This window comes from Neofelis nebulosa, chromosome 2 (assembly GCF_028018385.1).
Source record: "Neofelis nebulosa isolate mNeoNeb1 chromosome 2, mNeoNeb1.pri, whole genome shotgun sequence".
NCBI classification, from domain to species: Eukaryota; Metazoa; Chordata; class Mammalia; order Carnivora; family Felidae; genus Neofelis; species Neofelis nebulosa.
In genome coordinates, this window is record NC_080783.1 from 115,443,387 (window position 1) to 115,726,299 (window position 282,913).

The 282,913-nt window shown below is 46.6% G+C and overlaps 12 protein-coding genes, 1 long non-coding RNA gene and 2 pseudogenes across 20 annotated transcripts; 11 read left to right on the forward strand and 4 right to left on the reverse strand.

The window, feature by feature from the left end:
- Window positions 1-16,807: 16,807 nt before the first annotated feature.
- Window positions 16,808-22,310, forward strand: S100A11 (S100 calcium binding protein A11). 2 transcript variants are annotated; one of them, XM_058715734.1, is made up of 3 exons: window positions 16,808-16,963; window positions 20,895-21,047; window positions 21,981-22,310. In XM_058715734.1, exons 1-3 carry the CDS (start codon window positions 16,961-16,963, stop codon window positions 22,134-22,136), a joined length of 312 nt encoding a protein of 103 aa, XP_058571717.1. In that variant the 5' UTR covers window positions 16,808-16,960; the 3' UTR covers window positions 22,137-22,310. The 2 variants fall into 2 exon arrangements, with proteins under 2 accessions (XP_058571717.1, XP_058571716.1); XM_058715733.1 differs by lacking the exon at window positions 16,808-16,963 and adding an exon at window positions 18,141-18,179.
- Window positions 22,311-43,766: 21,456 nt separating this feature from the next.
- Window positions 43,767-103,755, reverse strand: LOC131503933 (phospholipid hydroperoxide glutathione peroxidase-like; annotated as a pseudogene).
- S100A10 (S100 calcium binding protein A10) lies at window positions 48,651-58,738 on the forward strand. The gene is made up of 3 exons (XM_058715736.1): window positions 48,651-48,806; window positions 55,154-55,306; window positions 58,321-58,738. The coding sequence occupies exons 2-3, from the start codon at window positions 55,175-55,177 to the stop codon at window positions 58,480-58,482; spliced, it is 294 nt and encodes a 97-aa protein (XP_058571719.1). The 5' UTR covers window positions 48,651-48,806; window positions 55,154-55,174; the 3' UTR covers window positions 58,483-58,738.
- Window positions 103,756-113,289: 9,534 nt separating the features above from the next.
- THEM4 (thioesterase superfamily member 4) lies at window positions 113,290-138,286 on the forward strand. The gene is made up of 6 exons (XM_058715726.1): window positions 113,290-113,695; window positions 121,477-121,660; window positions 128,075-128,231; window positions 128,831-128,941; window positions 134,879-135,003; window positions 138,035-138,286. The coding sequence occupies exons 1-6, from the start codon at window positions 113,534-113,536 to the stop codon at window positions 138,073-138,075; spliced, it is 780 nt and encodes a 259-aa protein (XP_058571709.1). The 5' UTR covers window positions 113,290-113,533; the 3' UTR covers window positions 138,076-138,286.
- Window positions 138,287-138,356: 70 nt separating this feature from the next.
- Window positions 138,357-163,025, forward strand: LOC131503935 (mucin-2-like). The gene is made up of 2 exons (XM_058715732.1): window positions 138,357-138,495; window positions 162,116-163,025. The coding sequence occupies exons 1-2, from the start codon at window positions 138,370-138,372 to the stop codon at window positions 162,599-162,601; spliced, it is 612 nt and encodes a 203-aa protein (XP_058571715.1). The 5' UTR covers window positions 138,357-138,369; the 3' UTR covers window positions 162,602-163,025.
- LOC131503936 (golgin subfamily A member 7-like) lies at window positions 158,659-161,777 on the forward strand (annotated as a pseudogene).
- Window positions 163,026-163,600: 575 nt separating the features above from the next.
- On the forward strand, window positions 163,601-171,693 carry THEM5 (thioesterase superfamily member 5). 2 transcript variants are annotated; one of them, XM_058715730.1, is made up of 6 exons: window positions 163,604-163,894; window positions 165,058-165,259; window positions 166,479-166,617; window positions 170,691-170,801; window positions 171,116-171,240; window positions 171,538-171,693. In XM_058715730.1, exons 1-6 carry the CDS (start codon window positions 163,772-163,774, stop codon window positions 171,579-171,581), a joined length of 744 nt encoding a protein of 247 aa, XP_058571713.1. In that variant the 5' UTR covers window positions 163,604-163,771; the 3' UTR covers window positions 171,582-171,693. The 2 variants fall into 2 exon arrangements, with proteins under 2 accessions (XP_058571714.1, XP_058571713.1); XM_058715731.1 differs by lacking the exon at window positions 171,116-171,240 and having other exon boundaries at window positions 163,601-163,894.
- An 8,456-nt stretch (window positions 171,694-180,149) lies between these two features.
- Window positions 180,150-182,504, forward strand: C2CD4D (C2 calcium dependent domain containing 4D). Its single transcript, XM_058715725.1, has 2 exons — window positions 180,150-180,279; window positions 181,124-182,504. Exon 2 carries the CDS (start codon window positions 181,206-181,208, stop codon window positions 182,364-182,366), a length of 1,161 nt encoding a protein of 386 aa, XP_058571708.1. The 5' UTR covers window positions 180,150-180,279; window positions 181,124-181,205; the 3' UTR covers window positions 182,367-182,504.
- A 5,585-nt stretch (window positions 182,505-188,089) lies between these two features.
- On the forward strand, window positions 188,090-211,180 carry RORC (RAR related orphan receptor C). The gene is made up of 11 exons (XM_058715724.1): window positions 188,090-188,202; window positions 190,391-190,420; window positions 201,242-201,327; window positions 201,651-201,792; window positions 202,998-203,510; window positions 203,735-203,856; window positions 204,712-204,844; window positions 204,939-205,046; window positions 205,229-205,339; window positions 207,409-207,518; window positions 210,511-211,180. The coding sequence occupies exons 1-11, from the start codon at window positions 188,163-188,165 to the stop codon at window positions 210,670-210,672; spliced, it is 1,557 nt and encodes a 518-aa protein (XP_058571707.1). The 5' UTR covers window positions 188,090-188,162; the 3' UTR covers window positions 210,673-211,180.
- Window positions 211,181-211,322: 142 nt separating this feature from the next.
- Window positions 211,323-217,696, forward strand: LINGO4 (leucine rich repeat and Ig domain containing 4). Of its 2 annotated transcripts, XM_058715718.1 has the most exons (3): window positions 211,323-212,825; window positions 214,656-214,791; window positions 215,312-217,696. In XM_058715718.1, exons 1-3 carry the CDS (start codon window positions 212,804-212,806, stop codon window positions 217,104-217,106), a joined length of 1,953 nt encoding a protein of 650 aa, XP_058571701.1. In that variant the 5' UTR covers window positions 211,323-212,803; the 3' UTR covers window positions 217,107-217,696. The 2 variants fall into 2 exon arrangements, with proteins under 2 accessions (XP_058571701.1, XP_058571702.1); XM_058715719.1 differs by lacking the exon at window positions 214,656-214,791.
- Window positions 217,697-226,822: 9,126 nt separating this feature from the next.
- On the forward strand, window positions 226,823-241,892 carry TDRKH (tudor and KH domain containing). 4 transcript variants are annotated; one of them, XM_058715722.1, is made up of 14 exons: window positions 226,823-226,894; window positions 233,339-233,487; window positions 234,438-234,544; window positions 235,810-235,999; window positions 236,970-237,109; window positions 237,217-237,541; window positions 238,583-238,743; window positions 238,926-239,098; window positions 239,321-239,385; window positions 239,645-239,796; window positions 240,257-240,358; window positions 240,587-240,683; window positions 240,863-240,943; window positions 241,173-241,892. In XM_058715722.1, exons 2-13 carry the CDS (start codon window positions 233,364-233,366, stop codon window positions 240,913-240,915), a joined length of 1,689 nt encoding a protein of 562 aa, XP_058571705.1. In that variant the 5' UTR covers window positions 226,823-226,894; window positions 233,339-233,363; the 3' UTR covers window positions 240,916-240,943; window positions 241,173-241,892. The 4 variants fall into 4 exon arrangements, with proteins under 4 accessions (XP_058571705.1, XP_058571704.1, XP_058571706.1 ...); XM_058715721.1 differs by having other exon boundaries at window positions 226,826-226,932; XM_058715723.1 differs by lacking the exon at window positions 226,823-226,894 and adding an exon at window positions 226,960-227,184.
- A 1,999-nt stretch (window positions 241,893-243,891) lies between these two features.
- On the reverse strand, window positions 243,892-247,119 carry OAZ3 (ornithine decarboxylase antizyme 3; the record flags this gene model as incomplete). Its single annotated transcript, XM_058693233.1, is given in 6 exon segments — window positions 243,892-244,138; window positions 244,888-244,973; window positions 245,475-245,650; window positions 246,524-246,598; window positions 246,600-246,660; window positions 246,947-247,119. Coding segments are annotated over 6 exon segments (714 nt in total), but the record flags the coding sequence as incomplete, so codon positions are not given.
- Window positions 247,120-250,058: 2,939 nt separating this feature from the next.
- On the forward strand, window positions 250,059-253,950 carry MRPL9 (mitochondrial ribosomal protein L9). Of its 2 annotated transcripts, none has more exons than XM_058715728.1 (7): window positions 250,059-250,226; window positions 250,400-250,556; window positions 251,010-251,134; window positions 251,339-251,389; window positions 252,413-252,514; window positions 253,025-253,108; window positions 253,192-253,304. In XM_058715728.1, the coding sequence occupies exons 1-7, from the start codon at window positions 250,110-250,112 to the stop codon at window positions 253,216-253,218; spliced, it is 663 nt and encodes a 220-aa protein (XP_058571711.1). In that variant the 5' UTR covers window positions 250,059-250,109; the 3' UTR covers window positions 253,219-253,304. The 2 variants fall into 2 exon arrangements, with proteins under 2 accessions (XP_058571711.1, XP_058571710.1); XM_058715727.1 differs by having other exon boundaries at window positions 250,072-250,226; window positions 253,215-253,950.
- Window positions 253,951-254,253: 303 nt separating this feature from the next.
- On the reverse strand, window positions 254,254-259,608 carry LOC131503940 (uncharacterized). Its single transcript, XR_009257699.1, has 2 exons — window positions 255,395-259,608; window positions 254,254-254,343 (listed from the first exon to the last, which is right to left on the reverse strand). It is a non-coding gene; the product is annotated as an uncharacterized LOC131503940 (long non-coding RNA).
- A 13,874-nt stretch (window positions 259,609-273,482) lies between these two features.
- Window positions 273,483-280,289, reverse strand: RIIAD1 (regulatory subunit of type II PKA R-subunit domain containing 1). Its single transcript, XM_058715737.1, has 5 exons — window positions 280,157-280,289; window positions 279,585-279,661; window positions 275,688-275,734; window positions 274,214-274,341; window positions 273,483-273,603 (listed from the first exon to the last, which is right to left on the reverse strand). Exons 1-4 carry the CDS (start codon window positions 280,238-280,240, stop codon window positions 274,271-274,273), a joined length of 279 nt encoding a protein of 92 aa, XP_058571720.1. The 5' UTR covers window positions 280,241-280,289; the 3' UTR covers window positions 273,483-273,603; window positions 274,214-274,270.
- Window positions 280,290-282,913: the final 2,624 nt, after the last annotated feature.

Sequence of the window (282,913 nt, forward strand, 5' to 3'; positions counted from 1 at the left end):
TCTTGAGGACGTCTCTGGTACAAAAAGGTGATTTTATTGAAGCATGGGACAGGACCCTTGGGCAGGAAGAGCTGCCCCAGGACCATAAGGAGAAACTGATAATATACTCTGGGGTTGGGGGAAGTAAAGTGCAGGGGAAGTTTCCAGTGAGATTTTTTTTTAATTTTTTTAATGTTTTTATTTTATTTTTGAGACAGAGAGAGACAGATGGTGAGTGGGGGAGGGGCAGAGAGAGAGGGAGACACAGAATCTGAAGCAGAGCCCAACATCCATGGGTTCATGACCTGAGCCGAAGTTGTATGCTTCACCAACTGAGCCATCCAGTGAGATTTTCACGTGCTGAAGAAGACTCCCAGGATAGTGGAGGCCTAGCTATTGTCAAGCTAGAGTTGTTTTTCCTTTAGCAAAGCATTAGCATTAAGACTATAAGGAGTTCTTGGAGAAACTTACTCTGCCAACCTCAAGTATCTGTCAATGGGCTGCAGGGTATAAGGAAATTTAGTTCCATTTGCCACTTCCTTCTGCCTGTTTCCCAGAATCTCTGTGGAGGGGTGATGGAGCCTTAGGTCCTGCAGAACCATGATCTCTGTCAGTTAACCATTTGTTTTGGGCAGCCAGGAGTGCCTGAGGAATATCACACATGTCCCACCTGGGGTGGGAGGGTGGTGTTTGCAGTCTGTCAATTTGCCTTATGCTCCCTCATCAAAATCACCTTTTTGCACTAAAGACGTCTTCAAGAAATCCTTCTTGGGGGCGCCTGGGTGGCTCAGTTGGTTAAGCATCCAACTCTTGATTTCGGCTCAAGCATGATCTCACAGTGTGGGAGATCGAGCCCCACATCCAGTTCTCTGCTGACCGTTTGGAGTCTGCTCAGAATATTCTCTCTCCTCTCTTTCTGTGCCCCTTCCCCTGCTTGTTCTCTCTCTCTCTCTCTCTCTCTCTCTCTCTCAAAATAAATATATATATAAAATTTAAAAAAAAAAGAATTCTTTATTGGCCATCGACTCCAGATCCCACGAACCCCCCATCACCCCAAAACTTCATCAGATAGATAGATAAAAGGGTGCATTGGAGCAGGTAGTAAACGGTGATGATTATTTTCCTGGCATACTGAGAGTTTAAAAGCCTCATGCGATTCCTGTAATCTGACAAGTTTTTTGTTAGTTGAGAAACCTGAAATGAATGAGGTGTGTCTGCCCTACCCTCCCATCCCAGCTCTGGGAACCAGGCTGCTGCACCCCACAGTTGAAGTCACCGGACTGTCACCTCCTGAGACTGTGGGCAATGTAGGTAGCTGGAGGGAAGGCATCTCTGGCAGCTTCTGGGGCAGGGCTTCCTGGAATGTTTAGAGCCACCAAATACCTATGACAATAATGTGTAGAGCCCCCAGACACCTGTGACAATAGGCGGTGCTCACATCTCTGAGTTCTGGCTGCTCAGGTGTCCAAGTCAGGAAATCAAGTACTGCCTGGCACTCAGAGACCCACCCACAGCCCTCCAGCAAGAGAAAGCCACAGCTCAGACATCTCAGGTCCCTGAGTCACTTCCTGGGGAGGCTCCCAGGCCCTACCCCATTCCACACTCTAAGCCTGGCAAGAGCAAACGCCATCGTTTCCACCCAGACCACCAAAACCACTAGTTTCCTGTCCACAGCTAGATCTATTCCTGACCAGCCCTGCTTGGAGGGGAGGGACAGAGCAGCGAGAGACAGACACAGACAGGAGTTCCTTTCTATTCTTGATATGTGAGACCAGAACAGGAGGCACAGGCAGCGCCCCTCAGCCCACACACACCTGCTTTGTGCCTTAAACTGGCACAGGATAGGTGCTAAATAAACATTTACTGAATCCATATCTCCCTATCCCCACACTGTGAACCTCTTTAACTTGCTTTCTTCTGTTTTAACTTTGCCACTTAAAACTCAAACTGCCTTGCTTTGGAAGAGCTTTGCTTTTCTTTCTCCCTCTAAACAGCACACACCAAACCACAAAGAGAGGCCACAATCTGGACAATAAGTGGGAGATCACAGACGTTGGGGGTTGGGGGTGGGGGGCAGTGTTGACTGAGAAACAGGTAATTCCTGTTCATGGGCTGGCTGGTTTGCTTTGGCTCCCAATCAAGGGTGACTAAGCAACAGAGGGAGATTTGGCCAGGTACAGAGAGACCCAAAGTGGAGTCAGGGCTGGGCTGGGGATGAGGAGAGGGCAGCTGGAGAGGCCGGCAGAACCAAAGCAACATAGGGAGGCCATGGGCTCCAGAAATGCCTCACCTCTGGGCTGAAGCACAGGAACGTACCACAACACTTAACTCTTTTGTGTCCACTTGGTGGTAAACGTCTGAGAGGACTTGCTAATTCACAGACCTAAGAAGTGACTTGTTTTATTTATCAAGAGTTTCTCCTCAGGTACGCCTATATGCATACAGGATTTCTGAACACTTCTTAGGGAAAAAATGAAACTATCTAATTGTCTTTCAATAAAAGCTCACTATTAGGCTTTTCATACTGTATCTGTATTATACAATACTATGAAGTCATTAAGAAGAATATGGTGGAGAGCGCCTGGGTGGCTCAGTAGGTTGAACATCAGACTTCGGTTCAGGTCATGATCTCACAGTTTGTGGGTTCGAGCCCCTTTGGATTCTGTGTCTCCTCCTCTCTCTGCCCCTCCCCCACTCGTGCTCTGTTTTTCTCTCTCTCAAAAATAAATAAACATTAAAAATTTTTTTAAAAAGAATAATATGGTGGAAATATATGCACTGATATGAAAAGATGTCCGAAATAGATCATTAAGTGAAAACAAAGCAAGTGGTAAATGAGTGCATCCAGTGTGACTCTATACATGTAAGTCTGATAAAACAACTACTGAGAACACCTCAAAAATACTGATTACAGAGGGTAGTGGGTCTAGGGGGAATGAGAAGCCTTCAGCTTTTCACTGTAAACCCTTCTGTACTGTTTGAATTTTTTTCATGATAAGCCTGTATTTCTTTTTTAATACTAGTGGTTAGTTTAAAGAGACAAAATTAAAATGCACATGTACAGGCATATATACACAATGTCTGAAGGAGACGCTTTATTATAAAGTAACGAAGCACGTGACCTCACAGGTACGACCACGGACAAAAAGAGAAAGGCTGAAATTCACTGTCACGGGAGAAAAATCTAAGATGTGCGGTTTCACTCCAACTGACTTTCACTCCAACATCCATTAATTCACACATTGAAGGCCAAGCCTGTGCTATGCGTGGCGGATTTTAAAAAACTATGACACAGCCTCTGCCTTCAAGGAGCTTGCTGTCTCTGCAGGAAGAGATGTACGGGTAGATAAATAACTGTCTGAAACAGTCCAGGACGTCCGTGCGGGGTCCTGTGGAGACATCGGTCAGTGCCCCCGGAGGGGGCAAGGCCAGGGGAGGCTGGCAGGAAAGCTTTCAGAAAGAAAGGGCAGCTCTCTTGAGTCTTTAAAATGAGCAAGTATTTGCAATAAAGCCAAGAGACCCAGTTGTAAGTCTGCCTCTGCATCTCACCAAGTCCTGCAATCCCTCTGGGCTTCCGTTTCTTTATCTCTAACCAAATCGAGTCCAAATAAAATTGTTCATTCACCCAACAAATAATTATTGAGTATCTCAGTGGTCATAAAAATAGAACCCTTGAAATAATAAAAACCCAGAGTGAACAAATCCACGGCAATGTCTGGTCTTATAATTCAGGAAGCAACCAAAGTCACCTCCACACTGGATCAGCTGAGGGGAGAGGATGGTGGCGGGGGTGGAGGGGGGCGGCTATCCTCCAAATCTATACCTGTTCTCTTCCTGCCAGAGGCATGGATGTTTCACAGAAGCCCAACTGTTGCCAAGTTGCAGGGAAAAGGATGTACAGAGAAAAGAAAATCAATTCCAGGAACCAGTCACCACAGCAGGTACTTTGCAAAAATTAAAAATTAAAAAAAAAATTCAGTCAACAGGATAAACCTTCTGTGTTTCAGCAGTACTCAAATCTGCAACTGCAAATTAATGGGTGAAGACAGTGCGTGAAGTCTGGACTTCAAGAAACTGGAGACAGACTCTGAGATTTCTCTGCAAAACAATTTGAAGAGTTTTGAATACCAGGAAGCAACCAGTCTGAATCATATGACAGGAGGCCAGCAAGGTGAAGCAGGGGCACATAAAAGTTCGGGGAGATAAGCAAACCCAAGATGACAAAGTAGAGGACCAAGACAGCAGTAATTCCTGCAACCACACCTGAAGAGTTTAGTCAGATCTCTAAGAGAGACAGAATTTGTTAGCATCAAAACCGCATCACTACTTCCTTATAGATTGACCATGGTGTTAACCCTTTAAAAACGATATGTAGATTTCTCTAGAGCATGAGTTCAGTCTTTCTCTTGTTCAGTTAAATAAATGAATTCCTTGGGGGAATATTTACTTTAGTTGAGTGGACCCTCTGGCAACCAGTCAAGAGCCTGGCTCCTGGAATAGGTAAAAACAAGAAAGAAGCATCCCTGAGAGAATGATGCCTTGACAATGGTTGCTCCTTCCTGGGTGGGTCACACTTTCAGTAAAAAGAAAGTAGATATTAGTCCTGACTACTTCCCTTGGATCTTGAACATCCACATTACAACCAGCCATCTTCCACTGCAATTTCTTGAAGGAGGTGTGCAAAATCACTGTTATTATTATAAAACCTGAACCATAAATCCCATACAGGATTCCCAGACTTAGTAAGTTAAAGGAAACAACAAAATGCCTTCTAGGCGTCAAATCTTTTCTCTAGGCCCTCACCTTAGGCCTTGCCCTTGATAGATACCCTATCCAGTGACAGAAACAGTAAGGTACTACAGAAAGCAGTGAGGAAACACAATAATTTTTGTAGTGGGCCCCTGTTTCAGTTATCCATTGCTGCATCAAAAATCACTCCAAGGGGCGCCTGGGTGGCCCAGTCAGTTAAGCTTCCGACTTTTGATTTTAGCTTAGGTCAGGATCTCATGGTTCATGAGATGGAGCCCAAATCTTGGAATTCTCTCTTTCCCTCTCTTTCTGTCCCTCCCCCACACGTGCTCGCTCTCTCTCTCTCTCTCTCTCTCTCTCACAATAAAATAAACATTAAAATAATAATAATAATAATAATAATAATAATAACACCCCAAAACTCAGCAGTTTATAAAACAGCACTCCAGCCTCACACAGTGTCAGCTGGGCAGTGCGACGTGACAGAAGCCGGAGGCTCCACTTCCAAGGCAGTTCACTCACGTGCTGGCCATTTGGTGCTGGCCACTGGTTCCCCTGACAGGGGTCTGCCCACCAAGTGGCTTGAGCTTCCTCATAGCATGGTGGCTGCATTCCTAGAGCAAGGGTCCCAAGAGAGAACCAGGCAGACCCCATATCACCATTTAACTTAACATCAAGTATCAGAAATCATAGAGTATCACTTGCAAAGTAGGCACAAGCCCACACAGATTCAAGGGGAGGAAACACAGATCCCATGTCTTGTTGGAAGGAGTGTGAAGGTCACATTATAAGAAGAGCACGTGGGAGGGCAACACTGTGACAGCCATTTCTGGAAAATACAATCTTACCTCAACTTCTGTTCCACCCCAACTTGTCTCAGCTAATGAGAGTGGTTCTATCCCTTCAGTCAGTGATTGGCTCTGGGTAGGCAGGCCTAAATTAATTGGGCAATAAGAGTTAAGAGAAGTTTGCTCAGGGCTTCCAGAAAAGAGAAGCAAGTCTCTCCCGCTGGATGCAAACAAGGAAATACATGCTCAGGATGTGCAACCTGCTGCTGGTGGCTGTCTTGTGATTACAGGGTAGCTTGGACCATGAGATAAGAAGAACCTTGTTCCTGATAATGTCACCAGGCTCCTGAATCAATCAGGCCTCTAAGCTCTCCTGTTGTGGGACCTCCTGTTTTAGAGATCGTGAACAATAATTTCATGATTACTTAAACTGGCTTGAATCAACTTCCTATTGCTTTCACCAATCTCTTTGTAAAGGCTAGGAATAGAGCTAGCTAACCAGTCCATTCCTAGGCCTTCCAAGAGCTGGAGGTTGGCAGCATGGGAGCCAGGCAGAGTTGAGACAGAGGAAGTCCCACTGCATAAAAGTGTTAAACCAGTAGAAAAGACAGACCACAAGAACCTTTAAATTCTTCCCCTGTCACAGAGAAGTCCTTACACCTACGAACCCATCACTTTCTTGTCCTAGACCCAGAGTATGAGTAAGAAGGACTGTGAAAGCCCTCTAGAAGGTGGGATAGTGCCACCAACAAAAGGTATTGTACTAGATCCTGCCCCCCAGGGAAAAACTGGCACAGACTTAAATAGCCAGAATTCAAGATCACCTGGAACACAAGCCACAAGAAAAGTGCAGATAAAGGGCTGTAGTAGTTCAGTGAGGAGACAGACCCTTTTTAGTTGGAAGAGATAAAGTGAAAGCTTCACAGATAAGGTTCTTTTTTAGCTGGGTCTTCATATAGGTAGAATTTGGACTTGAGGAGATGGGGAAAACATTGTAGATGAAAGGAAAATATCACAAGAATGAAAACCCCCTAAAGGGGCTGGAAGGTATTTCAAATGTGACTTAACACAGACCAGTGAGAATAGTGGCCAGGTGGCCACACTGGAGCAAGTCCTGGAGACCCTCACCACATCATACACTAACCCAAAAGCTACCTGATTACAGGAACTGCATGGCCCAGCAGAGGGACGAGGGTGGCTGGGCTTCAAATGGACAACACTCAGGGGTTCAGACAAGAAGAGAGGCCACTAAATAAGGGTTCAGACAAGAAAGAAGGGAGAGGAAATTTTCAATATTTGAATAACCAGTGTGGCCTTAGCAGTGAGAACCAGCTGGAAGATCAACTCTGCCTGCAGGCAACAGTGAAAAGTGCCCTTCTACTGGAGTTTGCAGTGAATGAAGGGAAATAATGGGGGAAAAAAAAACAGCTGGGATTAGACCATAAAGGACCTTGAATTCCACAATGAAGAATTTAGACCAAATTTTAAAAAAAAGCAATACAGACTCACTGAGAATATTTTGAGGACATATTTAGATCCAACAGATTGGATGTGGCTCTGAAATGGTGCAACCTCCTCAGAGCAGAAATCTTAATGTGCATGTGACGGTTTTATTGTGGGTCATTGTGAAAGAGAAAATTTCTCAACTCTGCCTTACAACAATTGAAGACCTAAAAACAATGAGGCAGAGAACTGCAATGGTTTGCACCCAGCAGCATGAAAGATGTCTAGAAGAACACGAAGAAAATGTAGCTGTGTGCAGACAATGGGGGAAAGCAAACAGCTAACGCCTCCAGCTTGCACAGGGTCCCCAGGGCTGCTCCAGGGAATTAATGAGGGCCAGACACTGGGACAGAGGCAACGGAAGTGAGGAGGGAAGGGTTTCCAGAATGACACCCATCATATGCAAAGTACAGTTTACAAAATGCACTTTGATTTAACCCACACAGCGTTACTGCTGGTAGCAATTAACACTGGTATAACACCTCACCATTTAAAGAGCTCTTTTATATTTATTATCTCCTTAATTACTATCCCCATTTCACACCTAAGAAAACCAGAACTCAAATAAAAAAACAGCTTATCTAGTAAGGGAGGAGGCTGAAACTCAAACTCAGGCACTCACATTCCCTGTCTGGCATTTTCATTTATACCACAGTGGCCTCGCAGGTTGTGGCTCATTCCTCAGTATTGCAAATGTGCCTTCAGTGCAGGGGGCAAGACCTCTCCTTACAGTTCTTATCTTTGAGAGGTAAACCTTCTAGCCCAGGACTTAAATGGAAGGAGCCTTATCCCAGAGACTGAGAGAATACCCTCCTCTGCATATGCTATAGTTTCTAGAAAGATCCCAGGCCTATTTTATTAACCCAATTAGATTTGGGAATCCTCAAAGGCAAGAACCATGACTTTTTTCTATTTGTATCCTCAGACCCTAGCACATAGCACAGGATCTGGTCCTTGACAAATACTCACTGAATAACTTACTGAATATAAATTTAAGACCCATAACAGAAATATATTGAGATTCTCCCCTACAGAAAAGAAAAACAACACAAAGAGTCAAATGATTCTTGGAGCAGCAAGTTATTTAACATTAAGTCATGAATATTAAATTACACAGAATTGAAACAGAACGGCCCCTACTCTGAAACTGTATCACTCGTTCAGTCCCACAAACATGCATTGGGTCTTACTGTGCAAATTGGTTTTAATGACAAAGATGAATATAAGAGAGCTCTCATTTCCAGGAACTCACATGCCATCAGAAAATATGAAACATTGGGGCACCTGGGTGGCTCAGTCAGTTGAGTGTCCATCTTCAGCTCAGGTCATGATCTCGCAGTCTGTGAGTTCAAGCCCCGCGTTGGGCTCTGTTCTGACAGCTGGGAGCCTGGAGCCTGCTTCGGATTCTGTGTCTCCCTCTCTTTCTGCCCCTGCCCCGCTCGTGCTCTCTCTCTCTCTCTCTCTCTCTCTCTCTGTCAAAAATAAATAAACATTAAAAAAAATTTTAAAGAAAATATAAAACATCTATTAACATAAACCATATATATATACACACACATATATACACATATATACATATATATACACATATATATACGCACATATATATGTGTATATATATCTCAAACCCTCCCTTCCAAAACAGAATTTATGAAATACGGCAGGAGGGCCTAGGAGGGGTGTTGGAGATCAGGAGAGCTTCACTGAAGGAGCCATAGAATTTCATCAGAGGGAACTGAAATTAAAGATATTCCACAAACAGGGGCACCTTGATCAAGATCAAACCTCTTGATCTTGGGGTTGTAACTTCAAGCCACACGTTAAGTTGATCTTTAAAATATAAAAATAAACTAAAAAATAAACTTGCAAAAAAAAAAAAAGATATTCCACAAACAGAGAAAGCTTGAGCAATGGCAAAGAGATATGTGAGAACAGAGGATTTTTTGGTGATAACCAATGATTCCACTTAGCCAAAGCATAGCCTCTAGTAAGGAAAATGGCACCCTCTGCCCCAACCTATCAGTGCCATATACCAGTTTCACTTGAGACATTATATATAACCTGCTTCACACTCTGCCCTCCACCCCTACCAATTCATCATCCTCAATGAGCTCAGCATTGATGGGAATCAGCCAGCCACCCTCACCCTCATAGCATCTTGACCTCCTTCATGCCCACTCCATGTAAATTGGGACCAGCTTAATGTCCACACTCATGCTTGGATTTTCCATCATTCATAAGGGCTCTACCTACAAACATTAAACTCACTGGAAGATAATGTTATACCAATAACTTCTCGTCACCCACCTTCCATGTCTTTGCCCCTTCGTTTTCTGTCCTGTGTTCAATGTCCAGTGAAGTGGACTACTTTCCTACCCATACCCTCAACTCCTTCACTGTCTTATCCTTCTGCTATATCCATTCTGTGAAACTCTAACCCTAAATCTACTCTCCACACCTCTTTCTTGGGTCCAATGGCTAAATTTCTAAGCACACCTGAAGAAATATAGCCACACAATCACACAACCATATCGATTAGAGTCACTGTAAGTTGTAGCTTCCTAAGCTTTTTTAGCTGTCAGTCATTCTGGGTCAGTTCCCCTCTCCATGTCCCTCTGACATCACTGAGAACCTCCTCAAGTCCTCTGGCCACTGCCACAGGTGGCCTTGCCCCCTGCTTTTTGGCATTGACAGTGGCATCAGGGAGGCGCTCCTCCACAGCCCTCTCAAACCTACGGACTATCTACAGCTTCATTCCTGATTTTCTTCTTCCACCCACAGCTCCTGTAGTACCTTGCTCTATCATTTGTATCCTTTCAACATCTGTCTTTCCATTCTGAGAACTCCTTCTCTGTGGCCTGGGAGCCTACTCATGCCTTCCTCCCTTGGAAGGATGTTTTTAAATCCTCCCTTGGCCTAGACCCCTTCTGGCTGCCACTCACCCTCTCCTCTTTCATAGTCAATTTTCTCAAGTGAGTAATCCACACCCCTGTCCCCCACTCCTGGCCTCCCATTCACTCCTCATTTGCCTTTCTCCCTACCACTACACTAAAACTGCTCTGGCAAAGGTCTCCTCAGATACAAATGCCAAATCCAGGGAACACATGTCAGCCTTCATCACACTCAGTCTCTCTAAAGACCTTCACCTTGAAGAAATGGGCAGAAAACATGAATAGACACTTCTCTAAAGAAGACATCCGGATGGCCAACAGGCACATGAAAAGATGCTCAACGTCGCTCCTTATCAGGGAAATACAAATCAAAACCACACTCAGATACCACCTCACGCCAGTCAGAGTGGCCAAAATGAACAAATCAGGAGACTATAGATGCTGGAGAGGATGTGGAGAAACAGGAACCCTCTTGCACTGTTGGTGGGAATGCAAATTGGTGCAGCTGCTCTGGAAAGCAGTGTGGAGGTTCCTCAGAAAATTAAAAATAGACCTACCCTATGACCCAGCAATAGCACTGCTAGGAATTTATCCAAGGGATACAGGAGTACTGATGCATAGGGGCACTTGTACCCCAATGTTTATAGCAGCACTCTCAACAATATCCAAAATATGGAAAGAGCCTAAATGTCCATCAACTGATGAATGGATAAAGAAATTGTGGTTTATATACACAATGGAATACTACGTGGCAATGAGAAAGAATGACATATGGCCTTTTGTAGCAACGTAGATGGAACTGGAGAGTGTGATGCTAAGTGAAATAAGCCATACAGAGAAAGACAGATACCATATGGTTTCACTCTTATGTGGATCCTGAGAAACTTAACAGAAACCCATGGGGGAGGGGAAGGAAAAAAAAAAAAAAGAGGTTAGAGTGGGAGAGAGCCAAAGCATAAGAGACTGTTAAAAACTGAGAACAGGGGCGCCTGGGTGGCGCAGTCGGTTAAGCGTCCGACTTCAGCCAGGTCACGATCTCACGGTCCGTGAGTTTGAGCCCCGCGTCAGGCTCTGGGCTGATGGCTCAGAGCCTGGAGCCTGTTTCTGATTCTGTGTCTCCCTCTCTCTCTGTCCCTCCCCCGTTCATGCTCTGTCTCTCTCTGTCCCAAAAATAAATAAACGTTGAAAAAAAAAAATAAAAAAATAAAAAAAAAAAATAAAAACTGAGAACAAACTGAGGGTTGATGGGGGGTGGGAGGGAGGGCAGGGTGGGTGATGGGTATTGAGGAGGGCACCTTTTGGGATGAGCACTGGGTGTTGTATGGAAACCAATTTGACAGTAAATTTCTTATATTAAAAAATAAAAACAAAATTAAAAAAATTTAATTTAATTTAAAAAATAAATAAATAAATAAATAAATAAATAAATAAATAAAGACCTTCACCTTGTCCACCACTCCCTCCATCTTAGAGGTCTCTCTTCCGTGGACTTCATGACACCAGAGAAGGCTCTGGGTGTCCTCCTGCTTCCCTGATCATGTCTCTCTTTCCTTCCTCCTCATTCTTTAAAGATTGATTTATCCACAAAAGCTGGTTGAGCCTGATCAGAAAAGGACTTCATTTTCCTTGTTAGCCACTGTCACCCCAGTGCTTAGGTCAGCTTCACACACAGGGAAGACCCTTTCTACACAACTACTAAGCACAGGTACTGACTGTTGGGCACATTGTGGTGAGCAGGGCACTGGTTCTGCCCTCAAGGAGGTTGCAGTCTGGTGAGCAAGACAGGTAAGTAAACAGGAAAGGGCAGTAGAGTGCAGTAAAAATCACATAACAAGGAACTGTGGGAGAACATTCAATGGATACACCACATGCTTAACACAATTCTGTCTCCCAGGGAGCCTCATGAAAGACACAGTGCCCAAGGTTTTTACTGGAGGCTGGTCACAGAGGCACACCCTGTCTCTCTGGAATGTACCAAAATGCCAGACTCCCAGAAGGAAAGCGGGTGTTTGACATAAACCACAGTTTGTACAAACAGTTTAGGCACAGTGAGCCACTGTTAGGCACAATAAGGGAATGGTAGGAAACCTCCCAGAATCCAAGTTCCCAGAGGCCAGCCACCAACCTTGCAAGAAGGCCTTTCTAAGGACAGTGGTCTTGTGCCAGATATGTGTCTAGCCTAGTCTCAAGAAATGAAGAATGCTTGAAGAAGATGATTTCTCTGTTTTAGGAAAAATGATGCTAAGGGGGTGCCTGGGTGGCTCAGTGGGTGAAGCATCTGACTCTTGACCTCAGCTCAAGTCTTGATCTCAAGGTTGTGAGTTCAAGCCCCACAATGGGCTCCATGCTAAGTGTGAAGACTACTTTAAAAAAAAAAAAAAAAAAAAAAAAGGACCGTGCTATGGACTTAACTATGTTCTCCCCTCCCCTACAAAATTCAAATGTTGAAGCCCTAAACCCTAATGTGACTCAACCTGGAAATAGGGTCTTGAGGAAGTAATACAGTTAAATAATTAAGTGATTAAAGGTCATAAGAGTGGAGCGAGCCCTAATTCAATAGGACCGTGGCCTTATAAGAAGAGCAAGATGTCTCCCTCTCTCACCACCACGTGAAGACACAGCAAGAAAGTGGCTGTCTGCCAGCCAGGAAGAGAACTCACTGAGAACTAAACTGGCTAGTACTTTTCATCCTGGACTTTCAGCCTCTGGAACTGTGAGAAAATAGATTTCTGTTCTTCCCTCCACCCAGTGTGTGATGTCTGTTATGGCAGCCCGAGCAGATGAAAACAGATGAGGAGAGCGAGGAAAACAACTGGAGACACATCAGACAGAGCAGCAGAAGTCCTGAGGCGAGAGGGATTCGAAGAGCTATACCCAAATGTCACTGTTGTCAGTCCTATTCTCTCCTAAAGTGATTGCATCTCTCTTCCAAACCCTCCACCTCCACACAGGGCATGGATTCGATTGCTTCTGCCTTCTCAGCACTGAGCAATCCCTTCCTCCCCACTTCATGGCCATCTCCCCTTGGTCATTGCAACAATATTCGATTATGTTCCAAGCCTCCAGTCTCTTTCCTTTCTGGTACATTTTCTAGTACACCAAAAGGTGAAGTGCATCATGTCACTCTCCTCCTTAAGACTCATCAGTGGTTCTTGATAGCTCTCAGGATGCAATCCAAATTTTGGGGCAGAGCCCTGAATGTTCTGACCCTTATCTCCCCAGGCTCATACGCTTCAGCCTCTGCCTCACACTGACCATCACCCCACACCCAGAGTGTAGGACTGCAGAACCACCCACAAGTCCTGAGAACACACGTGGGCTTCATCCCTCTTTACTTCTGCACAAGCCATCATGTGAGGCTTCCTCTGAAGGCAGTGCTCTGAGTTCTAAGCATTTTACATGAATTACATCTTAATCTTCAAGACAACCACATGAAGCAAGTGCTACAATCCTCTCCACTCGGAAATGAGGAAACTGAGGCACAGAGCAGATAAATGTCTCGCTGGAGCTCGTAGAGATAGTGGGTTTGAACCCCACACTGTAGCTCAAGTCTGTCATCGGAAAAACTGCCATAGTGCCTGACTTCACTCAGCCTCACCACTGGGCCATCCGCCTGGTGGATTCTCAGGCATCCTTAAACAGCAGCTCAGGCAGCACTTTCTCCATGATGCTTTCCCTGCTCCCACAACATTAACCACTCATTTTCTCCCCAGCGTTGTCACTGTACCTCGGTCACACCCAACTATTATGTCTGTCACACTCTATTGTGTCCATTTTAGAATCTACCCAATGCTGCACAGAGCTCAGGTTGCACATAAAAAAACTCCCCACGTTTATTTTCTGAATAGCCCTTTTGCTCATCTGTACCTCATTTTAGTCTCTTGGCATCAGTTTACCAGCCCGCACTTGTCCTCAGCTCCTCACCTGCTTTAGCCCTTTAGCTTGATGCACTATTTACCTACTTTGCCAAATCTACCTTTGCCTGCCATCTATCCTGAACTCTCCTTTGATGAAAACCTGGTAATGAACCCAGCTCAGCATGACCCTGGGCAGCTGCCCAGCCCTGGCAGCCCTGACCCGAAGGAGCTGATGCCCCAGCCTGGTTCCAGACAATTCATACGTATTTGGTTCAGCTCTTTTCTTTGGTTTCACTCAAGCTACTTCATGGGGCAGAAGAGTTACTGAAAGAATAACTATCTTACAGAAAATCAGGAAAATGGAACAACCAGGTTCAGGAAGGACAAGAACACTAGTAAAGTTGGACTATAGGCTCTGGTTCTTAGTGCTTCACCATTTATGCAACTCAGCCAATATCCAAGTAGCTACCTCTTTTATTTCTAGTTAGCAATTCATTTATTTTCCCCTCTATTCTGTACACTCTTTCTGAACTTCATAGCTTCTACTTATTCATAGTGTCCACCTCTTTGTAATTTTGATTTGCCATGACCTCATGAGTCTCTCTACGCAAATGTTCAGCTTCAGCTCTTCTAAACATCTAATTCTCTATGTGTTTCTAATTTCAATTTCCCAAGGGCAAGAAGCTGAGTTGCCTCAGCTCATCTTTCCATGTCATGTCATGAAACATCCACTACTGTCCATTCTATGGTTTGTCATTCCTTGAGTCCAGAGCTAGCCTCAATCCAATTAGCTGTGACAGTGAGCACAGGGTCAAATCATGCAAAAAGTCACCAATGGGGCTGACCCTTCAGCAGAGGCTATAAGTGAGGTGCTTTCCTTTAAAGAGGATTGTGGTATAAAAGGCCCCATGATTCACATATAGAATCATTTAGACTAATGATTCTTTAATATTTTTTAATCCTAGATTTTTCTAAGAATCAAATGAAAGCTATAGATCCTTCCCCAGAAGGAAAATCTCTTATGCAGAAAATTTCATATATAACTTAAGGGTATTTGTGGACCTCAGTAGCCATCCATGGAACACTCCCCAAACTACCAAGGGTTTAAAGTCTATCCACAGACCACCTCAAAGGCAGACACTATATCATATTCATATTTGTATGTCTTGTGCCTATACTGGGCTTAGCACATAGGTTTCCAAAAATGTTTGTTAAATGAATAAAGTGAAGAATTCATTCATTCACTTGGTAAAAGAAGTTTTTCCCGTCCAGATAGAGGCTGAGAAGTTCATATTTTATATAAAAAGCAACAGGGCGCCATTTTGTTTCATCCTTTTGTCATGGTTTGCTTCCTAAGTAGGCAATTGATCAGAGCTGTTTGTCAGGAAAATGTGTTTTTAACAGTCAAAAGAACAGATTAGTGGGGCAAGAGACCAGTTAAGAAACTGGAGGAATGAGGGATTGAAAATCAAAATTAGAGCACTGGAGGTCGAAATAGAAAATATGGGGGGAGATCCAAAAGAGTAAAAAAATAAAATTGATAGGAGTTGGTACTTGATAAGATTTGGGGATAAGAAAGGGATTTAGAGTCAAAACCTGGATCCAAAGTTCTCAAGTTGGAGAAGAATGGCAGAATGGCAGTACTACTAGCAGAGAAGGGGTAGATGGGAAAGAAGCAGGTTACTTCTTGTATTGAGTGTGGGGCTCAGGTGGGGCTTTCAAGTGGATTCAAGAAAATGTGTGTCTGATGGGGCACCTGGGTGGCTCAGTTGGTTAAGCGCGGAACTTTGGCTCAGGTCATGATCTCAGGATTAGTTGGTTCAAGCCCGCTTGGGCTCCATGCTGACTGGGCAGAGCCTGCTTGGGATTCTCTCTCTCCCTCTCTCTCTGTCCCTCCCCTGCTCACCCTATCTCTAAATAAATACATACATACATACTTAAAAAATTTTTTTAAAGAAAAAAGAATGTGAGTCTGCAGTAGCTGAGAGGCAGATTTGCTCAGAAGTGACAGCAGATGTCAGGAAGCAATTTACACCATCCACTCCAGTTTTTGAAGCCCTCACAAAGCTCTCATTTCACTGGACAGTTATAACAATATTATGAAACAGGAAAGGCAACGTCACTACTTTTTTTTTTTTTTAACATTTTTTTTTTTTTTTTTTTTTTTGGGACAGAGAGAGACAGAGCATGAACGGGGGAAGGGCAGAGAGAGAGGGAGACACAGAATCGGAAACAGGCTCCAGGCTCCGAGCCATCAGCCCGGAGCCTGACGCGGGGCTCGAACTCACGGACCGCGAGATCGTGACCTGGCTGAAGTCGGACGCTTAACCGACTGCGCCACCCAGGCGCCCCCAACGTCACTACTTTTAACAGATAAGGAGATGGAACTCTGAGGAGAGAGGAGGTTTGTCAAAAGTACTGCAATCAAGTTAACAGGCCCACGAGTAGAACCCAGAGCTTCTGATTCTCAACATGACTCCCAGCTCCACTGCCCAGTGCACACAGATAAATCCCTACTCACACCGCTCCGTTTTTAATTGCAGTGGTTTGAGGTTTTGTGGGCTTAACTGTCTTCGGTTAGGGAGACGTTTGAGACAATGGTACTCCACTTGGCACAAATCACCACCGTGTATTAGCCCTCTTTAATGTGAAGGGATAGATAGCCCTGGCTTCTAGGGAACTTCCACTCTACAATTACGGCCCACACTCCGTGCTGCACGTTTTTAAACGGATCTTTCTGCCTCTCTAACCGGAATGAGCTCGTTCGCGGAAAAGAGCCACGGATATCAGGCACACCACACCCAAGACCGCCATGCATAAGTTTTAATTCAGAAAAGTCCAGAATCTTTCAGGGACAGGGAGAGACGGCGGGTCTCGGGTGAGCGGCGCGCTGGGCCACGCGGGCGGGACAGACAGGTCTGTATCTGCGCCGGGGAGGGGGTTTGGGGAAGGGGTTGGGGGTGGAGACCGGCCGGCCGGGAGCCGGGCTCGGGAGTCGGGCGGTGCCGCGCGGGGCGGGGCGGACAAGTCCGGATCTGCGCCCGGGGGGCGGAGGCGGAGGCGGGCCCGGGAGAGGTGGGAGCCCGAGCCCGAGCCCGCGCCCGCGCCCGCCACCCGGAGCTCACAGCCCGCCGCTGCCGCTGCTGCCGCCGCCGCTGCCCCGCCACAGCGCCCGCGACCGCTCCGCGCAGACATGGTAAGCCGGACCTTTGTCGTGTCTGCCTCCGCAAAGACAGGAAAAAAGGCTCGGTGTGCTTGCCGCCACGCTGATCCTTCATTCCTGTGGGACGTAGCGGGAAGCCGAGCCGCGAAAGTCAGTCGTGGGAGGGAACTGGGGTAGAGGCTGCAAGGAAAGCAGCCGTAGGTTCCTCCTGTGCTAGCAGACGAGGGGCGGCCACCAGAGGGTCTCTGGTTTCGCCGCGCGGATGCGGTGCGAGCCGGGGGAAGAGGGGCTGCTCCCCTTACCCGATCCCCCTCGGCCGGGAAGGGGGCGAGGCGCGGGGTCGCGCTGGGCCCCTGGCCCGCCCCCGGGCTCCGGGAAGCCTGGGAGACCAGAAAAGTTAAAGAAGGGCGGGACGCGGCGGGGGAGATCCGTCAGCACTGGTTGTTTTTGTAGACCAGGAAGGGCACTTCTCAGAACTGAGTCGTCAGAGCCCCGGGGAAAATCGGTTTCAGTAAGCTGTCGGCAACCGGCCAAGACCCCAAAGCCTGAAACCGAAGCCGCTGCCAGCCAGCCGGACGCAGCCCAGACGGTGGGAGGAGCCCGGTCCCCGCCAAGCCCCTCTTCCTTCCCTTCTCCTTTGAACCCACCGCCTTTTCAGGCACTCACGCCAACATCTGTTTTTCTCTTCTCAGCTCCTGCCAACCTGCTTTGAATTCTCTCTCTAGCGTTTCCATTAGGCCACCTCCAAAATCTACCTCCTGCTTGACCCCTTTCGTGAAGGGAGTCAGCAAACTTCTGCCCGCGGGCCAAATAGGGTTTCTGACCCCTGCACAAGCTACACATGGATTTGACGTTTTTAACTGGTTGAAAGAAAACCAAAAGAAGAATAATACTTTGTGACACCTGAAGTGACACGAAAATCAGACTTAATTGACCATAAATAAAATTTTATTGGCACACGGCCACGCCCGTTCACTTATGAGTTGTCTGTGTAGTTGCTGTCCCGCTACAAAAGAGTGACAGAGACAACATGGACCACAGTGGCCTAAGATATCTACCATCTGACCCTTTACACAACACATTTGCCAGCCTTTATCCCTGCCCACTCTTCCCTCCTTCCTTTCCATGCAAGAAGGGAGTAACAATGTCCCAAGGAACCTTGAAAAGGCAGACCCAGCACCAATAGGTGGTGAAGACTGGGAAGGACTGCCCTGAAGGAAGGTGGATGCCTCCATGGATCCTCGCTGGGGTGGGGCTGGGGGAAGCACTTTGGTTAAGAATGACAACAGCAATGCTGGAATCTTTCAAGTGTTACTTCTTTTTCACATTCCTTTTTCTTCCCCCTTTCCTCAAATGTTGAGTATTCGGAATGCATTTTTAAAATTCTTTCACTGTATCCATTTACCTCACACCATTTTCTCCTTCCTATCATGGTGCCAAATACAACTGTGAGGGTGCAGTGAGCTGTGGGGAGTGCTGGCCTCCAGGCAGGAGATCTTGTTCTCCTCTCTTCAGCCTCTCTGCTTCACCTTGAGCAAAGCTTTCCTGTCTCTGGGCCTCCCTTCTCTGGAACCATCTCCCAAACTCCCTCCAGCTTTACAAATTTTACAATTCCATTTTAGTAGTAATTCGGTAATTGTGTTTCTTTCTTTCACTCTGGAAAATTACTTCTGAGAAGAAATACAGAGGTTTTAATTTTTTCCATGTGTGGCTGATAGCAACAGTTTTCAAGAAGGGGAAAAAAATGGTCTAAATTATAGTCCTGGTGTTAAGGAGGAAAAAAAAAATAAAGCAGAAAGCCACTTTGAAACTAGAGAAGCAAAGCAATCAGAATTCCCCAAGGTAAAGGGGCAGAGGAGCATCTGTAGGCCTAGAAAAAGGTCACAAAGCCCTTAATCCTCAGCCTGGAATCTTTTACCCTATATGGCATGTCCTTCCAGCTGACCTTCTTCCTGTCATCTGACACATTAAGACAGTGAAATTTTAGTCCTGATAAGGAAGACTGTTGTGCAAAAACCTCTGTTTCTAGATGATGGTATTCTATTTCACTCCCAAACCCTGGACATTTTTCTTTCCTTAAAAAAAAAAAAAAAAAGTTCTCTCTGAGAAAAAAGAAAGCATTCCAACAACATGACTGTTGGGAAAGAATCCATCTCCAGAAGAGTTCACTAGAACCCACCTCTGGACAGGGCTTTACAGATGCTCCCACCTGCAAAGGGCAGCAGTGAGCTCAGCTAGGCTGGTAAAACACATCGTGGAGACACTGCAGATGAAAAGCCTGGGGCGGCCGGGGCAGTGGGGAGGAAGGAAGGAGCCCAAAGCTGTGCCCCTAAGGGCTCGGATCAATCCGAAGCATGTTAATTATGGGTCCCAGCTCTGAGCTCCAGGAAGTCCATGCAAAGACCAAATTAAGGGGTAAAGGCTAATTGTAAATGTCACCATCCAAGCAAAGATCATTATTAATACCTGAAGTTTAGTAAAGCCCGAGAGGAAGGGTGTGGCTGGCAACTTTTCCAGAAAGCCTGTAGTTGATGTCTGAACCACCAGGGGGCCCTAGGTGAAGGCAGAAATGACCTGAAGACTCTGCAAAATAGAAAATTTCCCTCAAGAATTCTGTTGTAAGGAAGGCAGAGGCCAGCACAGAATTTGACCCTCCAGCTCCTCCTGGTGGAGGAGCTGGACCGATGAGGTCCAGCTCTGTAGATGCCAGGGGAACTGATGAGTGGCAACCTGAGAGCTCCCTTCCTGAGATCAACCTTTGTGGTTTGACGTGACCAGAGAAGTTCCTCTGGCCATTCCTGTAAGAATTAGTGGCATCTGGAAGAAGGAACAAAGGCCAAGGATTGCAGATAGGGACCTGGAGGCTGAAATTCTAGGGATGGCTCTACTGTGTCAATTCCCTTCTCGTGGCTCTTGTTTCCTCCCATGTAAAATTAATGGTTCTTAACCTTCAATATGAAAGCTGCTTTTGAACATCCAAAAAGCTCCCAAATCTCCTACCCCACACACAATAATAACTATGCATTTAGTTTTCTTCTAGAAAATGCAGGAGTCCCAGGAATTCGGTATTGCTTTAAAAAGAACTGAATTTCATTTATCACAGTAGCCTCTATATTTGCTTAGAAAATAGGAAATTGTTGGGGCACCTGGGTGGTTCAGTTGGTTGAGCATCCGACTTTGGCCCAGGTCATGATCTCAAGGTTCACGTGTTTGAGCCCCGCATGAGGCTCTGTGCTGAGAGCTCAGAGCCTGAGCCTGTTTCAGATTCTGTGTCTCCCTCTCTCTCTGCCCCTCCCCAACTAATGCTCTGTCTCTCTCTGTCTCTCAAAAATGAATAAATGTTAAAAATTTTAAATATATATATTAAAAAAAGAAAATAGGAAATTATTTAATCTCCAAATAGTGCTTGGTGCACATATGGATTTGTGGGTGTATAGTTATACATGTTTACAACCCTGCTGCAGTCACACTCATCCAGACAGTCTACTGCTTTAAAAAAAAAAATTTTTTTTTAATGTTTGTTTATTTTTGAGAGACAGAGACAGAGCATGAGCAGAGGAGGGACAGAGAGAGAGGGAGACACAGAATCAGAAGCAGGCTCCAGGCTCTGAGCTGTCAGCACAGAACCCACTGTGGGGCTCGAACCCACAAACTGTGAGATCATGACCTGAGCCGAAGTCGGGTGCTTGACCGACTGAGCCACCCAGGCGCCCAGTCTACTGCTTTTAGACACACCCACGTGCTCCATGTGTTCCCTCACTATATTTCACCCAGAATAAACATGTGATATGGGAGGGAAGCTCATGGAATGTGACCTTCAGTGTTTGTCTTGGGCTCTTCTGCCCCCTAAAAAACAGCCTAGTCTTTTAGGAAACTCCTTTAGCCCAAAATGAAGGTATGAGATTCTCTGGAGTGTTCTCCAGCATCCAGCCCTTGTCTGAACCCTGACTTTTCTTCTCTCAAGGCAAAAATGTCCAGCCCTACTGAGACTGAGCGGTGCATCGAGTCTCTGATTGCTGTTTTCCAGAGGTATGCTGGAAAGGATGGTAATAGCTGCAAACTCTCCAAGACAGAGTTCCTAACCTTCATGAATACAGAGCTGGCTGCCTTCACAAAGGTACTGCTCCCAGCCCCTCCCCCCAGACTACCCATAGCTCAAAACAAAGACCCTGACAAAATGGCTGGGAGTGAGGGCCCAGCAGCTGACTCCCCCACCCCTGCCTCCTCTTCATTCACTCCAAGCCAGGGACCTGCACGGCAGAGGCGGAGCCCTCAGGCCTCAAGTGAGCTCTGAGTAACCATTCAAGGACCTTTCCTTCTTTTCTTTGAACACGGTGTGTTTTAAAGATCAAAGTTCTCAAACTACATGACCCAAGGAATGTTGATTTGTTTCTTTCATTTAGGGAAGGAGCATATGAAACAGTAAGTGGTGTAAAAGGATAGTTTTCAAATTTGATTTCTCCATCCCAAAGCTTCTAGGGAAGCCCTGTCCCATAAAACTTTCTGTGATGTTGGAAATAATGTTTTGTATCTACCTGCACAGTCCGGTGTGGTAGCCACCAGACACAGGTGCCACTCAAGGACAGATTTCTAAGTCCCTAATTTAAACAGCCAGTGTAGCTAGTGGCTGTAAGTGTGTATATGTGTGGGGAGCTCAGAGGAGTAGAAGATGAGGCAGATCAGGACCTGCGTCTTCTTTCCACTTCAAATCGCTTCACTTCTGTGCAGTTTGTATACTGGAGTGGCAGGTGACAGTTGAAAAAGTGTGCCACTACTTTTATACCACTGAATAACCCCTGACTGTCACAGAGGAACCCGGGAATGGGAGCCAGAAAACTTGGGTTCCAGGCACAGGTCTTCCTCTTAGGCGAGTCACTTCCCTGTTTGAGTCTGTCACTGTGTCTGGGAAGTGGGAGTGTTACTAACCCCTAGCCTGTACCTCACACTCTTGTGAGAATGAGATGTGGCAACATAACTGAAAGTATCTTAGAAAGTGCAAGGTCAGGTACCATTAATAGTATCATTATTATGGTTATTATTACCTTTGCAGAACCAGAAGGACCCTGGTGTCCTTGACCGCATGATGAAGAAACTTGACACCAACTCCGATGGGCAACTGGACTTCCAAGAATTTCTTAATCTTATTGGCGGCTTGGCCATAGCTTGCCACGACTCCTTTTTAAGGTCTACCCATTTCCAGAAGTAAATCTGAGGGGGGCTCTTGGGCCTGGCCTGCAGACCACCCCCTTTCCTTCAAAACAGCCTCCCAGTCATCATCTCCTCATCACTTCCTACACGTCCTTGAGCCCAGAGCATCCACTGCCCCGTGCAGGCCAGTCCTGCTGGTGGTAAATAAAGAAATGGCGTTTTTTAAAATTTACGCTAGAGAGTCAGTACATTTGTGCCAGGGAGGAAGCAGCGTGGGAGGGATTAGCCTGATGGAAGCAGTTCCCAGAACTGCACAGTAAATAGTGAAAATACACCTTTGGTGTATTTGTAAGTATGACTCACGGTACCAACAGAATCATTCCAGATCACTCAGACTGATGGAGAAATGTCACTTGTTACTCAATAAGTGTCTATTCACCCCTCCTACAGGCACTACCACAGGCTCTGAGGATACAGTCGGCAAGACAGACAAGGTCCCTCATTCACCGAGCTGACTTTCTGGGGCAGGGGGGAGAGGGGAGAGGCAATGAATAAGCAAACAAGACAACTAGATAAATCCTATGGAGGAAAGACTACAAGGTGGTATGTTACAGGTTACAGGGGCTGGGGAGGGCATTCTTCTGAGATCTCATGTGTGCTGACATCTGAAGGATGAGACAAAGCAAACATTTGGAAAGATGGAGGAGGGACTTCCACGAGAAGGAACAGTGAGGTTCTGAGGTGAGAAAGAGCAGGACGCTGGAGGAATGGAAAGGAGGCCAATGTGGTCAAGGTCTTTGTATTGGGATGTGGGTTTCCTTATTTACATCGGACTTGAGCCAGTGTCAACATTAGTCTTCATTTTCTAAGCCCTCTGATAAAGCAGCAGGGAAAGAGCCTAGAAAAAGGGACCAGAAGGCTGACCCAGGGTTAAAAATAATATGGGGCGCCTGGGTAGCTCAGTTGGTTAAGTGCCCAACTTCAGCTCGTGTCATGATCTTGTGGTTCATAGGTTCAAGCCCTGCATCGGGCTCTGTATTGACAGCTCAGAGCCTGAAACTTGCTTTGGATGCGGTGTCCCCCTCTCTCTCTACCCCTCCCCCGCTCAAGAGAAGTGTGTTTTTGCATCCCTAAGCAGCACAGGTGAAAGCAGTTGTTTCCAGAGGCCTTCAGATTCCTTATCCATCTGTGTGAGTTTTCTTAGTAAAAATCTCTCTGGATTGCAGTTTCTTCCCTCATAAATTAATAGAATGAATCAGACCATTTCTGGGACTGCTTGTTTGGTTCTGACATTCCAGAATGAAGACCAGTGCCTAGGCTGGCAAGTCCCTAAATTTTTCGAGTAGAATTTGTAACTACTTCTTGGATAAGTTCCTTAATTCATTAAAAAGTGTTATTATCCCAAAGTACACTGAGCCAGGGAAGAGATGGAAAAACATCAGGCACCCTAAGTTTACTGGCTGATTTGCTGTTCTACCAAGAAGTCACTAGCCGTGGCTTTAGGACATCAGGTTGAGGGAACTAACTGAGAAATCTTGCTTGGCTCCTTCGAGTTTTGAAAGAAGACAGACCCAATCTGTACCAAGCTTCCAATTCAAGATTGAAAACAACTACCTGAAGTGTCTGTTTGGAAGGTGAGTGATGGAGAGAGACCTCACTCCACATCATGGAGAGAGACAGAAGGCACTGGTTGGGGGAAGTGGTGATGAGCTCAGTGAGGGTTGCTGTATTTAAACTGCCCTTAGTAGGTCCAGTTGGCATCTGCATTTGAAGTCTGGGGAGAAGACCTGGCTTGAGAAACAGGAGGGCTTGGCGGCATTCCCTCAGTTAAGGGTAGGAGGAAGTAAGAGGAAGAAGACTGAGCAAAGGAGAACAGAGGAGAGTCTGAGAGGTCGGGGAAGAGGAGCAGGACAAGATTACGGTTAGGAGCCACATCAGACAATCACAGTCCTTCAAAGCTGCTGCTTCTCCACACCGTGTGCAGAGCCTCCCTCCCAGGCCTCACACTCTGCCTGCGCATCTCGCCTACTCTGGTCTTCATTTACTAGTAGAGGCCAATGACCACGCGAATCTGTTTCCTCAACCCACTTCTAGCTCCTGAGCTCCAATGCTGCCTCCTAGATTTCTCCATATAAAATAATACAGGTTTGGGAGCGCCTGGGTGGCTCAGTCGGTTGAGTGCCCGACTCTGGCTCAGGTCATGATCTCAAGGTTCATGAGTTCGAACCCCACATCAGGCTCACTGCTGTCAGTGCAGAGCCCACTTCAGATCCTCTGTCCCCCCTTCCCTCTATCTGCCCCTCCCCCACTCACACTCTCTCAAAAATAAACATTTAAGAATAATAATACATGGGGCACTTGGGTTGGCTCAGTTAAGTGTCCAACTTCAGCTCAGGTCATGACCTCATGGTCCATGGGTTTGAGCCCTGGGTCGGGCTCTGTGCTGACAGCTCAGGGCCTGGTGCCTGCTTCAGGTCCTGTGTGTGTGTCTCTCTCTCTGCCCCCTGCCCCCAATCACACTCTGTCTCTGTCTCTCAAAAAGAAACAAACATTAAAAAAAAATTTTTTTAATAAAATAATACAGGTATCTTTCACGTACTCAAGTATTAAAGATTTACTTAAAATGTGTAAGACTGTTCTGTGTATCTGTGTATTCATTCCCAGAGTGAATAAGGCAGAGAAGAGTCTTGTCTTCAAGAAACTTGCACTCTGGTTCATTGTACCCCAAACTGAACTCACCGTGCTCCCAAGCCCCCAGCAGGCCCCTCCTCCACTGCCCCCATCTCAGGAAATGGCACCTCCGTCCACCTAGCCACCCTGCCCAGAAACATGGAAGTCACTCCTCACATTCACCCAAGCCCTCAAGCTCATCGAATGCACCAAGATAGCCCTCAAACCCGCTCCAGCCTCCCCCTGACCCAGGCACCACAGCCTCTGTCTGGATACAGCAGCGCCTTCCTCTGTGGCCCTGCCCCTCTCCAGACCCTCCTTCCTGAAGCCTCTGATGCCATTGCTCTCCAGCTTAAAGCCTTTTGGCAGACTCCCTGGGGCTCTTGGGCATATAAGGGACACAATGCGCCCCCACTCAGCTTGCTGCGCATTGGACCTCCCCTGCTTTGCCCTCACAGGGGCACCCTCTACATTCCAGCCATCAGGACCCTTACTTTTCTCAACACACTGGGCTGCACTCACTTCCTGGCCTGAGCTCTCTGCCTGGAGCTCTGTCCCACCCTCCCCACACCCATTCCCAGGTATGGTTCCCCTTACCCTGGCTTCTCAGCCTACATGTTTTTTTCCTCCAGGAAACCTCGCAATACGAGGTAGGGATGAGGGGGCCCTTCCACGTAGGATCATGCTGTGTGCTTCCCGTGTCATGGCACTCAAACTAACTGGCCTCTGTTTTTCCTGGTGACCTTCAAACTCATGGCATTGACCTATACGCTCATGACTTACATTTATATATCCCCAGCCCAAATCTATCTCTAGAATTCTCAAGTCATTGGTTGAACCCAACATCTCTACCTGGCTGTCCCACAGCCAGGATTCTTGTTGCAGCTGACAGGAAATTCAGTTTAAACTGTAAGCAGAGCAGGAATTTATTGACTCATATAACTGAACAGCCAAGGGACAGCTTTAGCTTCAGCACAGCCAAAAGGATGGTGTCTTTCTAAATTCCTGGGCTGTTTCCACCCCTAGGTGAATCAGTGGGTCTGCAGGCCTGCCATGCAGAGATCAGTGGGAGCCTGAACCGTGTACCTGACCTTAGTTGGAACTGGGGTGGGGTCCCACCCAAAGTACAGAACCAAGAGTTGGGGAGAGTGGGTCAGGTGGGGGAGACGGATGCTACAAATACAAGGCGCACACCCACTAAGGAACACGTATCTCAAACAAACATGTTTGAAACTGGACTCTACGGTCAACTCCAGAACAACACAGGAGTCAGGGCACCAATGCGCACACAATCAGAAACCCACATGTAACTTTTTAAAACAATGTTTATTTATTTATTTTGAGAGAAAGACAGAGAGTGCACGTGTGTGAGCTGGGGAGGAGCAGAGAGACAGAGGGAGAGAGAATCCCAGGCAGGCTTGGTGTAGCCAGCCCAATGTGAGCTCGATCCCATGAACTGCAAGATCATGAGCTGAGCCAAAATCAAGGGTCAGACGCTCAACTGACTAAGCCACCCAGGCACCTCTGAAAATCCACATAATTTTTGACTCCCCATAAACTTAATTACTAATAGCAAGAACCACAAGAGATTACTTTTTACTACAATACACAATCTACCAGCCAGGCAACTGTTCAGGTGGTGGTATTAGCATCACACAGTGTTTTGTGCAGATACTGGGACACTCAAAACATTTGGGCTCTCTGCAATGACAACAACGGGTGGCTACAAAATTATTACAGTAGCGTATATACTACAATGAGTTCTATGACGTTTCATACTGCATTTTTACACTTTACATTTTACACTTTACATTTCTCTTGGTGGTGCCACATACAGTCTGTAAGTGTGTGTAAGTTTTGATAAAATTCAACTTTTATAATAGATTTCTGTATACTTTATGCAGGAAGTAATAAAATAGACTAGTATTTACATATATTTTATGCACTTATGACATACCTCTTTCTTAACATTTTTGATATTTCGGCTATGCAGTTCATGAGTTTTTTCAAATTGTTACAAATCTCTAAAAAAAATTTCCAATATATTTACTGAAAAAGATTCACATGTAAGTGGACCCCGCCCAGTTCAAACCTGTGTTGTTCAAGGCTCAACTCTACATCTTTCTCCTGGAACCCGCTCTTGTTTCATTCCTGGTTTCAGTGAGTTACACCACCATCACCCAGCTGTCCAAACGAGGCACCTGAAGATAATCCTAGGCGTCTCATGCTCACAACCACATCCAGTCATCACATCTTGGGTTTTACTTCTGGCACATGCATCTCCTCCTCTCCACCCTTGTTGCCTTCTTTCAGACTTTCTTGTAACTGATTCATTTAACCATCTCCCCATTCTTTCTAAAAAAACTGCTGACTGATGACCAAAGAACCACAAATGTCCAAGGGTAATGGATAACTCTAGGGGAGCCCCCATCAGTGAAATCATGTGTTCGCTAAGAACGTATTTGTGGTTGTTCTGAAACCTGTTTATATCAGTTGTACTTATTCTTTATAACCTGAAATTTAATTAGTCTATAAACCAATAAAATATGGGTATAGATAGTTTTTTTATGAAAGTCAAATTGAATTCTTTTCAAAGACTTGATTAGGGAATTTCACTGAAGATCACTGTAGTTGATGTAGTTGTATCTGAGACAACCATGAACAAATGAGGAAGAAACTGGTAAAAAGCTAGAAGCATCTTTCACTCAGATTGCCCCATAAGTATCTTTAAATTTTCCATTAAAAAAAACTAAAAATCATTATGAATATGATTTACACTAGAAAGATAACATAGCAAAATCCTGGTAAACGTACTTTTTTTTTAATGTTTATTTATTTTTGAGAGAGACAGAGACAGAATGTGAGTGGGTTGAGGCAGAGAGGAAGGGAGGCACAGAATCTGAAGCAGGCTCCAGGTTCCGAGCTGTCAGCACAGAGCCGACGCGGGGCTTGAACTCATAAGCTATGAGATCATGACCTGAGCTGAAGTCAGACGCTCAACCGACGGAGCCAACCAGGTGCCCCCATACATGTTTTAAGTAAATGTTTGAAATATTGTTACTTTTATAAATACCCATTTGAACTGATTTCTTTTTTCTTTTTCTTAATTTTTTTTTATGTTTATTTTTGAGAGAGAGAGGGAGGGGAGGGAGGGGCAGAGAGAAAGGGAGACACAGAATCCAAACCAGGCTCCAGGCTCTGAGCTGTCAGCACAGAGCCCGATGCAGGGCTCGAACTCACGAACTGTGAGATCATGACCTAAGCTGAAGTCGGACGCTTAACCTACTGAGCCACCCAGGCACCCCTGAACTGATTTCTTTTAATTAATCAGCTAATTACTGGTCCCTCTCCTTTGGAAAAGATAGCCTCTACTATTTTGCAATAAGCTCTCTTACTCTTCTCCCTGTCCCCAGTTTGACCTCTTCCACTCCTTTCTCCACCCTGTGATCAAAGAGGTTTTAAAGGCAGACTTGATGGGGTCACTCCCATGGTAGAACAGCATTGGTTCCTCTCATCATGCAGGATAGAAACCAGACTTGTCCTGGGGCACTCAAGAGTCATCGCGGTCTGGTCACTGCCTGCCCTCCAGTCTCGCGAAGCTTTATGCCTCTATGCCTTCATAACCTCTTCTTGCTGCCCTGCAGGCCCACTGTCCCCTTTCCACCTCTTCCTGCTCATCCTCTAGAGCAGCACAAGTGTCATCCGCCTTGAGAAGTCTTCACTACACCCACCTGCAGCCAAGACTGGTTTCAATGTTCTTATTCTATGTTGTCACAGCACTCTGGTTTACCTCTCTCATAAGCACTTACCACTCTATTGCAATGGTGCTTTTACTTGTCTGTCTTCCCAGACTTGCCTGAGAACTCAAGAACAAGAACCTTGTTAAATGCACCCTGACATCACTAGCACTTAATGTGGTGCCCAGCATTTACAGTAGCCCTCTTTATCCACGGTTTCAGTTACCTGCGGTCCAGAAGCACATGATCCTTCTTCTGACACACCACCAGAAGGTCAATGGCAGCCCAACACTATGTCACAAGGCCTGCATCATTCACCTCACTGCATCTCCTCATGCAGGCATTTTATCATCTCACATCATCACACGAAAGGCGAGGACAGTATAAGAAGATATTTTGAGAGATTACATTCACATAATTTTTATTACTGTATATTATTGCAACCGTCCTATTTTATTATTGTTCTTAATATCTTACTGTGCCTCGTTTATAAGTTTAGCCTTATCAAAGATACGTATGCTTGGAAAAAACATAGTATATATAGGGTTTGGTACTACCCCTTGGGGTCTTGGAACATATCCCTCACAGATAAGAGGGGACTACTGTAGTAGATTGGGAAAAAAAAAAATAGATAACGCTATAAAATCAGATTTGGTGTGCTTTATCAGTCAGGGTCCCCATAGAAAACACAGGCACACTCAAAGTGTCACTAAAGAAAGTTTAATAAACTATCACAGAGGTGTGGGCAGGGATAAGAGAGGCAACGATGGATAGCAAAGCACCAGAACTAGCAAAGTTAAGAAGCTGTTTCCACCACCAGGCCTGACTGGGAAAGGCAAGGGAGCAGTCACTGGAAGCCAGCAAGAGCCACAGGTAAGAGAGAGGGGTCCCTCCCAGATGTTGTGGCCTTAGGTACAGAAATGCATCCACTGTCAGAGTACACGAAGCAGGAAGGAGCCAAGGGAATAAACATCAATTTCTTTCTCTTCCCACCTTCTGATCTCCTGCCAGTGTCTTCCATAGGACAACCCAGGCTGAAGACTAAGCAGGACAGAGAAGCATAGAAAGTGAATCTGGAAGGACAGGGAGGATATCCGATACATTGTAGAGTGGGGACATCAGTATTTCCCTACCACATGGCCATTCCTGCCGCAGAAAGAGGCAGAGGATAAAGTGCCACCACTAATGCACATAGATGATTTTTTTTTGGAAATTTTCTTAATTTATTGAATTCTTTTTTATTTTATATTGTGTTTAAATATATATAACATGAAATTAACATTTTAACCATTTTTAAATACACAGTTGAGAAGCATTAAGTACATTTTTCACAATGTTGAATGTGAATTCACCATCCATCTCCAAAACATTTTCATCTTCCTCAACTGAAACTCTGTACACATTAAATATTATCTCCTCATTCCCTGCTTCTCTCATTCCTGGAAACCAACATTCTACTTTTTATTTCTATGAACTGACTACTGCAGGTACCTCATATAAGCAAAATCACACAATATTTGTCCTTTTTATAACTGGCCTATTTTACTTAGCATAATGTCCTCAAGATTCATCCATATTGTGGGATATGTCAGAAGTTCCTTCCTTTTTAAGGCTAAATAATATTCCATTGTATGTGTATACCTCATTTTGTATATCCATTCATCCATCAACGGACACTTAGAATGTTTCCACCTTTTGGATATTGTGAATAGTGCTGTTATGAACATGGATATACAAATATCTGCTCAAGCCCGTTTTCAATTCCTTTGAATACATATCCGGAAGTAGAATTGCTGTATTTTTTTTGGAACCATCATACTTTTTTCCATAGCAGCTACACCATTTTACATGCTCACCAGCAATGCTCCAAGGTTCCTATTTCTCTACATGCTCACCAACACTTGTTATTTTTCTGTTTTGGGCATGAAGTGGTATTTCATTATTTTGATCTGCATTTCCCCAATAGTTATTGATGTTGAGCATCTTTTCATGTAATTCTTGGCCATGTATATATCTTCATTGGAAAAATATATCTGGGTCCTTTACCCATTTTTTTCCAGCTTTATTGAGGTATAATTAATATAGAAAAACTGTATATGGTTTATGTATATAATTTGGTGACTTTGCCCAGTTTTTAATCAGATAATTTTATTGTTATTGAGTTGAATTTGTAAATAATAATCCCTTATCAAATTCATGATTTGCAAAATTGCTCACATTTTGTGGGTTGCCTTTTCACTCTATCAATAATGTCCTTTGATGTACAAAAGTTTTTAATTTTGATGAAGTCCAGTTTCTTTATTTTTTCTTTTATTGCCCGTGATTTTGCTGTCATATCCAAGAAATCATTGCCAAATTCAATGTTCTTCTTTTTTAATTTTAAAGTTTATATATTTTTGAGAGACAGAGAGAATGGAGTGAGGGAGGGACAGAGAGAGGGGGAAAGAGAGTATCCCAAGCAGGCTCTGCGCTGTCAGCCGGGAGACCAATGTGGGGCTCGAACTCACAAACCATAAGATCATGACCTGAGCTGAAATCAAGAGCCGGACACTTAACTGACTGAGCCACCCAGGCACCCCAATGTTGATTCTTTTTTTAATGAAAAGAAAAAAAGAAAAAAATTCAGCCCAAAGCCATTCCTTTTGATAAAGATCTGGACCATGATGCTAGGACTTCTGTCAAGATTGAAGATGGAGCAGATACAGCAAGACCTACTGCAGACAATGCTAGATAAAATGGAAGCTATTCCCTGCAGAAGTTCAAATATTTGGTCAACCAAAAGGCAGAAAGAGCAATATCCAGATGCCAAAAGCAAAAAGGGAACTCAGAGCTGTAACAGTACCCCAGAGTGGAGGCCATGTGACCCAGAGCTGCAGTGGAGAACAGGAAGTGAGCCCTTACCTGAAGGAGACAACTACTAAAAAGTTGCACTGTCCCTGATAGAGACCGGAAAATTCATCCTACCATCCTAGACAGAGCTCAGAATGAGCTCCAGGGTCTGGGGAACAAAGTCATCAGAGAAATCAGAGTCCCACACCTGTGCTTCCTGAAGCTATAGGGCTCTCACACACACTGCTCCCTAGTACCAAATCCCTGGGCTAAGAAATTATCTAAAAAGTGTTCTGGGGCAGTAAGAAACACAAAAGTCAAATGCAAACCACCGCGTGAAGACAACCCAACCACTTGGAGGATTTCTACAGAAGACGAATCCTGCTCAAATGGGCTCACAGACAAACATTATATTGCCCATGAGGGACAACCATCGGTTTATCCAAGAGGAGAGACTTTGCACCCAAGAAATGAGAGAGACAGAGAGTGAGCAAGCTGGACAGGACTTTAACATGAGGATGTTTACAATATTTATAAAAATAAAGCAAAAAATTGCACACATAAAACAAGAACACATGAAGAAAAAAAGAACCAAAGAGAGCTTCTATAAATGAAATATATAGTCATGCAAATATATAAAGATGGTGAAGTTGGGCATCCCACCAACAATTCATGGCCCAGCTCCAGTGTTGGGGGAGAGGCTCTTTCCCCGCCCACTGCACCTCAAGAAGACTTCAGTGCCTCACCGCCCCACCCACCTCACAACGACCCTATTGTACTGTCCACCAAGCGAACTGGTGAGAGAGATACTGGGAATTCAGGCAGAAAGACAGCGGGCAGGGACCACACCTGTGCTGGGACAGTGATAATTCATGCTTTGTTTCTCTGCCCTCTCTAATCCACTAAATCTCCCCAAGTCACCGTGAAGAAAGCATTGCTGCACGACTGCAGCCAAGAAAGAAAACCCTGGATGAAAAGACAAGTCTGCACTGGCTGGGAACTGGTTTTTGTGATCCCGGGCCCCGGTGAACAGAGGCTGTGAGAGCAGAGAGAAGCAACGGTAATCCTGAACCCAAGCCCTACCTCTCTCAGCTAAGAACTTTCCCGAAGAGAAATGCTCCGGTTACCAGATTCGTATTTTATGCCCACAGCAACTGAGTGTCAACACTGTCGTTACCATGATCTGTGGAGTCATCACGGCTCCTGGAAGGAACGCAAAACAAAGACAATGACACAGGAACATTGCAAGTCCAGTCCATAAAGAGATTAACTTCTGGAAGAGGAAGAAAACCAAACCATGCAAGTCAGGGAGGGTGTAAATTAATAACCAGGCAGCAGGGACTGCTTCATCAATGCTAGTTCCCCTGCTCCCCATTTTCTTACCACTAAACCTCCTCAAGCCGCTTACAATCTGCTCTCTCCTCCCCATGCCTCAAACTGCTTTCCCCCAGGGCCAGACAAGTCCTTACTGTATTAGCAAATCCAGTAGCCAGTGTTCTAACTCTGCAGTCCTCAACTCGCAGCACTGTGGGACACTGGCGACTGCTCCAATGTCAACAGAAGCCAGACCCTCCCTGGATCCTCACTGCACCACACAGTCTTCCCCAGGTCCAAGAACGCGTGGAGTCTGGTCTTGGACACCACACACCAGTTGTGTGATCTTGAGTAAGTTATCCAAGTCTCTCCTTCTTTAGCAATAAAGTAGAGATGACAGCACCTACCCTACCTCCCGACAGGGTGGTTGTAAAACTGGAGGGAAATAATGAGCGTGAAAGTGTGTTTAAAAGGGAATGCTAGGCACAAATGATTGTTTTTACCTCCTGTCCCATTTTTCTCTTTATCACGGAAAAGAGCCACAAAAATAGAACAGTATAATCTGACTCCTGGGTGCTGTCCTGTTTAATTTATAGCCCTATAAGCTGCCACCCCAATGCTGGATTGTTCTTAAGTAAATCACAGACAACGTATTTTATCCATAAATATTTCAATATAGATCTCTAAAGGACAAGGACTCTTTTATTATTAAAATATAATTGAGATGTACCTAAAAAATTAGTAAGAATTCCATAGTATCCAATGTTCAAATGTCCCCCAATTATCTCATAAAGGTATCTTTTTAGTTTGCACAAATTAGAATAAAATAAGGTCCCCTTAGTGCAACTGATTGATCTGTATCTTACAGCTCTTTTAATCTGTAGTCTCTCTCTCTCCCTTTTCCTCCCTGTCCCTTGTTATTTTTTTATCGAAGAAGCAAGATCATTTGTCTTGTAGGATCCTCATAGTCTTTTTCTAATATATTTCTGTGATATTTTTTTTAATGTGTACTTATTTTTGAGAGAGAGAGAGAGAGAGAGCGCGCGAGCGCGCGCGCGCGCGCGCGCGCGCGCGCGCATGAGCGGGGGAGGGACAGAGAGGGAGACACAGAATCTGAGGCAGGCTCCAGGCTCTGAGCTGTCAGCACAGAGCCAGACACAGGGCTTGAACTCACAAACCCCGAGATCATGACCTGAGTCGAAGTCTGATGCTCAACCGACTGAGCCACCCAGGTGTCCCTTGCTGTGTTCGTATTTAACGTGTTCCTCTTTTCCTATACTTTCTAAGAATTGGAGTCAGATCTGAAGCTTGATCAGACTCGGGTTTGAATTTTTTGGTAAGAATACTTTAGAGCTGATGTGTCTTTCTTCAGGATACACATAACATGTTTGCTTTTCCTTTTGTGAGGTCATTGATGTTCACTGATGCTCATTATCCCAATCCGTTATTTCATTAGTTGCAAAATCAAAATAATTTTATTCTATTTTCTTCATTGTTAGTTATAATGCTTTTGTAAAGAGAAACTTTTTGGTTATGCTAAAGAACAGTTTACACAGGAAAAGTAGGGCAAATCTTGATTCTTTCCCTTTATTTACTAGTTTTCAAAGTAACCATTGGTTCCCAACTGTGATATTGTGATTTATAATGAGAAATATATATTTGGTCTTTGTCTCCATTTCTGGCACAGAGTTCCTAAAACTCTTGGGACTAGTCCTTTGTTATGTTAATGAGGCGACTTTTGGAAAGACCCTGAGGTTGGGGCTGGTTACCAGGGGAACAAACCGCGTGATCAACAATTGGAATTTTTCATCCAAATCCCTGACCTCCAGAGATGGGACAGGGGCTAGAGATGTTCAGTCACCAAAGGCCAACAGTTTAATCAGTCCTGCCTCTGTAATGAAGCCTCCACAAAACCCCAGAAAGACAGGGTTCAGAGAGTTTCTGGGTTGCTGAACACGTACAGATTAGGGGAGAGTGGCACTCCCAGAGGGCGTGGAAGCTCCACGCCTCTTCCCACATACTTTACTGAATACATCCCTGCCATCTAGCTGTTCCTGATTTATATCGTTTTATAATAAACCAGTAATCTAGTGAATAAAATGTTTCTCTGAGTTTTGTGAGCCACTCTACACTCTAGAGAATTAATCAAACATGGGGAGGGGGCTGTTGGAACTTCCAATCTATAGCCGGTTGGTCAGAAGCGCAGGCGCACCCTGGACTGTCAACTGGCTTTGAAGTTGGGGTTGGGCAGTCTTGTAGGACTGAGCCATTAATCTGTGGGGTCCCATGCCACCTCCAGGGAGGCAGGGTTAGAATTCAATTAAATTGTAGGACACTCAGCTGGTGTCAGAGAATTCCTCGGTGGTATGGGAGAAAAAACCCACACACTAGTTGGGTGTGTGGCATCAGCATCAGAATCACTGATCAGAATCAGAATCAGCATCAGAATCACTACCTAGCATTCTCTAAAAGTGAGCAATGAAACCACTTTGTTTAGTTTCTTTGTTACTCGTGGATTTAGGCATATTTAATGTGTTTCGGTTATGTTCTTGGTGCTCATATCATCCCATGTTTGGCCAATGGAAGCTCTGCTGAGTTGGGTCCTAAACCCTTCTGACAAGACCCCGGTAGTCTTTGGTAACTTCCATGCTTTCTGGTAGATGTTCCTGGCTCACCTGGTACATTTCCTGCACCAGAGCTTTCTTCAGGGACCCCTTTTTCATTTTAGCAACCGCTCTCATTCTTTGTTTCCTTCACCAGCTCTTCTCCCTGTGCTTTAACTATGGTCATTGCCAGACTCAGTCTTTGACCACCTCCTCTTGTGTCCCTATCATCTCTCCCATCAGCGGAAGTCTAACCAGTCATGCTTCAACTAGAGCTCCATGCTGGTCTCTATTTCTACATTCCCAGCAAGAATAAGCTCTTCAACCTGGTTTGAAGGCCTTCCACTGCCTCTGTACCTTTGATATTCCTCCCTTCACACGGAACTCAATTTGACATAATTCAACTTCAATTTATTGAGTGTCTTCTAATGTCCTAGGTGTTGTACCCTTACTGTTGATATTGGTAGTAACACTGGTAATAGTTAATAACTTATGGAGTACTTATTACATGCCATACACCACCTAAGAGTTTCAAATACATTATCTATTGTACTCCTTTAATAATCCTGTAATATAAGCTCAATTATTAACACCTATCTTACAGAGACAGAAACTAAGTCACAGAGAAAATCAGAACTGTTTCCAGGTCTCAAAGCAAATAGGGGAGAGACAAAGTCAGGTTGGCCTGACTCAAGGTGGTGGTTAATATTATGTGTCAACTTAACTGGGCAAAGGGATGCCCAGAGAGCTGGTAATACATGATTTCTGGGTGTCTGTGAGTATATTCCCAGAAGAGATTAGCATTTGAATTGATTGAATGAGTAAAGCAAATGATCCTCCCCAATGTGGGGTGGGAATCATCCAGTCTGTCGAGATCCTGAATAGAACAAAAAGGCAAAGGAGGGGTGAATCTATCCTGAGCTGAAACCGCCATCTTCTCCTGCCCTCGGACATCGACGTCTGCTTCTTGAGCTTTCGGACTCAGACCAGGGCTTATATCATCAGCCCTCCAGATTCTCAGGCCTTTGGGTTTGGCCTGAATTATACCCTGGCATTCCTGGTTCCCCAGCTAGCGGACAGCAGGTGGTGGGACTGCTCGCCTCCATTACCTCGTGAGCCGATTCCTACAATAAACCTATTCTGTTTCTCGGGAGAACCCCAAATCCGATCTTGACCACTACACCATCCATCATTTCTCACCTCTCTGTTTGGCCAAATCTCACATATTCTACAGACTCTACCTCAGGCCTCATGTCTTCCAAAAGCCCCTGCACCCGCTCTGAGCAGCATGGCTCTCCCTCTCCTCGAACTCCTGCACCACCAAGAAGCACTTCACAACATGCTGCCACACATCTTTGTTTCACTCCAGCTGCGGATTTAGATTCCCTCGGCCCGGGGTGCAGCCTGAGGTTCTGCATTTCTAACAAGCTCCCTGCTGCTGGTCCATGGACCGCACTTTATGTAGCCAGGATTTAGTAGACATGTCCATATACCTTAATCAAGTATATTTACCAAAATATGATTAATGGTTACCTCTGATTGGTCCTCTTTTTCTTTATATTTCTGTATTTTCCTTTTTTTTCTATCAATGGTTACAGTTCACTTTTATAATCCAAAAAACATAGTGTTAAACTTTCAATATTCTTTACAGTATTCAAAGTAAAGTTCAAGTTTCTTCTCTCAGCACTGGAGGCTGTTTGTGATCTGGCTCTTCAAGGATTCCATATCCTGATCTCCAGCAACCTCCAAACACACACCACACACAACCACCAAACCTTCCAAATCATCTGTTATTTCTATTATAGATGCCTCTTCCTTACTCCCTCATTCCCCAACCTTCCTCACCTGGACAGCTCAGACTCGTCCTTCAGATGAGCCTGAAGGGCTCCCTCTGCAAGAAGCCTCCCCTAACTCCCCTCTGCTCTCTGCTCTGCACTCCAGCAATGACCAGGGGCACCTGGCCATGACGTCTTTCACCTTTCCATGCGGTTTTGTCTGCCTGTCCTGCTAGACCGGGATTCCCAAAGGCAGAGACAATGGATCCACAGTATTTAGATAGTGTTGGGCATAAAATTGATGTTCAGTAAGTATCTGAATGAATATACCAAGTGATCTATAAAATGGGTTTCCCAAATATCGGTTATTGTTACCCTCACTTTGAAGATAAAGAAACAGCTTCAGAGAGGTTAAGTGACTTGCCATAGGTCTCAAAGCTAATAAATGGGAAAACCTGAATTCAAACCTTTATTTTCTGATCTGCTTTCTACTTCACCACAGCTGCCACCATTAAATACTAACAAGGAAAAACAGGTATCATGAGTTGGGTCAAGTTGATGGACAGCTGTCTCACACTGGAAGATTTTCTGTCATTCATAGACCTTGATGACACATGTGGCTAATGCATCTACTGTTAACTTTTAAGAACAAATGGACGGGGCACCTGGGGGGGCTCTGTCAATTGAGGTCTGACTTTGGGCCAGGTCACGATCTTGCAGTTCATGAGTTTGAGCCCCATGTTGGGCTCTGTGCTGACAGCTCAGAGCCTGGAGCCTGCTTCGGATTCTGTGTGTCCCTCTTTTTCTGCCCCTCTCCCGCTCTGTCTCTCTCTCAAAAATAAATAAACATTTTAAAAAATTAAAAAAAAAACTAGATGAAGCTGAGAAGCATGAATGTGTTTTAAAACATGAAGGGCTTTAACTCTTTTATGTGCTAGGAGACAGAATTTTTTTTTTTAAGTTTGTGTATTTATTTGAGAGAGAGAAAGAACATGTGCATGCAAGCAGGGGAGGAGCAGAGAGAGAAAGTGAGAGAGAGAATCCCAAGCAGGCTCCATGCTGTCAGCACAGAGCCCAATGCAGGGCTCCAACTCACGAATCATGAGATCATGACCTGAGCTGAAACCAAGACCCAGGAGCCCCTAGGTGACAGATTTTAAATTACATTTTTCACAGAGAGGAACTGGGCATGCTCAGCTGAGATGGGCTACAGGGGCTTTCCCATCGACCCCTTCTCAGATGCCCTGGCAGGGTTCGTAAGCAAAGGGCACGAAGCTCCAAGCCAGGGCCGCTGTCCTCGGCAGCCTGTGCTGACCCGATTTACACTCCCTGCCAACATCCACCGTGTTCTGCTAAGAACACACAATACATCAGGACAAATCTCTGTCCCCAAGGATCCTACAGGCACTGAGGGAGACAGGTGCACAGGCAATTTCTACACCCTGGGATGAGGGCCATGAAGTGCTAAGGGAGGCCTGAGGACCAGCACCCAACCCTAGGCTGGGGGGATTCAGGGAGGCTTTATGGTGGAAATGACATCCGACCAGAACCTTGAGGGTACCCAGTTCTGTAATCAGCCAATAAGGCCACCTTCTTATCGCTCCTCACTTCTTTCCATCACGCCTGTGTCCTCACCCACAGCACTAATTCCTCCACACAAGGAACATGTCCCCTTCATCCCTGCATTCCCAGAAGCACCTGGCCCAGCAGCTGTGTCCTGCTTTCCAAATCCCAGTCTGAAGCTCCCATCAATAGATGCCTGAGCCTGGCCAGGAAAATCTCTGTGGGCACCGGGCATCCTGCCATGACCCCAGCCTGACCACGAGCCTGTGCAGGAAGCCATGGGGCCTTGTCCAGGGAAGCGTTCTCTGTACAGCGACAACTGGGAGAGCCTGCGTCTACACACTCTCCCAGGTCACCATACCAGGGGTGGATCTGACGATTTGGGACTAATCACAAAGCAGGTCGTTTCCACCTGGAATCCCACCAGCAGCTTATTCAGCACCCTCCTTCCCAAACCAGTGTCTCTTCCCTGCATTTGGCAGGCACCTCAATGACACAGGTGCCGGGCTGGAAAATTCCAGTGGTTGGGCTCCTTCCTCTCCCTTGGGCCCCCAGCTCAGTAGTGGCAGCCCCACAGATTGTTCCTGAAGATTTTTCTCAAATCTGTGTCCTCCTGGCCACTATCACAGCTATCATTCCAATTCAGGCTTGCATCATCCCCGCCGTCATCTCCTAGCTCCTGTTCTCCTGCGCCTCCAGTTGGTGACTCCACCTTCTGTGATTAAATTATGTCTGCAATTTAAATCTTTAGCCTGGAGTTCAATCTTGAGAAACTTGCTGTTTCTGCAAATGCATCCTGATGTTTGACCCTGTGATTCTATTCCTCTTACTCCCTCTGGATCACCCTACTCTCCATGCCCGTTCCACATGCCCCATCAATGCCTGTCAGATGGGACAGCACCCAACCCTCAAGGCTCACTTCAAACTCTGTGTATCCCATGAAGTTATCCCTAAGGGTCCTAGCCAAAAGGGAGCCTACTGTTCTGAATCCCACTGGTCTTACTGTCTACACTTGTGCAACACTGGCCACACACACGACTTCCATCAGGTCTACTTGTGAACACTGCTTATGTTCCTGCCTAGATTCTGGTTACATCCCAAAGCAGCTGTGGTTGATCACCGAGAGGGGTGGTGGCAAGACAGAGGCTTTGAGACTAGTCTTGTGTGGGTTCTGATGGGGCCACAATATGCCTGTAGGTAAGTACATCATACGGGGTGTCTTGTGACACTAGAGATCATCTATGCAAACCTCGAGAACTTACCATGACCACAACATTAATCAGTCTAAAATACTTCTTGAGGCGACTACACAGAACAAATAAGTCAGAGTATTGTAGACTATAAAATTATGTTAATTTTTAATATGCAAAACTTGGATTACATTTCTGTTCTTACAATATGATCCATATAGACCTCAAAGATGCCCCCACTGATTACCAGCAAGCACATTCTCCAATAACTAGGCACTCTGGACTTGAAAATGTCTTGCTCAAAACCATGAGAATGAATTTACTTAGGGGCACCTGGGTGGCTCAGTCTGTTAAGTGTCCAACTTCGACTCAGGTCATGATCTCTGCAGATTGTGAGTTCGAGCTCCACATTGGGCTCTCTGCTGTCCCTGTCAGCACGGAGGCCACTTCAGATCCTCTGTTCCCCTGTCCCTGCCTCTCCCCAACTTGTGCTCTCCCCAAAATAAATAAATACTAGGAAAAAAAATGAATTTACATAAAAGCCAACCAATAAAACTGGTTGAATTCTATGCCCTAATTGGGTTCTGATCCATATGGCACCAAGGACTACTTTAACCTAAATCTCTATTTTCATTTTTTGTTTTGCTGGTTTCTTGCACCTTGTACATGGAAGATTACTGTTCCCACTGCCCAAGCCCTGAGAAACGCTACCAAAGGCATGAGCAAATAGGGGAGGGCGCCAACCTATATCACAGCCTCCATGTCAAGCCAAATGGGGAAAACTTTCCAGCCCCATATTCACTCCACGGCTTCCTGTCCCTTTTCTACCAGAGCCACACAGGAAAAAGCCAACACCACAGCAGAGCTACTCACTCCACAGCCACCAGAGGGTCCCACAGCACTAGCTAGGAAGCAAGGACACACCCTCTCCCTGTGCAAATCCAGGAGGGCTCGGCACAGCAACCTCCCCTTGCTTCCAGGCTGGAATCGGATTGCCAGGAAACCCCAGGGCTAGCTGCCGGCTGACTGACGCTGTTGAGGCTTCAGCTTTTACCAAGCAGCCAGCTTTTCACAAAGAGTCGGAGTCCCCAGGGCTCCATGGCCCTGAGCCCTCCCCAGCCACATTCCTTCTTGCATGACCAAAGAACACAGTACCTGTGGCTTAAACAGCATTTTTCAGACAGCCCCCAGAATTGCTGCCTGAAGTACCACTTGCTGTCAAGTGTTAATAAAGGAAAAGGAACAACATGTCTGACAGGCAGGTTACAGCCCATGAGAAACAGGTCCTATCTTGCCCCCAACACCAAGCATTCTTGGGGTTCAGACAAGCTGGTGTTCTATTACTTAACTCAAAGTATGAGGTCTTTCTTTCTTCCTTCTTGCAAGAGACCAGGGAAATCAGGGATCCTCATGATGAGAAAAAGGGAAAGGAAGGCTAAAATGCCCAGGTTTTTCTCTGGCAGCCACCTCAATCCATAACACAAGCAGTCACAAACTTATAACAGATGCTCATTCAGGTTTTGATTGTCTCTTTTGGGGTATTTACAAAGAGGCTGGAATATTCAGACAAATATGTTTTTTTAATGTTTATTTATTTTTGAGAGAGAGAAAGAGAGAGACATAGCATGAGTGAGGAGGAGCAGAAAGAGAGGGAGACACAGAATCCGAAGCAGGCTCCAGGCTCCAAGCTGTCAGCACAGAGCCTGACGTGGGGCTCGAACTCACTAACTGTGAGATCATGACCTGAGCTGAAGTCAGAAGCTCAACCGACTGAGCCACCCAGGCGCCCCTTGGGACTATGCAGGAAAATATTTTTAAATAATTATGACCTTAAGGGCTTGGTTCCTCCCTTCAGGATGACTGCACATAAATCATCTCATATAATTCCTATAATAATCACCCTGCAGGATAGGGATTGGAGGAATTTTATAGATGAGGAGACAGAAGGCATGGAGACTTACCTGCCCACGGCACAAAGCAATGCTGTAGCAGAGCCAGGATTCAACACGGGTCCATCTGGCTCCACCCCACCCTCCACTTAATAATAATTATAGTTAACAGAGTGTGGCACTTACTATGTGCCAGACACCCTGCTAAGCACTTACATGCTTTTTCTCATTTATATTCCAAACATCCCTAGGAGGCAGGTACGACGATCAAGTTCAAGTCCCTTTTCCAAATGAGAAAACTAAAATTTGAAACAGCTGGGTGACATGTGCCACATCACATGGTTAATGAGAGGCAAGGAAATTGGATTCACCCCAACCTTGTGCTCTTAACCACTATGTTGAGACACAGCCGACTGCGTCTCCTACCTCATCTCCTGTCACTCTCCGCTCGGCTGCAGGCACCTTGCTGCAGGCACACTGATGGCTTTTCAATCCCACCCCCCACCCCCAACCCACCCCACTCCCAAGCCCAAGCCCCTCCCTGCTTCCTAGCCTCTGCACCTGCTTTTCCCTCCACCAGGAAAGCTTCCCCCTAGTCCCTGCTGTATTTACAACCTTAGTTCCTTCTCTTCCTCTAAGTCTGGGTTTAAATGTCCTCTCTTCAGCGCCTGGTGGCTCAGTGGGCTAAGCATCCGACTTTGGCTCAGGACATGATCTTGTGGTTATGGGTTCGAGCCCCGTGTCGGGCTCTGTGCTGACAGCTCAGAGCCTGGAGCCTGCTCCAGATTCTGTGTCTTCCTCTCTCTCTGCCCCTCCCCTGCTTGCACTCTGTGCTCTCTCTCTCTCAAAAATAAATAAAGATTAAAAAATGTTTTTAATGTCCCTTCTTCAGTGTACTCTTCTCTGACTTTTTACCTAAAATGTGTCCCCTTCAATTCTCTCATTCAGACCCTTGTTCTTCCCATCATGGCACTCATTACAATCTACAAAAATTGTACAATCTACAAAAATTTTTATTAGTTTAGTTTTCCCCTTCTATTTTATTTGTCTTCCCCCTAGAATGTAAGGCCTGGGAAATCTGTCTGTCTTGGTCACTGATATATCCCCATTACCCAGAACATGCCAGATATTAGAAGGTACTCAGTAAATATTTGCTAGATTATAATCATTAGAATTTGCAGCTCACCTATGGTTTCCAAACCAAAGCTAAGAGTTCTGCATTTAAAAGGAAGGAATGTTGGGGGGGGGGGACACTGGATGGCTCAGTTGGTTAAGCATCCAACTCTTGGTTTCGCTCAGCTCATGATCTCACGAGTTCGTGAATTCAAGCCCCGTGTTGGGCTCTGCACGGGCAGCGTGGAGCCTGCTTGGGCTTCTCTGTCAATCCCTCTCTCTGCCCCTCCCCCCCACACACTGTCTCTGTCTCTCTCAAAATAAATAAATAAACTTAAAACAAAAGAAGTAAAAGGAAGGAAGGCAAGCTATAGTCCTTCAGCTTTTGCTGCCCCAAGAGATAAATGAGCACAGTGAGCATAGCCTCTACGAAACCCTCCAGCACTCCAGAAGGAACACTGCTCAAAGGCATTTAACCACAAATCACAGAGACCTTGAGCCATGGAAGGGCCCCGCTTGGCCTCCCCAGAGCTTCTGCTCCACAGAGGGAGGGACCACACAGAAGCTGGTTCTCCCGAGTAGAACCTGCTGCCTGCTGGGCAAGGCTGGGTGCCTTCACAGTCATGACCTGCCCAGAGCCTGGCAGCTAGTAAGTGGGACAGCCACTCACTCTCCTTTAAAATTCTTCAGTGGCTCTGTGTTACCTTCAGAAACACACTCCAGACTCCTCGGTAGAGTATCTCAGGCACCCCAGGAAAGGTACCTCCTCTCGGGACCAGGGCAATTCCTGGGATGGAGGTGCTACCTCACAATTCCACGCTCTGGCACATGCTTTTCCTTCCTTTCTGCCCCCACTCAATCTAATCCCTAGTTGTCCTTTAAGATTCCTGATAGGAATCCATCCTAAGAAAATAAATATGTGGGCAGAGATGTTTATTCAAAAGTAGTCCTACTGTATATCATTATTAAGTATGGCAGTAACAAAAACTGCTAACAACCTCAATGTTCAAAAAATATGGCAAAGGTTTAAAAAACTATATTTCCCTTAAACTTAGGGTTACTAGTTGAGCCACACTTGGGGGTTTGCTGTTTTGTTTTGTTTTCTGGATCGCCAGCACTAGTCTTGACCAGGCAACTGTAAATCTGTGGTCTCCACCTGAAGTGCCATGGAGGACCGCTGCAACTCCTTGTGAGGGGCGCGAACTTGCGGTGCTAGAGGTAGCAGGGCAAGCCTTTCTCTGCTTCCAGGGGCTCTTCCAAGGGACCGTACCGCTCCAGCACACAGCCCTTTTGCCAGTGAGGAACCTGGTGAAGTTCGGTTTGATGGCATTTCCCAGGATGCCCCTCCCCTCGGGCTGGACTTTCATCCACTTCCACAGCAGGTGAGCACTGTCCCATTCACACAGATCTTGCAGAACTAATCGAGTGTGACATTATGGCCAGCAGAGAGCTGCCTGATCTCCGCATTGCTCCCTGGCTGCTGCCTCCAAACTGGTTGCAAGGGAAGGCCAGGATCCATCCGTAAACCGCATGCAGCAAGCATATCGGGCATGCAGGTCGACAAGCTGAGTATAGTTGACGTCTGTTTTGCCTCACCGCGAGGCCACACTGGTGACGATGCACAGGAAGCCCTGGTACTTGCCCAGGTGAACCGTGTGCCCACCGATGACCTCGTCTGAGAACTCCTGCAGAGACTGAGCACAGAGTCAGTGGTCTCGGGACACGCACATGGTGCGGGGCGGGCTGGGCTTGGCCAGGGCCCCGCACAGCAGCGCCGGCTTCAGCAGGCAGCATGGGTGGCTGAGGTTCACATCCACAACCGCATCTTTCTGAGTCTGCCAAATTACCAGCACTCGAAAGAACGCCATTCTATTTGTTAGGATTATGCTGTAACAAATAACCCCCAAATTTCAGAGTTTTTTTTCCTCACCCACATAAGTATTCCAGTGAAGGTGTGCCCGGCTAGCAGGTAGTTTTCCTCCACTCAGTGATTCAGGAACTCGGACCCCTTCCAGCTGTGATTCTTCCAACCCTAAAGCCTCAGAGTCTAGCAGATGGAATGAAAAAGTGTGGTAAAGTCGCCTCTTAACCAATTTGGTCTGCAAGTGACACACATCGCTGCCAGTCCCATTCAGTTGGTGACTAGTCAGAGTCCCACCTACGTGTAAGGGCTGCCAGGAACGTAATTCTCAGCTGATCGGCCACAGCCCAGCTGAACCTCTACACTCGGATGGGAAGAAAGCATCTTTCTGGCAGACAGGCTGCCCTCCACGCTACAGCTACAAACCCCAGAAGTTAAGTACCACTGGGTACCAGGTTTTGTTTCCACACGGAGAAGACGGACTACTGCCTGAGCAGTGGAACAATGCCCCCTGTACCTAGCATTTAGTGCACTAGAACATACCAGAGGCCTGGTGGCTTAAACATGGCCTTCACTTTGCTCCAGGGACCACACTGCCTCAGGTTCCCATTCCGTGGATGGCTGTTAACCTAAAAATAAAAGGGCCAATTTTATTACCAGCAAAAATGGGTTTATTTGGGAACAGCAGAGAATTACAAACCAGGACAAGCAAACAGTAGGCAAGTCAGGAGAACAAAGGAGAGGACCACTCTTTTATAAAGGAAATTAGAAGTTCAGAAGGGCTGTTATAAACATCAAGTCCCTTGGAGTAAACTGGAGTTTGAAGCGTAGTGACTTTTCGTTAGCTGAGTTGTGACAGTCTCTCACTGGCTGGGCTGTTGCTGGGGGAGGAAGAAAACCTTCCTCTCTCCTGCCTGGATGGTGAAGTGGTATCCACCTGCGGGTCCCTCTCCCTGTTCCATCTGCAGTCGATGAGTGCTAGGGCATGAACACTCCTCCTGCTGGCCTCCCTACTCCGTTTTCAACACGATATCCTTTTATTAATTTTCACATGCCCATTCTATCTGTTCTCTTCCCACAACTCCCCTTCCCCCTACGGCCCCACCATCCTTGCTGGGCAGCTCCAGCTCAGGCACTGCTGCCTGATCTGATTGGTTGTCACTAGTGACACAGAGTTGACTCCACTGTATGCATGTGGTTTACAAGGCACAAGTACGTTCTCAAGAAAGAACTGCCAGGGACCACTTCTTCTAGAAGGAGATTTATAGCCATGGTAGATATTTAGGATTTTACCAGTACAAAGTCACAAAAAACTGCACAAAGGCAGAGATAGCAGCTATCCTACTGACCATTTTCACCACTGTATCCTCAGCACTTAGCAGTGTTTCAGAAACCCAGGTTCTTCTGTCTTTGGAACTGCAGCTACTAGGACCTGGGAGCCCTCAGAGTCTGGCACCAGCTGGAAGAAGAAGAGAATAAAGAGGCTACCGTGTAGTTGAATAGTTACTTGTTGAATGGGGAAAAAAAGAATGAGTGAATAAATAAGCATGTTCTTGATAAATATTTAATGACAAAAGAGTAAAGTATTATGAGACAAAAATAGAAAATGTAATTCTATAATCATAGTGATCACAATTTAGAAATCTCACATCAAAAGCAAAAGTATATATATTTACTTTTTTTTTTTTTTTTTTTTTTTTTTTTACAGTCTTCAGCACTTCTTACCCCTTCACTAAATAAATACTATCCAGCCCACCAAAGGACTAAATAGCAGTTGTCACATGGCTGTTTGCCAGTTCAGGCTCATGTGTGACAATTCTTCAAGGAAAAGTGGATGTACTCCATTGGGGTAGAGAAGGCTTCTGAGTTCATTCTTCCTACTGCATTGCATCTGGAACTTTTTCTTTGCTGCCCACTTTTCTAGTGAGCAAGTTTTATGTTTGGGGAAAGGTGAGAGAGACAGCCTGGATCCAACTCATTCTTTCTGAAATCACTTTAGGGATCAACTTCAAGAATAACCCTGGGTTCAAGTTTTAAAATCCAAATCCACCCCACTCACCGCAAATCCCCAACTTATATATAATAGATGTATAAAAAGACTAGAAAAAAAAGACATAAAAAGTACTTATCTTTGGTTAATAGGTTTACAAATAATTGTATTTTCTTTTTCATACATTGCTATATTTTCTAAACCTTTTATAAGAATGTAACCTTTTTGCAATTAGATTTCAAAGTCACAATAAGTGTCTTTTTTTTTTTTTTAGGTTTATTTCTTTTGAGAGAAAGAGTGCGCACACACATGTGCAAGCAAGGAGAGTGGCAGAGAGAGATGGCGAGAATCTCAAGCAGGCTCCGCACTCAATTTCACATGCCCTGAGCCAAAATCAAGAGTTGGACGCTTAACCGACTGAGCCACCCAGGCGCCCCAAGTCATTGTTATTTTTTAAATTTTTTTTTTAACATTTATTCATTTTTTGATAGAGACAGAGCATACGTGGGGGAGGGGCAGAGAGAGAGGGAGACACTTCTGTGAAGCAGGCTCCAGGCTCTGAGCTGTCAGCACAGAGCCTGACTCGGGGCTTGAACTCACAGACCGCGAGATCATGACCTGAGCTGAAGTCGGATGCTCAACTGACTGAGCCACCCAGGCGCCCCCATCATTGTTATTTTTTAAATGGCTGTCAAATGTTGCCTCCTCCAGGAATTGTTCTGTGACTACTCCAAGGGTTAACATTCTCAAAGTATCCCCTAGTGTCCTCTACCATTCACTGGGAACACTGGATTTTGACTGCTTATCTATCTCCTGACAAGACTTGAAGTTCTTTAAGGGAAGAAACTGAGTCTTTAATGTCTGAGTTCTCAGGGCCTACCTAGCACAGAAACTAAGCATTTGTAAAGGTTTGTGGCTCAAATGAAGAACTCAAGTAAGTGGGAGTGTAGAAACAGGTTGTTCTCATACTAAATTCAGTTGCATCTTCCCTGGGACTAACAGATCCAGGATTTTCTCACTCTTGACTGTGCCCTGGGGCCTGGGAAAAACTTGGGAAGCATACAGCAAGATTTTGAAGAACAGCCTCCCTAAACAGTCAGCACCAGGGTTGCATGAACCTAGCGTGAGCGAGAGCTGAAATTCAAATTGGGGTTTCCTAGCAAGAGCCAAGATCAGTCACATGGTGGCACTTAAAGGATTCCCTGAGTCTGCTCATTCCTTTGGGATCACTCACTCCTCCCAGGACCTCCCCTGGGAACAAAGGAAAACCCAGGACTTGGGACTTTTATAGCTGCTAGTAGTTTGCATTTAACCCTAACCACAATTAAAATAAATGGGGGCGGGGGAACACTATCCATCCAGTAGGAGACACTTAGGTTTTCTCTAAATTTCTTCCAGAAATTTCTCCTAAAGGGCTTTGAGAACCAAACAAGCCAATTACAGGACAAAAAGGAGGCTTAGAAACTTTGGTCTTAACAATGTCAAGCTGAGTTTTCCACCACGTAAAGCCATCCCCAAGGAGGGGTAAATCCCTTGTTGAACAAAGGGTTTGTATCCACGGGGACAACAAGCCGAGCGGCACTCTTCATACCCCACCCAGAGAGACGGGCACCAGGAGTAGGTGGAGCGGGGCGCAGGCCACGAAGACCCTCGGGACTGAAATCCTGGGCCTAACACGAGAACTACGACCATCCTGTGGCGGTTAGGACTCCACGTGCCCCTCCCAGCAGTGTTGTCTAGAAATTAATTCCTGGACCTGTAGGTTACACCGGTTGTGGGGCAGCGCGCCCCACCCGCAGAACGTCTGGATTGAGGACTGCGCCTTCCCTCTCTAAAACCAGACCCGAGAGGAAGGGCACGGCCCAGGGCGGGGGTATCCTGAGCCATCTGAGAGCCCTGGAGCGGGGACGGACGTGCACAAGAACGCTCTCCGCCGAGGTGACAGCGGGCGGAGGCTGGGCGTGAGGCCCACGGCATCGCCTCGGAGGGTGTGTGCCCGCTCGGGGCGCGGGGGGACAGGAAGAGGAGGGCGGGGAAGGGGTGGGGTGAGCAGGGACCGGGACACCGGCCCAGGCTCCTCCTGCCTCCCCTCCCCACCCCCACTCCCCATACTAAGGCTCCCAGCCCGCCACGCTCTGCTCACTAGCCCGCGCGTCCCAGCCGAGCGAGCGTCCCCGCCGCGCCTCCAGCCAAGGTGAGTTCAGCCCGCTGCTCCCGAGCCGCCCCCGCCCCGCCCCCCCGGCCGCGACCCCGCGCGCGGGGAAGCCCCCCCATCGGCTGCCCCAGCGCCGGGGTCGGCTGGGCGCCCGCCGCTCCGCGCCCTGGGCCACACCCCGGCGAGACCGGCAGCGCCCCTGCCGCGATCCTCGCGGAGTGGAGGAGGGGCGCTCGTCCTCCGTACCGGGACCTCCGTGTCCACGCCTGGGGCCTCTGCGCTCTCCTCCCTTTCCGTCGATCTCTCCTCACTCCCACTTTCCTGCTTTTCCACTCGTCACCCGAGCTATTCGTCCCGTCCTGACCGGCATATGCGCTCGCTCTGGCTGCAGGCTGACCTCTGTCCAGATGTGTGCGGCCTCCTCCGAGCTGGACTGCCCGGCAGCCGGCAGATCCCTTCCTAAAGGGCACTGCTCAGTCCCTCGCCCTGATGTTTCAGGTTGGGCTTCCTGTTGTTTGTATGCCAGACAGGAGAGGGGGAGGTCTATTTGTTTTCTTTATAAGCCTGGCTAGCGAGATTTGGGGGGGAGGGGAATATATGAAGGGATTTTTCTACTCAAAGGATTCCCTTCTTGTGATCTTAATTACACAAGTGGAACTATAAAGAGGGGGAAGAGTAGGTTTGATGAAGGACCTCCCAACCCAGATTAATCTGGCCCAGTGCAAAGAGACAGATAGACCTGCCCTTGGTACCTGGTCACCACTTTGAGCTTGGCCAAAGGAATGCAGCTTCCTCCAGCCCTGGACGCTGCTAACTGTCCATCTAGATTCCAGCTAACTGAAACAGGGACTCTGGCGTGTCGGGTGGGGCTGGGGAGGAAAGTAGAGCGGCTACAAGCTGGGCAGAGCCCTTAGCCCAGACTCTGGAACACATTAAGCCTACACCCCCTTCCCTCCCCAGGGGAGCTGAGAGCATTGCACAGGGCGTGGTTAGCACAAAGGGCTCCCAGATCCCCTTAGTGCAGGCCGGTGACTCAGCTGTGAGACCATGTGGGTGTGGTCCGAGATGGTTCCAGATACTCTCTGCAGATGGCCGGACAGAACACTCCCTAAAGGAAAAGGGGAACTGTGCCATCTCAGAGGGCATTTTCCAAGAGGAAGTGAGTCACACCAGGACTGGCTGGCAATCTGAAGGAGAGGTTTCTTGACTGATCCGTGGGTGAGGGCAGCAATTAGACTGGCAGAGCCATGGTAAGACACAGCACTGTCGGATGATTGGCCCGAGTGCCTGCTGGCAGGTGGCCTAAGCTTCACTAGTGAGGTAGCTCTTCCCGTCAAGAGGTTTGCGGTAATTGCTGCAGATTTTTTCCCCCTGCAGCTTGAGATTCAACCTGCAGTAGCGGATCTTTACATCCTGAACTTCAGGTGAGGCCAGGCTCATGGAAACACGCCGACGGACAGAGATCTTTGCCTCCAACATGTTTCGGCAGATTGCAAAAGATAATACCAGAGGCTGGGGCAGAAATGAGTTCATATAACTCATTTGAAATGTCTTCATGCATTCTGCCCCTACAGATTCCTATCCCATTTCTATTTAATTGTCTCTCCTAAATGGTATATGCCTTCCTTGACAGCCAGAAGCTACTTTCTTCATCTGACCTATTATTTGGAGTTTATTTCAGGTCTTCAAATTTTCTTAAAGGTGCACTGGACATAAATAAAGTACACTGATTTCTAGGTGATGTTTTTCCCTGGTTTCTCTTGCAAACAATGTCAGATGGGCCCTCTTCCTCCCGTGCTTGGCCTCTAACCTTAGTCTCTTAAGCAGCCACCCCAGTGAGGTCAGGCCTTGGGCTGGGTGGAGCTGAAACTGGGTGCCTTCCTGCTTTCCAATGACAGTTCCAAAAATGTGGCTTTTTAAGAGCACTACCCACTTGGTATGCCCTTGGACACAGTACAGTCTTTCAAAGTTGAGGGAAACAATGGAATCCTTTCAGGTTATGATGTATAAATTAGCACTCTGAGTGCAGGGAAAGCTGAAATGAAGTTTTAGCATCTTTCTTAAGCTTCTCATTTTCCTGGGGACTTAACGATTTAGGAATCTCGTATCAAAAGTAAAAAGAATGAACTCACTTATTTTTTTAAACAATTTTCAACACTTCCTACCCTTTCACTAAATAACTACCACCCAACCCACCAATGGATTTGATAGCAGTTGTCACAATGGCTATTGTTTGCCAATTCATGCTGATTGTCTGACAATTCTTCAAAGAAACATGGTTGTACTCCACTGGGGTAGAGAAGGCTTCTGGGTTCTTTCTTCCTATTGCATTACATCTGGAATTTTCCCTCTGCTACCTCCTTTTTTTTAGTGAGCAAGCTTTATGCTTGGGGAAAGGTGGGAGAGACAGCCTGGATCCAGATCCATTGCCTCAACTCATTTTTTATGAATTCTCTTTAGGGATCAAATTTAGGAACACTTTCTGTGTTCAATTAAAAAAATTTCTTTTCTTTTCAAAATCTCCACAGCAAAAGAAAGGAAACCCTAAACACATTTTAAATAACAGATGTTTGTTTTTACTGACACCCTGCCAATTATTTTCTGGGTGGGCTGCAAGAAAACTGGGGTATGGACAAGACACAGAAGAGCAAAGTAAATCAGGCCTCTTGCTCTTTAGAAGTATCCTTTTTGAAATTACGGTCTGGATCTGGGCATGGATCCAGAGCAAACATTTGGGATTGCTCAGGAGCAGACACGTTTCTAAGGAGGCTCCCTGCTACTCCCAGGAGAAGCAAAATGTACATTGCTGTCAATTTCATTCTTACCAATTCATTGAGCAGGCTGTGATGGCAGGTTGCTACCTACTGGGACCCTGATCAAGGAGCTCACAATCTAGTAGGAGAAGAAACAGAAACACAATTAACTAGACTTTTTAAATAGTATGCCATTAGCTGGTGAACTCCCCCAAAGTCAAGCACCATGGAGAGAGAGAGAGAGAGAGAGTGTGGGAACGCACCAGCCTAACACCAGACATGCACAGTAGGTGCTCATTTTAAGAGGACAAGAAATGGAAAGTTTAATTCCCATCACTGTGACTAAATCTGTGGAGTCCAGAATTCTTTTCTATAAAGAAAAGTACACTTGGGGCGCCTGGGTAACTCAGTTGGTTAAGCCTCCGACTTCACCTCAGGTGAGATCATATCTCACAGTTAGTGAGCTCCACCCCCACGTCTGGCTGTGTGCTGACAGCTCAGAGACTGGAGCTAACTTTGGATTCTGCATCTCCATCTCTCTCTGCCCCTCCCCTACTTGCCCTCTGTCTCTCTCAAAAATAAACATTAAAAAAAAATTTTTTTTTAAAAAAGAGAGAAAACTACACAGAGAAAGACTACAGAGTTCTGAGCCCCCATCTTACCAAGGCAAACAGGTAGGGAGGTTACACAGACATCAGAATAAAATGGTTCAATAAAAAATGAGAAAACGATGAGGTAGTTATAGCCTGTGGGGTTCACAGTGAGAAACAAAACACAAGAAAACAGCAGGAGTCAGAAAAGAAAGAAGTCCTGTTCAGAGTCTGGCCAGACCTGTTTAGCAGGACAGTTTTTCCCTGCACTCCTGGAATGTGCTTCCCTCTGAACTCTACTGATGCATTCACAGGGCCCCTGGGCCCCTTCCCCAGCTCTTCCCAGCCTCACGTCCTTCTGCTGGGCTCTGAGCTACACAGTTTTCAGTCCAGACCTGAGTGGTCACACAGGTACTTCGGGCCCTGCCAAGGGGTTTGTCTGACTTATTCATTTAGCAGATGCTTATTTTGTGGTTCATAGACAGAAAAATTCACAGTTCTTGACCTAGAGGATCTTAAATCTGAGAGGCCAACAGGAAACCGATTAAAGGGTGTTTCAAATACAGGAGTAGCTTGTCTCAGGCACAGAGAGGACACTGCCATCCTCTTGCCATCCTCTCAGCTGCAGGCCCAGGCCCCCATGAGAGCTTATCAAGCTCTTGCCCAGGAGTGGAGCATGTCAGGCAGCTGGGAAGATCCAAGTGCCAGATTCAGGTCCCTGGGCTTGCAACTTTAGCAGCCAATGGTCAGCCCTACAGTCTGCCCCACCCAAGACCAGAGGGCTGCCAACTCCGTGGGAGAGCTCTGTGACTCCTCCACTGGCCAAGAGAACACTTCTAATCCTCACTGTCCCCGCTTTTCCTTCGTCTTACTTTAAAACCAGTGCACTGGCTCCTCCTTCAGAACAATAAGTTGCTCGTTGCCCTTTTCAGTGCTCTATGGGCACTGGTCCCCGATGAGACCATGGGCATCTCCTCTGGTGTCCAAAGTCAGTTATTTCACCTTCATGAACTTAGATTCCTGGCTAGTCACTGTTCTGCATTCTCATTTCAAAAGGTCTACCTGACAAATAGGGAGTCAGCTGGGTGCCTGCCATACTCACATACTCACGGCCCATGTGCTGAATAAAACAGCAAGTGGGCAAGGAGGGGTAGGACTGGAAGGACCCGGGGCGGGGGACTGGAAGGACCGGAGACCTGAGCATTCACTCAGGGAAGACCGGCCTCATTTTCTTGAAGAAGATACTCTAGGGTGGCCAAGATTTCTTCCTGCTTACAACTTGTGTTTCTTACAAGTTCCTAAATTGGCCTGTTCCCCTATTATAGCGGTCCTTACTCTACTACTGCGTCCCCTTTCTTTGTCCTCTGGCTTTGCAGTGCACTTTCCTTCTGCTCTGTTCTGTGAAGAAGGTGAACAGGGTGTCTGGCAGCCAGTGCAGTTTCTGGCATCTTTGGGAACTGGTTGTGAAATACCCTCCCGCTCTGAGCTTAGACACAGGTATTTTTACACCTCTGGTCTCCGACTTCTTTCCTGAGTTACTTCAGAACTAGGGTGGGTTCCCACGTCTTTCTTCCGTAGGTGGCTCATTTGGTTCAGTTCTCTTACACTGCTGGACTTCCAGAACAATCCAGGCAAGGGCAACTCCATCTCAGCACTGTGGACTGCCCTCTGAAACCACAAGGGCTGTGTAGGAAGAGAGGGGAAAAGGGTGTGTCTCCCCTGGAATTCATCTCACAGCAAACGCTGAAGCATTAATTTGCTGATCTCTCCAAGAGAACTGACTTTCAGATGAATCATCCCAGATCCTGGCATATAGCATTCTCTAGAGTAGCACATTCTTTGGCATGCTGGTTCCTGCATTTTTCTGGGGATTAAGGGGGTAGAATTTACAATTCCCTAAATATAATTACTCAATCCCTGGGGTCACCAACTAACTCCACCTTCTCTGTAAAAGGCAGCATTTAGGAATCTGTGTTGAACACAGATCTGTCAGCAGCAGGAACCAGACTGAAATCAGCAGGGAAAGGTACGAGCCTCTCCTTCAGCCTGTGCTCAAAACCTATTCTTGTGAGGTGTTTTTGTTGTTTTGTTCTATTGTAAGTGGTATACTACAGTCTCTATTCAAGTTAAACTGTTATCTATCCACTAGTGATCTTAGGTGGTGTTAGCCAACAGTGCTCTGTTCTGGCCATAGCATTCCTTCCAATTAAGCCAAAACTCACCGAGTTCCTATTAAGTACTGGGTGTATGCCCCCAGATCATTATACATGACTATAGTGATCTGATATGCTTCCCTTCCCACCTTTCAAACACTTTCTGATGGAAAGCTCTTGCTCTCTGTCCTTCCTGCCAAAAACCAGGTCCCCAAAGGAGTCCTGACTCCTGTTACCTGTTCCTTTTCAAGAAACTAGATAATGAGCTTTGGGTAGCTTTGAGTAACAGCATTTTACTGCCGGAGATGCAAATATCTGTACTGCAATCAATAACAAGTTCACACCTTTGGTAAAAAATACACGCCCAGCAGACAAAATTCATTTGTAAACAGGTTGCTAAACCTAGACTTACACCGAACCAGGTTACCTACTTAACCGTGGAGGGTTGAAGTTTTCAGTATTAACCAGGCTTGACTGTGTGGGTGGTTGGTATCAGCCATGTCTAAGAGTCCCATCTGCCAGTGCCAGGAGAAAAGATGAAACGCCTGCTCTTTCTGCAGATGCTTTGTCTGTTAAACAGAGGGACGCGGACCTTGCTTTTCCAAATGATCCAAATGATTAGAGTTTTTATTCCTCATTAGGTGATTTATGCAGAATTAGTGGGCAACTAGACAAATTCCTCATTCAGAGCACCAATACCTGAGGTACCTGCTTCCATCAGCAGGGGGGCCCACCTGGGGTGAACTGGGCCTCAGAGTCATTGAACTTTAGAGCCGAAAAGGGTCTGATGGATGATCTACTACTTATCTTCCTTCTAGTTACCTACAGAAGACTGATAGTACGTGTGGCTTAAAAGTTAATGTAAACTCTTTCTTTACATCTTTTAAAAGGTTTCAACAGACCTCATCAAAATGCCGTCTCAAATGGAACACGCCATGGAAACGATGATGTTCACGTTCCACAAGTTTGCTGGGGACAAAGGCTACCTAACAAAGGAGGACCTGAGAGTACTCATGGAAAAGGAGTTCCCTGGATTTTTGGAAGTAAGTGCTGAAAGGCTCAGAAAGAACCAGACACGAAAACCAGTGCTTCTAGCCCCTGGTTGCTTTTCCTTCCTCTTCCCATCCCTTCCCTGTGGAAGCCACTAGTAGAAAGGTGTCCTTGTTCATTTATTTATTAAACATTATTGAGTGCCTCCTGTTTGTAAGGTACTGTAGGGGAAACAGAAGGTAGAGAAGACGCAGTCCTTGCCTTCAAGGGGCTTACAATATGGAGCTGAAATAAAGTTGCACATGAATCGCCACAAGACAAGGTGGAGTCACCTGCGTCCACTGAGACAGAGTCACCGAAGAAAAGCCTCTTACCAGAGAGTCATCAGCTAGGAAATGGCCACCTCAGGTCATAAACCTGGCACTGGCATTGTCACATTCTGGTCATATCCACTCTGAGCAACTTTGCATCTCTTAAATCCCTTCAGATAAGAACTTTTTAAAAATATTATTCCTACTCTATAAAGGAACAGTGTTAAGCATCTGCTGACTGAAAGCCAAGCGTCACTCCAGAAATAACTGCTTTTCACATTGAAAATGCTATGAGATTTAAAAAAAAAAAAAAAAAAAAAGCTATGAGAACACAGGAGCGCAACTTGAGTTTGAAAGACCGACGGCTCCATCAAGACTGGAAGAAGACTCTGCCATCAGCTCTGACACCTCACTCAGGACATTAGGCTGCAAGGCACAGTTGTCCTTTTACATCATAGGCCCTCAAGACATGGTTGTTGCATTTAACGGAAGGTGAAACATTATTTGACAAAATATGAGCATGAAATGCAAGTCCCTCTTTCCTTGCACTACTGTGCTTGGTGCAGAAAATGACTTCAGCCTCTAAAGGGTGAAGGGAGATGATGGTAAAAGGCTGGGTCCTGTCTCCTGTCATGTGCCTGGTGGATAGCACGTTAGTCAAGCCCCGACTCCTGGCTCAGTAAACAGGGTTTTACGGTACATTCTGATTTACACGTCGTCAATACCAGTTAAGTAAACAGGTATAAAGCCTAATGACAGTCACAGCTGCAGTTACCACAATGCCATCCCAGAAAGAGCTAGAATATGCTGTTGCTCTGCTTTTGCACACCCTCTGGTATAGCCCCAGACCAGAAGTCTGTCTCTGCCCTCATACTGGGCAGGCTACTTTGGCTTTCTGGGCCTCAGTTCCTGCCCCTGAAAAATGAGAGGGCTGAGCATGATTACCTCCATGCTTCCACTTTCTGTGATCCTTCCAAGCAAGCATAAAATGCAAGGACATGTGTTCATTTTAAGCCTGCCCACCACACAAAGGCATTCCCCACGTATATTAAACCCTTGTGCTTTCTTTGGTTTTTCTGGGTTTTTTTTAATGTTTATTTATTTTTGAGAGAGAGACAGAGCATGAGTCAGGGAGGGGCAGAGAGAGAGGGAGGCACAGGATCTGAAGCAGGCTCCAGGCTCTGAGCTGTCAGCACAGAACCTGACACAGGGCTTGAACTCTGAACCATGAGATCATGACTTGAGCCAAAGTCAGATGCTCAACCGACTGAGCCACCTAGACACCCCCTAAACCCTTGTTAATTGTGCTGTTGCATATGTTAGAAGCCAAGATGAATATCACAGGAGACACAGACCCTTGCTCCCTAAAGGCTTTGTAGCAGAAGAAACATAAAGGGTGTGTATAGTACTGAGTACTGAACATGGTAGTGTAATTTATTCCAGGCACGGGTCATAATTCTGGGCACACCCACACTCGCTGAACTGACAAAAGTATTTTGTTTCTAAAGTTGACCCCTTGTGTCATCCAAATTTCACTCCTTCAGACCACAACCAGGAAGCTGGGGGTGAAGCCAGAATTAGCTGAAACCCACCCAAAGTGAAGACAGCCACACAGAGGGGGTTGTAGTTGATGGCTTAGGATGGAGTCTACCATCCACGAGTAGGAAACATGGCTGCTTTACTGTAGGGGATTTCTGAGTGCAGGATGTACACATCCAGCATACCTGAGACACTGAGTGTGCGATTCCTCACTCATGTACGCGATCGATGGGATTACACAGACTTTCCCTGAACACTTGCACACCTCTAGGAGGCCATATTTCCCCCCCGGTTGATGGTCTGGACCCCGTGGGAGCAGCCACACTTTCCCACCTCACTAGGTAGGACAAGGAGTGATCTGAAACTTACTCCCTAAACTATCTTCTGAGATCTTTTTGTTTTTTTAATTTTTTAAATGTTGTTTTTTTAATTTTTTATTTTTGAGAAAGCGACAGAACATGAGTGAGTGAGGGACAGAGAAAGAGGGAAACACAGAATCCAAAGTAGGCTCCAGGCTCTGAGCTGTCAGCACAGAGTCTGACGTGGGGCTCGAACTTACAAACTGCGAAATCATGACCCAAGCTGAAGTTGGACACTCAACTGACTGAGCCACCCAAGTGCCCCCCACCCCACTTTTGGTAATTAAAAAAAAAATTTTTTTTAATTTTTTCTTTTTTAATGTTTAGAGATTTTTTCCTTAAGGAGTTTCCTTTTTCAAGGATTTGACCACGCCATTGGGAATAAACATGTGTTAAGAGAATGTAGGCTCACACTACAAAATGGGAAGTTTAGGGTGGTTCTTAGGCAGAATCCTGTGATACTGAAAATTGTGGAAACAGCTGAACTAGGAGCAGAGCAGTTCACAAGGCCATACCAGGGTCACGGTGGCAAGCACGGTGGACTGAGAATTAAAAGGCTTGGGTTTAGCTTGTCTGACGTGAATCTCCTCTTTCTAGAAATAGGCAGTTCCTAAGATCCCTGTAGTTCTACGAAAGAATGCCACGGAAAACCTCTTTCTGAGTTTAAAATATCCATTTACTGAAATGCTCTCTCAAGGCAGAAAAACACATGTAGGGGACGTCCAAAGACCACTTACAACCTAAAACAAGAGTTCAGGTAATGGGAAGACTCTATTACTGGTTGTCAGTGGGACAAACCAGAGAAGCTGGCCACTGCAGCCACTGACTGATAGTTCTTGCCTTTGTTCTTCTTTGCAGAATCAAAAAGACCCCCTGGCTGTGGACAAGATAATGAAGGACCTAGACCAGTGCCGGGACGGCAGAGTGGGTTTCCAGAGCTTCTTTTCGCTGATCGCTGGGCTCACCATCGCATGCAATGACTATTTTGTAGTTCACATGAAGCAGAAAGGAAAGAAGTAGGCAGCACTGAGCCACACTCCCACCCAGAGAGTTCTCCTGAGGGCCTCTCAAGGAGTCTGCCCCGCAGCTGCCCCCCTCCACCCAGTATAAAGGATTCCATGAGCAGATTGGGACCCTCAGAAAATGTATACATAAAATGCAACCCCCATTTGAGAAGCAGAGAAAGTAAAGTCAGTGAAAGCCAGATAAGCTTTTGATTTTTATATTGCCTGCATCCTCTTGCCCTCAATAAACAAATTCTTTTTTTAGTTCCTCAGTTGGGACAAATGTTTGTTTCTCCTTCAGAAATGCTGGGTCCCCACTTTATTCACAAGAAGTCTGCATGCCCGTGGGCAGAGGGCACACCATAGAGCCAGCAGGGTAGGAAAGCCTTCTCCACTGAGGCCTGGGGTCTGACTTCTCTGATCCATCTGCCCTTGTAGTTATGACCTACCAGCACTTCCAGAAAATACCCTGATTTCATAATTATGGAGCCCAGTCTTGTCTAGTTAAGTCAGAGCCTTCCCAACAAGTACCTGGAACACCTGAGATGTCAGAGTCCAGTTTTCAGACAAAGTTTCAGCAAATTCTCAGGTAGAAATAAGTCCATAAGACAAGATCAAGACACAGAGTGTGATGCTTCAGTAACAGCTCATTAACATACACTGAGTTGGCACGAGAGGTCATGCTTATATTGAGATGGCAGGAAACAGGCCAGCAAAACTTACACAGTGGGGCGGTCCTTTCCTATTGAAAATGAAGTGCCAGGGGCGCCTGGGTGGCTCAGTCGGTTAAGCATCCGACTTTGGCTCAGGTCATGATCTCACGATCTGTGGGTTCGAGCCCCGCGTCAGGCTCTGTGCTGACAGCTCAGAGCCTGGAGCCTGTTTCAGATACTGTGTCTCCCTCTTTCTCTGACCCTCCCCTGTTCATGCTCTCTCTCTCTGTCTCAAAAATAAATAAATGTTAAAAAAAAGAAAAAAAGAAAATGAAGTGCCAGTACTGATGTCTTAAAAGCCAGCAAAATATTTCCCCCAGCTCTGTCTGTCCCTATTTCAAGCTCCAGCATATGTGCAGTACATGCTGTATGCCTAATAATAACACAATATTCTGTTTTATGGAGAGATGATGTAGGAATTGGCACATGAAATTGTTCCAATTAAATAGGTCAGTGAAGATGGAAACCTTTGTTTTTATGATTGGACATATCAGCATAATTCTCAGGAAAAGTTCAGTAGAAGGAAAAGCATGCAAAAGGGAACAGGGTAGTCCAAAACTAGCTTTGGGAAAAAGAAATCTGTAATAAAATCAAGGTCAAAGATAAAACTCCAACCATTTTATTTTGTCTCAGGCATCACATGAACAAGGTAAGACAACTTGCAGCTTTGCAGCTATGGGATTCCATCTGGTTTACAAAGAGATTTATTACAAGATATTAAATGGAGGAGGGGAGTTGGCAATTGAAGAAACTGACCCCAGGAAGTCATCCTGTCACAGAACTCGGCCCCCAAGGGGGCTGCTGAACTGGGAAGCCCTGGCTACAACTGGCAGGTCCAGAACCACACAACCCAGACACCCATTCCCCTGCCTCCTTCCACACAGCACTTGGCTCCACATCCAAGGCTCAAAGAAGAGCATCTGGTTAGCAGAACCACAACCCTATCAGAGCCCTAGCTTCAAGGGAGCCTTGAACGTTAGCAGTTGGACGATCTACATCTGCCACACTGGTGATTCTTAATTCTAAGGGAAGTCTTCCAACCTGTAGGTTAAAGAAACCATGGTTCTCCAGAAAGGAGGCTCTAAAAGATAAACCCTGACAGGTACAGGGAACGGAGAAGAAACTGACCCATCACAGTCAAGCAAACCATCTCTTTGTCTACAGGAACGTGTATCAGCCCGGATTTACCCGTTAGTGTTCACCACCGGCCTCCTGGGGCAAATGTGTTTACTGGGGCATGATAAAATTGGAGTTCAGGGCGCCTGGGTGGCTCAGTCAGTTAAGTGTTCAAATCTTGATTTCGGTTCAGGTCATAATCTCAACCCAAATGATCTCATGATCTCACCTTGTGAGATGGAAGCCCAGGTCGGGCTCTGCACCGACCGTGCGGAGCCTGCTTAGGATTCTCTCTCTTTCTCTCTGCTCCTCCCCTGCTAGTGCACATGTGTGAAATAAATAATAAAAGAAATTGGTGTTCAATTCACAAATGGGCAAGTGAAACTGTAACACGGAGATACTACTGTGGGCTCAGATGTCCCCAAATCCACAGCAAGCTTTCACACTCTAAACCTCTTTAGCCCAGGAGAGAGGATTCTGGGGGATAGGGCAGAGGAAGTATCCACTCATGTTCATAGTGGGTATGGAGATTCCAAAGAAACTCTCAAGCAATGTGTTATTCCTAGGAGATGACCCCAGACTCTCTGGCATTTCAAAAAGTACCAAGTGCCAGGGAATCATCTGGGCCACTGTGTTCAGCATATGTGTGTACATGTTGGAGCTGGTAGGGGAAGGGGAGAGTAACACACTTCCGTTATGTTAGCCCCATGGCTCAAAACATATAGTTTTGAGCTAGTATAAGGAAAATAAAAACAACATTTATGGTTCAAAACCCTACAGGACTCTCCATGCCAACATAAACACACAGATCCCACAATCTGACCTACTAAAACAGCCGTCTAGGCTTCAAGAGCCGCAGCCTAATGACTCCCAGAGGGCAAAGCTGCGATTACGCCAACAGCCATCAAGAGGAACCTCTGGAAAATTCCACTCATTCTGCTACACAGCTGAGTTGTAAAAACAGATCCTGCCCCTCTCCACACCTAGTCATGAAGAAAGAATGGGTGACAGTGTGGAAAGTCAGTTTCCAGCATGCTGCAGAGCTGACCCTGAAACATAGCTCACTTTCTTGTACCCCATGCCCCTCTCCAAGCCCCCTGAACATGAGCCAATTACCTGTGATTTAATACTTTTCCAGCCAAGCCATCTCCATGGGAGACCAAGGGCAAGTATATAAACCTCTCTCTCAACGTGACCAACTTGAAAGTGACTGTTCAAGTATATTCCCCAGCTCTTAACCCCAGAGGGATACTTGTGAAGAGAAATTCATTCTTTTGGCAGATATTTACGAAGGCTATCTATGTGAATGACACTGAGCAAAGTTTTGTGTTGGATACACAGACGCCCACAGTGCCTGTTCAAGATTACAATCTGTTGAAAGATGACAAAGCAGACAAAAAATTAAGTAACAACACAACAGATCATCAGCAACAGTGAGATGTGACAGGCACCCATGGTCACTGTTGACAGGAATGTAATTTACACAGTCTTTGTGGGAGGCAAAATTTGGCAATGTGTACCAGCATCCTTTAATGTGTTTTCTTTGACCCAATGTCTCTATTCCCAGGAGAATTTATCTTAACAAAGTAGCAAAAGATCGTTACAAAGATTCATACACAAAGATATTTGATGCAGCAATCCTTAGAATAGCTAAAATCTAAATACAACTTCAAGGTCCAATAAGTTAAGTATAAATGTATCTGGGATGCTATATAACTCATGAAAACCATGACTTTGAAAAATATTAAATAGATGGGGAAATGTCTATGTAAAGTAAAGCAGGTTGCAAAATTGGTGTATAATGTGATTCCTTTCTTTTTAAAATATGTGTGTCTACCCACAGGCCAAAGACTAAAGGAAATATGCCCAGCTGTATTTTAGTTTCTAAAGTAGGAGTTACTGTTGGGGAAACTTGTCTCCAGGAAGAAGTTTATGAGATTATTTTAATTCCCCCGCCCCCTTTATTTTTTTAAAGTAGGCTTTGGGGCGCCTGGGTGGCGCAGTCGGTTAAGCGTCCGACTTCAGCCAGGTCACGATCTCGCGGTCCGTGAGTTCGAGCCCCGCGTCAGGCTCTGGGCTGATGCTCGGAGCCTGGAGCCTGTTTCCGATTCTGTGTCTCCCTCTCTCTCTGCCCCTCCCCCGTTCATGCTCTGTCTCTCTCTGTCCCAAAAATAAATTAAAAATGTTTAAAAAAAATAAAAAATAAAAAAAAATAAAGTAGGCTTCATGCCCAGCAAAGAACCCAATGCAGGGTTCAAACTCACGACCCTGAAATTAAGACCTGAGCCAAATCCAACTCTTGTTTTTGGCTCAGGTCATGATGTCAAGGTTCATGACTTCGAGCCCCAGGTCTGGCTCTGCTTAACCAACTGAACCACCCAGGAGCCCCTGTATGAGATACTTCTTAAGCGTTATCTTACTTAGCTCTCACAATAAACTTGTTAAGTTTTATAACATACATTTTTTTACAAAGGGCAAAACCAAGACACTAGTAACTACCCCAAAGCACCATAGAAAGTGATAATGTCAAAATGTGCTCAGATGTTGTTTTTCTTTCTATTGTGCAACTGTCTCAGAATGCTGTCTGCGTAAATTAAGTATCAAATAAGTTATACTATCAAAAGAGTAAGTGATCATTATGCGCGGGGCAAGACTAGGCAGAGAAGATTACAGGTAAGAGGTAGGATGCTATCTGGTCTTTGAAGATTAGAAAAAAAATCAGATAACAGTTAACATTTATTAAGCTCTTACTATGTTCTAGTGCCATACAAGTACTAACTCCTTCGTTCCTCCCAATAACCAGTGCTATTACCATTCCTAACTTGCAGGTGATTTGACCAAGGTATGGAGCTAATAAGTGGTGGAGGCAGAATCTGAACCTAGACCATCAACAGTTTTAGCCACTCTTCCCTGCCACCTCCCTGGACATAGTAATGATGGCATAAAGGAATGCCCACGACACAGAGTTCCCGGGAGGTTAGAATGGAGTATATTCATGTGAGAAATTACATGTGGATGAGATAGAAAAGGTAGGTGATAAATGAATGACAACTGGGAAATAGTAAATGATATGTGAAATGTGGTGAGTGAGGTCACTGGATTAAAAACTCTACAAATCTAAGGTTTGGATTATCTCTATTCCTTTGGGAGACAGAAATAATCCCCTTGTCTAATAGGGGGTGATTGACAATAAATATGTTCTTGTGAATGTTCTTCCCACTTTCCTCCAGCACTCACATTCCAATCACATTCCAGCTTACAAAAGATAAATAAGGGTAGGGACTTATATTTATCTTTCTAAGAAACAATGAAAACAAAGAAGAAAGGAAAAAAAAAAAAACAGACCTCTGGCAAGTCAGGTCAAAATGAAGAGAGGGAGAAAATCAAGATAGAGCCACAAGATCTGGGTGAGGAAGATGCCTTCATGGAACACTAATTCTTGTTTCCTATCAAGATTCCCACTTGGCTGAAAAACGATATGTTCACTCTGACTATAACTACCCTATATATTTTTTATGCATGAAAGTGGGCAAAGTCTGGAAGGAGTTATGTAAAAGTAAAAATGGTGATGTCACTGGGGCACCTGGGTGGCTATCCATCTCTTGATTTCAGCTCAGGTCATGATCCCAGGGTCATGGGATCAAGCCCTGCATTGGGCTCTGTGTTGAGCTTGGAGCCTGCTTGGGATTCATTCTCTCTCTCTCTCTCTCTAATAAATAAACAAATAAAAATGTTTAAATGGTGATGTCATTAACACTTTCTTTAATATTGTTATGCATCCTTCCTTTAAATAAGATTGACCAAAGGAGGAAAAATCATTTCAGCTAGCTCTCTGGACCACAGAACTTGTACTGTTGAATCTAAAAATCTTATCTGTCATGTTTCCTGAGCAGCTAATCAATGATCAGCCCTGCACTGAGGCTTCCTCCTGCAAAGGTTCAACCTATTCATTTCAACCTCTTCTAGGCACATCCATCAAGGCTCTGAAGAGCATTAACAGTATTTAGCCTCAAGCCAGTTTCTAGACAAGGAGCAGGATTCAGCTTGGGTCTCTGTGGGGAAGACTCTGTTCTGTCCTACCCTCAATCTGGGTGAGTCAGCACTCAGAGCCAGGTTTCTTGGCCTTCTTACAAATTTTTCAACTTATGAGGTAGGTACTGTTACTGTTCCCACTTTACAGGTGATTTCCTGTAGTGAAATTTCCTTTCCACTATGTGATTTAAAAGCACTGAGGAAGTAGCAAACAACTTAGAAAATGTGGTCACTGGTCTGCACAGGGTTTACGGTCAGGTGGAACAAGAGCTACACATATCAACAGTGCGTGGGTGACAATGTGAGGCAAAGACACAGCCTGAGTGATGAGTGGTAAATGCCGCCATTAGCACCGAGTTGGGGGTGTCATGGAGAGAGAGGATCCAGGAGAAAAGAACAGACAGGAAGATCCACTTTGGGCACGGCAGGGTGGGAAGAGCAGAGAGGAACAGAAAACATGGAAAAGGCAAGAAAGAGCAAAGAGGCCTGGCTCGGCTGGGATGGGCGTGCTATCAGATGCAGGAAGAGAAGGACTTTGTCATTCCTGGAGGCGGGGGGGGGGGGGGGGGGGAAGCAGGTAGGTTTGAGCAAGGGAGGGACATTTCAGCACAATTAATCTGACACACTATGACAGACCCGGGAGACACTGGAGAGATGCCGACCAATGAAGAGCCTGCTGCTTCCCCAGGCAATAGTGACAAACAACCCACCTCAATATGCTGATCTGCAAAATTCACAAGATACACGTTAAAGCAAAAAATAAAGCTCAGGACAGTGTGTGTCTCTCTGTCTGTATGTCAATTAAGCCACCATTTGGGGGGCGCCTGGGTGGCTCAGTCGGTTGGGCGTCCGACTTCGGCTCGGGTCATGATCTCACAGTCCGTGAGTTTGAGCCCCACGTCGGGCTCTGTGCTGACAGCTCAGAGCCTGGAGCCTGCTTCCGATTCTGTGTCTCCCTCTCTCTCTGCCCCTCCCCCGTTCATGCTCTGTCTCTCTCTGTCTCAAAAATAAATAAACATTAAAAAAAAATCTAAAAAAAAGCCACCATTTGGGGGGAAATGATAGTGGAGAATACATGTCCATAATTAAACAAGAAACTGATAAAACGGGATGCTTCCAAGAAAAAACAGGATAGCAGGGGAACAGGAAGTAGGAAGGAGAATATTTATGTGTCCTTCCATATCATCAGAATTTGAATCCATGATACAAAAAATTTAATAAAATTTTACTTAGAAAATTAATTGTTTGTGGGGCACCTGGGTGGCTCACTCAGTTAAGCATCTGACTCTTGATTTCAACTCAGGTCATGATCTCACTGTTCGTGGATTTAAGCCCCACATTGGGCTCTGTGCTGACAACACAGAGCCTGCTTGGGATTCTCCCTCTCTCTCTGCCCCTCTCCCCGCTTGCATGTGTGTGTGTGTGTGTGTGTGTGTGTGTGTGTGTGTGCATGCACGCACACACATGCACACACTCGCTCTCTCTCAAAATAAAGAAAAAATACCTTTATAAAAAATAATTCATTGCTTTTTAAATGTTCTTGAGAACTATCCTGTCTTTAGTAAATATGTATTGTTTTAATAATTACATCACAATGTTGTGGGCTTTTTTTAAGGATTTTAAGTGCACATCATAATAACCCAAGTTAAGAGAAGCTGAGATCTGGGGACGCCTGGGTGGCTCAGTTGGTTGAGCGTCCAATTTCAGCTCAGATCATGATCTCACAGTCTGTGAGTTCGAGCCCCGCGTCAGGCTCTGTGCTGACAGCTTGGAGCCTGGAGCCTGCTTCGGATTCTGTGTCTCCCTGTCTCTCTGCCCCTCCCTCGCTCATGCTCTGTCTCTCTCTCTCTCTGTCAAAAATAAATAAACATTAAAAAAAAAGAGACAGAGAAGCTGAGATCTGGACCAGAGTACAAGAGATGGGAAGGTAAGAATAGGATGGAACAAAATACCCCAACTCCAGGTCCCTGAGCTGTGTTTCTCACACTGTGTCTTTGGGGGCTGGGGTGAGGGGCAGTGACAGACTACTCAAGTTACAGCATAAGCAGGGAACACCCACTTTACTTGATGCTGTCCTTTCAAACAGTTTTATGTTAAAATAAACAGATCTCCAGTATAAAACATAAGACCTCAAAGAAAATTCTCTCCTACAGGGTATTAGTTTTGGCTGAACTTTTCAGATACCCCCTCCCCCACATGTATACACACACACACACACACACACACACACACACACACATACGTGTTCACTTTCTTCTGCCGGGAGCCACTCTTTAGGGGACCTGGTTGAGAAGCCTGCATTAGGCAGTGAGGCTCACCCCATGCCATGCCAACAACCCCATGTGGCAAGTGCCCAGAGTCCTCATGCTCTGCCCTTGGACTCCCACCATTTACCCCACCTTCTGGGCTCTCACTCTCAGAGCTGCCCCCATTCAGCCAGCATCTAATCACACTTTAATTTATGGCCCTATTTCCCCTTAGGGCCTGAAGCACACCCACAGTTTACCTGTAACAATCCCGACTTCTCTCCTTAACACAGATTTTCTCTAATCTATGATTTCTCAGACCACCCTGAGAAATCTAGAACCTTCTACACTCCTGCAGCCTTCTGAGGAGCAGCACTGCTACCGGGCATTCTCAGGTCACAAAAAGAAGGGCCAGGACACAATAACAGAAATGTAACAGGACTTGGGGCGCCTGGCTGGCTCAGTCGGTAGAACATGAGACTCTTGATCTCAGGGTTGTGAGTTAGAGCCCCAGGCTGGGTGTGGAGATTACTTAAATAAGTAAACTTATAAAAAAAAAAAAAAAAAGTAACAGGACTCAAACTGATTAAAAATGGATGAAAAATAGAAGTATTAGATGCACCTTCAAAATCTATGCAAAATCATCAAAATCTAGCCTCTAGGGCTGGGGGCTAGGATGGCAGACTTCCAAAAGACTGCCTGTGATGAATCATTATATACAAGGATTTGTCTAAACCAGACCCGAGGTGGACCTGACATTAGCCCATAGACTTTGCACATTCCCGCAGGGAGGGGCCGGCAACACTGTGGGTTAGGTGTGTGACCCTGGCCATGCCTGTGGCCTTGACTTATACTCCATGGACCAGGTCTTGACTCCTTATCCCTACTCCTCTGGTCTCCGACTCCCAGTCTGGTCCTGCTGCTGCCTTCTCTGCATTGATTGCTATCACAGTCGGACAGGAGGAGGGAGAGCCAATGGAGCCACCTGAGTGGACAGAACACTGACAGGTCCACTGACAGCATCCAGGAAGTCTACAAGCAGGGCCTGCTGAGCACCAGGATGAGGACGCTCAGGAGGTAATTGATATGGTAGAGGATGGGGGCTGGGGGGGGTGGGGAGGGAGTCAAGCAGACCCATGCTCCAATCCTGCTGGTTACTGACAACTTCACGATACATTGATAACAACTACTGCCCATTATCCAATGCCCTGCATTCCTGCTGAGCTCTTAATAGGCTTTATCTCATTCAATCCTCACAAAGACTCTGAGTTGAGTATTGTCAGTGTCTCTATATTACAGATGAAGAAACTGAGCAGGTAGAGAAGAGAAGTAATTTGTCCAAGGTCATACCACGGTAAGTGATAGAGCTGGGATTCATACCCAGGTCTGACTCCAAAGTCTATGCCTCTAGTCAAATCACTAAACTGAGTGAACAGGGAAGAAGTCACAGAATCAGCTTTGAGAACCCAGTGTCGTCATTCTCCTGGTCAGAGAGCAACAGTGCCTCCCTGAGAGGCAACAGCCCAGACTCTGGGTTCTAATCCTGGCTTTGCTACTTACAGGCTGTGTGACCTTGAGTAAGCTTGGGCCTCTTTGTGCCTCAGTATCTCCTACATAAAATGGAGACAATAATAGAGCCTACCTCATAGTTTGCTCTGGGATTAACTTACTACACCTACAGCACCTGGAACAATGCTCAGTATGTAGTCGGCACTATATAAATATTGACTAGTATCAGTCCTGTAACACTTTCTCAGTTTAAGTTAAACAAGCTGAAAGGAGAAAGTCAAAATCCTGGTAGACAGGTTCTATGCCACGGCATATTACAGTCTTATAATTCATCCTCCAACTAGAAAGTCCCTCCCTACCTCTCAAACTACATGAAGCAATGCTTTGTTGAAAGAGCAAGAGATTCAGAGTCAGAGAGACTTGGGTTCAAACTCTTGCTTTGCCACCTACTCTGTGGCCTCAAGCAAGCTACTTGACCTCTCTGAGCCTCAGTTTTCTCATCTATAACACAGATCCCATTGTACCCACATGGTGGCAATTCAACATTGGGAAGAATGAAGAAGATAAGCCATGTAAGATATGCATGTTGGTGTTGCTCAGCCACACAAAGAGGCAGAAGCAAGGTTGTTTATTCTAGCAGTCTTGCTCAGAAAGAAAAGTCAGACCTTTGATACGGAGTTGGTCAAACATTAATCAAACATAACCTCTTTAGCTAGATCTCTACCAAACGGAATTGCATGTTTGTTGCAGTAAAAGCTCTTTGCATCCTAGCTTATCAAATCGTAAAACAAGGACCCGACTAGATTTCACTCATTTTCAGGGCACTTCCTTATAGGGAATTAAGCTTTTACACTATCACAGGCAAATGAGTATTACAGTTAGGGTTCAAAGCAACCTTGGGGTCAGAAGACCTAGGTTCTCCTGTGAGACTCTGGGCAGATTACCTAACTTTTCCAGACCTTCATTACATCATTTGAAAATTGGGGAAAACAACATCCAGCCCCAGAGAGTTCTGTAAAGATTAAAGGACATAATACATAACCTATAGCAATCTTATGCGCTTTCCTCCTGTTAAAATGGACTAGACATCCCTCTTCTCCTGAAGGGTTAATCCCTCCTCCTGTGCTCTCATTCTCACCACCTCCCTGCCTTCTTTGAGATTTCCTTCCATCCACCACCTACCCTCCTGTGTCTCTTCTTTCCATCACTCCCTCTTCCAGCTCACTCCACTCATTCCCATCAACATTTCTATTAGGAGGAAAAGCACTCCCTCAAATCCATATCTCACAAATTTCTTGAAAAAATTAATCTCACCTGCTCTCTCCATTGCCTCACCTTTTCCTTCTCAATTCTTTCTGATCTGTATTATACCCATACCATGTTGCTCAAAATGCTTTCATCCAAACTACCAGAAAGCTCCCTCCAAGAGACAGTTTTTAGCCCTTGATTTATTTGACCTTTCAGCAGCATTCACTCTTGTTGGCTATTCCCTCTTTTAAAACATTCTTCCCCCAAGGGCGCCTGGGTGGCTCAGTCGGTTGGGCGTCCAACTTCGGCTCAGGTCACGATCTCACGGTCCGTGAGTTTGAGCCCCGCGTTGGGCTCTGGGCTGATGGCTCAGAGCCTGGAGCATGCTTCCGATTCTGTGTCTCCCTCTCTCTCTGCCCCTCCCCCGTTCATGCTCTGTCTCTCTCTGTCTCAAAAATAAATAAACATTAGGGGAGCCTGGGTGGCGCAGTCGGTTAAGCGTCCGACTTCAGCCAGGTCACGATCTCACGGTCCGTGAGTTCGAGCCCCGCGTCAGGCTCTGGGCTGATGGCTCAGAGCCTGGAGCCTGTTTCCAATTCTGTGTCTCCCTCTCTCTCTGTCCCTCCCCCGTTCATGCTCTGTCTCTCTCTGTCCCAAAAAAAAAAATAAAATAAACGTTGAAAAAAAAAAATTTAAAAAATAACAAAAATAAATAAACATTAAAAAAAATTAAAATTAAAAAATTAAAAAAATAATAAAACATTCTTCCCCTAGGTTCCATAAGCTCTCATTCTTCTGATTTTCCTCCTGCCTCTCAGGTTCATCCTTTTTTTAAAGATTCTATTTATTTATGGGAATGAAGGCTGGTGCAGCCACTCTGGAAAACAGTATGGAGTTTCCTCAAAAAACTAAAAATAGAACTACCCTACAACCTAGCAATTGCACTACTAGGTATTTATCCATGGGATACAGGTATGCTGTTTCGAAGGGACACATGCACCCCCATGTTTATAGCAGCATTATCAACAATAGCCAAAGTATGGAAAGAGCCCAAATGTCCATCGATTGATGAATGGATAAAGAAGATGTGGTATATATATACAATGGGGTATTACTCGGCAATCAAAAATAATGAAATCTTGCCATTTGCAACTACGTGGATGGAACTGGAGGGTATTATGCTAAGTGAAATTAGTCAGTCAGAGAAAGACAAAAAAATCATATGACTTCACTCATATGAGGACTTTAAGAAACAAAACAGATGAACATAAGGGAAAGGAAACAAAAATAATATAAAAACAGGGTGGGGGACAAAACATAAAAGACTCTTAAATATGGAGAACAGAGGGTTACTGGAGGGGTTGTGGGAGGGGGGATGGGCTAAATGGGTAAGGGGCATTAAGGAACCTACTCCTGAAATCATTGTTTCACTATATGCTAACTAATTTGAATGTAAATTTTAAAAAATAAAAAATAAAATAAAAAAGATTTTATTTATTTATTTTTAAGTAGGCTTCATGCCCAGTGTGAAGCCCAACACAGGGCTTGAACTCACAACTCTGAGGTCAAGACTTGAGTTGAACACTAACTGACTGAGCCACCCAGGTGCCCCATCTCAGGTTCATTCTTATTCTGCCTTGTTAGCATCTCTTTTCTTTCCTTAAATGGTGGTCATTCTCAAGGACATGGCCTGGGTCCTCTTCTCTTCCCACATGAACCATATCCCTGGCTAATCTCATTTACCCCCTTCCCCATTCAGGCATCATTCATAGAGTAACAACTGCACTTGGATGTTCCACAAGCTTCTCGAACTAAGCGTAAAAATCACAGTCATGGGGTTTGGGTCCAGCAAGTAAGAAGCATGCAAGTCACTGCTTCACCCCAACAACAAGTAAAAAACCGAACAAACTAAAAACCAACAACCCTTCTTCTTTTTTTTTTTAAAGTTGTTTGTTTGTTTTCAGAGAGAGAGAGTGAGAGCACAAGCAAGTAAAGCACAGAGCAGAGAGAGAGGGGAGAGAGAATCCCTAAGCTGGCTCCTCACCATCAGTGCAGAGCCCAATGCAGGGCTTGAACTCATGAACCATGAGATCATGACCTGAGCCAAAACCAACAATCAAACACTTAACCGAATGAGCCACACAGGTGCCCCAACAACCTTCTTAATGTCCATATCCACCAGCGAAGTGAGGCCACAAGTCAAACCGCTGCCTCCACAACTGGAGAAAATCACCAGGAGGATACAGAGAACCACAACTGGAGCAAAACCCTCATGAGTGCCACAGCAGGGCAACCTCAACTGTAACTGACCAAGTGTTGGAGGCTCAGGGTGGACAAGTCTGAGAGAAAAAGTCCAGGGAGATTCAGTTACTGGGAACCCTCACACTTCTGAAAGTTTTACCTCCTGAGCTCTTCCAGGTTCTCACAGTGAACACTGTGTTTCCAGCAGTGGGAAGAGAGAGGGAACCATGTGGAAATACTCCAAGCATTCTGTTCTTAACAAGGTCTGCCCTCAGGAGAAGCTGTTAACCAGAGCCTGGGGTTCTGTCAGGGCCTTACTGACCTCTCTACCAAAGAGAGAAGGGAAATACCCAATTCTAGCCCACTATAGCCATCCCGTTCCACGTAAAGTGGGGTGGGGGTGGGGGTTGACAGCCTGCAGCAAGTTCAGGAGCCTAGAGGCACAGGCTCACTGAAACTGATCACAGGCCTACAGAACACTCCTCCTCCCCTCATACCTCACCACTGTTACTAAAAGGCCTACTCACAGCAGTGCCTTTTACCCAATACATCATGTCTGGCTGCCAAAAAGAAATTAAGACACATACTAAAAGGCAAAAAAACACAGTTTAAAGAAACAGAGCAAGCATCAGAATCAGATTCAGACATGGCAGGGACATCAGAATTACCAGACTGAGACTTTAAAACAACTGTGATTAGTATGCTAAGAGCTCTAATGGATAAAATAGACAGCATGCAAGAACAGATGGGCAAAGTAAGCAGGGAGACGGAAATTCTAAGAAAGAACCCAAGAGAAATTCTAGAGATCAAAAACACGGTAGTAACAGAAATGGAAAAACCTCTGACGTGCTTAGTAGTAGACTAGACACAGCTGAGAAAGAATCTCTGAGCTTGAGGATAAGAATTACATTCAAATTCTCCTCAGAAACCAGGTAACCAAGAAGAGAGTAGAGCAAAATATTCAGTGTTCAGAGAAAAAAAAATACCATCCTAAAATTCTGTACCCTGTGAAATTACTCTTCAAAAGTGTAGGAGAGGGACACCTGGGTGACTCAGTCAGTTAAACATCTGACTCTTGATTTTGGCTCAGGTCATGATCTCACAGTCGTGAGACTGAGCCCCAGAGTAGAGCTCTTTGCTACCAGCACAGACAAGCCTGCTTGGGATTCTCTCTCTCTCTCCTCTTCATGCACACATGCTCTCTCTCTCAAAAGAAATAAATAAACATTAAAAAAAAGTGCAGGAGAAAGAGTTCTCAAACAAAAACTGAGGAAATTTGTTGCCAGTAGACCTGTCTTGCAAGAAATGTTATAAGAAATTCTTCAGAGAGAAGGAAAATTATATAGGTCAGAAATGTGGATCTACATAAAGAAAGGAAGAGTTTCTGAAAAGGAATAAGAAGGTAAAATTAAACCTTTTTTTAAAAAATGTGTATTTATTTTTGAAAGCACAAGCGGGGGAGGCGGGGGGGGTGGGGGACAGAGGATCTGAAGCACGCTCTATGCTGACGGCAGCAAGTCTGATGTGGGACTCAAATTCACCAACTGCAAGATCATGACCTGAGCTGAAGTCCAATGTTCAACCAACTGAGCCATCCAGGTGCCCCAAAATTTTTATTTTTCTTATTTTTGGTTGATCTAACAGATAATAAGTTGCTCAAAATAATAACAGTAATATTGTATTGAATTATGCAACAGAAAGAAAATCAGTAAGGACATAGTTGAACTCAACAGCACCAACAATCAACTGGATATAATTGATATCTACAGACCATTTCATCCCATAACAGCAGAGTACATATTATACTCAAGATCACAGGAAGCATTCACCAAGACAGACCATATAAAAAACACCTTAACAAATTTAAAAGAATAGGAATCATACAATGTCTGCTCTCAGACCACAGTGGAATTAAACTAGAAACCAAAAACAGAAAGATAACTGGAAAATCTCCAAATACATGGAGATTAAACAACATACTTTTAACTAACACATGGATCAAAAAAGAAATCTGAAGCAAAATCTTGAAGTATTTTCAACTAAATGAAAATAAAACCCTGTTTATTAAAATTTGTGGGATGCAACAAAAGTAGTGCTTTGAGGGAAATTCATAGCATTAAATGCATATATTTAAAAAGAAGGAAGATCTAAAATTAATCATCTAAGCTTTCCAAACTGAGCCTGGCAGAATGGCTCCCACAAAGAAGGGTGGCCAAATGAAGGGCTGTTCTGCCATCAACGAGGTAGTGACCAGAGAATACACCACCATCAACAGTCACAAGCACATCCATGGCATGGGTTCCAAGAAGCATGCCCCTCGGGCACTCAGAGATCTGAAAATTTACTATGAGAGAAAGGGGAACTCCAGATGTGCAGACTAACACCAGGCTCAACAAAGCTGTCTGGGCAAAAGGAATAGGGAATGCTCCATACCATATCTGTGTGCGGTTGTCCAGAAAAACTTAAGAAGGATGAAGATTCACTAAACAAGCTCTATACACTGGTTACCTATGTACCTGTCACCACTTTCAAACATTTATAGTTAATGTGGATGAGAACCAACTGCTCATTGTCAAATAAAGGTATAAAACAGAAAATAAATAAATAAATATAATCAAATCAAATCAATTATCTAAGCTTCCACTTTAGGAAACTGGAAAAAAGAGAAGCAAATTAAATCCAAGGTAAGCAGGAGAAAAGAAATAATAAGAATTAGAGTAGAAAGCAATAAAACTGAAAACAGTATATCAACAGAAAAAGTCAATGAAACCAAAAGTTGGTTCTTTGAAAATATCAATAAAATAAAAAGGAAAACACAAATTACTAATATCAGAAATGAAATGGGAGACATCACTATAGATCCTAAACATCAAAAGGATAATGTAAGAATACTACAAAGAACTCTATGCCCACAAATTTTATAACTTAGATGAAATGGACCAATTCCTTGAAAGATACAATCTGCCAAAACTCACCTAGGCAAAGAGACAGACAATCTGAGTAGGCCTATATCTATGAATGAAACTGAATCAATAACTAATAAGCTTTCAAAACAGAAAGCACTAGGCCAAGATGGGTTCACTGGTAAATTCTACCAAATTAATTTAAGGAGAAATTATACCAAGTTCTATATAATCTCCTTCAGAAGATAGAAGCAGAAGAAATACTTCTCAACTCATTCTATGACCAGTATTACCCTAATACCAAAACCAGACAAAGGCGTTACAAGAAAAAGAAAAAACTACAGTTCAATATCTCTCATGAACATAGATGCAAAAATCCTCAACAATACGTTAGCAAATCAAATCGAACAATGTATGAAAAGAATTGTATACCATGACCAAGTGATTTTATCCCACATATGCAAGGCTGATTCAACATTCCAAAATCAATTAATCTCATCCATCAAATCATCAGGCTAATGAAGAAAAATCACATGACCATATCAATAAATGCATAAAAAACATTTGACAAAGTCCAACATTCATTCATGATAAAAATTCTCAGTGAACTAGCAATAGAGGGGAACTTCCTCAACTTGATAAAGAATATCTACCAAAAATCTATAACTAATATCATAGTTAACTGTAAGAAACTAAAACCTTTTCCCACTAAGAGCAGGAAAAAGGGAAGGATGTCCCCTCTCACCACTGCTTTTCAGCATCATACTGGAATAGCTAATGCAATAAGACAAGATAAGGAAATAAACAGAGGCACTTGGGTGGCTCAGTCAGTTAAGCGTCCAACTCTTAATTTCAGCTCAGGTCATGATCTCATGGTTGGTGAATTTGAGCCCCACATTGGGCTCTGAGCAGGCAATGCAGAGCCTGCTTGAGATTCTCTCTCTGTCCCTCCCCAACTCGTGCATGTGTGCACGCTCTCTTTCTCTCTCAAAACATAAATAAACTTTTAAAAAATAAAAAATAGGGACGCCTGGGTGGCTCAGTCAGTTAAGCGCCAGACGTTAGCTCAAGTCATGATCTCATGGTTCATGGGTTCACGTGGGGCTCTGTGCTGACAGCTCAGAGCCTGGAGCCTGCTTCGGATTCTGTGTCTCCCTCTCTCTCTGCCCCACCCCCACTCGCGCTCTGTCTCTCTCTCTCAAAAATAAATAAACATTAAAAAATTTTTAATAAAAAATAAAATAAAAAGGAAATAAACAATATAGATTGGAAAGGGAAATAAAATTGTATTCACAGATGACATGATCATCAATGTAGAAAATTCTAAAGAATTGACAAAAACTACCTAGAACTAATAAGTGATTATAGTAAGGTTGTCAGATACACTGTTTTGTTTTATTTGTTTCTATTTTGAGAGAGAGAGAGAGAGAGAGAGAAAGAGAGAGAGAGAGAGGGAGGGAGAAGCTCATGTGCAAGCAGGGGAGAGGTAAAGAGAAAGGGAGAGAGAGAATTGCAAACAGGCTCTGTGCTGACATGGGGCTCCATCTCATGAACTGTGAGATCATGACCTGGGCTGAAATCAAGAGTCTGATGCTTAACTGACTGAGCCACCCAAACAACTGTCAGGTACAAGTTTAATATACAAAAGTCAACTGCTTTCATATACCAGCAATAAACAAGAGAAATTTGAAATTAAAAATATAATACCTAGGGGTGCCTGGGTGGCTCAGTCAGTTAAGCGTTCGCCTTCAGCTCAGGTCATGATCTCACACTCCGTGGGTTTGAGCTCCATGTCAGGCTCTGTGCTGACAGTTCAGAGCCTGGAGCCTGCTTCGGATTCTTGTCTTTCTCTATCTCTGCCCCTCCCCTGCTCATGCTCTCTCTCTCTCTGTCTCAAAAATAAATAAAAACATTAAAAAATTTTTTTAATAAAAAAATAAGAATAAAAAATACATATATAATACCACAATAGCATCCCCCCCAAATGAAATACTTAATTATAAATTTACCAAATATGTATAAGCTGTATACAAGTAAAACTACAAAGCTCTGCTGAAAAATCAAAGAACTAAATAAATAGAGAGATGTTCCATGTTTGTGAATAAGAAGACTGGCTATTGTCAAGATGGCAGTTCCTCCCAACTTGATCTATAGATTCAATGCAATCCCAGTCAAAATCCCAACAAGTTGTTTTGTGGATAGCAACAAACTGATTCTGACGTTTATATGGAGAGACAGACTCAGAATAACCAACATAATATTGAAGGAGAAGAATAAAGTTGGAGGACTGACACTACCCAACTTCAAGACTTTTCTATAAAGCTACAGTAATCAAAAGTAATCAAAATTTCAGGGCACCTGGGTGACTCAGTTGGTTGAGTGTCCAACTTTGGCTCAGGTCATGATCTCATGGTTTGTGAGCTCAAGCCCCACATCAGGCTCTATGCTGACAGAAATAGACCCATGTAAATAATATAGTCAACTGATCTTGACAAAGGAGCAAAGGCAACAAATGAAGACTGTCTTTTTAACAAACACAGCTGCAACAACTATACATCTATAATGCACAAAATAATCTACACACAGATCCTACGCCCTTTGCAAAAATCAACTCAAGATGGATCGCAGACCTAAATATAAAATGCAAAACTATAAAACTCCTAGAAGATAACATAGAAGAAAATCTAGGTAAACCTTAAGTCTAGCAGTGACTTTTCACAACGCAGAGTACTAACCACTATACGATCACGGCCAGCAGAGACTTTTCAGATACAACACCAAAGTCATGATCCATGAAGTAAAGAATTGATAGGCAACACTTTATTAAAATTAAAATCTTCTGCCTGGCATGGAAACACTGTCAAGGAAAGGAAAAGACAGGGGAGCCTGGCTGGCTCAGTCAGTAGAGCATGTGACTCTTTTTTTTTTAATTTTTTTTTAAATGTTTATTTATTTTTGAGCAGGGGAAGGCCAGAGAGAGAGAGAAGAAGACACAGAATCTGAAGCAGGCTCCAGGCTCCAAGCTGTCAGCACAGAGCCTGACACGGGGCTCAAACTCATGAACTATGAGATCATGACCTGAGCTGAAGCTGGACACTCAACTGACTGAGCCAGCCAGGTGCCCTGAGCGTGTGACTCTTAATCTGGAGGTTGTGAGTTCAAGTCCCATGTTGAGTTAGAGATTACTTAAAAATAAAACTTTAGAAAAAAAAAAAAAAGAAAGAAAGAAAATGGGGGCACCTGGCTGGCTCAGGCAGTTAAACGTCCGACTTTGGCTCAGGTCATGATCTCACGTTCATGGGTTCGAGCCCCATGTCTGGCTCCATAATGACAGCTCCAGAGCCTGGAGTGTGCTTTGGATTCTTCGTCTCCCTCTCTCTCTGCCTCTCCCCTGCTCATGCTCTGTCTCTCAAAAATAAATAAACATTTTAAAAAAAAAGGGGGGAAAGACAAGACACACACTGGGGAAAAAATAACTCCAAAAGCATATTTGATAAAGGACTATTATCCAAAATATGCAAAGAACTTTTAAAACTCAACAGTAAGAAAACAAACAACTCATTGAAAAATGAGCTAACGATATTAACAAGTATCTCACTAAAGAAGATACAGAGACGGTGGGGCACCTGGGTGACTCAGTCGGTTGAACATCTGACTCTTGATTTTGGCTCAGGTCATGATTCCAGGGTCATGGTATCAAGTCCCACATCGGGCTCTGCACTGAGCATGGGGCCTGCTTGAGGTTCTCTCTCTCTCCCCCCCACCTCTGTCCCTTTCCCCTGCTTGTGCTCTGTCATAAATAAATAAATAAATAAATAAATAAATAAATAAATAAATAAAATTTAAAAATTAAAAATAAAATAGGTCTTAATTCCTCTGCCTACTTCAGTTTCGCCCCAATCTAATCCACCCTCTCCATTCAGCCAAGATGAGCTTTTCTAAAATGCATTCTTGAAGGGGTGGCTCAGTTGGTTAAGTGTCCAACTCTTGATTTTGGCCTGGGTCGTGATCTCACTGTTCTTGAGTTCAAGCCCCACACTGGGCTCTGCGCTGACGGTATGGAGCCTGCTTGGGATTCTCTCTCTCCCTTTCCCCTGCTTGCACTGTCTCTCTCTCAAAATAAATAAATTAAACATCAAAAAGATTATAAAATGCATTCTTGAAAATCCTGTAACAGATCCCATGTGTTCTTAGGACGAAGTCTAGACTTCTGGGAGATGCTGTAGGAGCCGTGCCCACATCCCCATGACCCACCCTAGATATCACCTACAGACTGTCCCATACACACAATGGCCTCCAGCAGCTCTGTCTCTCAGCCTGCCCCAGGTCATTCTCTGAGGAACCTGGGACTGGCCAGAAGTGGAAGGCGTTAAGGTTCCCAGGTGCAACCTCCAACCAATGAGGGACGAGAGCACTGGATAAACGCCTGCCTTCCTGGACCAATGTGACAATTCAGAGGCATGTCCAACAGGCTCTCAGGTGTCTCTGGTGGTGCTGGCCTTCAGTTGCCTGCTGGTTAATACAGCCTTTGCGGGCTTCCTTCCTTTCCGCTTACTTTCCCATTCCTTCATCATGCTTCCTGGAACCAACCTGCAAATAAACTACTTCTACTTGCCTGTTTTTGCTTTTGGGGTACTCCAACAGAAGACAGTCCCCTTACATGGCTCATCACCCCTTCATCATCAGGTCCCTGCTTCCTTTTTCAACATTAGTCTTTGCCACTTCCCAATTTGTACTCTGTCGTCAACAGGCAAACAACTTCTTTTAGCTCCTCTAGGCCTTGGCACATACTATCTTTCCCCTCTTAGAACACTCTTCATCTAACTCCCATTCAACCCTGCTTTATCTGCTTAAATGTCACTTCATCCAGGAAGGCTTCCAGAATTTCCAAGTTCAGGTTTTGTATTACTTCCATCTGTTTTCAAGACATCCCATTCTCCCCCAAACACAGCTCTTATCATATCATTTGGAATAGTTTCCTTAATTCTCTCCTGCCACCCGTACTCTATGTTTCAGGAGAGCAGAGACCATGTCTTCCTTGTTCATTGTTGCACCAGAAAAATCTAGCACAGTCCCAGGCACAGAGTAAAACTTTCTGAATAGGTCTGGCACATGACAGGTGCCAAAAAATATTTGTGGAAATGAAAAGGAAAGAAGAACCAAAACAGTGCTCAAAACAAGGTGCAGTGTAACTTGTCTAAACTGACAGGACACAGTCCAGAGAGGGAACGAGTGACCAGGTTTGACATTCTTCAGCTTCCCGCCTGAGCCACCCTGTGGAACACAGAATGGACCCACCTCCAAACTCCAGAAATCATGGAGACAGCTTTCAATAAAAAGAACACAAACTACTATATGGGTAGTGTCACTGTGAAAATAATTCATAATCCATGAACTGACTCAGTTATCCTGAATAATTTAGCAGCAAGCCCACCAAGTCTAGTAACAAATTTCTACGATTTGGCTACAGTACAGACAGGCTGTATCAGGACAGGTTAACTGCAGAGTCAAACAGCACAATAAAGTCCAGTCAGGTCTGGCAGCTCTCCTTCAAGTGGTGACTCAGGGACTTCTAGTCATCAGGGGGAGAAGGTATGCAGGGAGGACAGAGAGAATACGGGAGCTCACACCTGATATTTAACCACCTCAGCCCTGAAGTGAACACATCCCTCCCTCTGCTGATAACTCGTCTTGTCACACGAGACCCACAGGGCTCCAGGGCAGGGGGCTTGCTAATGGAGCTCCCGGCTGGGTATCTGTTTCCCAACCCTGCTCTACACCATGGAAGGGGCCCACGGGTCTTTGGGGGTCAGCTAGCAGCCTCTGCCACACTGCCATAAGGGTTATTTTGTTTTAGGAAACTGAAGTGATCTGACAAGCGTTGGGGATCCCATCAGTACAGCTACAGTACCTTCATCATGTCAAATGGAGATAGAGTCAAAGATGGACATTGCTATCCCTTCTCACAGGCACCTCTACAATATTCTCGGCCCTCGCTGGTTTCTTTCTCCAAATTCACCCTGCTCCACCCTTAGCCTTCACTTCCAATTGATCATACTGAGTAACTGCTCTAAATTCAAACCTGCCCCCTTTAAGGCACCTTAGTGGCCTCTGGCACCTTTAGGATGAAGTGTAGACTCCTCAACAGGGCATAAAAGGCCCACCAGGTTCTGGCTTCCACCTCCCCCCAGCCTCATCTCCCTACATTCCCTTCTCCTGCTCTATGCTCCACACTACCTGCAGCCCCACAAGGCACTAGGCCCCTTCATGCCTATGCTTGGGCCATGACCCTTTCTGGAACACTCTCTCCCCTTCTCCCGGGGAGCACCTGTGCTGTCCTTCCAGATCCAGCTCAAGTGTCTCTTCCTCTGTGAAGACTTCTTTGAATCCACCTCCCCCACAACCACAGTTAGACATTTTGTCCTTTGAGCCACCACCTGTCTTTATACATACATTGAGTATCACACTTGTCACATGACACTACACTAACTTGCTTCTATATCTGTCTTACCTATTCTATGAGACCACGAACTCCTTCAGTTCAGGGACCAACTCTTTTCATCACCATTTTCAGAGGCTGACGTGATACCCAACATGTACTAGGAACTCAATATATGTTTGATGAATGAATTACCAGATACATGCAAAGGAATCACAAGTCATGTAGAGTGAATCTTGAGAGGCAACATTCTTTTGTTGCTTATGGAAGCCAACAGATAAAGATAATATTTCCAAGCTAAGAAATATGCCTCTGGGGCCTCTAATTTCAATGCAGCTTGTGACCAGAAAAATTCATGACCAAGTTCATTCGGATTTCAGATTGGGCTTAGGAATCAAAACAGTACTTTCTCATTTATGCTGATCCTTTTTTACATGTTCATAAACTTAAAACCAAGCATGTGGAACTGACTCAGACACCCAAATGGGATAGCAAGCAGGAGCAAGCTCCTGTCCAATGAGAAATCATCCCAGTAGGGCACAGATGCCAAGCTGAACAACTTTTTATGGATGAAGATGAATTCAAATTAAAAAAAAAATTTTAATGTTTACTTATTTTTAAGAGAGACAGAGCATGAACGGGGGAGGGTCAGAGAGGGGGGGGACACAGAATCCGAAGCAGTCTCCAGGCTCTGAGCTGTCAGCACAGAGCCCAACGCGGGGCTCAAACCCAGAAACCATGAGATTATAACCTGAGCCAAAGTCAGATGCTTAACTGACTGAGCCACACAGGCACCCCCAATTTTTTTAATTTCCTCTTTATAATAAGAACCAGATAAAAACAGGTAAGCTGGTTTTATTAAAGAACTTTTTAGAAAATAAGCTGAATAGTAACACTTTTTCTCAATTAAAAGGTTAATACACCAAAAATAAAAATTTCTAAGTATCAGAAGATAATGAATTAATATAACTTTTCCTAGCCTGCCTATTAAATCTTTTATCTAAATCCTATGTCAAATTTCAATGCTTGCGTTTAACTATGTATTTACAGTCTCGTCCTTTCATGGCTCAGACCTGGCAATTTTATTAACCAGGAAGATGTAGGAAATACCATTGATTGGGATGTAATAATATGTAGCAGGTACTATGTGAGATGCTTTACATACATATCATCTTTTTAAATGTCCCTAACAACCAGATCCCTGAGTGGCTCAGTTGGTTAACCATCTGACTCTGGCTCAGGTCATGGTTTCATGGTTCGTGAGTTTGAGCCCCGTGTTGGGTTCTGTGCTGACAGCTCTGAGCCTGGAGCCTGCTTTGGATTCTGTGTCTCCCTCTCTGTCTGCCCCTCCCCTGCTCATGCTCTGTCTCTCTCTCTCTCTCAAAAATAAATCAATGTTAAAAAAAAATTTTTAAATAAATAAAAAATGTCCCTAACAGCCTCCTAAGGAAGTGCACTGGACCCTCGATGGGTTTTACCCTGCCCAACATCCGGCCTCCTGTACACATTTAAGGAATTCCCTGTCCTGTGAGTCTCTCACTGCAGGCACTCTGTCTCCCTCTACAAAGACTGGAAAGCCAGGTACTCACTTTCCAAGACCCCCTTACAACTGGAAATTAGCAAGAGGCCCTGGGCCAGACTATCAGACAGACTGACCCAGACTTGAGTCAGAAGCTAGTAACCCAGAGAGGCAGGGACTTATAAAGAATCGCTAATTAAATTCTTACCTATGGTCACGTGGAATCGGGAACCCCCTGAAGGGAAGATCTGAGGGACAAAGAGCCACAGACCAATAGGAACAGTATACGGAATTCAAGACTGTTGAATGCAGTGGTTTCTTCTAATGTCTCTGCACAGAACAAAGACAAATTCTTACCTTTCACCCCTACAACATGCACTGAAATCCAAGACTTTATATAACTTAAAAAAATAAAGCTCTCTTATGTATATCCTCTCTCTCTCTCTCTCTCTCTCACACACACACACACACACCCTCAAAAGTTTGATTCTGTGGGTCACCAAATTAACTGTTAAATCCACACCCTCGCAGGATCTTTTGTGTGAAATTTAGGGTACTGAGGAGAAAGAATTTAACCCCGAGTACTGGAACTGGGAAACACGCCAGCATTTGGCTGACTCAGAACACTCAAAACCTCACTGAGTCTTATAAGCCACTCCCTCCTTGTCCCTTGAAATGCTTTCAGCGTCCCTGACGACCTGCACCTGGAGGGAGGCACAGCAAGGGAAGCCAGTTCATCACCCACTCCACCCACAAACAACACTCCTTGTCTCTGAGCCTCTAATGAGGGCAGATCTCAGATGCCCTAAAAGAGCCCATTCTAAGGCCAGTCTCCTGCGCTGCCAGGGAAACTGGCTTTATGCTTGGTCCAGTGTTGTTTGTGATGATCGGTCCCGAATATCGACAGGAAAGAGGGATGTGGCCACGTAATGAGGCTGGGAACAGGCCGGCTAGATCCCGGAGATCTTGGGGTAACTTCCAGTCCTCCCTGGGGTAGGAGTGAGATCATTTAAAATTATAGAAAGTATGGTTGCATTAGGTTGTGTGGGAGGACCTTATTCCTTCAAAAGGGTAAATACAGGAGAAAGGACTTAGGTGGAAGTTGGACCACTGAAGGCATGGACTCAAGCGGTTGCTTTTGTTTGGCCACCTGGCATCTGAGCCCCCTTCTCATGTTTGGAAATTTCCCATTTCCCAGTCTTAAAAAGAGTTTTGGTGGATGGAGGAACCCACCTCTCACTATAGCAGCTGAAATACTACACAGACTTCCCCTGACTCCTTCACCCCTAGGGAACAGCAGATGACCTAAGTTCTGGAAGCAGACACACCTTACCCCACTGAATGAGAAACCAGAAACAGACTGTAGAGAATCCACTGTATCAGCAGGCAGGAGCAGCGCTGAGTTCCAGCAGCTAGTGGCGCCAACTAGCGGCCAGCACCCAACCGCCGGACACTGTTACTCCCAGTCCATGGGACCAGCTGTGTGACTCTGGCTGTGCTTCCACTTTGGTCCCAGCAGCTGCCTGACCTGCCTTGTTCATATGTATTTTCCTTTCTTGAGATGAGGTTAGCTCTCCAATACCTTTCTAGCAAATTCTTTTTCTGCTTAAGTGTACAAGTAAATGTGTAGTTGGTTTGTTGTTAGACACTAAGAACTCTGGCTGAGACAAGTGGATGTTATCGCATTATAGAAATCAAAACTTAGAGAGGTTCAGTGACCCACAAAACAAGACATCCAAATAGTGGCAGGATTCTGTCTCTCATCTGTTTTCCATTCTGGCACACAGCAATACCCAGAACTGGAATGTTTCCCTCTGCGGAGGAACACCACTCCAATCAGAGATGCTGTTATACTAACGTGGAGAAAAGTCATTCACAACATTTTAATGGGACATTAGGAAAAATCATTTTTTTCCAGAAACATTTCCCAAATTCTGCTTATCAGAATCCACCACAAGAGTGGAACGCATTGAAATACAACACTTCCACCTTCTTTAAAACAAAATGTTTCCTTTCTCTGCCACAGCATGCCAGAAAAGTCCCCAAGAAAGCTAAAAGAAAGTCAAGGGAAAGCATCTTTTTCCTCCTGCTATACAGTGGAAACAATCTTTTGAATAATTGAGTAAAGGTACAGAGCTCCGGGAGGCTCAGGTTCCTGTCTATCATTAAACAATTGTGGGCGGGGCACCAGCTCCAAATCAACAGGCCCAGCCCTTTCACAAGAACTTGGAGTTGGCCTGATGATGGTTTTTGAATAAACAGCAGCCTGCCTCTTCCTCCCAGAGATCTCTGGACAGCTGGTGCCTGGCACAGAGTGGGCACCCCATAAACACCTACTAAATGAATTCATCTTCGTCATTCCTATACTAAGAGTTTAAAGCCATCTAACTTGGAGTTCAGACCCTTAGGACATAGAGGATCTGAAAAACAAATTCTTTTTTTGTTTTGTTTTCTGTCTTCCTTCATTTCTTTGCCCAATTTCCATTCCCTGATGTTCGTTAGTGCTGAAGACAAGCTGGGAGCAAATTAAACATGACCAACAGAGCCAGACTTTCTAAAGTATCCCTAGAAAAGCAGAGAATTCCATGGGACAGGGATGAAAAGTTCTGGCCCAGAAGGGAGGGTGTTGTCACCGCTGCTGAGGGCTCTCAGAGAACAAATACTAATAGAATTAAACATGCTCTTTTCTCATCCCTGAAATAAAAGAAAGGCAAGATCCTACATCCTCAGTTCCAGGACTCCCCTCTACCTACTGTGGGTGGTGGTGGTGGTGGTGGTGGTGGTAATAGTTTATATTAGATAAATATTCTCATCCTGTCCAGGATCAATATTTAGTGACTCTGAAGAGAAACCAAAGCACCACTTTGCACCACAAGCTCCCACTTCGGCTTCTTATCTTTTTTTTTTAAGCTTTTTTTTTTGAGACAGAGAAAGAGACAGAAAAAGACAGAGTGAGAGAGTGGGGGAGAGCAGAGAGAGAAGGAGAGAGAATCCCAAGCAGGCTCCACGCTATGAGCACAGAGCTCAATGTGGGGCTCGAACCCACAAACCATGAGATAATGACCTGAGCCAAGATCAACAGTCTGACTGACATTCAACCGACCAGAGCCACCCAGATGACCCAGTTCAGCTTCTTACCTTTAAAAAACAACAACAGGGGTGCCTGGGTGGCTCAGTCGGTTAAGCGGCCGACTTCGGCTCAGGTCACGATCTCGCAGTCCGTGAGTTCGAGCCCCTCGTCGGGCTCTGTGCTGACAGCTCGGAGCCTGGAGCCTGTTTCAGATTCTGTGTCTCCCTCTCTCTGACCCTCCCCCGTTCATGCTCTGTCTCTCTCTGTCTTAAAAATAAATAAAAACGTTAAAAAAAAAATTTTTAAACAACAACAACAACAAAAAACTACCTGGAGGCACAGGGTAGGCAGAGTAATCCCTTTCTCCCCTGTGCCCCCAGGTTCTCACCCTAATCCTTGGAACCTGTGAATCCTATGTGGCAAGAGACTTTGCAGATGGGATTAAGGGCCTCAAATTGGGGAGATTATCCTGGATTGTCTGGGTGGGCCCAATCTTATCACGTTAGTCCTTAAAAGCAGAGAAATTGCCCTGGCATTGGAGAAGACTTGTGAGACTACATCCGACTTCTGACCTCCAGAACGGTAAGATCTACAACACCCAAGCCTCCACTTGAGAGTTGTCACTCTCTGCCTGTTCACGTTCATTTTAGGAACAAGTACACAGACAACCCAAGGGAAGTGAGCCTGCTTTTGTTGTTGCTATTTGTTTTCTCATTTGTTTCCCTGACCAACTATAAAAGTCCCTGCCTGACTCTCTGGAGTGACTGCTGGCATCTTCTTTCCTGTGTGAAATTCCTCCGGACTGAGTGGGCCACTGAACTGCGGCGGCGGGCAGGTCAGTATCTGAACTAATAATGAATGGCCCAGCAGTTTCTCCTCCACGAATCACAGAATGTTGGAGCTAGTTGGAGCCTTGAGATCATCTATTCCAGTCTTATTTTACAGTAGGAAACAGATGCCCAGAGAGTTAAAAAGACTTCCCGGGAAAACAAAAAAACACTGATGCCCAGCCCCTGCCCCCAGAGATGCTGATTCGATTGTTCTGTGGTAGGGCCTAAGTGTCCATTATTTTTCAAAGCCCTCCTTTCTCATGGGACTTTGAAATTTGGCCTACTCTCAACACATACTGAATTCTACTTAAAGGTCCAGACTAATGATAATTAATTTCCAGTATCACAGAGACCAATACCTGTTTTATTCCTGGTCACTATAAGCTTTCATTCGATGCAAAGCAAAAACATTTCTGCATGTTCTTCCCTGAAAGTTCTCATTTTCCCTGTCCTTGTTTACCTTCTGAGAGAGAACCTTATGTGACTCCATTTCCTTCCCTGGGTCCTACGCTGTCAGTGTTTCTTTTTCCTCTCCATGCCTTGGGAACCGAAGTCTCCCCCCAGACCTCAATCCCAACAGTCGACAGACCTCTCCATGGTGCTCCCCACATGCCTTCATGAACCACCTTGGGCCTGGCGTGTGGACAGCCCCCTTGCCTCCATGCTGTGCTCAGGCCAACAGGAATTTGCTGGTTCCTCCAAAGTCAGCAGTCGTGCACGGAAAAAATGCTATTTGCAGATGCTTTGATTTTTAAGATTAATACTTCTTTTATTAAAGTTCAATTTAAGGGGTACCTGGGTGGCTCAATCAGTTAGGTGTCTGACTTCGGTTCAGGTCATGATCTCACAGTTCATGGGTTCAAGCCCCACATCGGGCTCTGTGCTGACAGCTGGGAGCCTGGAGCCTGCTTCAGATTCTGTGTCTCCCTCTCTATGCCCCTCCCTGGCTCACACTCTCTCCATCTCTCTCTCAAAAATAAATGAACATTAAAAAAAATTTTTTTAAGTTAAATTAAAAAATCCAGTATTTCCAGTGTAAATCTAGTTATTAACCAAGTGCAATTCAACAATCACTTTTCGAAGTGCCTTCACAAATTAATTTAATGCTATTAAATATTTAAACACTGACTTTGAAGATTTAGTATATTATAATTCTCTTTTTAATTCTTTTTCTGATTAAGACCTTCCATTTGGGTCTCAAGTCACATTCTTGATGGTATCATGATGCCAATTCATCAGATCCTGCTCACAACATGGAATCACACTGTAAACTTTTATACTATTGCATGATTTGGGTTGACCGAATTCTGTATCTCTCTCATCATTTCCTTCCTTGGCAGGGCCGTAACTCACATTTTTAAATAGCACCCTTTGTATTTTACATGGTTCTCCTGTTTTTTTGTTTTTTTTTTTTTTGGCTCCACAGTTTTCAGGCTCTGTGCTAATGACCCCCCACCATATGCTAATAGCACCCCACACCAATGCCTTATCTCTTCCCCAGTTTCTGACCTCCTTGGCCTGTCCTAACATCCCTACATGGACCAAATTCCAGTGCTCAGACCTGACCTCTGCACTGTTGCTCTTGTCTTCTCCCCTTCCTGAATGTTCTCTCCCCTTCTCCACCCATCCTTCAAGGCTCAAGTCAAATCCCATCTTCCTTCACCACAGCCCCTCAGGATTTCTCTCTTCTCCACACATGTACTGCCCATTGCTGCTGCCTCATGTTATTGCCTGTTAGTTTTTCCTGCTTTTTGTTTTCCCTCATCTATATCAGAAACTCTTAGAAGACAAGAGTTGTGTTTTAGAGGGTTTGTATCCCTGTTTATAGCCTAGCATAGGCATGATAGCATGGGCATGACAGCAACTCAATAAATGATTGCAAGGGTAGGTGACTTTCTTTTTTTTTTTTTTTTTTTTTTTAATTTTTTTTTTAACGTTTATTTGCTTTTGAGACAGAGAGAGACAGAGCATGAACGGGGGAGGGTCAGAGAGAGAGAGGGAGACACAGAATCTGAAACAGGCTCCAGGCTCTGAGCTGTCAGCACAGAGCCCGACGCGGGGCTCGAACTCACAAACTGTGAGATCATGACCTGAGCCGAAGTCGGAGGCTTAACCGACTGAGCCACCCAGGCGCCCCAAGGTGACTTTCATTAGCACGTGATTCCCAGGTGTCTAATTCTGCTCCTGCCCAGTGTGCTGTGGGTAGTCAGTGATGACTGAGCAGTAGTAATCCAGGCTAACCACTTGAGGCTATGGCACATTCTATCAGCATGTAATTGTGCTTCTCAGCTTGCTTGATGCAGAATTACTGACTTCAACCAGCTAGTAAAGTCCAGAGAAGTCATATCTGGTTCAGATTTTCCATCCTGAAATTATGATGCCTATAGTTATCCGAACACTTCTATCTGAAAAATATACCCCTGTGTGTTTAACTCTTGCTAAAAAGAAAATGCTGCATAATATCCTTCAGCAAACCTTACTTATGGACAATGAGTATGTGGAAACAGGGAACAGGAGAAGCAGCTCATAAAAACCCTTTTGCTAGCTTTAGTTGTGTCAAGACATACAGGAAGACAGACCTTATTTTTACAAGAACTAAGTTTGCGGTTTCTTGATATATAGAGATAGATAGATAGATAGATAGATAGATAGATAGATAGATATGCAAAGGGGTATCCATAGCTCCTTGTATCCAGAGGAAGGAAATCAGAAAAAAATGTCCACATGACAAATGAACCAAGTACAACCAAACCGCAGACCCGAGATGTCTCTGATTTATTGCAGGAACCAGGGGAGTCTCCCAACCCAACTATTGGTCTGACAGTTTCAATTGACAGCAGTTGCCCTCTCCCCACCCAGCCAAGAGGATGACTCATTCCCCCGTTCCCTGGGCCAAGTGTTTGACAAAATACTCTACATCGCCATGGGAACAGCCCAGTATCTGCTTTCACGTGGGTGTGGTTAGACTAAGTACCGCTGCCCTCCCCCTCTTTTTTGTACCTCTTTGACCAGTTATAAATTTGAAACATTAATCACAGGAAAAGGCCATTTGACACATGCCAGAAGAGAGCTGTCACACAGCAGTGCAAGAAGCAAAGAGGAAAAGAGAGATCCAAAATGACACAATTAACTTTTTAACTGCCACTCTTCATCCTATGTCTCTGATGTCACTTTAGTTACACACAATACTGAACTACCTGTGGATCATGATGGTAGGTACTGAGGTCTGACAATGAGGTACTCTTAATGCTCACACATCACTTATTATTATTCCTATTTTACAGATGAAGTAAAGAAGACTGCACAACTGGTAAGTAGCAGAGCCAGGATTCACTCAGGCAATCTGACTCCAGGGACCCACACTCGACTGCTGTATCTGATTGCATCAGGTTAAAGACAGAAAGATCCTCCTACATTGTTTGCATGGGGGTTTTGTTTGTTTTTGCCAACTGAAGTTAGACCATATCAAGGCTTTAAAAACTAAAATAGGAGGGATTTCTAATTTGACAGTTAACTGCTAAGTAAGCAAAAAACTGACGAAGTGTCATAGGAGAGACCCAGCTACTAGGATAGAGATGCCCCACTCACAGATTCATGGAGAAAGTTCCGTGTTTGGTGCCAATCAGCCCCAATTCCTCCTTACAGCTGACTGCTTTACTCTCCTTCACAGCCACACATTCTGCCCACTTAGGTCAGGGGACTCACAGATCCTACCCCCCCCCCCCCACAAGGGGCCGGTGGGGGTAGGGAGGGTTCTGCCAGGGATGGGTCAACACAAGTGTACCACCATTGCTAGAAACACAATTCACAGACCCTATCCCCCTGACAGAGGGCCATCAGGGACACCCAGGACAGCCTCATGCCCTGAAGAAGCGTCCCCATTTTCCAGAACACCCTCTCAGTTGTCTGAACTCAAAGAGGGCTATCAGCTCTGGGTCCAGAGCCATTATTTGAGAGGAAGATGAAAATGGAGGCAATGACTACAGTCATTTAATGCAAAGCTGAGAGTGGAGGTTTGGATGCACATAAATTCAAAAGCAAACTGAGAATTACAAGTAACCACTTTTTTGGGCACTGGAGTTAAGTATCATGCTGGCTAGCAGTTTTCTTAGGTCTAATTCAGGTCATTAAAGGTAATATGAAATTCCTCTGGGCTTATAGCATTATGCTGTCGTAATACTGTAGGGCCAAGGCAGGCCGCCCCAAAATGAGCCACTTTGGCACAAAGGTTATTTGAAGTTAAAAAGCAATCAAAACCCAGCAGGCTCAGGAAAAGCTGTTCACCTCCCCCACAACTGTCTGAAAAGAATTTGGACGGAGGACCTGCTCCAGGAAGAGAGCTGTCACCATAGATAACTACACCGTACCACGAACTAGGTACAGGGAGGAACCTGGCAAGGCCTGTCTGATCCAAGTCTTCTGTGTCCCATTGTTTCTGAGTGGCCCAGCAAACATCTACTCTTTTCTTTCTTTCTTTTTTTTTTTTTTAATGTTTATTTATTTTTGAGAGAGAGAGAGAGACAGAGGGCAAGCAGGGGAGGGACAGACAGAGAGGGAGACACAGAATCCGAAGCAAGCTCCAGGCTCTGAACTGTCAGTAAAGAGCCCAACACGGGGCTCGAACTCACAAACCGTGAGATCATGACCTGAGCCGAAGTCAGATGCTCAACCAACTGAGCCACCCAGGTGCCCCAATGTTTACTCTTTTTTACCTTCCTGGGAATTGCATTCCTTCCCTTTGAAGTTCAAGACCCTACCTCCAGCTCCTTAACTCTGGACAATATATGTATCTCCTTTTGCCTGTTTTTAGAATTTCCATGTCTGTGTGGATTTCCTATACCTACAAGATTAAATTTGATTTTTTTTTCCTGTTAATCTGTATCATGTCAATTTGATTCTTAGTCCATCGAGAAGGACCTAGAAGGGGACAGGAATTTCTTGCTCCCAACACTACAAAAATTTCGTGCCACAATAAGCCAGTGTTGCAAGTATGGCCAACGTGTTAGGCCTGCCTCGGAGAGGTCAGCAAAATGTGATTGTCAGAAACCCATCTCATCCTCAGAGGAGTGTGGAGCATGCAGGAAGGCTGCCTGGGACTATCCCTCACCTCTGTTGACTAGCTGTGGAACTGGGCAAGTTACTTTCCTTCTCTGTCCCTCAGTAGGCCCACTCATAAAAAGGGGACAGTAATAGCTCCTACCTCTTAGGGTTGTTACGAAGATCAAAGAAACTAATTCATGCCAAATGCCTGTAACAGTTCCTGGGACATCCTGCCACATATTTCAGCCTTGGCCATTCCTGTGGTGCCTGGCTGGCTCAGTCATAAGAGCGGCAGTTCTTGATCTCGGGGTAGTGAGTCCAAGCCCCACACTGGTGTAGCGATTATGTAAATACATAAACTTAAAAAAAAATCTGTCATTCAGTTGAGCTCACTGTATTTCCACATGAGCTCAGCCTGCCTGCTGAAATATGGTATGCAGGGAAGTCAATTTGCTTGCTAATTGGGAGGCTACTATGTAAAAAAGCCTTATTTACCTAACTGAAGAGTTTCAGTAACTTATCCAAGGTCAAAGATCAAGTACATGGTGGGGAATTGTTCTGGGGCAGCCAGGCACTCCAGCTGAGGGGTGGGACTCCACTGACCCCTCAGACCTAATACACTAGGATCCTACCGAGTCCACGTCTCAGACTACGGGTTCTAACACATACAATTCAGAGTGGTCACACTGTACGTTGACCGTTTAGTGGACAGCAGTGATAGAATCTTGCCAATAAATATCTAAAAGGAGCAATGTCTGGGGCACCTGGATGGCTCAGTCGGTTGATCGTCCAGCTTCAGCTCAGGTCATGGTCTCATGGTTCATGAGTTTGAGACCCGTGTCAGGCTCTCATTTGCAGAGTCTGCTTTGGATCCTCGGTCTCCCTCTCTCTGTGTCCCTCCCTCACTCTCTCTCTCTCTCAAAAATAAAATATAAACATACATACATACATACATACATACATACATATATACATACATGGAGCGATTTCAAAGCTACTGTGAAGCAATTTCATGCCATGGATTCAAATGATTGCAAATTTTGCAAAATTTGGCAAAAAGAATGTTATGAGTGGATGCCAAACATAAGGGAAGAGTGAGGGAAAGGTAAAGCACAGAGGACTACTGGATTTTTGTTTATCTGTGATAGTAGTGAGAACTACAGACTGTAAAAGAGGTGAAAAAATCTGTATGGACTTTTACCAAAGCCAGTTTTAATTTTTAAAAAGTGCTTACAACAGTGCATAGTTACCAGGCAACTGTAACCAAGTTACAACATCAGTGGTGAAAATATGACACACACACATACTCATGATCTTTCCAACAAAGGGCCCCTGACTCATTTTCACCAGTCCTCAATATCATTGCTCACAAATCTGCAGCAGCCATGATATCATCATTTCTTCCAGTGAGCCAGAGGGAAAGAAGCAGTGTGTGTGTATGTGTGCGTGTGTGCATGTGTGCGTGTGTGTGCGCGCGCGCGCACGCGCGCATGAGAGAGAGAGAGACAGAGAGACAGAGAGAGAGAAATGGGGCGGGGCAGGGCAGCAAGAAAGAGAGTCAAATGATCTTCATCACTTTCCCCAGCAGCAGGCTTAGTTTAGGACACTGATAAATTTTAGGAGAATCATGATGTACTTTGAGGGAACTGATTGAAGACTACCTTCAACCATAAGGCAGTGTGGGTGCAGTGTTTACTCACACGGACTCTGGCACCAGACTGCCTAAGTTTGAATTCCAATTTCTTTACTTCCTTGCTATGTTTTCATGGATGAGTTGTCTAACCTTGATAAGTTTCAATTCCTCCATCTGTAAATGGGGGATAATAATAGACCCTACACTGTAAAGTTGTTGTAAGGATTAAATCAGTTAAAACAGATTGAATGTTTAGAACAGGGGGGTGGCACATAATTAGTACTCAACAAATGTCAACTTTATTATCTCTCCCAATGAAAATCAGATGTAACTCAAAAATGCTAACCCTTTTGACCAGTGATTCTCAACAAGGATGAGTCACCTCTAAAAAGTGGGGGAATTTACAAGTGTGTTTTGGTTGTCACAAGAATTGGCAGGCACAGGGAGCACTCCATGGGTGGGGTCAGGGTTAAGGTTAGATGTTCTACAACCCATAGGTCAGTGCAACGGTGAGCTGCCTCAGGTCCTACACAACATAATGTATCCTCCCAGCCTTCATGTAGGTCAAAATTTTGTCTATGACTATCTGAACCTAGAGCCCAATTCCATTTTATGTCTAAATGCAAAGCAGTTTTCCCACACCTTAAACATTACTGAATTTTACAGGAATGCAACTGGCATGTAAATCAAGTAAACTTCAGTTGTTTAGAACCTTTCCAAGAATTGTTCACATTTTGTAAAATGAGGTTAACTAACAACAAATTTGAGTCACCAACATAACATACCTGTATCAGCCAGTAACTGTACTATTGCCATCACGGTGATTTCTACGTGTACTTGCAAGATTCTTATTCCATCACATGTGTTCCAAGGTAGCTATGCCTGAGCAATCAGATGCTGGAATCGGTATATTTTATTATAAATTACTACCCTGTCATTTCCCCTTTATATGACTGTTTGGGTATTAGATTGGTTTTTTAAATTATATAACTAGACCATAATCAAGGGTCAGGAGACCCCTCACTCCACAAAAGACTTGCTGTACGATGTTATAAGAATCAGTAATCTTTCTGGGCCTCCAGTGTCCTCATTCAGATAACAAATATTTGCGGAACACCTGCTACTAACCAGAGTGTGGGCTGAGCTTTATCAGGTCAATGGAACATTGTCCTTGGTCTCAAGGAGATTCTTGGTCACTCTGAAAGAGAAGAGAGGTGACTAGATGCTCTCTGAGGTCTCATTCAGCTTTAACAGTCTACGAATCTATGAATCTAAATAGAATTTAATGTTTACTACCTTTTAGGTACATGAGTGAGGTTCCCTGAGCTCACAAATTTTGTTATATCGCAGGAAACAGTTATTTGAAAAGTTTCTCCAAAACAGTAAATCACAATCTTTATTTATCTCAGTTCAAAGCATGTCTGTGAAACTTTCCTTTTTTCCCCCCAAACTAAGGTACAAGTATTGTTGTCACTTTCAATTCCATTTAATTTTAATTCAGTGTCCCCTCCCTCTAAAAAGTCAGTGAGCACCTACTGGCCCTCTCTTCTCTCAGCAGTAATTATTTATTTTATCATACTGATGCTGCTGTTATCTTTACATGTACAGAGGCAATTTTAAATGAGTGTATTTTAAGGCAAATTTAAGGTTTTTAAAAATAAGAGAGGGGCGCCTGGGTGGCTCAGTCGGTTAAGCGGCCGACTTCAGCTCAGGTCACGATCTCGCGGTCCGTGAGTTTGAGCCCCGCGTCAGGCTCTAGGCTGATGGCTCAGAGCCTGGAGCCTGCTTCCGATTCTGTGTCTCCCTCTCTCTCTGCCCCTCCCCCGTTCATGCTCTGTCTCTCTCTGTCTCAAAAATAAATAAAACGTTAAAAAAAAATTTTTTTAAAAAATAAGAGAAATAATCTTAAGGGAGGGATAGAAGCATAGGGAAGAGAGTCACAAAGAATACGGAACTTAGGTAAGAAGCACAATGTAATTATGGTGGACAGGATCAGGAAGAAAGTTAAAAGACAACACAAAACAAAACAATTTTTAAAGAAAAGGAAGAGCAACGTGGTAGGAAAACAGCAGGGAGGAGAGCGAGACACATCCTCTTTGTTTTATTCTTGCCCCCAACAGCTGATACAGTGCCCCTTGGCTTCTCTCTGAACTGTGCCAAAGGCAAAGGAGCACCAGGGTCAATGGGCCTCTGATGCCCCCTGCAGGTCCTCAAAGCAACTTGCTTTCCCTTTTTTAAAATAGGACTGATGGCCCGTTATTTAACCTGTATAGAGAAACCTAGGTCCGACAAGGAGACAGAGCAAAGCCAAGTTTCCACAGTGTATATTTCTGCGGATGACATCAAGATTATGCTGTGGCATTCCTCGTATTAATGAAATGAGAGATTTCACCTGGATTTATCCAAGACCAGTAGTGTAGTTAGTTGTGATTTAGTTAAAATGCATGAAATTTGTCAGAAAGACTGGGTTTGAATTCCTGCTCTATAACTTATTAATTTTGTAATCCTGGGAAAGCTAATTGATCTCTTAGAGCTGCCTCCTCACCTTTAGAATGGACATATCAAGGCAGACCTCATAGGGTTGCTGTGAAGAATTAAATGTGGCATTATGGGTATAAAGTGCCTCATTCAGTGTCTAGTACCTGGTAGCTCTCATCACCTCATTCCAAAGAGAAAAAATACATTAAGAGCTCTAGATCTCTGGTGATACCAGAAGCCAAGGAAACGTAAATAACTGTCATGTTCTTTATATTCTCTCTCTCTCTCCCTTTCTCCCCTATTCCTCCACGCTGAAGCTCATTGCAGCTCCTGTGGTTTCTGATCCAGAGTGAGAAATCCCACAGGCAGAGCCCATGTTTCCTGAGCTGCCGCTCCCCTGTGAGGACTATCCTCACTGTAACTCGAACCTCATTTCCCAGGAGGATCCTTAGAACTCCCAGTACTTCATTCTCGTAGCCCTAGAAACTTGGAGGAGCGTGCACCTACAGACTTGTCCCACAACAGATGTTTGTGCCTAGAAACCTGCTGTCTCCGACCTTAATCCCACTCAGGGGAGGACACAGACACTGTTCATTAGCTGACGCTCTTACCGTGTCTGCTGTACAGTACTACTTGGCAGAGCACCAAACAGCAACAATCCAAAAGCCATCCGCTCCTCTATGCCGTACGATTTGATGGCGACAAGTTTTGCAGGCCAGGTTTCCAGGAGATCTAGGACGGGTATTCCTAGCGGTCAATTTTGAGCTAGTCTGCATCACTAAACATACTTCATTGCCCTCCAGGCACATTTAGTCCTGCTATGGATGTAAGAACTGGAGAAAGAGGAAGGGAGTATCTTATCCTTCTTTTCACAGAAGAAGAAACAGTCCCAAGATCTCATTTTATAGATCTGTTGCCTCTTCTGTACCCAATTTGGAAACCAAAAAGGTTAAATAACAATTTATCACTGTGTAAGGCTCAGCAGACTAAGTTTTAAAGTTTTGCTAAGCCCTTAATAAGACAGTAGTCATCAGTTAAAGGGACAAACTATTAGGTACTGAGACAGACAATACTGATCAGCTAATTGAGGAAAATTAGTCACAAGTATATAGGGAAATAAAGATGTATAAAAGGGGCGCCTGGGTGGCGCAGTCGGTTAAGCGTCCGACTTCAGCCAGGTCACGATCTCGCGGTCCGTGAGTTCGAGCCCCGCGACAGGCTCTGGGCTAATGGCTCGGAGCCTGGAGCCTGTTTCCGATTCTGTGTCTCCCTCTCTCTCTGCCCCTCCCCCGTTCATGCTCTGTCTCTCTCTGTCCCAAAAATAAATAAATAAAAAATAAAAAATAAAAAAAAGATGTATAAAATCTTCCTAATGACTCAAAAGATGTTTATAAATAACCAAAAATTTTACCTACTGACCACAAACTGAGAAGATTTAGGATAAAAGTCAATGGAAGGTACAGATAATTGTCTAAAAACACTTGTAGGCAGAACAGAAGGTCCCCCAAAATGTCCACATTGTAGTCTCCAGAATCTATGAATGCTACCTCATGGGGCAAAAGGGATTTTGCCAGATGTGATTAAATTAAGGAACTTTAAATGAGATTATCCTCAATTGTCTGTGTCGGCCCAACGTACTCACAAGGGTCCTTAAATGTGAAGAGGGAGGCGGAAGAATCCAAGGTGGTATCAGGACAGAAGCAGAAGCTGGAGTGACACCGTTGCAGGCTGGGGCCTAGAACCAAGAACTGAGGGTGCCCTCTAGAGGCTGGAAAAAGCAAGGAAACCGACTCTGTCCTAAATCCTCCAACCCTGCTGACACCTCAGATTTTAGCCCCATGAGATCCATTTTGAGCTTCTGACCTCCAGAACTATGTTTGCACTGTTTTAAGCCACTAAGTTTGTGGTGATTTGTCAGAAGCAATAGGAAACTAATACATGTTATTTTGGCTATTTCAGGTTAATGTGCAGTTTTGGTGAGAACATACTCAACAAAATTGTCAACAAATTCTATGATGTTCCTTTTGTGTGTACTCAATGTATCACGAGGTATTTTCAGAAGACATGAAAGGAAAAAAAAATTAATACATAAATGGAAGGCAGAGTTACTACAGCCTAATTGGACGTATTAAAACCACAAACTTTATGGAACGTATACCTGCAAACAGTTCCACACAAAGGCACAAAAAGGGGTAATAAACTACAGAAATCCGGTGTTTATTCTTAATGCATTCTTCACAAGCTGGCAAGATGTCAGTGGACTATTAACTATGCTTAAAGCCCACCTCTCCTCATCCAGAACAGTAGCCTAAAAACTGAGATTTTTAATTTCTCAAACGAAAGAAAGTGGCATACATCTGACAAAGAATGTCTAAGAAGCAAACAGAGCCACAATGTTGGTGTTACTTCTCAGTATCTATCAAAAATTTTTTTAACGTTTATTTACTTTTGAGGGACTGAGAGAGACAGAGCACCAGCAGGGGAGGGGCAGAGACAGAGAAGGAGACACAGAATCTGAAGCAGGCTCCGGGCTCTGAGCTGTCAGCACAGAGCCCGATGCAGGGCTTGAACCCACAAGCTGTGAGATCATGACCTGAGCCGAGGTCAGACGCTTAACCAACTGAGCCACCCAGGTGCCCCTCTATTAAAATTTTTTTGGAGGATTATCTGAAGTATATGTAAGTTGCAGTACATTTTTCTCTGAAATAGGCCAGACTGTCAGAAAGCTATATACCTGTATTTTATTTTTTTGCCTCCCCTACTGGGTCTCTCTGTTACCCTTGAATTTCTTTCCTTGGACTAGGGTACCATCAGCTTATGTTGAGGGACATTACATGGTAGAGCCCTGTGAGGCTTTTTCCTATCTATACAGTCAGGATGTCATCGAGAGTGTTTTTCACTGCATTATATAGAATTCCCTCTGAGAACCCCTGTATACATCCATGCCTTAACATCTCAGTACCAGAAACAGGTGAACTGTTTCTAAGCAGAAAGTGGTTCTTTTGAACTTTTACAGAAATATAATATATATGACATTATACATTTGTCAAAAACCATGGAACTATACAACACAAAGAGCAAGCTCTAATGTAAATTATGGACTTTAGGTATGGCATTACTACTGGTTCATCAACTGTAACGAAGGCAAGGTATTAATAATAAGGGAAACTGTTTGGGGGAGAAGGGGTACATGGAACTCTCTGTACTTCCTGTTTAACTTTTCTGTGAACCTAAAATGCTCTAAAATGGAAAGTCTATCTAAAATATCTATACAGCAAAGGGCATGTATCTGCAGCATAGAGGATTCTGGAAGGATGGAGGCAGGGGTAACAGCAGCTATTTTTCAATCTCTGAATCTCACCTAAAACCAGACAAGTGAGTAGATAGCAAAACCAACACCTTATGGACATTCACAGTGTTGGGAGCAAGAATTTCCTGTCCCCTTCAAGGTCCTTCTGGCTGGACTAAGAATCAAATTGACATGAGACAGATTAACAGGAAAAATTCAAATTTAATTTTGTAGGCACAGGGAATCCCCAAAACAGTCAGGCAACATGAGGTGTATATGTGGTCCTGAGCTAAGGGGCAAGAGGTAGGGTCTAGAACTTCAAAGGGAAGGAATGCAATTCCCAGGAAGATACAAAAGAGTAAATGTTTGCCAGGCCACTCAGAAACAATGGGACACAGAGGACTTGGATCAAACAGGCCTTGCCAGGTTCCTCCCTGTACCTAGTTCATGGTACCATGTAGTTATCTATGGTGACAGCTCTCTTCCTGGAGCAGGTCCTCCATCCAAATTCTTTTTAGGCAATTGTCAGAGAGGTAAAGAGCTTTTCCTGAGTCTGCTGAATTGTCTTGCTGAATTTGATTGCTTTTTAACTCAAAATAACCAGACTGCTGTGTGAGGCACAGTCCATTCTTTATCAAGGTATTAAAGAAGCTGTATGAGTTTGCCACAACTTACCTGTTCTACTGCTGATGGCTATCGAGTGGTTTCCATCTCGGTACTGTTACCAAAGAAGCCACTATGGACATTCTTTCCCTCACTTCTGTTGCGTATAAGCCTAGGAAGGGAACCGCTGGGTCAAAGAGAATGCGTATGTTCAGCCTTAGTAGATCCTGCCCAACAGTTTGCCAAAGTGATTTTTATCAATTTATACTCTTACTAGTGGAGAATGAGAATTCCAGTTGCTCCTCCAAAACTTGGTACAAATACAAAACTTGGTATTGTCAGGGTTTTTTTAGTAGCCATTCTGATAGGCATATATTGGTTAATCTGCATTTCCCTAGTGATGAATAAAGCTGGTACCCTTTCATTTGCTTATTGACCATTTGGATATCTTCTCTTCTGATGTGCTTGATCCAGGCATGTGGGGGAGGGGGTGTGGGTGTGTTGTTAGACCTTTTCTTATTACATAAAGGTGTTCTTCGTATACACAAAGCCCTCTGTCAGATGCATTTTGCAAGTATCTTCTTCTCTGAGGCCTGTCTTTTTACTCTTATTGGTTATCTTTGGATTAATAAAAGTTCTTAACTATAATGAAGTTCAACTTATCAATATATTTCATTTATGGTTAGAGATTTTTGTATCTTAAGAAATATTATTTCTCCTCTAAGGTCATCTTTATGACCTCTACTTCCATGTACTCTTTTAGAAGTTTTATTGTTCTACCTTTCCTGTGTACGCCTATAATCCATATGGAACTGATTTTTGTGCATGGTATGAAAGAGGGTCAAGGCTCATTTTTTCCCATCAGCTACCCAATGGATCCAGCACCATTTGTTAAAAAGAACGTATCTAACCTGCTCTACTGCAATGACACCTTGGTTGTAAAGCAGGCGTCCATATATATGGAGTCTGTGTCTGCATGCTCTTTCCTATTCTGTGGGAAATAGGTTTAAGAATCCTGTAGGCTTGCTCCAATGGGTTAACAAGGCTTTGGGCGGAAAGCCGCCACAGGGTGAAAGCGCCCAAGGCCAGTCATTAAGTAAGACAAAGCATAGAACCCCCCAACAGTTAGAGGCCATTAAGAGCCAAAACACCCAAGGTTAGCTAATGAAAAAGTGCCTTGTTAGCCTTAAGGCAGCATGCTCCAGCAATCTGACACTTTGGAGATAACAGCTACTTGACTGTATCCCCCACAGAGAAACACTGTCCATCTGGCATCTGGCGCCAATATATCATTGTGCTTTAATCTCAACTTCTACTGCCACTCGCCCCCCAAACCCTTTGCTTCTTACATACACAAATTAACGGTCACTACCTTATTGGTTTCTTCTGCACGTTCATCACATGTGTAAAACCTTGAGAGCTCAATAAGTACAGAGACAAAACCCTTGTTTGGGTCTCTTGTCTCCTCCTGGACACTAGCCTCTCTCATATTCAATTCTGCATCCACTCTCTTGCTGGACAAGAGGGAGCTCCAGACTCAAAGTCTGTGACACTATTCTATGGATCTGTTTGTCTATCTCAAACCTAATACATCCAAAACTGAATTCCTGATCTTTCCCCCTTAAAACCTGCTCTAAGTCTTACTGTCTGCCTCGTCTCAGTTGCTGGCGGCTCCATACTTCCAGTTGCCCAGGCCCAAACCCTTGGTATCATCCTGATGCAATTCATCAGTGAATCTTGTTACCTTTACCGTCAAACTATATCTAGAGTCACTACCTCCATCACTCCCACCCTGGTCCAAGAGACCATCCTCTCTCATCTGGATGACCACATTAACTTTCTAACTGGTCTCCTTGACTGGTAGTAACTGGTTGGATATGAGGCATGGGAAAGAAGGAGGAATCAGGATGCCATCTAGATCTTTTGCCATGAACGTTGGAAATTGCTTTTCAAAATGGGCTAGGGAAGAAACTGGTTTGGGAGCAGAGGGAAGAAAGTCCCCTGCTTCTGTTGACTATCTACCTAGTGGCCAGGGAAATACTTAAATTAGCTCACACGAGTTACATCATGCCCCTGCTACACAGAAAAGACTCCAGTGATGGTAGGAGTAAGAGTCAGAGTCTTTACAATCTCTCATAGCTTAGAGCTCTCATAGAGCTTAGATCTACAAAGCTCTATGTAATTTGGCTTTCATTAATTAGCTCTTTCCTTTTTTTTTTTTTTTTAATGTTTATGAGAGAGAAAGAAACAGAGAGAGAGAGAGTGTGTGCAGGGGAGGTGCAGAGACAGAGGGAGACACAGAATCCAAAGCAGGCTCCAGGCTCTGAGCTGTCAACACAGAGCCTTCCTTGGGGCTCAATCTCATGGACCACGAGCTCTTGACTTGAGTGAAGTCAGATGCTTAACTGAACCACCCAAGGCACCCCTAATAGCTCTCTCTATATTATTCTATCCTTTATTCACTGTGATATGGCCATAGTGGCCTCTTTGCTATTCCTTTAAAAACCAGGCAAATTCCCACCTCAGGGCCTTTGCACTTGTCATTTTCTCCAAAACCTCATTTTCACCAAGCCTTTGCTCAAGTATCATGTTTTCAGGGAGTCCTTTCCCTGATTACCCCCTTTCTAGTACTCCCTATCTGCTTTTCCTCTTTTTTCCCCTTAGTTCCGATCACCTTGTAACTCTAAAGTCAACAAAAGCAATGTTGAGAAAGACCAATGTTAAAGAAACACTCTTTAATGAAAACCATACACTACAGACTTCTGAGGAATGCATCAGAACATTCATAAAGGACTTCAAAAACTTTTTTTTGTATATTTTGTTTACTGCTATTTCTCCAGCACTTAGAGGAGAACTTAATATATATAGATGTTTAATAAACATTTTATAGTTTAAGCTAATGAAATAACTCAAGGCAGAGCCCTAGATATCTTCAGGACTGGAGAGCCTACCTTGTGATTGGAGGGCTAGAACTTTCTGTCGCACCCCGTGAGCTCTGGAGAAGGGAAAGGAGCTGGAGACCACTCAAACACCAGTGGCCAGTGATTTAATCAATTGTGCCTACATAATGAAATCTCAATTTTAAAAACTCAGACAGGGTCTAGGAGAGATTCCAGGTTGGTGAACCTGATGTGCTGGGCAGATAGCACACTCAGAAAGCCTGATGTGCTGGATGGGTAGCACACTCAGAGACGCAGGGAAGCTCTGAACCACCCCCTCCACCCACCCCCTGCCTTTATAATAAAATTGCCATGGTAACTATGGGCTGAGTTCTGCAAGTTGTTGAACTGGGTGGGGAGAGGGGTACAAGAACCTCAGGATTTATAGTCAGCTGGCAGAAGTGAAGGTAGCCTGAGTGCCCGGATCTGCAGGTGGTATCTGAAGTGGGGGCAGCCGTGTGGGATGGAGCCTTCATCCACCGGGTCTGAAAAAGAACAGTCACTCAGCCAGATTTGAACCCACGCTTTTTAGCAGAATATGGTTGAAGAATAGCCCAGGTTGCCAGATTGCACTCTGTAAAAACAGAGAAAGCAGGATACATGTCCCAAGATGTAATGAGAAAGTTGATGACTCCACATAAAAGGAACTTTGCAGAGATTCAGGAGTTAAAACCTGGATGAGATGAAGTTAAGAGAACCAGAGACAAGGCACTTTAAAGAAAAGAGATCAATACTTTTAACTGCTGAGAAGACACCAAGTAGGATAAAGCCTGACAAATCCCCACTGAATCCAGCAGTGAATGACAATTCAGTATTACCTGGGGATAGAATACACAGGCTGAGAAGTGTGGGGTTTCAGAATTGTGGCTGTGGTGGAAGAGAGGAGGCAGCACTGGGAGTGAGGGCATCTGCCAGCATTATGGCATTTCATTTTGGGTGAACGAGCAGGTGGGGTGTGGGGTGTGTGCGTGTGTGTGTGTGTGTGTGTGTGTGTGTGTAGAGACAGAGAGAAAACGAGTTGGGGAGGGGCAGAGAGAAAGTGAGAGAGAAGATCCCAAGCAGACTCCGCAGAGCCTGAGGTGGGGCTGGATCTCACGACCATGAGATTGTGACCTGAGCTGAAACCAAGAGTGGGCACTTAACCGACTGAGCCACCCAGGTGCCCCAAAAGAGCAGGTTTAAACCAAAAGGGGCCAGATGTAGAAAGTGCCAAAGGGTAGGTGCCAGGCCCCCAGCTCAGAAGTCTGGTCACAAAGCAGGCTGACAAGTTGTTAGTTTTACTTTTATAATTTGTGTTGTTTGAATGTTCTTAGCTTGTAGAGTTGGTATTTTCTCTGCATTTAAAAAAAAAAGAAGAAGAAAGAAAAAAATGAATCTCATTTTTGAGAACAAACAATCCTTTCTTGTGCTACAGCTGCTGCCCCCCCCCTCTTCTCCTCACAGGGAGGCTTCCAAGGGGCAGTCAGCCCATTCCTACAGCATCCTGTCTACTCGCTCCCACCCCTGCCACCCACCCCTGCCACCTACCCCTCCAGTCCAGCCGCTGGCCCCGCTTCACCCCAGCAGCTCTAGTAGGGGCCTCCCATGTGTTCTATGAGAATATTCAAAAGACACTTTCAGGTCTTCTCTCAAGCTTTTTCTATTTGCCAGTTGGACATCTCCATGGGTATCCCCAACTCAACAGATATTCCTTCTTCCCTTTGTCCCCAAACACACTTCTTTTTCCTACTCTGATGAGTACCTCCTACCATACCCCACCCAAGCCAGAAACATGGCATCCTGACTTCTCCTTTTCTTCAGGCCCTGGGTCGCATCCATCGCTAACCCCCCTCACTGACACCCAGCCCCCAGACAGCTCTCAAGCATATCCCTGATTCAAATGCAATTTCCACATAGCCTCCGTGGTGATCATTTTCTTTTTTAAATCTAGGCCAGATAATGTCATTCCTCTGCTAACAGGCCTCTTGTGGCTCCCCACTGCCTAGGGTAAGCACCACCACATTAGTGTGGGTGGTGATGGTTCTTTAGGATCCTGAAAGCCCCACCTGCTGCCCCACCCTCATCTCTTCCTACATCCCCTTCCTGACCGATGTCCAACCCCCACAGAAACCACTGATGGTTCCCTGGACTTGCCAAGTGATTCCATGCTGTCCTCTGGCATTGGGAACTGCTCCTGGCCACCCTGCACCTGCACCTGCCCTCTCCTGCTTCACCTACTGGGCCAACTCCCATTGACCCCACAAGACTTACCTCAGACTTCACCTGCTCAGGGACTTAGTGACTTACACAGGGACAGTTTCATTATTAACCTATTGCAGCTTCCCTTTTCAAGACTCTTAAGGCATTTGGGCTAGTGTCTAATCCTAAATGGTTTCATACTGTAGCAAAGAAAGTATGGCCTACAGTAATCCCACAACTACGGAAGTAGATTTGTTTCTTTAGTCACATGTTGGTGCCTCAAAATCAATCTGTATTGAGTATTTATAAGTATTTATAAATGGTGCTTTTAATTAGTCATGGCATACCAAGCAATTTTAAGCTTTCTTAAAATACAATTCTGTAAAGAACACTGTTTATCCAGAGTAGTCGACCCCACTCACTACCAGAATCTTCATCTAAAAGCTTGGGTGGATCCATCAATCCAGGTGTCTTTACCATAACAAATCTTATGGGAGCCTTTAATTCTGAAATTGACAAAAGCAATGTTGAAAAAGACTGACCCAGCACTCTGTGAAAAGAACGACATGGCAGAACCTTTTTTAGGAGTGCATCCTAACATCTAAGAAACCCTCTCTTTGATGATAGCACCAGGACATATAATTTTCTCTGTGTTTCATCTGTAAAATAGGGGTAATAATGGTTATCCCACACAATTATCCTAATGACTAAGTGAAGAGAGCTTGAATCAGAGATAAAAAGTTGGAAGCATCAGCATATATATAGACAGTGTTTAAATCCATGGGAATTGATGAGATAATCTAGAGAGGTGGGTTGAGAGAGGAAGAGTCCCCAGCCTCTTTCCAAATGTTTCCTGTTTATTTGTTCATCCAACAACTATTTTCTGAGTGCCATGATCTATCAGTAACTGTGCCAGGCGCTGGAGATGCAGGGCTGAGCTTGGAGACGGAGAGAAAGCACGGCCTCCTGAGGGAGGCAGAGGGCACACGAATATCTACTTAATTACAAACTATACTAAGTGCTTGAAAGGAAATATCAGAGCTACTGTGGGAGAACATCATGAGGACCTAATTCAGATTAAATACTGACTGTAAAGCACCTAGCGTTGCCTCTGACACACTTGGTCAAGGAAGGTGTCACTAAGTGACAATTATGCTGACACCAGAGGATTAGCTGGAGTTAGCAAGGTGAAGAGTTAGGGGTAAGAGCACTGCCAGCAGAGGAACAACATACAAGAAGGCCTGAGGCAGGAAAGAACCTAGGGTAGTACCCGAAAGGGGACCCAATATGACCAGAGCATATGACAGTTAGAAAATGGCAATGAAAAAAAAAAAAAAAAAAAAAACAATAGAAAGACAGAGTCCTGGCCACTGAGGACAGAACTCTTTCCCTTGCCACTTGGTTAAAATGACTATGAAAACCACCCAACACCTCTAGATACCACATCAACATAGTAATAACGCAACGTGAATTGCATCTGCCTGGAGTGGTCCTCTTTCTAACCACCCCTTTCTTCACCCCCTGTCTCCGCCCCCCCCACCCCCCCCATCAACGTGCACCCTTTGCCATCCAGAATCTCACTTTGGTGCACTGCCCTGGGGAAAACAACTCAAGAATGCATCCTTCCTAGGCAGGATATATTCAAAGTGCTGAAAGGGAAAAAGGTGCAGCAAAGAATACTCATCCAGCAACGCTGTCACTCAGAATAGGAGAGGTAAAGAGTTTCTCAGACAAACAAAAACTTAAGGAATTCATGACTACTAAACCAGACCCACAAGAAATATTAAGGGGATCCCTGAGTAGAAACGAAGACCATAAGTGAGAGGATGAAAAATAGGAAGCACAAAAGCAGTAAAAATAAAAAATTTGTAAAAATCAGTCAAGGGATTCACAAAATAAAAGGATGTAAATGACACCATATACCTAAGGAGTAAAGGTAAAGGAAAGGAGTAAAGATGGGTTTAAACTTAAGCAACCATCAACTTCATATAGCATACTATATGCAGAAGATGGTTAACCAAATGGTTAACCAAAAATCAAAAACCTAATGGTTAACCAAAAATCAAAAATCAGTGATATGCAAAGAATAAGGAGAAAAGAATCCAAGTATATGACTAAAAAAGCCAGCAAACCATGAGAGCAAGAAAATTATCAGAGAAAACCTATAAAAACAACCACAAAAGAAGTAACAAAATGGCAATAAATACATATTATCAGTAATTACTTTGAATATAAAAGGATTAAATGCCCCAATCAAAAGGCATGTGGTGACAGAGTGGATAAAAAAACAAGACCCATCTATATGTTGCCAGAAGAGACTCATTTCAGACCCAAAGACACCTGCAGCTGTGAGGGGATGGAAAAACATTTCTCACGCAAATATGTGTCAAAAGAAAGCCAGGATAGCAATATTTATATTGGACAAAATAGAGTTAAAACAAAACTGTAACAAGAGACAAAGGATACTATATAATAATAAAGGGGACCATCCAACAAACTATACATACAACAACTGTAAATATTTATGCCCCCAACATGAAACCACCCAAATACATAAAACAGTTAATAACAAAAATAAAGGAACTAATCAATAGTAATATAATAACAGCAGGGGATTTTAACATGCTACTTACATCAGTGGACAGATCATGCAAACAGAAAATCAACAAGGAAAGAGTGGTTTTGAATGACCCATTAGACCAGATGGATCTAACAGATATATTCAGAACATTCCATACTAAAACAGCAGAAAACACATTCTTTTTGAGTGCACATGGAACAGTCTCCAGACTAGATCACAGGTCACAGATATCAGGCCACAAAACAAGTTTCAACATATTCAAAAATATTGAAGTCATACCATACCATCTTTTCTGACCACATTATGAAACTAGAAATGAACCACAGGAAAAAAAAAACCTGGAAAGAGCACAAATACATGGAGGTAAAATAACATGCTAAGCAAACAATGAATGGGTCAACCAAGAAATCAAAGAAGAAATAAAAAATGACATGGTTAAAAAATAAATTAAAAAAAATTTTTTTAACTAAAGAAATAAAAAATTACATGAAAACAAACGTAAACAAAAAAATGGTCCCAAATCTTTGGGATGCAGCAAAAGGAGTTCTAAAAGGGAAGTTTAGAGGCTCCTGGGTGGCTCAGTCAGTTGAGCATCCAACTTCAGTTCAGGTCATGATCTCATGGTTCATGAGTTTGAGCCATGAATCAGGCTTGTGGCTGTCAGTGCAGAGCCTACTTCAGATCCTCTGTCCCCCTCTCACACTCATGCTCTCTCTCTCAAAAGTAAATGAACATTTTTTCAAAAGTGAAGTTTATAGCAATACAGGTCTACTTCAGAAAGCAAGAAAAATCTCAAATAAACAACACAATCATACCTAAAGGAGCTAGAAAAACAAGAAACAAAACTCAAAACCAGCAGAAGGAAGGAAATAATAAAATTAGAGCAAAAATAAATGATATAGAAACTGAAAAAAAATAGATCTGTTCAATGAAACCACAAGCTGGTTCTTTGAAAAGATCAACAAAATTGATAAGCCTCTAGCCAGACTCATCAATTAAAAAAAAAAAAAAAGGAAGAGAGAAGTCAAATAAACAAAATCACTAATTGTGGGGAATAAGCTTAGGAATCCCCTGGGCTTACACCAATGGGTTAACAAGGCATAAAGAAGTACAAAGCCATAGGATGCTCACACCTGAGTTTGGGTAAACAAGATCAAGACCCCAGGAGAGAGCAGGGGGTTGCAAAGGCACCCAAGATATAGAGGGGATGCAAAGGCCCCCAATACAAAGCTATATGAGGTAAGCAAGATCAGCCCTTCCAGGTGAAAATTACCCCCAATTTAGTACTATAGCAGAAAGCTGCTTTCACAGGAGGGAAGAACCAAGTTAGGTAAACAGTTAAATAGGGCTATAGACCACTGCACTGTGCTGTGGGTGATGCTGCCCATAGTAGAGATGATTAACAAAAGAAAGGTATCTTGGGGCGCCTGGGTGGCTCAGTCGGTTGAGCGACCAACTTCGGCTCAGGTCACGATCTCGCAGTCTGTGAGTTCGAGCCCCACATCGGGCTCTGTGCTGACAACTCAGAGCCTGAAGCCTGCTTCTGATTCTGTGTCTCCCTCTCCCTCTGCCCCTCCCCTGCTCATGCTCTGTGTCTCTCGGTCTCAGAAATAAATAAACATTAAAAAAATTTTTTAAAAATAAAAAAAAAAAAAAGAAATGTGTCTTGTTAACCCTGAGGTCATGTGTCCTATCTGTCTCATCCCCTAGACTAGCTAAGATAAACTGAGGTGGTGCCTCATGTCCACTGTAAACAACCCTATGCCCGGCTGCCCGGTGCCAAGATTTTGTTTTGTATTAACCCACACCCCTAATCCTGAATATCTTCAAAACCCCCTTTTTCCTCATGCCCATGAGTTAATTTTCACTGATTCATTGTCTCTTTGTGCATGTCCATCACCATGTTTGTAAGCCTTCCAATCCTAATAAAAATGGGGCAAGGACACATATTCCAGGCTGTTGTCTTTTCCCAGACAAGATTCTCACTTTTCATCCTACGTCCTGCTCTCTTACTAGACCAGAGAGAAATTTAGACCCAGAGTCTATGACAACTAATGAAAGAAGAGAAATAACCAACACCACAGAAAGACAAACTATTTTAAGAGAATATTATGAAAAATTATACGCCAACAAATTGGACAACCTAGAAGAAATGGATAAATTCCTAGAATTACACAACCTACCACAATTGAATCAAGAAGAAACAAAACTTGAACTGACCAATAGCTAGTAAAGAAATTAAATCAGAAATCAAAAAAAACTTCCAGGAAACAAAAGTCCAGGGCCAGACGGCTTCATAGGAGAATTCTAGCAAACCTTTAAAGAAGAGTTAAAGTGTGCTTGGGTGGCTCAGTCAGTTGAGTGTCTGACTCTTGATTTTGGCTCAGGTCATGATCTCATAGTACATGGGATCAAGCCCAGAACCAGGCTCCACGCTATCAGCCCAGGGATGCTCTCTCCTCTCTCTCTGCCCCTCCCCTGGGTCGTGTGTGCATACATGTTCTCTCTCAAAATAAATAAATAGAAAAAAAAATTAAAGAAAATAGAGTTAATATCTATTCTTATCAAACTATTCCAAAAAATAGACGAGGAAGGAAACATTCCAAATTTGTTCTATGAGCCCAGCATTATCCTGATACCAAAACTAGAGAAAGACATCACCAAAAAAGAGAAGTACAGGCCAAATATCTCTGATGCAAAAATCCTCAACAAAATACTAGCAAATCAAATCCAACAATACGTTAAAAAAAATCATTCACAACAATCAAGTAGGATTTATTCCCAGGATGCAAGTGTGGTTCAATATTTGTAAATCAATCAATGTGATTCATCAACAAGAGAAAGGATAAAAACCATATGATCATTTCAGTAGATGCAAAAAAAGCATTTGACTAAGTACAACATAGTCAACCATCCATGATACCCATTCATGATAAACCCTCAACAGAGCAGGTCTAGATGGAATATACTTCAACATAATAAAGACCTTATATTAAAAAATCACAGTGAACATCATACACAATGGGAAAAACTGAAAGCCTTTCTTTACCCTAAGGTCAGGAACAAGTCAAGGATGTCCACTCTTACCACTGTTAGTTAACATAGTACTGGAAGTCCTAGCCACAGCAATCAGACAACACAAAGAAATAAAAGATAAAGATAACTGGATTACAAGGTAAACTCAAGAGTATACGCTATATATACTCAAGAGTATATGCCAACTGGATGGGGAGAGGCGTTGTGGAACAAGGAGAGGTCAAAGGTGACTCCTAAATTTCTAACCAGGAAATGGTGCCTCATGTAGAGGCACCTGGGTGGCTCAGTCGGGTAAGTGACAGACTTTGGCTCGGGTCAAGATCTCGAGATTCGTGAGTTCCAGCCCTCTGTTGGGCTCTGTGCTGACAGCTCGGAGCCTGGAGCCTGCTTCAGATTCTGTGTCTCCCTCCCTCTCTGCCCCTCCCCTGTGCACGCTCTCTCACTCTCTCTCAGAAATAAATAAAATTAAAAAATTTTAACAGCAGATTAAATATTTCAGAAGAAAAAAGATTAGTGAACTTGAAGGCATAGCAATAAAAACTATAGAAAACAAAACAAAGAAAAGGGATTTTTAATAATGAGATTTGGAAAGAATAAGAGAGCATCAATAAGCTCAGAGACAATGTAAAGTGGCCTAATATACAAGTATTTGGAGTCCTTAAAAGAAGGGAAGAGGGGGGAGAACTGAAAATATACTTGAAGAAGTAACAGCTTACGATTCTCCAAACTTGATGAAAATTATAAATCCACAGATCCAAGAATCTCAATGAACCCCAAACACAAGAAATATGAAAACATTACATCCAGGCAAATCATAACCAATTTGCTAAAACAAACAAACAAACAAAAACAGTGATAAAGAGAAAATCTTAAAAGCACCAATAGGCTTGCTCGATGTAGGATGGCCACAAAACTTCAATCTGTAAAAACACATCTACAAAGCCCAATAAAGAGAATCACAAAAAAACAAGGTATGCCTGTATGGCAAAAGATGTACAAGACCCACATTACAAAACATTGCTGAGAGAAATTACATGAGTTAAATAAATGGGAAGATATAACTTTGTTCATAAGAAGACCTGCTGATGAAATACAACTTATTCATAAGAAGACTTCATTTGCTGAGACATCAAGTCAAAATCACAGCAGGTTTTTCTTTTTTGTAGATATTGACAAGCTGATTCTAAAATTCATATGGAAATGCAAAATATCTCTAGAATAGCCAAAACAACTTTGAAAAAGAACAAAGTTCAAAATAATTTTGAGACTAATTATGAAGCCATAGAAATAAACACAGTATGGTATTAGCATCGAGGAAGAACTGGCTTGGGGCACCTGGGTGGCTCAGTTCGTTAATGGTCCAACGCTTGGTTTCAGTTCCGGTCATGATCTCAACGGTTCCTGGGATGGAGCCCGCGTTGGGCTCTGCACTGACAACATGGAAACTGCTGGGAATCTCTCTCTTCCTCTCTCTCAAAATAAATAAATAAACTTAAAACACACACACACACACACACACACACACACACACACACACACAGAAAGTTAACTAGCTCAATGGCACAGAATACAGAGTCCAGCAATAGACCCAAAGGTATATGATAATCAATTTTTTATCCAAGTGCAAAGACAATTAAATGAGGAGAGCTTTTCAACAAAGGGTACTGAAATAATGGGAAATTAGTGTCATAGATACCAATCGCTCACCAAAAAAATGTAGAATGGGGGAGGGGTCTCTCAACTTAGCGCCAAGCTCAAAGCCAAGTTTATTTATCTCTGATAAATCTTTCCCCGTAATGGTCCCTCGAGTTCCACCTTTACTATGTGAGTAGTGACAGAAGTGTGTTGGTGGGAAAACACTATGTAATGAGCATGTGCTGGCTGTTCAGCAATTTTAATAACTATTATGAGTAACTTTTAGAGTCTTAAGTAACTTTTAGAACCTTAAGACTTCAGGATGTAGGAGGACTGTCGTATATTGGTAAATGTTTAATAAAAGGGAGAGAAGAGGCCCTCATGTGCAGTGAGTGAATACTCCCAGGCAGTGGATTTCAAGCCGCCAGGTGATGTGACTGAAAGTGGATGTTAGGAAGATTTGTGCCTTCTATTCCCCCCACACAAATAGGATAGAGGTGAACAACCCCAAGAGCAGATAGTAGTAAAATAATTAGGAAGTTACAGTTTTCAGTACCGAAAACCTTCGTTTAAAAAATAATTTATTTAGTGGAGTGCCTAGGTGGCTCAGTTGGTTGAGCATCTGACTTCAACTCAGGTCATGATCTCGCAGTTCCTGAGTTTGAGTCCTGAGTCAGGCTCTGTGCGGACAGCTTAGAGCCCGGAGCCTGCTTTGGATTCTGGGTCTCCCTCTCTCTTGGCCCCTCCCCTGCCTGCACTCTGTGTCTCTCCCTCTCAAAAATAAATATACATTTAAAAAAATTTTTTTTAATTATTTAATTGTAAGGCGACATAACTTAAGTTTTGATAATGGCAGTATTTAAGGATCGTCTAGCCAAACTCTGAATTTTTAAGTCTGGTCCCATGAGCCAGCGCCAGCACACCACTGGCCCGGGGCAGTTTCCTAAGGAAAGTACAAGGTAACTCCAGGTAACTTCTAACTTCGTGACTCCCAATTAAAGAGAAAGTTCTTCGGTGCACTTTTTTCAGTACGCGCAACAAACAGATGACGAAACAGAGGCCAGGTGCAACTGAAGAGTCCATACATGGTGTCAGGTGGGAAGGGGTCTGAGCTCAGGTCTGTTTCCAAAGCTAGCGACGAACACATCCTACGAGTTCCTCCATTTGAAAACAGCCTGACTTCAACTTTTAGTTCTGCCCCGGGATTTAAGGGGGCGCGGAACGAGGGGCAGCGGAAGAGGCAGAAAAGGAGCATTTTAAACGTATAAATGCCCTTTTAGCAGCCGGAAGGCTCTCTACAAATCAGTACCAACCCGATCCCAGGTACGTGTCTGTGGCCTACAAGCCCTTATTCCTACACTTCTCGTGTGCGCTCCTACCTGCCAAGAGTCTTAAGTCGTCTTAAGAGGAGGAGGCTGCTTGGGCACACGATTGCGCAAAGTGCCAAAGCGCGAAGCCGGAGGGCGCGGAAGCTGCAGGGGGATGGGCGGCAACCGCGGTGGAGGAGGGGCGGGGTGGGGTGGGGCGGGGCCGCCCGTTCTCCCCGCCTCCCGGGCCTAGCGCGGGAGGCCGGCCTAGCTCCTCTGCGCCCCAGCGGTCTGGCGGGCGGGGGAAGTGGTTAAGGCTGGCTGCCCCCTTGGGGGCGCCGAGTCTCACGAGATCAAAAGCCGCTGCCCCGCCCGCCTCTAGGCGCGCTCCGGGGTCACGTGCCCCTTCGGTGAATGGGGAGGAGCGGGCGTGAGGGGGCCCAGCACTAATCCGGACCCGAGCCTTGATCGCTGTCGGAGCCATGCTGCGGAGCTGCGTCTCACGACTGCGCACGCTTGCGGTTCTGCGCGGCCTGCCCGGAGGCGCGCCTCTGCCGGCGAAGGACCCGTGGTCGCCGCGGGTGAATCCCGGAGCCGGGCGGCGGGAGCGGGCGGCCAAGCCAGGCTGCGTCAGGGGTGACCCGGTGAGGACGACTGCGCCGGAATGTTGATCAGCCCGCTGACCGTAGAGTAAACGCTAACGTCAGCTCCAGAGGCGTCGTTTTAGCAGGGGTCGCTTACTTACAGTCCTGAGGTTCAAAGACGGAGAGGGACAGGGAGGGGACTCCGGTATGAAGCAGCGTGCTGGATGCTGGATTCTGGCCATTAGGTCGGGAAATCCCGCTGCTACTGATGACCAATAAAGAAGGGGTCATGGTTCGGGCGAGGTCACAGCAGGCGCCTGGTGGAGCTGGAGTCTGACTTAGCACTCCGGCTCTTGACCGTCACATTGTAGGGTCGCAAGAAGAGCAGTGTTTCTCCCTAGAGGTTCATCCTAATCGTCTCTGCTTGACGGAAAATTGTATCCTCAAACCAGTTTGTCACTTTTGGTGAGGTTGTTGTAAGATTAAAATGAGGTAATATTGCTTGTTCTGGTGTTCCTATGTTTTGCTTCACTGACATAGTCAATTAATATTAATTAAGCCCCAACAATATGCAAGGCATTAGTCTCTGATGATGTCTTTATGACAAGTAAGAAAACTCTCAGTTGAGTTTGGGAGAAAAAGATGAGATTGTAAAATTAAAAAAAAAAAATGTACTGGCGCAACTGGGTGGCTCAGTAGGTTGAGCCTCTGTTCAGCTCAGGTCATGATCTAACGGTTTGTGAGTTCAAGCCCCTAGTGGGGCTCACTGCTGTCATCGGGGAGCCCGCTTGGGGTCCTCTGTCTCCCTCTCTCTCTGCCCCGCCGCTGCTCGCAACTCTCTTTGTGAGCTCTCTCCCAAAAATAAATAAAACATTTTTTTAAAATGTACTGTATGCTAAAATGAAGTACTAAAGGAACATAGAGGAGGGAACAGCTCTGTATTGAGCTCTTTCTTGTACCTTTTAAAGAATAACGTGGGCGAAGGTGCCTGGGTGGCTCAGTGGTTGAGTGTGGGACTCTTGATTTTTGCTCAGGTAATGATCCCAGGGTGTGGTATCAAGCTCTGCATAGGGCTCCATGCTGGGCATGAAGCCTGCTTAGGATTCTCTGTCTCTCCCTCTGCCTGTCTCCCCTGTTCATGTGCACTCTCTCACTCTCTCTCAAATTAACAAACAAACCCAAAAAAAGGAATAATGTGCAGATTGGTTATTAACCCAATACCATCTTTCACTTGGGAAAAGATAATGTCCAGTGCCCCTCTCACAACAACAAAGATAATTCCTTTCTTTAATTAGTCGGTGCCTTGTAATCTGTGTTGAGAATATTTAATAGTAGTATTTATAGGCTTTGTGAGTCTTTTCTTTCTGTTCAGTAACTGAATCTTAAAAGGAGACATATTAAAAAGAAGTCATAACTTGGGGCACCAGGCTGGCTCAATCAGTAGAGCATGCAACTCTTGATCTTGGGTGGTGAACTCTAGCTCTATGTTGGGTGTAGAGATTACTTTAAAAAAAAAGTCATAACTTCAGTTAACGAGCCCCACTGAAAAATATATTACCAAAGATCAAGTAAGACTTTTCCTCTTCCAAGGGCTACAAAAGGTAATGTTTGTCCCTAACATTTATCCCTCATGTATACAGTCTGTGCTGAAAATTTACAAGCGACTTTACATCAGGTATCTCTTAGTTTTCACCCCCTTGAACTGAAACTTTCATTGTTTTTATTTCTCACATCACACTGTTCATCTGAGAACCTAAACTCAACATGCCTGTAACTAAAATTAATAGATCCACTTCTACACTTCCCCCTCCTAACACACACACAAACACTAACAAAAACCTCCTTTCTTCTTCCCACCCTAATCTGCAAAGCAGATTGCATTATCCAAGGCTCTCCTACTTCTCTTTCCCCATGATCAGTCTCTCTCCACGTTCCTTGTTCCCAGTATCTTAAATGTTTTTTAAATCTTTTTTTTTTTTTTTCATTTCTCTCCACCTAGTTCAACTTCTAATCATATCTCACCTGGATCTTGGCGTCAGTCTTTTAACTGCTTTCCGGGCCATTCTTCTCACCTTGGAATTCATCCTTTACAACAGAGAGAGGTTTTTGAAACCTAAATTCATGTTACTGCTTTGCTTAAAACTTTGTAAGGCTCCCCATAGTGGAAAAAAGTGTTTTATCATTCAAATGCCACCTTCATGATTTTTTAAAGACTACCTTTCTTTTCTTTTTCTTACTTATTTTTTATTTTACATCCAAATTAGCATATAGTGCAACAATGATTTCAGGAGTAGGTTCCTTAGTGCCCTTACCCATTTAGCCCATCCCCCCTCCCACAACCCCTCCAGTGCCCCTCAGTTTGTTCTCCATATTTATGAGTCTCTTATGTTTTGTCCCCCTCCCTGTTTTTATATTATTTTTGTTTCCCTTCCCTCATGTTAATCTGTTTTGTCTCTTAAAGTCCTCATACAAGTGAAGTCATATGATTTTTGTCTTTCTCTAATTTCTCCTAGCATAATATCCTCCGGTTCCATCCATGTAGTTCAAATGGCAAGATTTCATTCTTTTTGATTGCCAGGTAATACTCCATTGTACATATATACCACATATTCTTTATGCATTCATCTATCGATGGACATTTGGGCTCTTTGCATGCTTTGGCTATTGTTGATAGTGCTGCTATAAACATGGGGGTGCATGTGTCCCTTCAAAACAGCACACCTGTATCCTATGGGTAAAAGCCTAGTAGTGCAATTGCTGGGTTGTAGGGTAGTTCTATTTTTAGTTTTTTGAGGAACCTCCATACTGTTTTTCAGAGTGGCTGCACCAGCTTGCATTCCCATAAAGACTACCTTTCTTTAATGAGCTTTATCCTGAGGAATAACTTATGAAGTCACAAGTGTGATGTGTTATTTATGTCCTTTGATAATATGCATTTAAAAATACATAAGTCGTTGTCCTTGTGCCACCTAAAATCATCTTTCATTTTGGCCTTTGGAAAACATTGACCTAGCAGATGAAATCTAAGCCCTGTGTTAAGGCCAAAGAGCCTCTGTGGTGTGTTTCATCTTCCACCTTGCAGTCCACATCTGGCTGCTATTCTCTTTGCGCCTTACATCCATGAAGACTGAAATCCTGGCAGTGCCCCCAAGGTGTCACACGGTTGTGTCATCTCTCTACACCTTTGCTTGGTGCAACATTCTCTTTCTCTTTAGTGAACTTTGTATCCTTTAGAAATCACTCCATCAGTCCTCATCTTTTTGAAGTTTTCCCTGAGTGTCCCTCCTATGTCTGTATGTACCTCTATTAGGGTATTTTTCACATCCGAGGCTGCAAGCACTTGAGGGCAGAGCCTAAGTCTTCTCTCTGTCTTAACCAGTTGCTGGCATAGAGCCAAGTGTATAGCAGATTTTAAAAAGTTACTGCATTTAGTTGAATCCCACACTTTCAAAGTTGAAATCAGGTAGGAGAGCCCACAGCCAACGGAGTCATTCTTGAGTTATCTCTATCACCCTGGTCCTTAAAAGGATGCTGGGACTGATCCATCCTACAGTTGCCTGTTTAAGATGAGACCTAGGGATGGGCCAAATCCTACACATTCTATTCTACCTTTCAACTGATATATGTTGGTCAGTCCATATTTTATCTGTGATTACTTGTATCTGTTAGTTATTACCAGAATTCATGTGCTTTAATCTTTTTGAGAGAGAGAGAGAGAGTGTGTGTGTGTGTGTGTGTGTGTGCGCGCGCGTGCGCGCGCCCTTGCAAGCAGGGGAGGGACAGAAAAAGGAGAAAGAGAATCTCAAGCAGGCCCTGTCCTGTCAGCACAGAGCCCAACATGGGGCTCGAACTAAGGAACCTTGAGATCATGTCCTGAGCCAAAATCAAGAGTTGGTTGCTTAACCAACCAATTGAGCCACCCAGATGCCCCAGAATTCATGTACTTTAAAAGCCACGTGATTGAGACTGGATTCTAAGGAAATAATCCAAAATAGAGAAAAAGCTATTTTCATAATGTTCTAATGAACATTTTCATTTAAAGCAGCAAAAAATTGGAAACAGTTTTATTTTTGTTTGTTTTTAAATGTTTTTAATGTTTGTTTTTTTTTTGAGAAAGAGAGAGTGTGAGCAGGGAAGGGCCAGAGAGAGACACACACACAGAATCTGAAGCAGGCTCCAAGCTGTCAGCACAGAGCCCAACAAGATCATGACCTGAGCCGAACTGAAGTCCAATGCTTAACCAAGTGAGCCACCCAGGTGCCCCTGGTAACACTTTAAATGGCTAAGTTAATTAGTTTAAAGGATTATATTCTGTTGAAAATGGTGATAGTTGAGATTAAGGACATGAGAAAGTGGGCACTAAATACTTTTAAGTGGTGAGGCAGAAAAAAAAATCTCTTACTGAAATTACAAGTTTATTAAGAAAGATTACATTTAACAAAAGTTGGTAGAGAGACATCAAAATTTTAACATTGTTTTTCTTAAGATAGATAATAGATAATGGGTGGATTTTTTAAAATTGTTTTTTCTTTCCCAAATTTTCTGAGCTGGGTTCTAAAGATGAGTGAATTCAAAGCCATAAGGAAAAAATAAGGGTACACATTTTGGGCCAGGGAGTGGAGCAGTCTGATCCTGCTCACATTTCCTCTGTGAAGTTGATGCTTTTTCTGTTCAGCCAAGACATTTTTAATTCTGTAGAGTTTTTGAGACAGGCCACCTATAGTGTCCCCATCCAGCCAGAATGAGAGCCAGCGAGGTGTCAGCAGAAGTCTGGTGGGCTGCTTCTGCTGTCATAGCACAGCCTTGCTGTTTTGGTTTCAGGGTGTTGTCCTAGTGTTGTAGATCCATTCAATCTGAATTGACATAGGTGGCTGGAAGTCTAATGCCACAGAGCTGATAGCTTCTGTGATCTTAAATGTTCCAAGATTTCTGCCAAAGTCAAAAGAACCAATTTTCCTTTCTGGTGCCTTTGCTTTGTCCTGCTCCTCTTAGTTAAGTCACACTTTGTCCCCTTCCAGGGCCTCTGCACCATTCCACTTGCTTCCTGGGCACAGGAGTGTTAGTGTTGCTCAGTGCTGCAGAGAAATAGCATGGGTGGAAGCTGTGGTTACTATGAACCCAAGCACCTGTCCCCCCAACCTCCTCCTCCTCTTTATATCTCTTTCTTGGTAATTGGTTCTGTCACTCACTGTGTTGCACAATTCAGAAACCTGGGATGGGTGCTTGTGTTTTTCCTCTTCCCTTTCTCATCAAAATGACCACCAAGTTCTGCTTCATGCAGTCATAATTTTTCACTTGGGTTACCTCTAAAATCCTCCACGCAGGGTCTCAGATCCAGTCTTGGTCCTTCTCACTATTTGTCATATGATGACCAGATCACATCTTGTCATTTTGGAGTACTGCAGATACAGATCAGTTCAGGCCAACTAGCTTAGTGTGGAAGTTTCTCACAGCCAAGCCTGTTTCTGTCGTAGACTCTAAGGCTAAAGTTCTCTCTTGTCTAGCAAGTGAGCGGGACACAGGATTAAAATGCGAGAGATGGCTAATGTCCGGGAAAAGACAAGAGCCCCGAATAAGTGTCCTTGCCCCATTTTTATTAGGATCAGAAGGCTTACAAACATGGTGATGGACGTGCACAAAGAAACAATGAAACTGAACATTAACTGGAGGACGTGAGGGAAAGGGGGTCTTGAAGGTATTCGGGGTTAGGGGTTTGGGTTAATACAAAACAAAATCCTGACGCCAGGCAGAAGGTTGTTTACAGTGGACATGAGGCACCACCTCTGTTTATCTTAGCTTGCCAGAGTCCAGGTCCAGGGATTCCCGAAGGATGAACGGCATCAGCGAAAAAGTGAAAATAAAACTAAAATAAAAAAACAAAAATAATGGACACAACAGCAGTGTGTTGAACTGGCTGATTTATTGTGGCAAACATAGCATTATATTTGCTAGTGATTTCCTTGTAGCATACGTCATCTATGTTTTTCTAACATTACCTAATTCTAAAAATGTTCCTATGTCTAATCAACCTTTAAGAAATAACATGGTTATTTTCTCATAATGTTCCCTCCTGCCCTTTAAGATTAATGTCTTACATTAGTTTCATTATGTATCTACATTTATCTATAATCTGTAAAGCATTTGCTTTGCTGTTTTCATGAAAGGTCATCTATCTCTCAACACCTCAAGTGGAAGAGTTACAGGGACATGACCCCTTAGTTGTTTCCCTGAACCTTTTGTAGTTTGAGGAACAAAAGTGTTCGCCTTGGTCCAGGGTGCCAGGAGGGGGCCAAAAGGGCCTTAGGAACCCACGCCTTATGCATTCTCAGAGGGACAGTGTACCTAGGAACTAATGAACCATTCTGTACTTTAACCAACTAGGTTCAATCAGCATCTGAAATGCCTCCTGGGGGCCAAGTGGGCCTAGGGGTTAGAGTAACTTGTGCCCGTAGATACACTCCTTAGTTGCTGGAGTGGGGCTTTTAAATTCATATGTCCCTATGCTGGCAAATGTATGAGGCTATTCTTCCTTTAGGTAGAGGAGTCTTCACAAGGAGTAGCAAGGGCTAAATGTGGGGCTGCACAATTTCCTTGAGGAACCTATTTTTCTTTTCTAATGGTTCTTTTCCCAGGGGGCCTGTCGAGGGCAATTCCCCCACAGACAATACCCCAGGTACTTTTATTAAGGCCAAATTACCTAAAAGCGGGAGTACAAGAAGCTTCACTGTCAGTGGGCTGCCTTACAGTCCCAATCCATCCACAGCAAGGGCCTTGCCATCAGGCTAGGATAGCTCGGCTTCCAGCATTAGCTAGCCTTAGGGGATGAGACAGGTAGGACAAGTGACCTCAGAGTTAACGAGGCACCTTTCTTTTGTTAGTCATCTCCGCTCTGGGCAGCTTCACCTACAGCATAGCAGTCTATAGCCCAATTTACCTGTTTACCTAGCTTGGTCCTTTCCTCCTGTGAAAGCAGCTTTCTGCTATAGTACTAAATTGGGGGACATTTTTGCCCTGAATGCCTAATCTTGCTTACCTCATATACCTTTGTATTGGGGGCCTAGTCTGGGTGCCTTTGCACTCCCCTGTCTCTCTTGGGGTCCTAGTCTTATTTACCCAAGCATCCTTTGGCTTTGTACTTCTTTATGCCTTGTTAACGCATTGGTATAAGTCCAGGAAATTTCTAAGCTTATTCCCCACACGTTTCTGTAGCCATGCTCCTCCCCTTGCACTGAAACAAAGCCAGGCTTCTTTTAGGCCTTAGTTTCATCATCTGTAAAATGAGGATAATAATTAGTACCTACTTCATATGGTTGTCCTAAGGCCCCTCAAAACTATGTCATGCCTCCTTGATTTTGCATACAGTTTTCCCTTGCCTACAATACCCTTTCTAGTTTACTAATTTCTGCTTGTCTAATCAAGATTCAAGTCCCTGAACCATGCCCCCCCCCACCCCCACCCCCGCCATCTGAGATAAACGCTTTTCCTGTGCTCTGGCTCCCTGCATACCCTACTGATGACACTTTTTACATGGAGGATGTGTGTCCTTCATCACTTTATCTCCAGTTCCTGGCTCACTTGTGCTTAAGGTTTTTTTAAAAAAGGAATCCACAGACCTGGGAATAATGCTGCTCTGCTAGTAGGTAGTTGGGTGATATTGAGCACATCATTCACCCTCAGTCACCTTCTCTCAAGGAGGTTGGGCCAGGTGATACTTGAAATATGATTTCACTCTAAAATGACAGTTTTCTGGGAAGAGGAGAAGCAGCAAGTTACAATCTCAGAAAATACAATATGTTATGGCACCTCCCATTGTTCTTCATTTTCTCCTCTCTCTTTTTTAGAGGTCATTTTCTTCTGAGGTCATTCATATGGACCTTTCTCTCCCCAACCCCAGTTGGAGCGAGGACATGAGACTTCTCTTTGACCAGTTCATGAAAAAAAGTGAAGACGGCTCTTGGAAACATTTGCCTTCATATAAAAGTAAATTTACTCAAGAGACTGAAGACATCAAAATCTATTTTCCTGGTAGGAACAGCCACTCTCATAAAGAATATTTAAGTGTCAGTATAAAACAGAACAGAAGGCACTGGTTACTGATGTGAAAATGTTGGGGTTCAGGAGTGAACAGTCAAGAAAGAATTCTTAAGGCATCTTTGGTGCAAAAAGGGTGGTTTTATTTATTTATTTTTTTTTAAGTTTATTTTTGAGAGAGAGAGAGCACAAGCTGGGGAGGGGCAGAGAGACAGAGGGAGATACAGAATCCAAAGCAGGCTCCAGTGAGATCATGACCTGAGCCAAAGTTGGACACTTAACTCATTGAGCCACACAGGTGCCCCCAAAAAGGGTGGTTTTATTAAGGCACAGGGCCGGACCCATGGGCAGAAAGAGCTTCATTGGGGTTTCGAGGAATGGCTGATTGTATACTTTCAAGTTGGGAAGGGGTTAGGGATAGCAGTAAATCTCTAAGGAATTTGGAAGCAAGGTTTCCAAGACCTTGAGGGGCTAGCTGCTGTTAGGAGAAGGTCATTTATTACTGTCTAATAAAAACTCTGTCATGAGACCCTTCAGATGTATATCAGGGGGTCATATGCTTGGAGGATGATTGCTAACATATATCTTGGGGGACGGGGGAAGCGGAGAGAAAGGAAATTTCCTAAGGAACTTTTACAGGACCCTGGAGGTCAGACTAATGTCAAGCTAAGGTTGCCTTTTGCCTCTAGCAAAGTATTAATTAACATCAAGGCAGCTAAGCTTCTTGAGGAAGGTCACTCTGCCTGTCTCAAGTACTTGTCAGTGGGCTATAACTTTTTTTATGACCTGCTAACTTTTAAGAGTCAACCTAAAACCCAAAATGGCTTTATGTTGGTCAGCTTCTCTTCTGAACCTTCAGGTACATGCCTGTGGGCAGTAAAGGTCAGATGTCATTATCTTGGGGTCAATCACAGATTGGGGGGGGGGGGGGGTTCTGGCTGCCTCAGGGCAGTCCTTATTGCTTGAGGGGATAGTTTTGGTTCCCATCATGGGATACTTTGCCCAGAGGGCTTTTTGCCTGAGTTCAAAGATGAGCTGGAAAGAACTTAATCAATTAGGAAGGTTGAGGTGGTTGAAAGTCCTTCAGCAGTCTCATTTTCCTGGTTTGCAGTTTGACTATCTCTGGTGATGTCATCAGGTGTGAACCCTCTGAGTAGCCAAACTGCAACAGGCAAAGCACTATCCACTGGTGAGCCATTGTGATTTCTGTGAAGTTTCTATCTAAGCAGTTCAGCTTCAGTTTGCAGGGCTTCAGGAAAAGTAGTTTTGTTCTTAGTGATTCCAAGTCAGAAGGGTGGGAGAAAATTAGAAACATTAGTTTGGAGGGTCGGAATTGGATATTTGAGGAAACTAGAAGAATTTAGAATCCAAGTAAATTTGCAGATAGATAACAGAACCGCAAAGACAGTTAATAGCACTGGGACCTGATATCCCCAAAAGTGCGGTATGGAAATATACTTTTTCTCTCTACAATCACCCATTTGGTTTTTGTTTGTTTGTTTTAAAGTTTATTTATTTTTGAAAAAGACAGAGTGCAAGTTGGGGAGGGGCAGAGAGAGAGGGAGACACAGAATCCGAAGCAGGCTCCAGGCTCTGAGCTGTCAGCACAGAGCCCGACGGGGGGCGGGGGCAGAACCCATGAACCATGAGACCATGACCTGAGCTGAAGTCGGACACTTAACGCCCCTACAGTCACCCATTTGTATCAGAAATAATCACAGTAAGACTAGTTTGATTGCAAAATAAATCTAGTCTCATTAAATATGACCTGATTATTTACACAGGTGCTGTAAGAATTGTGATTGGCCACATAGGTTTTTTTGGAGTGTTTACTTTTAATAAGGAATCCCAGATCGGACTTTTAAAAGCCACTCACTGTCTTTGCCTATAATATGTATGATTTTGAGTGGATTCTTCTTCTTTCAGGGTCCCCCAAATATTCTGCAGTTGCTCAGGCTGCCAGGAAGCAACCATCTTTGCCCACCTGTAATGCTAGGAATCCAGTAAGCAAAATACCAGGCAGTTTTCTGAAGGAGGTTTTATTGACTCCATAAATTCAACCTTAATCCTTGAAGCTGTTTGGTCTTATCTGTTTCTATTATAAGGAACAGATTATCTCCAAATAAATAGATTACTGTGAAAATAAGAACACTCAATAAGAGTTTCCAAATTCTGGTGGGATCAGATAGGAGAAAGATAAATATTTCAATTCTATATATCTTCATCAACTCATTCAGTCCCATGTAATTAATTCTTGTTTTGCTTGATCTTGACAGCTTTATGAAATGAATTTTCCACTAGAGTTCTGGAAATTCTTACCCAGTTCAGTGGTGTGATCTTAAAGTTATCAGAAACCTGTACTTGTCAGAGTCTTTTTCTTGAATCTCTTAGAAGACAAAGCACTTTTACAAAATCATCAGAATAAAACAACTGTCTGTAAATGACGAAAAGACTAAAAAATAGCCATGGTTAAAGATCTAATGAGAGTTCGTTCTAATGCAAATGACAAGGAAATGTGGTTATTTCTGTGACATAGATTTTAAGATAACTAGAATTATGACTGATAACATTATGCCAGGACATACCAGATTATTAGAAATTTCATACACTTGAAATAGTTCAACATCTCTTCTTTAGAAGGTGTTCTGGGGACCTGCTGGGAAATCCCAGAGTTCATCTGAGTTCAAAGACTTGATTTGAACTTTGGTTTGGTTTGGTCAAATATCAAAAGTTTTAGAGTATCTTATCAAATAGATCAATGTGGAACAATACTTATTCATTTAGCCAGAGTGATGATTAAAAGTTATCAAAGGCAAACCAGAAAAGTACATAGTTGTAAAAACAAAACAAAAACTTAGATCTTTTAATAGAGAAGAAGACTCCATATCTTAAGTGATCAAAGACCTGAAAAAGACAACACAAAACCCAGGAAATTATTTTGGTAAGATAAAAAATTTTTACTTTCTGGGCAGATTACTTAAAAGTAAAGAAAAACATGGGGCGCCTGGGTGGCGCAGTCGGTTAAGCGTCCGACTTCAGCCAGGTCACGATCTCGCGGTCCCTGAGTTCGAGCCCCGCGTCAGGCTCTGGGCTGATGGCTCGGAGCCTGGAGCCTGTTTCCAATTCTGTGTCTCCCTCTCTTTCTGCCCCTCCCCCGTTCATGCTCTGTCTCTCTCTGTCCCAAAAATAAATAAAAAACGTTGAAAAAAAAAAAGTAAAAAAAAAAAAGTAAAGAAAAACTTTTCACAATGTCTTATCAAGAGTGGAATGAGGCACCTGAGTGGCTCATACAGTTGAGCATCTGGCTTCGGCTCAGGACATGAACTTACTGCTTGGCTCGTGGGTTTGGGCCAGAGTCAGGCTCTGTGCTGACAGCTCAGAGCCTGGAGCCTGCTTCAGATTCTGTCTCCCTCTGTCTCTGACCCTCCCCCACTCATGCTCTGTCTCTCTCTCTCTCAAAAATAAATAAACCTTTGGGGCGCCTGGGTGGCGCAGTCGGTTGGGCGTCCGACTTCAGCCAGGTCATGATCTCGCGGTCCGTGAGTTCGAGCCCCGCGTCAGGCTCTGGGCTGATGGCTCGGAGACTGGAGCCTGTTTCCGATTCTGTGTCTCCCTCTCTCTGTGTCTCCCTCTCTCTGTGTCTCCCTCTCTCTCTGCCCCTCCCCTGTTCATGCTCTGTCTCTCTCTGTCCCAAAAATAAATAAATAAATAAATAAACAAACCTTCAAAAAAATTTTAAAAACGTCCTTTTAACAGATGAAAGATTGTTAAATTTTAATTTTGTACTGATATTCTATTAAAACTTATATTAGGGGCGCCCGGGTAGCTCAGTCGGTTAAGCATCTGCCTTCAGCTCAGGTCATGACCTCACAGTTCGGTTCGTGAGTTAAAGCCTCACATCAGGCTCTCTGCTACCCATTGCAGAGCCCACTTCAGACCCTCCCCTCCCTGACCCCTCCCCTGCTCCTCTCCCACCTGTGCACACATGCTCTCTGTCTGTCTCTCTCTCTCCCAAAGATAAATAAGCAGGTAAGTAAAACTTATTTAAAAAAACTTTTATAAAAATTCATTCAGTGTTAGCCACCTTGATCACACAGGTAAGATTCTCCCTCTCTCCTCTCCAACTTTATCTTAGTTCGCCCTTTATTCTCCTCTTATCATTCTGAAAGAACTAGTTATTCTGCTTGCGGACAAAATTATTCTTTTGTTTCCTTAACAAAAACCCATCTCCATACATCATAACCTTTTCTTACCAAAAATACATCCTACTTTCTTTGCATACAGTTATTTCCCTTATTATTTCTAGTATTTTTAAGGACATTAAAATTAAAAAAAAATTTTTTTTAATGTTTATTTATTTTGAGAGAGACAGAGACAGAGTGTGAGAGGGGGAAGGGCAGAGAGAGAAGGAAACAGAATCCAAAGCAGGCTCCAGGCTCTGAGCTGTCAGCACAGAGCCCAACATGGGGCTTGAATTCACGAACCATGAGATCATGACCTGAGCCAAAGTCAGACACTTAACTGACTGAGTCACCGTAGGCGCCCCTATGTTAGAATTCTCAACCTATTAAAACCTTAATTTCTAGTGAAAATGAAGAAGTAAGCAATTGTGAACTGTGTGATGCCAGCATGGTGTAGATTGGCAAATTTATGAATACATTTTATTATTTCTATAAGCATATGCTTCCTCATAGTGCAGTTTTTCAGTGTGGCACAGGACATGTTTACTAACAGACTCCAATATGTTTGGCTAACTCTGTAATAAGAGGCCACAAGTAGGTAAACTTGGACTTATTAGCAATTAATGTTTTGGTATTTTTTTCTTTTTTTTGTTTTGTTTTTTTTTATGAATGTTTATTCATTTTTTAGAGCATTAGTGGAGGAACGGCAGAGAGAGGGAGACAGAGGATCTGAAGCAGCCTCTGTGCCGACAGCTGAGATCCCGATGCCACTCCTCTGCTGTCATCATTGTTGTCCCATGTTGTAAACGGCCAGTGCCTCAGATTTGAACATGAATGTGATGCACCTGAGAGTCTTGTTAAAATACAGACTGCTTCAGTAGTTCAGGAGTAGAGTCTAAGAGTCTGCATTTCTAACAAACTTATTTCACCACCTTTATTTTTCTCATTTTTTATGAGATAACCTCAAGGTTTAGTAATCTAGATCAGGAATTTTGAATGCCTGTGTAAAAAATTGGAAAGTTTTGGTGCTTATCTGGAAGTTCCAGAATGTCAGAGCTGGAAGGATCTCGGAGGTCATTGAGGTTTATCTCCTCACTGTATGGCTAAAGTGTGGAGGAAGGAACAAGTTCAAGGCCAAAACTAAATTCTCCCATCTCCTATGATACTGGTCCTCACTTGTAACTCTTTCTCCCTTAATTTTCTCAGAAATCCCTAGAGTGCATAGAGTGTGCGCATATGCAGTGTATGCCTCTTATTGAGTGTACAGAGTCTAGAAGACCAGGCACCTTCCCCGCCCCTGGGATGTTCATGGCCTAAATAAAAGCCATTCTCCCCACTTCTCCTAGATGTTCACATCTCCTATCTTTTTCCAAGTTGGTAAATGTAAATTCAGTAACAATAAAAGAAACTTAGTGTTATGTGTGGCAAATCATGATGAACCAAGAAAGAAAGCTAAGAGTTGGCGGAATTAAATCTTAACATAGATATGTAAGGATAAACACACCCTACCTTTAGAACAGCTTTCAGGGGCACCTGGGTGGCTCAGTCTGTTAAGTGTCTGGCTCTTGATTTCAGCTCAGGTCATGATCTCACAGTTCGTGGGTTCAAGCCCCGTGTCAGAGCCTGCTTGGGATTCTCTCTGCCCCTCCCCTGCTTGTTTTCTCAAAGTCTGATTACAACTCACAAATTTGATTTCATGAACTTTAAAGGTTCTAACCCTGAATTTTGGGGCTTAGAGTCCTAGTCACACAGAATATTGGGCTGAACTGGATCTGAGTTTGATTCAGTATGGTAACTTTCCTTTACTGAAGATGAACTCCCATCTGCAAGGAAAACCTCCCTACTGTTACACTATTCATTTTCTTTAAATCCCATTTAAGCCATACTTATTCTAGGAAGACTTTTTGTCTATATCTTATTTACTGTTTCATTTAGTATACCCTCAGCATTTATATACTGTTTTTCCTGATTGCCATGTGTAAGTGTTTGGTTTTGATTTCATTTATGTTTACTGTGTCCCCAGTTAGACTGTTAATTCCACATGGGCAAAGATCCTATATTCTGTTTCTATGGGACACTCCCATTTCCTTATAATTTTGTACCTGGTTGACATTGTAATCAGTCCTCCATTAACCTGTGGTTCTTGCAAGGTACAGGTGCTTAGCTCTGCCATGGCATCTTCCTTATACCTGTTTCTCATATGCCCATCCACTTCGTTTCCCTACAGACGCAAAGCTAATGAAAGAAAAACTGTCACAGGCCCAGCTCTTTCCCAGAAGCCTTGAGGAAGGCCTGGGCTTTGAATATGCAATGTTCCATAATTGTGTTGAAGACAGGACAGTTTGCATATTTCAAGGAGGTCCCTACCTGCAAGGAGTACCTGGGTAAGAATGACAGATAACATCCCATAGATCAGTAGAAGTCTCGATCTGAAAGATTATTAACTTATAGTATCCACATATATCCATAGACTACACTAAAGACATTATAGTGGCAATGTAGATACATATTTATTGACATGGAAAGGTGTTTATAATTATTAAATCACAAACTCATGGGACAGAACAATAGAGTATGATTTGAGAGTATCATTAACATGTTAAAAGCAGTTTGTCACTAGATGGTGGGATTATAGGCCTTCAATTTTTTTATTTTTCTTTGTTTCTGTTTATCTACCTTTCTTACATTGTTAAACAGTGATGTGTGCAGTTAAATAAAAACATAAATTTCTTACATTATAATTTAGCTTTCTGCTTGATTGTGCTCTGATTACCATTAAGTTCTGGTGTATTACCAATAGTATGCTATTATGTTATGACCAAAAATGCTGGGGACATGGATATTATTTGACATTCAGTTCATTGAACATGGACGAAGTGAACCTTTCATAAGTAAATTATATGGAGATGTTCTTGGATAATTTCTCCTGAGAGGCTCTGTTTTTAGACCTTTTGAGAACTTTCTCTTTCTCTGTTGTAACTAGATTCCTTCACGGAGGTGCCATTGCAACCATGATTGATGCTACTCTTGGTACGTGTGCTGTAGTAGCCATAGGAGTTGCCATGACTGCCAGCCTCAACATCAGTTTTAAAAGGTAAATTCCTGCATATTCTCTGCTTTTTAGATGTCATGGGTCAGGCTCCCCAGTGGCAGACCCTGAGACAAAGATTTGTGTGCAATGATAAAAGTGGTCCCAGGGGAGACCAGCACAGGAGTGGGAGGAACAGAACAAACAGGGTAAAGGAAAAAGCCAACCAGGCTGGGCTGTCGTCAAAGTCCTGCAAAGGGCAGCTTCAGCCTGATCATCCAAGGGGCTTTGGAGTGAACTGTGTGCCTCTGAATTGTTCCTACCTCGAGGGAACTCTGTCACACATCAGTCCTACGATGAGGGCTGTCCTGGGGACCAAAATTCCAAGCACTTCGGGCTTTCTGTGTTTGAGCAAAGCAGTTTCTAGGCAAAAATAACCAAACAACAAAAACAAAGGTGAGAAAAGGATCGAAGGGGATCTGAGTGGAGCACCAGGATCCACTGCCTAACAGAACATCCAAGCTGTATAACTTCACACAGAAATAAAAGGGCAGGCAACAGGATGAGTTTGGTATCCATCAGAAATAAAGCCCAGCATGGTCTTCCTTAATTCTTTGTTCCTACAGCGACACATCTACAGTTAACAAAACAGTGTGGAAACTTGCATAGGAAGAGCAAAAGAGCAACAAGGCAAAACAGAGTTTAAGAACAATTCAGTAGATGAGGTCTCCAAATGAGGTTTTATGGGTTATTGCTTTGCACAGTGGGGGGCATTTAAGATACAGAACATCTCCGTTTTCTACCCCAGAGGGTTGTCTGGTTTGTGTGGCCATCATCCGGAAGCCATGCCTTGTAGACTATGGGTTTATTTAATATAAGTAATCCTTAGTGAGGCATTCTACAGAAAAGGGCACTTCCTCCTAGGTGCTTTTTTCACTTAATTTCTGGGGCAGCAAAAGTTTTTCTGTAAATATTTTGTTTTGCAGTCCATACTGTCTCTAACATAACTTCTCAACTGTGCCATTGCAAAACAAAAACAGCCATAGACAATACATAAATACATAAATGAATATAGCTGTGTTCCAGTAAAACTATTTACAGGGGCGCCTGGGTGGCTCAGTCGGTTAGGCGTCTGATTCTTGATCTCAGTTCAGGTCATGATCTCACAGTTTATAAGATCGAGCCCTGCATCAGTCTCTGTGCTGACAGCAGGAGCCTACTTGGGATTCTCTCTGTCTCTCTGTCTCTCTGTCTCTCTCTCTCTCTGTCTCTCTGTCTCTCTCTCTGTCTCTCTCTCTCTCTCTCTCTCTCTCTGTCTCTCTCAATAAGCATGCTCTCTCAAAATAAATAAACATCTAAAAAAATAAAATGTGTGCGATCTCTCTCGCTCTCTCCCTCTCTCTAAAACATTTTTTTAAAAATTAAAAAAAAGAAAACCCTTTATTTACAAAAACAGGCAGCTGGCCAGTGGGGCTATAGTTTGCCAGTTTCCTGGAGGCCCAGTTGAAAAAACTAGACAATGTCATTTATCGCCTTTTCCCTGGAGGGTTTCTGTCTGCTCCCCACCTCACACATACACATACACATACACATACACATACACAGGCCTGCATGTGCACACACATACACATATGTGAAAGAATTGGAGGCCAGCTGCTTTAATTTCTCCCTCCTCAGCTGCCATAATAGTAACTTCAAAATAAAAATGACTTAAACAAGGTAGAAATGTATCACATAAAGGAGTCCAGAGGAAGGCTTTCTGGGCTGGTATGGCAATCTCCCTGGTTCCCAGAGACGCAGGCTCCTTCCAGCTCACCTTTTCACATTACAGAGTGGCACCAAGAGTCATCACATGTCCTGACAGCAGGATTGAGGGAGGGCAGAAGAGCCATCTCCTTTTTTAGGAGACTCCCTGGACGTTCCACACAACACTTCCATTTAAAGTCAGTAGTGGGGCGCCTGGGTGGCTCAGTGGATTGAATGTCCATGCTGACAGCTCAGAGCCTGCTTGGGATTCTTTTTCCCTCTCTGCCCCTTCCTCCCCTGCTTGCTCACTCTCTCTCTCTCTCAAAATAAATAAATAAACAAAATTTGGGGGGGGCACCTGGATGGCTCGGTCGGTTAAGTGTCCAACTTTGGCTGAGGTCATGATCTTGCGGCTCTTTGAGTTTGAGCCCCACATTGGGCTCTCTGCTGTCATCATGGAGCCCGCTTTGGATCCTGTCTCCCTCTCTCTCTCTCTCTCTGCCCTTCCCCCGCTCGCACATACACACTATCTCTCATAAATAAACATTAAAAAAATAATAATAAAATAATCAGGGGGACCTGGGTGGCTCAGTTGGTTAAGCATCTGACTCTTGATCTCAGCTCAGTCATGATCTCAGGATTTGTGAGTTCAAGCTCCACGTCGGGCTCTGCTGACAGCAGGGAGCCTGCTTGGGATTCTCTCTCTCTCCCTCTCTTCTCCTCTCCCACCCTCGGAAGGAAGGAAGGAAGGAAGGAAGGAAGGAAGGAAGGAAGGAAGGAAGGAAGGAAGGAAGGAAGGAAGGAAGGGAGGGAGGGAGGGAGGGAGGGAGGGAGGGAGGGAGGGAGGACGGATAATCAAATATTACTAAATACTTCAGTAAATCAAATAACAAGCCCGGTATTGGGGTTTTCCCTTAATGTGGGTTTTTTGCCATGAACACAGTTATCTCAGTGATCATAAAACTTATTATTTCACCTATACTTATTCAAAATTTTTCATTGTGAGCTTAATTAATTTCTTTAGGATGTCAACATTTCTATTTCCCTCAGGTTAGTATACTTATTAAGCTCATTAGGCATCCAGTAATGGTGTCAGACCCTGGCAGAACCATTTCAGTTAACTGAACTTGTAGGTTCTGGGCAGTCATCCTGGACATTCTTGGTGGGTCAGGATTTTTCCTTTGAAGGCAATCGGTGTACATGCCTGAGTTCATGAAGCCAAGCCCCTGTTGGCGTCAAGATTTCCTTACCATGTCAGAGGACTTTGCGGACCTACACTTTTTCTTGTAACCTACTACTTCTCCTTTTTGGTATCCAAGTCCATTGTATCTTCATTGTATTTTTTTCTGCTTTGGTTTATGGCTTACCTACAATTAAGTGCATGTCATTTAATTGGCAGGCTCCATCTCCCAGGAGACAAGGACATGAGTTTTCTTCCAGCTGGGCAAGACATTTGCCTTCCTTCTAGCTGGTTATTTTCTGTCATCAGTCCTTTCTGTTAAGGGTACAATTCCTGCATTTTCTTCAATTGTTTGGCTTCCTGACAGTTCTCTGACTGTAGGGGAAAAGGTTAGTGAGGGTTCTTACGGAGATTGTCTGAAATGGCATTTGTCCCTGAATGTAAATCTACCGAACGTATATAGATGTTTTCGCATGTCAGCTTACCTGCATGTCACACACTTTGAGGGAACATAAGACGTAGTAGCTCTGATGGGCATGATGAGGGCTGTCCAAGTCTTCGCCTGCCCTCAGTTCATGCAGATTTGTAAGTACCTTCAACTAAGGCACTTGTTGAATGTAGGAATCCTTTATAGATCTTCCCGTACAGCTCAGAAAAACTACCAGATTGTTTATGCCGTGAGTGTGTAAACATAATTCTTTGAATGCAGCCTCTCCAAACCTGACCTATATACACCCCTTACTCTGTGTCTGCAATGTCCTTTCATAGAGTAAAATACATGTGAGACAGACATATACTGTGTAAAAGAAACACTTACTTGTCAGCACTGTTCTCTGTGTGCTTAAAAAGTTAAACTTATCCTCTCATAACCATCCTTATTTTTGAATTATAGCTATAGTTTTATAATTCTTTCATTAACTTTTCCCTCTTTTGAGAATCATTAGGGACTCCTGGCTTTCCATAACATAGTTAGTTATAATTATCACCCTCTTTTCTGTGCTTAAATTGCACTTGGCCTGTTAGGAGTCTCTTTAGACGGACTCCTGTCCATTCATTTCTATCCAGATATATTTTTAAGTACTTTTGTCTCCAGAGAGACCATATAATGTACTGGTTAAGAGGACAGACTTTGGAGCAGGTTCAAATGCCCATTTTGCCACTTACTAGCTGTGTGACCTTGGACAGGTGACTTAGAGGTTGATAATATACTATATAGGGTCATTATGAGCCATCAACTAATTCATGTAAAGCACCTAGGACAGTATCTGGTGATATAACAAATAGTAAATGTTGGCTGCTTCTTATTTTTAACGTTGTTACTATCATTACTTTTGTAACAACAAGGCATGTCTGTGTCAAGACATGGAATAGCTGCTCTACAAAGATTCCTGATTTCTTTTTAATGGAGAATAGTGCTAAAGACTAGGAAAATATTAGATGTGTTCTCATGGTGGGCAGGATAACCTTGCTGCTGGGCCATTTCTGTGTCACAGCTGGAAAGTATTTAATGTTTAATAAAGGATAGGAGTTCATAGTGGTATTTTAGATTGAACAGGTTTTGTGCCTTACATTTTTAAAATACTTTTTTGAGGGGTGCCTGGGTGGCTCAGTCAGTTAAGCGTCCGACTTCGGCTCAGGTCATGATCTCGTGGTTTGTGGGTTCGAGCCCCACATCGGGCTCTGTGCTGACAAATCAGCCTGGAGCCTACTTAGGATTCTGTGTCTCCCTCTCTTTCTGCTGCTCTCCAGCTCATGCTCTGTTTCTCTCTCTCTCTTTCTCCCTCTCTCTCTCTTTCTCCCTCTCTCTCTCTCTCAAAAATAAAACATTTTTAAAAAATAAAATTTAAAAATAAAATTAAAAAAAATACATTTTTGAGTAGTGTGAAGTATATTCATATTGTTGTGAAACAAATCTTAAGAACTTTTCCGTCTTACAAAACTGAGACTCTATACCCATTAAATAGTAACTCCCTATTTTCCCATCCCCACACCCCCTGGCAACCACCATTCTGTTTCTATAAATTTGACTACTTTAGTTACTTCATGTAAGTGGAATCATACAGTATTTCTCTTCTTATGACTGGCTTGTTTCACTTAGCAAAATGTCCTCAGGGTTCGTCCACGTTGTAGCATGTGACAGATTTTTTTTCTTTTTTTCTTTTTTTTTTTTTTTAATTTTTTTTTTTTTAACGTTTATTTATTTTTGAGACAGAGAGAGACAGAGCATGAACAGGGGAGGGGCAGAGAGAGAGGGAGACACAGAATCTGAAGCAGGCTCCAGGCTCTGAGCTGTCAGCACAGAGCCTGACGCGGGGCTCGAACTCACGGACCGCGAGATCGTGACCTGAGCCGAAGTCGGCCGCTTAACCGACTGAGCCACCCAGGCGCCCCCAGATTTTTTTCTTTTTTAAGGCTAAATAATATTCCATTGTATGTATATGCCACATTTTGTTTATCCATTCATCCACTAGTGGATATTTGGTTTTTTTCCACCACTTGGCTATTGCAAATGATGAACATGGTTCATCGCAGTAGCTGTGGCTGCTCTATTAACAGCTCAGAGGTGGAACACGTCTATCACCACAGAAAGTTCTCTTGTACAGCGCTGGCTTAGTACATTAGGCTGTTACTGGCAATTTTTTATTGGATGTCTTTCCAGTGATAGTCACTCTAAAGGGAATTGGGTGAAAATGTTTTATTATGACAGAAAATGAGAGAAGCTGATGGGACCATCCCATGGTCCCACTTTCACTTCTTTAAAGGATTTCAGCTCCCTTCAGACTTTGCTCTGGGTCTTCAGAAGGGACAGCCTGAATCCCTGGTGGCCTCTCTGAATCTAACCTCGAAAACAGCTTAGACCCAGGTGCCCAGTCTCCACCTGAAGTCAGTGACACTCAGGAGGGAGGGGCTGTGGATAGCCGCTGGGGTCATCCCAGGTAAAGGGGTGTTTTATCTGACGTGGTTGGTCGCACATGATACCAGTTATTACAGACTGCCACCCTTCACAAGGACTTGGTCATCTCAGTGTTACATAAATCTGATAAAAACTAATTTTGTCTCCCTTTTTTCTTCTGCAGGCCTATCCCCCTCGGTTCTGTTGTTGTGATAAATAGTCAAGTTGATAAAGTTGAAGGAAGGAAATTGTTTCTTTCTTGTAATATCCGAAGTGTGGATGAGAAGACCGTGTACTCAGAGGCAACAAGTAAGAAGCTATCATTATCTCTTTTTTGGGTTTGGTTCAGTTTGGTTTGGACTATTTTGGGTTTTGTGTTTGAGGTTTTGGAGGCTGTTTTTATTTTTGCTTTGCTTTGGTTTTATAATCCACAAATGCTCAGAAATTCTCAAGTCCCTGTCATGCAAAACATAAGTTAAAGGTATTCTTATACACTACTGGTAGAAAGCTACTTATCAAAATGTATCCAGACTACAAAGTCATGTACTCTCTCACCCATTTCCAGGACTTTATGCCACTAAAGTGTGCACAATTACAATGTAGAAATTGCTGTGCTGTCACAGTAATTACATTACTCATGTAAAGTTATTTGGAGTAGCAAGATTGGCCAAACAGATATCCATCAATATGAGACTGGTTAAACAACCATATTGAGTATGCCATAAAAAATTCTGTGGAATATCGTGATGCCATAAATAAGAATAAGGAAATTCCTTAATTATGGAGCTAACATATGTTGAATGAAAACCACAAATGTAGGACAGTGAATGTTGTATGTTATCATTAGTATGAAAACTGTAAAGAGACCCTTTCATTCTCGTCCCCTTTTCTTCCTCTTTCCCTTTTGCCCTTTCCTTTTTTCCTTCCTGAATAATTTACCTCAAAATCAATTAGGTAGAGTAGGCATGGTAGGCTTGGGATTGACCTGGAGGCCACAGCGACCCATGGCTGTGATGGCCCAAGTACCATATCAGAGCCTGAGTGGAGTGAGGAGGGTGTCCACATAGGCAAGTGTCTGGTGGAGGATGTCAGAGCCCAAGTAGGGTAAGGCACAGCTCCACATGGGGTGTCAGAGCCCACGGGGGACAGTGGCATCTATATAGGCTGGCAGCTGAGATGGGAGCTAGGTTCCTCACTGTCAGAGAAGGCATTTCCAGATATGGAAGGAGAGAAAACTAGAATGAGCTCTGTGGGTTGGAATTGGAAATCTTGGACATGAATGTTTTCCCAGTCTTTTGCTCTTAGATATAATATGAATAACTTCATATATCATCATTTTACCCACATTTTGACAAGTTAGTCTCCAGTGGTTCCGGAGGAGACCATTCTTTGTACTAGTCTCACAGTTTTTCTGTCAGCTTGCCATTTCAAGATAAAAAGTAATACATGGCAGTGAGGGGAAAAGATCTGTATACACCTGTGCTGCATAAATCTTCAGGAATGCCACACAGACAGTGGTTCCCTCTGGGAAGGAGGCCAAGTAGGTTGGAGGGAGAGACCACCATAGGCCCTTGTACCTTGTGACGTGCTTATGTCAGTGGATTACCAGCACAGGAGCTAGGTTTTGTGGTACCTAAAGCTTGTACAATTTAAGAAATTTAAGCAAAAGGATGTAAAATTGGGTACAAACCTGAATTTTTATTTCAAATGGGGAAGGAAACCCCAACATGCTGCTGCTGTCTGGGAAATGCACATCCCTTCCCTCTGAGATCTCTACAGGCAGTTTACCAGAAGAGCTTCCAGATTGTGTCCTTGAGCACTCGCAGCCCCTGCTCTCACAGGGCCTTCACAAGGGAAGAGCCGTTGAAGCCTTACATCTGTAGCTTCGGATTTAGACAAGTTCATGTAGATATCCATTAATTTTTCCTTGCTTCTATTCTGTTTTATCTTATTGGACCTCAAATGCCCAGGTTTGGGTTCATCAGAATCTTTGAGTTAGGACACACAGGCTCATTGGTACGTGAAACACTCATCTTTTATTTATTCATTCACTAATGTATTTATTTTTTAATTTAATAATAAACACCCTGAAGCCTACCACCAACTAAGAACCAGAATCTTAATATTATATCCCTACCTAATTTCTTTCCCATCTCATCCTCCTGCTTCCCCCCCCCCCGAGGTTTAGTAAAGTATAATTAACATACAATATTATATTTGTCCACACCTTATTATTTTTTTGTTGAGTTTTATCATCCTTATATGTGTATACCTCAGGAATATACAGTTTAGTTGTTTGTTTTGAACTTTGTGAAAAAGAGATCATACTATTTGTACATTTCTGGGAGTTGATTTTCTTTTCATTTAGTTTCATGTTGCTGAAGTTCACCCTGTTGTTGGCCTGTAGTTTCATTTTTCCTGCTGTATGATATTCCATTGTGTTACTAAACCACAGTGGATTTGTTTCCTCTCATCATGTTGGGCCCCAGATTCCTATGAATGGGCTCTGTGAACATTCTGTGGTGCACACGGGCAAGAGATTGGCAGATAGTTAGGAGTAGAGTAGGGGAGTGTTCAGCTCCACAGGGGAACACCAGCTTGTTTTCTAAAGCTATACCAAATTATACTCCCACTAGCAAATACATGAGATCCCTATCTTCTCTGGCAATTGGTAAAGTTAGACCTCTGGATTTTTGCCAATCAAATGGTTATAAAATGTTATCTCTGTGTGATCTTTTTATTTTTCTGATCACCTATGAAGATGAGCATTTCTTCATATATTTGTTGACCATATTTGTTCCCATTCTGTGAAATTCCTGTTTGTTCAGGTTTTTTGTTTTTTTCCTTTTTTCCTTTGTTTTTTAACTGATTTATAGGAGTTCTTTCTATATTTTGTATTAAACTAATGTTTCCATTGGATATGTAAGCTGCACATTTCACTTTCCAGTATATAAGTTGTCTTTTATTTGCTTTAATGTATCTTTTTCTATGAACAGAAGGTTTTCTTCATGGTAATATAGTTGCATCTATTAAGTTTTCTTCCTTATGGTTAATGCTTTTTGTGTCTTCTATTCCTCCACACCTACCCCACCCCCCCAAGTATCAGCTGTTTGCAGAAATGATGGATAAAAGAAGCAGGAGGAAGATCCTGAACACTTGGAATCCACAGTCAATTTAAAAACTCCATTCCAGGCTGTGGTTTAGGTGTCCTATCTCCCTAAACCTTTCAATATCAAAGGTTCCAAATAGCTTAGTTGTAATTTCACTTCCTTGTGTATACATTTCTACTCGGAGAAGTCCCATCCAATGGCAGTCACCTTCTGTTATTTTGTTTGTTTAGGTTTATTTGTAAAGCTGGATCCTAAAACAAGGTTGACATAAACGAGCTTCTGGTACATTCTACACCAGTCTGTGTTAGGGTCTCCTTCCCCCAGAAGAAGCTGTTGTGCCACTCCTGCTCTAATTACCTGCCATTGAGTCCCCCAGAGGGTGAAGCCTGCTAACACACCTTCCTGAACAGATCTTCAGAATACAACTCCAGGGACTCTGGTGCCATCTTCTAAACTCTTCAACACAGAAGTATTCCTTGTGAGAGTGGCAGCAATTATTTGTGTCTCCTTAGGATAAGTGTCTGGTTCACGTGACTTTGAATGGGTTCCTTAAGGCTGCACAAGCATGCCTTGTGCACAAGCACAAGCACATGCACAAGCATGTCTGCCCCGTTGCTGCCTAGAGAGAAAACTCATACTGAAACTCTTACCACAAACTTGGATATGCCAGAAAACCAAAGGAAGTAATGAGGTATGTGTGCGTGTGTGTGTGTGTGTGTTATAAATTACAAAGCTAGCTTTATTGTATCCAAACAAATTTTTTTGGCTACAGTAGGAAGTGCAGCTAGTTCCTATTGGAATGAATAACTCAACTCTGGATCCTAGAATAAACAGCTGTACGATTTTTTTTTTATGTTTATTTATTTTTGAGAGACAGAGAATGAGCATGGGAGGGACAGAGAGAGAGGGAGACACAGAATCCGAAGCAGGCTCCAGGCTCTAAGCTGTCAGCACAGAGCCCGATGCAGGGCTTGAACCCACGAACCATGAGATCATGACCTGAGCAGAAGTCCGACGCTCAACCGACTGAGCCACCCAGGCGCCCAACAGCTGTACCATTTTTAATATAAACTGTCCCTTGTGTCTTACCAACAACATAGTTTATCATCACTGGAAGAAGCCCATATTTATTTCCTAGATATCTTAATCCATTCAGTCTGCTATAACAAAACACCACAGACCTGGTAACTTATATACAACAGAAATTTATTGCTCACAGGTTTGGAGCCTGGAAAGTCCAGGATCAAGTTACAGCACAGTCACCCTCTGGTGAGGGCTAGCTTATGGGCTCATAACTGGTACTTCCTCACTGTGTCCTCACTTGGTGGAAGGGGCTAGAGATCTCTCTAGATCTTCTCTTATTAGGGCATTAATCCCATTCATGAGGACTCCATTTCATTATTTATAATTCTTAAAGGACTACCTACTAATACCATCACATGGGCATTAGAATTTTAACATAAGAAAGGTTTGGGGGGGTGGGGCACAAACATGCAGACCATAGCATTAGCACTGTCATATCCAAGTTAATACAGTGGGTGATTTGAAACAACAGGAACTCTTTGCCTCACGGTTCTGCAAAGAGAAGTTCAGAGTCAAGGTTTCTACAAGGCCCAGCTCCCTCTCAAACCTATAGGGAAGGAATTGCTCAAGCCTCTCTTCTAGCTACTGGTAGCTTCAAACATTGCTTGACTTGTACATTCATCATTCATGTCTTCACATGGTGTTCTCTGTGTGTCCTTACATCATCTTCTCTCTGGGCATATCTGTCCACATTTCCCCTAAGGACACCACTCATTGGTAGGACCCACGCCAATGACCTCACTTTAACCTGATTACCTCTATAAAGACCCCATTTCCAAATAAGCTCACATTATCAGGTGGGGGGATGTGGACTTCCAAAACACCTTTTGAAGGACACAATTCAACTCCTAACAGAACCTTAGACAAGATGAAAAATGAATTGGGAGACTAGTATTCTAGGAAACATATTCTGTTTCTAATAGAGTGAATAGAATCTATTGCAGACAAGAGTCTGGGCTTCATTTCTTGTCTTTTTTTTTTCCCCCCTTATTAAAAGTTTAGGTCGAACCCATGTGAAATAGCCATTTTTGAAGGTCTCAGTGGTCAAATATTGGCCATTTCCTGTGGCTCAACTGAATGATTTAGGGATAGCCTTGTGGTAACCTACCCAGTCATCCTTGCACAGCTGAAAGATCAGCTGGACTCCTCCACTGCCAGACCCAGGTGACCTTGGGATGGCCCAGCCCATGGAGGACTCCCATCCCTAGGGCCTACCTGTAGTTCCCCAGCCATAAGAAAGGCCTCAGCAGAGGGTCAGGGTCACAGCGATAGTGAGGCTAGCAGTTCCCTCTCCCTGGAAACCCTGGTAGAGCTTGGGGAGGTGCCTTGCCCAGAGCTGTGCAGTTGCATGTCTGCCTAGTCTTCTGTTTAATGAAACTAGAGACTGGGCTCCTGGGAGAGCCCTCTCAGCTTGCTTCATGGATAGTAGGCATGTGTAAAAATGGGACGCTGAAGGGAGCCGGCACTGCTGTCTAGTTTCACTCTGGTAGAAAGGAGTTTAGACACAGAAAGTACTTAAACATTTCATTTATTTGAACAGGCTTGCCAAACTCCTGAAGCACACCAGACCTTCATGTAAGGCAAAAAGAACCTAATAGAAAGAATGCCAAAAGAACCATTTTTCTTCTTTCTATTACATATGTGCACACCTCCCTTCTGCCCACATCAAAGGTTTTAGTTCTCACACTGGTTCGATGGCGTCCGGGCTGCATTGCAGCATGTGGGGGCCCTGGCTGATGCAAAGGTCGGCTAAGGGGAAAGCTAGGTTGCTAATACAGGGGTTCCCCACATCAACCGAGAGCAAAATGGTTTCCCTGCTTTGCAGCAGACTGTTCCTGGGCTCAACAGAGCCTGCATTCTTGCCTTCATCATATTGTATTTTGATAAATATGCAAGATTGGCAGAAGATGACTAAACAGAAGGAGGGAGGTGTGTGAGAATTGTGCTGACCCCACTCCGTCACCAGCTTGCTGAGTAGCTGCTGCTGTGCAGCCCTTCCTGCCTGGCCCCCTCTTTACCCTGGGGGTTAGGGGGCACTTTGAGTGAAGATTATGAACTGTTGGGGGTCAGTGTTAAAATATCCTTGAACTATCAGACCAAACAGAATTAGGAAGTAAGCTTTTGCTCTTAACCCCAAATTTAAGTTTCTAAATGCCTAGGAAATATAATAAAAAGATACTCATGTGCAGAAATACGTTGTTGGGGGAATTTAAAGGACAAACAGAAAATAAGATTAATTTTTTTATCTAATGGGAAATGAGTCAAGAAAAACCATTTTTCTGAATTAAGAAACTTCTGTCCTTCACATTCCTACGTTTCACTTCCCATTACCTTCTCGAGACCCTGACTTTCCCTCTATCCCAGGCAAATTTATTATTCTATTTAATAGCCATCATGGAACCCTAGACAGACATCTCTTTCAATGCCAAGTATACAACATTCTTTATGGTAGAGATAAGAAAATCTCTTTCAAATTTGAATCATTGAAAGTCATGGATTTTAGGGGCACCTAGGTGGCTCAGTTGCTTAAGCATCTATCTGACTCTTGTTTTGGCTCAGGTCATGATCTCATGATTTGTGAGTTTGAGTCCCGCTTTGGGCTGTGTGCTGACCGCTCTGAGCCTGCTTGGGATGCTCTCCCTCTCCCTCTGCCCCTCCCCAACGCCTGTGCTCTCTCAGAATAAATTTTTTAAAAAAAAGTAATGGATTTTATGTCTCAGGAAGGTTTAAAAACATTTTTTTAATTTTATTTTTAAGAATTATCTACACCCAACATGGGGCTTGAACTCACAACCTTTTTTTTTTTTTTTTTACGTTTATTTATTTTTGAAGGGGAGAGAGAGCATGAGCAGGGGAGAGGCAAAGAGAGAGGGAGACACAGAATCCAAAACAGGCTCCAGGCTCCGAGTTGTCAGCACAGAGCTCAGTGCAGGGCTCAAACTCAAGAGTCTTGAGATCATGACCTGAGCTGAGGTCAGACACTTAACGAACGGAATCAGCCAACCAGGTGCGCCACAACCTTGAGATTAAAAGTTACATGCTTTACAGACTGAGACAGCCAGGCGCCCCCAAGGAAGGTTTAAAAAGTTTTTTTCGATAATCCCTACCATGATCAGCTCAGAATTACAGAATTGGCTTATTTCTCATCTTAGTTATTGATTTAAAGTTAAGTGGACTAACCACAAAGATAAGAAGAAAAAAAGCTATAGATCAATATCCTTGAAATATCTATTGAAAACCCACAGCTAATATTATATTCAGTAGTGAAAGACTGACCACGTCCTTACTAAGATCAAGAACAAGATTCGGATTCACAAGGTCACTACTACTATTTAACACAGTACTAGAAGTCCTAAGCAGAGCAATTGAGCAAGAAAAAGAAATAAAAGGTACCCAAATTAGAAAGAAAGAAGTAAAACTATTTGCGGATGACATAATTCTATGTATGGAAAATCCTAAAGAATCATCCAAATCCTTCCCATCCTCCACACCTTCACACCTACTAGAGCTAATGAGTGAATTGAGCAAAGTTGCAGGCTACAAGACTTCATAAAAATTAAGAACTTTTGTCCATCAAAAGACATTATCAGGAAAGTGAAAAGATGACCTAAGAATTGGAGAAAATATTTGCAAATCATATATGTGATAAGGGTTTAGTATCCAGAATATATAAAGAGTTCTTAAAACTTAACAACAAAAAACAACCCAACTTAAAATGAGCAAAGGATTTGAACAGGTCTTTCTCCAGACAAGAGGTACAGAATGCCAATCAGCACATGAGAGGATGTTCAACATCACTGGTTATGAAGGAAGTGGATATCAAAACCACAATGGAATACCACTTCATACTCACTAATATGGAGATACAGATATAGAGATATATTTTTATGGAAATAACAAGTGTCAGTAAGAAGGTAGAGAAATGGGAACACTCACACATTGCTAGTCATAATTATAAAATGGTACAGTTGCTGTGGAAAACAGTTTGGTGATTCCGCAAAAGGCTAAACATAGAATTACCATATGACTGAGCAATTCTACACCTAGGTATATGTCCAAGAAAAATGAAAACATACATCCACACAGAAACTTATACACAGATATTTACAGTAACATTATTCATAATAGCCAAAAGGTGGAAACATCCTAAATGTCCATCAATGGATGAATGGATAAACAAATTGTGGTATATCCATATACTGGAATATTATTTAGCCATAAAAAGGGGTAAAATACTGGTACATGCTACAACTTGGATGAACCTAAAAAACATTATGTTAAATGCAAGAAGTTAATATCCAGAACAGGCAAATCCATAAAGACAGAAAATAAATTAATGGTTGCCAGGGAATGAGGGGAGGAGAGAACTGAGTGTGATTACTTATGGGGTGGTCTTCTGGGGTGATGAAAAATGTTTGAAACTAAAGAGGTGGTGATAGTACAACATTGTGAATTACGAAATGCCCTGAGTCATACATTTTTAAATTGTTAATTGTATGCTATGTGAATTTCACCTTAAAGACACATGCACACACATGCACAATGAGATATCGCTTCACACCTACCAGGATGGCTTTTGTTAAAAAAAAAAAAAAAGAAGGAAGAGAGAAGTGTTGGCAAAGATGTGAAGAAATTGTAACCCTCGTATGATGCTGGTGGGGATGTAAAATGGGGCAGCCACTATGGAAAACAATTGGCAGTTCCTCAAAAAGCTAAACAGAATTACATATGAACCACCAATATATACCCACCGAGTTAAAAAGAGAGACTCAGGGGCACCAGGGTGGCTCAGTCTGTTGAGCGTCCAACTTCAGCTCAGGTCATGATCTCGCGGTCTGTGAGTTCGAGCCCTGCGTCAGGCTCTGTGCTGACAGCTCAGAGCCTGGAGCCTGCTTCAGATTCTGTGTCTCCCTCTATCTTCACCCCTCTCCCACTCATGCTCTGTCTCTCTCTCTCTCTCTCTCTCTCTCTCTCTCTCTCTCTCAAAAATAAACATTAAAAAAAAGAGAGAGAGGGGCGCCTGGGTGGCGCAGTCGGTTAAGCGTCCGACTTCAGCCAGGTCACGATCTCGCGGTCCGTGAGTTCGAGCCCCGCGTCAGGCTCTGGGCTGATGGCTCGGAGCCTGGAGCCTGTTTCCGATTCTGTGTCTCCCTCTCTCTCTGCCCCTCCCCCGTTCATGCTCTGTCTCTCTCTGTCCCAAAAATAAATAAAAAACGTTTAAAAAAAAAAAAAAGAGAGAGAGACTCAGATACTTGGATGCCAATGTTCCTTGCCACATTATTCATAATAGCCAAAAGGTAGCAACAACCCAAATGTCCATCAACAGATGAATTGATGAACAGATGAGTGGTGTGTGTGTATATATATATGTGTGTGCGTGTGTGTGTGTGTATTTAAGAATATTATTCAGCCATAAAAAGGTAATTCTGACACACACTACAACATGGATGAACCTTGAAAATATTATGCTAAGTGAAATAAGTCAGACAAAAAGACAAATATTGTGTGATTCCACTTGTATGAAATATCTAGAATAAGCAAAGTCATTCAGAAAATAGATTAAAGGTTACCAGAGTCTTAAGGAGAGCTGAGAATGCGGAGTTACTACATAATGGATATGGTTTCTGTTTGGGTGATAAAAAATTTTAGAAATAGATAATGATGATGGAGGTACAATATTATGAATGTGATTCATGCCACTGAATGGTACACTTGAAAGTGGTTAAAATGGCTAATTCTATGTTACATGTTTTTTCCCACAACTTTTTTTATGTAAGTGGTTTTATTTATTTTTTTAAGTTTTTATTTAAATTCCAGTCAGTTAATGTACAGTATAATATTAGTTTCAGGTGTACAATTTAATGATTCAACACTTCCATACAATACCCAGTGCTTATCACAACAAAGGCACTCCTTAATCCCCATTACCCATTTAACTCCTTAATCCCCTCACTCCCTCCCCTCTGGTAACCATCAGTTTGTTCTCAATAGTTAAGAACCTGTTTCTTGGTTTGCCTATCTCTTTTTTTTCCTCTGTGTTCATTTCTTTTGTTTCTTAAATTCCATATATGAGTGAAATCATATGGTATTTGTCTTTCTCTACATTATTTCACTTAATATTATATTCTCTAGCTCCATTCACGTCATTGCAAATGGCAAGATTTCATTGTTTTTTTTTTTATGGCTGAGTAATATTCCATTATATATATAGGTATAAAATTGCCCACATCTTCTTTATCCAGTCACTAGTCCATGGACATTTGGGCTTCTTCCATAATTTGACTACTGTAGATAATGCTGTAAACATCAGGATACACGTATCCCTTTGAATTGGTATTTTTGTATCTTTTGGGGTAAATACCTAGTAATGCAATTGCAGGATTGCAGGGTAGTTTTATTTTCAACTTTTTGAGAAACCTCCATACTGTTTTCCAGAGTGGCTGCACCAGTTTGCATTCCCACCAACTTGCAGGAGAGTTCCCCTTTCTCCACATCCTCACCAACACCCGTTGTTTCTTGTGTTGTTGATTTTAGCCATTCTGACAGGTGTGAGGTAATGTCTCATTGTAGTTTTGATTTTTATTTCCCTGATGATGAATGATGTTGAGCATCTTTTCGTCTGTCTGTTGGCCATCTGTATGTTTTCTTTGGAAAAATGTCTATGTCTTCTGCCCATTTTTAATTGGATTATTTGGTTTTTGGGTGTTGAGTTGTATCAGTTCTTTATAGATTTTGGATACTAACCCTTTATCAGATATGTCATTTGCAAATATGTTCTCCCATTCTGTAGGTTGCCTTTTAGTTTTGTTGACTGTTTCCTTGGCTATGCAGAAGTTTTTTATCTTGATGTAGTCCCAATAGTTTATTTTTGCTTTTGCTTCCTTGCCTTCAGAGACATACCTAGTAAGTAGTTGTATGGCCGATTTCAAAGAGGCCACTGCCTGTGTTCTCTAGGATTTTGATGTTTTCATGTCTCACTATTAGATCTTTTGAATTTCTTTTTGCGTATGGTGTAAAAAAGTGGTCCAGGTTCATTCTTCCCGCATGTTGCTGTCTACTTTTCCCAACACCATTTGTTGAAAAGACTGTCTTTTTCCCATTGGATATTCTTTCCTGCTTTGTTGAAAATTGATTGAGCATATATTTTCCCCACAACTTTTAAAAGTCAATGTAATATGCAAAAAAAAATTGAACTGTACACTTTAAATGTGTGAATAATATTTTATATAATTTCTATCTCAATAAAACTGTTCTTTAAATAACACAATGCAAATACAAGCAAAGCACAAGAAAGTGGCAGAGCTGTTATTGGTACTACCAGAAGTCCTTTATTAGCCATGTTACAAGGACAAAACCACGTCTACATTTCATTAATCTCCCTAAAAATACTATTATAATAAGGTTTTTCTGATGAAAGCAAAACTATGATTTTTACTGATACTAAAAAATTACTTCAATTGTTAAAAAAAAAAGTAAGTGGGCTAGAAAAAGTATCAATCTTGTGTCTGTGATAAATGTTTACCTGGTAGATCTTGTTTATTTTACTGCTTTGGAGAAATTAAAATTGCCGAGGTAAGTGACTATGAAGTTTTCATTTTCTTCCACTCCTGCCTTCTCAGCCCAGACAACTAGGCATTCTAGACAGCTTCCATTCCTGCCAGCAAAACTTTTTCAACCTCATTCAACTTATCTTTAACTCTTAAAAAGCTTTCAGTACAATGATCTGAATCTTTCCTAATTGCCTAATTATCTAACAAACTGATAAGAAGCCAGAAAGTTCCCTCACTGATGTCTTAACTTCAATTTTTTTTTTAATTTTTAATTTTTGAGAGAGAGAGAGAGAGAGAGAAAGAGAGCATGTGCAAGCAGGGAAGGGGCAGAGAGAGAGGGAGAGGCTCTTAAGGAGGCTCCACACTGAGCACAGAGCCTGACTCGGGGGTTCGATCTCACAACCATGAGATCATGACCCGATTCGAAATCAAGAGTTGGACACTTAACCTACTGTGCCAGGTGCCCCTTAACTTCAAATTCTTTTTTTTTTTTTTTAAGTTTATTTATTTATTTTGAGAAGAGAGAGAGACAGAGTGTGTACAGGGAGAGAGCGCAAGCAGGGAAGGGGCAGAGAGCGATGGAGAGAGAGAATCCCCAAGCAGGCTCCTCACTGTCAGCACAGAGCCCAACGCTGGGCTCGAACTCACCACCATGAGATCATGACCTGAGACGACATCAAGAATCGGACGCTTAACCGACTGAGCCACCCAGGCGCCCTGAGAATTAGGTAATTTAAATGCTAGTGGCACAGATGATCCCAAGCTAGATAATGGTAGGAAGATTTTTATGAAGCAAGATTTTTAGGAGAATTTTTATGTAGCAAGTTTTCAGATCTAATTAATGGACTGATATCAGAGTGGTATTTCCTGAGTAGACACTGTACTTGTGATAAAAGCCTGGGGGTGATGTTGAAACAAAAACAGGGGTTACCATTTGCAACTATGTGCATGGAACTAGAGGGTATTATGCTAAACAAAATTAGTCAGAAAGACAAGTATCATATGACTTCACTCATATGAGGACTTTAGAATACAAAACAGATGAACATAAGGGAAGGAAAGCAAAAGTAATATAAAAACAGGGAGGGGAACAAAACATAAGACTCTTAAATATGGAGAACAAACAGAAGGTTACTGGAGGGATTGTGGAAGGGGGGGATGGGCTAAATGGGTAAGGGGCATTAAGGAATCCACTCCTGAAATCATTGTTGTACTATATGCTAACTTGGATGTAAATTAAAAAATAAATTGAAAAAGTAGTAAAAATTTTTAAAAGGGAAAAAAAGGGTTAAATATTGGCAGCAAATAAATCACAGAGTAGACCAAGAGTTTGTGATATTTTATTTTTTATTTATTTTTTTTAAATTTTTTTAATGTTTATTTTTGAGAGCGAGCGATAAGAGTGCAGCAGGGGAGAGGCGGAGAGAGGAGAGAGAGAGGGAGACACAGAATCCGAAGCAGGCTCCAGGATCCGAGCTGTCAGCACAGAGCCCAACGTGGGGCTCGAACTCACAAACCGCGAGGTCATGACCTGAGCTGAAGTCAGACGCTTAACCAACTGAGCCACCCAGGCCACCCTGAGGTGGCTATTATTCTTGAATCTTGTTTCCAGTTCCTTTTCTTTGTCACATGTATCCTTACCTGTGGTAGTAGATTTATTTTTCCTGAGAACAATAAGCCACCTCAGAAAGGGAATCAACAGCCTGAGTATTGTCTACTTAGAACACTTATTAAGTTCGTGCTCCTGACTCAGCGAAGGTACACAGCTAATTACAGCTTTATAACATCCACCCCCAGCCCTTGACATTTACTTACTTGGTATTGTTATTTTTTCAGAGGGCTTTTTTTTCCTGACCCTAAAATGGACACTAACAATACACTACTATCAAAATTTGCCTTATGATGAAAACTTTACCAATTTCATGACTGGGGTATCATTCTTTATAAAATATAAAGTTTACAAAATTCAAGTTTGAAAACCCTGGCCTTGAATCAGTGATCAAGGAAATGTCCATCCTCCTCTGCCTTCTTCCAGATCTCCATCCATCACACTTATACACTTCTGTGCCTGGGTTTGGAACGACAGGAGGACAGTAAATCCTGGTGTTGGAGGCTTGGGATCTGGAGTCAGGATGACCCAGATGCAAATCCCAGGTTTGCCTCAGCTTCCTCATCTATGAAATGGTAATAATCAGAGTACCTACTTCATGGAGTGGCTCTGTGATTTCAGGAAATTTATTTAACCAGTTTGCTTACTGGTAAAATATGGCCATCAGTAGTATCTAAGAAATAAAGGAGGTAAGGCAATCATGTGTTTATACAGTGTCTGGAAAATTATGATTTTAAGTAATACCTATCACTGTCTTTGTATTCCTTGTACTGCTGTAGGCTTGAACCACTCTAGATAAGTCTTATGGGCCAATTTGTGTCCCTTTGATTCATGAAAGGATATAGACTCTGCATATCATCTTTAACACTGCTTCTCCCGGGGACAACTCAAGATGCCATCAGCCGATGAGGGCAAAAGCCTTACATTAAAATCTATTGCACAGGTGCTGAGAAAGAAGGTACTTTTTTTTTTTTTTTTTTTTAAGTAGGCTCCACACCCAGCATGGAGCCCAATGTGAGGCTTGAACTCATGACCCTGAGATCAAGAGTCCACTGAGCCACCCAGTCACCCCAAGGAGGAAGATTCTTAAGGTCAGTGTAGATTGCTCCACTTGGAAGTTGGTAGCCCTCAGGTTTTGGCCCCTTCCTCCCCTGTCCCTTTTCTGCACTTGGCTAGATTGCCATTGTCTGGAAGCACAAGGCTGAGGGCAGGAAAGGGTTTACAGGAGGTGGGTGGGCTGCCACAGTTCAAGGCGGGCCACATTTTTCCAAGGGGAGCCAGCTGGGACCTTCATTTTCCTGAATGTCATTTGTAATTATGCACACAGCATTACGAGTACTGAATGCTAGTCTAATGGAATGTGCCCTGAGTTCAACATATAAGATGCATATAAGTGGCCCCTAACCTGTGCAGGCGAGTGAGTCAGATTTTACCCACCCCAGGGTTGCTCCTCCTTCCTGCTGGAAGTCCAAGAAGCCAGGAGCCACCTGGGACCAAGGGGGCAGGCCTAGTTCCTAACATGGGAAACAATGGGCAGGGATGCTGAGGGACCCAGTCTCTGCAGCTGGTGTTCTGTTATTTCTCCAGTGGACCCTTAGTTCACTGTGGTGACTGAGGCCTGCCCCCCACTGACCCTGTCTTTCCACAGTTACTGTGGCTACCCAGGCACCACCTTCCTTCCATGGCAACAGCCACCACTGCTTTCTGGGGCATAGGGCAAGAAGAGGACATTCTTTTCCCAGAGTGAGGCTCACTTCTTTGTGCTACAGCGCTCTATGGATAGACAAAGCTCTTCAGCTGTGGTCGTGCATGTGGCCACTTGTGGCCTGCAGATTCTGGCACCCAAAGGGCTGAGAGGAGCCAGCTTTAGAGTCCAGCCATCTTATGGCCCTGACTTTATACACCCCTTCTTCCCCTTCCTATTCTCGCCTACTACCTGCCCTTCTCTCCTCCTGCCTCCCCCTGCATCTCCCTCCTCCACCTGGGTACTTTCAGACATGATTCAAACACTTTGAATCTTAGAAAACTCCCAAGATCCTTATGCAAATTGCCTCCCTACCTCCACACTGACTCTCTAGGCTTCACATGACATTAGCTGCAGGGGAAGAGTGTGTGAGGGGGTGGAGAGAAGGGTGATTTGGCTGTGCCTGTCCCTCTGCCAGTCTGACAAGATTCCACTAGCAGAGATAGAAATGGGGTGGTATGTCAACCAGAAATGGCTAATGTTTTGCTGTATTAACTCACCAGGCACTTCTCTGGTAATTGTATGTTGAGTTTATCTCATATAAGTTATATATATATATATAAGAGAGAGAGAGAGATTCCTTAACTATAGCTATCTATGCTTATTTAGGCTCCAAACACTTAACACATTACTGTGTCCTGTGGGCTCAGATGTGTATTGACAACCCATGACAGCCAAGTCCCATGACAACCAAGAACTAAGGACTAAGGTTACTCCATTTTACAGATGAGGAAATAGGGGCACACAGAGGCTACCTAACTTGCTCAAAGGCACACAGTCAGGATTCAAACCCAAGCTGTCAAGCTCTGAGGCCCAGGCTCTGACTTTCTTTCCCTGTGACAAACCCTGACAGATGGTAGGCTGCCAGAGGACTTCTCTTTTGAGGCAGCCTGGGCAAATGAGGAGCTACAAGGAAAAGGACATATACTTACCAAGCTCTTCCACCAGCCAGAGGCTCTAAGTCATGGTGTAAGCATCTCCTTAGATGAGCATAGAGTCCAGTCCCAGCCAACAGAAGCCAAGTTTCAGCAGGTTTTGTCTTCTCTGTAAGGGCAAGAGTGTCCTATTTAAATCACTTCTCTACCTGGGGATCTGTACACACATTTTTACTGAACACTTTCTCTGCATTTTGCTAAATTCTGTGTATGGATTTACTCTTTTAAACCCCATATCCTTGGGGCGCCTGGGTGGCGCAGGGTATGATCTTTCAGTTTGTGGGTTTGAGCCTCACATGGGGCTCTCTGCTGTCAGCACGGAGCCTGCTTCGGATCCTCTGCCTCCCTCTGTCTCTACTCCTCCCTTGCTTGTGCTGTCTCTCTCTCTCAAAAATAAACAAACATTAAAAAAAAATTTTTTTAAACCTCACATCCTCATGAGGAATGCGCTATTTTAAAAATACAGCTTTGGGGCATTTGGGTGGCTCAGTTGGTTAAGTGTCCCACTCTTGATTTCAGTTGGCTCAGGTCATGATCTCATGGTCCGTGAGATCAAGCCCTGAGTCCAGCTATTTGCTGACATCGCAGAGCCTGCTTGGGATTCTCTCTCTCTCTCCCTCTCTCACTGCCCCTCTACCACTCATGCATGCTCTCTCACTCTCAAAGTAAAAAAAAAAAGAGAGAGAGAAAGAGGAGCACCTGGATGGCGCAGTCAGACTTCTGTGTCTCTTCCTCTCTCTGCCCCTCCCATGCTCATGCTCTGTCTCTCTCTGTCTCTCAATAATAAATAAACATTAAAAAAAAATTTTTTTAAGAGAATATCCCCTTCAGTCATATCTAAAATATGGAAAAAAAAAAAAACTTCCACAAAGTCACCCAAGTCCTCTATCCATTTGTAACATGCCACACCAACGTCCCCAAGTTTCTGAAGCGCTAACTCTAGAGTTAAAGACAATCTGAACTGTATCACATCTAATGAGCCTCAGCAGAGAGTGACCACCATTACCCCTCCTCTTACTTTGTCTGCACTCCATCCCTGCTCCCCCAAAACACAGTCCTCACACTGGGACTCGCCCCCTCGGCTGCCCCTCCCCCATCACGACTGACCTTTGTGTTTATTTCTGTTGGAAACTCTGAGGTCGAACATTCTAGACAATTGCTAAGATACAGTCATGGCCATCAGGTTTTTTGTTTTTTGTTTTTTGTTTTTTGTTTTTTTGGTGTGCTCACATCCCTGCCTCCTGGTCTCCTGCTAACAGAACCATGCTGACTAGGCAGGCAAACTTTTTAGGTTTCCTTTGATTCTGTTGTGTGTGGAGGGCTCCCAGTCACAGCCTGGGGGGTGGGGGGCAGGCACCAGGCCAGCCCTAGTCTCTTCATCCCCTTGATCCCCTTGACTGCAGACATTGGCCTAAGGAAAGGGCACATAACCTAAGTAATCAGTCTTGCCCTGGAATAAAATCCAGGGCACGTGGATCATAGGGAAGAGACGTAGACAGATTCAGATCTATTTTGGAAACACAACCTAGGAGACTTGATTAACCACAATGAATTTGAGTTTCTCCCTCTCTAAGGTGAGGGACTTAGACCAAAAGCTTTTGGAGGCACCTCCAGAATCAGACAGTCTGAAGCTCTGTAGGAGTTCCGCTTCAAAGAAGTCACTCTGTCTGGTCTAGCCATGCCCTTTCAGGGACAGGGTACCTGACAAAATTGTGCCTCCAGGGAAATGTTACTTCCATAATTTCAGACTCGGAGTTGTTGTCCCCCTTCTCCTCATCAAAACCTACTTTCAGGTTCCCAGTTAAACTGTTAAACTAAGAAATAAAATAACTAATAACTGCTTCCAGTGTGACCCTTTACAGGAATATTTACTGTTTTTGGTTTTGGGGTTTTTTGTCAGGAATATTTAAAATATTTACATCTTAAAAGAGAAGCAAAACTTTAAACTATGATGAACAATGCATGGCACAATACCTCTCAATATGACAATATGTAAACAGGTGAGTGTGTATGCATGTGTGTGAATATGTGCACATGTATGGTGTTTATGTGAGTGTGCAAGTGAGCATGTATGCATGGGAGTATGTATGCAAACGCCATGTGTGTCCATACATGTGCATTTGTATCTCTGAATGTATACATGTGTGTGGCCATATCTGTGTATGTGTTTGTGAGTGTGTGTACACCCATGTGTACATTGCATATACATGTGTACAGTATGATTTACATATGTGAATGGGTAGACATGCACACACAAACCCATGCATGTGTTGTGTGCATGTATATATACCCATATCTGTGTATACGTGAGTGCAGCTGTGTGAGCACATGTGCACATATATGAGCGTGTGTGGCCATGCATAGTACGTTTGTGAGGGTGGGCGTGCCTGCCCCTGTGTATGTGTGCACTATAACAGCCAGGTGACTCTGGAGCTGCAGAAGGCAGAGGCAAGGAGTAAAGCACTGGCATTCACAGTGTCTAGGAACCAGGCCACCTCAGACTAGCAGAGGGCCCCAAGGAGGGAGCAAGGCTTTCTCTAAGCCAAGGAACTCTACACCAGAGCGGCTACAATATTGTTCTTTGCTGACAGGACCACCAAGGCACAGTGGTGATGCCATGTGCCCAGTGCCCAATGCCCAGCCATGGACAGGAGAGCTGCCCTCTAAAGAGCCCACGTCTCCTGAGCTCCCATGGCCCACTGAAAGCCAGCAGCCCCAGCCTCAGGAAAGGATCTTTCTACAGGTTCTTTACTAATTTTCATAGACAGAACCCAAGGCAGAGCCCCAACGCCAGACACTCCTGGACAGCCTGGCGTCGAAGAAGGAATCCAAGGTCAGGCTGGCTCAGTATGAAACTGAATCTTCACCTGACACTCAAAGAATGGAATGGTTCCTGTCATCTCCCAGAGATGTGTAGATGGAGCCCTACTAGTCCCCAGGAAAGGAAGAACTGGTTTTTTCAGATGCTAATCATCCAGGGTTTATGGGTTCTAGAACTCTAGTGACAGATGGGAAGCATTTGGAGAAGTAAGTAGGCCTCCCTCATGTGGACTAAGTGGAGGTCTGAGGCCCGGCTGGGGAGAAAGGGAGGTGGAGAAGGGTGGCTACAGGGGGTTAGCAGGGGAAGTTGCCCAAAAAAGAGAGGGTTCCTTGCTTGAGAAGCACAGAGGTGGGAGCTTGAGGTGGGAGAGCCTTAGGAGCCTACCCTGTGAGGGCACTGTTCAAGGCCTCCTCTGGGGCACTAGGCAGCTGAATCACCCAGTGAGCATGCTCCCAAGGCCTAGAGGAGGTTCCTCCTGGAGGCCTGAAGAAGACTTGCCTTCACATGTTACCTCACATGTCACCTCACCTTAGCCCCTGCTGTGACTGGTCAGTAGGAGTGCCACCCAGTCAGGGCCACAGGCCTTGGCTGCACACCCATGTGACTGACACGCTATCTGCCACCAGGATGGCCATGACCTGAGGAAAGCAGAGCACTGGGCACCCCCCAGAAGCTGGTGAAGTCACCATCACCTATGTTTGGAGGGCTCACAGGCTTGGCCACGGAGCCAGTTCAACACACAGTGACACCCCTATTTCTGAGTTTTCAGGGGAGAAACGGTTCAGGATATCATGGGAGCAGTGTTAGCCATTTGATATGTTTTGGAAATGGAACGTGACCTTACTTCATGCCCCAAACTAGTAAGACAGATTTGCCAGTGACACCATGTAGTCCCATTGATTTGAAGGTACCACCTCTCAAGTGACTGTCTAGGTTTGAAGAAGAAGGGATTTCAAGTACAGGCCTCGCCGGAACTGTGAGCCCCACCCTGAGTGTGCCCACACACCCATTCAGGATTTGTCACTTTCTGAGCTTCGAGGGCGTGGCTCTCTGCCTCTTGGTAGTTCACAAATAGCTAACTCCAGCTGAGCTGTGGGAGGGGCTCTCACATCTGGAGGGAGGGGAGCTCAGGTTCCATCAGTCCTGGCACATCCCCTACCTGTACTCTGTTGGGACCCCCACCATCAGTGCAGTGATCATACCGGGCAGTGGCACCTGGAGCCAGCCCCTGCTTGTCAGCCACTCAGCTCCCCTGGGCCCCGGGCCTTCCACCACAGCCCTGTTCACCCTCTGTTATTCTTCTCTGGGTGGCACCCGCTCAGGGCCCTTCTGGGCACAGCACTTAGCAACCGCTTCTTTTAGCTCCATCCTGTGCCCAGGTTTGGTGAGCACAGGGTTCCTCTTCACCACCCCCCCCATGTTGGCTAGTCTGAGGCTAAGCTTCTGCATTTCCCCAAGCCGCTCATTCACCCATCCCACCCGCAGGCCAAAACCCTTAACAACTGGATGAAGCAAAAACGCCAAGGCAACTGATTTATCACTTTCAATATGCGACACGTATTTTCCTTTCCGAAGGCCGGCTGTGGGAGTCCAGGGTGTACAATGAATCTCAGGATGATACCTCCCGGAGGAAACCATAAACAAAGGAATGCTCTGGGTAGTCAGAGAGACGGGATTTGGGCAGAAGAGCAGGAAGGGCGGGGAACGAGCTTATGACCAGGTGGCATGATCAGCAGCCTGCCAGACAAGATCCAGTCAGAGACGTCTAGTTTGGCTCCAGCAGTATGTTTGTGAATTAGTTGCAACATTTAAAAGTTGGAAGGTTTCAGGGGCACCTGGGTTGCTCAGTCTAAGTGTCCAACTCTTGATTTTGCCTCAGGTCATGATCAAGGGTCATGGGAGGTCCACACTCAGCATGGAGCCGACTTAGGACTCTCTCTCTCTCTCTCTCCCTCCCTCCCCACCCCCAAAATAAACAAAATAAACTTTAAAAAGAAAAAGGTTTCACATAACATAAAAGCCTGGATTTGTCCTGGCTTTTCCGGAGAAATTAGGAAAGCTGGTAATTGGGCCTGTGTCCTTTCATAGCACTTCCTGAGTGGAGCAAGACCAGGATGGCCGCCTCTGAGCATCCTTCAGTTTCCCATCACTCAGCCTGGCCCCTGACCCTTGGCTCAGAAGAAGGTCAAGAAACCACCCTTCCCTGAGGTCAGGGCCAGCCTGAGCAGTCTGAAGATCAGTCACAAAGAGGGCATGAGCAGTCTGGGACCCCTCTAGAAATTGCAGGGGTGAGCCCAAGAGCCAAGTCTTCAGGAAGAAATGAGTTCATAGACCTCTAGGAAGTCCAGTACGGAAGTCCCTGCCTCATCCAGGAAGGCCAGATGGGGCCACCCTGACAAACCACTCCAAAGTGCCGGGAACCCACCATCACAGGAAGGAGCCGGCTGGCCCCCATCAAGGGAGCTCCACCACATGTCTGGAATGATCTGAGAGGGCTTCCAGGGCCCCCAAACTGAGGAGGACTTTGTAAGGTTTCTGGAAGTGTTGCTCTTTTTCTGTTTCCTCTTAGTGATTTACAGTTGTATCTCTAAGCAAAGAGTTCCTTGTGAGCTTGTTTAGCGGGAACAAGGGAGGAGGGCAGGCTGGGGAGACTAAGGGCTACTCCATGATGAAAGGGAACTCCCAAAGAGACAGAGGTGGCTATGAATTTAGATTTGGGAGCTGCTAAAAGGAAGAAAGGATCCTGAGACCAGGAAGTGATCCATGGAAACTACCAGGCCTTGGTTACCTCTGTTGCTTCGCACCACACCAGAGAAATTTCTAGATCAGTGGGTGCTGGAGCCAGTTCCTACCACCTTGCAGGAGCCAACTGTATACATCTTTCCCCTGCCTCACAGTCAGGGTAAGTGGTTTCACTGGTAGCTTGAAATCAGCCAGCTGTGGGAATATTTCTACCACAGAAGTTGGCAAAAGCTACCAGTTAGAGGTCCCCCCCACCACACCCCCGCAGGAAGTGGTTGTTAATTATTGATGGGCACACCACTGCTGGTTCTCCTGTGGACCACCTACCTGTCAGGTCTGGCCCAGGATATGCCTCTGGGGACAGGTCATATCGCAGTGAGAGAAACCCCCAGACTCCACATTCCCCCATGAGTCCCAAACAGAAAGTGAACCAAGCAGGCAAATAAGCTAAATCAAAATCCAACGGGAGTTCTGAATTATGCTGAATGTTCACTGACTTCTCTCTTTTTTCTAATTGCATCTCCAGGGGGTCCAGGTCTGGGGAAATGCTTTCTTTCCTCTGAGCTGAGTTTTCTTTGTTTTTCCTGAGCTGAGTTCACACAGAAGAAGGGTTGGGGCCAAAATTCATGCTGGGAACAAAACCCATTCGAGGCACCGGCCAATACCTTTCCACCTCCCTGCATAGCTGACCTCCCAGCCCACATCTGCAAGGGTCCTAGTATTGCACGGGGAATCCATGACATGTGTGGAATGGTGGGGAAAGGAGTCAGAAGGGGAGAAAGTAGCGCTTTCTCCACATTCCAAGTCTTTCTCTCCCTAAATGGCCTAGAACAAACTCCTTCATTCTACTCCAGCCACTGACTGCAGGATCACACTTATGGTTTTGCCATCGGCATAAATGTTGTTCTCAGATATCTTTATTTCTAGTCACCTTTAATCTGTCATACCATTGATCCCATTGTACTGCTCTTAAATATCACAGACATTGCCAGGTCTTTATTTCTTTTCTTTTCTGTCTTCTGGATCTCTTCCCACCCAGCTGGGAGATGGAGGTTGACCCACTGGACAGCCCCTTCAGTTTTTCGTATTGCCCTGGACAGTAGCATCCAGCTGAACTTTGGTAATCATCAACTCAAGGAAAATAAAAGTTATACAAGAAAGGATGTATAACTGGTACTTGGCAAGTGTGAGAACAACTTTATGATTACTTTCATAATCATAATGATGTAAATATTTAACAGTTGATTTAACCAAAAATTGTGAAACAACTCAAGTGGGAGAAGGCCTACAGGAAAATTCTCCTGTGTTTCTCCTTCATGGTTGCACCTCACTTCTCACGCCAGATGCATGGCCTTGTCCCACACCGAGCAAGTCTCTGCAACATCACCTACATGTCCTATAATTAAGCTCTGACAGTAACCAGAGTTAGATGCAGACCCCACAGGTTCATGGCTTAGTTCCACGAGACTTCAGATGCCAATGGCAAGTGGTGGGTTCCTGGGTTGCTTACAATGTCTGTCTGACTCGGCTATAAATCAGAGGTTCCCATGACCATTTTGCTCGGATTCGATCATTGGCTGGAACCATTCACAGAACTCAGGGAAACACTTATGCTTACTGGTTTATTACATAATGAAGCATATGATAAAGGATACAGATGAACAGCCAGGTGAAGAGGTGTGGTCTGAGAGGGTCCTGAGCACAGGAACTGCCATCCCCATGGAGTTGGGGTGTGCCAACCTGGAAGCTCTCCAAACCCTGTACTTTTAGTGCTTTTATGGAGGCTTCATCACATAGGCATCATGGATCATTAACTCAGTCTTCAGCCCCTGTCCCCTTCCTGAAGAATGGAGGGTGGGACCTGTTGGGGAAGGTCATCAAGAAGACGGGACTGTTAGTTGACCCATAAGTTGGACCCCGGTGATCAGAGGTCCCCACCCCCTCCCCTGTCCTTGGAATGTGGGTTCCACTTGCCTTTACTACTCCTAGAGGCTGCTCCAAGGACACAGCTTTGAGTAATGATGTGGTTTTGAAAACGCCTGCATAGTATACATGACTGGCTCCAGTTAAGGACTTTCTCTCTCAACCTAAAATGTGGCAGGCGGGTGTGGGGATCCACTTGTCCTGCTGCTGCCCAAGACTAGCCTCTCCTATAAGTTCCCTTTGCTTCTTAAAACTGCCACCTGCTAACCTGGCGTGGCCTGCCTCTTTCTTGGGTCTCTCATTGCCCTTCCCTTATGGGCTGGTTTCAGATTACAGCAGGGAAGCTCCCAAGGGTTTCTTTCTTTCTTTCTTTCTTTCTTTCTTTCTTTCTTTCTTTCTTTCTCTTTCTTTCTTTTTTAATGTTTATTTATTTTTGAGAGAGAGAGAGAGAGAGAGAGATAGCTTGAGTGGGGGAGGGGCAGAGAGGGAGACACAGAATCTGAAGCAGGCTCTAGGCTCTGAGCTGTCAGCACAGAGCCCAATGCAGGGTTCAAACCCACGAACCATGAGATCATGACCTGAGCTGAAGTCTGGTGCTTAACCCACTAAGCCACCCAGGCACCCCTCCCAAAGGGTTTCAAAACCTACAGGGACTGGAAGTTCCAAGCTTTTAATTCTGGTTTGGTCTTTTTGGTGACTGGCCCCCATCCTGAAGCTATCAGAAGACTCATTATCCAGAGTTGCCTCATTAGAACAAAAGACACTCCTATCACCCAGAAAATTCCTATGGATTTAGGAGCTGTGTTCAGGAACCAGGGGCAGAGACCACCATATATATTTTCTATTACTTCACAGACGGTGTTACTTTTCTAGTTAGGCAACAAGAGATGCTGATCCCACTGGGGTGTACCATCTACAAGGGAAGTCTGGTTGTGCACAGGTGGTAAGCCAGGTCCCACGTAGCTTTCGGGCAATGAAACAAGGACTTCTTTTCTCAGGTTCAGCTATTGATTCTTCCTGGAATCAGGATAAACCTGCCAACCTGAGGCTCCTGATAACCTTCCTGGGATCAGGCCCCTCCTTCTTCCTACTCCCCTTTTCCTCCGATTCCTCTACAGTCCATGTACCCTCTTTAAGATTCCTCTTTTCTCTCCTGTTTCCTCCTCGAGTCCCATCCTCCCAATCAAGTATCACACATAGAGACTGGCAAGGGAATGGAGGGATGCCAGGTACCAGGGGAGGCCTGGGATGAGCCAGAGGGCATGATGTCTGGCTCCAGCCAACAGCTGCTGCATAGGCATAAAGGTGACTTGTTCCCAGATCCTTCTACTTATCTGGAGATCCTCGACCTGTTTTGTGTAAAAGTCTGCATTTTAAATGTTGACATTTTTGGCTAGACCCAGAGACTTGAAATGATGAGAAACCTGGTTTCCGCATCTTTGAAAAAATTTCATTCAAACAGTCACAGAACAGGACAACATAGGCAGTGTGACTGCTGCTGGAGGGCCGAGGAGGCGGCAGGCCCAGCCAGTCCTCACCATGAGGTCGCGGCAGGCACCAGTGTCTGGGAAGGTATTCATTCAGCAAGACGACAGCAGCACCACACACTGCCAGCTCCAGACCAAGGAGAGCCGGAGTGATAGGCAGCAGTTTGAAAAAACAATTCGAACTCTAAGTAACCTTTATGCAGAAGCAGAGAAGCTTGGGGGCCAATCACATCTTGAAGGCTGTTTTGGCTTCCCCATATTCTTACACATGGAAACCCATTATGAGAAGGTTCTGGAGACAGCGTCCCAGTATGAGAGTGAGAAGATATATGCTTTCCAAGGCCTCCCCCGACAGATCCTATTGAGAGAGGACTTCGAGTTATTGACATCACCATTTATGAAGACAGAAGTGTGAGCAGTGGGAGATAAACCTAGAACTAAAGATCCCTCCTCCAGCTGGGACCCTCATCTATCCACTGGCCGATCACAGAGTGTCCCCTACCTCCTCTCTGCTGCCAGAGCAATGGCGCCATTTACCCCAAGGACTAACTTTCTAAAATTCCACACCTGGAGTGACCACTAGTCACTCAGCATCCACTTTGTGTCTCCAAACTGTGTAGGACTCTGTAATTTTTTATTAGTTTCTGAGAAAACACAATGAAGCATTTCACTTTTTTTTTTTTATTCAAAGCCATTGAGGGGCACCTAGGTGGCTCTGTCGGTTGGGCGGCCAACTTCAGCTCGGGTCATGATCTCATGGCTTGTGAGTTTGAGCCCCATGTCGGACTCTATGCTGACAGCTCATCACCTGGAGCCTGCTTCAGATTCTGTGTCTCCCTCTCTCTCTGCCCCTCCCCGACTTGTGCTCTCTCTCAAAAATAAATAAATGTAAAAAAATATATTTTTTACAGCTGTTAAAATAAGCCGTTAGCTCAACACAAAGCTAATTTCTCATCTGCCACCAGGACAGTGGTTCTCTCATTCCTGGGGCCAGCTTCCCAGGTGGCTCAAGACTTCAGCAAGTCCCATCTTAGCCAGCGTTCAGTCTTCTTTCCCCCAAAGTCAGAAAATACTTTTCTCCAGGATTTTGGTGAAAGGTAGGCTGTGTCTGTGGTTTTGCTGACGCATCTCCCAGATCTCAGAGAATTACCAGTTTTGCATGACCAAAATCTTAAAGATCGATTTCTGCTGTTCAGTTTCTCCAACTGAAGCTCATTGGAAAAATAATGCATAATGTTATTTGTTTTGTTATAGCAATTATTCCTAATTAAAACAGTATTTAGTGCAATTTCCAGTTATTTTTCTTTGGAGAATTTTGCTATTGCATTACCTTGAATGTTGGGAGGATGTAGTATGTGTTGCGTGTTCCTTACAAAAATAAGTAAGTACAATAAAGTGGATGCTAAACTATCAAACACATAAATGTCCCTGCCCTGTCCCTGAATGTGTAATAAGCAAGTATAATAAATATTTTAATTATAGTTTTGTTATAAACATAACTTATGAAAAAAATATTTGATAGGAATAATACTGTATATTCCTAATTTTTAACTTGTCCCTACTGGCAAACCTTATGATTGAGAGACCTTCCTCATATACAGTATTCAGTGCACAGAAATCCTAGGATTGGTTCAAGTACAGTAAGTTCAGTGAGTTCCAACTAAAACTCTTAAGTCCGAGTCTGTGTTTATAGTTCTTCTGGCGATATGTTTTTGGTTTCAGGGTTCATTATGCCCTTCATTCATCTTTGGGGTTTGAGAGCACTGTATTTGGGAGAAAGTTAAGAAATATATTAGGAAAGAATGAAACGGTTAAAAGTTTTACTTTCAGAGATACTCTAGGTGCTACTGGATTTCATATTTCAGACTTGGTTTCCTTTATGGATCTGTTAGTTATTCAGTAAATCCCATCAGTCTGTGTAATATTTTAACTGTATAAAATTCCTTTGTTACTTTATAGCCTGTGATAATGTATGCCTTTTACACCTGTTGCAATAACTTTACTGAAATAATAACACATTAGTAAAGCTTTTCTTTTTTTAATTTAAAAAAAATTTTTAATGTTTATTTATTTTTGAGAGAGAGGGAGAGACAGAGCATGAGCAGGGGAGGGGCAGAGAGAGAGGGAGACACAGAATCTGAAGGAGGCTCCAGGCTCTGAGCTGTCAGCACAGAGCCCGACACGGGGCTCAAATTCACGAACCGCGAGACCATGATCTGAACTGAAAGTCAGACACTCAGCCAACTAAGCTACCCAGGTGCCCCAGTAAAACTTTTCTTAAACAAACAAACAAGCAAAAAAGCCTTCACAGGACGTAATGAAAATATTTATATTCTAGTCTTCTGGGGCAGCCAAACACAGAAAGCAGGTGGGACAAAATCTGTAAACTTCCCTATTAAATCTGTTTGGTCTTTCAGAAACTGCCAAAAATCACCACCACCATCACCATCATCATCATCATCTCCACCATCATCATCACCACCACCACCATCACCATCATCACCACCACCATCATCATCATCATCACCACTATCATCATCATCATCACCACCATCATCATCACCACCACCACCATCATCATCACCACCACCATCATCATCATCACCACAACCATCACCATCACCACCACCACCATCATCATCACCACCACCACCACCATCATCATCACCGCCACCATCACCATCATCATCATCACCACCACCATCATCACCACCACCACCACCACCATCATCATCACCACCACCATCACCATCATCATCATCACCACCACCACCATCATCATCATCACCACCACCACCACCATCATCACCATCACCACCTTCATCATCACCACCACCATCATCATCATCATCTACCTTCGCACAGTTCTGACCTTCAGAACATGCTTTTCTCCAATGAACTAAAAACTGGGACTTATAGTTGAAAACTGGCAGTTTTAATTCAACAGAACAAATATCATCACCAAAAAAGCCCACAGGCCTGCAGACACTGGCTGAACACTCCTCCGACCTTTCCCCTGAAAGCCGCCTCTCTTCCAGGCTTGCCAGTGACAAGGCCACCACTGCCCATCTCCCCACCTCACCCTCAGCACACAGCCTCTTCCCTGGGGTTCCAAAGCATGAGAGCACCTTGGCTAAGCTGCTTCCTTCCAAATAATTTCCTTTTTTTTTTTTTTTAAATGTTTATTTATTTTTGACAGAGAGAGAGAGACAGAGCATGAGCAGGGAAGGAGCAGAGAAAGAGGGAGACAGAATCCAAAGCAGGCTCCAGGCTCTGAGCTGTCAGCACAGAGTCCGACGCGGGGCTCAAACTCACAGACTGCGAGATCATGACCTGAGCCGAAGTTGGCCACTCAACTGACTGAGCCACCCAGGCGCCCCATCCAAATGATTTTCTGTCTCTGCCTCTAAGATCTTCCCCTTCTCGTGTGTATCCCCACGAGGGACCAGCAGGTGGAGGCTTCTCCGTGCCACCCCTTGTCTGGGATATCAGAAGGGGCAACTGAGAGCTGTGAGGTGGTTCTCTGAGGGCCAGGACCATATCAGGGCTTTCGTGGTCTTGCTGCAGAGCACATGCCCCAAAGGCTCCACCACCAACACACACAGGCCCTCCCCCAACATCCTCCAATCAAGAGACAGACCTCCATTATTCTGGGGATCTTCTTGGATTGTTCCCCAAACACTTCAGGGCAGCCCTCTGAGGATCCATGTACCATATGCTATTTCTTTATGTATTTTTTTTGCCTCGTTAACAAATACTTCTTTCTGGACTCAGACCAGTCCTGTTAAACCTTCATTCCCAAAGAGCATTGGCCCCTCCCCAAGTGCTGGGTGGGGCTTGGGACCAGCTAAAGGCCCCAAGCATCTGTGGGTGTTGTGTCAAACCAGCCCCATCTTGCCTAATCATCTGCAGAAGCTTGCTGATGAAAACCTTGTGACAGAAGGGGAGAGAGACTTGTCTTACAGTTGGCTGTACCAACAGCACCAGGGTGCAGCTAAAGAGCACTCACTCACTTTGCTGCTTCCTTAAGAGCCTGCCAGCAGCCCCACCAGCCCCAATCCTCACACTCAGCCATGATAAGGAGAGGCTTCCAGGCAGTAATAAGACTTGGCCACCACAGAGTCCTTCCTGGAGCCCCCCACGTCCTGCCCAGACTCAACCGCACCTCAGCGTTTGGATCCTCCACAGACTCCCTGGTGAGTAAGTTCCCAGCTCAGCCAGGCAGGCGGCCCTTCTCTTGGGGGCTTAAGGCATAAAGAGCACTCCAAATTTCCACTTCCCAGATCATGGATGGGCAGGTGGGCAGTGTGGTGGGAAGCTATTTGATTTGGCAAAGGGAAGGTACTCTTGGAATACCCAGATCAAGGGGCTTCTGGCTGGCTCGGTAGAGCATGTGACTCTAGATGTTGGGATCATGAGTTTGAGCCCCATGTCGGGCCCAGAGATTACAGAAGGAAGGAATGAAGGGAAGGAGGGAGGAAGGTGTGGAGGAAGGAAGACAAAGAAACCAAGGAGCCAGGATCCAAAACTAAGACCACTAGGACACTTTTGTCCTGGTCTTAATCTTGTGTGGCCACCAACAAGTCGCTTTCCTTCTATGGCACACAGACCACTGCAGCTGAGTTGGGGGGTTCCAGATGGAGGGGTCTGTGTGTGGTTTGGCAAAGCAGCTGGCCTACTGCCCAGAGCAGTGACTGATCCGTGAGCCTTCAATGCCATAGAGGGCTCACGTTGTCTCGCAGATGGTATCACACTTCTGTGGGTGCCAAAACCGTGTTTCAAAGGAACTACTCTGCCCAGGCACACTCACAGCTGTAGTCAGAGCTGGAGTAGCCCCTCAGGTGTGGGGGTGGTAATAGTGGTCTTCAACAACTGTGGTCGCATCCTGTAGGGTAGACAGTGTCTCAGAACAGGTTTTAGTCTGACCATCAGTTCTCACACTCACAAGCTTCAATTAATAGGAGCAGTATTCGCTATTATGGGAAGTTTTATTCCCTGAACCTTTAGCCATATTTCCTCAGTCTCCCCATTTGTACAATGGGGCTCAGACTAGCAGTTCTCAGCCTCAAAGGAGAGTTCACAGGTTTTAAACGGGACCGCCACACAGCAGTATGCCTCTACCTGTCAGCCCTGGTTCCTTTTTTTCCCCTTCCTTTGCAGTTTAGCATCTCCTTACCAGTCACCCACAGGTGTCCCCAAACCCTCTACAAGGAAAATGGGCTGTTTCTTGTATGTCAACACTGGTGGAAGGGCTTGAGGAGCCAGGAACCCAGGAGCAAATCACCTAGAGGTCTCACAGCCCAAGCAGCAGCCTCCCTCCCCCAGGAAGCTGTTTGGTCTCCCTGATTTTGCTGCCCAGGTTTCAAGATTCTGCCTGGAGAAGACGGATTTGAAGGATTATGCCCTTCCCAATGCCAGCTGGTGTCCAGACATGCTGAACTTGTACCAGGAATTTCTGGAGAAGACCAAGACTGATGGCTGGATCAAACTACCCTCCTTCAAGTCCAACAGAGACCACATCCAGGGGCTCAAGCTCCCATTCGGGTTAGCAGCTACCTCAGGTAAGGGCTGGTCTGGGAGGACCCCTGGGCACACCCAGCCCACCTGGGGGTTCAGCCCATCCCTTGCCCTGCACTGACTCTCCACCCTCAGGAAGGAGATACACAAACTCCCTTCCAGTTCTCAGCTGGAAGTCCTTTCTGTGTCTGCCCCACTCCTTATACTGCAGCCCCAGCAGGTGGCGAAAAGAAGAGTATGCTCTCTGGTCTCTAGCTCCCCACCTCCCATCCAAGAGAATATAATCAAGTGGCTACCTTTGCTCCCAGCCAAGAGCAGCCCCCCTGCCCTCTGCCTTCTTACCTGGTGTTCTTCCGTATTGTCAAGCCTTATCCCAAGTCGTCCTCTCCACCCAGTCCCCACCCCCACTGCAGGCCTTGGCATACCATCCTTATTCTACTGGGCCCATAGCCAGTCTCTCAAAACACCCACCAGATGGATAGAACTTTCCACCTTCGTCTTTCTTCTTGTGTGTGCATGCATATGTGTGTGTCAGTGGGTGTCCCTATTTTCTTGTCTCATTCACATATGTGGTTTTCCTGCCTACTCATGAATGTGTGGTCCAGTAGACAGATGACCTTTAGGTTTATGTCACAAACAAAGCAGGGTCACCAAAATAATTTTTTTTTTCGAAGAACTTGGTATTCATCAAAAAAAGATGTAGTTGTTGTCGTTGTCTTTCTGGGGGGAAAAAAACCAGAACTTTGGTAGACTTTTCTGCACTTATTTTACTTTTTGGGTTTTTTAAAGATTTTATTTTTAAGTAATCTCTACACCAATATGGGGCTTGAACTCATAAGCCTGAGACCAAGAGTCACATGCTCTACCAACTGAGCCAGCCAGCACTCCTATTTGACTATGTTTAGTATTTTACTGTTTGTTATTTTGAATTATATATGAATTACATGTTACATTTTAAATTTTCAGTGTTTAAGATCTGTTAAAGTCTTAATCTGGTCCTGATCCTATCTCTACACTCAGCCAGGGAACTTCCTGACTATTCCTCCTTCCAGACTGAGGGATCCCTGAGAAGAGGGCTCTGTCTCCACTCTCAGACTGAAGGCTCCCTGAGGGCAGAGACTGGGTGTCCTCTGGTTCTCTCCTAGACCCTGTGCCTGAGACAGGGCTCCAGACATGGTGCTGAATGGCTGGCCCTGCATCCCAACGGGCCCCATACAATCACGAACTCCCCCTCCAGCTGCAGCCCTTCCCGTCTCTCCCCAGACAAAAGCGACTGGCGCATCTTTACCAGGTGCCTCCAAGTGGAAGGACAAGGCTACGAGTATGTCATTTTTTTCCACCCGTCCAAGAAGAAGTCCATCTGTCTTTTCCAACCTGGCCCCTACCTGGAGGGGGCCCCAGGGTAAGGCCACAGGCAGGGCCTGGGTGGATGTCCTCAGCTGCTTCCTGGGCTTGCTCAGTTGATGGATTAGCCACACACCAGGCCCTGGAGTCTGTACCTCTCCTTAAGGAGCTGGGTGGGGGTAGTGGGAACTGGGCTTCTGTCTCAACATCATGCCTGGGAGGGCATCCTGGGTCGTCTGCTCCAGTCCCCATTGTTCAGACAAGGAGAGCCTCCTTATGGAGATCTGAACATTTCCCAATAAGAAGGTGGTTTTGGGGGCCACTTTGAGAGAAGGGTGTGGTGACCTTGGAAGAGGACAAGATGTGAAGCCAGGCTTCCAGTCCTGCTCTGCCTTGCTGGCCTTTGGACCCCAAGCAGGCAGTTTAACTTCTGGCCTTCAGCCTCATTACCTGAAACCTGGGGCAGTAATATCCATCTGCCTAAGTGGCTGAAAACTATAATATTGTATATACTCATGAACCATACAGCACAATATAGCTATCAGACACCATCTACCCAAACTTCATATTTTACCCGTGGACAAACTGAGGCACACAGAGGTAAGGTAACTTGCCCGTAGGAGCACGGGTAATCAAGGACAGATCAGGACTCTAATCTGGGTCCACCGATCTCTCTATTGTATTCTGCTGTCTTCAAACTTGGAATAGACTGCTAGACATAAATTCCACAAGGGAAATCAAGCTAGCCTTGAGCCTCTTGCCCAAGGCCACTGTGCCACTAAGTCCGTGGTTGTTTGCCTTCTGCTCTGTCACTGTTCCTTCTTTAAACAATCGCTGAAGGCTGTTGGTTCCAGAGTCCCTGCAAGACAGAGGGAGAAAGGGGGAGGCAGCTCTAGGGTCCCAAGGCCTGAGAGGGACTCAGTAGCCGTTAAATTCAGAGATTTGTTTTTTTTAATGTTTATTTATTTTTGAGACAGAAAGAGACAGAGCATGAACAGGGGAGGGTCAGAGAGAGAGGGAGACACAGAATCCAAAGCAGGCTCCAGGCTCTGAGCTGTCAGTACAGAGCCTGACGCGGGGCTCAAACTCACAAACCGTGAGATCATGACCTGAGCCGAAGTCGGACGCTTAACCGACTGAGCCACCCAGGCGCCCCATCGGAGATCTTAATCGATGTCAGCACCTCCACAGGCCATGGTTTCAGACTGCAGCCCTTGGTCGCCTTGGCAATACCAAAGCGGTCTTCCATGGGTACACTGGTTTTCATACTAATGCATGCTGACACTGAGGGACTAGGTCAGAGCCCTGCACAGGTCAGGGATCCCCTTCCTTCTAAAAAGGAAAACCCCAAGTAGGGGGTGAAGTGTAGCTTTTATTTAGGGGCTCATGGATGTGGGGCAGGAGAGACAGAGGAGGACCATCCAACACTGAGGTCAGTAGGTTGAGGGGTCCAGGAAAGAGATTAGTACTGAATAAAAAGAAACGCCCAGTTCAGTCTACTGTGTAGGGAAAAACCCAGTTCTCCTCTACCATTTCTTTCTCTCCTGTGTGTCTCCTTACTGCTCACACAGGACACTTTACTTCTGACACTTCTTATCACCACACGGGTGAAGGCTTTTCCCCACACCAAGCAATTCTGTGACACCAGCTGGGTGTCCTGCAATTCAACTCCATTCTGACACCATCTATCTGGAGAGAGCATCAGATCCCTCAGAGTAAGGGCTAGTCCACAGGCCTGCCCCCCACTTCAGATGTCAATCACAAGTAGCAGGCCCCCAGGCTCCCATGACTTCTATCTGATTTGGCTTTGTTGGGGAGCAAGAATTTCCTGCTGCCTTCAAGGGTCCTTCTAGCTGGATGAGGAATCATATTGATGTGAGACAGATGAACAAGAGGAAATCAAACGTAATAGTGTATAGGGGCGCCTGGGTGGCTCAGTCGGTTGAGCGTCCAACTTCGGCTCAGGTCATGATCTCATGGTTCGTGAGTTTGAGCCCCTCATCGGGCTCTGTGCTGACAGCTCAGAGCCCAGAGCTTACTTCCAATTCTGTGTCTCCCTCTCTCTGCGCTCTTCCCCGGCTTACACTCTGTCTCTCTCTCAAAAATAAACATTTTAAAAACATTTTTAAAAATTATTTAAAATAATCTTCGTGTCAAACTGGCCCATCTTGGGGTGGCTTGCTTTGGCCTCTATCGTTACAATTTGGAGGTTCCTACTAGCACCTCCTCATGTTCAATTACTTTGCTAGAGAGGCTTACAGAACTCCAGGGAACACTTATGTTTACCAGTTTATTAAAGGGTCTGATAAAGGATACCGAAGAATGGTCAGATGAAGCACGTTCATGGGAAATGTCTGGGAGGGTCCCCAATGCATGCAGGAGCTTCTGTCCCTGTGGAGTCAGAGTGCATCACCCTCCTACTGTGCCTGCGTTCACCACCCTGGAAGCTTTCCAAACCCTGCACCATTGGGATTTTATGGAGGCTTCCTCACACAGGCATGATCCGTCATTTACTCCATTTCTAGCCCTCCTCCCTTCTTGAGAGAATGGGGTGGGGGAAGGTGAAAGTGCCAAGATTTCAATCATAGCTTGGTCTTTCTGGGGACAGCCCCCATCCAGGAGCCATCCAGGAGCACGCCCAGAGTTGCCTCAATAGAACAAGACAGTCCCATCACCCAGGAAATTACGAGAGTTTCAGCAGCACTGTGTCAGGAATCAGAGGCAGACACCAATATATATTTTCTATCTTGTCATAAGTACCCACCCAGCCCATAGGCAATTAGGAGGAGTAGGTTACCGGCTGGCCAAGGGCTATCCTGCAGAATCCACGCACTTGCCAATGGGCCCCTGCCTGGCCAGTGAGGATAAGGAAAGAGTGGGTTTGGGGTTCTTCGGCATCAACTCCTTTATCCCTCTTTCAAGCAATGTGGAAGTACACAAGGGGTTTTGTAAACATTACCTCATGTAATCTGATAGGAATTATTTTTGTTTAATTTTTTTAATATTTATTCATTTTTGAGAGAGAGACAGAGTGTGAACGGAGGAAGGGCAGAAAGGGAGACACAGAATCTGAAGCAGGCTCCAGGCTCTGAGCTGTCAGCACAGAGCCTGACATGGGGCTCAAACCCACAAACCAGGACATCATCACCGGAAGTGTCCAAAGTCAGACACTCAACCAACAGAGCCACCCAGGCCCCTTAATAGGAATTCTTTTTATTCACAAATTATAGTGGGAAAACAGGCTCAGAACAGCTTAGCAATTTAGCAGCTCAACTATTTATTTAGCAACTTGCTCAAGATCAAACAGGTAGTGAGAGGTGGAGTCAAACCAGGTGGGTGTGTGGTTCCATGGCCCCAGCTCTCTCCCCTCCTGGTGGTGAGAACAGGAGGGGAATCCATGCTAGCACAGTGGGGCAGCTGGGCTGGTCCATGGAGAACCAGGCTTTTGAAAATGAGAACCCTGAATCTGTTTTGTGCTATCTGTTAGAGTTGGACACCCTTCTATGTTCCCCAACCTCACCAACAGTTAAGTAGCTTTGGCATGCAGGTCAGTTTACATAAGAATGAACATTTCTCTCACTTTAAGTAAAGCAAGAGTTTGCACATCCTGCTGAAGCACGTCCTTTCTGCAGGCAGCCTGCTGGCTGCTCGGAAGGCACTAGAGAGGGCAGAGGTCACATTTCACATTTAGCCGCCTTGAAAACGCAGGCTTGGCCCTGGCACTAGCTATAGTGACAGATAAGGTGGGGGCTGACCCCAGGCTGTGCCTCCAAGCCCAAGCCAAAAAGTACAGGGACTTTCCCCTCCCCTGTATGAGCGCACCTTTCCAAATGATGGCAATTGCTGCCAGCAGTTAGGTGATGAATCAGAAAAATGTTTTTCCATGAACTTTATCAGAAAAAAAAAAAGCCCAACATTTTCCTGGCAAAATAAGATAATTGTGTCAGGGGGTGCTAACATGCTGAAGCAACACAGGAGAAAGGCTGAAGTGACTTTGGCCAGTTTGATCAGCTGGGATCCTACTCTGTTTCCTTTCCCGTCCTGGAGAAAGGTACGGGCAAGGTGGTTCCATGGGCAGGGTCGGGGTCAGGGGGAGGCCCATAGCCCAGGCCTTATTCTCCCCACCCCCAGGTTTGCACATGGAGGGTCCCTGGCCGCCATGATGGATGAGACCTTCTCTAAAACTGCTTACCTGGCTGGAGAGGGGCTATTCACACTAAGCCTCAACATCAGGTTCAAAAAGTAAGTATGAATCCTTGAGGTGTTGGCCAAAGTCACACCTTTTTTTATCACTGAGAGCTGGCCATCCTCAGTGTTGGGTGCAGGAGCCCTGTCTGCTGCTCTCCTCCCCCAGTTGCTGCTAAGCTGTTCCTCTAGTCCCTGGCCAGAGCACACCCTCTCCCATCAGATTCCAGGAGCTACAAATGGGCCCTGAGCCCTGGGCCACTTGTTTCTTGGGGCAGGGTGGGTTGAAGAGAAGGATGAAGTGAAGAGGAGTGAAGGGATGGTGGCCAGGGGTTCACATGATGGCTGGGCTAAGCCACGCCCTCTTTCAGTTTGATCCCTGTGGGCTCTCTGGCTGTGCTGAACGTTGACGTGGAAAAGATCGAGGACCAGAAGCTTTACATGTCCTGCATCGCCCAGAGCAGGGACCAGCAGAGAGTCTATGCCAAGTCCTCAGGTAAGGAGGTTCTCAGCCTCAGCCCAGACTCTGTCCTGCCACCATCACCCTCAGGACAAATGGAAGGAAGAATACTGAGGATCCGGTCCCAAACTGAGGTCCAGCTTTTTAGAGTGGGAATGGGCACCTGCTGTAGACTCTGATGAAATGAGGGAGAACCCGGCTAGGATTTTTTTTTTCTATGTATGAGTGGCCGGACCTGTACCACAAGGACAGGATCCGGTACTAGATAACAGGATGCAAATGCTCTGTGCACCACATCCAGCTCCTGCCACTCAGCTTGCCCTTCTCCTGCAGGTGTTTTCCTTCAGCTTCAGCTGGAAGAGGAATTGTCCCAGTGACAGTCACTGTGCCTGCTCAGGACCTGCTGCAGAGCAAGGAGGGGTCTCCAGGAAGTGACTGGTGAGATGAAGAAGAGGGCACTTTCCTCTGAGTAAATAAAGATTCACAACCTCCTTCTCAGGCTAAGACCCTTCTGTAGTGGGAAGCCAAGATCCTGCCAGCACCCCCCACACACCCACTTTCCCATCATCACCAACCAAGAGATTTCTTCAGCACCTGCACGTCGAGGCCCTGGGTGAGGCACCGAGCACACAGTAACGAGAGACAAAGACAGAGCCCCAGTGCTGAGGTGAACAACAGCAGGCCACAAGCAGGGGGCCCTCAGCTCCTGCCACCCCACCCTGGCTCCTGCCGTGGATGCAGTACAGACACAAAGGGAGGGGTCAATTTCACTCTATAAAGGAGATTTAAAAAAAAAACAAAACACTTTCTAGAGGAAGCAGTGCTTAAACTGAGTCTCAAAACTTGAGTGGTGTTCACCAGGCAAGCAAGGGAGGGGAGGACTCTCCAGGCAAAAGGGATAGTAAAAGCAAAGGAACGGGGTAAAAGGGCAGAGTGACTTTGGAGAAGAGCAAGGTTTTGAGTAGGGCAGGAGTTTAGGAAAAGAGAAGGGGGCAGGGCAGGAGCAGACCATGGAAACCTTCCCAAACCCAGCTAATGCAACTTGAACTTTGTCTTGTAGGCAAGAGGAAGCTTTTAAAGGGTTTAACGTGGAGGCTGGCAGGGGGCAGACATAAAGTTTTGTTTTTTAGGAAGACAACTCTGGTGGCAGTAAGGGGGGAGTCAGCAAGCCTGACGGTGGGAACACTGGCTAGGAGGCCCCTGCAAACCGCCCAGCTAGAGATAGGAAGGCCCTGTCATGAGTCAGAGCTTTGACAATGAGAGAGATGGAAAATGTTACACACACAAGAGTGTGAGACTTTGCCACTTATTATATGTACTGGATTTGTGAAGAAGAATCTTCCAAATGACTCCAAGTTTCTGGCCTGGGGATGGCGGGTGGCCTTGCTGGGAGAACAGAGGAGCAGTTCTGAGGTGGGGGTAGACAATGAGTTCAGTTTCTCACACATTGAGCCTGCCATGCCCGTGGTACTTTTGCCACGTGGCAAGCACCAGCAGGAACCTGGATGTTGTGGTCTGGAGCTGAAGACTGGTGAACAACTGACTCGGTTTGTAAGTCATCAATATGAAAACTGACACAGGACAGCTGGGAGAGAAGTCTACAGAGTGATGGGAGGGGAGGGGAAAGAAATGAAGGATAGGGAAGGGCTCAGAGATAGAACCTTTGGTCACACAAAGGGTTAACATTGGGGCAGAGGACCAAAGAGTCACTAGAGGCCTAAGATAGGACAGGAGTGACTATTCTGAAGAGGGAGAGGTCAGCAGTGTCAAATGCTTAAGAGAAAGCAAGACAGATGAGAACTAAAAACAGTCCTTTGCCTTTGGCAGTAAGGAAGGTGAGGTCTTCTTTGCCGGAAGGTGGGCACAAAATCCAAATTATGTTGAATGAAAAATGGATGGAAAAGACAAAGTGACTCTAGATGATTCTTTCTAAGAATTTCGTTTGTTGTTGTTGTTGTTGTCAATGTTATTTAAAGAAAGAGGGTTGAGTGTATTTATAAATTGCTTTGGAAGGAGCCAGTGGAGAGAGGCTGAAACTCTATAAGAGAGATTGGCGTCATCCAACAGAACAGCTGTCTGGTCTTAGAGATGGATCAAGAGCACAAATGGCAACAGCATCAGTGACTCTGATACCAAGCAGGATGGGAGGTTGAGAGGATTCACGCCAGAGCACCTCAGCTTCCTCGGTGAAACAGGAGGCAAGGCCATCCTTGGGGAGAGAGGTCTGGAGGAAGGGCAGTGATTGGGATAGGCCACTGTGGGGATCAGGAGAACAAACCAACCAGGTCCATGTGGGCCAAGGCATGCAGAAGGCCCAGGTGTTGATGGAAAACGGGGAAGTGCACTGACCTGAGGTAAGGAGAAGGCGTGAGCCAGCTGGCAAGACCACAGGACAATGGCTGATAAATCAGGTGAAGAAACAGTGGTAAAGGAGAAAAGAGAACATGGCCAGAGTAATGGTCTGACATGGAGAAGATTACAGACAGGAGGAGGCACTAGTTATCCAGGAGAAATCAGAACCTCCATCTGAGCTACAGATGAGAGAAGTGGAAAACCGAGCAGCCTCCTCAGGGATGGCAGGACTCTGTTAAGACAACTGGGTGCAGGGGATGCCCAGGAAGAGGTCAAGGACTGGAGAAGTTTTACCAAAGAATGAGAATTCCAAAGGGCATATCACAAATGATTGTTAATTATTAGGTGTGGTGAAGCCAAATACTAAAACAGGTAAACCTTTACAGCTCCATAGCACAACCCATATCTTAAATAGAATGGACTTCTTACGCACATAAAGTCCAGTTGTTGGTGTATAGGAGTCATTCAGGAATCTGGCTGACAAAAGTTCTGCCATATCCAACATATAATTTCCAGACTCATCCTGGGTGTTGATATCCAGTTACCAGATGGGAGAGGAGAGAATCACAAGGGAGGTGTTTGGGGGCCAAACTTCAATGTATTTCCATTGCCAGAACTCAGTCATGAGGCCCCAATAAACAGCAAAGGGAGGTTGGTTGGAGAATATGGTCTAACTATATGTTGTGGAAGAAAGAGAAAAGGGATTGGTGAGTAGCCAGCAACTACTGTCTCAGTCTGAGAGGAGGATCATCAGAGAAACAGTCTACGCCCAAACCCTTATCCTGGCAAGTGAAGAATTCAAGTTCAGGCCTAGGCTGAGGTTCCAGGATCTGGGGCTGGGGCTGGGGATTCAGGGGATCAGAGAGAATGGACCCCTTTGTGGCATGGAACAGGGCCAGAGAGTTGTACACAAAGTCAGCAGTGGTGGGGAGGTAGGGAAATCAGGTTCTCTTTCTAGTAATTAGACCACATACTTTCTAAGCCACCAATCTTGAATAATGGGTCAAAGATTGGTGGACCTAGATTTGAAGGGCCTTGACCCAGTGGTCCTCAAAAGCTAGAGTCATACCAGAGGCCATAGCCAGAAATCTCATGGCAGCCAACTTTCCACCCCGCCCCCATATATTCACATCAAAACCCTATTTTTCTGTGTTTACAGTTGCCCTGATAATCTACAAACACAGTGCATACCAAAAACTTGATGGACCTGATGGACCTTTATTCACAGTCAAGGAGAGCCTATTTGTCATTAAAACACTTCCAATCAAGGAAAAGAATAAAAACAAAATAGTTGTACTTAAGTTTCCATCTTAAAACAGATTAGATGCATCTGATACTTCTAAAAGAAACAGGTAGAAATCTACAGAGGTGGGAAGGCCCCACAACCTGTCTGAGAGTGTCAGGCTTCACTGGATAAGACCAGGAGGGTGAGCAGGGACACTGGTAAGTGAAATGTTGTCATCATCTCTAGGCTCTAGGGCTTTGACAAACACCCCTCCCCTCCAGGAGGCCAAGTTGTGCAGCTTTCTAGGCAGAAACAGGGGAGGTGCTGCCTCCACACTTAAAACAAATTTACCTGGAATGCAACTATTGTAAAAGTAGATGGAGTGGAATCCAACTGGCCATCCAGACAAACGTGGCAGCTTCTCCTGCTTACAGCAGAGGATATGTGTTCTCCAGAAGCCTGAGTCAAGTGTCAAGAGAACTGAAGAGTAAATAAGACAGCTGTAAGAACAACCAGTTCAAGAAGGCAGGAGACATTGGGAGCTCACCCCAGCTCTTGAAGAAGGGACCCCTAAGGCCTTCCCGGAACTGCAAAGCTAGATCATTCATCAAAGGTCCTGGGTAAGGAGCCAGAGCTATCAGACACAGTAGATCACCAACCCCCTCACCTGCCAGCACCCATAGTGAGCACTGGTGGCCAAGTTATGCTACCTGAGGCCACCCCTCAAGGCCATGGGACAGACAGCTTAGCGAGACCCAAAAGCCCAGAGAGTCCTGTAACTGTTGCCTGTCTACCTGGAGGAAAGGCCTGTGCCCTGCCTGCCTCTTCATCAGGCTTCAACCCAGATAAACTCTTTAATGCCCCGTCCTCCAGGTGTGCCTCTACAATGGCATTGGCAGGAAAAAGGAGATGAGGGCCCTCAGTCACATGTAATGTCCCCCAGGAGCAGCAGTGATGGTGCTGGAGGAGGTGAGGAGGCAGCACTCTGGGCCTCATTCAAGGCAGTAGTTCTGCTCAAATCCAAAGACCTCTAGGGTATAAGAAAGAACAATGCTCTTTGAGACAGAAGATCTTGGCTTCTAGTCTCAACTCTGCTACTGTTTGGCAAATCATTTCTTTCCAGGTCTGATATCTTACTGTTCTCATTAAGTCATCTTATGACTACTCAGTGTGCCAGTCATTTGTTTGATGGCTCCCAGATCCCCACCCCTCCCCTACTCTGCCTTAGATTGTGCAGAGCTAGTGCATACAAACTACAGTTCCCAGTCTCCCTTGCCACCTGTCTTTGAGAGGCCCTAGTGGCCGACTGGAAGTTGGAAAGTAGAAAGAAGTAAGGGTAGTTCTCCCCTTCTCTTTGCTTTGAAAGGTGACTCAAGTAGTGCCTGTGTCTCCATGGTTCCAGATCCTGGTAGACAGTCCTCACCATCCTATTTGCCTTCTTAGCTTCTTCAATACCTTTGTAACAAGTTCCCTGTGTTAAAACTCCCTCTGTTGAACTACCCAGCAAGTGCTGTTTTCCTCACCAGACCCTGACGGATACAGCCAGGCTGTGGATTATTTGTAATCAGTTCTCAGTCCCTGCACTGTGCAGCCCAGGTGGTGTGCACTCTTATATGCACCCCTGACTTCATCCACCAAGAGAAGGAAATGGAAGGAGAGAGGGAGCCGGAAACTGAATCGTCAACCACTGAGCAACAGTCCTAAACCAAATCTCTGCCCATTTTCCCCCTACATCTGTACAGCTGAGCACAGCTAGAGAAAAATCTTGCAGCCATGCTGCCCGGTCTCAGCATAAAGTCATGGTTGCTCTCCTAAAGGCGAGCCTGCAGTACTGCCCAGGACCCATCTTGCATTTTCCCTAGAGCACCCAGTCCCCTGTCCTCCTGGGTGACTGTTCCTTTCCTGGTCCCCTCTACTCAAACCCTAAAGCCACCTTCTCCTGCATCAATCATCACTCTCAGCTGGTGACCTGAGTAATTAGAAGCATTCAGAGGAAACAAGTTCCCACCACCCACTCCTCCACCTTCTACCTCTATCCAGTTACTCTATGTTCTCCCCAGTAGCTGGGTGAACTGTTTACACAGCAGGCAAAAGACAATTCCCAGAATGATTTCTCACACACGACATCTATTTCTTCAGGAATATTGCTGCACCAATTCTCCTCTGTCTCTTCTACATTACCAATTTTCCCCTTCCTAAGGGATCTTTCCCATCAGCATACAAACACACCACTATTTCTGTCATTTAAAATTTTTTCTCTTGATTCCACTCCCTCCCACCCCTGGCCACTACCCCATTCCCCCGTGCTCTTCTAGTAAATCCTTCAAGAGAATTGTTTTTGCTCTCTCTTTCCCCTAACCTTTCGGCAGCCCACTCCAACCAGGCTTTTGCTTCCGCCACCCCTTGAAACTGGTCTTCTCAAAGTCACCAGTGACTTTGCATTGCTAAATCCAGTGATCAATTCTCAGTCCTCACCTTACTGGATCTTGTCACAGCATCTGGCACAGCTCGTTCTCCTCCTCTCCCCTCTAAATATCGGCATGCCCAGGACTCAGTTTGAGTCTCAAGCCTCAGACCCTTACTCTTTTCTACCTACATTTCAAGTCTTGTGACTTTAAATTCTGTCTTCATTTCTCTTGGTGCCCACATTTATATTTCCAGTCTGGAACTCTCCTCTGAGTTCCAGGTTCATAAATCCAATTGCTTACCCAGCGTCTCCATTTAGATGTCTGGCACGCATCTCAAACTTAATAGATCCAAAGCTGAGCTCCTAAACTTTCCTCTTCTCAACAAATGATAACTCCATTCCTCCAGTTGTTCAGGCCAAAAACTTTGTATCGTTCTCTTTCTCTTCAGGTGGGGATGGGTCCATTTATTGGCTTTAGCTTCAGAATAGATCCAGATCCTGAGTCATGCCCCAATCATCTTGAACAAAGATTATTTCAATAGTCTCCCATCTGGTTTCTTTAATTATGCCTTTATCCCCTTCATTTCATTCTCAACACAGCTGCCAGAGCAACTCTTTTAATACGTGTCAAGTCATGTCATTCCTCAGCTCATTATAAGTAAAAGCTAAAATTGTCACAGTGGCTATAAGCCCCAACAGCATCTGTCCCTGTTATCCCTCTGACTCCCTCTCTTCTTCACTCATTGTGTACCAGCTATGCTGGCTGCTTTGCCTCCTTGAAAACTCTAGGCATGCCTCCGCCTCAGAGCCTCTCACTGGTAATTCCTTCTGCCCAGAATGCTTTTCCCTCAGATAACCTTCCTCTCTCCTTCATGTCATTTCTAAAATGTTCTCTTCTCAAGATGGCCATCCCTGACCACCCCATTTAAAATTGAGTGCTCCTCTATAATCCTTTCCTACTTTTACTTTCTCCCCAAACACTGATTTCCTTCTAATAAACTGTACTATTTTTACTTTTTTTTTTTTTTTTTTTTGTCTATTATCTTTCTTCCTCCACTAAAGCATCAACTTCAGCTGGCTAGGAGATGTATCTCTTTTTTCACTGCTATATCCTCAAGTCCAACACAGTGCCTGGCACATGGTAGGTAGTCAATGACTGAATGAATGAATGAATGAGGCCGCAGAATCAAACTTGTCTGAATCCTACCCCACACCTGGACTTCTTATTATAGAAGCAAAAAATGTCTTATTGTCAAGTCCAGATTGAGTTGGGTTTTCTGTTTTCTTGTACTTTTAGCAGAAGTGAGCTGAATTGATGCCCATGTATTATCTGACTTAGTCCTCATACTAACTCTGAGGATTAGGTATGTTCTCTCCGTCTTCCAGATGGGAAAAGTGAACCCTGGACAGATTAAGTTATATGCCAGAGATCACACAGCTAGTAAATCGCAGAGCTGAGATCCTCAACCCATCTGACTGATGCCAAAGCCATGAGTTCTTGGCTGCAGCACTCCATGCAGACCACCCTCCCGAGAAAGGACACCAGGGCTGAGCTGAGTGAGGAGCTAAAAGGTCTGGGTCAGTACTAAAAGGTCTGGGGCCACCAGGGACCTCCATAAAAGAAACACTTGCTTTTTCAAAACTCTCAAGTATCAGATGTTAAAATACCATCGTGTTTCCTGCATTTCACCATTTGTCTTGTTGTTGTTGCTTGCATCTTTATTGTCTGTCTCTCCCCTTAGACTGCCCCCCATTCTATATATCCCCAGCACATAACACAGTGAATGGAAGACTGAATTGATTCAGGTATAATTCTGCTTAATGTCATTAATTCATTCAACAAATCCTGATTAAGAACTTGCCTGTACTAAGCACTGTCCTCATGATGCTTCCAGTCTAGTAAGACACTAAATAATCACATACAAAAATCACAGAGAAAAAAAAAACCTGTGACCAATGCCAGAAAGGAAAGGTATGGGGCACTGTGAAAGTATACAAGAGAAGTCCCTAATTTATTTTTTTAAGTTTATTTATTTGAGAGAGAGACAGAAAGCCAGCACAGGAGGGTCAGAGAGAGGGAGACAGAGAATCCCAAGCAGGCTCCACACTGTCAGTGCAGAGCCTGATGCGGGGCTCTAACTCATATACCAGGAGATCATAACTTGAGCTAAACCAGAGTCAGAGGCTCAACCAACTGAACCATGCAGAAGTCTCTAATTTAGATGGAAGGCTATCAGATCTGAAGGATGAAAGGGGGGTGTGGTCCTAGGGGAGGAAATAGCCTATGCAAAGATCCTAGGTAGGGAAAGAGCCTGACGCCTTCGAGAGACTGAAGGATGGTGGGTGAAACTGAGGGTCGCATCTTGCCAGTGGTGGCCTGTGCTTCCTAGGATCTGCTTGCAGGAGAGGGGAAGGAAAGGCGAGGCAGCCTCCATGTTCACAGTTTAACAGCCTTCTGCCAAAGACAGGGAGCACAGGCCAGCTTGAGCTTGGCCCAAGGACAGAAGGAGCTTTGTCCTCAGTGTCTCTATGTTCAGACATTTGGATCCTGGTCACTTTTCCTTGGGCCAGTGTAATTCAGAGAACTAGTCACAGAAAGTCACTCTGTCTGGGAAGCTATTGTGATGGCTCCAGAACTGCACAGGGTGTTGGGGGGAGGGGAGGGGGTGGTCAAAGGATTCCAGCAAGGAAGGCTTTGCAGAATATGTGGTTTGTGTGATCAAGGCGATGGGTTTCACCCGGCAGGGCTAGGGTGTGGCCAGTGCAGCACACAGGGTGGTGGAGGCCACTGCCCGATGATAACGACCTCCTCACTGCAGCCCTCCCAGGGGCGGGGGGAGCAGAAGAGGCTGGGGTCCCAGGACCGGCTTGCTGCTAGAAAGCTGGAGGAAGGAGTTAAGAAGGACGGGCTGATGACCGTGGAGACAGAGCTCTGTTTATCCAGGAAAAGAGGTCGTACGTAGGCAGCGGAGGCCCCTGCCAGCTCCTCCCAGAAGGACTGGGCTGGGGGAGCAAGCCGGAGAGGAAGCTACTCCCCTCCTGGCTCTGAACGCCTGCTGATCAGAGGCCAGGAACCGGCGGCGGCCTACAGGTGAGGCCTGCACCCCGGACGTCCGACGGAGCCTGCCATGGGCTCGGACTCCCAGGCGGACGGCCGGAACGCCGCGGTCCCGCGGGTGGGGCCCGGGGGTGCGGTAAGCGAGCGGCAGCGGAGCCTCTGAGGGAGCCGCTCTGGGGGTGGCGGAGAATCAATACCGCCTTTGTGCTCAGTGGTTTCCTGGGGAGAAAAGGAGTGGAGAGTGGGAGTGGCGGCCCAACGGCCGGGCCGCCCGGCAGACTCGGGATGTAGCGGGGCGGGGAGGCTGGGAACGGGACAGTCAGGGCTTGGGGTGGAGAGGATTCTGTGTCCCCTAGAGGTGCATCTCCTTGGACGGCCCTGAATGCTCGCAGGACAGCGGCCAGGTGTGCAGCGAGTCCGCTTCTGGCCTCGAGCCGCTCGGAAGGGAGAGGGAGGAGCAAGAGGAGGCAGGTGGGGCTGGGGCCAAAGGATGGCTCAGTCTTACGAGGATTTTGCCGAGGCGCGAGGAAGGCAGCCAAAGGGGACGCCGGACAAGATCTTGGAGGAGAGTCTGCGTCTTCGGGACGCGCGAGGGAGAAGGGGATGAGCTTGCCCAGGGCCTCTATGCCTCTTCAGGGGAGCAAGATGTACAAGCGGAGTTTGGGATCTGAGTCCGTGTTTGTGACTACAGACCTTTTGATGATTCGAGAATGTCCCTCTAATTCTCCTAACAGTAGCTAGAGTTCTTTCTAGTGGGTATGTTGGGCCTTCTTCTAACTCTTTAGAGTGAACACCGTTAGCACTAACTGCGGAGTCTGCATTTGCCGAGGCCTGCATCTGAAAATGTGACTGTCCGATGTCCTCCATTTCTCCCCAGGCCTCCAGGCTTCACAGCCCCGTTTTTCCCGCCCAGAGAGGGGCCCGCGCGCTGGGGGCAAAGTGCTCGGCCCACCCGGTGTATGTTCGGAGCATCACCCACCTACCCACCTCAAGCCCTCTTCTCTCCTCCGAAGGCCTCCCCTCCCGGAACGCTGAAATTGCACCTTCTCGGCCTCGCGGAATTCGGACTTCCGCCATCCTCACCCCACTTCATGTGGCTCTTGGAGAAAGCCGGCTACAGGCTGGGGGCCCCGGAGTCCGGGCCCCGATGGGCGCCGTCCAACCTGCTCCCCAAGCGCCGAGCCCGGGGCCCTCCCGTGCGCGCCTGTCCTAACGTCCTCACCCCCGACCGCATTCCGCAGTTCTGCATCCCGCCCCGGCTCCCAGACCCCGGCGGCGCCCAGCCCCCGGCTGGGCGCGGCCTCCCCGCGGCCTGTTCGCTGCCGCACCTGGCGGGCCGCGAAGGCTGGGCCTTCCTGCCTGAGAGCCCGCACACACGCCGGCGCGAGTCCCTGTTCCACCCGCCGCCCCCCGCCGCCGCCAGGGGGCTGTCCCCGGCGCACGCCCGGCTGCACGTATCCGCCCCGGACCTGCGCCTCTGCCGGGCCCCCGACAGCGACACGGCCTCGTCGCCCGAGTCGTCGCCCTTGGGCTCGCCGCGGCCAGACCCCGGCCGGCCCCGGCCGCGCTCGGCGGCCCGGGAGGAGGCGAGCTCCGCCGGCACCAGCCCGTACGCGCCGCGCCGCGCGGGGCCGCCGCTCTTCCACCCGGACTTCCCGTGCTGCCGGCTGCGGCCCACCAAGGAGAGTGTGCTGCGCCTGGCGCCCGGAGGGGGCCAGCTGCGGCTCTCCGCCGAGTACCTGGCCGGGCCCGGGCGGCTGCGCCTGCGCCTGGTGAGCGCCGAGGGCCTGCCGCGGTCGCGGGCCGGGCCCGGGAGCGGCGGCGGCGGCTGTTGCGTGGTGCTGAGGCTGTGGCCGCGCGTCCGGCCGCGGGGCCAACGGAGCCGCGTGGTCAAGTGCAGCGCCAACCCCATCTTCAACGAGGACTTCTTCTTCGACGGGCTGGGGCCGCCAGACCTGGTGGCCCGCAGTCTGAGGGCCAAGGTGCTAGACCGGGGCGCGGGCTTCCGCCGAGATATCCTGCTGGGAGAGTGTGAGACGCCTCTTACGGCCCTGCTGCCCCCCTTGGGTGGGGAGCTGGGTCCAGGGGCCTCCCTGGCGCCTGGCCATCTCAGCCCATAGGCTGAGAACCTGTCTTTTCCTCAGGAGGCCTCCACGCGATCTGCAGTATTCGTTCTTTTCAGGCTGCCTGGCCGGTATTTATTTTTGCTAATAAAGTGCCTGCTTCTAGCAGGGTTTCTCCCCTGTTGGCACCCTATACTCTCAGATCTGCAGCCTACTCTCTTCCCTCTGCCATGGCTGTACCAGGGATGGAAGAAGCGCATTCACACTGAGTTGGAGCAGACCTCAAGTGGTGGTTCTCAAACTTGAATAAGCATTAGAATAATCAGACATCAGCAATGCTGAATGAGTGTGTTAAATATGCAGACTCCTGGGCTCCATCCCCAAGAGACCCTGAAGCTAGTTTAATAGGTCTGGGCTGCGTAGGTCCTAAGATCCTGTCCAAAAAGGCCTCCACCCCTCCTGGGGGCCCTCCAATCACTGAGTCACTCCAGAAAAAAGCTCTGTGACTGAAACAAACATCAGCCACACTCCCCCTGCCCCCCACCAGTCCCCCTATCTCCGGGGATTCCAGCAGTCCTCCACTCATCTACTCCCCACTTGTACCCACATCTGTCATGAAAAGAGATGAAATTTCTGTATCTTGATGAGTGAGTCAGGAGACATCAGACACAGTGCTGAGTTAGGTGTCCTGTCTCTTGCTTATTCCTGTGCCATCCTAGGAGGCAAAGCAGGAACCGAGAGTCAGACCAGCACGTGGGGACTGAATGATGGAGATAAAATGTCCCAGGGATTCATATGGGGAGGGAGTCCCACCTGAGTGTGAGAGCACTTCTTTTTTTTTTTTAATGTCTTTTAATTTATTTTTGAAGGAGAGAGAGAGACAGAGCATGAGTGGGGGGAGGATCAGAGAGAGAGGGAGACACAGAATTCGAAGCAGGCTCCAGGCTTGATGCTGTCAGCATAGACCCCGACATGTGGCTCGAACTCATGAACTGTGAGATCATGACCTACGCAGAAGTTGGATGCTCAACCTACTGAGCCACCCAGGCACCCCGAGAGCACTTCTTAAGGATGCCCAGTGAATAGGGGGAGGGTGGGGATGATGGATAAATGTAGGTCAGATTCTGTCTACCTCCTACCTAAATGTCCCGATGTCAGCAGTGACCTTCTTCTCTCTCCACCTTCCCTGGAGTAGGTTCCTCTTGGCTCAGGCCAGGCTTAGAGAAAGGTAGGAGGGAGGAGGGGAAGAAAGGGAGGAAGGGAGGGAAGGAGGGGGGAGGAGAAGACACTGGGCCAACCAGCTTCTTTCCGCCTCCCCCTTGGGCCCTTTCTCAGTTTCCATGGTGCCCTGAATGGGGGCGGGGAGGGGCGGGAAGAGCCTGCTGGATCCTGATAGCCCTCGGTATGTGTAATGCTAACACAACACACACATACCTCCATTCAGATCGCCCAGATTCCTTCTCCATCCTCTAGTTAGGTACCCCCACCTGTTGCCCCAGCCCAAGACCAGTGAAATCTTGCTCCAGATGTCCACCAGGTGGTAGCATTGACCAAGCAATAATAAGTGCTAACAGCTACCAGGATTATCACCAAGCAAGGAACTGTTCAACAACTTGTCGACTCAGTTTCTTCTTCCCAGCAATTCCCAGAAGGGTTAAGTGCTATTGTTATCCAATATGACCTTGGTCTTTACTCATCTACTGAGGAGTAAAGCTAGGATTTGAACCCAGAGAGTATGGCTTGAGTCTGGGCTCTTAATCCCCTCATTATCTAATATATAGGTGCCAGCTGCAAGTTCCCAACCAGGTCACTCTGAAAGGGGTCTCCTCCTGCCCTAGGATGACAGCACTCCAATTTTTTCAATCTGTGAAGTCACCCATGGGTCTAGCTCTGTCCTTAGAACTGTCCTACTTCAACCCCACCCCACCCCTGCCCCCATAATAACCTTTGGTAAGCAACTGCATTTGATGCCCAATTGAAAGTCCCTGGAAAGAAATGTAGAGGCCCTTTAACTTTCATTCCTGCATTCCTGCAATACAAGGTAGGGAGGCCCTACGAGGTGCCAGGCAGTGATCAAAACAGACATGAGGTTCAAACAAGTTACAAAATGAGTAAGTAAAATGTAAAAAAAAAAAAAAAAAAAAAAAAAAGTTATTTGGTAAGATAGAGAAAAAGAAAGCAGGAAAGGGGCATAGAAAAGGGGAGTCACTGAGGCGCCTGGGTGGCTCAGTCAGTTGAGTGTCCGACTTCGGCTCAGGTCAGGATCTCACAGTTTGTGAGTTCGAGTTTGAGCTCCGTGTCGGGGTCTGTGCTGACAGCTCAGAGCCTGGAGCCTATTTCAGATTCTGTGTCTCCCTCTCTCTGCCCCTTCGCTGCTCATGCTCTGTCTCCCTCTGTCAAAAATGAATAAACGTTAAAAAAAATTTTTTTAATTAAAAAAAAAAAGGGGAGTCAGATAAAGAGAAGGGAGGACTATAGGAATGGAAAGAGAGAGGGATGGACCAAAACATCTTTTGTTAACCACAGTACTTTGTACCAGGTCTCGTGCCTTACCTGTGTTATCCCAGTAATCATCACAACCACTCAGTAAGGTAGTTATTGTTTGTTAGTCCCATTTTCCTGACAGGCAGGTCAGGGAAAAGCCAGGCTGCAAGGAAGGTTTAGGACCCTGGCTCCACCAGATGCCCCACCCCACTCTGCTGCTCAGAGGCAGCTGTGAGGTGGGAATTCACAGAGCAATTCACTCAGTTCAAAGCCGTCAGCTGGCCCCTGTGATGGGGGCCACAATGTCCCTGGAGAAACTTCCTGGCCAGCTAAAGCCACAGAAACATGCCCTAGGACAAATCAGGTCCTAAGAACCCCTCCTGTGTGCACACAGCTGGGGCCTCAAAGCCTCCAGGACAGTTATTGTTGTCCCCTTTTTACTGATGTGGTAACTGGAGACCAATAAATGGCAGGCCACCTTCTTATCCAAGTCTTTTGGCTCTAAAAACCAGAGCTCCTGCCTTTCAACCCTCCTTGCTGCATCCAAACCTAAGTGACCACAAATGTTAACTGACAGATGAGTGATACAGGCAGGGTCACCATAGAAAGTTCAGGGCCAGGAGCTGGGGTCAAACTCCTGCTGTTCCCTCCACCCACAGTGGCCTTTGTGACAGGAAAGGGGAGGGGTGGAGGCTGTGAGATCTACAGATGTTTATAGAGCACCGGTTGTGCTTCTTCTAATGGTTTGGGGAGGAGGAGGGACAACCCCCTCCTTGGGTCACTCCAGTGGGTTGGTGGGTTGAGGTCTCCCCTCCCCACCCCACCCCACCCCCCGCCCCGCATGGACCTCTTAGAGAAGACCCAGGAAAGGTTGTCCTAATCAATGAATCAGGCTTCCCAGAGGGGTGGCCCTTGGAGGATGGGGCTGGGGTAGTATGTGGTCCGCAGCCTGCCCAGGCCCCACATATACTTTCCACCTCCACACCCCCAGGCACCCCCCTGGAAGGGCAGGCTCGCACTGAGCTTCAAGTGGTTTCTGTGGCTTAGGTGGGGGGGGAGGGAAAACAAGTTGGTGACTGCTCTCCGGTTCCAAGCCACCACCACCACCCTCCACCCTCTCCAGGCTGCTTGCTGGCCCCCTGAGTTGAGATTCCCCAGCCTGATAAGGGAACTTGGGCACGTGGGGGGTGAAATGATTCTCAGATCCCTATCAGCCTCTTCCTTGCATAAGAATGTAAGAATGCATCGGAGGAAAAAACCACTGCCTGATTTTTGAAAGGACTGATTCCTCCAGAAAAAGGGGCTGTGATTGGAGCAGGAGGGAGGAAGGTTAGGCATGGGGGTGGTGGGGGGGTACTTCCAAAAGGATGACCATGGTACCTTCTTGCCCTAGGGAGAAAGAGCCCCAGGCATGTATGCTTAGGGCAGGGAAGGAGTAGAGACCTGAGAGTGTCCAGGAGGCACGTGACTCACAAAGACCCAGAGGCCAGGACCCTGTCTTCCCGACCCCTGGCACTTCATTCTCACCCTGCACAGTGGCACAATTAGCATGGCTAGGAGAGACAGCCATGCCTGTAGTATCTGGGGTGGGCAAGACCACCTGGCACAGTGCCAGGGCCTCCACTCTGTACTCATAACTGGGATGTCAGAAAAGACCCTGGGAGACCCAGAGTCACAGAGGAAGAGAGGCTGAAAGAGGAGAAAAGATGGAGAGGTACAGAAGACAGACCCATAGACAGAGAGGAGCTGGCAGGAAGAAACACAGATAGAGGATCCTGAGTGGAAGCAAAGCCAATCACCGGGCTAGGAAGTGGGGAGCAGTCCAACATGACCCCAGCCCTCCCCTGCAGCCCTGTCCCTCAGCCTCAGGCTGACTCCTCCTGTCTGCCAGGGGGCACTGGGTGCTTTGGAGAGTTTTGCCTCCCACTCCAAGCCTGCCCAAGGGGGAGAGCCCCCAAAGCAGACCAGCATCCTGTTCTGTGCAAAGAAGTATATTTAGAGGCATGGACCATGCATTTACCAAAAGGACACGGGCTACTCAGAGGCACAGGCACACACAGTCAGACTCTCAGCATGAAAAGGTCCCCAGAAGGGTCCACTCCATTCCTCCTCTCTCCCTATCCCCTTGCCCACTATCCTAGGAGTTGGGGAGTCCTTCTCTACTTTTAACCTTTGTCCCTCAAGCTGCAGCCATTGGGAGACACTGGGGGGCTACCCAGGAATGGAGGTGCTGATGGTAGCAAGAGCGTGAAGCCTCCAAAGTGGGGCAGGAGTGGAGAAGGGCACGGTGGGGGGGCAGGAGAGGGAAAAGACAGCTGCCTGCCCCTCTCCACGCCAGGTGCCACGTGCTGCAGCGTGGCTGGCCCCCACTCTGCTGTTTACCAGCTGGGAGTGAGAGCAGGGGGAGGTGCCAGGGAGCCGCCCCACTGCAGCCTGGCCCCTGGCCAGCCGGCTTGTTGGGTAACCAGGAGAGCCAGGCCCAGCTAATCAAACTCTGGAGAGAAGTGGCGTCCAGGACCTGCTCTGCCCCGAGGCCCCTCTGCAGGACCCTTCCTCAGTACCGGCCCTGGTGCAGGCCAACCCAGTCTAGGGGCTCTGCTTCCTCCAACTGGTGCAGAGCGCGGCATCTCTCCTCTCCTCATCTCTCCCCTCCCATCTTCCTCTGCCCCTGCACACTCCCCTAGCCCTGCCCTGCGGCCCACCAACAGACTTGTGGAGGCATCAGGGAGTCAGAGAATTCTAGGGAAGGACAGCCAGGTGCAGGAGCTAAGCAGTCAGAGGCCTCAAGGAACTGAAGAACCATGGGAGGAGTCTGACCTCATCCTGGAGAAGAGTCACAGTCCGTGCTCCCCCACCCCACAGAGAAGCCACCCCTTTCCCATCTCCCCTTTGCACATCACCTATCTTGGTTCAGATAGAAAACACACCATTCCAAAGTCACAAAGTCCTGGGTTCAAATCACAGTGCAGCCACTTAGTGTTCTTGGGCAAATCCTTGGGCAAGTCAGTAATATCTTTGAGCATCACATAGCTTATGGGTAAATCTGGAATAATGGCGGATGCTGTGAGAATGGAAGAAATCATGGGTTTCTAAAGTGACTGGCAAAGGGCCTGGCACACAGTAGGTGATCAATAAATGCTGGCCTCCTTCCCTTCACTTATCCTGTTTCTCTCCAAAGCTCCAAACTCTGTTCCTCAGATCTCTCTCCTTGTCCCCTCCTGGTGCCAGGCCACTCTGCCAGCCACTCCTTTCCCCTGCCTGCTGACAGTCCAGGTGCTCCCTCCCTGCTCCCTCCTCCCTCCCCTGGGCCCTGCTCCCTGCCCTCCTGGGCAGCCGGGGCAGCAAGGACGGCACCAAGGGAGCTGCCCCATGGACAGGGCCCCACAGAGACAGCACCGAGCCTCTCAGGGTAAGAGGCCCATGGCCCTGCAGGCAGGTGGAAAGGACTTATCAGGAGGTTCAGGAGAGAGAAAGAGAGAGAGAGAGAGAGAGGAAGACTCTGGTCAAGAAGAGAGGAGGAGGAGGAGGAGAAGACGAGAGAAGGAGAGAGATGGATTGGCAGGGGTTGCAGGCCAGTCCTGATGGAAACTGAAGGAGAAGCAGGAGGAGGGGCTGGGGACACTGCAGAGGAAGAGACTGTAGAAAGGGGGATAAGCAGGAAACACAGGGAGGGGAAAGAAAGGGAGCAGCGGGGAAGGAAGACAGGTGTGGGGTAGTGGGGGGGAGAACAGAGTGAAGGAAGCTAGATCCAGTGAAGGGCCAGAATGTGGGCAGGCCCTCCCAATGTCAGCGCCCCCTGCGATGAGGTGGGGACACTGCTTTACTCAGCTGGCAAACAGCAGTAGTGGATGGAAGGCTGGCCACCCCACCTTCTGTTCATTCACCAATGGAGGAGCCCCTCCTGCCTTTAAGGGTGACAGACAAAGGGTGGGGGGAGGAAGCAACCACACCCTGTACGCTGCCCATGCCCACTAGCCTGGCACTTTTCTCCCCACTGGCCCAGGGGTGCGAGGTTTCATTTGTGCAGAGAACGTGGGGAACCAGGCCGGGGGCAGTGGGATGCACAGAGTCAGGCAGTCCTTGTCCCCACCCACAGTCTATAACTCAGAGACCCTCTCAGAGCAGAATCCATGGCCACCTGCTTGGTCAGCTGTGAGCACCCAGGGGAGTGAGTGCCAGCAAGCTCTGGGGCCACCTGGTGGAGGAAGAACACCACCGCCTTGGCAGGGAAGCACCCCCACCCCAGGAGGCCAGAGAGAGGGTGCCACGTCAGGGAGGAAGCTGGGTGGGGCCAGGCAGGATCAGTGGGAGGGGGAGGGGCCGGATGGAGTCACTCCCTCTCTGGGCAGTCCTCCCCCACCCCACCCCAGCAGAGCCCAGCCCTTCTAGTGCATTCCCCCCCACCCCCACCCCGCCCCGTGAAGGAAACCTGCCTGTGGGGAGCATCTCCTGGGCAAAGGGACAGTGTGAGGGGGATGGTGGAGAGGTGTCCGGGAATGGCCAGCAGAAAGAAAACTCCAACAGCAGAGCAGATTCAGAGGTTAGGGAGCAAGCCTGTAGGGGGCCTAAGGCAGGGCTACAGGCTTTTCTGGTACAAAAGGCTAGCCTTGTGCTCTATGAGGAGCTGTTGTGTGGTTGTAGGAAATCAACCAACACCTGGCAGGGGAAGCCTCCTCCCAGGGTCTCCCTCGGTAGGTGTTCAATAAATGCCAAAGTGAATGACCATCGCCACCACCGGGTCGCCACAATGCTCTAGCAAAGGCTTGCTCCTCAGCAGCTGCCCCTCCAAGGTGTGTGCATCCCTGCCCACCCCACATCAAGCCGCTGGGCACCCTACTGTCTGCTCTCTACCCAGACCCACCACAGGAAGGGACCCCCTCCTCTGCAGGCTGGTATGCCACAGGAGCCAGGGCTCAGAGGGCAGAGTCTGTGTTCCCAGTCTCCATCCTCTTCCTCCAAACATCCTCACAGCCTCTCAACCTCCACACCTCTGGCACTCCCAGGTGCTTTCGGGCACGAAGGAGAGACCACAGAGATGTCACTCTGGCTGCAGAATATTTATTGTGCACCTCTAATGGGCCAGGCGCCACAGAAGGCTCTGGGAATAGCAAGGTCAACGAGACAGACACAGTCCCTTCCTCCACAGAGTTTACCGACCGGCAGGAAAGCGTCATTTCACGGATAGTGACACAATGATAGCAGTTAGGGAACAACGTGGTGAGTGTCAGGAAATCAAATACAAGGTGCCGAGTGTCAGCATGAGGGGAGGGGAGAGGGGCATGTACAGCTTCTCCAACTGGAAACTTGAGGGATGAGGGGAAGTTGGCTACACTGACTAGGGTGTCAGGGAAGGGCATTCTGAGAGAAGAGAGAAGGAAGAGCTTGGGGAACTCCCAGAGGCAGTGAGAAGCCCAGCACTTCTGAGGACCTGAAGGGCATAGAGCAAAGAGAGGGGTGTGTGCAGGATGGTCCCACCTTCTGCTCAGACATCAGGTTCAGGAGAAAGGAATGGGGTGGGATAGGGCCAGTGATGGGGTGGTGTTCCTGGTGCCCATGGTCTTCAACTTTTGGCCCCGACCCTTCTCTTCTCTTTCCAGAGCTGCTGGCCGCAAAGAAGACCCACAGCTGTGAGTAGAGGGTTGGGGCAGCACCTGGTGCTGGGTGTGGAGAGATGGCAGGAGCTCAGCGAGGCTCCAGAGCTGGCCCAGAGACAGAGGAGCCAGGCAGAGGTGGCATCTAGGGAAACAGGGAGATGGGGAGCCGGGGGTGGGGTGTGAAGAAACCTCAAGATCAGGGTGATGGGAGGTCAAGAGGAAGCCTGTGGAGTCAGAGGGAGCACCACAGGCTGAAGGAGAGAGGGATTAGAAGAGACCTGTGGGAGAAGAAGAGGAGGGGTGCTGGACAGAGGCACAGGAGCTGGCAGCGGGAGGGAGGGAGACAGAGCAGGGGGAGGCAGGGGTGGCCTTTGGGACTCGGGGAGGCTGCACCAGGCTTTGCGACAGCTGAGCCACATTTGGTGTTCATCTTGGTGGTTAACACATCCTGAGGTGTGAACAAGCCAGGCCGTGCAGAGCTGGAGAGCAGGAAAACCTTCACCTCTGTAGGAAACATGACACACAGGAACACTCTGGACCCCGAAAGACTGAGGCCACAGCATGTAGGAAGGCTAGAGCTCAGGAAGGACTTCCCAATGGACACTGGTGGGGAAGCATACCCTCTAGGGACCTCTCAGCACATGGGATCTAACCCCTTAGTTTGTAGAGGCCATTCCCCCAGAAAATGCACCCATCCAATCTCAGTCCCAAAGCTTATATCCCATCAGGGCCAGGCGCGCCCTTAACCGCCTGAGGGTACTCTGGGAAAGGCCTCCTCCAGAAGCACAGGTCCCCGCATTAATGAGAACCACGCTGGCGCAAGAGAGACCACCTGCCTTTCTCCATGGCGCTCCCCTGGATTGCCTACCAGTTCCTCCTGAGAGCTCACTGACCTTGCTCCGGCTGCCAAGATTGCCTAGAGCCTCCCTGTTCCAAGCAGGGACATCTCAGAGGGCAACAGCGTCCCCTCGTCCTTGAGCTGGGCGGACAGGCGCCGGGGGGCTATCCAGGATGCTGCGTCCTCCTGGGTGGGGGGTTGCTTGGCTCAGCACAATCCAGATCGGTGCCTCGCCTGCCCCTAGCCACAGGGCCCCACGGAAATGCTGAGCAGGGCCCTGGGAGGAAAGCAGGTCAAGGAGTGACGTGCTCAAGAGCCGGGGGATGGGAACCAGGGACCATATGTGGGTGGGGGGGGGGGAAGAAGGGGGACTTTCGGAGCAGCTGGAACTGGAGGAGCCTATACTCCATCCCGACCTTAACCTCTTACCACAGAAACCTTGACCAAGACCACGCCCCCTTCCCCTCTCCCAACCCCACTGGGCCTGTGCAACCAAGCCCTCGCCCCCACCCCAGAGTGTCCTATGAGAAGCCAGGGTGACAGGCCTTCCGTGCATGTGCATTCTGCTGCCCCGAGAGCCAGAGGAAGGCCAGCAGGGAAAGGTACTGTGCTGGGGAGCTATTAGAGGCCCGGCAAGACCAGAGACCTCTTAGAGGATCAGAGAATCCGGAAGAGATGAGGGACTCCCCCAGGCCGAGAGCCTCAGAAAAATAGGTTCTGAACTGAGACAACCCAAGGAGGAGATCCAGGACAGTCCCAAGAAGGGAGGAGCCCAGGAGGGACTCCCAGACCAAGAGAGGGCCTAATCACTAAAGGGCCCTGAAGAGGGAACCCTCAGGCCCAGGTACCCCACAGAGCAGATCTGAGGCTGAGCGGGACCCTCAGAAGGACCCCCAGGCCAATAAACTCTAGCCTCAAGTGCCAGGAAACCTCCCAAGCTGAGACATCCTCAAGAGCTAGAGGATGAACCAGAGAAGCTCTCCCATTCCTCAGGTGGGATCTGGGGCCAAACTGCCTGAGTTTGAATACTGACCCCACCACTAACTAGCTGTGTGACCTTGGGCAAGTTACTTAACCTCTCTGTGTCTCACTTTCTTCAAAATGGGGATAATGGTGCCTACTTCATAAAGTATTTTGTGAGTATTAGATAATCCACATAAGAAATTAATAACCGTTTCTGGCACATAGTAAACATTATTATTGTTTTATTACCACCACCACCATCATCATCATCATCATTGTCGTTGCCAACATTATCTGCATTCCAGTTTCAGTAGTTTTGGTCCTGAGGAAATAACCCTACCTGCGGATAATGGATATTTGTCTGATGATTATTACTGCTGCTATTATCTTTAGTCCCTAGCCAAGGGCATATGCCATGTCTGGAGGGAGGTCATGAGCATGGCGGGTGGGGTGGTGGGGCGGCCTCTCAGACTGCACCCCACTGGGTGGCAGTTGACAGTCCACAGGGTCTCTGGTGGCACCAGCCACTGCCCCCCCGGGGGCAGACATCCTGTGACTTACCTCTAGAAACATCCCTGTCCCTGGAGTCGCCTGGCAAAGAGGGTCAGGCTGTGGTCCTCAGCGGGAGGGGGAGTAGGAACCTGGCCCCAGGCTCCCGTGAGCTCCATTCTGGCTCCCCAGCCAGAACTACCTTGACGGGTGGAAACAGCTTTTACCGCGTGTGGCTGTCGCATGTGGTTTTGGAATTTTCCAACGCCCCCTGCAATTGGCTGCCCCGCCCCTCACACCCTGCCCCAGGCCCAGATTGGCCACGTGCGGCGCCTGTCATCCTACTCGCTGCACCCCAGAGCGGGTGGGGATGGAGTGGGGGGGTTGTCACTCGGCCACCTGTGTGGTGGTGGCTTCAACCCCCTTGGCCCAGAAGAACTGAGAGGGAGCTAGGTGAGGAGCTACAGGCTGAAGCTCGGCAGAGAGGGCCTCACCCCCAACCCAGCTGCCAGCTGTGCCCCATCCCCGGACCACCCCCCACTGAGGACAGAAAGCCAAGGCAGCAAAGCCCAAGGCTCAATCATGAGAAGTAAGTGAATGGGGCCACCTGGGAGTGGGGAAGCCTAGATGCCACTGTCATCCCTGGGCCTCTGGAACAGAGAGGTGTCTTGGGAACAGCATGAGCAAAGCTGAGGGCTCTTCCCCCCACCACAGGGTGTGTCCCAGTCAAGGCCAAGTTATGTTGGGAGATGGGTGGAGTAGCTGTGGAGTCTCACTCCCCAGGCAATTTTCTTAGGGCAGGGTAATAGAGGGGGCTGTGGAGGACCACATATGTCATGAGCCCTGGAAAGGGTCTGCAGGAGTGTCTGAGGTGCTCTGCCCCGCGTTTAACAAGAAAGGACTGAGCCCCAGGGAGGCCAGTGCTTCACCCAGATCACAGGGCTGCAGCAGAGGGAGGTTGGTGACTGACAGGCACACTCTCCCACTGCAGCAACTCCCTCCATGCCGCCAACCTGCCTCAGAGTGGGCTCAAAGAGGAGCCAGAGGGGTTGCTGTGCCCTGAAGCAGCAGGACAGGGAGAGGAGAGCCAGATCGGCAGATAGAGAGGGTCAGAACCCAACATCCAGGTCTCAGCATGTGTGTGTGTGTGTGTGTGTGTGTGTGTGTGTGTGTCCCCAGTTTCCGTCATTCATTTGATGAGGGGGGATCAGGCAGGGGAGACAGAGCAGAAAGCCTTCAGTTTCACCCCTTCCTGGTGTGAAGCCATGGGCCAACAGCTTGCGGGCAGATGTGTACAGTCCCTGTGCCTTCTAGCAGAGCAAGCACAAGTAAATCAGACAATCCCTCTGTTCACGTCAGGAAAGCTGGAGGGCCTCTCAGAGCACAGGGCAAACGAGGAAAAGGGAAGCCCCATGTCCCTGTGGCCTGAGGCCTGAGGCAGGCCCAGCCTCAACCTGGGGTCTTCCCACAAACCACAGAAGGGAGGCCATATTGGGTCCTGGAAAGACCCATGGGCTGAGAATCTAAAGACCAGATTCTGATGCCAGCTCTGTCACCAACTAGCCACGTAGTCTTAAACAAGTCACTGGGCTCTGGTCTCCTCATAAGCAAAATAAGAGCTAAATTTAAAAACAAAACTAACTCTGGAGAGGGTCCCAGTTCTTGAGGACCCACGACCAAGGAGAGAGCCCTGGTTCCCAAGGTGAGCACCCCCAAAGCTAGTGAAGGCATCTCAACTCTCCCAGGACATAGAGAGGCCATAGAAGAGAAGGAGCTTGGGACAGAGATTCCAGTGTGGGTGTATGAGCTGGGATGGGTCAGGAGGGGCAAGGAAAAAAGCCAAAGATTTCCACAGGAAGAGGGGCCCTTTGGAGCTTCAGTTTCCTTCTAGCTTCTTCCGACTAGCAGCAAAAGTTAGCAAACCAGTCTTCCCAGAAATGGTCCCCAGTCAGCAAATCCACCCTGGGAAGCAAGGATTGGGTGTGTTTCAGAGCCTGGCAGGAGAACAGGAGTCCCCAGGACTGGAGGAGGGAGCCACTAGGCAGTTCTACATAATTTCCCCCCAACAGCTCCATCCAGTCTGGTAGATAAGAGAAGGGGGTCCCCTCCGATCTGGGGGTAGATGCCACTAGTCCTTCTCACCTGGACATCTCTGGGTATCTCATAGCCCCAGGTTACCTGGCTGCCCCCATCCCCGCCCACACACACACCTAGTGAGTGCCAGCCACCTCTGCGCTCTCTGACTATAGCCAGGGAGAGTCTACACACTGGGGGCTGGGGACTATGACACACCCAGAGACTGAGGGGCAGACAAACAAGGAGCAGAAACATACCAGGAAATAGAGAGAGGTGCAGAAGCCAAACCCAAAGGACAGAGTCATGAAATACTTGGGGAAAGAATGATGCCCTGATGGAGCTGTAAGTGGAGAACTACCACCCAAACAGCACCGCGTGAAGCCCGACACAGAGCTGGAGCGCAGACAATGGAAAGGCACACAGACACAGGGAGAGATGGGGAGGAAAGAGGACAGGCTGCAGAGAGGAGACGCTGAGTACTGAGTGGGTCTAGGAAGGCAGGAAGGGGGAGGCATGGATTTTATGGAGGTTCTGGAAGGGTGATAGGGGCTCCCTGCCATGGCGAGCTGCAGCTAAGCAAAGAGGAAATGTCCATTAGCCAGAAAGACTCCCAGCCAGCCAGAGGGATGGTGGCCCTAGTCATCTCTCTCTGAGGGCACGGCCAGTGTGGAGGCAATAGGCATGAGCTCCCCCCACCAACCATTGAGTTTGCATGGGGCAGTAGGGGGAAGGGGAAGGGGAGGTATGAGGTCGCATGCCAGTCTTTGCTGTGCCCTGATCTTTCCAAGTCTGGTCATGATAATGAGGAGCCGTGGGCCAGAAGTAGTCCAGGTCCCCAAGGGTGCCACAGCTATTATCCTGGGAGCCCTGGACCACCTGAAGACTTTACAAAGGGCCCCCTCCTTCCCTGCATCACCCCAGAACCTTTGCCTTTTCTTCTCTTCCCGTCCCTAACCGGAATCCCAAACACCCCTAGCCCAAGGTCCTAGAGGCCGCGGCGCTACAGCCTGTCCCATCACACTGAAGCAGTATTGCTGCCCTCCTGGGGGCCCCCTCATCTCCCCTGCCTCTGTGCCCCTGACTCAGACAGGGAACAGGGACTTTCCCATGCTAAGAGCCCTCTAAGGAAGGCAGCTCTGGGGTCTCCTCTTGTCCTCCACGGCCAGTCCTGAGATCTAATCTCTACTCTTCCTGCTACTGTAATGCTGTCCTGGGACTCTGGGCTCAGAAAAGATGGGGATGTGTGTTCGGGGGAGGGTCGGTTACAGGGCAGAGCGTCAGCACCCCAGCCAGTCTCTCTGGGTTCCTGGTCTCCTGGAACAGCAGAGCCCTGTGGAAAGGACGCACAAGGCTGGCGGCAGGGAAGGCCGCTGACTGTGTCTTGGGGCTCCCACTCCTCAGAGCTTCCTCCTGGTGATTCATCCCCTCCCCCCATTCACTGGTTGTTTTCACTCAATTCTTTTGTTTCCCCTCCTTTCTCCTGTCCCAGACTGCGGGGGTGGCGGGGGCACCCGGAGGGGTTTCAGGTGGCTGGCTGTCTTTCGTGGCTTTTCAGAACCCCAGACTCTCCCTCGCCCACCTGAGTTTTAGCTTCACTACTTTCTCAGCCCTGGGATCTGGGTGTATCAGCAGAAAACCCTCGCCCTACCTCGGGAGCAGTGTTCAGCAGATAGAAGTGCTTCTCTCCTGGCCCCCGCCACCCCTCCCCCTCCCGCTCCCCTGTGGGGGCACACACCAAAGTGGTTTCCAGCTTTGCAGAAGCTGCGGGAAGGAGAGCTGAGAAAGGAGGGAGGCTGGTGACAGGCTGGGGTACACTGGGACCCCTGGCCAGAGCTGTGGTCTCCGTGGGGGTGGGGGAGCTAAGCTAAGAAAAGAGGTGCATTCCTCTTTCCTGTCCACTCATTCATCCCTGCAGAGGCCTACTACGTTGTATGAAAGCCAGCCCACACCCCCAGAGGAGCTCTGTTGGGTCAGGCGAGCTGGCCTTGGACACCTTGGCCCCAAGACATGAATACAGGCAGGAGGAGGTGGCACGGCAGATGAAGAGCAGGGAGCGAGGGGACCGTGTCCCTGGGCGTCCTTACACCAGGCATGAGTCCCGGCTTTAGTTCCCCGGGGGGTCGTCTCTGAATTCTGTTCCCAGCCCACCTTTCCTCTGTGGCCAGTAACCTTGTCCCGTATCCCATTTCCTTGGTTCACTTGGGCATCTCATCCTTACAGGGTGTATAGCTTAATGGTTGGGGACATGGGTTACAGAATTACAGAGACCTGGGTTCAAATGTCAGATCTGCCACTTCAGGCTGTGTGACCTTAGTCAAGCCACTTACTCCCTCCTTGACTGTTTTCTCATGTGTAAAATGGGGACAGTACAAGCAATGCCTGGTCCCTAGGGTTGTTGTAATCATTAATGAAACACGTATGCGAAGCCTGGCACCAAGGAAAATTCAGCCACGGCTTATGTCTATCACTATCATTGCCCTTGAACCCCTGTCGGCTGGAGAAACGGGTAGAGAAAGAGAAGGAAGGCCCATCTGGAGACTGACAAAGCACCAGGAGAAGATAAAGACCCCAGGGTGCCTCTGGCTGCATCCACTCTACCAGGGCTGGTGGGGCAGCAGAGGGGGGGGTGGGGGAGTGGTTCTGGGGTTTGAGGGGAGAGATCCCCCTGGGCTAGAGCCCCTCCTTCGCTCCTACCACTTCCTCTCTGTGGCATAGGGCACCTGGACAAGGCCCAGGGCTGGCTTCCTAAGAGCCAGGCTCTGGATGCATTCAGAGAGCGCTATCAATGAATCTCACAGCTGTGGGAAGGGTGAGATTAGAGGGGTTGGAGGGAGGGAAAGACCACCTCCTCGCTACCGGATTTCCCCCACATCAGAGGTGCACACAGCAAGCTCCCTGGGGATGCTTCAGTCTCTGAAGCAATTGAGAAGGGGTTCATTTTCTTTTCCCAGTGTCCTATCAGAATGCAGCTTTAGAGGCCTCACAGGCTGAGGAGAATAAATGAAAATGAGCTGGGGGAAAGACGGCCAACCCCACCCTTGTCCCCCAGGGAGGAGCAGCCCTGCACAAAAGCTTCAAGAGGGACTAAATTCTCGCTACTCAAAAGTACAGACTAAGGACCAGCAAGCTTGGGCACCAAGCAGAGCTTGTCCATATGCAGGATCTGGGCCCTCAGACCTGAGCAGGGACCTGCTCACAAAATTTTCACAAGATCCCTTGGTGGGGGCTAGAGCCATGTAATCACTAGCTGATTTCAGGAGCGTTTGTAAGTGGACACCTCTCTCTCCTGGGAGTGAGAGGGTTTCCTTTGATGGGCCCTGGGAGAGAGCAGCAGTGAGGTGCAAAGATCTTCCTGAAGCAGCGGGGGCCGCAGGGGCTGGCCTAGACAGTCCTGACCTTTGCTTGGTTCAAGTTCCTGGCACCATCAGGCCCTTAGACGCTAAGTTCCTGGCAGGCCAGGCTCCAGGGCAACCGTTTGAGTAATCCCGTGATTACTCAGCTCCCCCTCCCCAACCTGGGTTCCCATCACCTGCTGCTGCAGGCAAGGGCTCGGGGGTAGGTTGTGAAGGTGAGGGGTGCGGGGTGCTTTCAGCTCCTGTTCACCTCACTGCCACCTCTGCCGGTTCTTCCCGTTCTCTCCCCACTCTCTCCACTCCCCGCCTCCACAAGTCCCCCTCGCGCACAACGGGACTTTCTCTTTGAGGTTTCAAGCAGATGGCACTGAAAGGGGTACAGGTGGCAGGGGAAGGAGGGAGCAGGGAGAGCAGGGGCCTGGTGGTGCAGAAAGGGCCAGGGGCAGGGCACTGGGGGCAGAACATCGGTGTGGGTCTTTCTGTGTTTCTGCACCTGCATCTCCAGCTCAGGTTCTAAGTCTCTGTTGTCTGTTAGTCCTGAACCTCTTGGTCTCTCTAGCTCAGAAGCTACAAGAGTCTGAGCCTCCCAGCTCGGAACTTCTGACTCTGTGTTCATTCTCACTGTGTACCTCTGTCTTGGGACTGTGGTTGGGGAGCCCTGAGGAGTGGCTGGCCTGGTGGCTGGGGTCTAAACTCCAGCGTCCCCCTCAAGAATAGGTATTTGTGAAGGGCGTCCATGGCTGGCCACATCAGCCTATGAGAACAATAAGGTCTTGGTTATAGTGCCACGAGGCTCCTGGGGCCAGGACCAGCAGTGGGTCAGGCATAGGGCAGGGAGATGTGTCTGGGTCACCTGTGTGGTTGGTGCACACACGCACACGGATGTGGCTCTTGGAGAAGGGAAGAGGCAGGGAGGCCTGTGGTTGACTGCTGGGCTGGAGTCCGAGTTCCCACTGTGGCTTGGCCTAATCTCCCTGCCGCTTACTTTTTTGGGTGACCCAAGGTGGTTTCTCCCCTCTCTGGGCTGAGGGCCACTACAGAGGGAGACCCACACTGTTGAAGGGGAAGGTGTTGACACAAGCACAGACTCCATGGGGCACAGGTGTTTCCATCAGGCCTCAAATGCCCACTGGCCTTCTTCACCTTTGGCCCTGCTCTGTAGTAACAGCATATGTAGAGTTTTGCCTCTTACACAGTGCTTCCCACAGGTAATGTCATTGCGCCTGCGAAACTACCTACAATCCCCCCATGGACAAACAGTGTTATTTGTACCCCGGCCTCACTGGCAAGGGAACCGAGGCCTAGAGAATCTAAGTGACTTGACATGCAGTGTTTCCATGTTTTCTGTCCCTTTTCCAGCTACCAATCCCCCGTCTTGTTCTCTCTTCCCCTCCACGAATTCCAATCTACTCCTAATTTACTGGAAAGAATCTGAAAGGCTCACTTTCCGTCACCACCCCCCCCCCCCCAACGGTGATCACAGCCTCCTGCGTGGGGTTTGGGCAGTCGGATGGGGGCTGGGGTGGGGAAGAGAACGGACTTCTCACGGAGGGGTTTCAGATACTCATGGGCCCAGTCCCCTATGAGGAGGCGGCTGCTTACTCTGACTCAGCTCAAAGCTGGCTTGAGGGGACGGTGGTGTAAAGGCGCCCACTTCACACTGGGAGGCCCTATGCATATGCGTGACCAGGGCCCAGGCCAGAGCCAGAGGTAAGCTCACTGGAATATAGGTTTGCCCTATAGACAAGCTGCTGCTTCCACTGACCCTCAGAGTAGGACACGGATGGGGGACACGTCACCGATGAGCAGGGGCTGCAGTCCTAGACCACTTTTCTGGTCTGCTCCACCCCAGCCTCCCTGCTCAAAGGGGAGGCAGCAGGACACCAAAGGCACACAAGAGACCCCTGTCCCTTGGGAGGGACGGAGTCCCCCTGACATAGTGGGAATCCCAACTCCCCTTCAACGACGAGCCGGGAGAAGGCCAACTGCTGGTCCCTGAAATTCAGGAGAGAGCTGTGGGCATTGAGGGGGCCAGGGCAAAGGAGAGAAGAATCTGGAGCCAGGTATAGGTCAGGGGCCCTGTGGCCCAGAGAACAAACACTAACATGCCAACGTGCAGGTGAGACTGCTGGCTCAAGCAGACATGCCCACTGGCTCACAATTATGTGTACCTTCCGTGTGTACACACACCCTCAAACATGCCCACTGGTGTGTGTACCCCAAAAGCCATGTACACAGAACAGCATAATGGAAAGCAGGGGAGCTAGGATGTAGACCCGGCCCTGGGGCAAACTTACCTCATCTGGTCTATTCCCTCACCTGTAAAGGAAAGGAAAAAGTTTAAATGAGATGGTCCCTAGTCCCAGCCAAAGTTAGCATTCATGACGTGTGGGCATACAATGGGACCCAGAGGCCCTCGTGCACACGTAAACATCCACACTCTCATGTACTGATACACACAGAGCTGCTCACTCTCTGCTCCGGGGCCAGGGGCCTCAGCACCCTGTTTGATTCTCTCCCTGGGTCCCCGGCATCTGACAGACCCGGCTTGTTGAACCCTCTCCTGGGCTCTAACTAACTCACTTCTCCATACCCCCTGGGCCCTACTCTGTGGACCCTGTCTGCTTGGCCCCGGGGTCTCTGCTCAACCCACCCCTGAGCCTTAACTGCCTTGCCAAGGATGGCTGGCATCTGTACCTGGCCCCCAGTGCCTCCCGGCTGGTTCACCACATCTCCCCCCCCCCCCGCCCCCACGCTTCACACTCTTCCCATGGAAGCAGAGCCCTGGTGGGGGAGGGGGGCCTAGAGGAAGCCCCCTGCGCGGGAAGCAGGTGTTGTAAAGCAGCGAGGACTCTTAGGTCCCCAGGCGGGAGGGAGGCAACTGGAGCTTTTCCACTTGAAGGGCTGAGCAGGTGGCCTCTCGGCAGCTGCATTCTTGCCCCCTTGGGGCTGCAACAGCCCCCGGCTGCCCCACCAAACCAAACACAGCCCCCCTAGGCCTGTTGTGGAGCAGTGTTTGGCACTTTTTTCCTTCCTTCCATCTTGCAAGAGGGGAACAAGCTGGAGAAGGGCGAGTGAGGGGGCAGGAGGCAGATAAGGCTCCTGGGCTGACCTCCCGTTCTTTCTTTCTTCCAGCACAAATTGAAGTGATTCCTTGCAAAATTTGTGGGGACAGGTCATCTGGGATCCACTACGGGGTTATCACCTGTGAGGGGTGCAAGGTGAGCATGTGCGTGCGTACGGTCTCTTCCGAGGTGAGGAGAAGGGGTTCTGTGGCCTTTATTCCGGGATGGTCTACTGAAGCAGCTAGGGAGCTGCTTGGGAGGTGCCTTACCTGGGAGGCCCTGTGCACAGGAAGGCCTTGTCCTGAGCTGGGAACATGATGGCAGGGCAAACTGTCATCATGCTAAAACATGGAGGAGAGAAAACTGATGGGGGGTCGAATCTGGGAAAGCTGGGGCCAGAGCCAGGGCTGGAAGCACTGGGGACTGAGCTGGGCCTGGCCAGGAAAGACAGCCAAGGTCTCCTCGCCTGCCTTCCCCAGGGTTTCTTCCGCCGGAGCCAGCAGTGTAACGTGGTCTACTCCTGCACCCGCCAGCAGAACTGCCCCATCGACCGTACCAGCCGAAACCGGTGCCAGCACTGCCGGCTGCAGAAATGCCTGGCACTGGGCATGTCCCGAGATGGTGAGGCCAAGCAGGGAGCCCCCTGGGGTTTCCCTGGAGTCTCCAAAGAGGCAGCCTGGCCTGCTGTGCTAGGCAGAGGTTACCCTGTAGAAACGTCCTTCTGTGGGGCATGGGCTGGCCATTCACAACAGGGGTGCCCGGTGGGGTAGGCCCACCACCCTCACCAAAGGACTTTGCCGTCCCCAGTTTTAGGGTCTGCTAGAACAGTCCTCCATTCCCCAACATCCCCGACTCCTCCCTTTCCTCTTCCTGTGATGGATTCTCCTCAGTCCCCTCACCTGTGGCCCAGAAACCATCCAGCTTCCACATCCGCCCTGCTGCCCTGCTGCCCCATGGCTCCAGTACTAGCTCATCTCCCTTCCTGGTCCGCCAGCCCTATGATAGGACACAGGATGGTGGCTAGGAAGGGAGCCAGAGTGGGCCTGAGAACAACCCAGAAGTCGTGAGCGTGGGGAGGGCTGCTGTCCCTGGCGCTTTCTCGTGTCCTCGCCCCCGCCTCAGCACAGCCCCCCATCACCACCCAGAGGGAGCCCAGGGAGGGGCTGGGGGAGGCATGAGGTGATGAGGAGCCAGAAAGAGTCCGTCAGCACTTTTCAGCGCCCAAAATAACAAAGTGAAAGGAAACACGCTGGGGTGCAAAGGGGCAGGCGGGGCGAGGGGCTGTGCCCCCACACCTGGGAGGGGTGTGCGGGGGGGAGTGAAAAGGCAGGAAAGAGAGAGCAGAAGAGGATGTTCAGAAACAAGCCGCGGAGCCTGGGTTGGGCTGTGGTGAGTATCTAGGTCACCAGGGAGCCTGCAGGCCTGACCACAGGGAGACCTGTGTTTTCAGCTCTCCTCTTCCTCCGACCCTCCTAGACAGGCGAGGTGACCCCAATACAGCTCGAGGCCCCCGACATGACCACCCCCAGCCCCAGCATCAGGAGGCCAGAGTCCTCAGTCCAGATTCATGCCATTAGCAGAAGCCAGTTTCCAGCCGGGAGAGTTTGCCTGGGAGACCAAAACGCCTGGGCTGGACTGGCCCTGCAGCAAACACCTAAGAGGTGGCAGGGGTCTCAAGCAACAGTGGGGGCCCCCGAGGAAGCTGTGCTCGGTGCCAGCTATTCAGGGGACAGCAAGTGAATTTGTAATGATCAAAATGCATGTTGGTGCTGCCCAGCACCCAAGTCCTCCTGCCTTGAACGCTCTTGGTCCCCGACCTCTTTCAGCTGTCAAGTTTGGCCGCATGTCCAAGAAGCAGAGGGACAGCCTGCATGCCGAGGTGCAGAAACAACTACAGCGGCAGCAACAGCAGCAGCGGGGACAAGTGGCCAAGACCCCGCCAGCGGGGGGCCAGGGAGCAGATGCCCTCGCGTGCCCCGTGGGGCTCCCAGATGGGCAGCTGCCCCTGGGCTCTTCGCCTGACCTGCCTGAGGCCTCAGCCTGCCCCCCCGGCCTTCTGAGAGCCCCAGGCTCTGGGCCCTCCTGCCCCAGCAGCCTGGCCAAGGCGGGGCCCAACGGGGCCTCATACCATCTGGGACACAGCCCCGAGCGGGGCAAGGCTGAGGCCAGAGACGGCTTCTATGGCACAGGCAGCCAGCTGCCCCCTGACACATGTAGGCTTCATTTCGAGGACCCCAGGCATCCTGGGCTTGAGGAACCAGGACAGGGCCCAGACAGCTACTGCAGCCCCAGCTTCCACAGCACCCCAGAGGTGCCCTATGCCTCCCTGACAGAGACTGGTGAGCAGCTGGGAGGTGGAGAGGGTAGGGACCATGAGGGAGGGGCTTCCAAGAGAGGGGCCTGAGCCAGCACTCCATGTACACCGAACCTGAGCCCAAGGGAGCCAAGGGGTCGAAGGGGGGTGGGAGGCAGAGCAGGGGTAGCCCAGGCCAGGAGTGCCCTTTGTGTGGGTAGGGTGGCAGCTGGCTGACACAGAGCCTGTGCCTTCCTCCTCTGGCCCCAGAGCACCTGGTGCAGAACGTTTGTAAGTCCTACCGAGAGACATGTCAGCTGCGACTGGAGGACCTGCTACGACAGCGCCCTAACATCTTCTCCCGGGAGGAGGTGGCTGGCTACCAGAGGAAGGTGAGGCCAGGAGAGCCCACGGGAAGGGGGGACATCCTGCCTCCACTGGGGGAGTGCAGAGATGGCCACCTGCACAGGCGAGCGGGCTGGAGCAACGCACAAGGGTGTTCCCACTTTGAAACGGGTGTGCATCCTACCACCTCCAGCACCCACACCTTGGCGTACAGACCTCGGCATACTCTCCTTCCTCGTCCTCTGATGGTAACAGTAGTCAGAACCCTGATGTTACACACCCCTTCTCTGCCGGGCGCTGTGCTGGACGCTTCACATAAATTATCTTCCATTCTTACGACAGCCACCTGGGAGCCTGGCATTTATTTCGGTTCTTAGCAGACCGGGAAACTGGGCTCAGAGAGGTTCACAGACTTTTCCTGGGCCACAAAGTCATGGAGCCAAAGGCACGTTCGGATCCACCGGGCTCCAAAGTTTACACTCTTTTGCATCACACTCTCACAATACCACCTGTTCTAAAAATACTTGTTTGGCATTCAGCCTTCACTTCTCCAGGTTATCAAGACCTTTGGGTGTGTCTTTTTGGGAGAGGGGTCAGTGTGTCCTTCTCACCCCTACAAAATGCAAACTCTTTGAGGGCAAAGCTGCATCTCAGATGGGTTTTGTTTCCCCATGGACAGCTAACCGGGTGCCAGCTGCTGGTGGGGGCTCAGTGAGTGCAACCACGTGACAGGCATTGAACCCAAGTGTGCATCTGGGCTGAGAATAGGCTAAAATGCCGGAGTGGACAGTGTGGAAGTTCTGAACCTCACTCCTGATGTTTATCAGTCCGGGCTCCCGGGGGCTTGGGAGGGTGACAGGGTCATAAACCGGGCTACAGTGGGACCTCCTCCTTCCTTGCAGTCAATGTGGGAGATGTGGGAACGCTGTGCCCACCGCCTCACTGAGGCCATTCAGTACGTGGTGGAGTTCGCTAAGAGGCTCTCAGGCTTTATGGAGCTCTGCCAGAATGACCAGATTGTGCTTCTCAAAGCAGGTGCCCAGGGAGGGTGGGCAGGCCTGGGGGGAGGGGGACAGAGCTGGCTTCCTGCTTCGCCTGACTCCTGCCTGCATGTCCCTGCCCTCTCCAGGAGCAATGGAAGTGGTCCTGGTCAGGATGTGCCGGGCCTACAACGCTGACAACCACACAGTCTTTTTCGAAGGCAAATACGGAGGCACGGAGCTGTTCCGAGCCTTGGGTGAGGGGCAGGGGGAAATGGAGAGGGAGGGGTGGGATGGCAAGCCCCCTAGAGGTTCAAGAACCAGGGTATCCTCTTTTCAGGTCAGATCACCCCCTCTGCTCCAAACATCAAGAGGGTGGGTGTCCCCGGGCACCGTGGCCTCGTTCACCCGGCAAATCCTTTGGTTTTCCATCCCTTAGGCTGTGGGGAGCTCATCAGCTCCATCTTTGACTTCTCCCGCTCCCTGAGCACATTGCGCTTTTCTGAGGATGAGATTGCTCTCTACACAGCCCTCGTGCTCATCAACGCCAGTGAGTATTGCTGGGCCTGCCTGGGGGACATTCGGGTGGCAGGGGGGCAAGGGATAGTGAAGGGTCTGGACCTTCAAATGTGGTTAAGTCTGGAAAACTGCTTTAAAGAGCAGAATGAAGGAGGAGCCTGAGAGAGGGAAACGGCTCCCAAGGTGGAGTTGGGACAAGTGGGGGGCCAGGGAGCCGTGGGGATGAAAGGAAGTGAGCCACATCCCAGAGAGAAATTAGCTGGCCTGTGAGCTCACGCCAGAGTGTCCAGTGTGACCATGACCACACACTGTGATCATCCGGAAGCTCTAAAAATGATTCTTCTCCAGGCTCCACTCCTAGAGACTCTAAGGTCATTGATCTGGGGTGCAGCCTGTAGTACCAGGATTTTTAACAGCCTCCCACAGGTGATTGTCGTGTGCCACCAAATCTGAGAATCACTGCTCTGCATGAGCTAATTTTAAAACTTTTTTTTATGTTTATTCATTTTTAAATTTTTTTTTTTTTCAACGTTTTTTATTTTTGGGACAGAGAGAGACAGAGCATGAACGGGGGAGGTGCAGAGAGAGAGGGAGACACAGAATCGGAAACAGGCTCCAGGCTCCGAGCCATCAGCCCAGAGCCTGACGCGGGGCTCGAACTCATGGACCGCGAGATCGTGACCTGGCTGAAGTCGGATGCTTAACCGACTGCGCCACCCAGGCGCCCCAATGTTTATTCATTTTTAAAAGACAGAGAGAGACAGAGCACAAGTAGGGGTGGGGTGGAGAGAGAGGGGACACAGAATCTGAAGCAGGCTCTGGGCTCCGAGCTGTCAGCATGGAGCCCGACGCAGGGGCTTGAACTCACGAACCGGAAGATCATGACCTGAGCTGAAGTCGGATGTTCAACCAACTGAGCCACCCAGGCACCCCATGCGTGAGCTAATTTTAAGACTGTGTGCCATCACAATGGAACTCTGGACACCCTCCCCACTGGAATGGAGCGGGCTGGGCTGAGCCAGGAAATGCTAAGTATTTGGAGAACCTGGGCTAATGAGCTGAGCTACTAACCTGAGTTTGCAGATGAAGACGATCTGTTGTCTGGCTCTGCCAATGAGCAGAGACCTAATCATTTGAACTAGAAATAAAGACTTAAAAGATGACTTCTGGTGGGGTGCCTGGGTGGCTCAGTGAGTTAAGCATTCGACTTTGGCTCAGGTCATGATCTCGCGGTCTGTGAGTTCGAGCCCCACGTTGGGCTCTGTGCTGACAGCTCAGAGCCCGGAGCCTCCTTCCGATTCTGTGTCTTCCTCTCTCTCTGCCCCTCCCTAAGTCACGCTCTGTCTCTCTCAACAATAAATTAACATTTAGAAAAAAAAAAAAAGATGACTTCTGGCTATCTGATGGAGCCAGGGCAAAAGGTGCTTTGTCTGTTGAAGTTAGCCACCAATTGATGCAGAGGCCTTGATGCTGGCCTAGGAGGCTTCACCAAGGCAATCTCTCATCTGATCTCAGCCTTGGCCAGGGGGCAGGGCTCTCTTCCATTTCATCCCCCCATAGTGGAATCCCAGCATCGAAAGGGCCATGTGAAATATCAGGGTATCAGGGAGAAGGCAGCTTGGGCATCAGGAAATTGGGTGTTCTTATCCGCCTTATCTCTCCCCAGTTTGCCTTGTAGACAGCTAGCCCAGCCCCAGGCCCTAGAGCTCTTCTTTTTAAAAAAAAAAAATTTTTTTTTAAGATTTATTCATTTTTCAGAGACAGAAAGTGAGTGGGGAAGGGGCAGTGAGAGAGAGGGAGACACAGAATGTGAAGCAGGCTCCAGGCTCTGAGCTGTCAGCACACAGCCCGATGTGGAGCTTGAACTCATGAACTATGAGATCATGACCTGAGCCAAGCCCGACACTTAAATGACTGAGCCACCCAGGCGCCACCCCCCAGCCCCCAGAGCTTTTCATTATCAAGCCAGGACACATGCGCATGTGCACGTGCACTGGAGGCCGTGCTCCAGCACAGATGCCCAACACGACACACCCTGTTGGGGGAATTTGACGTCCATGTCCTTTCTTCTTCTTGCCATGGTGCCGCGCCCTCCTTCAGACCGGCCAGGGCTCCAAGAAAAGAGGAAAGTAGAGCAGCTGCAGCACAACCTGGAGCTGGCTTTCCATCACCATCTCTACAAGACCCACCGCCAAGGTATCCTGGCCAAGGTAGGAGCAGTCCCCAAGGTGGAAGAGGTCAGGCCTGGCACGAGATCTGGGACCCTGGGGCTCTGTGGGGACAGAGTGCCATATGGTGTTAGAGAGCTTGCAGCAGCAGCACAGAAACCAAGGGGACAAGCAATCGCTGCCATTTGCGTACAGATGGAACATGAGAGAGCCTGGAATTGGGGGGCGAGGCCTCCAGGAATCAGTTCAGTTTAATATAGCCATCGCTTACCTAGCACCTGTTTGTGCAAGGCACCATGGAACGGAAAGCTACAGAGAAGTGATCCTTGCCCCCACTGAGGGTTCATAGTGCAGTAGGAAGAGGCTCGTACTGGTACTCTGGTACAGAGTAGCATATGGTACGTGATAACAATAGTAGTACGATTAACAAGGTGCTGTCACAGACATGCTGTCATCCTCAGGGCAACTCAGTAATAGGACAGGTATTCAAATATCCCTTTAGCGGTGAGGAGACTTAAGCGACTTGCCGACGTTTGCATGATTGGCGAGTAATAAATACAAGATTGACTCCCAGTGCTCTCCCACTGTGTCCCCGCATCCCTGATGGGTTCCTTCGGTAAGAGATATTGGGGAAATGTTATAAGCATAGAATAGGGATTAAAAATAATCTGGGGTAAAAAGAGTGGGTCATCAATGATTCCTAGGGAAGGTGGCATTTAAGGTAGGCCATGAAGTATGACAGATTTTAACAGACATTCGTGGTGGTAGGACAGGCATGCCAGGCTACGGGAACAATATCAGCAAAAATAAGGAGGCAAAATAGTACATATATGGGGAATAGCTCATAGTACATTTTGACTGAAGCATAAGATTGGGAGCTGGCACTGACTGATGAGGGCAGGGAAGTAGCAGAAGACAAGAAGAAGCTGGAAATCAGGTCAGGTAGCAAATCAGAGAGGACTTTGAGTGCCAAATTAAGGAGTGAAGGCTTTATTTCCAGGCAATGGAGAGCCATGAGGGCTGGAGGAATGATATCATCAGAGCTATTATTTAGGCAATTTAATTTGGAACCAGTGTAAAAGAACCTTTTATGTAATCATTCAAGCAATGGACCCTTGCAATGTGCCAGGCACAGTGAGTGCTAGGTGCCAAGGATACAGAAATGACTTACACAACGGTCTAGGCCCTAAAGAACTTCAAGTCCGGTTGGACAGCCTGGAAGGAGAGACTGACTGGACCGTGGGGGGGGTGGGGGGGGGCAGCTGGAAAGCAGGTCTGACTCCACCTTCAGAATCACCCCCTCCACCATCACCCCCCACCTCCCCCAGCTATCAGTTCTCACTTGGCCTGTTACAGTGGCCCCTGCTCCTCCCTCCTCTGCCCTGCAGTAGCCACACAGCATAAGTCTCAGCCCTCCTATAGCCACCCATCCTGCTGAGACTCACCTGTAGGGTCTGTCATGGCTGACTGGCCTCATGTACAATATGACCCTGAATTTTTCTCACCTCCTCTCCTCTCCCTGCCCTCTCAGTCGCCTCCCGGCTATTCCTTTAACACATCACACACAGTTGCACCTCAGGCTTTTTGTATCTGCTGTTCCTGCTGCCTAGAAGGTTCCTCCCCTAGTTTTCCAAATGGCTTGCCCCATCCCTCCATTCTGGAGAGGTTTTCTGATGCAAAAAGCCCTCCACCCCACCCTGCATTACTGCTCTTTAAGAAATTCTCAGGCATATTATATTTTCTGGCTCCCTCACTAGAATATGCATTTAATAAAGCCAGATATTTTATTCTACCTTATTTTATCCATTGATCTATCCCCACACCCCATCGCAGTGCGTAGCTGAGTAGGTTCTCAACAAACATTTATTGAATGGAAGGATGGATGGATGGATGGATGGATGGATGGATGGATGGAAGGAAGGAAGGAAGGAAGGAAGGAAGGAAGGAAGGAAGGAAGGAAGGTAGGTTGGAAGGATGGATGGATGGATGGATGGAAGGAAGGAAGGATGGAAGGATGGATGGAAGGATGGATGGAAGGATGGATGGAAGGATGGATGGATGGAGGTACTGTGACAGTCCAGGCAAACTCAAAGTAAAGCAGTGGAAATGAAAAAAGAATGAATCTAAAAGATATCAAGGGATCCATGTTGCCTGGTCCTCTCTGACTGCCCCTTTGCTAGGAAACTAAGATGGTGGTGGGGGAGGAGGTGGGAGCTGGAGAGCTGGAGAGCGGTCTTTTCAAGCCTACTTTGGTTATACAGGAAGCTGCAGAAGATGAATGATTTTCTTGGCCTTTCTTCAATAAGGTCTCCCTGCCTCTGTCTCCTCCGGGGTCTCTAGGAGAGACCCTCCAACTGAGTATTGGTAGCGTTGGGTACCTGCTTCAAAACTAGTTCAAATAGTTACTGAGCAACTGTCATGTGCCAAGCACTATGATAGGAACAAAAGGTACAGAGAGAGAGGCAGACAGGGAGAGAACCTACCTAAGGAGATTAGACCTAGGGTGGGAAGGCAGACAAATGAGACCATTTTCCTACAATCAGGTTTAAGTGCTACTACACAGAGAGAAGCCCAAAGGAAATGCCCTTAATCCAGGGAGGGGTAGTCAGGGAAATATTCCCAGAGGCGGTGACACTTGAAAGTGAGGAAGAATTAGCCAAGCAAAGAACTGGAAAGGCATTCCACATGAGAACAGCATCAATGAAGGCCAGTGATAGTACATAACAGAGTCGCAGGATCCAACCATCCTAAGAGCAGAAAGTGGGAGTTGGAGCACTTACCAGGTGAGTAGCGGGAATGTGATTGGGGGTTCACTCAGAAAACACACACCTGTCCTGCAGCAGCCCTCGCTTGTCTCCGGCTTCCTGAACACATACTTCCCCCGTGATGGGATCGAATCCGGCCACCCCTCCGATGCCAAGTGCAGAGGGGAAAGCAAGGAGGGTTGCCCTAGCCCGGGAGGGCTGAGAGGACATCTTGGCTCTGGGGAGGAGGCTGGCGTACTGACCCTCCCCCCCTGTTAACCCATGTCCAGCTGCCACCCAAGGGGAAGCTTCGGAGCCTGTGTAGCCAGCACGTGGAAAAGCTGCAAACCTTCCAGCATCTGCACCCCATCGTGGTCCAGGCTGCTTTCCCTCCACTCTACAAGGAACTCTTCAGCACTGAAATTGAGTCACCTGAAGGGCTGTCCGAGTGACCCAGAGGAGGGACTGCTTCTCCCTTCTCTGGAGCCCGCTGGCCCTCGCCCCAGCCCTCCTCCTACCCTCACCTTTTTCTTTCCTATGCTCTGAGAGGGTGGACCCTGCCTGTTCTTTGGGGGTGAGCGATTGCTCAGACTGGCTTTCTGCCCACAGGCTTGCCCAGCGGTGGGCCAAGAGCCAGAGAGGGTAGGGATGAAGGAACACCATCTCCAGCCTCAGCTTGGTCGCGTCTCCTTCACCATGACTCTTCACCCCCAGCTTCTGAGAGGCCTAGGGTGGCACACAGGGACCTCTAGGAGGACCACAGTGTCCTCAGGACACCAGGTGGATCCAGGACACCCTGGATGAATGGAACTCAACTCTGGGCTCAGAAGCTAAGAACAGGACTTTAAAATACCTCATTGCATTTCCCTGTGGGCTTTGGCTGGGGAGGTATGTCAAGCTCAGAGACTGGCAGCTGGAGCCCAGAAGGACCTGTATATAACATGAACACAGATCTTTAGATTTTCTGCCTTCCCTCTTCCTCTCAGCTCAGCAAGGAAGTGGTTGGACATGCTTCCCTTTACCCAGGGTCTAAAAAAAAACTGGATATGTGGAGGGTAAGGATGAGATGGGGGTAAGGGGTTGGGATAATCTTTTACGGGATTTTATGGGATTTTTAGGGATAAGGTACAATGGAGGCCAAGAGCATCATAGATTGAGTTAGAACTCAAACCTCTTATGTGCACTTTAGAAATAGACTTTAGGGGTCAACACAAACCTGATGAGAGACACACACCCATGCACAGGTGAAACACATACTCACAAACTCAACCTGCAATTATGCACCTCTGCAGTACATTTAATCTGACACAGTCCCTGTCTTCCTTGAGGTCACAGCTCAGAGGTGCATAGTGGCCTCAGGAAAAGAGTCCCAACCCTGAGGGACCCCAGAACATTTTCATGGTGGTCCAGTCCACCAACCTTAGACCTGGGGTGGCCCAAACGCCATCCCAGCCCCAGATGTCTTCTAGCACAAGAAACCCCAGGAGAAGAAGAGATAGATGGCTGGACACTGGTCAGTCAGATGGTCCCAGACAGATATTGGAGGAGTCCTGCTGTCATTATGGAGAAAGGAAACAGACACAATTTCTTCACTCTGTGACGGGGCACTACTGACTCTAGCAGGGAGGAGACCAGGGAACAGGGCAGACACCTGCCTCTCAGGCTGCCCCAAAACTTCTCTTGCTTGGCTTTACAAATCGCTATGAGCCATCCTCTGAGGGATAAACAGCAGGTGATGCGGGGGAGGGGGTTGTATTGCTCTCAGGGGAGGGTTTAATAGGCTAGACATAAATCCTAACTTGTGCTATTCTTTATAAAATGATTTTAAAGGCCAGGGGCATGTGTGGTGGGGGCCGGGAGGGGGGAGGGTCTTAAATCAGACCACCTCAGCTGCTCTCTCCTGTCTCATTCCTGTGTGGAGACCCAGGTTTTCAGCCCAGCAACCCATGAGCATCAAAAGGATCGCAGCCCCCACTCTGAGCAGCCCCCAGGGAGGCTTGGGAGTTGCTCCTCAGAAACCCCCACAGGAGTCTCAAACTAAGCTCCACAGCAGATGTTCTGGATGGAGAACTTTCTCCACAAAATGATACCCATGGGGGGCATTTAGATTGAAAGGCCGCATCTGGGAGAGGAAGGTGCTTTTCCCTGAGCTCCCCAGAGGGCAGTCAGCATGTCCATCAGAGACCCTTTCGGAGCTGCTGGCTGCCTCCACTTCCTGACCCCTCCTAGACCCCAAAGTCTCCGTCTGCGCTCCCTCCCCTTCTCCATCCTGTAGTGGCGCTTGCTGCAGCCCTCCCTGGTTGCTTTATTTATTTATTTTGCACCAACAGGGTTGCTGCAGACTCATTCTCGCCTGGTTTAAAAAGAGAGAGAGGAAAAAAAAAAAAAAGGAGAAATGCTTTCTGGCTCTTTTCTCTACCTCGGTCTTGGCAGCAGCGGCCACAGCAGCAACAGCAGCCCCAGCGGGCAGGCGGGCGGGAGGGCGGCGGGGCAGCGGGCAGTGAGGGGAGTGAGGCCCGGCGGCCCGGGGAGCAGCTTGAATGGGACGGCCCCCAGCCCTGGACAGAGGCAGTGTCCAACTTGATGCCGCCCTCCAGCTTCTCCGGTAAGTGCCCCCACCTCCTGTCCCAAAGCTGCAGCTGTCCTTCTCTACAATATTCTCAGAGACAAGGCCAGACCAGCGTCCCTTTCAGGCTAGAGGGTTTGCGCTCCTCCTGCCCCTCCCCCCTGCCCCACCCCACCCCACCCCAACCAGCCATTGATCCTGGCCCCACCGGACTTTGATGGGAAAACTAAAATGTCCCAGACACCTCTATGGGGAAGGACTCTAAAGAGACCTCCCTCCGTCTCCCCAGGGCTTCCTCTACCTCTGGGAAGGGTTTCTCCACAATCAGTATGGAAATTCCAGAAATCTTTCCCCTAAGAGCCCCCTCCCCACGCAAGTCCTCATGTCTCCAGTCAGGTCTGCTTTAAAGGTTCATATGTGTCTCTGGATTGCCACATAGAGACAAGAAGAAGAAAGCTTCCTACTCCTTGAAGGGTTGATGCCCGAGACCCCACCCCATCTAAAGAAAGAAGTGGTTCTGACACCCATTTCTTCCGGCAAAGTGGCTGGAAGCCAGTCTTGTAGCCATGGAGACTGGAGAGGGAAGTTTGGGATTAAATTAGCCACGTTATAAATAAAGAAAAGGGGTTGTCCCTAGATCCCCCAGCCCCTGGGCCAGCAGGCTTTGGGGACTAAGAGGAAACTGACAGAAGGGGGAGGGAGGGAAGCTGGGTTACATGCTTCAGTGCACTTTTGCTGAGTGCAGAGCACAAAGGAGGAGCAGTAGCTGCAGCAGTAGTGATAAAGAGCTAGCTGTCGAGTGGACTTCCCAGAACAGGCGTAGGGACGAGGGAGACTGGGACACGTCTGTCCCTGGAGAACTCTCAGCATGCCAGAGATACCTGCCAGGTCGGTCTAGGGACAAGAGGAGCCTGGTCAGCTGCCTTTGCCTGCCCCGCACCATTCTCTCTCCTCCCAAGCCTCAGGATGGTGTCCTACATCCCTCTGCTTCCGGGCCTCTTTGCTCTCTGGTTTCCTGCTACTACAGCGGGAGAGGTGCCAGAACAACTCTTCTAGAGGAGGGGTGCAGATCCTCACTCCAATCAGGATCCAGGGATGTGATCCCCCCTCCCCGACCCCGCAATGGGAAGAAGTCACACCACCTCGTAAAGTTCCAAGTGGGAGAAAATGGGGTGTGTGACAGAAAGCTGACCCTTCAGGGCACAGACAGCCTGAAGCCCCAAAGGCCATCTGGATCTGCAGCTAGAAAGAAACCCAGGCATCCTGCCTCCCAGGGAGCATCACTTACCTCTTGGTCCCAACACCTCCCCTCCATGGTTCAATGCCCTGTTGACATTTAACACGGTGAGGTGAGAGTGAGTTCACCACCTATGGGGCCCCTTCTCCTCTGTCACCTCGACCAGTCCCCAGTGGCCATGATACCTGCCATTATCCTGATTCTGCCCAGGCCCTTGGTTCCCAGAAACCCACTTGCAGTCTACATGCTTTGCACACAGCCTGTGCCCAGAGATCAGCTGTGCCAGCCAAGGGCTCCCTTGCTCCCCACCCACACCATCTGGCCAGGTGCTGTCTCTCCTCCTTGTCTATGCCTCCCTGGCTCACAGTCTGTCTCTTGTGTATTGTTTGGGGACAAGAGATCTCCCTCAGATTCCCACGTTGGACTAAATCAAAACACTATCGAGGAGGGATATAACAGGAGCCTGAACCTGAGGACCAAGCAACAACACTCAAAACCCAGGCATCCCTTGGGTCCCTCACACACCACAGTGTCATCTATAGGGACTGCGGGTAGGGTTCTCATGAGGGACTCGGGTGCCCCCCGGTAGCCCGTGCCATGGCTAACGTGTTGCTTGGCTGTCAGCCACACAGGCATTCAGGGAGATTGGGTCTTGCTAATTCAAGGCCCCAGGCTCTGGGCCAGGCTCCAGAAGGGCAGAGGGGCAGTAGGTGGAGTCCAGGGGCACAGAGCTGAGCATACTTCCCAGCCCTGGAGGACTTCGTCAAGGTGAGGACCGCGCTCCCATCAGAATCCAAGCATGTGATTCCCCCTGAGCTATGGACAGATAGACAAAGCTATGGATAGATAACATGGGAGAACAGGGTGGGCAGAGAGTGGAGGGCAGAGCTTGGGGAGGACAAGTGTCAGGGAGAAGGGACCTGCGGTATTCCTGGATCTCACAGATATAGGAAAATGGGAAGACTCAACGTTACTTCCCCGCTTCCTGTCCATTCACGTACAACTTTCCCGGCTGAAGTCAGGCTTCACTCACGTTCCATGAGCCAGGAGGCACTCGGCCTGTTACCCAGGGCTGGGAGGGAGAACAAAGCAGAGATTCCCCAGAGAGGAGACCCAGGAGCCCCCCAAGGAGGCAGTCCCCCAGAACTGTTCCTGGGTCTGCCCTACTTGCTGGTGATGCTGACACAGGTAGCTCAATCTCCCTCTCCTCTACGGAGGCCCAGGAGGTCCAGGGTCACCATCGTCTGAAGTCACTTTCCAAACAGGACCATGTCATCATCTATTCCAGGACTGAAGAGGGGAAGGCTATGGGTCCAGCTCCAAAGCAAGCCTGGCCCCCATGGCCCCCTCTCCTGTTCCTGCTCCTCCTGTCTGGAGGCAGTTGTGGTGGGTGCCCTGCCGTGTGTGACTGTGCCTCCCAGCCCCGGGCAGTGCTCTGCCCCCTTCGGCGACTGGAGGCTGTGCCTGGGGGACTCCCGGCGGACACTGAGCTCCTGGACCTGAGTGGAAATCGCCTGTGGGGGCTTCAGCGCGGAATGCTCTCCCGCCTGGGCCTGCTCCAGGAACTGGACCTCAGCTACAACCAGCTGTCCACCCTTGAGCCTGGGGCCTTCTATGGCCTCCAAAGCCTCCTGACCCTGAGGCTGCAGGGCAACCGGCTGCGAATCATGGGGCCTGGGGTCTTTTCAGGCCTGTCTGCCCTCACGCTGCTCGACCTCCGCCTCAACCACATTGTCCTCTTCCTTGACGGAGCCTTTGGGGAGCTGGGCAGCCTCCGGCAGCTGGAGGTGGGGGACAACCACCTGGTGTTCGTGGCTCCAGGGGCGTTGGCAGGGCTGGCCCAGCTGAGCACCCTCACCCTGGAACGCTGCAACCTCAGCACAGTGCCTGGCCTGGCCCTGGCCCGCCTCCCAGCACTAGTGGCCCTGAGGCTTCGAGAACTGGATATTGGGAGGCTGCCAGCTGGGGCACTACGGGGGCTGGGGCAGCTAAAGGAGCTGGAGATCCACTCCTGGCCATCTCTGGGGGCTCTGGAGCCTGGGAGCCTGGCTGGGCTCAATCTTAGCAACCTGGCCATCACCCGCTGCAATCTGAGCGCAGTACCCTGCCAAGCGCTCCGCCACCTGAGCTTCCTCAGGGTCCTGGATCTGTCTCAGAACCCCATCTCAGCCATCCCCGCCCGAAGCCTCAGTCCCCTGGTGCGGCTGCAGGAGCTCCGGCTGGCAGGAGCGTGCCTCACCTCCATCGCTGCCCACGCCTTCCAAGGCCTGACCGCTTTCCACCTCCTGGACGTGGCAGATAATGCCCTTCAGACGCTGGAGGAAACGGCCTTCCCTTCCCCAGACCAACTAGTCACCCTGCGGCTGTCGGGTAACCCCCTGGCATGTGACTGCCGCCTCCTCTGGCTGCTCCGGCTGCGCAGGCGCCTGGACTTCGGCGTGGCACCCCCTGCCTGTGCCAGCCCCCGGCACATGCAGGGCAAGAGCCTGAGGGAGTTCTCAGACATCCTGCCTCCAGGGCACTTCACTTGCCAACCAGCCCTGATCCGAAAGTCTGGGCCGCGATGGGTCATCGCAGAGGAGGGGGGGCAGGCTGTTTTCTCCTGCTCTGGAGACGGAGACCCAGCGCCCACGGTCTCTTGGAGGAGGCCTCAGGGCCCTTGGCTGGGAAGGGCTGGGCGAGTGAGGGTCCTGGAGGATGGGACGCTGGAGATCCGCTCGGTGCAGCTGCAGGACAGAGGGGCCTATGTCTGCATGGTCAGCAATGTTGCCGGGAATGACTCCCTGAGGACCTGGCTCGAAGTACTCCAAGTTGAACCACCAAATGGCACTCTCTCTGACCCTAACATCACCACGCCAGGGATCCCAAGGCCCTTCTTCCTGGATAGCAGAGGCGTAGCTATGGTGCTAGCAGTTGGCTTCCTCCCCTTCCTCACCTCGGTGACCCTCTGCTTTGGCCTCATTGCCCTCTGGAGCAAGGGCAAAGGCCGGGTCAAACATCACATGACCTTTGACTTTGTGGCACCTCGGCCCTCAGGGGATAAGAACTCCGGGGGTAACCGGGTCACCGCCAAGCTCTTCTGACCTTTACTTCCACATCGGAGCTCCAGCCAAGACAGCTTCGGATACCAAAAGGGAAGAAAACCAAGGTTGCTTGAACCAGAACCTAGGCCCACCCCCACCTGCATTGTGCCAACAGCTAATGATGCTTCTCAAGAAGGTCTGCCTCACCCCTCCTTTTGCAGTTTGAGGATGGGAGCAGAAGCTGTAGACCTGTAGTCAGTCTAGCCCTCCCCGCACCCCCCTCCACCAAGCAGGAAACATCCCCAAGGCTCCAGTCTACTCGTTCACACACACTGACACCCTTTAACAACCAGTACCAATTGCCAACCACAGCTACGAGATTATTGCAGAGGTGAGGCTGAGAAGCGCCGCTTGCTTCTCAACCATGCAGTCTACCTCTCTTTTCTGGTCTGTATCCTCCCCAGGAGCAAGGAACTAGGGCCAAGGATCTCAGGCTCAGAAGATGTGAGTGTACAATGCAGGGGGGCGGGGGGGGGGGGCAGACTGCACACTGGCTGTGTCTGCATGAGGCCTCCAGCACCTGCCCCATCTGTCACATCATTAAACTTGCTGCCAAAAGGCCATGACAGCAGCAGTCTAAACTAATGTGATATCCGGAGTTTTCTTTACTTCACTCTTTCTCCCCTCTCATTTTTATCAAATTTCTCCCTTCCTACCCTTTCTGCCTGCCCACTGAGCATGTACCCCAGCAGCCTCCCCGACATATAAGCTTAACACCAAAGGAGGCCCAGAGATGTTCTGGAGAAACTCTCAGTCTGTTTCCATTTCGGCCCTTTCCCTGTACTCTGGAGTTAGAGAAGGAGGGATCCTCCACCTTCCAAGGGATCCCTCTGAAGAAATTCCAGCCTGGGGTACCTGGCTCCTTCCCTCCTTTCCAGTTCTTGTTGGGATCCCCCAATCACAGACCCCTAGTACCCTAGGGGGAAAGTACAAAGGGAACTCCTAGAAAATGCCTAGCAAAAGCACAGATCTGCAGTTGTCCCAGCAGGCAGACTGAGAACCTGGCAGGACCAGGCTTGGAGGAACCAGGCAGGAAGGGCACTGCACACTGTAGGGAGAGCGGAGGGAAGGGGCCGCAGCAGGATCTGGCTGCCTAGTTAATTTCCACTGCCCTTTTGCAGGGGCCTCTTGTTCCCTGTTCAGTGCAGCCCAGGTGGGAAGCTGTCTCTGGATGGAGGCTACTGTCTAACGGAGACCCCAGATGCAGAGGCAGGCTGAGAGGAGACGCTGACTGCTCTGAGCGTGCTTCAAATAGGTGGCAAAGCCAAGCCAGGGAAAAGGAGAGATTCAAGAGGCAGCAGCTTCAGCATCTCAGACAGGGAGGAGTGAAGGGACAGGAGGGGCAGGGAGGAAGGACTGAGAAGTGGGGAGTCACGAGGCCCTGGGGAGCCTCTCTCTGCAGCAGCATCTGCTCAGTGTCCTTAGCTCCCCTCCACCCTCGAGGGCCCCCACCCACCCCTCAGGATGCAAGCATCACCAGCTTCCTGCTGATTCCTGCTGCTCTTGTCCTTGCTCCTTGCTCCGAGGAGACTCTACTCATTAGAAGATTCCCAGCTCAAACTATCCCCACAGGGGAGAGGAGCAGACGCCATCCAGGAGGCAGCCAGACTTGACCAGCAGGCAAGCTCTTCAGTGGGGCCCTGGTGGGCCTCTGGGGGTGGATCAGAGATGAGAACAGGAGGTTGGGAGAGGGAGGCTGGAGAATCCAACAATCTAGAGAAAAGCGTATCCCTGAGCCTCCAAACCTGCCCCCGCCACGCACTCACAATTCTCTTAGCATCCTGACAACCTCCCCTCTCCAGTTTATAAGGCACCGGAAAGATTCCACCACGCTTCCCCCCAGCCCCCACACAGCCCTTTCTCTCCTCTCCAAAACCTTCCATCCACGGCTTACTAGGTTGGGACTTGGGGGTCAAGTACTAGAGGTTCTCACTCTCATTGCCCACCCTGCAATGCAGAAGACAGCAGAAACAGCAATATTGTGCAGAGAAATCTCAGGGAAGCCCCCAGAGACAGTGGGGGCACAGGTGACGCAGGGAGCAGGGGCCACAGCTGCCGAGTCCCAAAGTCTCCCGAGCAGCTCTGCCCAGAAATCGAACGTGAGGCACCCATGTCATCTCAAATTTTCTAGTATCACGTTTAAAAAGCAAAAAAACCCAGATACAATGAACTTTGATACTATATTTTATTTAACCCAAGGTACCCAAACTATTATCATTTCAGCATGTTATCAATATGAAAATTACTATTGAAATATTTTAATTATTTTTTCATATTAGGTCTCTAAAATCCAGTGTATATTTTACATTTATAGCACATCTCACTGAATTTTCACCAGAAAGATCTGATCTGTTCTTAAGTTTCATAAAATTCATTGTTGAAAAAGTAGGTTCACACAAGTTGTTCCAAACATGTTAAAAAGTTTTCCACCAAATCAAGTATCAGTTTTAACATTTCAATTAACTTAACTGAAATAAACTTAAAATTCCACTCCTCTGGGACACCAGCCATCTTTCAAGTGCTCAAAAGCCACACGTGGCCAGTACCAATCTCCTGGACAGCACAGCTGCAGACACACCACCTCTGGGCATGACAGGGCCACCTCAGCAGAGGTGGGCGTGGCATCCCTTGAGAGGCACATTCCTCGGGGCAGGGCGGGGCGCGGGACTCTAGTGGACTTACCCCCAATTACCACCCCTTGTTTCCTTAACACGGTTTTTCCTAAAGCCTTTTGATGTGACAGGTTACTGTGATGGGCACTTCCACAGCTTGTCCAATCATCAGCAAGCCAGGTCCCTATCTGACCTGCTGGGGAAGGCTGCCCTTAGCCAAGTGCGACTGTACAGGCCGGGTGTGTGTGTGTGTGTGTGTACCAGTATGTAAATGCAACCAGAGACATGTGCTAGTGGTGTGTGTTCACATTCAGGGATGTTACAGGTCACATTGTGGGGAAATCCCCAGGGCAGTGCAGGAGCGGAGAGAGAAGACACTTATCCAGAGCCTATGCTGTGTCGGTGGCTTTGTATTTGTTTTCTTATTTAATCCTTCCATGAACTCTGTAACACAGGACACTTTAACTGATGCCACTGAAGGTCAAATAGATTCACTTGCTTGAGGACACACAGCTAGTTAGTGAGGGAGCTGCTTTTGAACTCGGGGCTGTCAGACTCAAAATCCAAATGCCTGGGGCACCTGGGTGGCTCAGTGGGTTAAGCATCCGACTGCAGCTCAGGTCATGATCTTGCTGCTCATGCGTTCGAGCTCGTGTCGGGCTGTGTTTCATATTCTGTCTCCATGTCTCTGCCCTTCCCCTGCTCACATTGTCTCTCAAATATAAAATAAAACATTAAAAAATCAAATTAAATTAAAAGCCCAAATGCCTTCCACCACCTGTGCTGTCCTAGTCACTGCCTACTCTTTCAGCCCGTCTGCAGGGCCTCTCAGCCATGGGGCCCTGACCCAGGTGCTCTTCCACCTGCCACTCTGAGCCAGCCCCTTAGGGGGACGAAGCCAGTTGCTGGTGGTGCCCCACCTTCAGGACCCCTGAGGCACCTGACTCAGGAAGCTGAGGGTTGTTTGGCTGGTGGCTACCCTTTCTTCTCAGTGCCCTCTGCTGCCTCTGCCCCAGGGACTGGCCAGAAAGGGGCAGCAATTCCCGGGATCAGATGGGCCAAATTGAAATCCTGGCTGCCAGAAACAGAGCCTCTCACGATTTGGGAGCTTCACATTTCTAGGTCCTTTTCTGGGTTCTAATCTCAGCAAGCTCTTAGGGTATAGGAAGCTGCTCAGGAATCTAGTACAGCAGGACAGTCTACAGGCCTTGTCCGCTCTGGAAGAGTGTGCCCACCCCTCCCTGACAGAACCTTCCTGAGGTCACCCCACCCTGCCCTCTCCACCCCCTCTCTTCCATTTCAGAGACAGTCTCACCTCAGCTAAGAGAAGCTTGGACCCCAAGATACTCTGGCAGCATTTGGGCACTCCCCACCATTTTGGTCCCTGATATATTCTTTTTTTTTTTTTTAATGTTTATTTATTTTTGAGAGAGTATGAGCAGGGGAGGGGCAGAGAGAGAGAGAGGGAGACACAGGATCTGAAGCAGGCTCCAGGCTCTAAGCTGTCAGCACAGAGCCTGACACGGGGCTTGAACCCACGAACCATGAGATCATGACCTGAGCCGAAGTCGGACACTTAACTGACTGAGCCACCCAGGAGCCCCGGTCCCTGATATATTCTAATTTCTCTATTTCCTTTGCTGTGCTGGATCCCTGATTCAAGGATGAAAGCCTTGCGAGCATTTTTGAGTCACAGACCCCTCTGCAAATGCCTGGTGTGAGCTATGAACAAAAATGTGCATGGATTGTTCTCAGTCACCCTGAAGCCACTGCAGCCTGGATGGAAAGCAGGTGAAGAAGGTCTACTGTGAGAAGCATCGGGTGGGGAGGGGAGGCTGAGCACCGGCCTGTCCGTACTCTCCGGGTCCATCACACACAAGGAGAAAAGGCTGGCAAGGACTATAGCACAAAGCACACACTAGCATGGGTCATAGCAGGTCCCTAGGGCCTCCAGCTTCTCCCCTCCCCTGCTCTCCTCCTAGAGCCAGCTTCCATCTCTCAGGAGGAGGCAGAAGACTTCGGGGTAGGGGCACTTTTGCTTAAAGAAGTGAGTGTGGTGGTGATTCAGGATGGAGAGCACTTGAGACCAGGGATCCTGAGTCCTTCTTCTCCAAACTACTCTAAGGGGAAATAAGTAGGAAGACTAGAGCTGAGTGGTGGAGGCCAGAGAAGCAGCGCTTTCTTATGACGCCCACCAAAATCCATCAGTCAGAGTTAAAGAGCAAGGCCAGGGTAATTGCTGATACTAAGGCCCACCCTCTGGGTTGCTGCTTTCTGATGCAGAACCTTGAGTCATGGGGAAGAAGGGGTAACTCTTACAACAGGCAAAGGGAGATATGAGTGCTGTTTTCCAAAAACCCAAGTGGCTCAATGTTGTTTGACTGGACTGTTTGCCTGCTGTCCAGGAAGGGAACTCTTGGAGCAGCAAAGGCTCTGGAACCAGCCTACTGCCTTTGAGAACCCCTCACTGCCTGGCCCTCTAGCTGAAGTCTGCTCTTCTGCTTGGCTTATTGAATGGAAACACCTGTTCACTGAATGCTCTGGAAAACACAGACCTTTAACTGGTATCACCTACTCCCACACCCTGTTCAGAACACCCTTCGAGGAAAGAGGACTCTTCAGAACTGGAGATGAGAACACAGAAATTGCAATTTACCCAATCCCATCCTCATAACCCAATCTTTCAATCCTGACTTGGGCTCTTGGGGGATGCGTGAGATGACAGATCCCAGATAGGATTGGAATCATCCCTTCTACTCCCCAACCTCCCTGCCCAGCCATTTAGAAGTCAACCCTCCTTCAAAATGTTTCTGGGAAAAGTGATTACACCTGGCTCTTTGCTGCTCTGATTAAGAAATTCCTTGGGGCGCCTGGGTGGCTCAGTCAGTTAAGCATCCGACTTCAGCTCAGGTCACGATCTCACGGTCCGTGAGTTCGAGCCCTGCGTCGGGCTCTGGGCTGATGGCCCGGAGCCTGGAGTCTGCTTCCGATTCTGTGTCTCCCTCTCTCTGCTCCTCCCCCGTTCATGCTCTGTCTCTCTCTGTCTCAAAAATAAACAAACGTTAAAAAAAAAAAAAAAAATTAAAAAAAAAAAAAAAGAAATTCCTCCTGTGGTTTGTTAATTTGTAATCCTTCTTGGACTTTCACTTCATTACTTTTTGCCCACCAAGTCCTATTGGAGCTAAAAGATAATGGTTTCATAAAGCAGGCCTACACTTTTTATTGTAATAATGGGTCTGAACTACTCGTTTACCTTTTTAAAAGTAAAAATGGATATTGCAATCAAGGCACTCAAATACTTAGGAATAATTTTAACAAGAAATAAAGTCTATAAGACAAAAACGTTAATATGCTACTGATGGGACACCAATGGCTTAAATGTGTATATAGTAAGAAGAATCTGTATCATAAATACAATTCTCCTTTGGGTAACCTAACAATATGAGGCTCCAATCAAAATTAAATTAACAGCACAATCAAAAAGTAAATTGTGGTATATTTCCACAATATACTATGTAGTAATGAGAACGAATGGACTAAAACCACACACAACAAGGACACCTGGGTGGCTCAGTTGGTTAAGCATCCCACTGCGGCTCAGGTCACAATCCCGAGGTTCACAAGTTCGAGCCTCACATTGGGCTCTGTACTCTCTCTCTTTCAAAAATAAATAAAACATGAAAAAAATTGTTTTAAACTACACACAACAATATGGCTGAATCTCACAAAAATAATGTCAAACAAAAAAAGCCAGACCCCAAGAAAGTACATACCGTGCGATTCTCTTTATATAAAAAAACAAAAACAGGCAAAACTAGTTTGTGCCATTAGAAGTCAGAAGAGTGGTTTACCCTTGAGGGGAGTATGACTACCCCCTTGTGTAGAGTGGTTTTGGGTACAGTGGTAATGTTCTGTTTCTTGACCTGGGTGTTGGTTACATTTCTGAAAATTCATCAAGGTGTATTCTTTTCATCTGTGCACTTTTCTGTTTGTATATTGTACATTAGTTTTTTTATTTTTTTTAATGTTTATTTATTTTTGAGAGAGAGAGAGATTGAGACGGAGAGAGAATGAGCGGGGGAGGGGCAGAGACAGAGGGAGACACAGAATCAGAAGCAGGCTCCAGGTTCTGGGCTCGAACTCCCCCACCTGAGCCATCATGGCCTGAGCCAAAATTGGACGCTTAACTGACTAAGCCACCCAGATGCCCCATGTACATCACTTTTTAAAGTTGTGTTGAAAAAACACATAAAGTACATTAATTTTTTAAAACAGTATGGAATTACAATGTGAATAGACAGATCAATGGAACATGAAAAGTCCAGAAACAGGTCTGAATACAATTCAGGCAATTGGGTCTTATAAAGGTAGCATTCAAAAATAATGGAGGAAATATGGGTTTATTCAATAAGTAGGAATGGATAAAACAAAGTTGTTGGATCTCTATCTCACACTTTTACACCAAAATAAATTCCAGGAGAATATTTACATATACAAAAAGACACTATTAAAGTATTTTTAAAAACACACACACATAGGAGAATTTCTGGGGCACCTGGGTGGTTCAGTCAGTTAAGTCTAGGATTCTTGGTTTTGGCTCAGGTCATGATCTCATGGTTGCCAGATTAAGCCCCATATTGGGAGCCTGTTTTAAGATTCTCCCTCTCCCTCTGCCTCCTCCAACCCTGCCCCGCAAATGTACACATGTGCTCTCAAAAAAAAAAAAAAAAAAAAAAGTGAAATAAAAACTGAAAAAATAAAAAACATAGAATTTCTTAATAATCTTAGTGGGAGATTTTTCTAAATATCATAGGAAACCCAGAAGTTATTTTTTAAATGGTGACAAATTTGGGGTGCCTGGGTGGCTCAGTGGGTTAAGCCCCCCACTTTGGCTCAGGTCATGATCTCGTGGTTCCTGATGTTCGAGCCCCGAATCAGGCTCTGTTTCAGATTCTGTGTTTCCCTCTCTCTCTGCCCCTCCCTTCCTTTCTCTCTCTCTCAAAAATAAACATTTAAAAAATTATATAAAAAATAAAATGGTGACAAATTCAAATACATAAAAAATAAAAAAGATTTGCACAACAAAACTACCACCATAAGCAAAAGTAAAAAGACATAGGACAAACTGAGAAAAGGGAAAACCATTTTTAACTTATATACCAACAAGGAGCAAATATTAAGACAAAATAACCAATACAAATATGAACAAAGTATATGAACAATTTACTAACAAAATACAACAGCCACTTAAAACATTAAAAGATGTTCAACCTGACTTAAAAGAAATGGAAATTAAAATTACAATGAAATAACATTTACACTACGAGACTGTCAAAAATCAGAAAGTATACGTTATCAAACAGGTCCCTTGCATACACTGCTGATGGGAGAGAGAATTTAAAGCTTCTGTGGAAGGCAGTTTGGCAATACATACTATACTTACCAATTTTTTTTTTTCAAACATTGCTGATGGAACGAAAATGAGAAGAGTCTTTGCAAGGGAGGGATTTTGCAAAATTGTATCTATCCAATTAAAAAACAATGCACACATTTCTTTGACCTAGTATTTGCAGTCCTAAGCATTTATTATACAGATATACAAGAGCCAAATGACATATATTTGGCATCAACATGTGAAAGGATTGACTAAACATATGTTAATACATCCCTTAGGCTTACCGTGAAACATACTATGAAGCAAATACATGTGCTACTATGGTAAGCTATCTAGGCTACATAAAAGGAAATTGCAAAAACAGTATGGACAGTAAGTTATCGACTGAGTAATAAATATATATAAATACATAAAATATGTATATATTTACTATAGAATATCTCGTGAAAATTTTACAAGAATCTGGTAAAACTGGTTGCCTCTTGAGGGAAAGGAGACGGTATTCACTGTAATCACCCGTTATGCTTACGAATTTTGTAGAATGTGTATTACTTATTCAAAATACACATTTAAAAAATTAATACAAAACGAAAACCTGAGGCCCCAAGGCATAGATCGCTTTAGTTCACCAAAGAGACAATCTCGCGTTCATTAAACATTCAGAGTGCTTATCGTGTGCCCGGCACAGCAATAGAAGCTAAAGCAAAAGCCCTCCGCGCGTTACCAGGAGCGCCCAACCCAGCGTCCCAGGGTGAGCCCGGGTGCGGAGCGGGGAGGGGTGGGGTGCAGGGTCCGGCTTGCGAGGCTTGCGCAGAGGCGGTAGTAGGGCCCAACTGTCCTTAACGGTTGAGGGCCCTGGACCGCGGCTGGAATGCCCGCTTCCAAAGAAAACTACGCCCCTCCCCCCCCGAGAAATGACCCCCGGCTTGTGCGTTTGCGCTGATCCCCCGACCCGTTCCCCTCCATCCCTAGGGAAAGGGGAACCCCTGACGCCGGCACCACCCGCAGCTCCCTTACCACGGGGCGCTCGAACTCGGGTTCCTCTCCATCTCTCCTGCTGCCTTGTCCGTCCACATCGTCTCTTCACTCCTCCGCGTAGCTCCTTCCCCTCAACCTCTCCAACTCTACGCCGCCTGTTTTAGGTTTTCCCCCAAAAATGTTTCCCATACCACCTGAGTCACTGCCACAGTAGATATAGAACCAATCAAGGCAAAAGATCGCAGAGGAAACAAGTGGCAGAGCATCACCCATCATAAGGCTGCTTTCTCCATGGTCACTGGGCTGTGGAGTGACACTGGCTCTGCACAAAGGCACTAATTTTTTGCGAACGATGACACACGTGAGTGATTCCATGCTCTCGCACTTCGGTCCCAGCTTCGGGAGCGCTGATTTTCTCCGAGGTTAGGGGAGGTGGAAGCTTCTTCGGTAATTGGCCTAGAGGGAGCCTGGAAGGATTCCTTGAAGCCTCTAATTGGCTGTTTAATTCTCAGCAGGTGCAATCTCAATTAACAACGTCTGGTTTCCCGGGCTCCAATTGGCTGACGCGGTGGCCGGCTTTGAATTCCATCCGGGTAATTGGGTCTGAGCAGGCAGCAGCCCCGTCGCTCAGGGGCAGCCCGCTGAAGGATTGGTTGCGGCTCGGCAGGCGATTGGTCGGACTGTGAGCCAGGCGTTGATTGGTGCAGGCGGGCTGCGGGGGTGGGGAAGAGGCGGCTGAAGCGGGGCAGGCGGGGCTTGGAGTCGCGGTGCGAGAGGGAGGAGGTGACGGCCGCTGGGGTGAGGTGCGAGGCGAAGCGCGCGACGGCTGAGTCGAGGAGCGGTAAAGGCGGGGACGCGGCGCGGAGGCTTGGGGAGTGCGAGAGGCTGAGCCTGGGGTGCCCGGGCCACAAGCAGGCGGGAAAGTGGGGCCGAGCGAAGGGAGGCGTCCGAGGGCGTGGTCAGCGGAACCCCGGGGCTACTAACCGAATCCAAAGAAGTGCTCTGGCCCCACCACGAACCCCCAGGCCAGTTTGGACTCCAAGACTGGTGTTTTTGGTCTTTTTTGACACTGAGAACCGCCATCAGTTTATCGGTTTGCCTTTGATTTTTCTCCAGTGTTTTCTTTATCTCTAATAGGATGACTGTTTCCAGTTGTCAGAAAATAATAAATTGGGGTTTTTGTTTGCTTTTCCAGTTTCCCTCCTTACTAATGCTGAAGACTACCGTGTCAAAGTTAAATTTTTACTCTTTTCACAGCTTGAAGTGGGTTGATGCTTTTTTTTTTTCCCCCCCACTCACTAGTTAAAGATAAATATAGCAAGGATGGGAAAACTGAGCTGTTTCAGTTCCACAAGCCTATCCCCGTGTTTTAGCCACTTTGTAGGTTCTGGTTATCAGGAGATACTGGGGATGAGAAATCTACCCCCCCCCCTCCCGTGGAGCTTGCAGTGATTTGCTAACGATGTTTTTGAAATGATAATGTAAAAGTAAGCCATAGTTATGCGTATCAGGTAGTTAGCAACTGTTTCATGTAAATGTCAAATTTCAAAATTAGTATTTCCTGAAAACCATTATTTAGTTGAATTTCTTCCCTTGAAATGAGCCACATGTCTCCTCTTCTTCACTCTGCTTCCCCTGGGAACTATGGTTCTCAGTTCCAAACCTCCTTTTCACATTCATTTTTGAAGTCCTAAAATCAAACACAAGCTGGCATTCAGTACATACAGTTACATCTCCGTTGGTGTCGTGTTATTTACCACTTAAAGAGACACCGTATGAAATATGTATATTATAAATAAAATCATACTTGATTAATCAAGTAGATACTCCTTCTTTGAGACCGCTAACTCAATTAGCGCAAACTTCATTTGTAATATGTGAAAAGGAGTTAAGTGGAAATTAGCTTTGGATTCAAAGAAAAGCCGTGCAATAAATTTATCCTGGTCGCGGACATTCATCTTCCCATCACGCACATTCCTTCCACCACCAGATCATTAACATTCTCTCTCAAACACTACATCTACCAGGTGCTCAAATGAAAAACCTGATAGCTCCCTGACTCACCCTCTAACCTTTCCCTGAATCAGTTGCTAGGTCTTGTGTATTCTACCTGTCAAAACTACTCTCTGTCTCCATCATTAACACCTGGACTAGCCTGTGAATTGGTCTCCCTACCCCCACAGTTGCTGCTTTCAATTCATTCTCCTGTAGACTGTCATTAGTCAAGAATTGCAAGCAATGCATGTGTTATGAAGGGATGTTTGGAGAACTATGGAAGCCCATAGTGATAAAACCCCAAGCACAGAAGTTCGGGATTAAGGGGGGTTTGGCTGCAGAGCCAGAGGAATATCATATATTTTTGCCTTGATCTTGATAGTTTCTGAATTGGAGGGGAAATGCTGTTGGGGTTTTGTTTTGTTTGAGTCTCCTTAAAGAGGTGCCATTGTGACTGGTCTTCCAACCACTTTGCATACCGCATTGTATGGAAATGACTAACTGTGTAACCTTAGGGAAATCTCTTTATTTCCCTGGGCCTTGGTTTCCCCAGTGGGAACATTATTAGTAGAATCAGATCATCTCTTTGGTCCTTCCAATTCCAAAATTCTGTGATTTTTTTTTTTTTTTTAGGCATGAATTATAGCCAGAAAAGTGGTGTTAAAAGGCAGGCAGCACTCCAGTGGAGATTAAGTTACTGCTCTGGTTCACAGGCCTAGATTTGTTTCCCAAAACCTTCAACACCTACAGACTCCTGCTTGTCAAGATAAAACCTTCCCTGCCTAATAGGAAGTCCTGTGAAGGAGCTACCAAGTCTCTCTGGACTGTTGTATCCCCAGGGCCAAGTACACGTTGGATACTCAATGTTTATTGGTTTGAATGCAGAAGATAAATTCGTATTTTAATGAAGTGGTTTTCAACTCTGTGCCATCTAAAAAACAATTTAAGTTCTCGCTCCTCCAGGCTGCTCCATTAACCAAGTATTTATATTGTCTTTGCATTGCCTGTAATTAGTTGTTTTGGTGTTTATCTTTCCTCCTAGACTTTATTTCAGGGCAAGAATTCTTATTCCTGCTTGTGTCCCCAGCATGTTCAGCCCATAACAAGGAGCCAGCACTCTTTCAGTGAGGCACATTAATAGTGAAGACAAGCTTTGCACTTTAGAGACTGTATGAGAAAATACATGCAGTAACCACTAAATAAAAGAAGGTGAATCTTTTCCAAATACCCAGAATAAACCATCTCGTAATATAAGAAAATAGTTTGAGGTTCAAAAACTCAAGAATGTAAGCAAAAATCCTTGTGAAACAGTTTCCTTTCTTTTAGTATATGCAAATATGATCCCACCCAAACTTTTATAGAGAGCAGTGAAAGGGTCTATTTACAGCCTAGGGAAAAAAAAAATTTTTTTTAATTCAGTTAGGAAAGGGATCTCCTAACTCAAACCCATAGTAAACTCCATTCTTCCTACCCACTAAAGAAAAAAAATTCCCTCATGTCTGTACTGAATCTCCAAGTGATATACTATATATATTGGACCTACTTACTAAATAATTGCCTGGAATAACAAGACACTCGAAAAGGGTCACTCACCCAGGTCATACAAGGTTTTTTCTCTTCAGGGCATGAGTAGGCAAGAGAGTGAATTAAATTTGTTTAAAACTGTTGGTTGAAAACATAGATCTGGCAAACTTCTGGTGGTTGTTTAAAGAACTTTATTTCTACTGGTCAGTAAAGCTCTATGAGGCCACATGCAAAAATTCGGTCCTCTGTTTAATAGTAGGAAATCCACCCGCGGTCTTGACATGACTTTTCTCTGCTCCTTGGAAGGAGATTTCTGTGCGAAGACTTCTCTTTTCCTTCACTCTTCCTGAAAGGCTTTCAGGAAAAGCACATTTAAAACCAAAGTTTTATTCCTAAGTAGGTCTTTTATTAACGAGTGTTTAGCCTTCCTACGATACAACTAGTTTTTTTAAGGTAAAAAAAAACACATTATTTTCTTGGATATTATAATCATTTGGGTTGAATTTTTTACCTGGAGGCAAATCATAGCATAAATTATATTTCCTCACTCATTTTAAGGCAAGTTTCATTAAAAGCCATGCTGTGTTATACTAGATTGTACTACCTGGAAATAGACACTGTCTTTAGTTTTTTACCAGCTACAGTGTTTTCAGTGTTAAACAAGTATTTGTTAATTTTGAATTGCCAAAGACACCCAAGTACTGTTCTGCTGAAAGTTTATGTGAAAGAAAAGGGGGAGGAGCTCCTAAAGTTACTTTGTAAGGTTCTTAATATCCAAATAATACCCCAGACTCTGGGTAAGAGATTAGGTGACCTCTCTAAGCATATATACTCCTTCCTACCTTATAGGATTGCATGAAGATCAATTAAAATAATGTATGGAAAGGGCCTAGTGGCATAGTAGCTACTCAGTACATTTATCTCTTCATCTTTGTCATCCTTAGTGCCACAATAGCATTTAGCACATAGAAGTGCTTAATAAATGTGGTTGAATGGCACTGCTGAATCCATTAGTCTAGAAGACACAGGCATAACAGATACACAGTTGCATACAGTGTGAACAAGTGCCATCAGGGAAGTACCATTTACGGGGCAGCATGAACTAAGAAGAAACCCTAAGCCAGCCAGGGGAAATCCTACAGGCCTTAGAAGGAGTGTACCAGTCGAGCTGAGACTTGAGGAAGGAGTAGGGTTTTGCCAGGGAGATCAGATGGGCTAGGGAGTATAAGGAAGACAAGTGAAGTGACACATGGGTCAGAGTAAGGATATACAGGAGAGCATGTCCTTTTCCCCTAGTAGCAGTGGGGTTAGAAAAGAAGGCTGCGAAGGTAGTAGGCAGAGATCAGATGATAAAGAACTTTCATGCCATTAATGACTTTTCATGAAAGCAACAGTCGTTGAAGTTTATTCATTCAACAAATGATTATTGACTGGCTACTGTGTGCTAGGCACTGAAGAATGAAAACATTCCTGCCCTATAGAATTTACATTCCAGTGGATATACAATCAAAACGAAGACCTCGCAAGTCATTATAATAACTTTGGCTTAGAATCATAGTGAGATTGAAAACCACTGGAAGGTTTTCAGTGGAAGAGCAACATTATCTGACTTACTCCAGCTGTTGAGAATAAACTGGACAATGGCAAATGCTGGGATATAATTGATTGCGATAATTTGGGCAAGAGATAGTGATGTTTAAAGCAAATGATGGTCATAGCAGTGGAGTGGTAAAATGTCAGATTCTGGATAATTTGAAGGTAGAATGAATAGGATTTGCTGATAGCCTGGAGGTGCTATTTGAGGGTAACCCGAGCAAAAGAATGGAGTTGCCATTTACTGAGTCGCCAATACTACAGACAAGTGTTGCACCTGTTGAGTTTGAGTTTGAGATGCCTATTAGACATCCAGTGGAGATGTTGTCTCCCAGACATTTACGTATACAAACCTGGAGTTCAGGAGAATGGTCCTAATTGGATCTATGAATTTGGGAGTTCTCAGCGTAGATGGGATTTAAAGCCAAGCTGTGAATGAAATTTGGCAAGATCACCAAGGAAGTGAGGAGAGGAGAGGAGAGGGCAAAGGACAGAGCCCTGGGGCACTGCAATATTTAGAGGTTACAAGAAGGAGAAGGAAACTGACTAATAGAACAGCCAGAAAGGAGAAAGAAAAACCAGGAGAGTGCTGTCATGGAAGCCAAGTGAAGAAAGGGTCTCCGAGCAGTGGGAATCCCCAGCTGTGCCAGATGTGGGGGCAAGGGCAGGTAGAGTGAAGACCTTAGCAATGTGATGTCACTGGTGACCTTGGCAAGAGCAGCAGGAGTGGGTTCAAGAAGAGAAATTGAGCACAGAAGTATTGGCACTTGTGAGTTTTCCTGTAAAAGGAAGGGAAGAAATGAGAAGTATTTGGAGGAATAAGTAGAATCAAGAGTTTTAAAGAAACTAGAAACAGTGGTATGTTTGCTGATGGAAAGATCCAGTAGAGAGGAAAACCTTAATGTATGAGAAGGAAGGAGAGCGACACTTTTATGAGAGACTTCAGTGCCCAGAACAGAAACAGTTCATCCATGGTCACAGGAGAGAAGGTAGGGATTTGGGCATAGATAGAAGTAGGTGGGTAAATGTGGTGGAACTTGGCTAATGTTTTCTCTGAATGCTCTACTTTCTCAGTGGTGTAGGAAGTGAAGAGAACATGATTTGAGAGTGAGGATGGAGAAGGAGGCACTAGAGGCTTGAGAAGAGACCGTATGAATTGCCTGGGAGGGTGAGAAAGACTAGAGAATAAGGAAATATAGTGAAGATGTTAAGATTAGCTAGGCAGCAAAATGAAGGTACAGAGTCAGACTAAGCAAGAAGGCTGTTGCAGTGGTCTGAATGAGATTCAATGAGCTTCTGAATCAGGTGCCGTGTTGTTGGAGTTACTAGCATATAGGTAGTAGTTGAGGCTGCAGGTGTGGATGAAATTGCCCAAAGACAGCAGAGTGACAGTAGCAGTGGATAGAGGCCACAGGAAAACAAGACCAAAACCACAAAGGCACCTCCAGGGCAAGAGAAGGAGAAGCCAAGAGAAGAAGGGCACATAGGGGAGATTAGGTAGGGCTTATACGTGCCATCTCTGTTGGCTACCTGGGAGGTTGTCGTTTCGGTAAAGGAGTAGGGCAGACCTCCTTCCAGTGTTAGCTGAGGAATGACTAGAAATCAGGAGTATAGATAAAAGAAGAAAATGAAGTGGAAGCAGCGGAGTCTAGAAGTCGAAGGGAGGAGAGCCTGAAAGGCCTAGAAAGCTATTCCTTGCAGAGACAACAGCTTCTGGAAAGGCCTAGAGACATGGAAGAGCACAGATAAGGAATTTGAAGCAGTCTGATGTGAAATTTAAAGGCGTATTTTTGTAATGTTTGATTCATATAATATTTTTTTTATTCCTTGTCCTATAAAGTCGTGATCAACGTATAGTTCTCCCTAGGAGGGGGGAAGGAATGAAGTATGCCTCTGTTGTATATGTCCCTTAGCAACTTTTAAAAAATACCGAGACCTTTTTACATGAAATAGATTTTGGGAAAAAAAGATTTTGATACTGCTCAAGCTCTTGATATGGGAAGGTAGGCAGTATTCTTTTCAATAATATTGAAGTAGTATTCTTTTCAATAATATTGTCATATGTTCCCATGCTTCTCTGCCAGTCGTAAAGGTTGGGATGAAATTGCTTCTTTTCCCTCATTTGCTTATTTCAGGATGTAAGTCAGAATACAGCAGAAAATGTCCACTGAACGAACTTCTTGGACAAGTTTGTCCACTATTCAGAAAATAGCGCTGGGCCTCGGGATCCCAGCCAGTGCAACAGTTGCCTATATCCTATACCGCAGGTACAGGGAGAGCAGAGGTATGTGGACCCCCGGCTGTAAATATGGAAATGTTCAGGCTGTGCTCTGGCCTTGTTAAATTGAAATGAAAATTTTCCTTGTTGGACTGGGTATGTCTATTGGGATGTAATTGGCTTTCTGTGAGGGGGTCTTTGAAACTGTTTGGTTTCTTCTTTTCTATGTTCTTAATGTGAAGCTAGTCTGTGGAATGAAGAACTCCTAATTCTATTCTCTGTTCCCTTCAGCAACAGCAGCACTGCAATGGGTTCTTTTTCTTTTTTATCTATAGATAGTAAAGAGTATAATCTCTTTTTTTACAATAGTTTTTTTTTTTAATGTTTATTTTTGAAAGAGAGAGCATGTGCACACAAGCGGGGGAGGAGCAGAGAGTGAGAGAGACAGAATCTGCAGCAGGCTCCAGGCTCTGAGCTGTCAGCTCAGAGCCCAACATGGGGCTCAAACCCACGAACCATAAGATCATGACCTGAGCCGAAGTCAGACATTTAACCAACTGAGCCTCCCAGGCGCATATACTCTTATCTTTTTTATATGCTTTTTGCATTTAGTTGTTAGAAAGCTAACCATGGGGTCCAGCTTCCACACAGGCTGAACCTAGAGAAAGGATTTAGGTACAAGCAGAAGTTCTGAGCCCAGTGTATTCATTGGGCAATTTAGCCTTTGTTCTTCTCCAGGAGTCCTATCTTGGGAGACACAGCTTACCCAAAATCCAGCACCCCTTTCTTGCAGAGCCAAATGCTTTTCCCATTTTAGCATCTGAAACAGTATCCCAGAGACAATGCCTATCTTCTGGGGCCCTCTAATTCCTACTCAGGTGCTACTTTTCTTTGTCATTATGGTTGAGATCCTTAGTCTGTCTTGTGGATCAGTCTCTTTGACACCTAGTTTCAGGGGAGGGCTGGGGTACTTGGATGCTATCTGAGTCTGATCTGATGAGCCATGATCTATGCAGAAGAACGGTTGACATTTGTTGGGGAGGATGACATCGAAATAGAGATGCGAGTTCCCCAGGAGGCAGTAAAGCTCATCATTGGCCGGCAAGGAGCCAATATTAAACAGGTAAGTGTGTAAGCAAGCAATTGGCTTTCCCAGGGATTGATTCTGCTTAATAACTTCTTGCTTCCCTCCTCTGCCCCCATCCCACAAAAGCCACCTGCACTATGTAGGTCTTTAAAAGAAATAAAGGAACATTTAGCTAACCGTGCTCTTTTCCTTCTAAAGAAGAGTACTTCTCCCCAGAGCATGCATGACTTAGCTTGAAATGGGTATTTTTTTAATGTTTATTTTAGAGAGGCAGAGAGAGTGAGCATGCACGCGTGAGCAGGGGAGCAGCAGAGAGGGGAACAGCAGATCCTAAGTGGTCTCTGCGCTGACAGCAGAGAGCCTGCTGTGGGGCTCGAACTCACAAAATGGGAGAGCATGATCTGAGCCGAAGTCAAGACACTTAACTGGCTGAGCTACCCAGGTGCTCTTGAATTTTTTTTTTTAATGTTTATTTATTTTTGAGAGAGAGACAGAGTGCGAGCAGGAGGGGGCAGAGAGAGAGAGAGACACAGAATCTGAAGCAGGCTCCAGGTTCCGAGCTGTCAGCACAGAGCCTGACCATGAGATCATGACCTAAGCTAAAATCGGACACTCAACTGAGCAACCCAGATGCCCTGAAATGGGAATTTTTGATTGTGATTCTAAACTTGGTGCAGTCTGAACCATTCTTTTCTACTGTGGAATTAATTAGCTCTCATTAATTGATAGTAAATATTGAATTGGCCTAATTTTTCTTATTATCTATTCAGTTTGTTAAGAAAACAAAATATTTGACTCTCTGATCCAAATAAAATGAGAGGGAAAGAGGGTTCTAAATACAAAGAGAGTGGCGCCTGGTTAGTTAGTTAGTTAGAAGCTTAATTGGTTAAGCTTCTGACTTCGGCTCAGGTCATGATCTTGCAGTTTGGTTAGTTCAAGCCCTGCATCGGACTCTGTGCTTGACAGCTCAGAGCCTGGAGCCTGCTTCAGATTCTGTGTCTCCATCTCTCTCTGCTCCTCTCCCATTTGCACTCGTGCACACTCTCTCAAAAATAAATAAGCATTTAAAAATTTTTAAAAAAATATAAAGAGAAACTGTTTTGAATGAACTATTATTTGGGGTTACCTTTGTCACTAATCGCCTTTCATCAGTACAGATAGTTGAGGACAGCTTATAGCATCTTGATTTAACTGATAACTGTCCAGTTCCATCTACTTCCAGGGTTAAGTTGAAAGTGTACCTAGCTGACCCAAATGGGAGCTATTCCAGAGCGGACTGCCACGTATCCTTTTCTCTGCAGCTGCGGAAACAGACAGGTGCTCGGATTGATGTGGACACAGAAGATGTAGGCGATGAACGGGTGCTGCTTATCAGTGGGTTTCCTGTGCAGGTGTGCAAGGCCAAAGCAGCCATCCATCAGATCCTGACAGAGAATACCCCTGTGTCTGAGCAGCTTTCTGTTCCACAGAGATCCGTGGGCAGGATCATAGGTACCACTGGACAGCTTCTTCTGCTGTTTCCTTTTTCTTTCACCTTTGCCTTCCTTTCATACCTTCCCAAGGGTTTTTCCTGGCCTTCTTCCCCATCACCTTCCTGAGGAAGCATGGGGAGACAGGGACATTGAGACCAGAGCTGTACATTTTTACAGAAGCAGTGGTAAACCCAAACCCCATTACCCCAAGAAGCTATATGGTCTGAACTTTACAAATAGGCTCTGGAAGGGTTCAGGTAAATGTATTTACCTCACAATAGATTTTTTTTTTTTTTCAACGTTTTTTTTTTTTTTTTTTTTTTTTTTTATTTATTTTTGGGACAGAGAGAGACAGAGCATGAACGGGGGAGGGGCAGAGAGAGAGGGAGACACAGAATTGGAAACAGGCTCCAGGCTCCGAGCCATCAGCCCAGAGCCTGACGCGGGGCTCGAACTCACGGACCGCGAGATCGTGACCTGGCTGAAGTCGGACGCTTAACCGACTGCGCCACCCAGGCGCCCCTACCTCACAATAGATTTTTAAAGGAGAGCTAAGCCTGCTCATATTTATCCCAGATCTTTCAAGACCGTGCTCTTCCAGAGAGCACCTGCTATGCCTTCCCCTAGAGCAGTCCTTATGCTTCTCCTAGAGGCAGAGAATTGTCCATTCTTGCCTCAGTGCCTCTCACACTGTGTAGGATATCTTCTAATAAAGTGCAGATATAAAGTGTGCTGAGTGGCCAAAAAATGGGAATGACGTGAAGTACACTAAATGTTTAGAGTTTAAGTAAAGCAGAAAGAGAAGATTGTCCCTGTTCCCCTTCATATAGTAAGGATTGCAATAGTTCCTGCTTTCTAGTCAATATCTTACATTCTGTTCACTTTGAAAATAAGAACAGACTCTCCTAGTATATACAAAATAGTGATTTTTCTAGTGGTTAAAGCTGGCCAAGAGGGAAGGACAGGTTTTTATGTGTTTTTCAATGCAGGGAGGGGTGGTGAGACAATTCGTTCTATCTGTAAAGCCTCTGGAGCCAAAATTACCTGTGACAAAGAATCAGAGGGGACGCTACTACTATCAAGGCTTATAAAAATCTCAGGAACACAGAAGGAAGTGGCAGCAGCCAAGGCAAGTAGTTAGTAGACTTGAATTGTGTCTAAGAATGAGAAGAATCCTTTACTCCACCCTGGGTCAAAATATGTGGCCAAATCGATCTCCTCTCTTATTTTCCACAGCATTTGATACTAGAGAAAGTTTCAGAAGATGAAGAACTTCGGAAGAGAATTGCTCATTCTGCAGAAACCAGAGTCCCACGCAAGCAGCCAATCAGTGTAAGAAGAGAGGAAGTGATAGAGTCTGGTGGAGCTGGAGAGCCAGCTTTGTGGAAGAGCACTGATACTGGTGCCGGGCCAGAGCCGGCTACACCACTGAGAGTTCCTCCCCGAAAAGGAGGCGGTGACATGGCTGTCGAAGGGCCAGAAGGTGCTTGGGAGAAACCTAATGGGGACAGCTTTCAGAAATCTGGAGCCCAGACCAGTCCAGAGATGTCCATGTTTGAAAGTATGTAACAAATGGGAACCCATTTACCATATGGAAGGTAGAAATACTGGCTTAGACAACCCAAAAAAGGAAGCAGTAAAAATAATTTGTTTTCTTGACTGCACTTATGAGCCTCTTCACAGAAGTCCTTTTGTGTGGTGATATTTTACTTGGGTTACTACTAAACATGAATAATTTTCGGAACACAAACCAGACTAGTGATGGAGAATGATAATATACTAGTGAAATATACTAGTTCACAGGAAACTAGTCTGAGTATATCAAGTAATTAAATTTACATGGTATTCATTTCTAAACGGATTTATTAAGTAAAATACTCAGCCTGATTTTTTTTTTTGGCTTATCTCATTACTGCTTTTAAAAATCATCACCATTCAAGGAGGATGAAAAGATTGTGAGCATTCTCTTCTGTGCATAGGTTTGGGGATGGACAGGGAAGACCAGGCCCCCTAAGAGGTTCATAGACTTGTTTGGGGGTCACACAATGAGTCCGTGATAGAGTAGGATCTGGAACAGGCCCACATCTTTCCTTTGGTCCATGTTGCAGTTATAATTGATGTCTGATTTGAATACATGGCAGATGACTAGAAGTGTAAACTTATTACTCAGTTACATAGAATGGTACACAGCTCAGCTTAGCACCTTTCTTCAGGATGTTCTTATATGAATCATTCAGTTGTCCCTCCAGCCATTTTTTAAATGGTGATAGCCACTTGGTTATTTTTGTAACTCTCGCTTCTGATGCAGTCTGCCTTTTTTTTTTTTTTTTTTTAAATTTTAGAGCACAAGCAGGGGAGAGGGGCAGAGAGAGGGAGAGGGAGAGAGAATCCTAAGTAGGCCCCGTGCTGTGTGTGGAGCCTGATGCAGGGCTCGATCCCACAACCCTGGGATCATGACCTGAGCTGAAATGAAGAATGGGATACTCAACCCACTGAGCCACCCAGGCACCTCCAGTCTCCCCATTTCAACCATAGTTTTAATATGGTCACCAGGTTAGATGGTGAGGATTCTGTAGGTTAACTTGCTTATCCCTGTGTTTAGTCCCTAGTCCTGACTTCAGTTTCCATGCCGATGAGTTCCTGGAAGTCTACGTGTCTGCCTCTGAACACCCTAACCACTTCTGGATCCAGATCATTGGCTCCCGCAGTCTGCAGCTGGATAAGCTTGTCAGTGAGATGACCCAGCACTATGAGAACAGTCTAGTGAGTTACTGTAGGGACAGGGTTGGGTTTGATGAAAAGGGGGCCTTTTTTATTGTGATGTGTTCTCTTTTTCTCCTAGGGAACAACTACTTGTTCTTTCTCCTCCTCGTATTTACTGCTTATCTGTTTTTTAGCTTGCCCATCCTAACTCTCCCAATCCTGATCCCCCTCCTCATGTGCAGCCTGAAGACTTGACTGTGCATGTGGGAGACATTGTAGCAGCACCTCTACCTACAAATGGCTCCTGGTACCGAGCTCGGGTCCTTGGCACTTTGGAGAATGGGAACCTGGACCTGTACTTCGTTGACTTTGGAGATAATGGTGATTGCCCACTGAAGGACCTCCGGGCACTCAGGTCAGTGTGGAGGCCGGGGTGGAGTCCCAGCTGTTAACTCAGCCCTGGCCATCGCAGGTGGTGTGCTCTTGGCACTCATCACTGGGGGGTTGGGAAGAGAGCCTGCTGACAGAGAGCAGATGATTATCTTCTCCCTTGGGTTCATTGGTGATGTCTAGAAACACAGACCTTGTAAGAGGCCCTTCTGGCACTGGGATTCTAATTTCAGTTTCTTTCCTTTAGGAGTGACTTCCTAAGTCTTCCATTTCAAGCAATAGAATGTAGTCTGGCACGGATCGCCCCCTCAGGTAAATTGGTCACAATACCTATTGACCTTGCCTCCAAATAAAATAACTTCCTTATAGCACTTGGCAGGATTTCTCACATTCCCAGGCTTTTTGAGTTCTGGGCACTCAGTTGTCTTTTCCCTCCCAGCAGTAGAAAGCAGTAACCAGGAACACGCCTGGCAGGCAGACATAGGTGTCTTTTGGAGTAGAAATAGGTGGGTATAATCTCATCCCATCAGTAGGGACCCCTTCTTAGGCTCTCCCTGCAATCTTTTGCCAGGTGAACAGTGGGAAGAGGAAGCTTTGGATGAGTTTGACAGACTCACTCACTGTGCTGACTGGAAGCCCCTGGTGGCTAAGATCTCCAGCTATGTCCAGACTGGGATCTCAACTTGGCCCAAGATTTACTTATATGATACAAGCAATGGGAAGGTACGACTGGGGTCCACTCATGGCTCACCGTCTCGTCAGTATATTTATATCCTCATTCACTTTTTCTTTCCCAGAAGCCCTTATCTGATATTTGCTATTATTCCTGCCTCCTAAGATCCTGCTTACTGAAGGAATGTCTTTAATTTTTTTTTAATGTTTGTTTATTTTTGAGAGACAGAGACAGAGTGTGAGCGGGGGAGGGGCAGAGAGAGAGAGAGAGAAAGACACAGAATCTGAAGAGGCTCCAGGCTCTGAGCCGTCAGCACAGAGCCCGACACAGGGCTTGAACTCACAAGCTACAGGATCATGACCTGAGCTGAAGTCGGACGCTCAACCGACTGAGCCACCCAGGCACCCCTGAAGGATCACTTCGAGTATCACTCCTAACCCTGCTGTCCTGGTTCCTCAGATATGCCCCTCTCTACAGAGAACATCATTCCCTTTGCATTTTTCTTCTTAGAAACTTGATATCGGGTTAGAATTAGTTCGTAAAGGATATGCAGTTGAACTTCCTGAAGACATGGAAGAAAACAGAGCCATCCCAGACATGTTGCACGATGTGGTGAGTACACGTAATGTGCTGCTCCGGGGCGAGTCTGCCCTGGGAGATGGGAGGGCTTCTGGTCACACATGATGTGCTATGGAGGGCTTTCCTAAGGGGGCGTCCTTGTTCCTCTCAGCTATCTGACTCCACTGCCTTAACCAGAGCCTGAGGACAAAATGAGAGGGCAGCCTCTCCTTTCCCACCAGCCACTACAGTCGTCTTCTTCTCTCGTCTTCATCCCTGCAGGCCACAGAAACAGAGGTCTCTCTCGGCAGCATGCTCGCTGAGACCAGGAAGAGCCCTGGAGAAATAGCAAATACCCTGTCCTGCCTCAGCTTGTCAGGTACAAACCGCATTTCCTCCCCAGAGCATCTTTGGGAATTACTGGTTTTCAGTGAGTCTCTCCAAACTAGGGACAGTGTTAAGACTTAGCTCTTAAAAAGCGGCCACAGGGCACCAAGAAGTCCGTATTCCCTGAGTCTCAGTGGCCATGCCTAACTTCCTCCCCTTTCTGCTAAGCAGAAGCTGCCTCTGTGTCTGGTGATGATAATCTTGAAGAGGACTACTTACTGTGAAGTCAGCTGACGCCGTCTGCTGTGCCGTGTGAGTGCACCTCTCCTCTGTCTAGCAACAGGAAAGTAACCAGGGGGACAGCCGGGGCTTGCTCTGTCCTCCCTTCCCTAGCCCATCTTAGCATGACTCTACATCTGCTTTCCTGCAGTTTCACTCGTTCTCAGGTTGAGCCTATTCAGACTATAGGCTCTGGTGTCTATGTGTTGTGTCTGGTGTCACACCTATGTGAATAGGTGTCTATGTGTTTGTGTCTTAGCAGGATTTGGTGCCTGGAGAGAGGAGCCTATGATAAAGGGATCTATGCAGTCCTTCTATATTACCTACATGATCTGGCTTGCTGTGGACCAAATGCAAGCTCTCCTTCTGTTGGACTACCACAAAGAGTGTGGGGTGGAGAAGAGGACAAGTACATGTCCCTTATCCACCTGCCCGACCCCATCTTCTTCGAGTTTGCTTCCAGGCTGCTCAGCCTCTGGTCCGCTGCTCTCTGCCAGGCGATTATTGTATGCTTCTGCAAGGCTGTGTCCTTTTTGAGGCTGGAAAGCAGCCAGGTTTTGGTCAGTGGAAGTGATGATTCTGCAGACTTCTGACTCACCTCCTCAGGTGACTCTGTTAATTAAAGGAGGTTTTTGAGTGGTTAGCTCAAAGACCGCAGTTGAGTTGGGAGGCACAGGCACAAATCAACATGATTATATTTAAAAGCCTCAGGAAATGGGAAGAGAACACTGCCTCCCAGCCTCAACTGCTGAAATGTTATTGGAGGTAGGTTTTTTGAAACAGTGCTCCAGCTATTTCCCTGTTAACTTTGGTTAAAATACAAGTTAGACAAACAGAGGGCAGCTCAGGAAATACTCTAAAGTGCTAGTGTAGTATCTATATGTATACACACACACACACACACCTCCATGAAGTGAAAGAGAACTTCCATAGCCGTTTAAATCATTTGGGGGATTCTTTGATGAATAAAGTTCTCAAGAAAATGATCTAAAACTAAATGTTGGTTGAATCAAGGTAGAAGCAGGACTATGGGTCCTGGAATTTGTTGCACACCTTACGTGGAGGGCCCGTCTTTGAAGTGAGTGTCCATCCCATGCACAGATCCTATCCTTTCCCTAAAGGTATTTCAGAATTAAACATTCACTAAGAACCAAACCAGTTTAGGTTTGGGCTTTGTGAATAAGGACCCCACCCAAACTAGGTATTTGGAAGAGGCCTGGGTTCTGGTAGGTCTCCACTATGACCTTACGGTAAGCCTTCCGGGAGGCCATGTCTTCACGCACCCCTGCATCGTGGCCAGTAGCATTCAGCCAATGAGAGCTGTGAAAGGGACTTGGCAGCAAGTGTAAGTGTGTAGTAATGCGAGTGGTGGGGTAATGGCCGATGAACAGGGAGGGCTTTTTTTTTTCCAATATATGAAATTTATTGTCAAATTCGTTCCCATACAACACCCAGTGCTCATCCCAAAAGGTGCCCTCCTCAATACCCATCACCCACACTCCCCTCCCTCCCACCCCCCATCAACCCTCAGTTCTCAGTTTTTAAGAGTCTCTTATGCTTTGGCTCTCTCCCACTCTAACCTCTTTTTTTTTTTTTTTTTCCTTCCCCTCCCCCATGGGTTTTTGTTAAGTTTCTCAGGATCCACATAAGAGTGAAACCATATGGTATCTGTCTTTCTCTGTATGGTTTATTTCACTTAGCATCACACTCTCCAGTGCCATCCACGTTGCTACAAAGGGCCATATTTCGTTCTTTCTCATTGCCATGTAGTACTCCATTGTGTATATAAACCACAATTTCTTTATCCATTCATCAGTTGATGGACATTTAGGCTCTTCCCATAATTTGGCTATTGTTGAGAGTGCTGCTATAAACATTGGGGTACAAGTGCCCCTATGCATCAGTACTCCTGTATCCCTTGGGTAAATTCCTAGCAGTGCTATTGCTGGATCACAGGGTAGATCTATTTTTAATTTTCTGAGGACAGGGAGGGCTTTTTAAGGATCTGTAAGATGAACTACAAAACTTAAAACTAGCACATGAGGATGCTTTATCCAGGGTTTTGTTTTTTTAACCTAGTAATTAGGCCTACCCATATACCGCATGGGTTTTCCCATAGCCAAAATTTTCAAAATTTATTTTCTCAGAAAACTCTCAGTACCGTGTGTTAGAGAAAGGCTCCAGTGAGGGAGCATCTCTGATGAGTTTGTGGGATCTTGGAAGAATCCTTGGAGGGCTGCCATTGATTTGACAAGGTTTCGGACCTTGGCTGCAGTGAACTACCGCGGCCCCCCCCTCCCCCCCAAAGCAGGCTCAGCCCTGGGGTTGGCAACTGCTCCACAACAGGGTCACGAGGCCCACTAGTCAGTCACCAGGCTCCTCGGCCCCTTGGCCTTCACTCTTAAAGGGGACCCTGATGTAATTCATTGGTAGGACTTCTTGCTGAGGAAAACAAGCAGTGCCTCATTCTTAGCCGTGGCTTCTTCCCGTGAGTACAAGTCTGTTCCATTTATGTGGCCTTTATGTCTCATCAGTTCATGTCCCAGTTGGATGGGCTCCAACACACCCTGTCCTTGTCTGGAACACCCTCTTCCATATTTATTTTGTCTTTTGAAATCCTCCCCTTGAGCCAAAGCTGTGGGGTCCAGCTACCTTCTTGGATTTTCTCCACATCCAAAGAGAAGGAATTCATACTTGTCTCTAATCCAATCTGATATATGTGAAGGAAAAACTCCCAACAAGGCTTGTCTTTCTGAATTCCCTAGTCCCTGGCTTTTGCTCTTGGCAAGTACACAGTTACTGGTTAGAATAAATAAATGGATTTTGGAGTAGAGGGGAAAGCAAAGGAATCTAAAATCCTTGGCTCTCTTCCCTGACTTTTCCATCAAACGTTTATTCTATAGTGAATTCAGTTCTGTAAGGCTAATGTTCCACTACAGCCAACCCTGCCTTCCCCCACACCCCCAAGAAATAGTGAACACTTGAGGATTGCACTACCCTTTATTTCTAGAATGAAAGGTGTCCTGAATCACATCCTGGTTCGCAGTGGTCAAGGCTCCCAGCCCCTCAACAGGAATAGGCATGTTCAGGGAGGCTCACTGGGCAGGTGGCCAAGTTCCCTTTCAAGGGGATATACCATAAAGATGACATTGTCCCAAGGAGGGAGGACAGGGTGATCTGGTCTGACCACTTCAAAGCCCATATAGCTGAAGGCCCGTAGCAGGGCATCTGTGAAAAAAAATTAGAACATTTTTTGAGGCTCTATACAACTGTTTCCCTGGATTTGGCTTCTTTAGGGAGTGGCTGAAGGGAAGCCATGTAGTGCAAGCATTAGGGTGGTCTGCTTTGGACTAACAAACCTACACTCCACCCCTGACTCTAAGGCTTGCTAAGCTTTGTGACACTACAAGTTACCTTTTCGGAGCTTTAGTTTTCCCATTTATAACATGGTGATCTTCCTCAGAATTTGATTAAATAAGATGATGATCATGAAATGCCTAACAATGATGGTGTACTAAGCTCTTGACCATCTTCTGTCCCATAGAAGTGGGGGAGGAGGAGGGAGGAGGTCGTAGTTTCTGGAACGTGTGCTCCAAGCATCCGGATAAACCCATTCCTGTCTTTCTGGCCCTATACCCAACACTTTCACACTGTAGGTGCTTAATACATTTGAGGTCCTTTCTGTCCTACCAGCTACATGCCTTGAATAGTTCTGTTAATGTCACCAGTGCTTCCTCGGTCTGGCTTCTGAAATCTACCTTCGAGGCTTTCCTCATAATCCAAGTGTAATCTAAATTAACAGAGTGCTAGTTGCCTTCATTTCCTTGGAACAGGGGTGGGGATGATGGTGGTTAAATCCCTGAAATGTGTATGAGTGTGATCTTTTTTAAAAAGTTGGGGAAGAGGGTCTCCTACAAAGGAAAAGTTGCTGTCAGCTGCTTCAGCACCATGGGCCAGAAAGGACTGCCAATCCCTACCTCTGTCATTCCGGTTATTTTGGAAGCTTACAAACACCAAGTCCACGTTGGTCTTCTCCTCCACATACTCCAATGTTGCAGTCAAACTAGGGGCCAGAAAGAGGAATCCTAGTTGATGAAATATTTAGTGAATTCAAAATCCAAACACCTACTTGAGTAGAAGAAACCTCATGGCTTTTTTCCTGACTCAGGCCAGGAAATGAAAGTTGATAAGCTGGTGTTGGTAAATGTTTCTCCGAAGCCCAGGGATTACAACAGGACTGACCTCCATATCCTAGAGGGGCCTGGGGAGAAGGAGCCACTCTAGAAAGACAGTCCGAAGACACATCCTGTTGTTGATCCTCACTTCTGTGTTTCTGAATCGGGGTCCATCAATCTCCCGGGGGGCTCTTCTCCCTTGAAGCCCAGATCCTGGCTCAGCTCATGGGCTTGCCTGCATGCCAGTTCAGTGGTGTGAAAGTATCTAGCTCCTGAATCCACCCTCATGGGTTAGCACACCCACCACCTGATTATGACATTATGAAAGAAGGGACCCTCCTGCCTCTTCCCCGCTCACCCACCCCACTTTCCTATCAGGGCTCAGTCACCTTTCCCAGTTGCCTTGATCCAAGGCCTGATATGGGATATCCAGGAAGAGTCGATGATCACTGAGAAGGCCGTGCCAATGGGTAGAGGTCTGGGGGGTGCGGCGGAAGTGGAAGTCTAACTGTACTGGATCCTGGTGAAGCAGGGGGTCAGTAGCCAGCACCGTCAGGTTCCCAGCCTGGAAAGGGAACAAAAGAGTAACACAGTCTCCTGTTCTCATCTAGTCCTCAGGTCAGATCTCAGGCCAATTTGGCTGTGTCTGAGGAAGCAAATTTGGGGCTGACCGAATTGGAGCCAAATCCTCACTCTGTCCCTTAGTCCTAGGACCTAATTCTCTATTGTGGAGTTTTCCTTGATACCAATCTGGAAACCAGTCAATGCAGTTGCAGTATCACTGCCTGTTAACCTCACCCGAGGGGTGCACCAACACTTCAGAAACATATTTACATCACAGAGCTTTGTTTTTGTTTTTGTTTTTTTTTTAAGATTTTTAATCACACCCAACATGGGGCTCGAACTCACAACCCCGAGATCAAGAGTCGCATGTTCCACCAACTGAGCCAGCCAGGGCACCCCTAGGGAGCTTATTCTTTAAACAATGCTGTGTCATCTGTTTACGGACTCACTGACCGTGCTCTTCCACTTTTTTTTACATCATGGGAGTTTTCTCTGAATTCTCGGATTTCTCAGTTAAAATGCAGAGGTCACCCACAGGCATGTTATTGTAGTATGGTACAGGGCCAAGTCGAGGAGTTCTAGGTTCTAGTCCTCTCTTGGCATCTAAACAAGTTTCCGTCCCAGAACTCTTAATTCGTTCTGCTCTTTGTTCCAACCTCATCTTTCCCCATCCTGCTTCTCACCACCAGCTCTGTGATCTTGACTTAGTATCTCTGGGCCAGAATCCTTGTTTCCAAAGCAAGTAGCTGTTCTGCGTGAGCCTCGAGATCTAAAATTTGTTCTCCAGTTAGCTAATTATGCCCCTTCTCCCTAAGGTGTCATCACAGCAAGCCAGGGGCCGCCCCCGCACAGCATCAGTGTGCAGTCCACTTACCGAGTATAATTCTTTAAGCTGGTCGTGGTCACCCTGCTCAGTGCTTCTGACCCCCTGGAGGCCTGCTGGGGACTCAGGAGCACTGAAGGCAGGAACGGGGCCGGAGTGTCAAGTCCTCCCGTTCCTTATATATGATGCTGGTTAGGAAAAGGGGGCCCAAATTAGTTTACCTCTGCATCTGAGAAGGGGAGGGGTTCATAACTTCCAGGTACATAGGACCAGGCTCTGGCACTATCTTTTGTGGATGAGCCTATCTGCTTCCATTCTCCCAGGCCAGCCAGGTGGGAAAATTTTAAGTTCCATGCCAGCCTTCCATCCTATTTTGCTATTATTATCTCTCGCCACTTGGGAAGTTCCTTCAAATTCTCTTATTTTTCCTGACCGTTTATGTAAACAACTACAAGTAGAGAGGAAAACAAGTACCTTTTATAACAAGGCAGCATCTTCTCCCGGAGGGTGATCCGGTATTTGTAACAGTAAAGGTAATAGGCGTATGGTGACCAGATCGGGTAGAGGTAGTTCCGTGTTTTTCCCCTCTTGATATAAGAAAGGGAGAAGATAGAGGGGCGCAACCTGTTACAAGGCAGTTTCTCAGTTCAGTGCCTCCCTGCGGCAAAGTGAGGTTCAGAGATGAGTGGCAGGGGTTCAGGCAGCCTGGTGTCATTGTGACCCGGTGGGCACTATGACATGGGCAAAGGGTCAGCCCTATGTCACTTCAAGACTCCACTCTGCTGCTCCTCCACCCCACCCAACCCCCTTAACTAAGCCTCCTACTCACCTAGTATGTACTTCATGGCTGTACCAGTGATTTTTTTTCTTTTAATTGTACCAGTACTTTAGCTTCTGTACTGATTGGTGAATAGCCCTGCCTGAACACTTGTTGAGTGCCCTCAACCTGGCCCCTTATTCCAGCGGCACGCGTGCATGTGCGCACACTCACGTAACACACACCACACACATCCCACTTCAGCAACTAAATGGTTGGTGTCTGACACTGTAGGTTTCCAAAGCCCTGATCCAATGCCTGACTTGATTCATTGGTTCTCAGTTCCTATCAACTCAATATTTTTATTGTCATCCCTACCTTTAATAATCCAGGGGTGCTACACATTGTTGAACTTTCTCATTGCGCTGGAGGGTAGAAATTGCAAACTATAAATGCCTTTAGGAGCCAAGACAGCTAATGGAAATTAATGGAGCTGCTGGGTGGGGCTGTAGCAAAATGGAAAGCTCATAAACTAAAATAAGCTGACAACTCAGTTTCATCCAGTTGCAGAAATGCAGACTCAGTGCTTCCAGATGATATGATTTTTCAACATAAAATGGAAAGATAGATTTTTGTGCTAAATTCCTCCAAATTTTTTAAAGGGGTGGTAATTAAAAAATAAAAGCTGTTGATTAAAAAAATCAACATTGTGAGCAAAATTTGATTCTGGGGCCACCAGTTTGAGACCTCTGCATATTCATTCACTCATTTCATTCAACAAATATTTATTGAAGGCCTACTGAAAGCCAGGCAGAATTCTAGGTGCCGAGATCCACCAATAAACGAAGATCCCTGCGTAATGGAACTTAGCTTCTAACAGTGAGAAGACAAAAGAAAACAGTAAACATTGTAAGAAAACTTAGGATGTTCAATGAGAACTGCTATGGAGAAAAGAGCAGGATAAAGGAAGGTCAGGAGGTGAAGGGGGTGGGGCAGGCTGGGGAAACAAATACAGTGATCCAAGTAGGCCTCATTGAAAAGATGGCATTTAATCGAAGACTTAAAGGAAGTGAGGGAGTCAGCCAAGCCAGCATCTGGGGATAAGAGGATTCCGTGCCTACGCAACAGTGGATGTAAAAGCCCTGAAGAGAGTGCCCGGTGTTTTCAAGAAACAGCAGGGAGGCTGCGGTGTAAGTTCTGAGGAAAGCAGAAGGTGAGGTCAGAGAGCTAATGGGCCAGATTTGGGAGAGCCTTGTAGACTACAGTGTGAGGAAAGTCACTGTGAAGTTTTGAGTAGAGGAGTGATATGATCTTATCTATGTTTTTTAAAAGATCCTGACTGTTGTGTTGTAAATAAACTGGGGAGCATTAAAGGAGATTTGCCAAGAGACTACTACAGTGATCCAGGGGAAAGATGGTGTCTTATTCCAGGCTGAAGCACTGAAGGTGGGGCGAAGTGGTTGGATTCTGGAAATTGTTTAAAGATAGAACCCCAGGATTTCCTGGAGCATGAGAGAAAGAAGTTGAGTCCAAGAACTGAAAGAAGTTTCCATCAACTGAGATGGGTAAGGTTGCAAGGTGAGACAGTTTGAAGCAGGCTCTAGAGACAGGTTTAGCTTGGAGCATATTAACTTTGAAGTGTCCACTAGACACACAAGAAGAGGAGTAAGCAGGGGCGCCTGGGTGGCTCAGTCCGTTAAGCGTCTGACTTCGGCTCAGGTCATGATCTCACGGTCGGTGGGTTCGAGCCCCAGGTTGGCTCTGTGCTGACAGCTCGGAGCCTGGAGCCTGTTTCAGATTCTGTGTCTCCCTCTCTCTGTGACCCTCCCCCGTTCATGCTCTGTCTCTCTCTGTCTCAAAAATAAATAAACGTTAAAAAAAAAATTAAAAAAAAAAAAAAAAGAAGAGGAGTAAGCAGCAGGCTATTCGAGTTGGGCGAAGTTAGGAGACGTCTAGGATGGAGAACTTTGGAAGTCATCAAGACTGAAGGAGATCAAAGCGGGGGTGTATACTGAGAAGAGTAAAGATCCAAAGACTGTCCTAGGCAGCACCCTAAGAAGTTTGGAGAAAAGGAGAAACCAGGCAAGGAGACTGAAAACTGGTGAAGTAGGAAGAAAACAAAAACAAAACTGGTGTCCTGGAAGCTAAGTGAGGAAAGTGCAATTAGGAGGAGGGACAACGTTTACCGGTCAAACAAGTAAAACAACACGATGCTGAGAGCGCCCTTACACAATCTCCGCTGCCAAAACAGACCCTGCTCATCCCATCTAGATGGTCTTCTCTCGAGGGCTTGAGACCCTCGAACGGTCCAGACTCTACCACAGTTTCCTTTTTCTGTGGCTCATCTCCCTTGTGATTTTGAATTCTGCTTTAAACACGAGCTTAAATACCGCAGGTGTAAAGATTAAGGGTTAGCCTCCTCCCGGGGCTGCCATAGTTTTCCAGAGGATTCCATCCCTCCCCCACTTTTAGGCAGATCTGCAGTAAGGAAAAGGGAAAGCAGCGTCCCTCTTCCCTCATCATCCGGTTATCACAGAACGCCAGAGCTGGAACCCTCAGAGCTACTGCAGCTAAACCGAAGCCCCCATTTTAAAGCGAAGCCAAGAGGGACACGGTGCCTTTTCCAGCTCCCTCCATGATCTGCCAACAACTACGGGCGTCCCTGCCCCGAGAAGAAACAGGGAAGAGGCGATGAGGCAGCGCTGAAGCACGGAGCTTCGACCCAGACCCTGGCTGGGAGGCCGGTCAGACCCGGGCCGGGCCTGCCCCTCGGCTTCGCCTGCGGGAGCAGCGGCGGCTCAGGCGCGCCGCGGGCAGCCGCTGGGGCCTTTCCTGCGCCGGCGCCGGGGGCCTCCTCCGCTCTCCCTCGGCGCCGGGAACATGGCGGCGGCTGGGGCGTGGGTGCTGCTGCGAGGAGCCGTCCGGGAGCTGCTGCGGCTGCCGCTCGCGTGGGCCGCCCCCGGCCCGGAGCGCGGCTTCAGCCTCTCTCACAGTCGGGTGAGGCCCATCTCTGAGCCGTGGCGGTCCTCGCCTCCGGCGGGGCTCTTTACGCCCGAGTATTGCTTCCGAGGGGTTCCGGCCTGAGGGTGGCGGGTTCACATTGTGCCGGCGCCTGAGGGCGCCAGGAGTTTCCCCGGGAGACTCGCTCACCCCCGCTCCCCGACTGCCAGGGCACGGTCATCGTGGAGCGCTGGTGGAAGGTACCGTTGGCTGGAGACGGCCGGAAGCCGCGCCTGCACCGGCGACACCGCGTCTACAAGCTGGTAGAGGACACGAAACACGGGCCCAAAGGCAACCTGGAGCTCATCCTCACCCAGTCGGTGGTAGGTAAGGCCCGGCAAAGGTATCTCCCACCTCAGGCTGGCCCCGTTTGGCGTCAGCTCTTTCCTGCCCTCCCCGTTTAGCTATTTCTCGCCGTTTGTAGAAATGATCTGCTCTGTATTTGAGGAGAGGAAGCCATAAAAAGTACTGTGATTGTGCTATTGGCCTCCTGCATAGAAAAAGGAACGCGAATGGGGCAACTGTGTAGAGGGGAAAGGAGGCCCAACAGCATGTGCTACAATGACTGAAACCCTGTGATGGGACAACTCTCACTTTGTACAGGGAATGTGAAACTTCTAAATCACGCCGTAAAAAAACTAATTAGAAGTCCCTTAAGTGTTGTTCTTAGTATTAATATTTTTTCTAGGAGGAATAAGTACTGTGAGAGAATAAGAGGTGCGTCTTTGATCATCGCCTCTTTAGGAGGTCATCTGATCCAGTATCTGTTCTCCTTGGCAGGACTTGGAGTCCGGGGTGACCTGGTCTCAGTGAAGAAACCTTTGGGCCGGAATCGACTGTTGCCTCAAGGTCTGGCTGTATATGCATCCCCTGAAAACAAGAAACTCTTTGAAGAGGAGAAATTGGTGAGCAGAGGGACTTGGAAGAATAAAACCTTAAGATTTCTTCTAGTAACTTCCTTCCCTTTGATATTTAACTTAAAAACGAAATAGGGATTAGAAGAATAGGAATCCAGAAACCCAGCCTATGTCCAGCATAATAAGAGTTTGATATTTATCATGGACTCATTTTTCTTTTCATTTTTTTCACCTTTAACTTTCTTTTTCTAGCTGAGACAAGAAGGAAAATTAGAGAGGATCCAGACCAGGGCAGGTGAGATGGTGAGTAAAAACATGGAGGAGTTACCAGCCTTCTCCTGAGAGGTTCCTTGATTTCCTTGAAGTATCCTGATTGCAGACACACGTGTAGGAGAAAGGGGAAATGCTTGGCTGCCAAAACTGGTTTTGAGAACTCCTGGGAGATCCTGACTTGTTGGGTGAAGTGCCCTAGCTTATTGAGTAAAGCCCCAACCCAGGTAGTAGGGGACCCATGGAAAAGTGTGAGATGAGGGCTCTGCCTCCATAGATGAACAGACAAGTCACAAAAAACATAAGACACATGAGAAAGTGATCAGTAACTTCAATGCAGTAGATTAGAAGAATGACATGGACCAAAAAGGATTAGAGTGATGGAGAGGGCTTTTCTTCAGATGGGATTAGATTGGCCCTTGTGGGATTAGTAGGCTTTGGATAGGCCAGGAGGGTGGGAAAGGTATTCTTAAGGGAGAAAAAATGTACGTAGATAATTAAAGCACGCTTTAACATAAAAGGTAGACCAGTCTAGCAAAAACAGAGGACTCATACAGGATAATGCTTAATACAGGATACATACATACATACATGAGGATAATACTCAATACAGGATAATGTAAAGAGAGTTGGGGTGAGATTTGTAAAACATTTTGAATCCTCGGCTGATGAATTTATATTTCATTCTATAAGCAGAAAGGAATTGTTAATGGGATAGAGGTGGGACTGAAGGGCCAGAAGTATTGGGTTAAAATGGTCTACGAAAGCCATTCTATCCTGGGATGTATCAGTGGTCCCCATTGATAAGTCTAACTTTGACATGGCCTGTTTCTCCTTGCTTAGGAACAACCAGGAATAGGTGATGTTCTCCTTCTTTGTACAGAATCAGCCTTGAGGCAGTAGAAATACTCGCTTTCCTATTCATCTTCTCACCTGTATGCTTGTGAGGCAGACATTGTGCCTCTTTCCTGAATTCAGACCTTGTGCCTCTTGCTAACATGTTTCTTCTCCTTTGATTCCAACTCTAACCTAGCCCCTGTTTATATTTTCTATCAGACAGTGACGTTTCTCAAAAGCTGTCACCTGGAGGTGGGGATGAAAAACAACGTCAAATGGGAACTAAACCCTGAAATAGTTGCCCGCCATTTCTTCAAAAATGTGAGTGTTCCCAAGCACCAAGCACCACTGTCCCTCTGAGGGCAGAAGCTACCCCTGGGAAGGAGGCCCAGGATCGATCCCTTCATTAGGAAAGGGTGTGATCGTCCAGCTGGAGTTAGGGAAAGTGTTCTTGGTTGCAGGGTTGAGAAAGGGAAATGACCAAAGAGTAAGGGTGGTCAAAATTTGAAGACTGATAGGAAAAGATGGTGGTATCATTTATTTCCTCTCTAGGAAAAACCTGGGAAATGTGACCCACTGTGGAGTTTCTACTCTTGTGTGGAGGAAGTGATTTTGGTCTCAAGCCCTGTTTCTCTTTGGTGGATCCTCCTACCTTTCTGAGAAATTAGGACTGAGTTTCTCTGCCACTATCTGTGGCGGGTAAACATGGTATCAGCCAGGGTAAACTCAGTTTTATTCATTCCTGTACAGGAAATTCCAGAACCTTCTTTGAGGTTGCCTAGAGTTGCAGCAACATAAACAGAGCTCCTTTTGGCTTTGACTTTTTTGCAGCTTGGTGTTGTGGTCGCCCCACATGCATTAAAGTTACCAGAAGAACCCATTACACAGTGGGGCAAGTACTGGTGTGAGGTGACGGTGAGTATTTCACGTCCTGTCTCCTTTTTCTGGCTGGGTAAAAAGCTTGGTATTAGCTCTTATCTGCCCAACTAACCTCTGAGGATTCCTTTGGTTTTGTGTACAGGTAAATGGACTTGACACTGTGAGGGTACCTATGTCTGTGGTGAACTTTGAGAGGCCCAAGACCAAAAGATACAAGTACTGGTTAGCCCAACAAGCTGCCAAGGGAATGACCCCCACCAGCTCCCAGACTTTCTGAATCTACTCTCCCTCAAAATCAGACGAGCAGAATCAGGGGCCCCTGGAGGGCACAGTCAGTTGAGCATCTGACTTCAGCTCAGGTCATGGTCTCTCGGTTGGTGAGTTCGAGCCCCACATTGAGCTCTGTGCTGTCGGTGCAGAGCCTGCTTCGGATCCTCTGTCCTCCTCTCTCCCTGCCCCTCCCGCACTCACACCCTCTCCCCAAAATGAATAAACAAAAAAGAAGAGCCGAATCAGGAGCAGTGGAGCAATGATGGGCCATCACCCTGATCAACTCCCAGCTCTGACAAAATAGTGGAATTTTACAGAGCATATGGAGACATCAGCCGAAACTGCATGTACACGTTGAATCCTCCGTATTTCCCACCTCTGTCTTGGACTGTTACCACATCTGGCCTTACTGGAGTAGTTCTGCTCAAGGAGTACCAGGCTGTAGATTTGATAAGCTGAATATTAACAGATGGAAACAGTCTGGATCTTATTTAGCCTGAAATTCACTGGAACAAATGGAAGAGCTAGTCACTGTCTCCATCACTAGGCTCATTCTCATACAAACTGAACATTTGTATCTCAAGAGGAAATAAAGAGATTGTGTTCTTTTTACTTATTTTTTAGTTTATTACAGTCTTTACAGTTAATTTTATGCAGTTATGATTTAGTACTGCACCTTTATGTCTTTACATTTCTCTCAAGCAAATGGCACCATGTATGGTCTTTACGTGTGTGCATAAGTTTTGATAAATTTTACCTTTTTAATTTTTAGTTTTTTTTAATGTATAGTTGACAACACCATGTTACATCCTCAGGTGTACAGCGTAGTGATTGGATAATTCTATACATTATGCTGTATAGCTACCGTTTGTCACCATGCAGTGCTATTACAAAACCATTGACTAGAGAGATTGTGTTTTTAGATGCTGTTTACTGGGCATGAGTAGACTGGGGGCAGAACTTCCAAGTAGATTGTACTCTTGAGCTACTGGGGTTTGGTGCTAAAAAGGAAGGGAAAATAAAATTCATTTATAGGCTATATCCCGTGGGTGCTATGGGCAAATTACTTAACAAGCTGATATGTCTTAGGTCTTAAAAGTCATTTTTGTTAGGTATATTTATAAAGCTATAAATATGAATAAGCACAATGGATTCTACTTTTCTAAAGGGATCCAAATAAGGCCTAAGGGTAATTGTTGGAGAAAATGAAGCAGCAATGAAAAAAGCTTAAAAAGGGAACTTACTTTGTTTCTGTAACCCTGAAATTTTGAAAAAGATGGCATCTTGGTTTCCAGAGCAAGGTTAAGATATAGGGCTAGTCATTGGGTAATTATGGAACAGGTATGTTGATAGGAGATAAGGGAAGTAGATAATTCTGCCTAAGTTCAAGGTCTACGAGTGGAAAAAAGATCCAACTGTTGACAAATGGATTGTGCTAGTCACTCCAATACAATGTGAGGTCACACAATTTATGACTCTGCTGTCTTTATCAGCTCAGAGAGACTAGTTTGTAACCTAATGTTTGAGCTCACCTACCACTATGAGTCCATCCCAACTGATAGAAGTCTATCATCAGTTGCGCTGAAAACTAGCCAGCCACACACTTGCAGACTCCATAACTCAAGGTGTGTTGAAACTTACGACTGGTGTTGTTTGAAATCTGCCATTTCAATGACCTTCATCCCTACTGTTACTGGTGAAAAGCTCATTTAACACATCTTTCCACACCACCATGTCCCCATCAGAACATCTCTGAAATTGCCTGAGCAACAACCACAACATTCCACACAGCTCGTCTCAAAAGTGTTTAAATATTTGTCATAGTGTAAGTTCCTGGCGAAACAGACTGAATTGGAAATTTGTGTGCAGGAAGTTTATGGTGAAGGGATCTTAGACTGGGTCGACACCTGTGGGGGAGTCCAGGAAGCAGGATTTGGTAGAGGAGGAGGTTAAGCTGGTCTCAACAAAGACCTCGGTCAGTCCCTCACACTCAAGCTAGGATGGCTGTGTGGAAATGTGTACTCTTATTGAGGCAAATGGCCACATACGTACCCCCACATTGGCTAAAAAGGGGCCATGTCCTTGGGTGAGGTGTCTGACTTCAGGAAAAGGCAGCTCCCAAGGGGACTCGGAAGAGCGCCATCCGCATTCTTAGCAGCTTGGGAAATGAGTGCTTCAGTCCTGAAGCGGGGAATCTGGGCAGCACACTAGGTCTTCACTATAGTCCACCTTTCGTGCTGTTCGGATCCATTGTTTCTTGAGTTCTAGAGTGATCCCTTCAGGATTTGATGGGCCTCTTTTCCTGGGAAAACTGGTTAACAGAGGAAGGTCTGGGACAGACCATAGCCCCTGCTGCTGTAACTTACCCTGTCTGCACTGGTACTCATCTCCCTTCTCTACTCCCCATCTAGATTCCTACCCACACCCCCTCAACTTGTACTTCTGGTCCAAATAGGTTACCTGATAAGGTACCTGGTCATATTGCCCTTGCAGGCCATGACTGCATCTGTCCATTATCAGAATTGATACATGTGTCAGAACAGTATTCCCAAGTGTGGAGTATGCTGTCTGTAGACCCTAATGAGGTTTGTCAGGCACTGTATTCCCTTCTTGGGAGTGAGATGTGAGAAGTAAAGTTTCTCCTTTACTTTGGAGGGAACATCCTGGCATGGTCCAGACCACTGGACCTCTAAAAACATTACTGGGTATTTGCAGTTTTATGTACCACTACTTGAAGGATGTTTATCCTATCAAGGCCTCTAGTGTACTTGCCATTTCTTGCTCATCCTGTACAATTACCATGATGTCATCAATGAAGTAACATGATGATCTGTGGAATGTCCATATGGTCCAGGACATATTATGACAGGGTGGGAGGTTTTACATGGTCCAGGTGCAAGACTATTCCTGCTCATCCCAGTAGTGAAAGTACTTTTTATGGTCCTTTCTTACAGAGATGGAAAAGAATATATTGCTCAGATTAATGGCCGCTTATCATGTACCTGCAGCTGTGTTAATCTCTAGCAAAGACACCACATTTAGCATTTAGCACAACAGATACAATTCAAATGACTTGATTGAGATGGCTGTCATCCACTGTCATCCTCCAAGAACTTTCTGATTTTACCAGGGACCAGACTGGTGAATTAAATAGTGTTTTAATGGGCCCACCATCCCTGCATCCTTTAGATCTGCAAGAGGGCCACTACTGTGATAGTTTTTATTATCTTGGCCTGAGATGGTAGCGGCAACTTCAGGAGCTTCGTGTTGGCCTTTCTAACCCTATCATGGTTAGTGTAGTTCTGCCAACTATCAAATATATCCATCTCAGTTACCCATTAAGGACCAGTGAAATGACCGCTGGGTGGATCTACGAACCCAGTAGGACCACTGAGAGCTAGACCTGAGTCTGGAATACATTTGTCACCCCATCCCCATACACTGCCACTCTACCAGGGGGCCATGATGATGCTTCAGATCCATGGACATCAGTATCAGATAAGACCCTGTATACAACAGTTTCTCAAATGGTTGAATGTGCCTCTTTCTCCAGCATGTATTAAGCAAAGGTCGTGAGTCCTTATAGGACCAGGGGAATTATTACCTTGAATGAAGTAATGTGATGATCTGTGGAATGTCCATATGGTCCAGGACATATTATGCTGGACCTGCAAGAGGGTCATGCTGTTTCAAGGTCTTTTGTTCTAGGGGCCTAGCCTCTTACATCAGTTGTTTCCAGCTGAAAAACTGGTTCGGGAAGACTTCTTCCACTGACAGAAATCACCTTCCCATTATAAACAACTAAAAAACCAGACAAAATTATAAAAAATGTTTATGGATATTGAAAAGCAAGTAGTACAGAACTTCATTAAATGAGAAAAGGGAAATAAATGAGATGAGCCCTATGATAGCCTCAGTTTACTGAGAGTTGTGCCCAACTCTTTTTTTTTTTTTTTTTTTGACAAAGATACCAAAACAATTCAATGGAGGAAAGACAGCCTTTTCAACAAACGCTAGAGCAATAGGCACAAAATAAAACTTAACCTACATCTAACACCTTATACAAAAATTAACTCAGAATGGCCACGAACCTAGAGATAGTTTCCTGCACTGTGCTGTAGGGAGCATTGCAGAGGGGGGAATCTCAAAGCCAGAGATTAGAGCTGGTGGAGGGTCATGAAGTCCCACCTCCCCTTCCCATGCCAAAGCAGTTCACAGAAAGTTAAAACAGAAGTTTCAATTTTGATTCAATCTCATAACACAAAAATATCTAGGTTCCAATAAAAAGTCATCATGGGTTGCCTGACTGTCAGAAGAGCCCACGACTCTTGATCTTGGGTGGTGAGTTCAAACCCCATGTTGGGTGTAGAGAGATTACTTAAAAAAATAAAGTTTTGAGGCACCTGGGTGGCTCAGTCGGTTGGGCATCCTACTTCGGCTCAGATCATGATACCACAGTTTGTGGGTTCGAGCCCCACATCAGGCTCTGTGCTGACAGCTCAGAGCCTGGATCCTGCTTTGGACTGTGTGTCTCCCTCTTTCTCTCTGCCCCTTCCCTGCTTGTGCGCTCTCTCTCTCAAATATAAATAAACATTAAAATAAAGTCATTATATATGGGGAGGGGGGTCTCTCATCATACCAAGAACCAAGAAGATCTCAAACTGAATGAAAAAAAACAATCAATAGGTGCCAATACTGAAATGACAACACAGTCAGCAGGGCCTAATCAACATTTATAGAACACTCCACCCAACAGCAGCGGAATGGACCTTTATTATGCTCCAGCAGAACATATACCAAGATAGACCGTAACCTGGACCATAAGACAAATATCAACTGATTTAAAAATGGAGTCATACAGAACATGTTCTCTGATGACCATGGACATAAGATAGAAACCAACAGTAGAAAGAAAGGAGGAAAATCTTATAATACTTCAAAGCTAAATGCACTTCTAAATAATTCATGGGTCAATAAGGAATTCTCAAGGGAAATAAATTTTAAATACATTGAACTGAATAAAAATGAAAACATACCAAACATTGTTGCACACAGCTAAAGCAGTGCTGAGGAAAAATCAAAGCACTAAATGCATACATTTTATCTAAAGTCCCACCTTAAGAACTTAGAAAAAGAAGACCAAAGTAAACTCAAAACAAGCATAAGCAAGGAAATAAAAAAAAAATAAGAAAAGGAACAGAAAGCAAAGCAATTTATAAAAGAAAAAAAGAGAAAATCAATGAAAGAGCTAGTTCTTTGAAAAACACCAATAAAATCGACAAACCACTAGCAAGACTGACTAAAAAAAGACACAAACTACAAATATCAGGAAAGAAACATAGCATATCACTAGAAACTTCACAAATATCAAAAGATGACAAGGGAACACTATAAACTCTACATGCATAAATTTGACAAAATCGACCAAATCCTTCGAAAAGCACAAACTACCACAACTGACCCAGGGTGAAACAGATTGTTTGAATAGCCCTATAACAAGGAGAATTAATTCATAAAGATCCCCCCCCATATCCCCCAAAAAAGCTCTCAGGTCCAGATGGTTTCTCTGGAGAATTACCAGATGTTTAAAGAGGAAGTAACGCTAACTTTGTATGATTTCTTCCACAAAATAGGAGGGAATATTTCCCAATTCCTAGTATTACCATGAAAACAAACAAAACAATAGTACAAAAGAAAGTACAGGTCAATATCTCTCATGAATATAACTGCAAAACTCCTTAACAAAGTATCAGCACATAGATTTTATCAAATTGTGGTAAGATTTATATACCATGCTCAACTGGGGTTTATTCCAGGGATGCAAATGTGGCTCAATATTCAAAAGTCAATCTGTGTAATCTACCACAGTAACCCTCCAAAGAAGAAAATTACATGATCATCAATTGATGGAGAGGAATCGTTTGGTAAAAGTCTACACCCATTCATGATTAAAAATATATATATTCTCAGAAAAATGGGAGTATGGGGAAACTTCTTCAACTTGACAAAAGCACCTACAAAACGTCTACAGTTAATATTATACTTAATGGTGAAAGTCTGAGCACTTTTCTCCTAAGATCAGGAAAAAGGCAAGTATATCTGTTCTCACTCCTCTTCAACATACTGCTAGTAGTTCTAGACAGTGCAATAAGGCAAGACAAGGAACTAAAAAGCATACAGATGAAAAAAGAAAACTGTCCCCATTTACTGATGACATGATTGTCTATGTAGAAAATCTTACAAAAAAGGAATCTACAAAAAAATCCTAAAAATAAATTCACACACACACACACACACACACACACTCATGTGGACACCAAAATTAAAAATACACTTTAAAATTGTTCAAAAATACATAGGTATAAATCTAACAAAACATACGAGATATATATGGTAAAAACTACATGATGTCGATGAAAAAATCAAAGATCTAAATAAATGGAGAGACATACTGTGTTCATGGATCAAAAGACTTGACATAGTAAAGATGTCACTTCTTCCCTATACTGATATGCAGGTTTAATGTAATTACTACCAAAATCCCAATTTTTTTTTAATTTTTTTTTTAACGTTTATTTATTTTTGAGACAGAGAGAGACAGAGCATGAACGGGGGAGGGTCAGAGAGAGAGGGAGACACAGAATCTGAAACAGGCTCCAGGCTCTGAGCTGTCAGCACAGAGCCCGACGCGGGGCTCGAACTCACGAACCGTGAGATCATGACCTGAGCCGAAGTCGGACGCTTAACCAACCGAGCCACCCAGGCGCCCCCCCAATATTTTTTTTTGTAAACATATACAAGATTGTCCTAAAGTTTATGTGGAAGGCAAAGGAACTAGCATAACTTAATGAATTTTGAAAAAGAAGAATAAAGTGTGAGAAATCAGTCTACCCAAATTTTAGATTTATTATATAGCTATAATAATCAATGCTGTGTATCCCTGTAGGTGGAGAGATAAACACATAGATCAATGGAACAGAATACAGATCCCAGAAACAGACTCACAAATGTGCCCAACTCTTTTTTTTTGACAAAGATACCAAAACAATAAAATGGAGGAAAGACAACCTTTTCAACAAAGCTAGAGCAATAGGCACAAAATAAAACTTAACCTACATCTAACACCCTATACAAAATTTAACTCAGAATGGCCACAGACCTAAATATAAACTAAAACTATAAAACTTTAAAAAAAAAATAGATAATCTTCAAGATCTATGAATAGACAAATAGTTCTTTTTTTTTTTTTTTTTTTAAGATTTTTATTTCTAAGTAATCTCTACACCCAATGCAGGGCTCAAACTTACAATGCTGAGGTCAAGAGTTGCATGGTCTACCGACTGAGCAGCCCGGCACCCCAAAGAGTTCTTACATTTGATGCCAAATGATCCATAAGAGGGAAAATCAAGAATGTGGACCTCATTAAAATTTAAATATGCTCTTGGAAAGCCCATGTGAAGAGGATGAAAAGACAAGCTACTGGGACACAATATTTGCAAATCATGGATCTAACAAAGGAGCAGTATCTTGAATGTAAAAAGAACTCTCAAACTCAAAGTGAAAAAAATTACAAACAATCTGACCAGAAAATGGGCAAAAGACCTGAACATATTTTATCAAAAAGGGTATATAGAGGGAAAATAAGCACATGAAAAGATATTCAACATAATTAGCCATGAGAGAAATTCAAATTAAAACCACAAATGAGATCTTACTATACACCTATCAAAATGGCTAAAATTAGGGGTGCCTCAGTCGGTTAAGCATCCAAGTTTGGCTCAGGTCATAATCTCACGATTCTGGGTTTGAGCCCTGCCTCGGGCTCTGTGCTGACAGCTCAGAGCCTAGAGCCTGCTTCAGATTCTATGTCTCCTTCTCTCTCTGCCCCTCCCCTGCTCACGTTCTGCCTCTCTCTGTCTCTCAAAAATGAATAAAACATTTAAAAAAAATTTAATGGCTAAAATTAAAAACAGATAACACCAAATGCTGGTGAGGATTCAGAGAAACTGGTCAGATGTTCCTGGTAGGAATGCAGGATGGGATAGCCTTTGGAAAAGGCTTTGGCAATTTCTTACAAAGTTACACATGCCCTTACCATTTAACTTAGTAGCCCTGTTCCCAGGCATTTACTAAAGAGAAATGAAAAATTACTAATGATATATTAATGTTCATAGGAACTTTATGACCCCAAATGGAAACATGGTCATCAGCATTACATAAACAATGGAATACTGCTCATCAAGGTAAAGGAACTAATGATACACACTGCACTGATAAATCTAAAAATACACTATGTGAGGAGCACCTGGGTGGCTGGGTCAGTCAAGTGTCCGACTCTTGGTTTCACCTCAGGTCACGATCTCCCAATTTTGTGAGTTCAAGCCCCACTCGCACTATGTCTCTCTCAAACTAAATAAATTAATTAAAAATAAATATATAAAGATACGCTATGTGAAAGAAGACAAACACAAAGGACTACATGCTATATGATTCCATTCACACAAAACTCTTGTGACAAAGTATCAGCGGTGGCTAGGAGCCAGACTTTGGATGGGGATTGGACTGCAAAGGGGCATGAGCAATGGTGGGCTAGTAAATGTTTAACAACCTGCTTTCAGTGGGAAGGAAGCCCTGGTTTGTAGCATTTGCCAATTTCTGTGGTGTAAATACCCCTTCCACTGACAATTTCATGTATCCAGTGTGATGTCATTGAACACTGCGTATGCAAGAGGTGCTAGCTAACAATCAGATCTCATTAGATGTTATAAGTTGGCTCTTCTAGTACCTCACTGGGCATAAGGGAATGTTGTGGGATGATGGAAATGTTACCTATCTTGTGGTGATGGTTAATTTGAAAAACTTACTAAAATGTACGTTTTAAATTGGTGAGTTTTAATGTAAATAAATTATACTTCATTAAAAATCTTTTAATGTTTATTTATTTTGAGAGAGAGAGAGAAAGAGAGAGAATAAGTGGGCAGAGAGGGAGAGAGAAAGACAGAATCTGAAGCAGGCTCCAGACTCTGAGCTGTCAGCGCAGAGCCCAACGAAGAGCTTGAACCCACAAACCATGAGATCATGATCTGAGCCGAAGTCGGACGTTTAACTGACTGAGCCACCCAGGCACCCCAATAAAGGATGATTTTTTAAAGCTGGCTCAGGTGTAGAAACAGGAAGAAACTATAAGGTTTTCTCTTTTAATGAATTGTAACTTTTTATCAGGTGGCTGTCCTCAGCCTCCTGATTGTCCATCCTTGATTTCTTTTTATGGTACAGATTGGGCAATAATAGCCTTGTTGAGAGGTGCCTGGGTGGCTCAGTTGGTTAAGTGTCCAACTTTGGCTCAGGTGATGACCTCACAGTTCATGAGTTCGAGCCCCGTGTCTCTGTGCTGACAGCTCGGAGCCTGGAGCCTGCTTCAGATTCTGTGTCTCCCTCTCTCTCTGCCCCTCCGCCACTTGCTCTATCTCTCTCTCTCAAAAATAAACATTAAAAAAAAATAGCCTTGTTGAGTGCCATCTATCTCATTCCTAGGAAAGCCATGTTCTGTGAATCATCTCCAGCAATCTGCCAATCAGATTCAGACCCTGGATGCCTGTCCAACCTTCCCGCCCAGTGCAGTAATTCAGTTACTTTGATTCCAACAGTTAGGCACCCACCACCTGCCTGTTCCAGTGCCCTGCCATCCCCACTGCTACCAGTGAGCCCAGTTCTGTGACAGTTCAGCACTAGCCTTTAGGGCGAGGCCATCCCTGAGCTTCTCAATGAAACTGGTGCCTGTCTCACCAGGACATTCTTCATTGCTTCAGTAGATGGACTACCCTTGGGCCCTCTCATGGAACATAATCATTTGGTGACTTTTCTGGCTTTACTTAGCATATTTACTCTAAGATGCCCATGTTTTTTAGCCCTTTGATGTTCCACCATCTACCATGACTGTTCTGGCATTTTTGTAAAATTTTTTATTTTTTATTTATTTTTGAGAGAGAGAGAGAGAGAGAGAGACAGAGCATGAACAGGGGAGGGGCAGAGCCAGGGGGAGACACAGAATCTGAAGCAGGCTCCAGGCTCTGAGCTGTCAGCACAGAGCCCGACACGGGGCTCGAACTCACAAACTGAGATCATGACCTGAGCCAAAGTCAGACGCTTAACTGACTGAGCCACCCAGGCACCCTGTTCTGGCATTTCTGCTTCACTTAATGTGGGCCATGGTTTCCTCTGACTTTCTAAGAGGCACCTTATCCGAGTATTAGCAACATCTCTTGGGGGCCTTGTTAGAGCATTAAGTCCTGTATCATGGGAAGTTACTTCCATATCCATCTTCCTTATCAAACTTTATATCCCACTCTCCTTGATCCAACACCTCATAACCCAGCCCAGCACATCTTCAACCATCTGCAGCCAGTACATGCTGGCCAGACCCACTGGTGTCTGCAGGGCAGTCTTCCATGAGGGGGCACCCAGCTGGGTAAGGGAGGAGGGATGGCCTCTGACAGGAAGAAGTAGATACTTATGCAGGCCAGAGGGATGCAGGAGAATGGGGGATTCAGGATGTTCAAAAGCATCGACCCAGATGTCCCAGTCCGTGTCTCCTTCCAAACAGACCTGCCAGAGTTAAGAATTCAAACTTCTCGGGAACTCTCCTACTCTCATAATTAAATCTTGGAGCTTATTCTCAGGGTCCTGAAGATGCAGGAGGTAAAAGTCTCTTTATAAGTTGCCAAGGAGGGCCTCAGGCTTTACAGTCGGCCTTTAGCTGGTGATTAATTACCCTCAGCCCTTCATCACCTTTTCCCGAGGCATCAAGAGCCTCCAGCAGAGCAGCCGCCCAATCCCACGGTCTTTATAACTTCTCAGATACGGTGTATTTCCCCCACCGATGCATTGCCCTTCCCCAGGATCCCATCCTACTTCACGGCCAGTGAGGGTTTCAACAATTGCACTGATCCAGTGTGCGGGGGCCACGCATGCTCTACCTACCACCGGGGATGGGGGCCTCACTGCCAGCTGGCCAACAGGTGATTCGGCTTTGAAATCCTTTGAAATCCCCATTTGTTTTCCCATAGTTTGAGGCCACGTCAGGTGTGCCCACTGCCGCGTCCGGTCGTATGGCGCTGCTCCAGCTTCCTGATCAGGAGGAAGAAGAAGACACCCAGCACCCAGCCAGATAACCCGAAGGCTCACAACTCCTGCTACAACAGGCTTGTTTCACCCCAAGACTGTGGGCATGGGTGGGCACGGGTGGGCACCGAGCTGCTGACCAAAGGCATGGTGCAGCGGTGGTCAGGAAGCAGAGATCCGGCCAGTGAAACCCCGCCACCTCCTGCATGAGGACTGCTGTCAACAAGAATGCCCTGGCCACCCTCAGCAGCACCAGGCACACGACCCGCAAGAGCAAGTACCACCCAGATGTGCACATGGCTGCCAGAAGCCTGTGCCGGTGAAGAGGGGGCCGCCCCCATCAAGAGCTCCTGAGCACCTGCCCCCATCTCCAAAGCAATAAAGATGTCAACCACACCAATCTATCAGTAAAATATAAAAAATAAAACAAAATCACAGTTTAGATTCAGCTCTCCTTGGTAGTCTTGGCACCAATTCTTGGCAGGTTGAGTTCCCGGGCAAATACACTTTGAGACCAAAATCTGAGTAAAGGGTGCCACTGGCTGGCTCAGTCGGTGGAGGGTGGGACTCTCCATCTCAGGGTTGTGAGTTCCAGCCCCATGCTGGGTGTAGAGATTACTTAAAAACAATAAATAGTGTTTTGTTTTGTTTTTTAAAGAAATATGAGTAAAGGCTTATGAAGCTTGTGTTGGTATCAGTATCACCTGTGAGAGCGAGAAGGCCACAGAATTGGACAGAGGAACTCTGGAGCTCTTATGACCCTTCAGAGTTTTCCCTGCAGCGGCAAGAGAATCAGACCTCTGTCCTCCGACACTGACCAACCGCTACAGGCTGTCTCAGGAGGGGGAGTGGACTTGGATGATTTTTCAATGGATGGCAATCCCTAGATGGGTCTCAGCTGAGAACTGTTAGCCACCAAAATTCCCAGCAGCATGGACAGGAGGGGGCACAGGGGTGAGTGTGTCAGTCCTGAAGAGGGGTGTCCGGATGGCACAGCATAGCATCCACTACAGCACCTTTAAGCACCGAGGACAGCCACAGACAACTTCTCTTCCCTCCTAGCTGGTCTGGGGTGGGCAGGCAGGGCCATCAGCTGAGGGAAAAAAAATCAGAAAGTGGCATAGTCCAAAACCAAACAATGTGTTTGGATTGTATAGATGAGTCCTAACACCGCTATGACTTCTTCAGTACATGTGATCAAGAATACACTGGGCAGCTCACCTTCCTCGAGGCGGGGGACTTCCCTTCTTTACACTCAATAGATGTTCCCATATCTTGTTCAAGACGAAGTGCAGAACAGTGAATTCACTAAACTCATGGAGCCGGAAATGGTTTTGAATGAGATATAGCTAGCACTCAATGTTAGCCGAAGGGATGACTGGATTTTGTCCTCACCTACAGTTAGAAGGCTGGTTAACTACCCAGAGGTATAACACTTCCGTGTTCCTGAACTGTCATGTAGCCGCGCTTTGTTCTCCAAGCTAAATAATTCTAGGTGTATTTTTTCTAGCATGAAATACTGGAATCACATTAGATGGGAAATCAGGGGGTTGCCAGCCCTTCTGCCACTCATCAGTGGGCAAGTTTCTTCATCTGTCACTAAGATCGGACTTGTGGATCTAAGGCAATTTCCACTTGGAGAAGGTCTACAATTCAGTCCTCTTTGGCATTTGGTTTTCTTTTCTCTAGTCATGAAGTGTGGAAATGAATCACAGTAATCAACTGAGCCTCGTTCCATCAGATTCTGTTTTCAGGTACTTGTTAATTGGACAATGAAGCCACCCTACAGCTATCAGACACCTACTAGCATTTTGTTCTCCCCACCCCCAGAGATCCTCACGTCTCTGTACTTCTTTGAGGGCTCTGTGTTGTCACTTCTCCACCCTGATGACACAAGAATAGGGTACGTTGTGAAGTCCTGCTTCTGAAGGATCTCCGATTCCAGTCTCCCTGGGGCCTGTGAGAGATGGGGTCAGAAGTGTGATTACTGAAGCACTGTGTTGAGCCCGGAAGAAGCTTTCTTGAGAAAGCTCTACATCATCAGTCTCACAGTAAATAGTCCTAAACTCCAACATGTTAACTTGCATTTAGTTTACTCCCTTTCTTCACCAGGGCGCCCACTGTGACCTGTCCTCGGTAACCAATCCTGGCCCTGGAGAGAGAATGCACTGAGTTCTGCTCCTTCGTTGAAATAATACCACGGGCCAGACATGGGTATGGGTGCCTGGGTGCGTAATGACAGCCCTCACAACAAATCCACAAGGGAATGTTATTCCCCTTGAGAGATGAAGAAACTCAGCAACCCAAGGGAACAACAAAGGGCTGGTTTAAGAACACTGAGGGCCTGGGTGCCTGAGTTGGTTAAGCATCCAACTCTGGACTTGGGCTCAGCTTCACTCAGTTCATGACTTTGGGCCCTCCATCAGGCTCTGCACTCAGAGTGCAGAGCCTGCCTGGGATTCCCTCGCTCTCTGTCCCTCCCCCACTCACACACTCTCTCAAAATAAGTAAAAATAAATAAACTTAAAAAGAACACTGAGAGTCTATTGTTTTTCAACAAGCATTTAAGGAGAGGCAATGGTACGTAAGGCACATTTGGTTCTTTTGGATCAAAGCTGAATTTTCCCAAGGATGTCCATAGGCACAGGCCGACCTGCTCCCAGGGAGATGTTTTTGTGCATCGAATATTAGCATCCCTAGAGTTCGGTCATGTCAGTGATGCTCAAACGTAACATCTAGTAGCATGCCCCTCTGTGAAAAGCAAGGCCCTGACAGACTGTGTTAAACACAGACATAAAAGTGAGGCAAGACTTCAGCAAGAACTTCCCTTGGAGGAAATGAGAACTGCTCTTCAGAGCTAACAATGGGGAGATGTGGTATTAGTAACTTGGGCCCACAATCCTGGTCCATCTGGTGGTGTTCTTTTCCCACGCTGGGACACATTGTCTGCTCACCCCCTTTGCATGCCCATCATGAGTTGCATGTTTCTCTTCCTTCACCTTCGAAACTGTATTATAATTATCTATCTATGCATCTGTCTTCCCTCACTAGACTGTGAGTTCTGCGAGGGAAGAGTATTTTATTCCCCAAACTTTGCATCCTAGCTACATAGTATACCTCAATATTTGATGAATGAATGAATGATCAACCTTCTGAGGTTTTTTTCTTCCGGCACTTTTAAGAAGGAAACATCCAGGAGCATCTGGGTGGCTCAGTCAGTTAAGCATCTGACTTTAGCTCAGGTCATGATCTTATGGTCCATGAGTTCAAGCCCTACGTTGGGCTCTGTGCTGACAGCTCAGAGCCTGGCTCCTGCTTCGGATTCTGTGTCTCCCTCTCTCTCTGCCCCTCCCCCAGTCACACTCTGTCTTACTCTCAAAACTAAATAAATGTCAAACTTAAAAAAAAAGAAAAAGAAACATCCAGGAGTTCATGGAACAGGACTGCTAGAGACGAGGCCCTGGGTGTTGTAACTTCTGAAGAAACTTCCTTCTACAGGAATCTGTGAATTTGAGACTATTTCCCCATTCCTAAGCCCTGTTTCTCTTGAGCTGACCATTTCACTCAGGCCTGGAACGGGCGGTCTCCAGCGGCATCCCGGCTCCGCAGCCATGCCCAGGAGAGGGCGGCAGAAGCCCGTCTGGCTGGAAGGAGAGCACCTCACCCTCTAGATGCTGCCGTTTCTCCTCGCCGCCCTGTGCCTCAAGCCTGGGGCGATCGATCCAGGGGCGCCTGGGTGGCTCAGAGCCTGCTGCGGATTCTGGGTCTCCCTCTCTCTCTGCCCCTTCCCCACTTGTGCTCGCTCTCTCTCTCTCAAGAATAAAGTAAGTATTCTTTACTTTAAAGTAAGTAAAGTAAAGAGCTGACACAGGTCATTCCGGGTCACAAGGTGGCATAGTTAGGTATGCCTGTTAGTCCCCATTACCTCCGATATCAGGTCCAACCTGTGCAACATTTCCAAGAGGCTCCTATCATTTTTAGCCCGAAGGTAAACCAGATCTCAAGAGATGAAAAATGCCAGATAGCTGGATGCCCAACCAGCTCCCCTTACAAGAGCCCACCCTTGACCCGGCTGCCATGGCTGAGTACCGCCCTTCCTCAGCGGCAGCCTCCGCCGCCACGCCAGGTGCATCACACCCACCTCCCCAGTTCACATCCGCTAGGAAGTCCACTCAGCCGGACCCCCATCGACCCCACTGCAGCGGTTCACACTAACTTCGCCCACAGCCCAGTTGTAAACCCAGTGGACACCTCCGGGTCTGAATCCATCTCCATTTCCCCTACCCCCTGCTTCCCTTCTGTGTGAGTGATCCCGTCACTTCTCCCTCTGCCCGTACAAGAAGCCAGGAAATCATTCTAGAGCCTGTGCCTTCCCTTATAACTCCACCGCATTCAAACTGCATCCCGCCAACTCCTCCTCCTAACACTAGGCTTCATCTCCTATTTCCAGGCCCCTGCACAGATCAGCACCTGCCCCCCACCCCGCACTGCAGCCTTGGGCGGGGCGGGACAATTAAAAATGTCTGGGGAAGGCTGCTTCAGTTGGATCCCTAGGAAAGGACTCGGAGGAAGTGCCTATCTCAGGCATCGTGGGTTGACTAAGCACTGGACTTCCCAGCCTCCCTTGAGGAGGCCATGTACACAGGTCTGGTCGATGAGATGGTAGTGGGAGCTGGGGGTGGGGGACGGAGTGTTCTGGGGAAGACCCACTTTCCAGAAAAGAAAGACAAGTATTCCTGGTATAGTCCCTTCCTGCTGATCCTTCAGCCTTGCGGGAAGGGGGAAACTGCAGAGGCAGGTCCTGAGAGCACTCCAGACCCAACGTGTGTGAGAAGCAAGGCCTGCGCCCTAAGTGGAGGCTTCCTCTCAGAGCAGGTGATCCCAGCTGGACCGCCAGCCCCATGAAGGCCTGGAGAAGAGAATCCAAGCAGAGTTCGAAGGTCCTGGCTTAGGAGCTCCTCTGGCACGTGTGAAGGAGAAAAAACCTGTGTGTCTGGAACACGGACAGGCAAGAGTCAGGGGGCCCGAAAAGTCCGAGAGGGGGAGAGGGTCTTGCAAGGCTCCAAGGCTCCTGGAGAGCTATCTGGATTTTAAGTGCCTGGAAGACCACAGGAGGGTTTCAGGCCAGAGAGTGACAGTCTGACTCAGGTTTCTTAGAGGATCATCCTAGCCAGGACATGGAGAAGGAAACATGGAGGCCAGACACTGCTTTGGGGCTGACCCAACAGCAATTCCCACTCTTCTCTGGACACGTTCTTCTCTAGAAGCTAGAGGAATTAAAGGTTCCCTTTCCTGGTCGCTAGAGCACCTGGGTAGACCTCACGACCCTGATCTGGCCTGTGAGAGGAAGGTGACAGGGACCTCCAGGAAAACTTCTCTTCTCCTTCCTTCTCCCCGCCTGGATTAAGGCAGAAGACACGGAAGCCCGTCTGGGTGCTGGTTGACACCACTGAACTTTTGGATCTTGCCTACAGCCTGGGGTTCTATTGGGTGGGAAGAATAACACCCCACTGGCAAGAGCGGCTGTAAATTGATTTTCTGTTCCACGCAGAGCAGCTCACAAAGCGGGCAGGAGTCGGCACAGACCTGCTAAGATGCGGGTGGGGAGGTGGTGTGGACCACGGGGCTCTCCATTTCTAGTCAGAGTTTCCCCTAGTTGGTCTTCACACTCTGACACTTCATAAACGCACATCTCTTCATGAACTGTGGGTTTAAAATCTTTTGCTGGCTCTTCATTGCCTGCACGATACAAATCCCCCTCCCGTGCCCAGCAGGCAGTGCCCTTTGTGACTTGTCCCACCTTCCCATCTGGCATCTTCTCCCACCACTCCCACCCCTGCACTGTGCCCACCTCCAGTCAGACCCCCTCGTTAACACTGCCCACGTGCCAGGCACCGTCCCTGCTTTGTCCCTAACCCAGCAGCCCCAAGAGGAACAAATTACATGTTTTGGTTTATAGGTGAGAAAGCTAACCTCACGCAAGTTAAGTGCCTTGGCCAAGGCCACACATCTAGTAAGTGCTGGGTCAGGACTTAAACTCTGGTGGCCTTTCAAAACAAATCACAGATGGATTTTTCTCACTTGTCCAGAAGTCCAAAGGCAGGCATGTGCTAGGCTGTTCAAGTGCTCAAAGATGCCACCAGGGCCTCAGTCTTCTGATCTTTCCTCTGCCACTCTGGAGGACTGGCTCTCTCACCCTCCTGCCCATCCCTTCATGGCCTTACCACGGCTTCTTGGCTCTAGACATCACATGCAGGTTCAAATCAGGAAGGTGAGAAAGTTGGGGGGGGCACACCATCTTCATCTGTCAAACTCCCTCTCCCCCTTATTTTTGTTAAGAAAGTAAAAGCTTTCCTAGAAACCCACAGTGTGTTTGTATACGTGGCTGCCCTTGCTGCAAGGCAGGCTGGGAAACCAAGGAATGTGGTTGCTGCTCAGTAAATGCCATCCTTCTGCCGCTTGGGGCCGAGCCCACTGCTGCCCTCAACAAAGCCGATGCTCCATTAGCAAGAAAGGGGCAAGGATGGGGCACCTGGGTGGCTCAGTCGGTTAAGTATCCGACTTCAGCTCAGGTCATGATCCCACAGTCCGTGAGTTCAAGCCCCACTTCGGGCTCTTTGCTGACAGCTCAGAGCCTGGAGCCTGCTTCGGATTCTGTGTCTCCCTCTCTCTCTGCCCCTCCCCTGCTCATGCTCTGTCTCTGTCTCAAAAATAAATACATTAAAAAAAGGGGGTGGGGCAAGGATGAGCCGGCAACAAACAGGGTCTGCCACCACCACCCTCAGCAAAATGGAAGCACCTGTGGCACCCTGACTCCCCCACCCCCACATCTCCCTGGCAAATCCCTTCCCACCTAGCACATGTCAGTTCCCCTGAGGCTTCCCTCACTCCTGTAGACTGACAAGGTATTCTCTTCCCTCCTCCTTTATATGTACCTACTTCTGTCACCAGTGTCTAACTTTACAGTCTGTGTTTGTGGTGTTGTTTAGAGAAAGAGAGAGAGTGAATGAGTGGGGGAGAGGGACAGAGAGCACAAGAGTCCCAAGCAGGCTCCACGCTCATCAGAGCCCAATGCAGGGCTTGATCCCACCACCCTGGGATCATGACCTGAGCCAAAATCAACAGTTGGACGCTCAAACGACTGAGCCACCAAGGGGCCCTACATTCTAGCCTTTATAGTGGCTGATAGAACACGACTGCTCACTCAGTTATGCAAGCATTCATTCTTTCCACAGATGGTCACTGAGGACTAGCTGTGTGCCAGACACTGGGGCGGAAGTCAGAAACTCAGCACTGAACAAGTCCGGTTTATAGATTTGGTCCCTGCTCTGATGGAGCTTTCAGTCTAAAAGGCGAGAGATCCAAACGGTTAAGGTTTGGGGAGAAAACCTGCACATCTCCTCCCAGACTTTAAGCCAGCACGTGGCAGGATGGCCTCCCCACGGCACCTGGTGGACCTGGCAGACTGTGTCCCACAGAGCAGGTGCACTGTGACCACGTGCCAAATGCATGCTTTCCTTGGCTCGCAAATACATGCTAATCAAAATGCATTTCTTGGGGCGCCTGGGTGGCGCAGTCGGTTAAGCGTCCGACTTCAACCAGGTCACGATCTCGCGGTCCGTGAGTTCGAGCCCCGCGTCAGGCTCTGGGTTGATGGCTCAGAGCCTGGAGCCTGTTTCCGATTCTGTGTCTCCCTCTCTCTCTGCCCCTTCCCCGTTCGTGCTCTGTCTCTCTCTGTCCCAAAAATAAATAAAAAACGTTGAAAAAAAAAAATTAAAAAAAAAAAAAATGCATTTCTTGGGGCGCCTGGGTGGCTCAGTCGGTTAAGTGGCCGACTTCGGCCCAGGTCATGATCTCGCGGTCCGTTGAGTTCGAGCCCCGCGTCAGGCTCTGTGCTGACAGCTCAGAGCCTGGAGCCTGTTTCAGATTCTGTGTCTCCCTCTCTCTGCCCCTCCCCTGTTCGTGCTTTGTCTCTCTCTGTCTCAAAAATAAATAAACGTTAAAAAAAAAAAAAATTTTTTTAAAAATGCATTTCTTCTTCCTGCCAGGAAACCCCCCAGGAATGAGCCACTGTACCCTCGCAGGATCGCATCATACACTCAAGCATCTGAAAAACACCTCGTTCTCTCTCCACCTTGTTGGAGGCCTCTCCTCCCAGGAAAGTTTCCAAGAGTGTCTAATTTAACACTTCACATCAGAGGTCCTCAGCACATGTGTGTTTTCTGCTGAAGACTTCGTTCAGATTTTCTAAACAGGGACACCTCACTGTTGGAGCCACAGCTGCTGAAGTGTGATTCTGAAAGTACCCAAATAACTCCTCAGGTTCCTGTTCTATAGCTTATCATGCATAGTTTTAATAGTTCTTGAGATGCTCTTCTACTATGGCAGGTGCTGGCAGCTGGGAACAAGATGGACGAGACTGCTTGTGGCTGTGCCTGTTGCTATGGTGATGTGGACACAAGACACACAGGTGAGAAGTCCTTCAAACAGTGGGATGTGGAGGTCAGAGAGGTGGGGCATAAACACAGGAAACGTCTATGCCTTCTGGGCCTGGAAAGGACCCCTCAAGGCCAACTGGCCCACTCCCCTGCCTGTTAGCTGAAAACCAAATGGACGGGTGGCTTGTTGCTAAAAATCCTCAACAACAAATTCCACCACCTCTTGAGTCACCTGTTAGTCATATTTCACAAGACACATTACCTTAAATAGGCTTTCTCGGTCCCATCTCGTTTTCTCACTGTCCTTCCAGCGGGTTCTGGTGTCACTGCTAAAGAGGTTCGTCATCGCCCGCACACTCTGTACAGTAACCCAGGAGGGAAGATGAAGGAAAAAACCTCAAAGAGCCCCACTGAAGCGTGGGCTCAGCTTGTTTCCACCCCAATCAGTTGCAGTCTCCACAGGGTCCCCATCCCTGTTCTGTCCAGCCCTGGCCCTGGGAGCAAGAGGCGGGCTGGCCTAGTGGCTCAGAGTGGGAGCAGAGCTACCCCCACACAGAAGGACTTCCTCCTCTGGAGTGAAATACAGCGGAAACATCTGTTTTTAATGACTAGCTTTGCAAGCCTTTGTAACAGCAGACCAGGCCCGAGGCGGCCTGGAAACCCACACTGATGGCACCAGGGCTCTCCTGCTTCCAGGCAGTCCTGCAAAACACAAACGGTGCTGTTAAATCAGGAACGTGGCCCTGTCCCACCTCACACCAAACAATCCCAGCCCACAAAATCACTTCAGAAATCATCCTGCCTGAAAAATGTGAGATGGCCCTCATGGCAGAGCCTGGTATAAAGATGTCCCCCCTCCACCAAGCAGGAAAGCCCCCAGCCCAAGATGCAAGGAGGGAAACTGCTCCTGCCCCTTCCAGAAGCAATGGGAAGCCCCGCACCAGGGGCTTAAAGAAAAGGGCACTGTGGGAGCACTCGGGGCCCTGCAGTCCCACAGCAGAGTGCGGGCAGAGCGGGCCCTACCCCCCCATTTCCCTGGCTCTCTTCACTCCCTTCACTCCCACACGCCTGCATTTCACTAGGCTCAGAAGACAGATGTCTCTTCCTGCCATGGACATGCCAGACAAACCCTGGACCGCTCTTCACAGTCCCTAATTCCCCAAAATAGTGTCAAGAAAACTAAACACTGTGTGAAACTTCTCTGCAGCTTCTCCCTTTGGTTTCCTTCCCACCCGGCAGAGAACATGGGAACACGGTGCTTATTTTGACAGGAGTAAAGAAGCCTCTGTCTGTAAGTGAGGTTAACACCCACCCTGAGGCTGTGTTCTTGCTGGTCTCTCTCAGCAGCTGAACATCAAGATTCTGCTAATTAAGCTGCTTTCTTCTCCTTAATTAGCTGCATGTGAATCTTGTTGGGAAGTCTTGGATCCGTGAAATACTCTGGGATAAGAATCGAAAAGAGAAAATTATCTAAACCCAAGGGGAAAAGGCAGGGAGGGAGACGGCTTACTCGGCTCAAAAGCCAGCGTGGCTCGGCCTCAGTAGGGCTGTTCCCGGCAGCCCAGCTTTCCGAGGTACAGGGAGAGGTCACAGCAGATCCGGAGGTCGCTGTCCCCGCCCGAGCCTGCCAGCTCAGGCCTTCCCAGGAAGGACTTACACAGGATGGCTCCGGTCCATTACCTGCTGCCCGGCAGCCTGTCGGCATGCTGAAACACAGGGAGCCATCAGAGGGCTAAGGGATCTCGGGGTTTTCTGCTCCCGGCCCATCCTGGGGCCCAAACAAATGCCAAGTGTTATTCTTGCCTCAGCTTATCTTGCCAGCTCGTCTAGGAGACATCACGCCCTCTCCTCTCTGAGAATATCCTCTCCGAAGAGAGCCAGGCTCTCACACGATGACGCCAGAGGAGGGTTTTCATACACCCAGCATGATGTGAATCAGAGGCGGCATCTGCTGTGGCAGCAAAGACGCACTAGACTCACTCAGAAATGGTGCGAGGCCAAAACCACTCCCTGGGCTAACAGGACCCAAGAAAGCGTCCAACCCAGCCCTTCCTTCTAAATACCTTTGACCTTAAGCCAGCGGCTGGGGAGTAGGAGGTAGTGGAGCCCATTAGGATAACCTGGGGAGCCTTTACAACTGCGGGGCTGGGCCCCAACCCCGGACTAATTAAATAATCACCTCAGGGAGTATGCCTAGGCATCAGCATTTCTTAGAAGGCATTTCTTAAAAGCTCCCCAGGTGATTCTAATGCGTAGCCAGGGGGGAGAACCCTGCTTTAGGATTCCTGGGGCGGGGAAAGAGCTGCGAGTATGCTCAGTCGGTTAAGCTTCCGCTTAAATACAGGTTAAGGCTTCGTTAAGCCCCACGTCAGGCTCCCTGCTGACAGCTCAGAGCCTGGAACCTGCTTCGGATTCTGTGTCTCCCTCTTTCTGCCCCTCCCCTGCTCATGCTCGGTGTGTGTGTGTGTGTGTGTGTGTGTGTGTGTGTGTGTGTGTCTTTCTCAAAAATAAACATTTAAAAAAAAAGAGCTGCCAGTATGTTCCTCTGGGAATCTCAAAATTCTTCATGGTTCTCACCAAGAGGAAGCTCCGCCTCCTTTCTGATCTGTCCTCATTTTGAGGAAGTGGCAGTGGAAGAAAGGGCCTTCTGAACAAAGCTCCCTGAGGGGACATCAGGTGAATAGGTACCCAGACTCCCAGGGAGAATCGTGGGCTCGTCCGGAGTCCAAATCTGCGATAATACAAACGTGCTGGTTTCTCAGACACCAAAACCGACGCTGCCTTACCTGCAGCAAATTCTTGGATGTCGTCCGGTCTTTTCAAAAACATTTCTCTGGAAAACATGAGGGATAAGGGCAGGAGTAAAGCTGGCTTGAAGGCAGGCCATGCTCGGGCTGGGCTGTGGGTCCCGCACTTTCAGGGAATGGACCCGCCCAGGGGTCAGTCAGCCGGAGGGCTCCTGACAAAGACCCTCCCACTGGTGACTGTCCTTTGGGTCCTGCTCAGAGACAGGGGGCAAAGTGTTCCAGATGGCACTAAGCCCAAGCATTGCTTGCCCCCCCCAGGACAGCTGCGCCACAGCCCAGCGAAGCTTGTCATTCATTCAACAAACATTTTCACATAACCGGAGGCCAAGCCACGGGCGGGCGGTGAAGGCCCACTGCCTAGTCCTCGAGGCACAGATACACAACCCCACAGCCCGAGGACCACGTTCAACCATGGATTCCCACAGGGGCCAGGGGACAATACCATCAACAAAGCCGAGAAGATGAACTTGAGCTGCCGGTGGGGCCTGGTCCCTCACAGAGTTTTATGGTTCATAAAGAATGTTCACAAATGTTATCTCACTTTACAACCCTGGGAAACAGCAATGAGCCCACTCCATTTTACATATGAAAGAAATCAAACCTTCAAAAGGTTAATCATTTGCCCAAGTTCATAAAGTGAGTAAATACAGGGCCAAGGGCCCAGGTCTTGTGGTGCCAAGGTCAGTGCTCTCTACATCACATCCCGTCGGCCACGGATGCCCTTGCCCACCAGCCTGGAAGGCCTCCCCACCCAGAAAGCCCTGCCTCCCAAGCTTTAAGAATTTGGCCTCCCTCCTCCTTGAATTCCATTTGAGAATTACTGAGCACAGATTTTGTTTAAGTGACTATACTGGATACGAGGGAATGATTTTTTTTTTTAAGATAAAATACAGCACCTCCTCAAAGAAATTAGTCAAGTAAAAGAGAAGGAGTAAGTTCTTTTTTTTTTTTTTAACGTTTATTTATTTTTGAGACAGGGAGAGACAGCATGAACGGGGGAGGGTCAGAGAGAGAGGGAGACACAGAATCTGAAACAGGCTCCAGGCTCTGAGCTGTCAGCACAGAGCCTGACGCGGGGCTTGAACTCATGGACCGCGAGATCATGACCTGAGCCACAGTCGGATGCCTAACCGACTGAGCCACCCAGGCGCCCCAAGAAGGGGTAAGTTCTCAAATGTCCAAAAGGCCAAGCAACCTCCAGGAAGGGCTATAAGAGGGTGTTAACAGTGTGCTGCAGACAGGGAGAAAGTTACTGAGAGCGGCGGGGGGAATCTTCACAGAGCAGCTGGCACCCCTTGAGGTGCATGTGAGATTTCAGTAGACAGGACAAGGGCATCCCACACCGAGGGGGGCAGCAAAGGCCCAGACATGAAAGGAAACAGCCCGTGTTCTGTGGATGGTGAACTCCTCAGGGTAGGGACTGGGTCCTGTCCACCTTTGAAACCCCAGGGTCAGAAGAGCACTTGGAGTGTCAGCACCCTCGACAATGTCAATGGGGTCAGTGGAATGATGAGGTTCCGTCTGGCTGGGTTGGGGGGCAGGCACACAGAGCAGGGGAAAGCAAAGGGGCTGTATTATGGAGAGCTGGAAGGCCAGGGAGAGACGATTACACTCAGTTCAGGAGGCAAGGGGGTGGGTGAATAACAGACTAGTCCCAAAGTGGAACATACCCGGCATGAGAATGGGGGGGGGGGGGCGGATCTAGGAGATACCATTGAGCAACTGTCACAAAAGAGCATGAACTGTAGAATTCCACTTACTAAAGTGCAAAAAAGGCAAAACAAATCTGTGCTAAGATAAGTCAGGATCCTGGCTACATTTTGGGGGGGGGGGTTGTGCTTGGAAGGGGCCAAGGGCCCCTTGGAAGGGTCTGAGGGGCTAGTCAGGTTCTATTTCTTGATCTGGACCCTAGTACCATGTATATTCTACATCTTGTGAAAGTTCACCCAGGTTAGGGTATGCTACTTTTTATTACATTTCAACAGAATGTTAAAAAAAAAAAAAAAGGCAGAGGGGGCAATACTGTAGAGTCACTGAAGATTCCCTACTCTTCCCATTTTTCAGGTCCAAAATTCAAGATATTAAGAGTTCCATACAGTGTGTACAAGTATACCCTGGAAAACTGTGACTGAATGACCATAAATCATTAGGATCTGGAAAACCCAAGTGGAGAGCTTGCTTCCCAACAAAAACACTTTGGAGCTTCTCATGGGTTAGAGTGAGTCTAGAACAGATACCTGAAGAACAGGTGAGGGCAGGTATGCTGTCCAGAATTCCATCCCCTCCTCCCCTTCCTCTTTTCCCAAGGGGACAACCATCTGAAGTATCCAGTACACTTCCTCTCCTCCTCCTACCTCCACCTCAGAAAGAGAAAGGCCTAAAAGGGGCCAGGAGAATTTCCTGTAGGTAGCTTCAAGATCAGCAAAGGGAAAATCCTGGCGGCTTCCCTGGCCTGGAAGGTAGGAATAATAAGGAAGAGAAGGGGCTATTCTTGAAGCAGCCAGGCAGACACCCAGTTCTTCCTAGAAACTTCCTGGACAGAGAAGTTGGGCCATCCCTGACATGTGACTAAAACACCACCCTTTTCATTCACCACCACCTCCCAACACCTTGTGTTTGTGAACAATGCAAATGATTTAATTCAGGCTTTTAACATCTCTCCCTAACCTCCCTGCTGGAGTCATTCCTAATGTGGGCTGCAAGCTCCCTGGATATGAATGATGTCAACCTTTACTTCCCTTTAGAAGAAAAAGTACAAAGGGGCGCCTGGGCAGCTCCGTCAGTTAAGCACACAACTCTTAATCTCGGCTCAGGTCGTGATCTCACGGTTCGTGATCGAGCCCCACGCGGGGCTCTGCACTGACAGCACGAAGCCTGCTTGGGATTCTCTCTCTCTCCCTCACTGTCTGTACCCCACCCCCACCTCCTCTTATGCGGGTACACACACACTCTAATGATTAAACTTTAAAAAAAAAGAAAAAGAAAAAGTGCAAAAGTGATGGCCTGTTCCCCAGGACTGACATTGACAAAAGACCCCTAAACTATTTTTTGCCCAAGCCTTATGCCTGGCCCAAATAAACCAACCTTCACAGAGAAGTTTCTATTTTCCTTTTCTCCATCTCCTATCTGCCCTGTGAGAATCTGCTGCCATTGGAGAAATGACTAGGATATGAAGAACAAACGGTAAGATCCAGGAAAGACAAAGGAGTGTCAAAAATAACAAAATAGTGTCCTACACCCAATGGCTGCCTGTTGAGTTTCTCAATGCCAAATTACCTCTTCCAAGTGTCAGAAGATACATACTTACCCTTACAGCTAAAATGACTGAATATTCATATTTTTGAGAATTGAGAGATAACTGAAGAAAACCTCTAGAGATAACTTAAGAACACTCTGGGTGCCACAAATCCCAGAGTTAGAAAAAACTCAATTTTAAAATATTCTCTAACTTTTGAGGTGCCGGGGTGGCTCAGCCAGTTAAGCATCCAGCTTTGGCTCAGGTCGTGATCTCATGGTTCATGAGTTCGAGCCCCAGGCAAAGGGCTCTGTGCTGACAGGTCAGAGCCTGGAACCTGCTTCAGATTCTGTGTCTCCCTCTCTCTGTCCCTCCCGCTCATGCTCTGTCTCTCTCAAAAATAAACATTAAAAAAAAAAAACTTATAATAAAAAATAAAATATTCTCAACCTTTAAAATATATTTATATGTGTACACACACACACACACACACACACACACACACACAAAATACCTTTCTGACCCTAAAGGCAGCAATAAGGAGTGTTTAAAGAAAGAAGCGGTCAGTCACACTCATGTCTCCGCAGCCAAGATCTGGTCATATTTCCCACTAGTTGTGGCCGGCTGGGAAAACCACCTACCTGAAGAAACCACTTATGAGCAACTCCACTTCTTTGTGCGTCCTTAGGTATTTTTCGTTAGCAATCCGAGTCTGAATCTGGGGGGACGAGAGCAAAAAGGTCACGCTCCATGAGGAGCCAGATTTCAGGGTTCAAGACCTGCGGGGGTGAGGCCTTGGGGAAACAAGATGAGCCTCTGACCTGGGTCTCTCCCCGGGATGTGTGACATTTCAAGCCGCCTGCTTTCTTACAGATCAACACCCCCACGCCGCCGCCTGCTCGGGCTCAGGGGCCATTACTAAGGACGGGTCTCCACCGCCCGGAAGTTCTTGTCTGGATCGAAGGTACTGTCTCCGGTAATAACTTCGATCCACTTCCCCGTCTAAATGCCCGCTGTAGTTCTTCCTGCAGGCGCCTGTCGGGCTCGGTTTAGGGCCCCCGAGCCCAGGGGTCCGCCGGGGGCCCCCCAGCCGTCCGCCCCTTTACCCGGGAACCGGCCCTCGCGCTCCTCCTCCCGGACTTCCCCCCGTCTGCGGCCCCCCGTCCCGGGGGAGCCGCCCTTTGACGGAGGCGGGAGTGGGGGGCGCACCCACTTTGAATTGGCTTAGCTGCTCCTGCTGCGCGGGGCTCAGCGCCCCGGGGTCCGGCCCCAGAAACCCGCCCTGCAGCGTCGCCATCTTGTCCGGGTCGTCAAGGCGACGGGCCACGCGGCCGAAGAGGCCCCGCCCCCCCCAAATCCGGCTCTCTCCGGCGCGCGGGGCGGGGTTGGGGCAAGTAGTGCGGGGGCCGCTCTGAGGCCGAGGAGTAACTTCGGGCTGCTGTCCGCGAGATCTGCTTCCCCAGAGTGGGGGCTCATTTCCCGTCGTGGTTGTATATGGAATGGGCCCTTCTGGACCCCACCCAGCCTCACATAGTGTTTTTTCTAGGCTCTAGAGGAAAACTGGAAAAGGGATTCCTAAATTAGCAGTCTCCCAGAATCTGGCTCCTAACCCTCTCCCTTGTTTGGCAACTGTTGAAACCTAATAGTAGGGAGAGAGGATTCAAGCTTCTTCCCCTTCCGCTGAACCCCTCCATCAGTCCTGTAGACACTTGACACTTAGCAGCCTGAAAGCATCCCAAAGGATGGAGTGAACGGAGTTCTGCAAAGGAAGGAACGTTCTCACGCCAGAGACACTGGAAAGGACGGGGGGGGGGGGGGGGGGGGGCTCTTGCCAGATGTTTCCCCTCTTGGACTGACTTTCTTGTGGAGACAACGTGCTCCTCCTAAATTCTAAATTATCCCTCCCACTCCCAGTTGAACAGAGGAGGGGAAAGGCAGTTGGTCTTCAAGGTGGGTTCTTCTAGTGTCTAATTAAGAAAAGAAAGTGAGGGGCGCCTGGGTGGCGCAGTCGGTTAAGCGTCCGACTTCAGCCAGGTCACGATCTCGCGGTCCGTGAGTTCGAGCCCCGCGTCAGGCTCTGGGCTGATGGCTCGGAGCCTGGAGCCTGTTTCAGATTCTGTGTCTCCCTCTCTCTCTGCCCCTCCCCCTTTCATGCTCTGTCTCTCTCTGTCCCAAAAATAAATAAAAAATGTTGAAAAAAAAAAAAAAAAAAAAGAAAGTGAAACCTAAAGCCAGAGAGCTGGAAATAGGCCTGGAAAGGGCAGGAGCCTTGTCAACACACACCATGCTGGTTTTTGCACACCCAGAGATCATGCCCAGGAAAGGCCTTCTGGAGAACAGGGAAAAGAGCTCAGAAGGAAGGCTGGTCTTTCAGATTTGGGAACCACTGCCCAAGGAGAAACAAGCCCACCATTGGGCCATGGCTCTGAGGGGGTCTTTCTGTGGTCTGCCTCTATCCTTCTCAGCAAAGATGGAGGAGAAGAAGTGAAAATGTTGGCAGTTCCCAAGCCAGGGAAAAATCACTGAAGGTAGATTAGGTAGTGAGCTACAGGCCTCTTCCCAGGAATCTCATTCAGGTTAGCAATCATTGTGTTTGTTTGTCTGGTTTTTAGGAGAAAGAGTTAACAGAGAAGTAGATAAGCTGCCATCTGTCACAAGTGATTTTTTTCAAGCAGGAGCAGAGGTTAATCAGAGGTGGTGGTTCTTGTTGGCCAAGACCGGTCTCTTCCTGCCCCTGCACCCCCAAGAGAAGCTAGTGAGGGAAACCCTTAAGCTGCATCACCCGATATGGTCACCACGAGCCACCGGTGGGTGTTCGGCAGTCAAAATGTTTCTATATCAGATGTGTTATCAAGTGTAAAATACACACTGGATTTTGAACACATACTTTGTTTTAAACTTATTTTTAGAGAAAGAAAGAGAGCATGAGTGGGGGAGAGGGGCAGAGAGAGAGAGATGGAGAGAGAGAGAGAGAGAGAGGGAGAGTCTTAAGCAGGCTCCATGCTCAGTGTGGAGCCTGACACTGGGCTCTGTCCCACAACCCTGAGATCATGATCTGAGCCAAAATCAAGAGTCGGATGCACAACCAATTGAGCCACCCAGGTGCCCCTTGAACATGTAGTTTTTGAAGAAGTAAAACCTCTTAACAATCTTTATATGGATGACATGTTGGATAGTTTAGATATATAAACACTTTGAATAATATTTAGGATATATCAGTTAAGTATAATCTATTATTAAAAGTGATTTCAGGACACCTGGGTGGCTTGGTCTGTTAAGCGTCTGACTATTGGTTTTGGCTCGGGTCATGATCTCTTGGGTTCATGATTTCAAGACCTGCATCAGGCTCTGCACTGACAGTGCAGAGCCTGCTTGGGATACTCTCTCTCCCCCTCTTTCCCTTTCTCTCTCTCTCTCTCTCTCTCTCTCTCTCTCTCTCTCTCAATAAATAATAAAAACTTAAAGTAAAAGTAATTTCAGTTGTTTCTTTAACTTTCTTAATGTGGCCACTAGAAATGTTTGAATTACATATATGGCTCACATTATATTAAACAGCACTTGTCCAGGGGCGCCCGGGTGGCTCAGTCGGTTGGGCGTCCGACTTCAGCTCAGGTCATGATCTCGCGGTCTGTGGGTTCGAGCCCCGCGTCGGGCTCTGTGCTGGCAGCTCAGAGCCTGGAGCCTGTTTCAGATTCTGTGTCTCCCTCTCTCTCTGGCCTTCCCCCATTCATGCTCTATCTCTCTCTACCTCAAAAATGAATAAACGTTAAAAAAAATTTTTTTAAATAAATAAACAAACAGCGCTTGTCTGGACTGGGAAGTGTGCGCGCACACACACACGCATGTGTAAGCATGTAAAATTTTCTCCATCTTCACATCCCATGCATAAAATAAGTACTATCCTCCTTCTGCTAGTCTGGGGTCTCCTTGTGCTTTGAGAAGCAATCCAGCTTTCTTGACTGATCACATC

Coding starts and splice junctions, on each gene's coding strand:
- TDRKH (XM_058715722.1), top strand. CDS start 233,364: ATGTCCACTGAACGAACTTCTTGGACAAGTTTGTCCACTATTCAGAAA. Junction 238,744..238,925: donor AGCACTATGAGAACAGTCTA/GTGAGTTACTGT, acceptor CCTCATGTGCAG/CCTGAAGACTTGACTGTGCA. Junction 240,359..240,586: donor CAGACATGTTGCACGATGTG/GTGAGTACACGT, acceptor TCATCCCTGCAG/GCCACAGAAACAGAGGTCTC.
- RIIAD1 (XM_058715737.1), bottom strand. CDS start 280,240: ATGGCGACGCTGCAGGGCGGGTTTCTGGGGCCGGACCCCGGGGCGCTG. Junction 275,735..279,584: donor CTCATAAGTGGTTTCTTCAG/GTAGGTGGTTTT, acceptor CATGTTTTCCAG/AGAAATGTTTTTGAAAAGAC. Junction 274,342..275,687: donor CATCCAAGAATTTGCTGCAG/GTAAGGCAGCGT, acceptor TTCTTATCCCAG/AGTATTTCACGGATCCAAGA.
- MRPL9 (XM_058715727.1), top strand. CDS start 250,110: ATGGCGGCGGCTGGGGCGTGGGTGCTGCTGCGAGGAGCCGTCCGGGAG. Junction 251,390..252,412: donor AGACCAGGGCAGGTGAGATG/GTGAGTAAAAAC, acceptor ATTTTCTATCAG/ACAGTGACGTTTCTCAAAAG. Junction 252,515..253,024: donor CCCGCCATTTCTTCAAAAAT/GTGAGTGTTCCC, acceptor ACTTTTTTGCAG/CTTGGTGTTGTGGTCGCCCC.
- C2CD4D (XM_058715725.1), top strand. CDS start 181,206: ATGTTCGGAGCATCACCCACCTACCCACCTCAAGCCCTCTTCTCTCCT.
- LOC131503935 (XM_058715732.1), top strand. CDS start 138,370: ATGCCTTGTGCACAAGCACAAGCACATGCACAAGCATGTCTGCCCCGT. Junction 138,496..162,115: donor AAACCAAAGGAAGTAATGAG/GTATGTGTGCGT, acceptor TTGGTCTTTCAG/AAACTGCCAAAAATCACCAC.
- RORC (XM_058715724.1), top strand. CDS start 188,163: ATGGACAGGGCCCCACAGAGACAGCACCGAGCCTCTCAGG. Junction 188,203..190,390: donor ACAGCACCGAGCCTCTCAGG/GTAAGAGGCCCA, acceptor TTCTCTTTCCAG/AGCTGCTGGCCGCAAAGAAG. Junction 203,857..204,711: donor TGGCTGGCTACCAGAGGAAG/GTGAGGCCAGGA, acceptor CCTTCCTTGCAG/TCAATGTGGGAGATGTGGGA.
- THEM5 (XM_058715730.1), top strand. CDS start 163,772: ATGATAAGGAGAGGCTTCCAGGCAGTAATAAGACTTGGCCACCACAGA. Junction 163,895..165,057: donor GATCCTCCACAGACTCCCTG/GTGAGTAAGTTC, acceptor TTTGCTGCCCAG/GTTTCAAGATTCTGCCTGGA. Junction 166,618..170,690: donor TACCTGGAGGGGGCCCCAGG/GTAAGGCCACAG, acceptor CCCCACCCCCAG/GTTTGCACATGGAGGGTCCC.
- S100A10 (XM_058715736.1), top strand. CDS start 55,175: ATGCCGTCTCAAATGGAACACGCCATGGAAACGATGATGTTCACGTTC. Junction 55,307..58,320: donor AGTTCCCTGGATTTTTGGAA/GTAAGTGCTGAA, acceptor TCTTCTTTGCAG/AATCAAAAAGACCCCCTGGC.
- THEM4 (XM_058715726.1), top strand. CDS start 113,534: ATGCTGCGGAGCTGCGTCTCACGACTGCGCACGCTTGCGGTTCTGCGC. Junction 113,696..121,476: donor GCTGCGTCAGGGGTGACCCG/GTGAGGACGACT, acceptor TCTCTTTTTTAG/AGGTCATTTTCTTCTGAGGT. Junction 135,004..138,034: donor CGTGTACTCAGAGGCAACAA/GTAAGAAGCTAT, acceptor TTGTTTGTTTAG/GTTTATTTGTAAAGCTGGAT.
- S100A11 (XM_058715733.1), top strand. CDS start 18,156: ATGCCTCCATGGATCCTCGCTGGG. Junction 18,180..20,894: donor CTCCATGGATCCTCGCTGGG/GTGGGGCTGGGG, acceptor TCTTCTCTCAAG/GCAAAAATGTCCAGCCCTAC. Junction 21,048..21,980: donor AGCTGGCTGCCTTCACAAAG/GTACTGCTCCCA, acceptor TTACCTTTGCAG/AACCAGAAGGACCCTGGTGT.
- LINGO4 (XM_058715718.1), top strand. CDS start 212,804: ATGCCGCCCTCCAGCTTCTCCG. Junction 212,826..214,655: donor GCCGCCCTCCAGCTTCTCCG/GTAAGTGCCCCC, acceptor TCAGCCACACAG/GCATTCAGGGAGATTGGGTC. Junction 214,792..215,311: donor CCCTGGAGGACTTCGTCAAG/GTGAGGACCGCG, acceptor CATCTATTCCAG/GACTGAAGAGGGGAAGGCTA.